The sequence below is a fragment of the Platichthys flesus genome, chromosome 5 (assembly GCF_949316205.1).
Source record: "Platichthys flesus chromosome 5, fPlaFle2.1, whole genome shotgun sequence".
In the NCBI taxonomy this organism is placed as follows: Eukaryota; Metazoa; Chordata; class Actinopteri; order Pleuronectiformes; family Pleuronectidae; genus Platichthys; species Platichthys flesus.
The window spans coordinates 11,492,681-11,781,038 of record NC_084949.1 but is presented as its reverse complement, the minus strand read 5'-3'; the positions used below and the strand labels follow the sequence as shown (position 1 = coordinate 11,781,038).

General features: G+C 39.7%; 2 protein-coding genes across 2 annotated transcripts; both read left to right on the top strand.

Moving 5' to 3' along the window:
- Window positions 1–69,895: 69,895 nt before the first annotated feature.
- Window positions 69,896–200,938, top strand: LOC133953184 (zeta-sarcoglycan). Its single transcript, XM_062386981.1, has 7 exons — window positions 69,896–70,105; window positions 113,572–113,673; window positions 139,096–139,183; window positions 162,601–162,723; window positions 164,418–164,490; window positions 182,971–183,094; window positions 197,427–200,938. The coding sequence occupies exons 1-7, from the start codon at window positions 69,896–69,898 to the stop codon at window positions 197,631–197,633; spliced, it is 927 nt and encodes a 308-aa protein (XP_062242965.1). The 3' UTR covers window positions 197,634–200,938.
- A 61,403-nt stretch (window positions 200,939–262,341) lies between these two features.
- LOC133954331 (galactosylceramide sulfotransferase-like) lies at window positions 262,342–264,658 on the top strand. The gene is made up of 2 exons (XM_062388699.1): window positions 262,342–262,579; window positions 263,512–264,658. The coding sequence occupies exons 1-2, from the start codon at window positions 262,452–262,454 to the stop codon at window positions 264,656–264,658; spliced, it is 1,275 nt and encodes a 424-aa protein (XP_062244683.1). The 5' UTR covers window positions 262,342–262,451.
- The last annotated feature ends 23,700 nt before the right edge of the window (window positions 264,659–288,358 follow it).

Genomic DNA, 288,358 nt, shown 5'->3' with positions numbered 1-288,358 from the left:
CGGACCCAGACAGAGCCGGCTCTGGGTGAGGGGTGACAACCACCGGACTGAGAGGTCGAGAACCGTCAAATCCAGCTAGCTCACAGCAGGTAGCTGCACTCTCATCAGGGCTTAAGAGAACAGTAGCGCATATTTTCAAGTGTAACCAGTGAGCGGATCCCGTTTAACTGCCACAAGAGTTGTTCACCTTGTAATAAAGATCTATATTTTCACTGCATTTTAACAGAGCCTATAAATAGTGCATTTTAATATAAAATATTAACGATTAATCAAAAATCGATCGTTAATTCTCCCGACAATTGATTAGGGGGGGGGTACGTAGCTGGAGATTGAATGTCTGAAGGGGTACGAGACTGTAAAAAGTTTGGGAACCACTGCTTTACCCTAATGCTTTTGCCATGAAACAAAAATGTCAACTCTATTATGTTTTGTAAATACACTCTGAATGGGACAAAAAGGTCAAGCATTTCTACATTTATTAACTGTATCTCCGTGAACCAGGAACCTCAAATATTTATACAGGCAACAGAAGTTGAACAAAACAAACTTGTACGAAGGATCGTTCCTGATGTTAATGCAACATTTGTGCAAAATTAACAGTCCAACAGATCATCCAAATGCTACAGAAACAACAGGTGGTCCACAGACACCCCACGATTTATATTACTATTTATTATAACTCAAAGTTAATCATCAACTCCAATGATGGATTGAGTTCTCCATGCATCATTCCCAAGCTGGGTTTTCCTGTACGCTCACAAATCATTTTGTTGACAACTGGGCGGCTTTAAATAACAGTAATCAACTTCTTGTCCATTTGTCATCACTTTTCATGAAATGTAAACACTCACGTAGCAAAACAGGAGTTATGTACCTTTTCATCAGAACCTGTCAGCAAGCACTTATATCTAAATGAGTACAAGTTTAAACATACAGTAAATAAGAAACACGTAAGCACTACTGCACTATGGTTTAAGTATTTTTCGGTACAGAATGTGAATATATCTAAAGAAGCACATAAAACCACAACATTAAAATGTTCTTTAACTCCTCTTATTCCAAGCCAATTCTTCTTACAATCAAGTCACTTGTTCAATAATTTTGCAAAACCTTTATTAATGTTAACCTGCATTATAAGAGAAGTAAATAATGTATAAATGAGGTATTAGAAATGCCACTTTAACAATATGTGGGCACTGAAATGGCAGCTGACTGCAAGAGAGGGGAGAAAGGATTTTTAATGTTTGGCATCAACGGCAAGATTGGCTAAATGAGGCAGAATCTGATTGGTCTATTGGAAACACCAACATTCAGATGATTAAGAAGCAGGGGGAGATGTAGAGAGGGAAAGCAAAATTATGAATAATTTACATTTACACTGAGCTTCATACAGCAAACTTTGGTTTGATGATATCAAAGTCAAGATATTAAGTGAGTGGTAATTTGGAATCCTACATTTAGCCAAATCATAAGTTCAAAAGGTTTTTAAAAAGATGGTAAACTGTGGTGCTATGAGAGCAATGATAGAATGCAGTAGTAACATTACATTTCCTGTTTGGGGAATGCAGTTGCACACATGACCACAGACACACACACCAATAGCTGTACAGTATACAGAGAGCCGGGCTGAACTGCAGTCTTATATATGAAACATCTAAGAAACCTCTGCACTGCTCTGACAGGGTGAGCGGCTGCGGAAGACAGGGGAAGAGGGCCAGAATTAGGAAGTCTAGAAAAACATCCTGGGTGAGACAGATGGAGGCAGAGAGGGACAGAAATAACAGAGGGATAATCTGGTGGAAGAAGAGGAATGGACAAGCAGAAAAGTAAAAAGTCAAGATGGGGAGTTGTGCTGTCATAAAAGGTCTGATACAGATTATGTGTTGCAAGGACTTGTCAGTTTGCTAGTATGATTCACCCCAACACCACAACATGTACAATCTCAGATGCTTGATGCTAATTGTGTCCTTAACTTGAAATGAAAAGCAGTGTCGAGACAAAAATAAACATCTGCCAGTCTTCGCCACAGAAAGAGAAACTAAACGTTCGACAAAGGTCACTGTTGTGCCTGCAGATGCAGTTGGCATCACTCTACAGCAACACTGACTGATTTTCCACTGCTCTGGAGTTGGCAGCAGTGGACATGGGGTAGGCTTTCTACCATCTTAAAGACAGGTGGGAATCCAGGAGTAATGAGAGGAGAGGAAGGGGGAGACAAAGATGATCAATGATCACACCTACACTTCAGGAACACTTGAAGAAAGAGGTGTAAGGCCAAAGATCCCTGAGCAGTAGAGCAAATGGAGCAAATGCAACACCATTACTCAATCAGGGGCAGAAAAGTTAGTATTTTGCTTCTCCTTTTCCTCACAGCACAAAAGCAAGAGCTGAGTAGGATCAGCAAACAGTCCAAACCGAAATAGCAGTCTAATGTTTAGCATTGGAAAGTGACTTATTTAAACGTGTACAAACTTTTGTCTTAGTTTTACATTTCTATAGAATCTTGTTTAAATGCAAAGTCTCATCGTTCCGTATCATGATTTCTATTTTCATCCACCCGCTCTGCACTTGCTTGCCTTATTATCATTATTCTCTCATGTTCTCACAAAGGCTAAAGGAGACAGGGACGTTTACTGCACTCATTGACTAAGATGGCTCCTTTTAATAAATCAACCTTCTTAAATTTGTCCATGATTGGAGAAAATAGCTTTTAAGATGATTATCATTTATTCCTGTATGATATTAGAAACTACAAGAGCTAATGGTGCTATGCTAACAAACTCCCCTAAAATGAATTTGTGAAATAACCAGGCGGATTTGGAATTGGATATTTGTTGTGAGGCCTTCAATGTGCTACAGAGGGGAGAAGGACTCAGAGGAGGAAGGTGTATGACAGCAGGTAGCATAATGTATACAAACGGAAGAGGGGTTAGGTGGGAGAAAAACAGCAAAAAAAAAATGATCTTGGAATAAGTAATACTAATTTCAAAGAATAATTTGTCTTTTGTCAGTCCACGGAAATAGCAAATGATTGATCACTTCAAATCACAACGAACACCCGGTCCTCTGCATTGATGAGAATGCAATAATTTTTTCAGGATGTCGGAATGAAAATATATATCCATTAATCTTCAGAATTTGGGGAACTTTAAGCTCTCTAAACAGAGGACAGGTGTTGTTTGTGCGTGTGTACAAAGTTGTGCTCAGTGGTTTCTCAGCCTTTGTCAGGGTCTTTTGTGAGATGTCGGCTCAATGTCAGCATAATGTGTGACTTTTGAGATTAACGAAGAAAAAATAACAGTAAGGTTTGCTGCATTTAAGGTGCTGTGTGCCTGATGGTGTGTCTGTGTGTAAGTGTGCATGTGTATTTTGAATTAGACTGTGTTCCTCTCTGCTTGGGTTGCTGTGTGTCTGCCCAATTAAGAGGCTGCTTTTTTCTACAGAGCGGTCAAGACACACTTAGTTGTCAAACTTCACACAATCTGTGGATTCTGACTGGGGGTACCAGTCCAAGGGCTGACTCCTAGGGAGCCATGCATAGCTCCACTGCCCGAGGCTGAGTGCACAGAGCTGGGGCACGAACTCAGGGATCCTGGACAGCTCTACTGACTGAGCCAAAGGGGCGCACAGCCCGGCCACAGTGCAACCAAGCCCGGGGCAGCAACCCAGGGAGCCATGCACGTCTTTTCAGACACTTGGACACTGTCTGTGTCTCTGTCATTTGTGCTGCACACTGCCAACCACATTGGGCCATCTCAGCGTGTCAGAGAGAAGTGAGCAGCAGAGTGTGTGAGCAGCGTTATCTTTACCTCAAGTTCCGGGACTTTCAATGAGAAGCTACGCAATTCTTTTGTTGTAATCAACTGCTTGAATTAGACCTGGGACAAACGTGATCACTATAAGTTGTTTCCACTCCACTAGAATTTGTCGGAAGGCAGAGGTGGCCGCTTCGCCCTGAATCCCTTTTAGATCACATTTTCTCTGACTGACGACAGCAGCCAACCAGAAATCTTTCTTATCTCCAGCTTTCCTTCGGATCCTCTTTACAACATCTCTCCCTATCAACTCGCGTACACCCCATACATATACACCTCTTTCCCTTCTCTGCTTTCTATATCTTTCCCTGTGTTGTATGTCTTTCACACAATAACAGCACCTGTTGCCCTCCATCTCTTTGCTGACGACTCTGCGATTGGTCAATAAATGTTTGGGAAGTTATGATTGTTGTCGACACAGGAGCGGGGACCGACTACACCATCCTCATTTCTTATAAAGCCGCCTCCCTGACCTTTTTCGCATTGGAAAACAACTTGCCGAGCCATAAACTACTTCACTTGAAATCTTTCCTTAAACCCTAATGTGAAATTGAGTCTTGAAAATGAGCTATGTTCAAAGTAATTTATAGCAGCATAGCTCCTTTGACCTCCTGTTTGCTTAGTATTACGACAGCTCCACTTGAAATAAATCGTTTCATCTACACAGTCGCTTCTCTCTTTGGCTCTATGTTAAGATGATGACAGCAATTTTCTACATCCTACTCATGTCATGTGTAGGATGCAGGGATTTGCTAAATTGCCTGCCCCGGTTTGGATATCGAAGCAAACTGTGAGAGCAAAGTAGAAATAGAGAGAAAAGCAAAATTTGAGATGTTTGTGGTTTTTAAAGATACATTTGTATATACAGAGTGAATAGTATTTTCAAATGGCCTGTTTTGTCTGATTAACAATCCAGAGCTATAAGTTATGCACTTCACGATGACATAATAAAAAGACAAACAGCGAATCCTTCAATCTGATTAGAAGTCCCACTGTGAAGTGCCATATGTGCATGGCTATGGAAATGCTAAACTTTTTCTCCCTCTGAATTTTGATGAGCCCATGTTGTTGCCTTTGACCAAATGCTTCTTCCAACAAGCACAGAACAAATAAGAGTGTGGCGGCCTGCTGCAGAGAGTTGTTTATATAACTAAACCTTTTGACACAGTCACCCGAGACCCCCTTTTTACCCTCTTCTTACTCATCCCTGCACAAGAGCATCAGTTCATATGTACATATATTAACCCAATTGCACAATTTTTGTGATTCCAGTTCATTGCCTCTCTCTGCTTATTAATGTTTGGCTTTACTTCCATCTCCTAGAATTAACTTCCACCTTCGCTGCTCTTGCCTTTCTCGAACATGACATTCATACCGTTCCTCTTCATATTTGCTCTCACTCGTCATCTGATTGTTGTGTGTAAATGTGACAGGGTAGTACTCTCACAGTTGGTGGTTACTCACCCTTACAATATGGAGGATAATGTGCCGGTTAAAAACCTTCAGCACAGATTAACTTCTCTTCCTCTTCACCATTTTTTCATTCACTTTTTCTTTAGTGATCATCACAGTGATCTCTTTTTCTCTACATAAGTAAACTACACAAGAAATGCTCAACTGTCACATGTACAGTTACTTAATCATAAATGTAACTTCTATCTGGGAATGTCATCAATATTTTACCTTTCCTAAATGCAAAATATGAATAATGAATATTTGAATGAATATTCAGAAATTGAGAATACTAAAAAACTCAATGCACATTCTAAAACAGCAATCTGCACATTTAATAGCTCATCATGTCACCCCACATTGCCAAAAGCGCCATATCACTCACACGTTAATGCAGTAATGACTACAACACAAATTAGATATGAACATATGGTTGTGTAGCTTGTAAAATATTAAATTATCCATCAGCAAAGGACTAAGAATATACATTAACCACAACATTACCAAAGCAATGAGCGAAAAATCACTCTCTTGTGTCACACAGTCCAACCCTTACATCCCATCCCAATAAACTGAATTTTTGAGTTTAACAGATATACAGACCCATAAAAACTCTGGAATAATTATGACCTACAGTTTGTGGGACACAGATAAAACCGAAAGAAGTTTGTGAGCTTGCAAATAAACAGGCAAAAGTCAGTTCATAACCGCGCTGCCCTATTGAGATGACTAAGCATAAGAAATAAGCTAAAGCACTGGATGCTCTGATGCTCGCCGCTGATTGGACAGGGGCCTCCAGAGAGATTGATTTGTTTAATTATATTGTGTTAATTAAATGACTGTCATTTATATAGCTTTGTTTTTTTCTTACATGAACAATTCCCGGTTATTTCTGATACAGGAATCATCAGTCGAATAACAGGCAATGAAAGAAAAACTGAAAGTTCATCCCAGAAAACTCTGAATGAGTCTTAGAGAAGCTGTCAAAGAGTTGAAGAACTGGGGTTGCAGTTTGCAGCTTCGTCAATATGTCACTCATCCTAATTTTTAAGAGTGATTTATTTATGAGGACAATGTACAGATAGCATTATAAATATGACAGCACGATCCCAATGCACAGCCCAACCCTTTTATTGCAGATGTTAATATTAGGGTCTGAATTCTCTATTCCTTTGTATTTACTCCTTCTCTTTCTGAGTATAAAATATTTTATTCATTACCTTGTCTCTCCTCTCCTTGCTCTCGCTGCTGTATCTGCTCACCCATGTCCAACAGGGAAAAAGGGCGAGTTTAGCAAGTTGCAGTAGAAGTTCTTTCTGTCTGTCCTATGTTGAACTCATAATGAATATGTCATTTTTCTCCACAAAACTTTTGTCCAATAATACAGTGGGAAATATTGTTCATGAGTGGTTGTCCTAAAGATTTAGACCAGTGGACAAGATACTTCAATTTGACCCTTCTTTTGAATATGACACATTTTTACTATTTTATTAAAAATACTTATATTGGCTTGATAAAAATAATTAAGTTTGAACTTCTTAATATGTGTCTGCTATGTCTGTCTTCACTGACTACTTGCACTCAAAACGCTAAGGATTTCACAAGTTTATGCAAAACCTGTGCAAACAAAGCATGATCTGACAATGTTTCAAAAAGCCTCTCGTAATTCCACAGAACCCTCTTAATGTGCCCTCATAATGTTAGATGGGGTTAAGGTCTGGTGACTGGAGGAAAGATCGTGACAGTCAGGACTCCTTGGTCGCCTTTGCTCCTAGTTTTTGCAGACTAGGGCGTGTGCTTGGTGTCATTATGCTGCAGCAGTGTGAATCCTCCTCCACACACATGCAAACCAGAATGTACAGCATGTCTCTGAAAGATGGAGTGGTGTGTAGTCAGTTCAGCGCTGGTGACCCAACTCCTGAATAGTCAAAACATCCCCAGAGTTGAAAAATCCAACCACCCCGTTTCGCTGTTGGTGAGATAAAGTGCAATTATTCTCCTTCCTGTTCTTTCTTTATATCATACACCATGACTGCTATAAATTACTCTATTTACAGTCATCAACCGTGCAAAGTTGGTATTTCTTTGCCAACCCCCCAGGGTTTGGTATTTTTTCCCTCCAGAGAGGTCGTTTACATCGTATGACTTGTCCACTGAGACAAATACAAGACGGCCTTCTTCTGACAGTTCATTTGCTGATTGGAGTCTTTTTAAGATGCTTCTCTAGCTCTTGGGGAACTGAGCTCGATGCGTTGATCTTCTGATGGTGTAGTTTTCGTCTAAAGCTTTGCTATGGATACAACTAGTTTCATAGTTCCATGCCCTGCCCTTAAAAACCTATAATCTAGTTATGGTTTGATACTAAAGAGGTCCCTCTTTGCTAGGATAATTATCAGATTTCTGACATTTCCACTTAGTTCTAATGCCCTTTTCCCCACTATAGTATAACACTATAATGCAACGATCTGCTTGAAACTTGAAGCACAGCCTCCGACTTTACATGATCAAATTGCTTTTCATTATTTATTTATTGACTAAGTTTTGGTCTATAAATGGGGGAAAAACCATAGTCACCTGTAGGTCATTATTACCTGGCCCCTTGTAGCCAATGGTACATTCACATATATATATCAGCTTCATTTTCTTAAAGAAATGTCACCTTCTTAAACATGCAGGGGTGGCAAGTGTTACATATCAATATTTATTGTGTTTCCGACTTCCTAAGAGGTTTTGTGCGTCAATATAGAAACTTCAATAGAATCTTTTATTACCTCTTGCTTTTTGTTTCTTTCTCACTCTCCTTGTAGGAGCATATTTGATTTGGACTGTCAGTGTATGGGATTGTTGTGTTGACTCTTTGCTGATATTTTTTTGTGTGACAGTAAATTGTGGGCCAATTGTCCTGTTTGTTTTTGGTATACTGAGAGCCCATTTGATTCCTCTAATTTTTCACTTTATTTTAAGCTTTCTATTTCTCTTTTTTTCCTGTCCATTGTTCAGCGGAAAGAAAGCCTTATCAAAAATATGCTTGCGGTTGTACTATCAGCACTTAAGGACTGGAAACGGCTTTTATGCGTGTTTTTTTTTTTTTTACACTGACTCTAAACAGAGGGACAGGATTACAACTCCAAAAAGAATGTGCTGAAAAATCTTGTGGATAAAAATATGGTTGTCATTTTTTGCTACAAAGGGATCAGCACATTTTTTGCCTACTCCCCTGTATAATAAGAAGCACAGCAACACAATATTAACACAACAAAAAAAGACTACTTTGGTAACCTAAAAAGCTTTTATGCTAAATTAAGAAATATTAATTTAGCTCAAACACAGTTGGTCTGCAGAGTTCAGTGTCATATGCTAATGAGAGTTTTACTTATTGTCATTCATTTTTCCCAAAGAATTGTGTTTTGCTAGTAAATAGATATACAATTTCTAAGTGAATGTTTTAATTTAGTTTATTATGTTTAAGGAAGCTGGGATGCAAATGTCATGGCTGTTTTACAAATAAACAGCAGTTGTGCAAATTGAAGCAAAATGCCAAATTATTTATGAAAATATAATGAGATTTACTGTCAGTATGTCACATAATAGTCACACTTAAACACAGTAGTGCACTACATTGCAAAATACTATATACTCCTCCTTGGTGGACTTCTTTGCCCTCTACCCTACACATTTGTTAAGTTTTCCATTTAGTTCATTAACATTTCAATTTAATTATAAATGAGGAAAAGCTTATGGTATTGTTTCAATATATTTAAACTGGGATATCAGTATCATCATTTTGCTGTTGACGACATTACTGCCCATTTGACCACGTATAGTACAGTTACATCAAGATGCAAACACACACAGCACAGCACAATAAAACACAGACATTCCCCTCCTTTATCTGATCGACACACATTGACAGAATCAAGCAGGTTAGAGAAGTCACACAGCATTACATATGTCAGAGTACCACACTCACAAAAAGTCTCACACTTTCTATTTTAATGAAACACTACACACGCATATGTGCTATTCCAATCAGCTCTGGCTGATTAAACACATCACATCAGACCTCTGTAAACAGAGGGCAGATGAAGAGAGGGAAGAAAAAGGTGAAACGTAATCAAAGAGAGAGAGACAGAAAAATCTGACAATCTGTCCTTCACTTCTAATAGTGATTAAAGCGATCAGAGAAGCAAAGGGTGGGAACAGACACACACACCAGCCCAGTTACTAAAAAACCTTTCATATATTACTTCATTTTGGATAAGTCATACATTTTCATAAAGAGATTTCTGGTCTAATAACATGACAGTATAAGGGTATTGTGTACTTAACTAAACAACAATGTATGAAAGCCCAAGGTTGAAACATAAATGTGTATACTTTACAATGTATACACACAAAAAGGTGTATACTTTCTCGGTCCATTTGTGGTGCAGATAAAGATGATTGCATTGTTTTATAATTTCACTTCACCTGCCAAAATGGAAATTAGTTAGTCACAGAATTTAGTTCAAAGCATCATTTCTCTTTGTTTGAGATGAATCTAGATGTTATGTTCCTCATACTCTTATACTCCAGAAAAAAAACAACAGGCCGGCCAAAGCAGGAACAGGGAGTGAAGGATATTAGCTTTGTGGTTCCCATTCTCTTTGGTGAAAGTGTATGGTTCATGTTGTGCCCTGGGTCTAGTCGTGGGGCACATTTGTCATCTGTTACCTCTAACCATGTCAAACAATGTCATATTTATTTCTCTCTGCTCCCCGAAAATGTCAAAAAGTCCCAAAAAGGGTTTGCGAAGTGAAATGTGGTTGCATGTGTCATTTCTGATCATTGCTGCTCTTGCCTGGCTCGAGGTCCATGCATCAACTGAAGGGAAGAAAAAACTCACTTTTAGACTTTTTCTGTATGTCAGTGGGAAATGTGTGTGTGTGTGTGTGTGTGTGTGTGTGTAGTTGGGAGGGTAAACCAACAAGTTTGAGGGCAGATAAAGAGGGGCATCAAAATGAAATGACATTTGTTCACAAGCCCAAGGGTGAGGGTGCTTGACTCACAGCGGCTGGACAGCTCATTATCGTTCATTTCACAGGTGAATGACAGACAAGCTGGTACGTCTGAGCAGAGGTGATCTCTGAGAACCACATTTCATGCACTGACAGAGCCTGGACCCATCACAGTCCAATTCTACACTTACACAAACATTTTAATCCCAAAGTCACATTCTCTAGAATAAGGATTTTGTTCTGTCCATTCCTCTTGGCTGCTTTTTTCCCTGGGCTTCTACTTATTTTCTGACCACTTCACGAATGTGTCTGAGACCACAAATTGAGCCTTGGGGGTATTTTGCACCATTCTGCTGCGCTGCGTCTTGTCCATATTTGACTAAGAGGATTCGGTAATGGCTTCTCCCCGTGTCCCAGAACCAAGTACAGTTTCCAACACTTGCTGGCACATGGCATGGCTGGGTGTGCAATCAAGACACTGTTGTGGCCTTAACACAATGCCATTATCGCTGTAACACAGTGCTAATGCTTTCTTTTGCTTGTTCTCTCTCACAACACACACAGACACACACTTACCAACACATTAAAGCTGGGTCTCTGTGGAAACTAATGGATTGTGTTCCTAGAAAGACACGGATACTTAAGAGCTGGTTAGGGGCTGAACACAGATGGTGCGTGTGTGTATGTCGTTGTATGTCAGTGAATGGAAGCGAGAAAGGGAGACGTGAGCTCTATTTGTGTATTTACACACAGCTACAAGCACCCAGTCATGCAGCCTTCTCTTGCTAATTGTCCTGCATAAAGTTGTCTATCACTGTGTCTGTTTGCATGTTGATGTTATTTACTCACATTAAGGGATGTGTGAGTGTCGGTATGAACGATGCTGTGCTCTTGTCGCTCTTTTGCACATGCACTTGTTAATTGTCAAATCTTTCTCGTTGAGTGTGTCCATGATTGTTCGTGTGTGTCCACGGCTGTTAAAATGGCCTTCCTGTATTCCACAACAGTGTGTCCTCTGCGTCTGCTTGGCATGTTAACAGATGTTTGTTTCCAAGTTTTGATCTTTGGCATGTCACACACAAACACATAGCCCCAAACACACAATTATGCCCAGTGGCAGTTATCTATGACACTTTCAGCACAGGGACCCTCATAAAGCTGATAAATTACTAGGTTAAGTAAGCAAAGACACAGTGACACAAACAGGCGGCACATTATATTGTCAGCATACATGCCTAATCCACAGGTTCCATTGGTATGAATGGAGTCCTGTGTGCAATAAATGTTTAAATAGAGAGCAGGGGTTGAGAGCAGCGGTACAGCCCTGAACCTCTCTGCTGTCTGCCCTCATGGCTCTACTCGGCCCCATTTCATCACTGGTGCTTAAAAGAGCATGGAGAGGACGACAGCAGTGAGCGATGGAGAAAGACTGGTGTTTTCTGCCATTATCTCATCTGTGCTTCTACATTGGGCTCGGCATTAGCCCAGCCCGCAGCAATGTACAGTATTATGTGTCCTTGTAGACCAGTAATTCGGTGATGTGAATCTAATTTGCATGTTGCAGCTGCCATCTGTTTTCAGTCTGTATGAACATTCTGATACCAATTCAACATCACATTTGGCTGCTTGGGTACATGAATGTTAACTGACTGTTTCATTGCTAATTCTGTTCTGCGCACTAATGGCAGCACATTTGGCTCCTGTGCCTTACTTCTCATTGTTGCTACCAGGCCTGTGCTTCTGTGAGATTCTATATTCTCTCCTTTTGCATGTGAGTTGTCTCTTGGTGACTCACATTCCTCATGCACATTCAAGTCAGGGGGAATGGAGGCAATGCGCCGTCCAGGTGTGTGAAGATGATTGTGAGCTTCACTGTCCACGATGTTTTATATTATTTGTGTTACATAAACATTAGTGTGTAAAATCACCTGGGAATTAAAAACAGGTATTTGTTTTTCAAATTAGTCCTATATGTCTTTGTCACGATTGGGTCCTGTTCCAGAGAGAACACCTTGTAGCAACACCATGTTTATAGTAGCCTTGAACAAACCAACGTGACAAGCTCTCTAGTGATGGCTTTACAAGTTGTTGACAGTTTTGTCAAGTCCTCTTAAATCTCCAAAAATATCCAACTGGATTGAGGGTTTAAATTTGTAGGATATAATAATAAAATAAAAAACTGCTGGAATGGTGCGGCGTAGTTGAAGACCTGTCTACATTTGCTGTTGAGTCTGAACCAAAAGCTGGTTTCAGGAGAGTTATTGTCAAGCTAAATGAATAAATAATTGCATCCCTCATATATGCATATATGTACAGGCCATACATACAGTATATAAGGGACATGAAGCTCCTTGTTAACACCAGACCTGCAAAGCCAAAATGTGATGAGAAATAATAATTAACCACCTCCCTGTCCTCCTTATTAAATTCCAACATAGCATAGACTGGTAATATCCCAGAGTTCACTGGGGGAGGGACAGAATGGCTGATGGGATATGAGCGAGGGAAGCACATCTGGTGTTAGAATACACCCACTGAGACACTGAGAGGTTTATGGGGCTACACTGATTAGGACAGACACGCACACATACACACACATACAATTTTAATCCAGGTGTCTTGAGGAAGAGGGTACATCATAAATAATGTGGTATGGACTTACTGGTGTACTGTACCTGCTTCACTGTGCGGCACAGTGGGTGTTTGATTGGATTTAAATGTTTAAATCCAATTAAATGAGTCTTTCTGACTGTGTACAGTATATGGATGTACTGTATGAGTGAATGTGCCTACATGCATGTGTGTCAGGGTAAGGAGGGTTACTACTGCAGTTGTGATTACAACAGCAGTGTGCCGATAATGAAATTTCCTCTTGTCTCAATCATGCACCAATTAAACTGTGAAAGATAACTGGAAAATGCTCTATGCGTGCGTGTGGACTTACACATGTTTCTCCTGGTCTCAGCCCTTGTTTTCACCTTCAGAGAACATTCAGTGCTTTTGTATGTGTGTGTGTGTGTGCGGATGTGTGTGCACGTGTGAGTTTTAATCTGTGTTGTGATAAAGAGAGCCTCATTTCTGACCTTGTTTTGTAACCTCAAAATTGAATCAGACCGCACCAGTGATAGTGGTGGTTCTTCCCTTTCAATTTAACGATGCAAATCACATTGTATTTCAAATCTCGCTCCAGCAGACATTTGTGTATTCCCAGTTTAAGCATGTCTGGGATCAGCGGGCTGAAGCCTCTGTGCTTTGTCAGTATTAATATTTAACACACATGTAGTACGACATTGAGGACAATAAATCGCCCCGTGAGCTCATGCTTGTCAGTTTTTTGTGCCTTATTATTGTTAGTTACGGGTATATTTCCTCAAGTTAACTATAGATACTAAGTTGTGCTCACTGTCCCAATTCCTTAACTTCTGACTGCAGCTGGGAAATGGTCCCAGGGTAGCAATTAGTGGCTAGAGAGGCTAAAATGGAAAGCTGGAGGGGGGCCCGAATACTCTCGATGAAGCACTTGCCTCTTTGCACTACATGAGTGTGAAATAATAGCTCCCTATAATTGCTCGGATACTTTATGGGGGTGCAGTACAAGGTCTGAGAGCTTTAATGATACAGCTGGAGTATTGAATCCATCGCTGTCTTGACTACGTTTGTCTTGGATCCTATTGTGTTTGTAGAATATTGTGCAAAACCGAGCTTCTTGAAAGAATAAGTGATGCTAGTTAAACAGTTTTCTAGAATTGCTCGCTGCTGCATCACATTCCAATTGGAATTGCATTAGGTGACCCACTACTGTCATATGTTCCTGTCTTTGTTTAGGGAAGAGATAGCATCATCCCCCTTTCCTCACATTATACACTCACACGTTGCCGATGGTCATGCCTTACTCACAGCTCAAATCCCCATCAACAACTTAGTGAACAGAAAATCTGTCTTGTCTTCCCAACTTGAAAAGTCGTGACATAGGAAGATGCATGCTGCTGTTACATAAGTCTCATTAATGCCTCATCCTACAGAACAACAGGCTGCCAAATAATAAGCAAGAGTCACAGTTTGCTTGGGATTGTGTGCCTAATGTGTGCTGGTGCCTTGTTCTCCTTTGTGATCTTAAACCCAAATGGCACCAGACAACGGAACAAATGAGCTCAGAAGGCAGAGCAAGAGGAACCGGACAATTAATGAGGTCTATTAATGATTCTTTAGAAATGTAGATGGGAACCAAAATGATTGTTCGGCAGAATTTCTAGAGGACATTGTTTTGTTTCTCAATGCACTTTTAGTGTTTATGCCTCAGTGCTGGCAAAAGCTGTGGCTGGAGGCATTTTGTTTTCTAGTTATCCCGGCCGACCATCTGTAAGTCCATCCTCTTCTCCTGAAGGGGATCTCTGTGGAACCACAGCAGGGGATTTCTTTACAAAACTGATTTTGACAATAGTTTCAGTCATTTAAGCACATAAACATCCCCCAACCAATAGAATAAAAGTAGATCCAATCTGCAGATTTATTATTTTCAGTTTCTATCACATGTTTTAATAGTGTGTGATAGTATAAAAACCTATTGTTTGAGCTCTATCACTAATTTGTGATTATTCTCTGAACCAGAGCAGGCTCTACCTCTGTCAGATAGACATTGTTGAAAAGTCTGACTTGGTCCAGAAAACCTTACTTGCAGATTATGCCACAGACCAAACAAAAGACTCAAACACCTCCAGCCTCCTACTTACCTATTCAAGGGTTATGTCAAACAGTATGGAGACAGCAAATGGGTTAATGCCACTGTAATTCAGTTGAATGCTCAAAACAATTTGGATGTTGCAATTTTTTTTTTTAAATGCACTTTTAGGACGAAAATGTGCTATGCTGTAATCTGTTACATCATATGGATATGAAATGATCTATATTGGGATAGCAGATTTTGGGCACATCTTACAGCCATATTTAGAGCTACAGTGTTTCTGCATAAATAAGGCAGTGTAGGGATATAAACTATAAATATAATATGAACCCCTAATACAAATGAGACTTTCACTGACAGACTTTGCATAACTTGCTACAGTATATCTTCATGTTGTATGAGCTATGTCACAACAGATATTTAAAATGAACATCCATCTGCCATCCAGAGACCAACAAGGTGATGAAATGTTGACATCTATTTTTCATGAAGACTGACAAGTATGGGCAGCGGGCTGACATGTTTTTATACATCCACTTCACCATTGAATTCCACAAAACAGCACATTTGTGATATGACAGTGTGATAAAATATTGAAGTGTTCATCTGGATGAGTTGTCTGTTTGAACAGGATATACGTAGTCATGCGGATAGACAGGTTGGCACAGCCACAGATCTTTGTTGAGAGATTTCTCAGGATACAGATTTCAAAGTGACAAACTGAATTACAAAAGCTGCTCTAATGTTGAAATCCAACGTTTTACTACGTTTTACTATATACTACAGCTAAATAGGTCCTGTTGCGAAAGCACTTTGTGACAGCTTGTTCCGTTTGTGCTGTCAGGACTCGGCAGTAAAAAAAGATCAAACTTAGACTTCTAGTTTTGTGTTTTTTAATTGATTGTGATGGCAGACACCCTCTGACATGTCTATTATCATGTCATGTGAGACTATCCAAATTAAACAGTGACAAAAAATGAGCAACAGTAGCCTACATCATACAGTACATTTAAACCAATTCATGTCTGAAAGCCACAGCAGTGGCTGCCAAATATATTGCATAAATTATTAACTTGTTGGCGGCACACAGTGAATATTGGATGACTATTGGAAATCAGAGGAGTTGGGAATATGCTGAGATATTGTAAAAATGTGAACGTCTGAGTTGACAAAAAGACAAAAGCCACTGCTTTGTTCAACACATGTAACTTAACCAGCATGACGTCAGTGTTCTTTTGAAAATCCACATCTTCCTTTTTTGTCTCAGAGAAATTATATGTTCTGTGGTTCATTGATGTTTGAGGCCTTTGCAACATGATAATAATCCTGTGGTGAAAACTAATCATTAGAAGACGGCTTCTTAAAATGTTCCAGAGAATAATTTGGATTAAATACTCTTCTAATCCTGTTTATGTATTATCACAGTTACCAAAAATGTAGATCATGGATAATGAGAGAGCACATCGCTCTGTGCATATTTTTTTAAATTCATACAAATGCCATTAATACATATAACACAATCAGGTGGTCAGTGTGTGTTAAGCTGTTAAGAGGAAAAATGTTATTTCGTAAACAAAGCAGACAACATAAGAAAAAGCGCTGTTAGCTTTGAACTGCAGCACAAGTGTAGGTGTGACACAGCCTAAATCAACATTTCAGAAAGTTGCAGTTGATGTGCGGTGGTGGATTACTACTGCAAACCGGGGGCTGGGAGCACATTGAATTGCTTGTTAAACTGCTTTCTCTAGGAGCAAAAACATCGCAGACATGCACAGAATCATCTGTCCCTTATAAGTAGGCATTGCTGCTCAGCGGGGATGCCATGTCAAAAACACAGAAGACTTTTTCCATCAGTGTTCACAGGATCAGTGAACATGGATCTCAGCCGGAGACAGACACATTAGTCGGTCTCAGCAGATGCAGCATGGCTCGTACTTAATGACTGGACTGTGTGTATTATTTACAGTGGTGGACAAAATAACAATCACTGTTTATACTGTGAGGCCATCCACCCGTCGCAATTGTAGGGTAACAGAGGTGTTGATTCAGCTTTCTATTCATTTTGACGCTTCAGATTCTAGTGTTGGATTGCGTTCTATTTTATGATGGGCTTGTGGTTTGGTGTACCCGCTGTAAGTCCACATAATCATCCTGTACTAGTCACATAAATACCCTAGAGTAACATGACAAAATCTTACTTTACACTTTTCAGTTCAGTCAGAAACCACTTTCCGGACCAACAGACCAAAATTCTGTCTGATCAAAAGAGGTACTCTCAGTCCCGGATCAAACAAAGTAAGGTTCGGTTGCATCGCAGTGTCAATACATCTTTTGGACAGTTGGGACTTTTTGCCAACTTGCAGAAAATTGTGACAGGAGCAGAAGAAGAAAACAAAAACGGCTTGCAAGCATGCTTTTAGTCTTTGCCTCTCAAGATATATTGATATATATTTATTTGCTTATTGTAGTTTTTACTTGCTGTTCTTTTATTAATTACATTTTATATTAGATTTTTGTTCCCTTTGAAAACGTTTTTTTATAATTGCACAAACACACATCAGCAAATTAAATGTTTAAACCTCCTCTGCAATATAACCCGATTCTTTTCCGATATAATTACTTTTTGCTGGTTGTAATGCAGTGGCAAAGAAATTTGCAAAATGAAGTGATAATTAATATGCTTTATTTAAACGGACATATTATAATATTTAAAAAGTTAGCAAATAAAATAGGCTAATTGACAACACACCAACTTCAGACTTACGCCTGTCTACAAACCAATCAATGTCAGTTATAGGTAGACCCAGCCCACATAGGTGATGACGACAGGGCGCACACACGTCTACAGGGGAAATGGAGGAGATGATAAAAGTGAAAGCGAAAGGGACGACTTCATCTTAAGGCCTCATGATGATCACCTCATGACAAAGTATGATGGCAATAAACACTGAAGATCGTTACTGACCATATCTAATAAGCACTAATATCCCCTTTACCGACATGGATACGTTTCATCCTCTCTTTGTTATAATGGAAGTGATGAATGGATTTTATACTGGTTAGGCATCATGCTTTGCCTGCAGCTAAAACAGGTGCATTGGAGGCAAACAAACACTCACACACACCTAAATCATTTAGTTCACACAATCAATATACGTATGGACAGTGCTGTATGGATAAATGTATCATGTGTCTGCCATCGCCCAGGGCAAGATACCCAGTACTGTACACGTATACACACACACACACACACACACACAGCCAATCACCAAAAAGCAGGAAACATGACTCCCCCGACTTAACTTTAAAAAGGGTGAGTGAGATAAAGGATGAAAAAAAACACACAATTGCTGTTTGTGTGTGTGTGCTTGTTTGTGTGTGTCTTCCCGTAAAAGACTGCACTTAAAGCTCACTGCCAAAGACGACTGAGCCCAGTGATGGATCAATGAACACAGGTTTTTACACACAGCCCTATCATACATTTAACACAGCAGTGAATGCAACCAGGGCCAAGCTCTCGTTCCTTAAGGTGTCTATTTTACAATTGTGAAGGAGTGGAAGGAGAGTGAAAAATTGATTAATAAATAGTGCTTTCGGGTTACAAATGTTAAGGTATTAAATCGGGTGGGATGGGATTAAGAGGGGGCGTTACACCTCAGGACTAACTGGTTTATTTTCATCCCAACACCTTAGTGTTAGTTTGATCTCATTGCACATTCAAGGGGTCTGATTGCTGTTATTTTGATTCCTCCGCTGCACCCTGACAATAACACCACAATAATTATGAATTCTAATTATCGTATCACCTCAGGCTGAGCAGAGTCACATTCATCATCATGGTGAGACATCTAAAGCTTTTATGTAAATGGTCGACCCTCTCAAGCAGACCCTCCATTTGTTGGATGCAGTGTAGATTCTGTAAAGCCCACAACTTTACCAACACCACCAGTTGTTAAATTCTACAGAACATTGTATAGTGGAATAGACAACCACAGTATGTTCTGTTGTGCGCAGTAATCCCCTTGTGAATATTGTCTGTGAGGGTGAATGGGTTAAAAGAATAATGAGCAAATAATGAGGACAATAAGGAAACATTATAGGATTATTATTATTTCAGGTGAAAACAGACACCTTTGAAGTAGCAGCAGCAAAGCTACTTAGAAAAATGATTCATACTCTCATACCCATCTAATTATTCTGATAATGTGTGTGTGTGTGTGAGAGAGATACAACAGCTTCAGAAGTCATGCAAATGGGATTTTTTAGCATTTGATGTAGAGTCCTGCTATGACCCTTTCTCTTGTTCATTCATTCTGACACACACACACAACACATACACATAAACATACACACAGCCACAGCATGTCTCCTACTTTGCAAAGAAAATGCAGTGTTGCATATAGGCCCAATCCCATTTCACCCCTTGGCCTTAACCCTCAGCCCTCCCCCTACATTATGTGAGTTTGCTTGTAGGGGTAGGGTGTCCCAATACCTGTTCTGACAAAGGGGTAGGGCTAAGGGAGAGCGATCCACAAATGTAGTATTCTCTCCGTTAACAAGTATTTAACAATTACGACATGGACGTACTAGCGTGCTTATGCTAGCAATCTTTTATTTGCAGAATAATCCTGTATATTCACATAATTTCATAATAATTCCGACACTACCCCTTATGACTCCATTTCAACCCTCGAAAACAAGGGGTAAGGCCAAGGGGTTAAATGGTATTGGGCCATAGTCATATTTTATATACTAGACTTTATTTATGGCACAAAACATGAATACAGTAATACGATGCTGCACACACACACACTAGGGCTGAACGATTTGGGGAAATAATCTAATTGCGTTTTTTTTCCCCAAAATTGCGATTGCGATTTAATATGCGATTTTTTTCTCCCAAAAAAAACATAATGAATGATTTAAATATGACCGACACAATATTAGATACATTTAGTGTACAATAGTCTTTCCCACATTTTTATTTAACTGCTCATTACAGCAACAAGAAAAACAAATCAGTGTGCATTTAAGTAATTTAATCAAAGTCATTGTAAGTATAAACACAAGGATTGCAAAAAAAATTTTTTTTGTAGGTGTCTTACTGCTCCCAAGTCAGTAACATTTCCAGTGTTGGCAAGGATACTTTGAAAACGTATTCCGTTACAGAATACATGCCCAACCAATTTGAGTAACGTATTCTGAATACTTGGATTACTTCCACATTGAATTAATTTTTATAAGTGTTGGAAAGCGGCGTTGTTATAGTCAGTGGAGCAGAAGCAGTTTAAGCTCTGTGTCCGCGCATGCGGCGGGCCATCTGGATGCGCTGGAAGGGCAGCGTGCGGATCAGCAGCTCCGTAGATTCCCGTTCATGTCCGGGTGGTCGTGCAGCGGTATGGAGGCGCCGGGCCTCAGCAGGAACACCTCCATGCTGAACACCTCCACCTCGCAGTTGTGCATGTAGGTGACCGGGGGGCTCTGGAGCCCCGCCGCCCCGGAGCAAGGCTTTCTTTTCCGCGGAGTGATTTTCAGGTCTGCCGCCCGGACCGCGGTCAGCAGCGGCATGAGCTCGCTCTGTGAGTCCGCCACGTCGGCCGAAGACTTTAGAACCCTGTAGGTGATGCAGGCTTGCTTCGCTATCTTCTGGATCAGAGGAGGCACTGGGGCTCTGGGCTGCTGTCCTCACCCGCGGCACTCTTGCTGCGGGTGAGGACAGCAGCTCAGAGCCCTACTCTCTTTTGCACGTTTTAATCGCCCACGCTCAGTTAGAAAATCGCGTTTTATCAAATCGCAATTTTATCGCAAATGCAATTAATCGTTCAGCCCTAACACACACACACACTAATTACAGGGTTATGATTACATTCCTGATATTTTTCCATTAGAGCAAGATATTGTAGGATACAGTGTGTTCTTAACATTTAATGAAAATCATTAATAAGTCTTCAAGACAGCATTTATTTTTGCTTTAGCAATGCATTCGAGAGGAATCGGATATTGTCAAGAGATAAAAGGGAATGACACAAAACTCTTCAGACAATAACATCTGGCTGCCTCCTGTTCAGATAGAATTACATCCATCGTGAAACTAGCTGGGCCAATCACAATCATGTGTTGGGTGGGTTTGATTTGAACCAATACGGCTGCTGGTGATGTGGAGAGGTCGACTATCAATTTTTGTTACTCCACTTGCGTTCTGAGGCATTGTTTACTGAAGCATATAAATCAACTCAAGGGAAGTTTATTTGTATAGCACATGTCAACAACAAGATAATCAAAAGTGCTCAACACAAAATGAAAAAAGCAACACAATACACTTTTTTAGAAAGACATTAACATTTAAAAAATAATACAATTACACAAGTTAGAGCGCAATGTAAAAAGTAAGTAGTGAATTGATTGAAGAAAGAGTCAAACATGTTTAAATAGTGCAACACAGCTACACTGTCTTTCAAACATGTGTCAGACTTGATGCCACCGCTCAAAGAGGAAGCTGTATAAATAGTCCCCAGACATTACATATTAGCCTTACTTCTAACGCTCAAACTGCGCAGCTGTTTAAACTCTAAAATATGCCAGTCTTCATTACCAGCTGTCTACACTGGCATCTTGCACTTCTCTGACTATTGCTCAAAATGTCACTCTGTGACTTATCAGTATACTGCACATATGTATTCAGTCTTTTCGGTCTACCCGTGTTTTTATTGCTTCATCTTAGTCGTAAATTTGTGGGGGCAAGTAGGTCATGCTACAGAACATACTTATCTTCATGTTGCTGCAGTAGATCTACACGATCAACTGTTATTTGCAGTGTTGTGGTGCCTACTTATATCATTTTGCTGGGATTGTGTGTTTAATTTTCAGAGGCAGTTTGCTATGACTACTGAGAGAATAGACGATGGTATGAGTAACAATCGTGTTTGGGAAGTTGAGTCGGCACCAGCTACTAAACCAGTCCAAAGCCAGCTGGCAAAAACAAACTGGAATCCTTGCTAATAGGATCTGCAGTTGCAATTCACTGAAATAAAAAGTGATGCTATCACATACATCTATTTAAAACTGATGCACAGTCTTCAGCTTTTAAAAAGTAGTAAACACCAGAATGCTTCCTCACACGTTCTTTACACAGAAGGGCAAGCAGTTGTATTATTGTTAAACTGGAACAAATCACCCCCTGCCCAGTCCCTCATCAGTATGGATCCACACAGTTGAACCTTCTCTCTCGACCCTTTGGCACTGTGCTTTGTCAGTCCAACGCTTTAGCAGGACAGTTGGCAATGGAGCCTGAAACCGGAATTGGGGACCGCTTGTTCTTCATCAGGTTTTTCATATATTCCACTGATCATAATTCCTGTGACTCCAGCTGTGAAGAATTAGCATAAATATATTCCAAAAACATTGCCTGAATCCGCGCCAATAAAGAGTGAGAGAAAGAGGGAGTTAATGTTTGAAGTATTTGGGGGATTTGGCTCGGGTACAGAATCTGAGAGGGGGATTTCTCAGAGGAATGGCTCTTTTAATGATTTTTGCATTTTCCCAGAATATTCAGTCAGACACAAGTCGTGCAGTGGCACAGCACTTGTGTTCGCACCTCTATGTAAAAAATATGAATACACACACACGCTCTGTGCTTTTCATTCTTTTAATTAAAAATAACTTAAACTGCGTAATGTTCATACTAAATCATCATAACGACTGTCCATTCACCATTATTTGCCAGATTACTGTATTCCATTATATACTTACAGCTTTATTACTGTTCCTTAGTCTCGTTATTTCATCACCATGAACACCAGTCATTAACATGTGATTCTAAAGTAAAAAAAGATGAATTTGGGAAATTAAGATGAAGTGTACCTGTTTTAAGAGGAATAAGTCAATAATGTAGATGACTTATTGTCAATTTAACTGGAGATACTGCAGAGGAGGCTCACAGACTCCTCACTATAGCCACCTCAGCACGGAGATATACTTGCTTAAAACTATAGCATATGTATCATAATTGACTCGCGTCAGTAAAAAAACTAAATAAACATTCTCATAAATAATTAAATAGATATTTATAGAAAATTAACTGTAGTTAAACTGCACTGTTATTGTCTCGTATGATTATCTATGTATTATGTTAACTATGTATATTCTTTTTTTTTTATTCAAATAATGTACCTTTCTACATTGTTTGCAGAGAGGGTTTGATGCCCTGCTGGTACTTACTATGTCTTCCGCTGATGAGAACACTCTCAGACTAGGTACAGACGTTTATAAAGGGCTGGTGTGATGTGACTTGCCGGCTAAAATGCGGACGAGCGGGAACTTTGTAACAGGGCTCGATTACTTTCAGCTTGTGTTTGAACCCTGGGTTCTCAACAACAGAGCGGTTGCATGGTTGCTGCTATAGAAATTTCTATGTTGTTCGTTATTGCTTTGAGGCGGTCTGAATGATTTGCAAGCAGCAGCTTTAATGCCACTGGGAGCTAGGTTTGCACGGAACTCGTTTCGTCCATGTCCCACTAATGTTAGTGCTATTTCCAATGTTGGTGGACATCACTCTGGTGATGCCATTTCAAATGAAACGGCATGTTGGATGTGCTACCAGCTACATGTCCGATAGCATTTAAGCAATGTTTTGTACGATCCGCTTTTCTCCGTCATCATTATGGTTACAAACTGTGAAAACTGTGTTTCCAACCAGCTGACTTATTTTGAGGATAAAATGAATGAATCTCTCACGAGGACTCGCTGCATTCGTTCGGTATACATGCTAGCTGAACCCCATACCGGAAAAATTTGTTAAGATAAACCAGGCATGAACATGCATAGCACATAACATGCAGTAAACAATGACATGTGGATACAAAGCAAGTATATCTGTGTCCTAATGAGACAGATACCAGCATTTAAATTGCCATTGTTAAAAAAAGAAAAGAAAACACTTTTGAGCTTTGGCCCACACAACTGGTTACAAAAATGTGTTGCACAAATACTAAACCTACAATCCTCCCACAAACGTAAACATATCTAAAACCAAAACCATCATGTGCTCAGGAGCCTTCACAACCATGGTAACAGGAATCCACATGCATATATGCGTTTACATGCAGCAGTTTAAGAAGGATTAATGTTTTAACATAATGTTCTTTTGTCAATGTGATTTATTCAATACATTACTCATTACTGCATAATGTCTTCCACCCATCAGCCTTATTTTTTGAAGATCACACTTTACATTTGAAAATGCACGTTCATGTACACACCCACACACATTGCTCAGAACATGCAATTGTTATCCATGCTGGATCACATGGGTAATTTTAGATAGATTGCAGTATCAAGGGGGATTAGGGGATGTCACTGCTCTTCAGCACTTCACCACCTCTCGTGCATTGATGAATAAAACATATACATTGCTACGCACACACACAAACACATTAATTAAACATTAATCACTCAACTTCTGTCTCATCATCCTTTGCTAGATCAGCATCAGCATCTACCTGTTCAGTAGATCGTTGAAGAGACTATGAAAGATACAATTGCAGCAGTATGTTGCTGAGGTGTGTGTGTGTATGTGCGTGTGCGTATGTGTGTTTTTCTGTGTGTGTGTGGAATTAAGAGACAGGTCTTAGAATTGAAAAATGTAGGAGCTTTACCTTCTAATTGCAGTCTTGGCTTTAGGCAACACTCTTCTCTCTCTACGTGTCTAAATTCCTCTCCTGTCCTTGCTGTCGTTCCTTGACTTCTTACTCTTCCTGCCTTCATGTCTTTCTCTGTATCCCTCAGATGCAAGGACTGCTCTTATATGCAAACATGTTTCATTTACAGTGTGATTACCTCTATTTTCCAAACAAATGGCCTTGCACTGTGTTGAATAGTCTAATTCTTTGCTTATTTCTGATGGAAATGCAGCTTTGCAAACCATTTGCTTCACAAACACTGGAAAACCGGTGGAGCAGAGACTGTTTGCTTTAAAGGACACGATTTAGGATGATGCTCCTCATATCATCTTGTTTGATGAGGGTGACACATCTTATTAAAAAACCCTATATTACAAGGCTCTTTATTTTAGCCCTGTGCCATTCTCAAGTCAAAGAGAGGTGAAGGCCCAGAGATAATAAAAATCGAAAGAGCACTCTTGTTGCTGCAACAAATCCCCACTCCGAGGCTGCAGTTACAGCAGCCGTGGGGTGGCTTAAACGATCTCAGCGCAATCTATCCGCGCTTACTTGCATTCCGAGTCTGAGCATGTTTTGATTGTCTTTGCACTTTACTGGGATGTGATGATTGAGCGAGGATCACTGTGCGACTGTGGCAGTAGATTGGACTGTTGGAATTTGTTATTCTCCTTGCAAACATCTCTTGAGTCAAATTAGCCCCAACAAATCAATAATGAGGTGCTGTTGTGAGTAATTATTACAGCAGGATTTGAAAGAACACTTGGAGAACATTTGGTTTTGAAGTGGGTGGAGTTAATTGGACTAAAACTCAAGCGACAACAAACAACTGCATAAAGTAATAAACAGTTGAGGATTTAAAAGAAAAATGAGTGAAGGAATGAGGCCAGCTTTTCGGCTCTGCACATCTTAGGTGCTGTTGCTACAGTCAAATGCTTTACCTCATCTTGATCCATCTTAAATAGTCTTGGTGTGATTGCTAAAGCCATTTCAAGAACACCTGGGGAGAATTTCTACAAATTCTTCAAATGTTCATTTTGACTCAGAGATTAGATCATGGTCGCTGTCACAAAAAGGTTTTTGGTCTTATGAATGCAGCATCTGCGAGACACCTTGAGGAAATCTCTTCAAATGCCGTACAAAGACTCAGAGAACAATTAGTTATATCTTGGTGATCAAAGGTTAAGGTGACCTGTTCTTGTGAACACAATATCTCATAAACGTCGTGGGAATTTATTCAAATATGTTATGAATGTTCCCCCGAGACTCACAGATTAATTCATTTGAATTCAGTGGTTAAAGTCAGAGCGACCTCATATGAATTCTAGAATAAAAAGAGATACGGTTGCTGGGTGGTATGTCTTGTCAACCAATCAAATTTTGATGCCCTCATCACAACACTGAATTGATTGTGGATCATTCACTGAAGAAATTTAAAATATGCTTTTATCTCATAACAATCGGACAACTGTACCTTTCTTCTTACCTGTTAACATGATGGAACAGGCGGTCACATATAACACCTTTTTTAACATCTTGACGCTCGCCTTAAGTTAATATAAGAGTTCATTTTAACATGTTGGTGCTCCACAGTGTCTGCACCCTCATACCAGGAGCTGAGCTCTTGGTTCCTCCAGGGATTTCTAAGTGGACCTTGGAAACATTTCAAGACTCAGCGAGATTGTGCCTTCCACTTGTTAGCTCCTAAGCTCTGGAGTAGTCCCCTGATAAGCCTGAGGTGTTTGGAGCTTCTGGACTCTCCTCTTCGGAAATGCATTTAAGGAACATGTAGTATTTTAAATTTTAACTTTTGGCTTATATCTGTTCCCCACGTGTATTTTATGTGGTGCTACTTAATTTAATTATTGCTGTCTGATACCTATTCTTTTTTTATCTATTCGGTAGTGAATCACTTTGGGACCAATGACTGTGAAATCTGCTTTATCAATAAACTCTGCATGGTTTTTACTCTACAATCAATGAATGGCCCAGGCAGATGTGAGAAAAACATTACCTTTAAATTGTATGGTGCCAAATCACAGTGTGCATTTAGTCTATGGACTTAACTTTGTAAAGCAAGCGCAAGGAGATGGTGAGAAAAATGTTTAACTTTAACAGCTGGGAGCTGGAAGCTTCGCCTTTATTACTTGTCTGTGTTCCTTGACAGGCTACATATATTGTGTCTCTTCTTCATAAGCAAACCTTCATGAATGAGTCTTTGTGAGAATCAATGGCTTTTACAATCAGTTCAATAATGACTTGAGATTTTGAAGGTAAATAATGTAGAGTCCCCGTTCCTGACCCTTCAGTGTCCGCATTCATGTGTGATATTCTTCATTTCCATTTCCATTTGTACATTTTTTTTCTAATTTACCTTCTTCAACCATTTCTCCTCGCTCCCTGACCAGGAGAGTGAATAAGCCGAGACCCTGTTCGTTCAATATCTTTGACTAAACCTTCACCTTCATTCAAACCATTAGTATTTTTTAATTAGGGATTCTGTATATTTGAGTATGAATTCAACTGTTTTCTTAGCTATCATGTATCTTATATATATATATATTTATAAAGCTAATTTTGAACTGTACATTATAATTCGTCACTTAAATTAGCACTGTAAACAAAGGGAAGGCCAGTCTACACACACACATAAAGACTAAACTAGTGCTTAATGGCTTCACATTTGAGCTTTGTCTCTTGGGTCAGTGCCACCAGGCCCAGGCACACACAGGCAATCGTACTGACACTGCCCATTAGCAGGTGATGAACTCCAGTGGCGAGAGAGAAAGTGAGGGCAGCCGCAGTATGGGGAAACTTAAGAGTCATGGGGGAGTGTAAGAAACAGAGAGGGCGAACGTTCCTGCATCTGCATGATTGATGCTGATCCCTAATGGGCCTTCTGTAGCTTGTAGCTGCCAGGTGGACACACAAACACATGCAACACACATGCCACCTACTCATCCTCCTTCACACTCTCATACACACAACCATATGCAGGCGTTCATTCCTTTCCTTCTCTGCCTTTTTGCGTTGTATATACACACTGAGACAGCTGTGGTTTCAGGGTGATTGGCAGTACTATTCAGGCTGTGACTAATGGCTAATTAGCATGCAGTTAATGATCTTCAGCTCTCAATACCTTTCTCTTCTTCACTCCTCTGGAGACGATCAAGGGAGAGGGTTTCCTCCAGAGGGCATGGGGTGGTCAGGAAGCTAACCAACACTTGCACTCACTCCGTGTTTTGTCCAGAAACAGATGGGGTAGATGAAGTTAGAAGAAAACTGCAGCTGCTCTGAATCCTCTTCACTTTGAAGGTGGAGGGATGAATGGATAGACTGGTACAGTTGAAAGATGTCCCACCTGGATTTTTTTTGGTTTTGGTTTGCTATGAAGACAGCAGAAGTCTTTCTTGAAGTTCCACATACTTTTAAGGCAGTACAGGCAACAGACTGTCATTGGTTTATATATCCAACCTCCATTTGACATTTTACAACCTGCATCCTTCAAGTAGTTACAGTTACACTAACAGCTCCTCTTAAATTAGTAGTTCTCTTTTGTTTGCTTCCATTTTGCTGAATAAACTGTGTAAGTGCTTTTAAAGAAGAACCAGGCTTGAGGACAAATGTACTGCACTTTTTCTCTCGCTGCTCTGATCCTGAATCCTCACTGTAGGTGACCCATTAATCTGCTGTCAGTCACTGCTGTCAGTCACTGTGTGTGGCTGGCTTGCCACACACAGTGACTTTCAGGGTTGTTGTACAAGGTGTTACCAGCGTTAGTCTCAGTTCAGACACACAGATTAGATAACTCAACCCCACTGACTGACTTCATATGGACATAAACCCCATTTGTTTCATTTTTATGTAACTGCAGTATAGCACCCACATTAATGAAATCTCTAGTTTGTAGAATACCAGTTATCAATACTTCGTATGATGCAAAAGTTATACACCGATGCTCTTACATACTGTGCTATCTATCAATACATTGCTAAATAAAATTTCATGGGAAATAATATCAGCAACCAGATGTACAGTGTTTGTTCAAAAATTTGTAATTTTTGTCCAGCAAAATATGCTCTGATTGGATCAGAGACACACACATACAAGTATTGACCACGTATGCTAATAATGCTTTCGTCCGACTGGCAAATCTCTCTCTCTCAACACTTTTTCCTGCCTCCATTCTTACCTGTTCCTGAGTGTCTCTCTTCTTCACTTTCTGCAACAATCTACCGATCTCGCTTAGCTTTTCAACTCCATACTGCTTTCTTTTTTCAAATGAATAAAAACTTGTCATCTTTAAGGTGAGAAAGGTGCACAAGGGGGATTCAAACAGAGACCTTGAAATCCAGCTGCCAGGGAATAGAGGGCCAAGAAGTGGGAGGTGAAGAAAAGAACAGACAAGGGAGGTTGAGGTGAGAGCAGTTATAGAATAACTGGGCAAGTTTCTGACTGTTGAAATGCTGAACGGATTCTTCCTCACTACAGTTGCTGGCACTGTGACATGCACATAATGACATTCTCACCACTGCGGGCAAAGGCTTAACTTTTGATTGTATCAAGTTGTGGCAGCTCCCAGAACTAAGCCCCTGTTCATGGTTGGCATTAACATATGTCTTGGGTGATCCAGTGACGAGTGGACAGCTCTAAGTATAGCTATGAATGCATTGAGGACTCACTGAGATTAGATTCCACAGTCAGAGGTTGTTTGGGCCACATCATTTCAGCAGGTTGATTGCGAATGTGTTCTGGGCCATATTAAAAGACCACCTACTCAACTGACCTCCGCTGTGTAAACAGAAATATGAACCTATTGGTGCAACAACAGTGTCACATAAATGTGCAACAACAGACACATTTGATTCACATGGAAGGAAAGCACTTGATACATGCTGTTTCATTTCCATTTAGGCCCACTAATGGAAACTGGTAGATTTCCTATCTTATCCACCCATTATCTATAATGCTGTGGGGGCTTGAGCCAATCCCAGCATTGCAGGCTGGAATAGAGAGACAACAACCTCTCACCTATGGTCACTTTAGGGTCTCCAGTTACCCTAACCCCTATCTGCATATCTTTGGACTGTGAGAATAAACCACAGTACCCTGAGAAAACTCTTGGCCAAAACCGTGATTCGGACCAGGAACTTGGTTTCTTTGTAATTTCCTAGGAGACTTCGGAAAGGAAATGTATTAGTGTTCCACCTGTCAGTAACAAAAAACAGACGGTTGGTTTTTGCAAAGAAACGATGTACGTGTTAAGAGCAGGAAATGGAGATCTTATCACGGCAGATGCATCAGGAGACCTATTCTTATTCTGGGTATGAACAGACCTACTTAGAGCTTTAGTTCTGATTGGATCACTCAAGACATATGTTAATGCCGGGTGTGAAGAGGGTCTAATTTAGCTTTTTGTATGAATTGCCAGGTGCGTGGCATATGGTTAAATCCCAGTGCACTTAATTTGGCTTTCAATCAGATCAGCTTTGTGTAATTTTTTTTAACTGTAGAAATGTCACTGGTGTGTTTGTGCGTCCGTGCTCGTGCACGCTCGTAACTTGTCAGGTTGATGCAGCGGTAATCAGCCTGGCTAATGGAGTCCTCAGGCAATTAATGAGTGTCTTAACTCCTCCTAAGATGGAGACATACAGAACACAAACACACACACAATAACCTCAACACTAATGCAGTAAACTTCTCAAACCACCCTAGTCAGCGTTTCTATTTAAAACCAATTACTGAAGGCATATTTCTTTTTCTAGTAGATCTCCATTCGCTACACAAAACAAGAAAACAAGTCACTGCACCCATCGGTTATCAATGACAATTAATCAATACAATAATGCAACCCGGTATGAAGAGTTTGCGAATACACCCATAGTAAACATGCAAGCGCACGCACACGCACACACACACACACACACACACACACACACACACACACACACACACACACACACACACACACACACACACACACACACACACACACACACACACACACACACACACACACACACACACACACACACACACACACACACACACACACGCGCGCGCACGATGGCACACAATGGATACATATGCACACATTTTGTTTATTTCAAATAATTAAATTTAGAGACAATGTATTTTGTATGTGAAGTGCATTGCTGTGTTTTTGAAATGCATCATAATGATCTTTAGTGTGATAATCTTTGTATTCAATACTTTATCCTTTCACTTTTTCTCCTCTCTCTCCTCTCATCACCAAATCGATGGCAGCTACTTTTTTAATTACTTACCCTGACAGCTTGACGATAAGACATGTTCATTATGTCAGTTGCTTCAGCTCCCTCTTACTTTCCCTCTGTTCAATTAAAGATTCACCTCAGTTCGTTTCCAAACTTTGCTTCTTCGCAGTCCCGACTTGGTTTAATTATTTATTTTGGTCGGGGTGCAACGTCACTCTTAATGTCAAGATTTATCAAAGCTGTCTTGCTCTATACAAGTGCACCTTTTTGTGGCTGTATGTGCATGTTGTTGTTTTTTAAAGTTAATATTCAGGAGTGAACTGCAGTTAGTTTGGTCTCAAGTGAAACAAAAGACCCAGATATTGTCCAATAAATGTAATGCATTGAAACAGAAAATGGTACCTTTACCATTGTCATGTGGGTTCAAAACACAGATTAGCGTTGAAGATGAAAGAACAGCTTTTAGTCCTCTGGGGAACATACATATCTGTACAGAGCTGCTGACTGAAGGACTCAAATTGGTATTGCATTTGTGATGTTTTGGAGTGTTTAGTGAAACTAACTTGTGCAAATGTCTGTGTGTAAATCAGTGACCTCACTCCATTAAAACTTTATTGTGCAAGTAAAAAATGCTGGCCTCACAACTTGGGATGAGAGTTATTCTAAGTTCCTCTTAAATAAATCTTTTGAGGTGAACGATTTCATCTGATGACAGAGAAAATGTGTCCTGAATACATTCCAATGAAACCCATTTATTCTGTCAATCACTTATTTTGCATTTCACTTTTTCTCACACCAACTACAGGTAGCAATTGTTTTACATGCTTTGTGTCTTCAGTGGTGTCATATTTGCAGTCTTCATATTTCTGTCAATGCACTGATGAAATTGAACTTCACACTAACTCGTCTGTTTTCTGAAGTGTGGAATTTACAATCGGTAATGTGGTTTAGTTTTCAGGATGATATGTTTTATTAAATAACTACTGTCACTACTGCTGGAAAGGCAAAGCTTGAATGCGGTTCTGCTGAACACAAAAGTTTTTATGTTTTCAAAGCATGAAGCACCTTTTCTCACCTATTACAGTCACAACGCCTGCAGGAAGGAGACAGCTAATGAAAGCTGCATATTTTCATATGAAAATTCTTTATGCATGAGTTTCAGTGTGTAAAAAAGGCATCACATTATACTGTGAAACTTCATTGGACAGAAGTCTTTTCCTGCCTCCTCTGGAGCAGAGAGATAAGATGATTGTGCTTTAAACATTATTTGAACTGCTCATTCTATGTTGTTGTTTATTCTAGTGGCACACCAATACAAACACTATCCTATTACCTTTGTTATCTACACACCACATTAGCTGTGACACCCTGTCTTTACACTGTCACTGCAGACATTCTTTCCCTCAATTTACTCATAGTGACACCTGCCTACAGTCATTATTTATGACACATCTGTTTTTTTTTAAATACATACACGTACTCTGTTGCTCTTGTATAATTTGAATATGTGTGATTATAGGTTAGTGTTAGCGCTAGGTAAAATCAACTGGTGCATCTTTAGTGAGAACTGGTGTTTTGCCAAACAAGCACGTGCGCAGTCAAACAAAGTTTGTCAGGTTTGGTAGAGCAGGTGGACCCAGAAGCAGAGTTTTGATAGGAAAATGGCAAATGGAAAAAATCAACAAACAGAGGATTATCAAAAAAGTCAGAACGGAAGATACAACGAGCACACAAGAGATCACCAGGAACTTACTTAGAGGATGCAGAGGACGCGAGCACAGGACACAAGGCAAAGCATGACGACACAAAAACAGGAAATTACGAGGGGCATTAAGACAACAACCCGACAAGGACAAAGGGAAGCACAGAGGCTTATATCCACACACAGGGAAGGCAGGGGTAATTGAACACAGGTGGAACACATGAGGACTGGTGAAGACAATCACAAAGACAGGAAGTGAAGAAAGAAAACAACAGGGAGCAGGTCGGGGGGAAAACAAGAGATACAGAAATAACAACACATACAAACATAAACACAAGGATATACATGAAACACAAGGAGGAACTGAAAACTGAAAACTGAAAACAAAAGGGCGGAAAATAACCACCTAGAAGACAAAACCATGACAAAGTTAAACACTTGTTGCTCATCTACTGTGCTTCCTCCACTGATTGTTGTTGAGTTGCTTTTTGTTTGTTTACTGTGCAATCTACAGGGTAGAAAAAAAAACTCAAAATTCTTCCACACACCTCTTCTCCGGTGCTTAGGTATAGTTACTCATGAGTTTAGACGGTCTGATGTAGTTCTTGGCTGCACAATTTAAATTCAACATGAGCTTTTTCCCCCTTGTACAGATATAAAAATTTCAAATATAAAGAGAGCTTGAGAGCATGGATGTCAATTTGTTTCTTCAGGCCACCTGGCAAAGTATTGTTGGGGGGAAAAGTAGTGTTATTCATGTCATAATGATTTTTGTAGTGATGACAGTAAATATGTAGTGGTATCCCGGTTTCATGGGAATTTTTATACCTTGGTATGAAAAACATTTATTCTCATCATGTCATTTGCTTATTAACTATTGTGAAAATAAAGCAATAGGCAGAGACTCTTGGGTGATCATCTCATCATCAACCAAGTAGTTTTTAAACTTTGGGAATTTTACACCAGCCGTGTGACTCGTTCACTGTTTGAGTAATTACTCATAATGCTCACCGTGAACTGAAGATGATAATGAGATTTGCAAACAAAAGGCAGCCATTTTGGCAGCAGCTGACTCACTTACTATTCTCCCTAGTGTCCTTTGGCAGGTGTGTGTGAGTAGATGTGTGCTAGTGTATGCTTGCAAAATGTGTGTTGAGCTCCCTTCAAAGCAACAAAGAATGGAGATAAAGAGCTAGTTATCAACAGGGAGTTGCCCTTAATCTTCTGTAGTTTATTTTTCTTTCCCTCCATCCTTCTTCCTCCCTTTGACCAGATTAACTCTCGCCATTGGGGTTTCAATAATCATCAAACAAATGGGTGTGGTAGGAGCCAGAGCAACAGGTGTGCTTTCATGTGTTATTTGTATGAAGGTATGCCGGGGATGCCATGGTGGGGAAAGGTTCTTTCTGTGTAGTAAACTTGTTACAACACGGCTCTTACAGATTACAGCCCAGTATCTGTGGAGAGTCAAAAACACAGAGGTTTGCACAGCTATCCTTGTGAAGTCTTGGCACTGACTTCCATTCATTGAGTACAGCGTAACAATGACCTTATCCCTAACATTAACTGTGACAGATTCATGCCTACCACAAGCCTTCACCTAACTACAATTCAAATATTATCTCTAAACTTAATCAGGGACTCAGAACCTAAGAAAGGATGCTTTGCCCGATTAGGACCAGGCTTTGGTAGACAAGGTCCTGCCATGGTTAGTGTTTTATGCTGGAATAGGTACCTTAAGAGGAAAGCTCATTGATGTTATCAGGTTCCCTTTGGCATTCATCCTAAATCCTAAATATCACCACCTTGTAACAATTTTATAATCTTCTACTCAATTCTGCAGGATTCCATTCCATCGCTCCAAACTAGCTCTACCCTGCTGTCTTCCTCCTTCCTCTCTCTAATTCCCCTCACCCCAATTTTCAGTGCTCCATTGTTGGAAAAAAATAGGAAGAAAATAAAAGTCCACAAAAAAGCAAAATAATTCAGCCTAAAAATAGGGTCTTCATTCACGGACGATGAGGTGTCCTGTGAAGTGCCTGACTGTAATCAGCACTTGGGAAAGGGTAGAATAATCATTTGGCATCAGCAGGGATGGCCATGGATAATAAGAGGGAGGTGGAGGGCTTCAGATTCATGGCACATTTTAGTGCCTTGAGATTTCACTGACAAGAGAAGAATAGAGGAAATCTGTGTTCCCTGTCTGTGTAGATGCATTCATTTTCTCCCTGGGCATTAGTGGATTAAATAGAGCTCAAGCCATGACTATTTAAATAGTTTCCAGACAAAACAGCAGGCATTCTTGAGCCTATGCATGTCTCCTAAAAACTGGAGCCATTCAGAGGTAACATTGCAAATAGTAGCTGTCCTTTCCTAGCATTTTGGTCAGGGTTTAAGATAAGTTATTTAGTTTTTGCTCATAGGTGACGGTTAAAGGTCACGTGAGATACATTTTTCAAGGTAATGTCGGTGAACTAATAACAGCAGATTTTAGTACGGTAACTAATCTTCTTTGATGATGAAATATGTTTGACCTTCCTCATGGTGATTTCTACCGTCCTCACTTAATGGTAAGACCAACATTTCTCTAAAATTGCCACTTTTACAGCATTAGAGGTTGTGACAGTGAATCGCCTGTCTTTATGCTGCTGTTCCATTTCATAGAGAAGAGAATATGGTATAATCTATATTTTCTTACAATTGAGTCAAACATCTGACATTAGAGTGAGTCAACTTTCACGGCAAGACACATTTTATTAAAAGTTAATAAAGTACTGAAGTGTCATTACTTTGGTGATACAATTGACTGTCTCATATAAAGAGCTTTGAAAAGACGAGTACAGAATAAAAGTTCAATTACATTCATGGGGTTGTAAATTGAAGGTCCCAATGAAAGTGTGTGTTTGTGTGTGTTCTCTAACGTTACATAAGAGAGATAGTGGTGTGGGGGGGGGGGGGGGTTAACTACATCAGCTGGCTGTTACCATGGTGATGAGTCAGGTTTCCTCTCACGTTTTGTACACATTTATATGCATAAGATGGTAAATATTCTAATATATTTTAATTTTGCAACCTGTTATAAGTCCCTTGATAACATTAGCATTAACAACCCCTCTGGGACATTCACTAATAATTGTTTTCCATCTCATGCTCACATGAAGGAATGAGGGAAGACTGGACACTTCAGGGACTGATCAAGGCAAACAAGTTTTGATGGGATGGACCTGGCTAGCTGATTAGCATGTTAACTTAGGTTAAAGAAAAGAAGTGATAGAAAATGGAAGCTTGAGATAAGCTAACTCTGGTGCTGCTTTTCTCCCACTGATCTGCCCCTTGCAGGGTTAGTTATTTTTTTATTTATCTCCCTTTAATCTTCTTGTCTTTACTTTCTGATCAATTCTGCTCAGTTGAGTTGATATTAAATGTCAGGTCTTAACCCTTTACACTATAAATTCAAGTTGTTTTTCACTTTAAATACAGCATTCTTTATTCATCATTGTAATGGTGAAATCATTCATTGCCTATTCCCCTCATTGTCACACTGTCTTCCTGAACACAATGGGTAACCTGATGTAATTGACATGTTAAAGTTTTCTATGTCGTCTTTCGATTGTTATCCAAATGACAGCTTTGGATGCAGCCAAGGGGTTTATAGCACTGATGCTGCTAAAATAAAACCCATACAGAGTACAATGAGAGGTGCATTATTTTTGGAAATATGACTCATGATACATACTCTCTAGAAGTGTGGGATTCACCTTTTTCATATGGTGTAGTGTTTAAACAAAAAAGCCAAATTATAAGTACGGTCTCAAATTGGTGTTCTCCTGTATCTGGGAGATATTAACACAAACAATCATTGTTTAAATCTGAGCCCTGTCATCACATAAAGTATGAACACAAGAACAAACAACTGCTTATAACATTTTCAAATTACTATTAACAACACCAGTATTGATCAACAATCAATATTACCCTTAATTACTAAACATCTACAACAAAAGTGGACTGTGTTTTGTGTGTGTCTATCAGTATGTATAGGGGTGTGAGTGTTTGTGTGTTTAGACAAAGTTTGAAGATGGCGTACGAGGTCAGGTGGGTGACAACGTAACATGTCGGCTCAAAGCTGGCAGATCTGAGTGTGAGATTGATGTTACTGTTTTATTGTCCTTAAAACGTGTTCTGAGATCCCCAAATTTGTGTGTAGTGGATATAGTTTAGTTATAAAGTGGATGGTTTCCACCGTTATTTCACAATATTATCTGCTCTCTCTACCTTTTGCCAGCAGCGACAGACCTTTTATCATTCTGCCTCTGCCATTTTGGATTTGGTTTCCAGATTTGACCCCCATCACCTCTTTTACTTCTGTTACTTTGAAGCTTTTCCGCGGTGATTGGGGAACAATTGCTTGTTGCCATACGGTATGTTTCTTTTTTCTCCATCATCCAGACGGACTGTCCCGTTAAATCAAGCCCACCATTTCCAAAATGATTATAACAATCCTCTCAGGCATTTGTCAAACAAATGCAAAATGTGTCTTTGTTGTGTTTATATCAATATAACATGTATAAATATATCCACACTGTTGCTGTGAAGACAGCAGAAAGGCTGAGGCAGGAAAGCTGAGTGAATTTTAGAGAATATACTTGCTTTGTGGTCGAGAGCCTTTTTTCTAAATTGCTTATGCAAGCATTAAAAACTCATTTGGAATCAAACTTGGAGTCTGTTGAAAGGCTTCAGGGACACCAACCACATCCTACTCACTGGATGCCTCTGCTCGTTCATTGGAAGTTCATACATTTTGCCAGTTGGTCTTTTGAAAATGTTCAAAGATAAAAAAATCTGATCCAAAGTCTTTACTTTTGTCAAAAGAAGCTTGTTGGAAAGTTGTGAAACTTTGAAAAGCAACTACAAACTTCATGATACTCCAAAACTTTTCTCGTTTGTCTTTACCTCATGCTGCTCCACAAACATTCACGTATATCTTCATAATCTGTTTATTCACTCATCCTTCTTTTCTTTGCCTCCCTGCTCAGGCTGATTAGTGAACGGTACCTTCTGGCCATTTCAGCCTTCTTCTGGTCTTTGAGCCATTTTTTTCTATGAGTTCTATCGTTAATACTGCATTTATGTAAGAGAATGTGCATGAATGTGTTCTGATGCATTTATGTTGAAGTAATTACTGACTTATATGCAAATGCCAGTTGAAAGTTGCAGTTTTGCAAATTAACCACCACATTTACACAGATTGTTTTAATCTTTGTCACCTGGCTCCATCTCCACAATGAACAACATATACGCACCATATTACATTTAAAAGAGAAAAGGTCATCATTGTCCAGGACAGCACCTGGATATTCATTCCGAAGTGTTTTTGCCAGGGCACAGCTGGTACAGCTATAGATCTTTAAAAGGGCTGTAATCTCACAGATTGCTGTACACATCCATGTTTTCTCTTTCATAACTTTGATATCCCCATTCATAAAATGGATGGTTGTGGAAAAAATATTTTAAACAGCAATAAGTGATGAATTGATCAATTATTGACTCGCCCCATAGGCAAAAAATAAATGCGGTATAAATGCACTCTGGAGATTGGGGGGGGGGGGGGGGGTGGACTATTTGTGCCCTCGTATCTTCCCCACACCTCAAAGCAAAATGGATATCAAAATATGTATTTATTATAAGTCTAGAGCCGAAAGGAAAGCAAGCAGTACATTAAAGATGACATTTTTAGTTTCCTACATAACTAACATTAAATAATGTGTTGAGTAAAGCACATTTGTGGACTGACTGTGGTTGTTTAAAAAATATATTTACAAAGTGAGACCCCTATGTTAACATGGCCAATCTAGATAATGTTTGTCTTCAAATACATAGCTGTGGTCTGGATTCTTTTGGTGTGTGTTTGAATATGTTTGAATTAGTAGAGTGGGGGGGGGAGTTGGAAGGAAGTAGCTTGAGTTTCTTGATACATTAATTAGGGCCCGAGCACCGAATGGTGAGAGACCCTATTGAATCTGTAATTCATATAAATGTTTTTAAAATGACACCCCTGGTCCACTATGTTTCCTGACTTTTCTGTAAATAACATGTTCTTAACAAACAACATTTGCATTTACTTTTGAACTTGATCTGTTTGTTGCTGGGGTCTTGGCAAAAGGAAAAAAAAAATGGGGGTAACTGTGTGAGACCAAATGCAATTTACATATTGCACTACGCATGTACTGATATTTTGAAAAAGTATTTATTTTCCTCTCTGCTCCTCTCTTGACCCTTTTTCTCATAACTCAACCTGGACACCTGTGTGGTACGGGGTGAATTACATCTCCTTTTACTATGACCTCATGGGATGCACCTCCGGTATCCTCCTCCTTATCTTGTAGGAAATCACTGCATTTGGGGGTTAAACTTAACCTCCTGCACATGTGGTTCAAATTAGTTTGAGAGTATGAGGCCTATTAAATCTCTATTCATTTCTAAGGCTCAGATCATTTATGAATTTCTACATGTTAATATATTTTCCCACTTTTAGCCTCATACTGGGAACTCTCATTAGTGTAGACCAAATCTAAGTGTGTATAAATAAAGGTTATTACTGTTGGATAGATGTCAATGTATAGGTCATACAAACCATGCATTCATTTATAGGTTGAATCATTTATGAACTTTGTGTTCTAAATTACAAAAAATCCATGTGAGAGCTTAAATAACTTTACACAACTCTACACTATATATTCATATAGTAAAATGAATATTGATATAAGAAATGGACAGTTACAAGACAGAATACAGATCATTGTTGGTTTCAAAAAGTCCCCAGGTAAACGATTCAGATTTATCGCCTCCTGTAAGATTTAATGCCAGGTTAAACAACTTGTTCTGCTGGATATTTTTATGCGGTGCCAACTCACCCTCATTCATTCTTAAATGATATAGTGAGGTACAATATTTAGGGGAGAATAATAAAGTGCTGTTGTGGGTCCAAGACAAATTGAGAGGCAGAGAATGGGACAGAAAGTCAGTAAGTAGAAAGAGATAGGGCAGAAAAATGTTCAGACCTGTATATTTTTTCTTTGCAGGAGTTTCACAGTTACTCAAATGTATCTGCATATCTGTTCTCCATACGAGGGAAGAGCAATAGACTAAGGTAGGAAATGAACAAAATTAATACAACAAAAGTTGAGAGGTAGATTTCTTTGCAGCAGCAGTGTAGTTTGTATTTAACAATCTGTGGTGGAACCATAGACTGCATATAATGGATGGACGAGGTGACTGCTCCCGTAAAGTGAAGCGGGGACATCTCGATTGCCACCTGGTGGCTGGCTGCACTAGAGGTAATAAATTATATCTCTTCCATGTTGGTGGATGGGACATGGACCAAACTAAACAGTCAAATAACTTTTTTTCAAAGATGGTTTCTGTCATATTGGGCAGTTTGTATCTCATTCATATGTCCAAGTGATTTCCAGTGAGTTTTTTTTTTTATGCCATAAAAAACGGGATGAAACGTCATTGGCTGAGACTGACACACGATTGTTCGACTCACTACCGCCCCCCTACCCCTATTGTGACTATAGTTTCAAATAGTCAAGATGACAGCTCTCATATTGAATTTATTTTCAGTTCTGGATGGTTGGAGGAAGTGGAGAGACGTTGGTCGTGTTTATATACAGTTTATGGACGAATCGTGCAAAGGGAAAGAATGACTGTCAGACACTTTTACTGTGGGAAATGGTTCATGCTCAGTTGTTCAGTAACATGGAGCCTTGAGTGACAGACCCACCCCTCTCCCTTTCTGTCATGCTTTCAAGTCTGGAAATAGGAAGTACTATCAAATATTATTTTAATAACTAGACACAGTACATAATAGGTAAGAAACTCAGTGTTGCTTTCAGTATCTTCATCCTAATTAATACTCAGCTCTTCCCTCCCACAAAACCATTATCAGTTCACTAAAGTTAGCAAGCTGAACTGTATGTTTGGTCAGTGAGTTCCACTCAAGCACTGAATGATTTAGCGAAAATATATTTTTAATAAACCAATTCTAATTATTCAGTAAAAACTCAAAACTAAATGGCTCCACAGTCCGACTGTGCTCCCTGAGAGTTCCAATCAAATCAATCTCTTTTTCTCCACACTTTTTACATGTCTTATTCTTATTCAACTTTGCAGTTTTTTTCCTCTATTAAATCTCACCACTCGAAGCGTGTCCTTCCCTCGACGTTTGCACTGATGTGGGACAGCTGCAAGGCTGTGTGCCTGTGTGTGTCTTTTCATGGCACAGGTGGTGCTGACAGCCGGCACTGGCACGGAAACAAGGTTTAACAGTTGGCAAAGCATGAGAAATCTGTACCAAACACTCACCATACTCTTAAAAACACACTCCTACAAACTGATTTACACGTCATTTTTAATGCATAATAGCTCGCCATGATTCTGAAACACACACTCTCATGCACGAATACACCTACATGTAAGTGCTGGCTCCTAAATGTTCAGTCAAGCCCACACACACTGTTCAGGTCGTGTAATAAATATCTGATTCTTATACAAGATGTTGTAGACTCTCTGCACTTTATATTGATACAATTGTATCCCTTTATTACCAATAATTTCTTGATTGTATTTATATGCCATTCATAATTTCTTCTGGACATTGTTTTACATTTTAATCTGCCCAAATGATTATTTGTAGTCCTGTTTGTTGAGGGGAGACAGGTTAAATCATTCTCCGAGCAGCATTGTGACTGCATTTATTTTGTCTTACCTGTGCATCTTCTATGATGAATGAGTTCAATCTCCTCTCACACACTCCCTCACAGCAACATGAGACTCCTATTCATTGTCGGTCTCTTCCGTTGCCTCTATATTCTAGTGAAACAAAGAGAAATGACTTGATTACAGTATCAGTCAGCTGTGATTCATAGTGAAAATAAGCGTCTAGCGGGCTGCAATGGTGTCTGGACAACATTTGTATTTGCTGTTTCACCCTTGGGTGATTATTATGGCGGCTTGTCGAAATGGCACCATGACTAAGAGGTTAAACTGCCGCCTGCCAGTTGAAATGTGAGGACGTCTCCAGTTGGTCACGTGATTTGCCTGAAGATGTAGTCAAATAAATGAATATTATGCAGGTCAGGGTGTTTGGAGTTTTGGGGCGAGGGCCCCATTGGTTGTGTTTAATAACTTACATGGTGCAAATCAGTTAGAGTTAGAGGATTGACATTTTAGTAATGAGTGCTTTGTTTTCACAGCCTGTACGTCCATTCAGTGCATTTCAAAATGCCATCTCGTAGAGCAGATTCCGTTCATGACTTGTTTTGGAAGCTGTTTATGATAAATATAGTTTGATATTTTCACTTTCATTTCAATGTAAACATTTTTGTTGATAACTTGACAAAGTGCTTGTTGAGTCAGTACATCTCTGTTGAGTAATCATGTGTTGCATTGTCAGCCTTTTGCTGGTCCGTGTATGTGATTGTGTGTATATGTCATTATCCTTACACCGCTGTGTGTATGTGTTTATGAATAAGCATACTTTATAGATACTGAAATTTAAACCACCACACGTGTGCTCTGTTTGAGGTGTATGTGTGCGTGTGTTATGATGTCTGCTATCTAAAGGTTGTTAGGCTCAGATTGCCACCTAATGACACACACACAGACCAACACACATGGCTACAAACGAAGCAAAGCACGTTTTCATGCACACACTCATGTGCACAATGCTGCATGCCCTTAGACACAGACACACTTGCCCACACACATATGCCTCATGAGGAAACCACCATTATGCCATATTACAGGTAATGAAGCAGTCCATATGTCTACACTCAGGTTCAGCGAGAGCGAGAGCGAGAGAGAGAGAGAGAGCGAGCTGCGGTACAATGCAGAATTAGAATGAGGTTTGTTCCCTCTACTTTTTACTTTGCAGCAAATTTCTGTGTTTAAACATGTTGTATGATATATGAACATGATTATCCTGTGTGCGGTGTGTCAAAGTAGTTGTCCTTTAAAAAATTGGCATCAGTTACATTCGGGCTCTGTGATTACATACATGTCTGCATTTCCCGTTCACAAGCAGTTGGAAAATTTATATTAAATAATAGGCCTATGATCATATAGGTGCAAAGCTGCTGTATCATGGTTTACTTACTGCATTATATACCTACTTACACTTACTACTTCGGGGGTAATTTTTTAAAGAGAGGTAGGGTTAGTTAAATGTTGAAATTGAGTTGAAACTGACCTTTCCTATACCTAATTAAACGATAAGACTGCAGAATTAGACTGTGCCATTAATTATAGATCATTACCTGACTAAAATATGAAGTGTGGAGCTGGGCATACACATACACATACATACACACACGCACACACACACACACACACACACACACACGATGTGTGAAGAACCCTTGGAGCCCTGAACACCACCAGCACTTGTTAGGTATAGGTAATTAATCATGTAAATTACTTGCTCCCCTTTCACCCCAGGCACTGATGGAGTGTTCTGTGTGTGCATTTAAGTAAATGTACAGCATCACATTGCTGGTGATTAGCAAGTTAGCTCAGCATATTAAAATGCAGTGTAACCTAGGTGAGTCAAGCTCAGGTTGGTTAAACTCTGCGTGGTATTTTTTAGCTCTGAGGGGAGGAATGTATCAATAGTACTAGAATCAATATAGAAGGGTGAATTGGACTTGAGAGGCAAATGATGCATTCAGAAAACTAAGGAGTGAGAGAAGAAAAACACTATCTTCTGATTAAAGACACAGAATTCCCACCCTGAAGGAAATGTTTTAGGATAAATAGTGATTGTTTTAAGGAAGGTTTGCCCTCCACATTTAGGTCCATCAACAAAGCTTGGATTCATTTTACTTTGTACCTGCTAAAACAAGTTTCCAGTGTAGTGCCAACACTATGATTTCTCTTCCTTTTTGGACTAAAGTAGGTTTCCATCAAATCTGTGACCATTTGGAAGTGATTTAACCAGGTCGCTGGTGTTTTCTGATTCCACATCTGTCATCCGTAAAAGTTTTTATCTTGAGTTTTAACCTTGGGGAGCCATTATAATAAATTCATTACTTATAAAACCAACATATGTCCTGATTAAATGGGAGATAAAGTTGGCTTCTTCAATCAAAGATTTTTCTCGTAGAACACAAAAGGTTCAAAGATGAAATAGTAGTTTTTGCAGTATAAGAACAAAAGCTGAAACCTTCAACACTGTGTTTAGGTTAACTCAGACCAATTTTCAAGGAGAAACATGTCTTTATTTCTTTGTTTATTTTCAGTTCAAGTCAAGGCTTCATTCATCCCAAACAATCTCATGGTAAATACAAATTAATGCCTTGCATATTTTTTAAATGTCAAAAAAGAAAGCTGACGTTTTAAAAGGTTTAATTCCACCTTGTTAATGATTATAGGTTGTTGATGCATCTATATATATCTATACAATAAAGTTTATTATGCAGGTTAAAAATACGTATACATCAGAGCTATTCAATACAGGATCAGCTTATCAATGCCCTTGCTAAAAATAACAATTTTCACCCCTTATACTTTGATGCTGATTTATCAAGTCTGATACTTACACACCGTTGCAGGTTTAGCTTCCTTCTGGGAGCCTCTTGTTTCAGCAATGACTTCCTAACAGTGTTTACAATGAATAATCCTGTGAAGTTAAAGTTACACACACACACATTTCCATTAGTCTCATAGCAACAGTGCATCGCTACTATGAGTGGTTTCCTTAAGCATGCGTTTTGTGTTGCTGTAAAATGGTACCTGGTGGATATGCAGGTTATCTCCCAAATTCACTGCAAAACATGAGGAAATATGGATAATTTGTTTTTAATATTAGCATTTAATCAGGGAAGAACGAGCACCGCAAGTAAGATTCGGAGAGAGAGGAACTAGGCGAAGAATTAAGGATGCATTCAGGAAGCAGAGAACTAAGGAAGGAAGGAAGGAAAGGAAGATACCATAAAGGGCATGTCTCAAGGCTTGCATCAGCATCCATGAGGGTGCTTTCCCCTCTCCCTCTTTACAGCGCCAGATGGCCTTGGTCTTTAATCACGGTGTGTGTGTTTGTATGCGTCAGAGAAGTGTCAGTGTGTCCGTGAAGCATCTTAGTCTCTGTATGTGTGTCCGTGAGGAGAGACAGAGAGGGTGTGTGTGTGTGTGAGTGTGAGTGTGTCTATCTGGCTGGAAAGTCTAATTAAGTGCAAGTATTTGTGTGTCAGGACTTGGTTTTATGTGGTTTTCACTTAAGACATAACAGAATCCCTTTTCTACCAGCATCAGCACCAATGGAGTTGTTAACACAGGAGGGTGATTAACAAACCCCCGAAGATGTGATCTTCTTTAGGCGACTTTTAGGGATTTCTGTGGTGGAATATGTCTACTTCTAATGGTAAACGTGTAAAAATCTCAATGTGGCAGGTAGTTGTGGTCATAAACTAGCAAAGTGATTCACAACGTCTATTAAAACTGTTTGAAGTATGTTTTATTGTGTCTGCTTGGTTACGATCGTCGCGGCTGGAATACCATCAATGCACAATTAAGTTAAGTTAAGTTAAAAAAAAGTTAATCAATGTTCTTTATCGGAGGAATGCTGAAAGGCATTCAACAAATGGAGCATTGATGGTAAATAAACAGACTGAAGCAGACATTTAATCACATGGCGTGACATACAATGAACTCAAAACTGGTTAGCGAGTACCTCTAACAGATATGGTGAACTGGCTTGGTCAATGTTCCTCAAGAGTTAGTATTGTGATCCAGTGACTCACACCGTCAACCTCACAGCAACAAAGGCCATGTTTTGGATTGCGGTTCTACTCAAATCAGAGTTCGGTTAATTTGGGACTCTAGGCTGATGGAAAGTGTGAATGGTTGTTTGTCTCTGTAAGTTGGACACCCTTTCGAGGGCGTACCATGCTTCTTGCACCAATTCCCCGACCTTTACAGGATAAGCAGTGTAGATGATTGATGGATGAATGGATGGAAAATGTCCAGGCGTAGAAAAAAAAATTGAAGCATGTTTTCAATGTCTCTGTTTCTGATTCGTTGGTTTTACTACTTTGCTCCACTTGTTCTCCCCTCACAAAATAGCCAACTCTTGCTGCAGTAATATTGGGATCTTTAAAGATTTACAAACATGCTTGTAAAGCATCGTGCTCACAAACAATATTTACAATTTGTAGAGGATGACTGAGGAATCATCTCGGTGCCAAATCAAACAACGCAACAAATTCCCACCAAGTCTGTGCTGGGCTGCTGCTTGTTTAAGGTACCCTGAGGTGGTTTCTGTTTACAATTGTTTGCATCCACTGTCTCCCAGCCAAGATGCATTGTGCAGCCCTTGGGCCAAACAAAATGCATCGAATGCATATTCTTTTTTCAGACAGAAAAACATATTTGCAGAGCTGATATTTGGTTATTAATCTGCATTATATACATCTTTGTTTGTTTGGTAGCAATATTTTCCATCTTTGCTACATAGCAGCATTTCTTGGCATGTTGTGTCTCCAAATCAAAATCATTACAAGAAACCATCAACAGGACTTTGTATCTCGTGCACTCTCCTATGTGCACATTCAAGTACGTTGGTGCCTGAATACATATGCATGAGATAGGGACAAACTGGGGACCCACTCAAGACATCTACTTGTCATAAGTCAATCAATCAGAATTGAATGTGAATTTTGGTCACTGATACGATTTAGCATGATAACAAACTGAATTTTTTTTTTATTCACTGGTAATATATCACAGACACACACGCTGCCTACTGCTGGTTAAACTGGCCTCTCTCGCATTGTTCCTTTTGATATGGTGTTGACTCAGTAGCCTACTGAGGCAACCCCCCTTCTCATGCACACACACACACACGCACACCTGCCAGACTAGATGCTCGATGCCAGCATGTTTTAACCCTAGGGCTGCACTGGCAACTAGACAGAACAGAAGGAGAAGGCGAGAGAGAAGTAGACAGTAAGGCAAGAGAAAGAGAGAAGGAAGCCAGTACGAGTGGAGTGGAAACAGGAGCGAGACGGCAAGGAACACATGGCACACCGAAAGGAATGGTTGTGCAAAAATAGAGAGCAGAGGAGGGGAGCATAAGAGAAGTGAGTCAGAGGCAAAGAGGCAGGGAGAAAAAAAGATGCGCTGGAGAGAATACAGCTGACCCTGAGCTGGGCTGCTTTCTACTCAGAGATGCAGAGGGAAGAGGAGCAGCAGCGGCGTGGAAAGACAGGGGAAAGAGGGAGGGAGAGAGAGGGAGGGGTTTGTGATGTATTGTGTATGTTTCTGACCTTGGGCTGGTTTGAGCTCGTCCAATCGGGCACATTTTGACCACAGAAAGACAGATGTCTGGGCAGACTGCCATCTACATGCAACTGAAAAAAGTATGCCTGCTATGTTCTTGATGATGGATGTCGGGGCCAGAGAGGGGGGAAATAAAAAGTCTTGTTGGTGAGCAAGATATTTACTTTAGCTGCTGGTGGTGACCAAAGAAGAGCTAAAAGTAATATATTCACCGGATGAAAAATGACACAAATTCTCCTTAGCTGATGATATGCAAGTAGAGAACTGCCTGCCTGCAGTATTTGCTATTAAGTGATAACATGATAGATGGTAGAGCGGCCCCCTAGTGGTTAAACACATACATTTTTTAAGTAAATTCCCATAAATTATTAGGAGGGGGACAGAAGTCTAGAGCCTCTAAAGTTCCAATATATTGTTTTATATGGCAAATTGGGAAGTGTTCCGAGTGGTTCAAACAAAATCTAAAAGAAAAGGAAAAAAACTGAACGTTTCAACATTCTTGCCTCATGCCTGCTCACTTTGTTCGTCCCTGCCCCTCGTCTGTGTCTAAGAATCCCTTTCCGATGATGAGTGGTCAGCGGAGAGGAAGAGGGGTGTACCCATCTGCTGGCCATCCCCTCTATCCACCTCCTTTCACCCTCCATGACTTGGTGGGTCTAATCAGTTTCACTTCTATCCAGCCAGTAGCTCTATTATGCCCAGCTGAAGTCTCATCATCATTATCTCTTTCTTTCCCTCCCTCCCTCCAGCCCTCTATTTCATTTCACCCTCCATCTGTCCATCTCCTATTTTCCTTTCTTTCTCAGTCTCCTCTTTTCTCTGCTCTTTTTTTTCTTGTGCCAGGTCCTCCTCATCCAGAGTACCAGCTGCGACCCCTGCAGCCCTACCTCCTCTCATGTGAGCCAAGTTTTGGCTCTTCTTTTTCTGATTAAAGATGAAAAAACACAGTTGCGATGGAAAAGGACACAGGGCAAATTAATCAAAGATCACATTACCACAACATGTGTGTGAGAATATCTGTGTTTCATCTTGGGATTGATAATTTAAATACCCTCAGAATCATGCATGCTGGAAGAAGGTGAAAAGGTACGCATTGAAACAACAAGATGTAACTGAAATGATATCTCAAGCTATGTTGAGTTCCACTTTGTAATTTCAATTTACAAAATATATTTTACATTGGTATAGGTTACAATGCATTTTTATTTTATATCTTTGTTTGATTTTGATTAGTTTGAGTGTTATGAGAACACTATTTCTGGTTTACACACCTTTAATGACCTGAGTTTTTGCGTTGGTTGACGAGTGTCCTTACAACTGTAGAAACACCAATGTGTGTGTGTGTGTTACATTCATGCCATATGCTCTTCATCTCCCTCCTCCTCCTTATCTTCATTTTATATTCTCATATCTTTCAAAGCGGGCCTTGTTGTTCAGTCCTGCTAGAAACATCCATCTCTTGCAGCGAAGCAAATCTCTGCCATGCTTGAATCTGACAAGAAAGCGAGAGCAGCTTTAATTGGCTACATTGTCCTCTATAGCTCTGTCACTTTGTTCAGAAAACAGCCATTTTGTCTGGAAACTAATAATTCATTAATGTCACAGAGAGGGCGTTTGAAGGCTTTTTCAAAAGAAACATGTGACACAAACAATGGCACCATCTTTAGCCTCAATAATTACAATGTTTATGGGGCGCGGGCACATGGGCAGTTGGGCCGGATTTTTCTTTAGTTATTCTCATCCAAGGAAGCTTTTAGGTGAGTAATTAAACAAGGGTATTTCTGTTTAGTCAGAGGTTTTCAAGCAAAGCTGGACTAATGCGATAGCAAAAAGAACACAGTCATCGTTTGTATTTTTTTTTTAAATCAAAGAATACAGTCATCGATTGTCATAACATTTTGAGTGTAATAATTAATAACTACTAATTAGGAAGTATTACCTCATATTTTCTATGGCTATGTAAAGAAAAATGCCCACACCCAATAATAATACAAATAATGATAATAATATATTATTATAATAATAATCATAACTGGAAACAAGTTAAAAAATATAAAAACAATTTTAGCAGCACTGAGCGGGCCCGGGCACATGCATTTTGAAGTGTTGCATCATTTTGCCTGAAAAAAAAAAAAAATGACTGAGGAAATATTTGACACATAGAGCTGTTCAGGCTTGGACTCACTATGACAACATCGTCTTCTTTGGCTAAGGATGAACCTTCGCCGTACCTCAATGTTTACATGGTTTGAGGAAATGTCCAATTCTGAGAGAGAGAAAGAGAGAGAAGAGACAGAGATGTCACCTTTGCAAGACATAAATATTCCTTTGATCTTTGGACACTGACACTGCAGGAGTGGAGTTGATGTTTACGGCTCAGCATCAAAGGATTCGTGGTTCAGAACATTGTGTTTTAATGGCGTGTAATCAAACTTTGACGCCACACCACGGTCACACCGTGCGACGAAAAATCGATCTTTTAATAACTTTTTATCTCCTACTTGTTGTGATGACACATTCAATTTAAAGTTGATCTGATAAAAGCCCTGGTACAAGTTTATCAAAGTAAAAATGCGGAATATGGCTAAAATGGACACTAAATGCAAAATAGCAGGCTTACTGTTGCGTTTTTCCTATTGCACCTACAGACTTTTTTGTTTGTCTGGTCATGATACTGTGTATTGATTTTTGTGATGATCGGTCAATGTGAACACATTTCGGTGGGCACCATTGAGACATTTTGCGACGTCTATTGAAAATTCCTCCAGAATACGTCAATTGTCTCCACATTCTCACTTTCTGCAAATTTTTGTAAGAAATTGAGCATGTTAAAGCCCTCAAAAAGCCAATTAATTTGCCTGAATAATAATAATAATAATAATAATCATTACAAATTCAATAGGGCTTCCCACTGTCGGTGCTCGGGTCCTAATAATGATCAGAGACAATCAATTGTTTTTCCACATCTATCTATAAAACTGTAACTTGTCAGTGTTATATCATCAGCAAGACAGTGATGCTGACTGACAGTATGACTTCTGACTATGAAACAAACTGTCAACAGCGGCAGACATTGTCTAGCTGGATGCATCTCCTGTCTCTATATGGTGAATGAGAAAACAAATATACAAGGAACTTTTCTCTTTATTTTATCAAGTCAAATAGTCTGGTGCAGTGCAGATCTGTTCCTCCCTGCAAGTGTCAACATGGGACAGTTTAAATGTAAGGAGGTGTTATTTTGAATAGGACTGTAAAGTTTGCACTCTCCGTCCCTTGTCTTATAAACTACACTTACTAGAGTGAGTTTGTTGCATCTCAGTGTCCCTGCTCGCTGAGCTGTCAGTCAAACATGTACCTGTATCCTCTCAGAGACATTGCAGCTGAAGGGACATTTTAAGACTAGAGTAAAAGTTCACTTTGGTTTTATAACTTCAAGTGGACATCGAAATCTTTCCTCTGTCGTGTAGCTTTAGTGTCCTAGCCTTTTTTCCATCTCTATTTATCTACATACTGCCAATTTAACTGTCTCTACTTAAAGATTTTAACATTGAAACCGTCTGTGTATGTATTTATTCTAACCCTAACCCAATGACGTAAGTATAAACACAAAATTTGCAGGAACCAGCGTCTCATCTGAGCCCCTCCACTCTTCTCCTCAGTGGTTAGATGAGAGAAATCTCTCAACAGTGGAGGATAAAATGGTCACCAAGTTCAACACTGCATACAACGCAGCTAAAGAAAAACTTCCCCTCACATAAAAGGGTAAGACTAAATCATACCGGTGCAACCAAGTGGGAAAGTGCTACCACTAGAACTCTGGAGCATGGGGTAGAGCTCAGAATTAGACTGCAAGAGTAAAATAATTTCTCGGGGTTGGAACTGCTCAGTTTAATAACTTCAAAAATCCGAATTTACTTTTTAATAGATTTTTTCCAATTTTATATCATCCCCTGCACATCCCCAGCAAAATGATCTATGGCACAGTTCAAGGAACCCAATACATATTATTATAATGTCCTGGATTTTTTGTTTGTGATTACAGTTTTAACATCTGGTTTTCCGTGGAACACGTCCTCTCTAAGTGGATGTCTCTGAAGGGTCTGTGTGTAACCAACCATTAATCACAAGACGCAAAACACATCAGGCATACTTGATGACCTCCTGGAACGCAGACTTTTTGACAGTAGAAATAAGACAAGAAGTCCCTCATTCGAATGGTGTTTCTAGAGAGAGTGTATCTATATTTATCATAAAATTTGTAGGTTTGCTGCATCCTTAATCTACCATAGACTAATACGCTTAAATTATGAATGTCTTTAACATTTTATAAAGCAAGTAAAAACCACTAGTAAGGCTGAGAAACATTTTTATGTGGCTGCTTCATCACGTTCACAAGTTCATTTCAGCGTTTTTACGCGACTTAACATTATTAAAAAGGACTCCGTTTTTCACTTAAAAGGTGATGAACTCTGAGTGCTGCAAAGTGTTTATTTGACGGCATTTATTCTGCACCACAATATCCGAGACACAGGGGAAATTTACTTCATGCATTCTTCACCAATAGCAATATCTTCCTTTTGTAAACATGGAGATAGTGTCAAGTCCTTCATTTCTTAACCATATGTAAGAACTGTGATTAAATATAAATATAACAGGCTCGTAAAATATCCATGATAACAGTTTTGTCGAGACAGTACACACTTAAATTATAAAATTATCATTTGTTGACTAGATAAGAAAATATGGGTCTTATGTATATATCCATCTACTTATCACTTTGCTCTAACAGTAAAATAGCAGTGGTTTATTCCTTTTGCACACTAAAGCTATGGTAATCCAGTCTTAAGAATGGGACTCAGAGAGCACATACCTCTGCCAAGGCCAAACAATCACCTTATGAAACCATATTGAAATCCAGATCCAGATTTTTATTTGGCCCGTCACAAACTCAGAATTATCAGTTTCCTAAATATGCCTAAATAGGTAGAAATATCAGACAGAATGGTTCATCATGATCATTTAACAAATGCACTAAAACATAACACAGCAGAGCCGTAGTCAGTGTAAATTAAGCAACAAGTGTATGGACTGTGTAATTTCAGTATATTTCCAATCACTATTTCAATCTTCCATTTTCTTCTTCTTATCCCTCACACTTTCAGCTATGAGTGTGTTATATCCCATTCATTACTACCTACAAAGGGTTAAATTATTATGTATTAGTAATTGACTGATATACTGGCATTTATTTCCAGAACACCACAGTTAGATTTTCAATCTTCTCAGTGTTTTCCAGTGGAATCAGGCCACAGTGGTTAATGTGGGGGTTCCATGCAGTTGTGCTCCCTGTAAGTGGCTGTTCCAACTGAGGGTTGACACCAAGCCCCCTGTTGTTACTTTCATTAGGTTACTGAGGCGAGTTCACTTACCTTTACACTATAGGTTCAGCTTCTCATTCTTCTGAGGTCAGTGTCTTCACACCTCTGCCCACTCTATATATTAAAAACAGCTCTCACAATGGTTTACTCTCAGACTGGTGCTGGTTTCAGTCGGTGTCCAATATGTACATGTTGGTGCGTATTGACACCCTGATCAGACTCTCTGGCCGCATGTTGTACCTGTTGCACCGACTGCCTTCCTTCCAAACACAGGTTACTGCTACTTCAATTCTGCGGTTTGAGAGGTTCTCCCTGTCCTCGTTGGACCTTTTTTATGTTGTGAAGGAATTTGTTGTCCCCATTTAGGTCAAAGCTATATAGGATTCCTCTATTTTCCGTTATAGGAGCTTATCAAACCGTTTTTTTCAAAACCTCTGCCTTAAATGGATTTCTTTCTTTTCTGCTCAAGACTCTGAACAGAAGAGAAGAGCACAGAAACAAACTGAAGCATGTTTACATGCAGTGGCTCTCACCAAAAGACTGTTTGTATCCCATCGAGTAGATTTCTCCCTTAGAGTTAACAGCCAAGAATAATACAACAGAAAGGAAATTCATAGAGATTTTAATAGATTAAGTATCATGCAAATCTAATCAGAGGAATTTGTCAGTGTGACTGAACACTCTCATACAAAACTCTAGCCCGATAAAATTAAGTTGATAGAGGCATTTGCTCTTTACATGTTGTTTACTTTCAGTGGCAGTAAAGTACAGTCACTTGTTTGTACACCTGGTTTGGTGGGATTGAGTAATGTGTGATTCCTTCAAGCTGTGACTGTGTCAGGGCACAGGGGGACACTGCTGCCAGAAATCATATGACTGAGAAACTTGTTACTGCGCTGGGGGATCCATGAGAGCAGTAAGCTTGTGTGTAAACCAGTAAACACCAATCATCAGCTCAGCATTTACAATTGCATTTCAAACATGGAAAACAAACTCATTGGAAGAAAAGTGACTTGTTTGAAACAGGACGCAGGAAGGTGAAATGGAGAACAGGGAGCTTATGAATGTACTGAGCTGGATCTAGTGAAAGGGGCTGAGGGACTTTGGAATAACAGATGTCAACAAAGAAAAAGACGAAGAGAGGAAAAACAAACAGGACATGATCAATCAAGAAAGGTTGGAGCATTCGAGGACACAAAGCTAGAAAGGAGCAAAGGAACAAATCTAGGATTCACTTAGTTTCTCGTGTGTTTGGGTACAAATGTATGTGATTGTATGTTAAAGTTTGTGTGTGTGTGTGTGTGTTTGTGTATTGTTGCAAGGGCACCAGATGCTCAGATGATGAATGACTTGCTATCACAGCTCAGGCAGTGTAGTGACACTGAAGACCTTAGATCCCATGGCTGTCACGCACACCTACACACACACACACACACACTTTCTACCCCGACAGAGCTGCAGTAGAGCCGAAGTAAGAACTCATCTTTCATCTCTTTGCCTGATTTTCAATCCTTTTTTCTCTTTTGCTCTGTTATATTCTCTTGTATCATCTTGTGTCCTCTGTCCGTCTTCCTTGTCCTCTCCTTAAGTGTTTTCTGTTCCACTTGACTTCTTTCCCTCTCGCCTCGTCTGTCTTCATGTCCATACACCTCTTTCATTGCCTACCTGCCACATGCCTAAACTTTTATATCCTCTTTCTTTTCAGTCACATTTGTGCACTCCTTCCTGTTCCAACTCTTCTTTTCTGATTGCCTTTTTTCTCTTTTTCTTTTCCTCCTTCTCCATTGTTTTCTCAGTTGAGGACCAGTTATATTAAAATGAATGACAATCAGCCCTGATAACATAATGCCCACCAGGTTCATGACTTGCAACCAAGTTCCCATTTTTTTTTTTTGCCAAATCCCAGCTCTTCTCTCTGGTCACAAGAGAGAAACAAGCCAGAACAGAAAAAGAAAGATTCAACAGCCATTCATTGGAATCAGTATCTCCATGATACCAAAAGGGCTTCACATGGGTCTCACATTGTGTGTGGCTGTGTTTGTGTATCTGTTGTGACTGTGGAGGGAATCTTTTGTTTCTCTGGTTATAAGAATGAGTGACGGAGATGGTGGAATATGGAGAGAATAGTGGGTATTACTGAGGTTTTGAGGAGGTCAGACAAAGGAAAAGGAAACAGACCACTAAGACAAATTCTTCTTTAACAAAAGCACAGAGCAATTACAAAATTATCATTCTAGTTAACAGTAGTACCTCATTTATTTCACAGTACACTTATTTGATTGTCTTCCATCCAGATTTGTCACATGACTCGGACCCTGATCGAGTGATGACGTCTGCAGTAAAAGTTTAGTTTTATTGAGATCCTGATGGATCGTAACCCCTGAGAAGGCAGATTCTTTCAAGTCAGCAGAAAACAGATTACAAAAGAACATGGTATGAACCAAACTGGGGCTCAAAATGCAACATGTGAACTGACCTGTGGAGTAGGAGACTCATTGTAACCCTAATAAGCTGACAAAATTGCAAACACTATTGTTTGTTAAACTCAATACGTCTTTTTAAACCTTGACAGCTGCTACTGTGCAGTTCACTGTCACTTTTCCTCAGTGTTCAGGGTCGACGCTGCTGGAGCTGAATGTTGAATCACTTTTACACGTGTGACTTTAAGTGTGTATGTGGGGATGAGTTTGTGTGAAGGGCGATAGGCATCAGTGATACTTCACTTCCACCTCTCACATTCACAAGCACCTCATTGGATTTGTCCTTCAAAAAGTCAATCAACAGCGGACTAATTAATAAATCAAATCAACACAGTAACATCAGACATAGGTCAACACTGCATGCTGGGAAAGAGGCATACGTTTGTTGTTTTTGGAAAACAGTATTTGTGGACTGTGTGTTTGTGTGTTTATTTGTTGAGATGAAGGTGTAAATGAAGGTTACCCACCCTGGCACTTTTTAATAACGAGTCTTATGTATTGAATAGTGGCTTCCGATGCTACTGTACATGCTAAAATCTTATCATCCACATATGACAAGTGATAGCAGGCTAACTGTTGCAGCCTTGACAATAAGCACTAAGTGATTCATAATTTTAAGTTTTAAAAAGTATCTACTTTGATCTACCTTTATGTTTATTCTCACTTTGATTTTGTTTGTGTCTGTTTTTTTTTACTATTTACATTTACAGCTCATATTGATGAAGCATTTTAACATCAAAGTCTGTGTTCTGGGAAGTATAAGGCGAAGATGCCTGGTTGGGTGTTTAGATATGAGACCTTTTTTTTTTATATTTTCGTAAGGTGTTGAAAGTCGAGTTTTAATAGAATTAAGTATCCCGATTTTTTCTGTTGCACTGGTCCTTTAGAGTGAAATACAGTAGTGTTTTTGATGAATATATTCTGTATGAAACCTCAATTAATCTTAAAGCTGAACTGGCATTAAAATCAGATAAGACCAGAGCCTTTGGAAAGGAAGATTGAAATGACACAGTCTAGGCTTTGGCATCAGGAAGCAACCGAATCTGAAAGCGCACTAACAAAATGCAGGGAACAAGAAACAGTGGTTACTGCAAATGTATTTCTTTATTACTCTTGTAACCTTTGGAATCAATTGTAAGATTTACGTTCACATATGATAATGTATCATCTAAAAAAAAGAGGCAGGAAGATGTTTCTATTTGTATTATATTTATTTAGCTTGTATGTGAATATGGAAGACAGAAAGGGAGGACAACTGCCACAATGATGAGATTGAGATGAGGCTAAAAAAGGAACATTCGTGACAGCATGTGGTTTTTCACTTTTCAGAAATAGAAGAGTTATGAAGAGCAGACAAAGCACATAATTGAAGGGAGTGGTGATTTTAAAGTGAAAGCATTTCAGATGGGAGCAGAGAGATGCTATTGGAATAAAAACTGGAGAGAAGAAAGAAATGACATGAATTCCTCCAGCCACTTGAAGTCAACCCGCTGTCTCCTCTTTGCTAATTTCCTTATCTCTCTCCACTTTACTCTTTCTCTCCTTTATTCCCCTCTTTGTCAACCGGTCCCTGCTCATTCCATTATGTTGTGGAGGGCTCGGGGGTGATGTACGAGCTCTCCATAGAGGGGCTCGGACATGAGTGACTGCTGGACGTACATCATGCACATCACTCACATACACACACTCTTTGGTCAAAGCCATGAAAGAGGGGAGCTTGGAGTAGGTCTGCTTGACGACACACGACTCAATTAGGATAGAAGTCAGAAAGGAATGCAGGTGGAGTGAGTGATGGTGACGGAGGTAGAGGGGCCGGGCGGAGGAGGTGGTAGGAGGTTGGGGTGTGAGTGTAAGTAATGCTAAAGACGGAGATAAAACTGAAGCACAAACCAGGATGGATGATGATTCTTTCTAACATTTGCCCCGCTTACACTGTGAGCGATGGGCTTTGTGCTAACAAGTCACTGTATTAGCTTGAGCTTTATGGTTTCCATGGTAACCCTTTAGCCCGCAAGGGATTCCTCTCTCGTCTTTACTTTGACAATTTACATGCAGAATTGGCTCATGTGGTCAGTGTGATCATGTTTATAATCCTGTAGTTTGTATTTCAGCATCAACATCACAGCATCATATTGAGCTTAGTCTACAAAATCATGGCTTCATGCTGGGTTTTATCGTTGTTGTATTGTTCATGTGGAGCAAAGCCAAGAAAACCTGTTTGTTTTCAGCAAGTGTTTCAGCATGAAGCAAGTGTAGTTTGTTTTTTAAGTCAGACATTTTGGCGGATGTGGATATTTCTGTTGTTTGCTTTTTGAAACATTCGCAAACTTGAATAACACACAACATAGAGCATACCTCCCCCAACTAATCTTATGAAAACTAATTTTAATTCACTAAAGACAGATTTTAATTATAATCTGCACCTAATGTACACCAACATAACTAACGGACTAACTAACACAAATGCAGAGAAACACCCTTGTCTCCCAATGTTAAGCCCCCCTCGTCCCCGGCCCATCCTTCCACTAAGTTTGTGGAAATCCGTTCAGTTTCTTTTGTGTAATCCTGCTTACAAACAAAAATACAAAGAAACAAACAACCAGAGAGGGTTGAGAAAGGTGTAATAGGGAAATGGGTGTAGATTGATTAGATGCTAGATTACCTCTCCTTGTTAAGATAGTGGTTTGGATAATTTGTATTAGCTATTTACATGTACAACCAGACGACACTGCAGAAAACTCAGAAAGGATTCAGTTATTATGTTGTGTTTTCTATATGAGAACACACATTAAATATAAGTTGTTATTGTATGATTTAGTATGAAACAAAGTCAGAAAGAGGGAGACAGCCTGGAGACAAGAAAGAAAAAGAGGAGCACATGATGTGTGTAAGGCTGTGCGTGTGTGTATTAATGTGTGCTGAGGGGGTTTGGTGATGATGGAGGAGGCTGGCTCACTGAGCAGGGTCATAAAGCCCAGTGTTCTGATTCTGTCACCAGGAAAGATTTAGTCGCGCACGCACACACCAGCATCTGATGTACTTACAGCAGGCGTCGATCACATCTCTCACAGCATGTCTGCCCTTGGAAATAGCCCCCCCCCTCCCTCTTCATGTGATCCCTCCCTGTGTTTCCCTGTCACTTTATCATACACACATAAACACAGCCGTCTATAGCGTCGCTCTGCCCCCTCGAAAAAATAACACAGTAGGAGAGAGAATCTGATATTTTCTTGTCCTTTTCTCAAAGTCACGGCTCTTATCGTCTCTACTGTAACACAACGCACACATGCACGGACTCACGCACACCCTTCAGTACAAATTCGACTCTCGCTCTCATTTCGGTCCTCTATTCCTCTCAGCGTGTGTTCCTGATCTGGAACTGAAGTATGACGTCCCTTGTTGAAACACTGGCGCCACATCACTGGTCTGTAGACACACAGATTTAGCCGAGTGAGAACTTCTCTGGTGCTCCAAACGTTTTGTAGTAGGCTTTCAATATGAGGGCTGACTGTGTGATCTGAGTGGAGATGTTTTTGTGGTTGAGTTGCGTAACTAAGATACAAAAAAAAGGCCTGCACTCTGAGGATTTCTAAGCAGGTTACATGTCTTGAATGAATAACAGCTCAGATGCTGACAGACATAAACATTCAAGAGATACCATTTATTTGAATTTATTTTAGTGGTTCAAAGACATTCCTTGTTTGGGACATGAATTATTCCCTGTGAAATTAATGAAAACACAAAGAATACTTGGATCTGTCCACACTCACGGTGAGATTTAACGTGTTCCTTTTCTGCCCATGCCTCAATCCTTCCATTTAATATTGTGCAGATCCACTCAGTTAGTTTTTGTGCATTCCTGCAGACAACAAACAAACCAACAAATGGACAGGGTTCAAAGTGTAACTGCCATGGCGGAGGCAATAATGAGGATCACTACATTGCACTCAACTGAAAATATACACTTCAGGTTGTTCACGGAAACCAGAACTAATGATAAGTTGCAGTTTTTAAATGAGCAATAACCACATCTAATGGCATTGAATAATCGTCACTTTTTTGTCGTGCGACTTCATGTTTAACTGTTCTACATGTTATGTTGGGAGACAGCAGAGTCACTCATCACCTTTTGTTGTGAGTTTCAAAGAGTTGTAGAAATCAGACTGCCTCGCCAGCACACCCCTATCCATAACACGCTCCGTCTATCTCTCCAGAAGAAGGAAAAACCTAAGCTTGAGGCCTGTTGTTGTTGTTGGCAGTGTTTAACAGTGGTGGCCCTCTGATTGACAGATACAGACTCAGTAGGGGGGCAGTGTGCCAAAGAGAAGAGAAAGGTTGGGAGGCTGAGAAAAATAACTTAACGCTATTGGAAGAACAAGGATGAGGATGAAGAATAATTCAAAGGGAGAGAGACAAACATAATGACAGGAGGAGAAAGAGAGAGGAGAGAGGGAGGAACCCAGAGAGGAGCGACATCCACCTGAATCAGCAGTGAACAGCAGTGTTACTAACCCGCAATGACTCACACACAATAACAAGCAAACTCACACTGCTCTTTTGTGTTGGTCACTGCAGTGCATGTCTACATGGACATAGGTGAATCTTTGGATACTGTTAAAATACAACACTGCCATTGTGTTAATATGTGCATGATTAACAAGGGGGTGGTAGAAACAAGAGTGTGTGGCCATGAGTAACAGTTTACAACACTACCGCCACTGCATACAGCACTTACTCTCCAACAAATATAAGAACAAGTCTTTCAGTGCAGATCTTTCACTTTGTAAAGAAGTTGAACAGGGTTAAAAACCAGATCCTCACAGCATTAGAACCAGAGATGCTGTTTCAGCACCAGGGAGAGCTCCTCACTGCCTGACACATTGTAGGGCTGTCCATGGTGCTGAAATATTCTTGTGACTCTGTTTTTGTTGCAGAATTCATTATTGTCACTCAATGCACTGATCTAACTAGTATCACAAAGTAATACTAATGAAGTCAAAACAATACAAAGTAAATCTCAAGTCCCATATCCAGATACTGTTAATACCTCAATCATTTCCATAGGACAGAAACAGCAAAGCACTGTCAAAACCACAACAATAAAATAGGGAAGAGGAATTCGTCGGACAGTTTCATAAATGATAGACCACCATCTGAAACAAAGGAGACAGCCAAATCCCCAAATGCACTATTTGTATTAACTATTTAGTTGATTATTTTCAAATTAGGACATATAACCAAGATAAACACATTTTCATCTTATTATACTAAAACTGAGCAGATTATCACCATGACACACCTCTCGTAATCTAATCTGAGGCCATTACATAAAACAAGAAGTGTATCATTTTCACTTTCTACCAGTGCAAAATAGTTTTAGCATTGATTGGGAAGGTTCTACGTATTTTCATTTCATTGTATTGACAGCCTCAAACGCACAAAGAAAAAAAATGCTTCCTGTATCTTCGCTTTCAGATACAGAGTAACAGAACACTGATTTGAATATATTGACTAGAAGGGATGTTTATTTTCTTGCCAATCTCTACCGCTATATTGAAACTGAAATTACTCAATTCTCTACTTATCTCTTAGTGTGTTAAATCATTACTTCCAATAGTAGGTACAAGCATGTATTTGCCAACATGGATATAGGCCTCCTGTTGGAAAGTATTTTCAACCATTAATATTAAACCCATTCATCCTTCACCAGCCTACTAAGGGAAATATGATTGTTTAGCATTACATGAGGTGACAGCTGGTCTCTAGTGGGGAAACTTCCCTTCTGATCAGGTTTGGGACCGTCGGGGAGAGCGAAACCACAAAAGTAAAATAATAACAGGATTTCTATTTTTCCTTTGCTTTACCTGATTTCCCCTCTCTCTGTATATTGAATCCTCCTCTCATCTGGGCCCTCAGTTTTTTCTTCTTCATTTCCATCAACCACTAATTAGTCCCATGGGTTCTGAAAAAAACGAAAGACATCATTGGACTGAGATAAATCTAGACAGAGACAAATGAGAACAACTTCTCAGTCCAGAGCTTCTATAAATAGAGCCTGTAGTAAGAAGCAGTCCCTTTAGAACCAAAGCAGGGTCTCAGCAATCACAAACATCAGTAGGAACGAGGAAACGCATTGACGAAGGAAGCTGTATTCTCCAGAAACACAACAGCGAGGCTTGTTAATTTAAGCCGCTCAAAACAAGCCCATGTTTTAATTTGGAGCCAGACAGTGAAAGAGACAGAGATAAGGAGATTGTGGTGAATGGATGGGCATATACGGCATTCAGCTTCAAAACTGGAAGAGACCACGATTTGAATCAGCTGTCAACTCCTTGAAACACTAAATCAATCCTTGGGCCTAGCTATTAGTAGATTCACCATTAACTTACTTCAGATGAATCACTTGGATAATGTACCATATCTTTTCATAGATTCATAGGCACCTATTGCAACTTAGAAAAAGTTAATAATGGCAGCAACATACTAAGTCTAAAAAAGTGGGTTTTGAGGCAGGATTTGAAGGTGAAGAGAACATCAATGTCACTTATGGCATGTGGGAGAATGCTCCAGAGACTGAGGGCTGCACCGCTGACAGCTCTATACCTCAAAGAGCATCAGGGGGCAGGATGAGTAGTGAGGAGGAAGGAGGAGGAAGATTAAGGGGAAGGTGTGTAGGTGAGATGGACAATTGGACATACGAGAAGTACAGAAGTGCCAAGTTGCGGAGCCTTGAAGGTAGAAAGGAGATGCTGTGCTCTGGACAAGTTGAAGTTTATGGAGAAGCTTGAGAGGAAGACCAGAGAGGAGAGCTTTGCAATAATCGATACGGGAGGAGACCAGGGTGTTTAAAGGGATGGCTGCGCTGACTGGTGTGAGATGGTTGATATAGTGTAAGTGGAAATATGCAAACTGCTGACAGCTTTTAAAAATAGCCTGCTGTGAAGGATGACACCATGATAGACTCTTGACTCAAGTCGAGGGAGGGACTAAGGAGTTGTCAGGTTAGGCCAGATTGTGTTTGGAGCCAATGAGGAGAACCTCGATTTAACATATACATATACTTGTAGATAGAATACTATCTGTCTACTATAGGATCTTTATGTTATAAGCTTCAGTGTTGCGTTGGGTTGCTCTGTGTTGTTGGTGAAGAAAAATACCCAGAATAATAAAGCAGGGGTCATGACCTGACATTTCCTTTATCTATCACTTTCTGTTTTTCTAGTACCACTTACTTTTTTTAGTTTCTCTCCACTCTTTGAAATACTGCAGTTCTTTCATCCTGTTGCAGGTTGTTTACATGGTAACAACTGTTGTACAAAAAGCTTAGTCTTATATGTGTTTGTGTGGCTGTGTGTCCTTTGCGAGGGGTTTTATACCATTTGCGGAAAGTGGGTTCATTTGTGCTGTGTGAAGGTTAAAACTCGGTTTTACTGCTATAAGATTTACGTGATGGCAGTAGCTGGATTTAGGTGTGATGGTTGAGATTAAGTTAATTGGCTCATGAAGTACAAACGTGTGTGTGTATGTGTGAGAGACAGAGCAAAAGTTGTCCTTTTAAGCCTTCTCTTTGTAAACCAGGCCTGCAGCAGAACCTCGTAAATCTGTTGGAATAGTGAACGCCTGACTGCACAGAAACCCTCTTTTTGTGTGTCTGTGTGTGTACGTGTGTGTGTGTGTGTATGTATACACGTTGTTTATATTTGCTGATGTTCCTGTGTGTTTGCTGGTGCATGTAGCTGCAATGTGATTTTGTATGTCCATGTGTGTGTTGAGGTTTGTGTTCCTTGTACTGTATTTTATGTGCGCGTGTGTGCGTGTGTGTGTGTGTGTGTGTGTGTGTGTGTGTGTGTGTGTGTGAGTGAGTGAGTGAGTGGGAGAGAGAGAGAGATTCATCCACCAACTGAACACCTGACTGCCCACAGTGACAGAGAGGGATGGCAGACTGTCCAAACCAACAACCTACAGCACACCCGGGCATGCTTTCAGTTCATTTGGCTTAGTGTTTTATCACATGGGCACCAACACATATGAAAAACTCAACCACATGCATGAAGACACCAGCAGTTTGTTGCATGTGTAGCCATCCGACCTGAAACCCATTGTTGAGTTGCTCGGTGCACACCCGATTCCCCTGCAGAGTTGCAGCTGTATTTATTTGTAAACAATACAAAGTCCTTTGCATACAAAAATGAAATAGGGGGGCTGTTGATGGCTGTTCTAATCCGCGACAGACACAAAAATGAAAGAAACAGAAAAGCAAATATCACCCAGTGACAAATCGGTGTCACACACATAGAAGAGACCGCAAAAAGATGTCAGGAGAGTTTATGGTTATAAGAGCCGAAACCGGTCTGCTGTTGTCAAGAACATCACATGACCTCCGCAGCGGCGTGAATACTTAGCTTCCTGCCTTGGTCCGCTGCACCCGGCGGCTCCACCTCTCGCCTGAATAATGCAAAGGGTCTGTTGCTGTTGTGATCGTGTCTTTGCAGGGAAGCTCCTGCTGTGTTGTGCATGTGGGAAAGACAAACTCTGAATTTTACCAGCAGGTCATGTCTGAAAACAGCTATAATGATACACACTAGAGCTAAAATGAGCCCCTTATGGTGCACATGCAAACACAACATTATGGACCGTGTAACATATCATGAAGGGTAGCAACATTACAGACCTTAAGTTTTGATGTTCTTATCCCATTGTGCTTGATAATTCCTTAAATAGTAACGCCAGTGTTTTTGCATATTGCTCAAGTTCTTTTATTTCCTTCTGAAGTAAGAATCAATTAACTAAGGTTTTAGAGGTTATTAGCCATAGCAACTAAGGCCACTATGGTCACTTTGACTTCCACACTTTGAAACCTCATTAACAGAAATTCACTTTATAACACAAACATTTTTATTGGAGGCATATCTCAATGAAAGGTGAATTAAATTCTCTAAAATTGTCCCAGCAGTGTCTCCCAATGCTCTGTAAACAATTAATGACATACTGAATGTGTTGTGTAATCATTTTTTTATTATTTCTGAGTTGTGAATTATGTTGTGCAACGAGCTGATGTAGGAATATCATTGCCTGGATATAGAGATACTAAATTACCAATTGAGGTAAGAGTTCAGGAAACATTATCTCCAATAATGTGCAGATAATTACGCCTGTGATTTATTGTGCCACTGTATTTTCACAATATTCCCAAACATAATAAATATAAAAGTGAATGGCTGAGAGAACACATAGCAGATATTACTCAAAAATAGAGGCAAGCTTTCAAGTTGCTGTCATCTATCACATTTATTACACCACTTACTCAGTAGTTAAAATTAGTTTCTTATTCCTTCTCCCTTTAAAAAACAAAGACAAACGGTGTCAGACAAAATTATAAAGGTCGTCAGAAGTGGAGTCAGGCTGTGGCTGTGTGATACTCTTATAATAGTAATAATAGCTGGGAATCATTTAGCACCTTTCAAGAACCCAAGGACACTTTACATGTATCCATGGGGACAAAAGAGGGAGAAAAAAACGAAAGTAATCAGCACAAAACAAGACAGAGATAAACAGCACTAATGGCTCAGTGGAGCGTTCACTGAGGACAAAGGCCTCAGTGAACAGGGGGTTTTTAACTGTCCAGACATGTAGCGGTGTGGATTTCGGCGGGGAAAGAGTTCCAGAGGGTGTGGGCGTCGACCCAGAAGGCTCTGGCTCCAAAGGTTCGCAGTTTGGTGTTGAGGATGGACAGCAAACCCGCCCCGTGATGCTGCTACAGATACAGTGGATGGCCCCCAGCCCTTCACATATAGCAGCAGCACCAATCGGCCAGAGCGTGGATGCTAATTATACTTTGATACGGATAATAGTTATGAAATGGAGTCTTAAGATGACCACATGTCGGTTCCTTCATCCCTGTGTTCATCCTCCTCACATTCATCTATATGAGCAGCCGTGTGTCAACTCACCTTCCGCTCACATTCATTATCAGGCAGCACACGTGTGCGACCGCTCCCACTCCTTGGCATCGTCCACTGACATGAATCTGACTTGACACACTTCAGATCCCACATACATTAACATTCATTTAGGTACATGATGAGAAAGGATCACGCTGTGCATCAGTGTCTGATACCTCTGAAAAGTCTCTTGCAGGGGATTCTGCGAACGGGGATTGTACATGAAGGGACGTCAAGTCTGCAACTGAAACCAAATCAGATCAGCTTTACGGTGACAGATTTATATGTGCAGTGAGCTACTGTACATGACGAACAGCCCGGAACATGAAGACATGAGCCGTTATCCACTACAAAGACATGATGACAAGATGTATTGATATGCGATTGCCTACTAGTCTTAATGGATTTTCAAAGTGTGTTTCATGTGAAATGCAATTGCTTGACAGATGAAAGACAAAGTCATCGAAAAAGTTATATCTCCTGTCCTCTCATCTCCTCTCTTCACTTAGTAATGCTGTTTTATTATTCTTTCTATTTTGTGGCGGGTTGCGGGGAGGTGGTTGAACCACGGGTACAGAACACAATCATACATTTCTTTTTCTGCTTCATTTGTCTTTTTCCTGCTCTCCCCTGCTCTTCTTCCTCTCCTCCAATCTTGTCCTTAATCTCATGTTCTTTTCAACTAATCCTCACAGTGAAGAACTGAGCCTCAGTCTGGTGTCACATAAGGGAACAACTGTCTGTCACTCTGTTAAAGGGCGTTTGTCATATGCATGTGTGAACACTACCTGATTTCGGATCACTTTAAACATCAACTATCAACCTTCATATCGACATCCAGTAATATTACTTGTGTGTTGTCCTGGTAACTGCAGGACTGTACTCTTTTAGCACATGGCACTAGTTCATTACTGTGACAAGCATATGACACATTCCAAACATGTTTTCAGACAAATATGGTCTTTATTGCAGGGTCATTAAAATGGAATAAAAACATCAATATACACACTGAGGAAACAGATTGTAGGGAGGGAACTGTGGGACTTGTATGGACTCTATGGTCGTTACTTGCACAAGGGGCTACATCTACCACATAGAATAGTAATATGTCATCGATTCACCTCACAAATGCACCTACACAAACACTCACATCACAGTCCACACAAACAAGCGACTCTGTTTCACTAACACACACACACACACATACACAAACGGAGTCGTGACCTCAGAGGACAATAACTTGTTTTTCCTAGAAGCTTACTCTAACATTCACTATAGGGACTACTTGCCTAACCCTAACCCTTAACCCCACGTTTACCTAGACTTAACATGACCTTACCAGAACATGTAATGATTTACGTTATGGGGGATCTTGTTTGCCCCCATAAGAAAGAACAGTCCTTATAAGTTGACAAATGTCGGCCCCTGTACACACACACACACACAAAATATATTCCCCGAGTGCAAATGCTTAATTTATAATTTTCTTATGTAACAGTCACTGCAAACATTTAGCGCAATGGTTTCTTGGTCCTTTTGGATTAAAGAAGATGGCATCCCCACTACCCCCCCCCCCCCCACCAATATAAACAAATTAGTACTTTACTTTAGTGTCAGTTTTTATTTTCTACTGTGGAGGTTACCACATGTGCCACCACATCGCCCCCAAATGAACAACCCTGCTTCTCATATACTTAGTGTGAAGTCTAATTTGACTTGGCTCTTTGAACAAACAAGTATCAACTCTGCTGAGATCATTGTTGGATAGCACTTGACAGTTATGCTGTAATGGTAACCATGGTGATGTGGCTTTGGTGACTGTTGTTTTCATGACTGTCAAGACATTATGATGTTAATAAAGTTAGGTCACGCTGTGCGAAGCCTCCGGGCTGTGGCGCACCATGCGATTGATTTATGACTGTGTCGTCAGTTCAATCTCAGATATGCACTGGAAGAGAGGGGGAGGGAGGGAGGGAAGAGTGCCGGACAGCAGAAAGGGAGGGAGGACAAGGGGGGAGAACAAATGCATTAACAACAAGAAGAGGGCAGGAGGAAAGCGATGAAGCGCGTTGAGATAACAGGAGGAGAACAAATGCAAGGATGGAAGAGGAGTGTGGAGTAGGTTGAGGAAGGTGCTTTAGATTTGAATTAAGAGAAAATAGAAAAAAAATCTTTTAAATAACTGAAACGTTTGAAAAATTTTGAAGAGAGGGAAGAGTCAGGAGAAGGTGAAATGCAAGAAAAGGTGGGAAAGGGGAAGGAGGAGGGGGTTTTCTGTGGTGAAACACTGTGTGAGAAAACATGACAAATGTTATTTTAAATTGGTGGATTATGGGGGAAGAGAAAATGATATTATATTGAGGTGCTGAGTTGGATTGATAATCAGACAGGGCTCTGAGAGAAAGAGAGAGTGAGTCATTCACAAAACTGCTTGCACACATTCCAGGAGTGAAGCTGAATCACGCAACTCAACATCACAACATAGAAAAACAAAGTTGGGATTACATTTGTTACGTTGTGTTAACGGCTGAATGCCCTTGAGAACCCTGACACACAAAGATATGCGTGTGCATCTATTGATTCCAAGTGTTGACACATGCAGGAAGAAAATGATAAGCATTTGCTGGCACCACAGAAAAACTCACAACACACACTGCTATTGATTCAGCGTGGATGCTGAACACTGAGATAAAATGATCAGCAGCCCATTCCATTGCCCTATTTCACAGCAATACCCTGCTATTGATTGAAATGCATTGTATCAGCACAGACGGGACAGATGCACCAAAGAAAAAGTGGAACACATGAAGCAGGGAAAAGGCAAGAAAACAAAAACCCTTTGACAAACATTAAGACCTCTTTTCACTTGGAAATAAAGTGAGCCTCATATTCACATTCTGCTGAGATATAAATGAGTTGTATGACACTAAGACAAACAAATTATATCTCCGTATTTCGCACATTAAACATAGTTTTGTCTTTCACAAACAGATTGCATTTCATATCAACTTTGGATCATCTCCTTTAAAGCTGATACGAAATCCAGCTCTTTCCCTTTTTTACATTTGTAACTCTTTCTGGGCTTAAACAATAAATAACAGCTCCACACAGAAATGCGTTGAATTCACACTTCACAGTTAATGCAGCCAATTGTATTCCTGTGCACCGCTGGAGATGTTTTTGCTTGGTTGCCTCCTCGCTGCTTCTCAGGTGCATTTCCACATGGATTTGTTGTGTTTTCGCTCCGTTTTAGCACAGCTCAGTCACCCAGTGTCCTGGTTAATTCAAATGGAAAACTGTGGGGTAAAGGAAAACACACAACTGTGCAATGCTTTGTAACACACCTTCACTCTGTAGGACTGGTTCGACTTGTGTTGTTGATGTGAGGTCTTAGCTTTGCACGGATTATTACCTCCGTCATATTACATTTTTGTTTGTTTTTTTGTCTCCTTTGTAAATTAGCAGGGTTACGCAAAAACTGCTGGACAGATTACCAAGAAGTTTATTGTGGGACGATGTGGTATTGTTCCAAAAAATAACCCAATATATTTTGCTGCTCCTCTGTGTGAGGGTGTGGATCAAGGATTTTAGTTTTACTTTCTTCAACGTTGTGAGATGGGGCACTTATATATTAATTAATTCAGGTTTGCTTAGGGGACTGATAATCATGACTCTGCATTTTTGGTGCAGATCCACGTAGAAATTTGGATCTAGTGAATTTGAACGTGGTTTCATAGGTGGAATGTTGGCAATTACATTTGCAGCGTGTGGCGGCTGCTTTGCTGATCTGCTGTGTGTGACATGTGTCTGATGTGCTGTCTGCTGCTTCCCTGCTGAGGAGCTGCTACTACCAGCAGGGCGTTCTTTTTTGCGGGGGGGGAAGGCGGGTTTTAACAGTTTTGTGAAGTTTGATGATGTTAACAGCATGCGACTGAAACATTTCAGTAAGATATGAGACTTTGGCATGTACTAATTTTAAATAAATATATAGTTTCTAGAAAATAAGGGGTAAATTCATGTTCAAACATATTTTCAAACCGTGCTATGTTTTAAAGGTTCATGTACATTCTCCTAACAACAGTTGGTCAGTGGAACTGTGCTGGAGACAATGACAAAAGTTGACATTTGCTACCGAGATTCTTCCAGTGAAAACCCAACAAATCTCACACAGGCCAAGTCTGCATTTCCTTTATTATTATTTTTCTGCGGGCGAGGCAGGAGTCAGCATTTTTGTTTGCCATCAAGCCTTGTTGGTATCATCGTGTGCGAGGATATGGAGAGAAAGTATTGCAGGGTGGAAAAAGAATATCAACAGTGGCCGAGGTGTTAAGGTCATGCAGCCTCAGCAAGTAAAGACATTATGTGTGTGAGAGAGACTGATAAAAAGAGAGGGAGCGATAGGAAGTGAATTAGGGAGAGAGTTTGAAGTGGAGAGAGGAAGGTAAAGAGAGTGAGAGAGAGTTAGAGGAGGAGATCATAGAGATAGTAGTGCCTTGCAGCCAGTGTCCATATCTCTTGCCACCAATGACTCCTCCTGCTGCACTACAACTAATGGACTCTGTCCTCCTCTGCTGTCTTATCTGCTCCCTCTCTCCATCCTGGCTTTCTATCTCTCACTACTTGATGCCTGTGGTATCTCTCCACTTCGCTGCTCCACCTCTATATTATTTTTTTCCAGTCTCATGCCTTTCAGTTGCACCCTCACCCCTGCTCCGTCACCTTCCCTCTCCTTCAATCTCTCATGCTCTGTCTCCTCCTCCATCATGTTGTGCTTAATCTTCAACTGTTTAGAACTGTTCCATTTTTCCCTTCACAACGACAAATACCCGCAAAAGTTCATCCTCTCCTCTCTCTGCTTTATTTTTGGCTGCTCTGCAGACAGTTGCCTTCCTCTTCCTTTCCTTCTATATTCTTTCCCTTAATGCTTGTCAAGCTTCTGTTCAGAGCCGAACAAACACAGATTTTCTGTCAAAACGAGAAACTTATAGTCGAAAAAAAATAAGAAGGAAGAAAAGGAAAATTTTATATTATTGGATATGAGTAACTAAACTATGGTTAGTTGAGTGACGCAAAACGTTCAGTTTCCCCTCAAATGACTTCACAGTGTTATGAAGATAAAATTCATCAGCATTAATTCTCAAATCTAAGATCTTTTATAAATGAGCCATCCTGACGTGTATTCGCCATATTTGTGTCTTTCAGATGACCCAGGAGCAGTACATCCTTGCGGCGCAGCCCAACCCGCTCCACCAGAGGGGGGCGTCCATGTGCGGTGCCCAGGTTTACCCTGCAGTGGGGATCTATGGCTGGAGGAAGAGATGCTTGTACTTCTTCATCCTCCTCCTCCTCGTCACCATGATCGTCAACCTTGCACTGACCATCTGGATCCTCAAAGTCATGAACTTCACTCCGGTAAGAGTCGTGTGTGTGTGTGTGTCTCTGTGTACTGTGTGTCATTAAAATGCCAAGATGTTAAATGGGTTGATGTGTGGAAGTTATAAGTGGTGAGTTAAAAGGTTTGCGGTAATGCAATGTAGCATCAGTGATGATAAAATCCAGGGAGTGTGTGTGTCGGGGGGTGCGTGCGTGCTTCAATTATGTGTATTATATTTTGAGTCATGTCCAAATGAATGAATTACACACCGAGAGTACCCCTGGAGCCTTTGTTCAATAAGAGGATGTTGACATCGTTCCTGCTGCTGAGCCTTTCTGTGTCTCCACTCCTGGTTCTCAGTGGCCTCGATTAAGGACTTTGTCTTTTGTTCAGCTGCTTAAAGTGGTTTCTTTTTATATTAAACTCAGGGACACCATTGGATGTGTGAACTAGAGTTTGGTTGTTTGGCCAAAAATATATCTCATGGAGTATCATGAAAATGTTTAAAGGACCAAACATCCACCATGTTGGCAGCAGATCTAGTCACAGATTCAGATGAGTGAAAAAAAGCAGGGTTGCATGATGAGGTAGATCGTGATACTATTGTTACATGTCACGGTTCTGATTCCAGAATAAAAAACTTAGTTTGTTTCAGTAGCAGAATGTGGGCTCTTCTTAATGGAAGTATATCTGTTGTTAGTTGGCTTTAGTTTCCAAGAATAGCAGTGCATGTTTGTTGTTTTGTAGACGATCAGATCCTTCCAAATAGCCCAGTCCCTGTTTCCTGACAGCTGGGCCCAAAGCTGTGTATTCTGTATTGTAAGTACCACCTATCCCATTGTGTCTCTATAACATATCACCAAATGCGACTTGTAATAGAGACACAATGTTTTTATGTTTTCCAGCTTCCAGTTATGATTTATATTCCATAATGACTCAGATTCCTATTCAATCTTAACTAAATTGTTATTTTGACTGAAAGTGCAGGTAGCTTAACCAAGTTGGTTCAACGCAATTTTAGTTTGAAATTGATCAAACCTTAACTTCAGCTGTAAAAACATCTGATATGATTCATCTTAAAAAAGGTACAGTGTGTACGATTTAAGTGAAAGGGATCTATTCGCAGACATTTTATATAAAATAACGATGCTTATATTACTATGTAATCATTTATAAATTGCACAAATTGTTGTGTTATTTTTGGTTTGGTTTGGTTTGAAATCCTCAGTTTAAACAAATTGCTGACGGGCGACTGCACCGACCTGTTTTACTCCTCTGGGAAACAAGGAAATCAGCGGAAACAGTTCAAGTATTCACAACTCATCTCAAAACCTGTTTTTATTCATTGACTTTTTGATGAAGCTGAAAGTTGTTTATGTTCTTATTTCATACATTCTTTTTTATTGCTGATATTTGATGGTTTTAATGTACTTTTTCATCCCATCCTGTTATTGCTGTTGATGTCCAGACTGTGCCGCTTTGCTTTGTAAGCACCTTTTAGAAACCACTATCAAGGCACAATGGTTTTGTGTGAAATAAAAACATTTCACTTGACTTGGGGAAAAAGCAGCAGCAGTGAAGCATAATATATACAGGTTTGTAAATCTGGAAAAAATTTTACATTTTAGGATCCTGAACACACAGGATGATAAGACCAGCTCTTTTAGGGCAAAAGAAAAAACGGATTGTTTTGATGTATCTCTAGTTGCCTCTGTATGTCTTTGTCTGTGCCTTCTTAAGTCGGCCTCTCTGAGCATGTCATCCACGGGTTACAGCACCCATATATCAAATATCCCATAATGCCCCAGGGCTCAAGAAACTACTCTGTGATAGTATATATGCAAATGAGGCAGGATTTGACCTCTGCAAACCTCTGGTAAAGCCTCCTCGCGTCACGCTGTATGTTTCAGTGAGCAACTTCAGAATATGGGGGAGGAATAAAAGAGAAGGGGAGGTGGGGGGAGCTGCTGAAGATTATGCCTGGGGGGAGTCAGCCAGCATTAAGCATAAAAGAGGAGAGGATATTTTATAGGCTATGTACCGGTGTGTGAAAAACAGATCTAGTGTAAGAGAGATCAAGAGGCAGGAGGAGTTATAAAGGCTCAGAGGAAGGAAATAAAGTGCCTGAACAGAAGTTAAGTAGAGAATCTGTGAAGATTATTATAGATGTGGGTGTGATACTTGGAGCAATATAAAGTGAAACAGATGCAATTTATACAAATTTACAAACCTTGCAAATATATCATTAATAACCTCAGGAAACAAATTGAAACTGTTGATTTATCTATTTATTTTATGTGTTTATCTTTTTAATGTTATCCTTTGTTAACTGAATATATTGTTGGGCCTGTGGATTGTGATAGTAAAGGTATCGGCCTGATTTGCTGTTTAGTGTTTTTGTCTGTTACTTAGTGAGTTATGTCTCTATAAAGTCATTTTAATGATAGACATAGATCTTACCAATCACCATAAAATATGGCAGATATCAAATAAACTTAACGTGAAGGTAGATTAGATCATGCATTCATTTATATCCTTGATACAACCATGAGAGGTTTCTATCTTCAAAACAGAATATGCAAATCCAGCTTGACTGCTTGGTCGCTTGTCTTCATTAATAACACGTGGGGCGGTGTATTGAAAGGGGAGGTGAACTCAGTGTTATTTTTGTATTGTAATCATTTTAAAATCTGAGTGTTCTGGTCATAATCAGTCGTATATAGATAATGACGAGCAGCATGAAAAAAGATCACAGCAGCCATAACAGAACCAACACATTCCTCTTTGCATCATGTTGATAAAGCCAGATTAAACATTAGTCATGGCCGTTGGGGTTCTCCTGCTAATTGAAAAGGAAATGAAAACATCCTGGAGAGTATACTTGACATTATTTTTTCTCCACTATGTAAATCATTTCCAACTCTGAGCCACTCGAGATCTTTCACCCACTAGTATGACGCAGCTGCACATGAAACATAAAGTAGCCAAGCGTCCAATTACTCTTGAACCTTTTTATTTTAGGCACCTTGTGTTATCTTCCACTGTTATATCTATATTGATGTGAACCCACTTAGATTAAAAGTGAGACAGATCAGGTGAAGTTAATATCGCAGTGTGTCGCACAGAATCAGATTCTCTCCGGGAAACGGATACATTTTGCGAGCTGCCACAGGCGACGTGATTAATGAAAAACACTGGATTCACCGTGTTTCTTCAAATTAAATATGCTGAAGCACAGCGTGTGAATAAGAGAAATGAAATGTTTGGATTAAATATCCCCAGAAAATGTTAATGTATGTAAAAAGAAAAAAACTGCAGCGCTATGTTGAATTGTGAAACTCAATATTTCTCAAAAGACCTCGATATCAATGCAGATACACAAAATATGAAACTGCTGAGACATTTCTCCAAAACAATGACTCAGTTAGACACATCAGGCTTTAGAATATGCCCCAAACTCTGTATTTATGCTGCAGCAAATTCATTCAAATTCCAGCAGAGGAGCCACAATTTGAAATCAAGTTATAGAAAGTCCAAAGCATTAGGTGCAGCATACAAAAAAATCTCTTTGGAGAAATTCAGTGTGGACTTTGGGAACCATTTATAAACATGAGTCGTGGGAGCAAGCATCATAACTACTCAAACCTTTTTGAACTCACTTAAATGAGAGAAGAATGACTGGATAGATAAATATAATCCAGTGCTTTAACCTACAGGAGGTCAGAGACTGATGTGGGAGAGCCTCGGCTCATGTTTTATAAATACATTGTTTCAGATTAGCATTGCATTTCCAACAATATGTTGATTGCTAATGATACAAAAGTTTCATTAAAACATATATATTAATTTTAGTTGCAATGAGCGAACATGGACTGACTGCAGTATTGTAGAAAACAGAATGATGCAGAACAACACATTAATAATACACTTGACCTCTCTCGGGCCTTGTTTTCTGTCTGCTGTCAGATTTAGACTGATCTTGAAAGAGAAAATGTGCAGACCGACTTCCTGTGTGTTATCCTGTTCTAGCGTCACTGCAGCTGTTAGTCCAGTGCCTAATAGTAGGTAGTTAGGATTGTATATCACACAAAATAGATCAGTATGTTCCGTTGAAGAAGGGAAAAGGAAACAAAAATGTGGATATAAAAAGACTAAAATAGATTTGATTAGATTTGGCCTCTGGCGGACCCAAAGTGCAGAACACGAATGTAGAGTAGATAGATGGTGTTGGAAAAAATTTGACCATACTCACACATTACTGTTTATGCCACTATATATAATGTTTATTATGTCATATTGTGTTATATCTGTAAAGGAGAATAGTGCCTGTCTAATTCAAAAGATACTCCCTTCTCTCTCTTAGCAGGAGCCAAGGTCAGGCTATAGATAAAGGGCCAACGAACAGTACATTTTAATGTCTACGCTCAGGGACTTTCATATCTTACTCACATGCCCCAGACAGAGAGGCACTACCTTCAACTCTTACCAACTTCAACTCTTTTGTGTATTTCATCAGTGGCAAGACTTAAGGACACAATGTGATTTAGGAATCCATACTTTTAACTATCCAATAGAACACCTACGTACATGTAGCATAGAGAGGGACAGCAATTGGAGGAAGGTATACTGGGAGGCTGTAGAAGGAGGATGGAGCTGGAGTGGGGTGTTGCAGTCCAGAAGGAAGGCAGACTGCTGGTGATCAGAGTGGAGCTGGTAGGCGGAGGCCCGGAGCAGATGAGGTTCCAAAAACAGTATGACACTGAGCAGCTGGTTCTGTAGCTAAAAAAGGAGCAAGGGATAAGTTGGCAGCAAAGCGAGGCTTAAAAAAATCATTAGAAGATGCACGTTCCCAAAGCCACTCTGGTGGGAGGACAATCTGGCAAAGACAGGAGAGATGAGCTGGAGTTTTATAGACTGAGGAGAGGTGGTAAGGAGATGAAGCTCGGCTCTGAGGCAGTCCAGAGGAGGCCCCACCCAGCTCCAGGCAGGCGCACACACAAACGGAGAGAGAAGGACAAGACACATCGGGAGAAGGCAAAACACAGGGAGAACACAATGAAAGGAAAGGGAGGCAGAAACCTGGACCTAACAGTAGGATGGGAGCAGAGACATGGGATTGAGGTTATTAGTGGAAGAAGACAGGTAGTGAATGTTAAAAAGAGCGGTTTAATTTCTGTCTATGTTGTCTAGAAATGTGTGTGAACATGCACACTTATTTTCTCCTCCTCCTCTGGGTCAAAATCGACTTGGGGTGGGAGTCTAAAATCAGTCTTTGTAGGAATGTCATAACAAACAATATCTTTTCATCACAAATTCCCACAATGAATGTAGAAGTGGATAATGCAATGGATAAAAACCCATTCTACCTGCACCATATGTGAGCAAAGGAGGCAAGTGGTCATTTAAACTTGAATTCATCACAACTAACAAGTGCTGATGTTCCACAGGAATATGTGACCCAGCATCGGCTGCTACGCTCGTTAAAGGACCATGCAGTCTCTACACACACACAAGCGTGCGCACCCACACACACACACACATGGTAATGTTTAGTAGAAGCTTCATCAAAAAATGTCACATGGTGGCTATATTTGCATTTCAAAGATTGCTACTGTTGTGTGTGTCTGCATTAAGCTGTAAATGTGACCTGGTAAAAAACAGTGGAGAATTGGGGGAAAAAAAAACAGAATAAGTTCTGCTGTTTCCCATCACTGTACATTGATAACGGCAAAAAGTGTCCATAATCAATCCGTCAACTCAGAATCAGACTCAGTAGAGGGGATGGATAACAGAATTATTACAGGTGTTACATTTTAAATTGTCGAGTGAAAAAGAAGTGAGAACAGTGGGAGCTCGACGGGCCTCACATGCAGTGGGTATATCACAGCTCCATCCTTTTGTGCCTGGATGTAAGAAGATGGTTTTGTAAGATCTTGGTTTCAGAATCATTACGGGCCAAGTTGCAATCAATGAGAGTGTCAGGGACATGTGATGCTTCCTTTGCTGCTCGTTGCGGCGTTGCACCTTCACACCTATGATACACATGTTTCCATTAGGAACATCCAGCTGCTTCCAGTCTCTTTGCAGTGGCGTCCCTGAAAAGGATGACGCCTATCACTATTATCATTGTGACTCAAACGCAGGGGATATTAAAATACATACAAACACATACGCGACGTGGATGTGTGCCTCCTTTCTTTCTCATTTCTCATTTCAAATCAGACTAAAGGGCGTTTTTTTCTTCTCCAGCTTCACAACTGTCATTTCAGTCACCACCATTCAAATCATGGCTGCGGCATAATGACGGCCGTTCTCAAACTTTTGTTTTGTCTGCAGTTGCCAGATGCCATTCTCATTGTGATGGCGTGGAGAGAAAAAAAGAGGTCTGCTTTTGAAGAGACAGCTTTGGCAACAAATTGGAGAGAAGGGATGTGTGGGGAAAAGAGTGTGTGCTGGTGTGTGTGTGTGTGTGTGTGAGAGAGAGTGAGAGAGGCAGAGAGAGAGTGACAGGGAGACTGAAAGAGGAAATACGTGTATGTGTTTTTGTGTGTGACAGCAATTATTCATCAATCGTGCATGCTGATGTGTGCCTGTGCTGGAGTGTGTGTTTGTGTGGTCATGCTTGTGTGTGTTTACCCATATTGCCGTGTGTGTGTGTGTGTGTCCTACCCAAGTCCTATGGGGCTTTCACTACAGAGAAATTCAATTTCAGTTGTCACTCACCAATCAGTCTGCCTAATTCCTGGTTTGGACTAGACTGTGTCTGTGTGTGTGTGTGTGTGTATGTGTTTGTCATGAATACCTGCTCCATCTACAATAGTAAACTCTTTATAACACAGTTTGTATTGTGCTGTTCTGCACACTGACTTTTTATGATCTGTGTTTTTCTTTGAATGCTCCTAACATTGAGAATATTTTACCTCACCACAATTTTGTTGTCGAGACTAAATGTCCAAGAAGAAATATTTGTGTTTAACTTTGTGCATTAACTTTGTGAACCTGTAATCCCAAACCACATTAAACCAATACCACATCAACGTGATAAATGGAAACACGATAAAACTGTTAGCGGTCTGTAATTTGCTTCTCTATTCTCACACACAGGTGACAATAGTAAAGTTCTACTGGCACTGTTTGAATATCCGCTTTTTGTTTCTAAGTCCTGATTGGATGCCAATCAGACGGACCATAAAATAAAAGTTTATTATTGAGGCACTTCCTAAATCAGAGTTACAAGGTGCTTTAAATACGATAAACCAGCAATGGGGAAATCAATAAAAATGGCCAACATTAATTACCAGTGGGGTTTATGGCTGCAGAGTGTAGGTTTGCAGTAGGGAAATACAACAAGAATAAAACAGTAGAAAAACAAATCTGGCCTTTGAGTAGCTTATTAAACTGAAGCAGTGCTCAGTGCTTCCAGAGCAGGGGTTAAAGTCGTTCCCCGGCCTCTTTAACCATAACTTGGTCAGCAACGTTTAAAATGAACAATAAGCAAACAATAAAACATGAAGACACATTTGGAACACAGACAATAGAAGACTAGACAGCGGCAAGTTTAAATAAGTTGGTTTTGGCTGCTTTTTAAAGCCGTTGATGCAGAAAGGAAGTTTGATCCAGTGTCAGGAGACCTAAGTGACCTGCTAGTGATAGAGAGAAATATTCAACCAGAGTCCAGCCTTTTACACAGAACGGGGAATCAACACCACGTCTGTGTTATAACACAAAAGGCAGGAGGGGGTTTCAGGAGATGGGGCTCTGTTAGGTGTGATGCGCCTGTAAGCAGGAATGGGGGGGGGGGGGACTGAATAGGGACACTGTATTCATGACAACAGGATGGGGGGAAGTCTCCCACACCGATGTGGATGTAGACACAATGTGGTTTCAGATTTTATTCACCAAGACAGGAAGGGGCTTACTACCCCAGATTTGTGTTTTCTTCCTCGAGAGGTAGAAACAGGTCAGATCATCAGAGATGCACACAGCTACCTGACCAGACAGTGCTCTATAATTTAGAAACACAACCACGGTTGGATGCTACTCAATCTATTCAACCAATTCACTTTAAAATTGAGAAAATACAAACTAGGCTGAGCTTTTTCTGACACCTACAATGATTTTATAATGGCCTCACACATGCCTTTATAGGCTCTGAAATAAAACATGAATATGGGCTTTTGCTTTCTCTGGCATTAAGTACGTGATTGTGAAATGTGGAGTAACATTTACATGATGTTTTGTTTCTCTGCCTTTTCACTACCAACCTCCCAACAAAAGCAGGATTAACCATTCAGCTCAGTCCCCATGATGCCTTGTGGAGATTTGGGAGGCGTGTACACCAACTAGTCTGCGCCGCTTTCCATTACCCATAACACTTCAACGCATACAGACTCCAAATGTGTCTTCAGAGAACCAAAGCTCCACAAAAACTAAGTTATTTTCTCTGCAAACTATTGACTAAACCTTGTTTTTGCAGCATTTAGGATACGTTTCAGTGTTTGCCCCCATCTGAGCCCCTCCTATGGTTTTGGCTTCGTTAAGAAAAAAACTAGATCAAAAAGAGAAGCTAATTGAGGTCAGTGCATTTGTAAGTGCCTCACATTACCTTACTGAAAAACAAAATGCATAGATTAAATGACGGAGGAGATTAAGGGAAGAGAATAAGGAGAGATTCAATTTTCCGCATGCAGAACAATCACTCGCTGCTGTTTAGCAGACAATCCGGGTGTGCCATTCCCTTCAGGCAAATAGTGCGATAGGTATGCAATCTCAATTAGCGGATGAGGTGCTCTTTGCTGTCACAGCTGCACTTTTGATTTATGTTGATGAGATGTGTATTTTTTCATAAACGCCTTGCCTGGGGTTGCTTTGTTTCTTTACAAATAAACAAATCTCGGTGACTGGTGTGGTGGAGAGAGGAAAACAAAAATAGAAGGATCGCGGCGAAGGAGGCAAGCAGAGAGGAATGGTGAATGATGCATGGGAGAAGACAGATAGGAACAAGGGGGAAGATGGAGTGAGAGAAGGAAGTGTCTGTGTGTGTGTGTGTGTGTGTGTGTGTATGTGTGTGTGTGTACGTATGCGCAGTTTAAATAGAGTGTCCCATCATCCACGCTCAGCTTCTCCCTCCTGTCCTCTGCCTCTGGGGTCCTTAGGGACTTGGAGAGGTGTCTGTTTCACTGCCTCATGGAGTGGAAGTGAGTGGATGATGGGCTGGCACAGACAGGCAGTGTGGAGTTTGATGTGTGGCCGTCTGAGTCACCTTCACTATCTTCCCGTCCAGGTCCAGGGCCAAGGCCGCTGGATACAAATGGAACATGAACATTTTTGTAGGTATATATTTAATCAGTTATGCTTTGAATTGAAAAGACACACACACTCACACACACACACACACACTTAAATTCGCATGCACTGTTAAATATTTGGTTTTATTTATTATTCCATGTAAACCCAGTGATAATACTTAGGGTTATTTATTGGACATAATAGGGAAATTATATTCTACATCACTTGATCTCTTAACGGGAGGTCACTGATTAATTTGAGGGTAATGATAAATAGTGCCGGATACAAATGTGGTCATTTAAATGCCAGTGAATGATAAGTACTGTAAAATACCCTAGCCAATATCATAAATTCAATCACAGCTCATAGTCTCTGTTAAAATCTATAATATATTTCCAAACAGATCATCAGCACTGCATGCACTGGGTTTAAGGGTCTCAGTGTTATAACACTCACGTCACATTTACTGTTTATTTATTTTTTTTTTTTTTATCAGAATGTGCTGTTGAAGGCAATATGAGCTCCGGAACCTGCTGCTCTCAGCTCTTCGTCTAGACTAGCCACCGTCATTATGGCTGTTCACACATGCACTCTCACACACACACGTCTGCCATCACGCGCACGCACAGACACACACAAACACACACACATTTTTCTTACTTTGTCAGTAACAGTGGTGACCTGCGGTGATGGGAGAGTACAGCGTGAAATATTCTGTCCCCCTGTGTCTCTCACACACACACACATTGGAGAGGGGTTAATGTGTCATATCCAGCAGACTCAGAGTGCTGACACACCTGATGTTAATCGCTTGAGTGGTCAATGCACACACACACACACACACACACACAAGCACACGCATGCACGCACGCACACACACTCAAACCTATATGGTACCTGGGAGACGTTAAGAAGTTCAGCTGGTAGTTGAACATGCAATAGATCAATGCACAATTAAACATATAGGGGGTAATGCTGGTTGAAACAGATGATCTGACTAATTTGTCAAACTACTGATGTAAGTAGATCAATGCCGTCAATTAGAACATGAGTCTTTTCCTCATGAGGTAATTAAATTTTATTCAGAACGTGGCGTTCAGGATTCTCATGGGAACATTGAATTTTCACAAAGTATCACTTTTCCTTCATTTTAAGCCACTGAGCTCAGTGACGTTACAATATGATTGACAGATTGAATAACCTTCTGGTTCTGAAGCTTGATCCTTTGATGTTGAGCCTGACGTGGCTGTGATAATCATCATTCCTGCAGTGGTGTTTGAGACAAGTCAGACGTGCGCCTCTTGCAACCACAACAATACAATATGCAAACACGTATGTGAGGTTTTAACTGGCATGTTGAGATTTATCATATCACTGGATCCACCATGAGGTTGCAGCTTCTGTTAGAGAACTAGAGTTACAAAAGATGGCTTGAAAATACTGAAGACTATGGTGAGTGGCACGGCTCACAATTTTTTATCTTTTGAGAAACATTACGTTTCTGTGGATGAACATTTTAATGAGCTAATCTCCATATAGTTTGGGTGTCCTACAGCACCTGCACAGGGACCCACACATACATAGACACACAGGTGTGACACAATATGTGTCTACTGATTTTTCTTTCTTAAACCTTTTGTTTCTAAATACAGTTTTGCACTTTAGCCTGAATTTGCCCATTGTTTTCAAGCTTGAAACACATGTGATGAGATCGTATGTGCACACACCCAATCAAACAAGACATCACAGCACCACCCACTTGGTTTGACTTACGAGTGAGGGAAGGATGCATCGGATCTTTATCGACAAAGTGAAAAGTTCAAAACAAAAGGCAGAAAATGAAGCAAACTGTCTCTGTGATTTCCACTTTAAATCATTGTCTGCAAATAACAAAGATGTCTTTTTTATAGCGTCAGCAACATTTTTGTTTAAACTCACTGAGACAGGCAAGAACTTTAACATTAAATCACTTTGATGTGCATTTTTATGCACAGACCTCAGGGTATTTTTCTGTGTGTGTGTTTGTGTGGGTAAGACAACAGTTGTGTCGGGGAGTATATGTGACAACTAAATCTGAATCAGTCAGCACTTTAGCCCTATTATTTCCAGTGGCAATATGTCAAATGATGATAAATAAGGAACACACACACAAACAGCTGACTGCCTGCCTGTTCGTACAGCTCCATAAGCTCCTGCTACAAAAAGCTGTGTTTTTGTAGCAGGGGGTATTCCATCTAGTGTGTAAGTGTGTCTCTACTGTATATGTGTGAAGGCAAAATGTCCATCAGTCAGCAGTTTTAGCTTTGTTATCTCCGCCGGCACTCTATCAAAGATATAAACAATGATAAATAATTAACACACAGTCAACCTAATAGTGTGTTTGTGTGTGTGTGTGTGTGTGCGCTTGTGCGTAAACGTGTGTGTTTGAAGGACAGACCAGTTACTTTGTGTTTAGACAATCAAATGGAGCATTGGTTCGAAAATGTCTTTTGGGATTTGGGGAATATATATGTTCATTTGTATGTGCCCGTGTGTGCATGTGTGTGTGTGTGTGTCTACAAAGATATATGTTTTGTGTCCATTAAACGAGAGGCCTTAAAGTTAAATCATTCTCAAAATAATCCCTGCTGAGCGGGCATCTTCTCTTCATGGTGGCTCCAATTACCATGCATTTTTCATTTGCATTTTTGCATAGCTCCCGTCATCATACATATCACTAGACCCCATTTGTTAGCTTTTGTTGGAGCAGACTAAAGCAAGCAGATGGTGGTGGAGGAAAAGAGAATGATGACATTCAGGGAGCGGATGAGATGAACATTTCTCATGCACGGTCTTTACATTCGCTCTGATATGGATAATGACTCCTGTGAAGGCCACAGAACACACAGATGCACTTAGTGCTGTAGTTCGGCTTCTAGACTGAGGCAATACACAGAGATGCTGCCTTATACTCCTTTTAAGATAGACCCTCGATGATGACCCTCAGTTCAAAGCATTCGGTTGCTGCTCTGACTCATGCTCGCTGAGTTAAAATGCCCAAGTGAGTACTTGAGTTAAGGAAACTCTCGGCTCAATTTTCTTCAAGCCGCGATTCTGCTGGAAACCTGTGAGATGAGGTGAGATGATGGTTATGTGTTGTGATCACAGCGTCTTCAACACTGCTACAATGGAAAAGAGAGGTAAAAGCTTTCACAGATAAAACGTATACAGTTGAAAAAAGGAAAGACTTTATAGAATATGATGCATTGCTTTCGATTAAGCCAACCCGTATATAAAATAATTATACTAGGGACGGCACAGAGCCCGCCTAGTAGAGCTTCCGCCCCATTGAGGTTAGCAGCACAGGTTCAATTCTGACCCGTCGCTCTGCACGGCAGAAGGACGCTCTATTCATTTGCCTCAATTAGTGAGTGTGTCTAGCAGCTATTGCAGCATCACTATGTTGTATTAGTTTTATTTCAGCTATACTATGTTTCGATGTTAAAATAAGACAACATGCTTCTCTTTATGTTGGTCTCTTATCTGTTTTTTACTTTTCTCCTTTTTTCTATGAAATAATTGATTCTTATAATTGAAACGTCCCTCTGGCCGATCAAACCCAGCATCTGCCACCAGTCAGTTGGTGTCTGAGTGATTCACGAATACCCCCCCCCCCCCCCCCCCTTTATTAACTGACGGAGGAAATATCATTCTGATTTAAAGCATGTTTTTGGTGATGGTCTTTTTACCATTAACCTGATTAAAAAAAAAAATTGTGACTGCTCCACAACCACAATAGCATATATCATAGTTACCATGGCAACACATTATGGTACACTGATGGTACCGTCCTATTGGTCGCATCCGAAGGTATGGACAATCTATTTTTGGACTTAGATATTTCAAAAATACATCTCAGGAAAGTGTTGCTGAAATGTACGTGGCTATCTTCAGAACCAGGGTTCACGTCACCCTGGTTGTCTCTTAACAGTAAATACCTCTAGGCCAGTCCAGCATTGCATTTCATTCTTTACCTAACACCCGTTTATAAACATTTCAAATATGTGATTAACCTCTTAACCTCCATCTTTAACATAATTTGAAACTAGTACAAACTAGAGTCCCTTAATTGTTTGAATAGCCTTTGGAGATCAGCCTTACTTCACAAAGAGTTAAAAATGTATTCTCTGCTCATTTGTGCATTAAATGATTTGTGGAGGAGATGAAACTTGAATGACCCCCGTGGGGGCATATGATTATTGTGGAAGCAAATAAGATACAGCAACACAAAAGATCAGGTTATAAATTAGAATACAGCGGTTGAGGTGATGTCAAACATAACAAAGCAGACAATTACCACACTCCAGCATATTCATTGCAGTCATGTATAATGCTGTGTATGAATTATGGTGTAATAATATACCACCACGTTACAAATAATGTGTGAACAACAGGCTGTTGAAATAAATGGAGAATTATTTTCTTTTGTAATAACAGCATTTATTGAGCTATTGAATGGGATCAGGTGTAAGGCTGCGGAGCCTCCAAAATCCAAGAATCACTGTGAGATGAAGGACTGAACGATTTCTGCAACAGTAATGGACCAAGCTCCAGTGTTACAAATCACTGCCTTTCCACCATAATAGCTTTCACCCAGTTCCATGAATTACTTGCATAGTAAAAAAAAAACATATCCACTAATAATACTGCAGGACTAGTTCATGGGCTCTGAGGTTACCCTTTTGGGTGTAATGGTTCACTAATGTACTTAGTCAACCGTGCATGCAATACTGTACGAAAAGCTATTACAGCCAAAACACTGGAGCTTGCTCTTTTCTTATGGTGGCATAATATTTTCTTTCAACTTAGGATGAGTGATGTACAAATATGGCAATATGGAATCTGCACTGTGCCATCTGCATGTCATTACAAAGCTCAGGCCCACACGAAAAATGCATTTAGAGCTATAGAACTTCCCACCTTACCCACTAAGACCACCTATCCATAATCTCTACTGCTTTTTTCATTGAGGGTGGAGCTGGAGCATGTCCCAGGCTGCCACTGTGCGATTGGCAGGGTTCAAGTGGGATCTGTTGCCAACGATACGCAGGGTCGACATATAGAGAAAACCAACTGCTCACTCTCACATTTAAACTGACGGTCAATTTAGAGTCTGCAAATAACCTGCATGGGTTTGGCCTGTGGAAATACCACCAGGAAGTATGAGGACAAACAAGAAGACAGACACTTTAAACTGATTCTTTAGTCTTTCACTTTCCAAGTTTTTTACTGAGGAGTGATTTGCAATATTATACGTTTTTTGGGGAACTAAAGCCTATAAAAACAATTTATAGGCTTTCGATTCCCAAAAAACATATAATATATATAATATGTTTTTTCTGACCATAGAGTATTGTCATTCTCCAGCACTGAAAGTCTGGGAAAGTCAAATGTATTGTGATTCTTATTAGTTAATGTCCATAATTTCTGCATTTGTACTCTCTGCAGTGTTGGTTCTGGTACAATCGTGGGATTTAGGGATTACCTTAAACAATGTATGCGCTAACTCACTGGGAGATCGCAAACTTTTTATATTTCTGCCATGTTTCACTCTGTATGATTTTCTTCTTTTGACCCTTAATGTCCTTTGATTTCTGCCTTTGTTCTTGCAGTGAGGAGCCTTACACAATGATCCTTGGACTTAAACTGCGTTTGTAATGATCATTACAATTTTTTTTACTTTCCATTGTTTTAATTTTGGTGCTGCTACAATTCTTTGATACATGAAGGGCATCTGAAGAAAATGTGTGCAACTAGGTTACTGAACACACCCAGTAGTAGTGCTGTTCGTCAGAGTAAGATGTCTCTGCTCTATTTAAAAGAACCCTTCTACTTAAAAGCATTCAGTTTAAAAAGCATTATTGTTTTCATTGTACTGAGTGAGTTTGTAAAAGTGCACAGCCGTATTGTGTCATATTATACTGTTGAGGTGAAGGCACAAAAACCTTCTATTAGCCACATTTCAGTAGTAGATTAAAAACATCATCACAAGCTTTTAACATGGTGCATACTGCTGTGATATGAAAGTGAAAGGATCCATAAGAAAGTGATAAAACTGCCTAATACTTTATTTAATTTACTCCCTCAGGATGTTCTTCAGTCATTAATGTGACGTGAGCCTGACATTCTCCTCTCCAATGACATTTAATGAGAAGCTCTCACATTCACATTACACATACCCTTCCCACTCATAATTTCCCACTATACATCGTGATAAGTAGTTTTCAATCGATTGTCACCAACCAAAGAAATATCTACCATCACGCATTGTACAGCCCGACCTGCCTTACAAATGTAAATACAAGCGGAGCATAACAGCACAAATCCAGTCAAACAAGTTTGAAATACTTAAAGTTTATATTGTGTGTAATAATCCTGCAGCAGTGAAGTCATCACCAGCGCAGAGACGATGTGTAAAGTTGAGACCGAAAGGATTTTTCTTTCTTTTCCCAATGAGCTCAATATATAGTCCTTATATAGAAGTCACTATAAAGTGAAGATGTGGTTAATGAATGAGTGGGTGATTTCAGACCCAACCTTTGTAATAAGAGGACACTTGCTTGATTGGTTGTCATATTTTTTAATATCGCACGTGTGTGTGTGTGTGTGTGTGTGTGTGTACGTGTACAGGACATTGTTGCACAAGTGTAAAGACAGAGTATTTCAATGCTGTCACCAGCTGTGACAGTGACACAGCAAAGCAGTCCACTGCTTTGTCATCACTCGTCCTGCCTGTGTGTGTGTGTGTGTGTGCATGTGCATGTGCATGTGTCGGTCTTCACTCACAGCAGAATCTCCACTCTTCATCTAGCTGTGATGTTGTCCTGAGTCCAGCAATCTTTGTGCCAGAAGTAATTGAAGAATTTCCTCCAAAATGCTGTGCAGCCAATTTTGAAAAATATTACCTGATGTTGATTTTCCAATATTTCATTGTGGTATGTGATTGCTTTCTCTGAAAAGTCTCTACTAAGCAAAGGTCTAAAGATGGGGAATTTCACTCCTCTGCAGCTCCTTGACAGTTTGTGATCTCTTAGAGTCATTGTTAAATTCAGTTTTCTTACCTTTCAAATGATACTGGGCTGCTTTAAAAATCACTGAAAAGCGAAAGGATCCAACTACTTTGATTAATCATGATATTATAGTCATTTGATAAGCCTGGGTGACAAATCAGTACATATTTGTTCATTTTTCTAGTCGTTTATGAAACTAAATAAAACCTTTTCAGGCAGTTATTTTTTGTGGGCCATCAGAGGAAATAATTTGTCAGCCTGAACTGTTGGACAGTTTGATGAGTAGCAATCAGCTAATTTAATGATAATCAAAACAATCTGGTTGCAGCTCACCTTCAAAGGATGAGCAGTATAGATAATGACTGGATGTTTGCAGCCTCATCACATATACAACTGGGATGTGTCAAAGCTGCTACACATGGAGGATTGTGGTCACAATCTGATGAAGTTGGCTTTAAAGTCATTTACTTGAATTTTGTATTTGATATTTGATCAAAGCCAGAGGGGCTATGTTTTATAATTGTCAAGATGTTTTTTTAAATAGTCAATAGTCAAGGTCAGTGTGCCCTCACAAAAAAACATGTCAGAGGACAACTATGATGTGAGTTTTGGGATATTCTCTCCAGTTTTAATTAATTTCTCATTTTGACTGAGAGACTTTCCCCAGTGCAACTCGACAGCTTGGCAGAAGCAAACAAGAGCAAGCTGCTAATTCTGTTTCACTCTTCACAACACTTTTCATATTACAGTAGCGCTGGCCGAAAAAATAGGTTTAGACGTACGGCTAAGTGGGCGACTTGGCTGTAAATATGCCTGGTGCTGATTTTAAACACAGCACAAACTATAGTTGATGTAGCTTTGGATAATCAAGCTTGTCTTGAGATCGTTCTGGCATACCGAGAGAAAAGGTGCTATAGCCATGCGTGGGATAACAAGAGCCATCTCATATATATTTACATAAACACATATAAAAAAAACACACGAGGCAAAGAGCCTGGACCTAAACAGAGTGAGAGAAAAGAATTCGCTGCAATTGTAATTTTTATATATGGGTTTGCTTTCTATGGCTTTCCTCTTGCTCTCAACCACTTTATTAGACCCCTACTTAATGTACGCACCACTTCACCTCTCCCATACACTCTCTTCTTCTCCTTTCCCTTTTTCCCAGGCCCCATGTGTTATTTTATGCCTCACTCTTGTGTTCTTGTCTATTGATGCTGCAGTTTCCATACAGCTCTTGTAGAAAATGTGGGTGCACTTGTGTGTCGAGGATAGATTGCCAGACTTCTTGTCAAAAGACATGGGTGATTTCCTGCTCCTCTCTCAGTTGTTCCTCCTCTATAGGACAAAGAAGAGGATGAAGGGAGTGTTTTATTTCCCTGTGAGATGCCCTCTTCTGGTGGATGAGAGGACTGATAAATGAGATGACAAAGATGATGAGGTTGATATGAGATGAAAATAAAGAACAAGAGAGTCGTGGGTGTGTGTGTGTGTGTGGCGGGGGGCAGGTTTACATAAGAAGAGGTAGCGGGAGGAGATGAGAGACAAAGAAAAAGAGGGAAAGAGAGCTAAACATAGCAGAGGATACAGGAAAAATAGAGAATGGTGGAAGTGAAGGGAACAAATGGTAAATGGGGGGTGAGGAGATGAGGGTAATGAGGGGAGATGAAGTGATGAGAGGAAAAGGAAGAAAGTTATAAAAGTGATGATCTGATTGTATCTCTTGTATCGATGGAACAAGCCCGGTGAGGAGATTACTAAGTATTTGATTTGCTCTGTAGACAATTTCCTCTGTGCTTACTTTGTCACACACACACACACACACACACACATACACACACACACACACACACACACACACACACACACACACACATATACACAGCTCGAAAAGTACATTATTGCACATCAGCAGCTTGTTATTGCCATTATTATGAGGCTCACATTTTTAAAAGGGAAGTTGTACTGTATTAGACACTGTGTAAATCCAATACGGAATTGATCACGGCATTGGGCCCCTTTTTAAAATGGCAATTATGTTCCAAGTGGAGAGAAGCCAAAGCAACTAAAGAGGTAAAACAATGGCCTCCTCCCTCAGATTTGGGGTTATTCTTACTAAATACTTCTGTTGTGTATTTCTTTGATTGTAAACTTGCAGTCAGAATTTGATCCCAAACCAAAGAACCAGGGGAACAAGCCAAGGTCACGTGAACATCATGATTATGATTCTCACCCATGCCCCATGCAAACACTAGCCTGGATACCAGACGAACTTAGCCTCGCCCACAACATTTTAGGTCGCGAAGTTCGGTCTGGAGTCGCTCCGTTGAGGAGAAATTATGCCCGACCGGGCCAATCAGACTGTCAGGGCGGGCTTTATACGATGATGGACAGATGATCAACGGTAACGTAATCAACCACGTCATCAAAGTGCCCTTGGGTTGAATTCGTTTTCAGCAAACATGCCTGCCGCTGGAGAGCTGAGATGTGTAGATGCTGCCATTGAGTCTGTTTTAGAAGACATCGACAGCGCATTTATTTTGAAAGAGGAACAGAGAACGTGGAGGCGACGCCAAAGCACCGCACTAATCCCTATCGCGCCGGCGCTTGGCTGTTCACACCGGACACTGAAGTGACGCTGCACCGCCGGGCAGCGCTAATAATATCACCCGTTGATCCAGTAGATTAAAAGCATATACCTACTTGTTGCTCCAACATTAAGCAACAGCGTCCCAACATTTGTCCTCCTTGGTGTTGTCTTTATACAACATGTTCCGAGGATCATACAACTCACTGTACTTCTTCACTTCAATTATTAAGTTAATGTCATCCATGCTGAAGAACTTCGCCGTTTGCTCCGTTAAATGTCGGGTGTCGAGGGTAAATTACGTATTCTCCACTCAAGCCTATGTGGAGAATACGTAGTCACCCCTCTCTCTCTTTTTATCTGTATCACTGATTGTGTGGCTGTAGTGGATGGGCAGAGGGGGACATTTAATAATGTCATTGGTCAAATTGAAACTCCAGGACAACAGAAGGGGACTTCAAAGTATGGGATCATTTATATCATTTAAAGTATGTCATCAATATAGTTTAAGATTGTTTTTCAGTGCGATTCCTGGTGCGATACACTCGCGTCAAGCGCAAACAATAGACTCAACGCCGAAACGATCGCTGCACGGCGCGAGGCAGCCTTGGCGCAGGGCGTTTCAGCCTCCGGTGTGACCGGCACAAAGTTTTAACATGGGAGTGGATGGGAGCCAGCTGTTATTTAAGGCTTGGCGCTGCGCTGAAGCGTCTGGTGTGAACCCGGCGTTAGTAAATAACTCACAATGCGTTGCTTAGCATACGTCACATACCACGTTGCTCTGATTGGTTGTAGGTCTATCCAATTGAGTGAAGAGGAATTTTATTTCCTGGTCAGCTGAAACACGCCCCATAATCAGAGCCCAATGGAGCGGTCTCAGACTCACATTCTGACTAGAATTGTGAGTCTGACAACGTCAGGCTATCAGAACACTGACTTCCACTTCAAATTTTTACAGTTTAATATTCAAGTCATTATTTTAGTTTTATTTTCCTGCTGTTTACCCTTTTCTAGTTTTGATGATTGGCCACAGACAGATGCATGAAAGCTGAGATGGGAGTGAGAATGAACAGAGAGAGGTTTGGCTAGAGATAATAAAGGAGGGGTGGAAAAACCTGGTGCAGAGACTGGCCCTGCAAAGTCCACTTTCAATATTTGCTCAAGGTTTTTCATTCCTACCGTCACTCCATTAGGTGGAGAAAGGTTCGCTCCCCACTGTGAAATCCGGCACTAACCGTGAAATATGGAAGGATGGATATTTAGAGCATAACTTATTTTTTTTAAATACCTTTTCTTTTTGCCTGGATCCAGTGCTCCAACAATTGTCAAGCACGCTGATTGATTCTTAGCTGAATTTCTTCCACTGGTTCACATATAAGCTACAGGCTGTTCTTGCTCAAAATGCATTTAACTACAACTAATATGCAGAAAGCCCTTTGAAAAAAAGGTCAACCTGAAAATCATGAAGCTATTTTGTAGAAGCTGATGCTGCGTAGTTATAAATATTTAAATTTGCACTTGTGTTGCACTACAAAATATATATAATATCCAGGGTTTGCTTATCAGGGAGCAAAATGTATATTGCCTTTAATTTCCATGGCTCGGGCTGTGTTGAAACAGTAGAGCTATAGAAGCACAACATACTGAAGCAGTTGATTATGTCTTGGTCAGAGCTTGTTATTTAAATCTTACCCTAACCCTAACTCTAACCTTTTACTGTATATTGTCATCATGCAACAGTGTGAAACCTGAGTTAAAATGCAGAATACAACGTTTTATAACTCGGTCAAGCTGCACCAATTTTGATTTAGTATTTCCAAAACATGACAGTGTTTTCATTAAGTCCCTTAAATTTCCCTCAGAGAAATTAGTGAAAATATCGAAAAACACACAATCTCCCAAAGTAAAAGCAAATGAAAACAAATATATATAATATTGTATCATACCCATAATACCCTTATCACATCCTTCTAGCAAGTTTCATGATAATCTGACTGGTAGTTTGTGTTAATTTGCTTAGTAACAAACAAACATACAGAGCAACCATAAAGAAATGGACAATGTAGAAAACATGATACAATAATATAACACAATGACTACACAAGGATACTACAGTATATAAGCATGATTCTGCCTTCGTTCAGGGTCAGTTGATCTCGTCCCCATGGATTTTTTTTGTACAAACCATATTCTATGATTTAATCTAGCTGTAAATCATGTTTTATTTTAGAGGCAGGGGTCAGATTTATTTACTTGACATTTACAGGTAAGGAAAAAAGGGACAAAAAGTCTAAGATTTTAGAGGACATGGGATTTCTGGGTACTGATGATAAATGGTGCCAGCTGGTTAGAAGAAATAGGGGACTGCGTTATCATGGGGCATTCCCTCTCTCCTTTTGTCTCTGCACTGAGGGGTAGGTTTACATTGATTGTCTCTTGCGGTCTAATGGGGATTTTCTTCAGTTTTTGCAAAGCTGCACTCAATCACAGCTGCTGTGACACAAAGAGAAGGGAGGTTATGCCCCATGGAGGAGATTCATCTTCCAGTCTTCTTATGATTTATTCCTTTCTGGATAATACCCAGTCTCCAGCCCTACATATTTCAGTTTAGAAATGTGTCAGGGACATGCTCCTCACAGATTCTCACACACAACAAGAGCATCACTCTCACCTAATGAGTCAGAATGACATTACCTTTGCACTCATTGGGTTCTGAATCATATTGTTGAGACATATTGCGACAATACAAGTGAGAACACCAGTTTGATGGGGGCACAACACACACACAACAGCTGTAGTGTGAAGAATCATGAAAAGAAACGTGATTGATTGATGGATGAGATAGCAGAAAATAAACTCAGCAAACTATGAATTATTAGCTATTGGAACATCCAATCATCCGTTACCAATCAAGTGGCTTGGGCAGAGCTAGCTGTTGTATTACGCAAGTTAAATCTGTGTTTATGTTTCTTTAACTGCTAAACACATTGTGAGGTGATACTAAAGATGCGGAAGGTTAAGTTGAAGAATGGATGTTTACAGAGGAGCTACCCGTGTCATCAACAGGGGAATCCCTCCTTCTCTCTCTCTTTGTCTGTGAGAGTATAATGGTCGCATCTCACTGCCTGTCGGGGATAAACTTCATTTCTTTGCGGCCTACATTCAATCTCTTCATCACTTCACAGTGGACAGCAGGGGCATAATCCATTGAGCACACTAGAACACATTCATCTCCCGTAATTTTCTTTTGTAATTTATCTTAGTTTCGCTCTGTGTCTTAAGCTGCATGGTAAATTTCAAAGGGAATATTGCTCTAACCTTTACAATGCTAACTCAACACAACAGATTTGCAAAGAAATGTTGGAACAATAAAGGGAAATGAGGATAATGAGGCCAAATGGCCTTCTTTGAAATGGAAATGTGGAATATAAACCAGTCTAATGAGTGGTCTTCATTTTTGATCTTTTATTGGGGACTGATCTGCTCTATTATCGTTCTGCATTTGGGGAAACAATAGCCCTTCTTTGTAAGATAATAGAAAAAGGGTAAGCTTTGTTCATCTTCTGTGGAAACCAGGCCAGAAGTAGCGCTGTTTAGTCCTGAAGTAGAGCACGTTTGAACCCAAACCTCAAATTACATCTGCCCCTAACTTTGTGCTCAAAAGCTGTACCACAATCCAGATGAGTTTCCGGCCTGAGTAGTGGTCAATGTCCCATTATTCAGCCTCACTGAAACAGGACTCTTCTGATCTGGCATACAGGCATGATCGCACAGTTTGATGTTATCTTAAAATGAAATTCTACAACAACATATATAATGTCTAGTTAATGGAGAGCCCAGTGAATCTGACACTGCATAATATTTTAAATTAATAATTCAATTAATATTTTACTGAATAAGTAAATATAGACTGATAGATTGAGATTCTTTCACTGTTATAAGTTCCGTCAAATAAGTTATCTTTGCTCAATTTCTTTTTTATATTGTAAGCAGGATTAAGCAAAAACCATTGAACAGATTTCCTTGAAACTTAGTTGAAGAGTCATGGTCGAAGAAAGAAAGAACCCATTACGTTTTGTCGTGGTTTGGACAAAGTGGTAAATCTAGGAATAGTTTGGACAAATATGTCCACCGATTTCTAATGGAATAATTTCTGAATCTTTATAAAGATATCTGCTATGTGCAGGTGACTGATATTTCTGAGTGTGTGTAATTCTGTGCGGCTTGATTCCATGTAAGAGGACTGTTTGGCCAAGGATGAGGCATTCAGTCAACTCATTGTCCTTCTAGTTGTATTAAGAGACACCTGCTTGGAGGTTTGAATGTGGAAGGCAAAACTACGGTTTCCTCTGTCAACACAAGGCAAACTATTAATTGTTTTTACAGGATTTTTGCCTTTAGAAATTAAATTTGTGAAACTCACAAAGAATGTGAGTTATTTTTCTTAACAAATAATGGAACTGCCCATGTCCCTGACTGCAGCTGCATGTTTTCACTTTAGTCCCAAGAGAGAATAAAACAGTTTTTAACATTACAACACTGTCTACACAAACGGATACAAAATCATCACAAGTAAAGTTTGACATTTACATTGCATTACATTTTATTCTCTATACAAACAAGCACACACTCTACACGCTCTGATGTACAGCCAATCGGAAAGTGTGACCTCTGACAACCATACACTTTCCAACTGATCATAATGTCACCTGTAAACGCAGGAGCCCAAGCAAATGTTGAACATACAGCAGGTTGACTTGGCTACAAAGCAGTGCAGCGTGGGGCAAACAACATATATGCCATTTGCAAAGGCCTTGGGAGGCATGGCATTTGTCATTAGACAGATACAGATAATTAAAAAAGATTCCCCTCTAACACCCAACAGGGAATTCCTCACCATTTCAGATGGAGAACGAGGATCCCTCTCGACACCTGTTTGATTTGTATTTATTTTCTTTTATGTCTGATAGATAGGGATACTGACAGAATGAAAGGAAGATAAAAGTTGTGGATTTTTTTAAAAGAACAGGGATTGACGCCATCTCTGCAAGGTCGGACAGGAAAAAAAAGACTCTGCAGGGGGCTTGTTAACATGTTCCACTGGTCGTAGAGTTTCAAGGCAACGGAGCCAACTTTTAATGAAGGGCACTTTTCTGTTCATCTACTGAATTATACATTTAACAATCACAAGTTATGATAAAAAAAACTACTGACATTGTTTTTTAGGTTCTTAAGGAGCTTGTGGGTAGCCTCTTGAATGAGTAAAAGTTAAGAAATAAACTTTTACATATTTACTTTCAAATCGAATGGATCCGATCATGTGGGTGGGGTAGACAAGGTCGTCCACTAACCAGAGGGTCATTGATTCGATCCATGCTGAAGTTCCCTTTGGCAAAATACTGGACCCGACACCGAGCCCTGATGACTGTGAAAGAAAGTGTATGAATGTGTGTGTATGGGTATTTGAGTCGATAATACTGGAAAAGTTCTATATAAATACATTACATTAACCAGTGTGTGTGATAAAGTAGATAAATTAAAATCCACATTATACTATTAAATAACAGGAATGTAGTTATATTGATACTAACACTAAAAGATTTGCGAAGAGACAGTAATTTTTTGCATTTGGTACTTTTTTTTCTTTGCAGGTGTGCCAGTGCTGCACGCTGCCACATTGTGTTTTGGCTGGTGCTCTGAACACCTGCATCCCTGACACACTGGGTTTGGTGTTTGTCAGACACCTGTTGTTTGTCTATGCAGACAGAGTCACAGTCGAATCACCATCGGTTCCTGAGAGAAAATCCCAGTGAAAACAATTTGGCGTCCAAAAGATTCTCATGTAAATACAAAGAGCACGATCCCCCATAGAAACAGAGAGGCCAAACAAAAGGAGGGACAAGATATCCCCATTGGTCACATAGATTGTTTGAGCATGAATCTCCTTGGCCTCATTTTATTTTCACAGCCGCTCTTGAGTTGCCAGTAAAAAGTGACAGCAGCAGTTGAAAAAGAGGGATGTTATGCAGCAGCAGTCCAGATCCACTTTATAAACTTTGGTGTCATCAGTCTGTATTTCGTGCCTTTTAGGGGAAGTCACATCAGCACAATCAAAAAACAAGTCATCCTGCTCAGTGTGGCAGCTCTGGAAACCTGCAAGACTGTACAATTTGACTCACCTCTTATTTTCAACCAGTATGGAATCAATTCAGTACTGTAGTAATAAAATTGTTTATTGTTTATATTAGCAGTTGGTAGTAGTATTGGTAAACTTACTCGCAATCATCAGACCTGACTGGAGTTTTATGAATTAAAGATATTTGTAGTTAATGAAGATATGGTTTTGGGTAGAGACAAAAACAATTTGGTCAATTAGGATTTCTTTCAGTGGATAAATGAGGATTGTCAGTTAATTACAGGAGTGACAAACCTCAGGTCTGTTTAAATCACTAAGCAAAAGTGAAACCTCATTTCCCACTTATTTTCATTTGTCTTCATGTTGGCATGGTTACATGCACTAAAGGGCAGCGCGGGGTTGAGAGTTTCTGAAAAAGATGACAATGGACCTCTTAAGAAAGTTCTTATTAGTGTGCCTGAGAAAATTAACATCATGGAGATTCCTGTAGTTTCTTTCCATCTCACTAAGTCATCGTTCAAATGTCTTCCTTGCGTCCTATGGTTGTCTCACTGGATAGATGGACTACACCACCCGTGGTACTGCTCTAATTTACCTGTTTTGTTCATATCCATGTGCTTTCAGAGGCATGCACAAGTATGGACCAATGAAGGTGTATGAACAGAAAGTTCCATCCTTTTCGTACATGTATCTAACAATGAGCATAAAATACCCTTTACAGTTCTTGTTAGTCTAGTTCTACCATCCTACGTCCTATCTACCACAGAAAATCCAAGTCACAGCACTAACTGTGAAGCCTGTTTTTTTGTATAAATACCGCTGGTCTCATTAATAAGATGTTGTGATTGTGGTTCTTTAGAGGTGAAATTCCTTTTCGTGAGACCTAAACTTTTATTTGCGAGCACCATTGTTTGCTGGCCTATTGTTTTTCTTACCGAATGACAGGACACCAAAGTTACTGATGGTTGTATTGTTTTTGTCTATGGTCCCCCCCCCCCCCCCCTTTACAATAAAAGTCAAGGAGTCTGGAGGGATTACCATAGGTTAATTGAGCATGTTTAGGTCAGACGGAGCACATTCTTCTCCTCATCTGCATACGTATGTAAGCTATGTGTGTGTCTGTGTGTGTGTGTTTCTGTGTGTGTGTGTTTGTGTGTGTGTGTGTGTGTGTGTTGAGGAGAGCAAAAGCAGACGTCTCTTGCTTCCACGATGAACAACCTTCTCATTATTGCTGTAAAGGTCTTTCTCGCTGTTTTGTTGCTTCATTGTCAGTGGAAGCGACTCCAGGCTGGATTACACCACCCACCGCCTCCGAGAGCAAAATTACATGCCGCCACTGTTTTGTTTTACACTCACACTGAGGGACAAAATAGATACAGCTAGAAATTTAATAACGGCCTCCAATTGTTTTTCATTTGTCAGAGGAATCTCTTTTAAATGTCCGCAAGACTGTGTGCTCCAATAGTTCTGCTTGTGCCACAGTATTTGTTTTATTGTTATCTTTGCCTGACGGGGGGGAGGAAAAGATGGGTTTTGTTTTCTCTGTCACCAGTAATGTAATTGATTTTTGTTGTCAGCAAATGGATAATTTGTGAATAGGCGATGAGGGCTGTGGCGATACAGAGACTTTGAAAAGGTTTAGTTTGAAATAACCCTGTTATCTCAGGCTGTTACTTATGATACATGCGTCATCTATCAGGTCCAGGCTGTGGACCTATAAAATAACCGCTGAGTCTGTAAAATGTTATATCTCGGATTGTATTTTATTTGTACATCATCATATCAGTTGGAAACACAACAATGTAGAATATCTACTGCAGCGGAAAACTGCAGGTAAGCATCACTGTCACATGCAACATAAGCATTTGTTACATCAATATCTATCAGGTACTAGACAGTCCAAAATTTCTCTGTCCAGAAATTTTTATAATGATGATTACCAAATTGTTTTTGCTTTTTTTTCTCCACCAAGATTTTGGTTATATTTCATCCTCATTTCTTGTTTGTTTGTTAGCACGATTACGCATAAACTCTGGGATTTCCACGAAACAGTGTATTATGGGTCATGAAAGAATGGATCTGGTGGATTTCAGGCGCTGTGTCTTAACAAATGGAGCTAGAAACATGTTACTGCCACCAATGCCAGGGCTTGTTTTAAGTTTTAGGGCAATTCATGTCTGAGTCTGTTACCCAGCTGCAGCCCACGAGCTGGTAGCTCTGCTGGTACTTGAACCAGTACATTGGTATTTGTATTATTATTAGAGCTTTGATGTCACAAAACCATTCGTAGTTCAACCAGTTTAAAATTACTACTACTCTTCTAGAGAGAACCTGAATAATAAAATTATTTCTGGACTTCAACCTGGAGACAATAAACCTTGGCGTCATTTTGACTCAGAAATATACTCATATGTGGTAATTCTCTCTCCCCCTCTTCACTTCTATATTCAGCAGGCTAGACTATTGTAATACTCTCCTATCTGGTCTAAACCCCCCCAACAACTTCTAAATTACTACATACAGAAGTCGAGTGCTGACTAGGACCAGATGGAGAACACATTACAGTTCACATTGGTTTACTATCAGTTTGAGCTTTTATAATTCTTGCTTTAAGCAGTTAATTGTGTTGCAGCATCCTACTTGTCTGACAAGCTGACGATGAATGAACCGGAATGGCCCCTTGGTCCTCTGGTGTGAGGCTTCTTATTGTTGTAAAGTGCAGAACAAAAGGTTTTGGTGATGCAGCTTTAGTTTTACACTCAGCGCTTTGTGGCTGAGGAACGGAGAAGATTAAGCAAACTTTTAACCCTTTGCTTTAGTTTGTTCATTATTCATTATCATTCATTATTAATTTCCTTTTCCTTTTCGTTAATTTGAGTTGTCTTTTTTTATTTAATAACTTATTTATTGTTTCATTACTTGTTCACCATTTTCTTTTCTGGTGATCTTTAGTCTTAAAACAAGGTTTGCTATAGGTTCCATTTTATCAGCTTGTCAGTAGCTGCAGCATATTTTGAACATCACTAATCTGCAGAAAAAAATGAAGCATTGATTAAAAGCTTGATTGATTTAGCTACTTTGCTGCACTATTCTAAAATGTTTACTAAGAATTTGATCCAATCAATTAATGTTAATATCAATATGTGCATTCTGCTCTTTGTAGCTACTGGTTATCTGAGCATTTCAAAGTTTGACACTGAAGCCCAATCCTTTATGAGTAAAGAAATTGACTTAAGTTTATTGAGCCAAGGTGACTGAATGTATGCACGTGTGTGTGTGTGTGTGTTCAATACTCATTCTACATAATGTACAGTGCATGCACCCTTGAGAACCCCCCCCCCCGCAACTCCATAGCTCTCATTCAGTATGTGCTCTTGCTTCCTGTGCCATTGTTGCCCTCTCCTTCTCTCTGTCTCTCTTCCCCTGCAGCTCTCTTTATCCGTCTTCAACTTCCTTTGTTTCACTCTTTTTTTCCGCCTGTCTCCCGTGAGTACATCTTCCTGTTTTCTTTCATCTCGCCTTCCTTCCTACAAATTATTCCTCCATCTCCCTCAATTCTTCTCTCTTGCATTGTTTAGCCAATGGCTGTCGGCAGTGACTGACGGCATACAAACAAGACTCATGAGTTGTCAGCTAGAGGCCGTATACACACAACCACACACACACACAACACTCTCACTTAGTCTCATGCTCAAATATGATTATACGAGTCATAAAGGAAATATGCACACATGCAGGGATGGGTTTTGCAAGTGCTTTGCACTGAGAAAATGATCCTACACTTTCACCACACAGACACACACACATACGATAGACCCATCTGCCCACTTTCTGCCATGTACAGACTGCACTGATGGATTGAGTGGAGGCACATACACTCAAAAGAAAACACACACCCATCAAAGACAAGTACACACATACCCACACATCTGCTCATAGCACTTTGACATACACTTCGGCTGATGGATAGACATGGATCTGATACCCTCATCACCTGATGTCAGTCAACGCTTTCATCAGCCAAGGCTTCTCTCACACACACACACTCACACACTTCTACATTTGTGGGGACAGACGTTGGCACAATGCATTCCTTTGTGCCTAAGCTTAAGATTAACCATGAAAACTGAGTGCCAAAGCCCAAGCCCCTCGTAACATAACAATAACCCAAACGTAATTCTAGCCACTGAAATATGTTTGAAGGTCTGTTAGAAAGTGAGGTCTGACCAAAATGTTTCACGTTTCAAAAATATCTGCATCCCGCAAGGTCTAAAAGTAGCACACACACACACACACATGCACTTGTTGGGAGGACATAATGCATTCCCGAGACCCTAACCCTAATGTTATCCAACTAACTGATAAACCTAACCCTAACCTAAACTCATTTCTAGCCCTGAAACCCTGGATCTTTACCCTCAAACAGCCCTTTGAATTAGTGAGCACCAGCCAAAATGTCCTAACAATAAACCAAAATTGGCCCTCATAACTATAGATAGACATGCCCACACACACGCACTGCAGAACTGCATTTGTTCCATTTCCTGTGCTTGTCATTATTAACTCTTTCTATTGTACATCTGACAATTCAGCTTATCTTCTCTCAGGCTTTCTGGCTTAAGAGGTCATTGCAGTTAATTTGTTTTATCAGCACCTGATGTCTGGGTATTGGCCAGTCAGAACTGACATCCTGACCACACTGACACAACGACGAGTTTGCACCCAGAAGATCTCATCTGATGCTTTAATGATAAGTTTCATTCAATTTGCTGAAATCAATTCAATGCCTCACAAACCGACAGTGAGTGAACTACACCAGGTCAAGCTTTGACCCTGTGGCTCAAGTGTTAGATAGGGTTGTCTACTAACTAGAGGGTCGGTGGTTTGATCCCTGGGTGCTTCAGTCTTCATTTAAGTTAGTTCAAAATGGTGTTTTATTCATGCAATGCTTGCATTTTGATGATACATACCTTTCTGTTTTGATTCAATACTGCTCAATAAACCCTTTAACTTACTTTCTATGCATGTGTCAAAAGTATTGCACTTTGTGGCCATTTTAAGATGTCTGGGGTCAAAATTTAAGCTTGAAAACAATGTAAGGGGGTTGTTAATACAAAAGGGGCTAAAATCAACAAAAAAAGCACTTAAATGTTAGCTAAATGTTTTTTTTTTTTCTCGTTTCCTTTTCAAAGCTGAACACTCATAATGCAGTCTTTTCATTTCTGTGTCAGTGAAGACAGTAAACACAGGGTCTGTTCTAATTTGTATGCAGATGTTACCGGCTTATACTTACACAATCTTGCCAAGAAACTAAAAGTATAATCTGGCTCTTCATTTTAAAATGTATTTCAAACCTTTACTACAACTGAGAGAACATTTGTTATTCTGTTGAAAAAGTATTAGTCTGTCTATTGATTGATGTTCTTAATGTCAAGTACAAGAAGTCTTCTGGTAGTCGCGACAAGTGCATCCGTTCCGCTGATGCTGGTTATCCTCCGCAAAATCTCTCTGTTTGTGGCACCAATGTAGAATCATTTATTTTATCGTCTTTTATAATATAGATCTTTGGAAAAATATAGAGGTGTGTAACTCAGTGAAATCCATGATAGGTACGGCCATACTTCTTATAACATATTTATTATACCTACTATTCCTACCCTTTTGACCAAATCAGCAACCCTGACCTGGGTCACACGTTCACAGACAGGTGTCAGTTTAGGTGGATTCTCATCAGTCCGTAACACAGGATGAAGGACACATGCTCGGGGAAATTATGCCTCTGGATATTGACATGGACAGGCACATGCAAACATCTACCCTAACTTTGCCATCAGCTGTTTGGCCGGTCATGATATTTTCCACTCTGTTTGGTATTCAGGTCATATCAGTTCCAGGCTGACAAGTGACCAAGTACTTGGCATGGGGATTTAAACCACACAGGCATTCACTTGTCAATCAAGAAAGCCCTTGTCACAGATTATTTGTTGTTATGCACTCCGCTCTGGGTAATACCAATAACTAACATTCAGAAAGCATGGAACATACGCTACACGGCAATAATCGTAATATGTAATAACACGTATATTTGTTGTATGACACTTTCTTTTGATTTGTCATCCTCTTCTCTTTCTTACTTATGAACTTACATGAACTTGTCTGGCTGATGAAAATCCACACTTCTGGCAGTTCCATAGAGTGGGCAGAAATGAGTGACATATATTTATGTTTCTATATTTAAGTATAGTCATCTGTTACTCAGTGTGTCACTCAAAAATGTGAAGCTTCCCAGATACCAAAATAGTTAACTTTGTACCTTTATTTTCTACGTCTTTGCCAGAATTGGATCAATATAGAACCTACAGATGAAAGGAGCTGTATTTCTGTTATGCTTGTCAGTCAGAGACAATCCCAAATGTGGAAGAAGACCTCCCGTGTGTGTGGGTGCTCGTCAGGGGGAAGTGGTTGGCAGACAGAGGAGATGGTGGCCACAGGATCCAGTGGTGATGATCTGTCACCGTCAACTCATTAAACCGGTCATGTCCCTGGGAGTAAAGACGGGATGGAGGCAGCGACACCTGCTTTACTTTTCTCCTCTGTGCAAGGGCGATAGAGAGAGACACTGTGGCCCTGGACACAGCACACCTCAAATACAGGGATATGTCAGCTGAGGAGGCATTCAGGTGGAGTGGCACTAAGACAACACTTGTTATTGCAACACTTAACACCAAAATGATGGAATGTGTGAGGTTTCGATATGAAATCTTTCTTAAATTACATCGTGACTCATTATTATGTTCACCCTGGTGTTAGCTTCTAACCACAACATCACAAAGGCAAATTCCAAAATGGCTGTATTCAAGTCTTCTGCCTCAACAATAGTGGTTGGGTGAGAGGCGTGCCTGGATTTGACTCATTGGTGGTTATGAGTGTATCTCTAGATACAAACATTGAGTCAGGAATTAGACAGAGGCGTTAAGTAAATGCTTCATACTTCATGGTCTATTTGCATAAACACAAAAGTAGATTATCTAAGATTTAGTTGCATAAGATCTTTTAGATTTTGTGTGAGAATGAGACTTGTAGTTGTTATAACATTCATCTGCAGTTGTGTGTTTTCAAATTGAAATCTGAAATTTAGTGTTATAGCCAGTCCAGGAAAGAATGGCGATGTATTAGGCAGACATACAGCATAGGTGCATAAAAAACATGTATATTTTGAATTTGCAACAAGTGCCATGTATATCTGGTATTGAGTGTAATGTTAAATATATATCATACAGGAGCAGAGAGTGATTGATAGTACCTTATTTCTACTGAAGACTAATCTGGAAATGGTCACCATCACTAGACTGTTTGAAATTGAAACTTTCATCAAGTTGTGCTCACCTGCTTTACACTGAGCTGTTCAGCTGATCTACTGGTCATGTTTTTCATTTGAGGGGTTTGAGTAGAAACCCCTATGTTGGCCCCTTCGGGCATCTTCTCTGGGGTTAACTCCAAAGAAAATTATAATTGAGTTAAAGAAGAAAGGGAAACATCAAGACGGTCAAATAATTGCCCACTTCACCCAGTTACAAAATGCTGTATCACTGCCAGAAACATGTTACTGAAGCAGATCCAGAGGCTCGGACTGCTCAGCGAAAGCCAAAGATGTCAGGCTGCAAGGATTAGGAAGGAGAGCTTTATTTCATGAAAATGGATCCCCATTCCATTGTTTAGTGGCCGATGCATTGTTGTGATGAAGGAAAGGAATATATACGACTCTGTTGCAGGAACACTTCATTCAGAATCTGCAACACATCATCGTGCCTTCGAGTGGAATTATTATGGTGCAAATATGTGACCTGAACTCTGATTTGATATCATTACACCATGAGCATGTTTTATGTGAGTTGATTGCTATTATGCTTGCACTGCAGAAAGCCTTGTGCCGTTTTCAGAAACACAGATGCATTATGGATTAAATGTGATCCCTGTGTTCGGAAGGCAAATAAATGACTGCAGCTGCACTGAATATCAGCAAGTCAATATTAAAACTCTCACTTGTCACCTTTTAAATAGTCCCTGTTCAGACAGTTTAGCGAATGCAGAACATGAACGTGTGGGCTGAAATGTCGGCATTTGTATGTTGGTTTAATAGTGTACACCCTTGAAACTGTAGCAGGTCTATTTTTGGAATCAGACAGCCAGGTTTTTATTTTGTTCTCAATTGTATGTGGCTTTTGATAACAATAATAATAATAATTAAAGTATATCTACTGACTGCTTACTCCTCCTTTAGTGGATGAATGGGAACATGACAATCTGTGTCACTGTCCACAGTCTAAAAGCCTGAGTGCAGGTTTGAGGAACAAGCTACTGCTTAACCCCCTGTGTCCTATGAATGAAAGCAAGCAATAATTGGTTCATTCAGGAGTTAGTACAATTAACAATATAACCGTTAATAAAAATAAACTCAGAGTGATCCGACTGTGTCTTTCAAACCTTAATCTAACTCTTACACACAATATTGTTACTAGAAACAGAAGGAAGGCACGGTCAAGAACTTGATCAATAACTTAAAGCACTATGAACTCTAGAAATTAACACGCTGGAATACTTGGAAACCTCAAATTAACTAAACAAAGGAAAACACAGTACTAAATACACAAAGTTTATAAAAAACATCTGAAACTAATCAAGGCGGGGGAGGTTATCTATAAAAGGCGGAAATTTGGACAAAGAAAGGAAGTGAGGTATGCGTAAGTGAGTAAATGACTAAGTAAAAAAGGATGTGCCTAAATTGTAAAAATATGCAAAACAAAAAAATATATACATAACGAATAACAAATATACACAATGAATTCTAAAACCCAACACAACTTACTGCCCTTATCTTCAGCAACTTGTACTTTAGAATAATAGACCTGATACGGATTAAGCATCAATTTACTTTCTACTATCTCCTGATAGTTGAAAGTAGGTCATTACAAGAGTCCACAAGTACTGAGGGCAGATAAAAGTTAAATCCACCAGACGTTAAAAACGTTTTGTCTCTCCCCCTGACATCAGTGTTTCAGTCTGTCTGTGATTGTTCGAGAACACGGTTAGCGGCTCAGAGAGGCTGAAGAGGAAGCACTGAGGCGAGCAGAGGGAGAGATACAGACTGGAAACCTGTCACTGTTTTCTCAGACTGTCCAAACTCTTTCACTATCTCTGCCAAGTCAACCACACGCTGTCACCAAAAAATGGTTTTACTGTGAGGGAAACAATAAATCAAAGAGTTAGAGTGATAAACTGAAAGTGTGTTCATGTAGTGTTGGAATAATTTGAAAAAAAAAGTACGGAGAGGGAAATGAGGAAGTTGTAACAACTGGAGAACTCTTCAGAGTGGTGGCGCCATCACTTATAAACCAATTAAAAATAAGCTAAAAATAATAGCTTTAAAAGTGAACCTGTAAAACCCCTTCACCTTTTGAACCTGCAAACTGCACGTCCATCTCCCACAAGCACCAAACACCAGACTTTTTAGCCCCTACAGATGTTTTTAGGATTAAAGTGTTTTCGTTTTAAATTGTTTATATGCCTGTCACATTGATCTGTTTTCTGTGCTCTCATTTTTATTATGCAATTATATGACAGATGCAACACATTTTTCTTTCACCTTCCAACTTCAAAGCACATGAATACATCAAGTGTGGAACGATGCCTTCACAACTCAGGAAATGGGACTTTCAGATGAGCAAGTAATGCCACACTGAGTCATTGATGAAACAAGATATATGTGGCCCTCCCAGAAAGACCTTTAACCTCTTGAACATTTCATCCAAACATCTTGCAAGTTGTTGAAAAGTTTTTAAATTTCTTCTATACAAGAGATGTTGTGAATCCTTCATCAAATCACTGAGCCTAGAATGATCACTTCCATTCTCTCCCCGCTGTCCTAATATTTTTGATTTATTTTGATTTTTTTACAATGGGAAAGAGCTGGGGTGACAGCAGCGGAGCCAGCAGACAAACACAAGTCTGACGACGCATTAGACCTCTGCTGTCATTTGTCACTCACACTGTCTCGCAGGCTGCAGAGGTGAAGTGGGACACAGCTGTTGTTGAAATCAAGGTAATGATAACTGCACTTGTCAACTCGTTCCTTTGCGATCCGGTGTGCGGTTGGAGTGGGTGAGTGGTGTGGGGGGGGGCCAAGGTGGAGCAGTAGGAAACTCTCTGCTGTCATTTATCAGTCGGAGGCGATATGGGACGCAGGTGCCGGCTCATACATTCAAGACAAGTGAGAGCTCCTCTCATGGACACTAAGAGCTGCCTGTACATGTGCAGCTGGGGTCAAACCCAAAGCCCAGCCTGGTACTTTAGAAAGGTTAATATCCGTCCTCCTGGGCCGGCTGAGACATCCTGTACTCTCTCCTCTGTAGATACATCACTTACGGATGGAGTCATCGCTGAGGAAATCTTTGAGCTACACAGAGAAGTCAGGTTTACACATTACGAGTAAGAAAAAGCTTGAAGATGCTAAATGAGACGATTAAATTCATCAAAGATGGTGAATATAAAAAAGAACATTGTAATTTAGGCACATATGTTTCATCAAAAGTTCTCATCACTGGATTGTGCATAATGAAAACAGTAATTCTGTTTGCTCTTTATAACTGCCCTCAATTATATCGGCTCTCTGTGTTACTGTGGGGATCTTGGGACTTCAGTTATAACTCAGAGCTTGTTCTGGTTGCGTAGGTGGAGGATCAATACAGCTTGTGTAAGGTCAGTGGTCAGTTTTCAGTCCAGCTCTCGACCTTTGCTACCGGCCATGCACAGCTTGAGGCGTCTGTCGTTCTCCGTCTCACTCTTCTCTTTCTCACAATGCAGTGCAGAAATTAACGTGGTGATTGCAGTAATTGCAGACTGTAACATTAGGCCCATAGATCTCCCATAAAAATAAATGGTCTCATCCTGCCCAGGGAATCTATTTATTTGATCGATTGAAAGCAATCTCATCCAGATAATTTATTTCCTATTCATAATTGGTGTAAATTAAAAACACACACACTCAAGTGCTCAAATATATAACCAGTCAGATGAGAATCAACAATAAACAATGACATATATATAAAAAACACCAAAACTGAAACACTGACTACTCACACTGAAGATCTATAAACCGACTACCCCTTCAATTCATGTTTCAAGGCGGGGGGGATGCTCAGCCAAGAGTTCACAGGTCGATCTATGGAGGCTGCACAGGGTTCAAAGGTGAAGTTGTATCTTCCTTTAATGATTAGTTGTTTTGTGACCCGCAGGATGACAACAGCAACATGCACAGTATTTCGAAGAGATAGATCATTTAGTTTTAGTTGTGGTACATTCTCTTTGCACTTACGGAAAATCATCAGAAAATATGAGTGTTTGTATGTTAAGTATCTTAATCATAAGATCACCTGTCAAAGAAGCATTAACCTAAGCTTATGATTGTCAACTAAAGCTACCCTTTCATGAAAAGCTGCAGTGGTTGATACACCACTTGTACTGCATGTTTGTGCTTATGTCATACACATTAAGCAAATCTTTCTTACCATCATTACATTGCTTTACAGCAGTTTTTGAAGAGAAGATTACAGCATTTACCAACTAACTATTAAGAATGTGCAGATGTCACGAATGTTTGGATTGCCCACGTAGGTGATCTGATGGTAAATTAAAAGAGTTTTGCTCATTTTTCTTTCTACTTCCAGTGACTACTACTGTTCTCTTTCTTCACCACTTCCTTGTTGTATTTGAGCTCCACTGGTCTAATCAATCAAACAAACAAACATCAAATAGTTTCTACTTTGAAATGTAAAAATAAGGGTAAAGGTATGCATGAGCACTCATGGTAAAATATACACCAAACTGTGGAGGGACAGAATAAGCATATACATTCTAAAATCCATCAGATGCTGGTTTTGTGTTTTTTCTCCGCTTGCTTCCCTTCACCGTTGTATTAATCTGAAACTTTTCATGTCCCAATGTAAAGCTGCTCTTTTTTATTATGACCGTGTTTCACAAAAAGATGAATTCTACCCCTTGAACTGCTCAAAGTGTTTAATATGAACCAGATGGAGGCAGCGCTGAGTTTACATCAACAACAAATTAATACAGCATATGGGAGCAAAACGCCAATGTCTGTTTTTATAACAGGGAATTAAGACATTAAGGCAGGTCTTTCAAAATAAAGGCCTCGTTCCATAGCTGGGCAACATTTGACATTTTACAGTATGGCAGTCTTACGCCTTCATTTAAGCTCAGAAATGACTTTGGCTGTCGTTACTGTACTCTGAACTCTTCTGAGCTTCTAAAATCCTGTCCATAATCCATATAGTTCTAATGACTCATTGTCCAACAAACATCACAATACTCATTTCACTCTTTAACCTCTATGTATCCAGCTTGACTTTGTGTGGTTTGTTTCGACTATAAATCTGGTATTGTTTTCATTGTCTGGTACAGCAAACTTGCCAACTTATTCTCTATCATAGTGCTGAATGTCATCCTCTAATAATTCAGAGTGAAAATAGTTTCAAGGACCGAGTTAAATACCCTGACGTAATATAAAGTTATGAAAGAGCTACACAAAGTCGTGTTCCCAGTCAGGAACATCCTATCCGTCCCCAAATGTTTAAAAAGGGAAAGGACGACCAAAGAGCTTCCTAATGGGGGAAACACTTTAGCCATTTTCTCAGCAGTTTTCCAGAGGCAAAGGTCTCTCTCTCTCTCTCTCTCTCTCTCTCTCTCTCTCTCTCTCTCTCTCTCTCTCTCTCTCTCTCTCTCTCTCTCTCTCTCTCTCTCTCTCTCTCTCTCTCTCTCTCTCTCTCTCTCTCTCTCTCTCTCTCTCTCTCTCTCTCTCTCTCTCTCTCTCTCTCTCTCTCTCTCTCTCTCTCTCTCTCTCTCTCTCTCTCTCTCTCTCTCTCTCTCTCTCTCTCTCTCTCTCTCTCTCTCCTGACATAAAAGGTTGTGTGAAAAATTACAGCAGTCCTGAATATTAGAAGTGCCTGCAAAATACTTCCCTAGCCTATCCATCAACACAGGGACACATGGGTCTTCCTTGTGTGTGTGTGTATGGACACCTAAAAGTCATAGTGATAAACATGTCTGTACTTTGTATATGATTGGTGACAGTCTTGTATGTGTATAACCTTGCATATGATGTGCTTTCACATAATGGGAGAGTTTGCCTGTTAACCTCACCGGGCGGTGGGAATCCATCATTGCATCTTCACCTCTTACGTCAGAGAGGACACATTCATAAACTTTCTTGACCTTGGACGAAGAAAATTTCTCACACACAGGCCATTGTTTTAACAGCTGACATTAAGCTACGTCTTGTCATGCTACTGTCTGTGTATGTGATGCAGCTAAGCTACATGGGGTCCTGTTATTCAGCATTTAGCAGTTTACAGCACAGATCAATTCTTGTTTATAGTGTTTATTCTTGTAAAAATGTGTTATAGCAAATCAATTGTTACTTTGCCAACAAGTATTTCAAATGGTTACTTAATATATTTACAATGTATTGCACAAATGGTATTCCTCTCACTCATCCCTTTCCAAGCAAAGGTACAAATGTAAACGCTTTTTAGATTTTTACTGATGAATCCTGTCTCAGTTTGGGGAGAAAACACAGATAAAATCATAGGTTTAGTTTGTTCCCTGATTAGTTGTTGCATGTGTTGACAATCTAAAATCTCCTGCTATTATGTTGATTATTTGTATTTGTTGATTGTGCTTTATTACCAAAAGGCTGCGTTTTGTGCTTATGCAGCCAAACTCATCAACTATCTTCTCATCTAAATTTGCACAAAAAAACAATGTAGCTCCTTTCTTTATTTATTTAAAAGCTGCAAGCTGGAATCCATAAAGAGATTTTTGGGTAATGTAAATGTAAGTTCAAGACTGATGGTTTTGTTGGGGGTGTAGAATCTCAGACAGTGACCCAAAGGCAATGACCTGCATGTTAAAATACTGAAGTTCTAGGAACTTCTAACGGCACTATGTTTGATGATCTTTGATGTTGCCTTTGTTCAGGGGGATATTATATATGTGTGTAATGTAGAATTTGAATATAGTTCCATTACAATGTGTGCACAATCAAAGATAGCATGGTATACTGTTACAAAAAATTACCAGTCAGAGAAAATTAAAACATGCCTGACTTTATCAAAAAGTGTGATGTAGCTATATAACAGCTTAAAACCCACACACCACATGAATAACTGTGTCTTTGTCAGATTGCACAGTGTCTTGGTTAAAAAGTTGATTAGCCTTTAACCCTGACTTTGTACAAATGTCTGAAAACAGAGGTTCAGGGGGTCACTTTGAGGTGAGTTCGTTATTTTTCATTATGAATAATCAAAAGGTTTAATACAAATTCTTACACAATTATAGATGCCTTGAACCACTCTTGTCCCATGATTACCAGAGTGTGCTTTTATATTTAAAACTAACCCAACCCCGCTTTAAGACACATCACAACCTATGATCTCCTTTGCAGAATTTATTTTACAGTGAGAACGAGAGACAGATGGAGCGAGGGATAAACAGAAGAAGGACAAAGAAAAGCCATGACAGACACATTCAGGGAGAGAGCAAGAGAAACAGCGGAACAAAGAGAGATAAATGAAGAGATTTAGTCACTTTCTTCTGTTTGTTAAAGAACCCACATTGTATTTTAGGCTTTGGCAATGTCTTTGGCAACTACGCATACTGGATTGCAAATAAAAACGAAAAGATGAGAGAGAGAGAGAGAGAGAGAGCGCGCTCATGTTCAATCAGTGATGCTTAAGTGTTGGACAGTGGAGCAGTGTGGTGGAATAAAACCACCTGATTAATTTTAACATTATCGTCTTCATGTTTTTGGAATTGAGCGACAGCTAGTGTGAGAATGGGGGGGGGGGGGATTAAAAGAGCAGGGTATGTTCTGGGTGTGAATATGTTCAGGGTCAGTTTAATATATATAACAGTCTCCCTCTCTTTCTCTGTGTGCATGTTCTATTTGCTTCTATATGTGGAGCTGTATTGGTTATGTGTGTAACTTCATATTCCCATCAATAATTCAGGGAGTATTTGCGATTCTCCAGGTGCCTGGGTTCTGATATATTTTATTGAATAAGCTGCATTGTTTGCTGTATATTCACTGTCATTATTGTAGATCTAACAACGCTGAACAACTCTGGGTGGTCTCACGTATCGATCCCTCAAACTCTCATCACTTTGCAAAGCTGCTAAAAATAAGTTTCTCTGGATGATAAACAGACTATTGCTTGAGGTTTATCTTGTTTTTTATTCTTATTTTTGATCAAATGAATAATTGTCCATTACTATGGTGATGCAAGGTAACTCCTTGAGAGTTGTCCCAACATATATTAATTAAGTCTAAATAGCCATGATCACTGGAAGTACAGAAACCAGACAGACTGCTTATGCTGGAGTAACCCTCTCAACTAATGTATTTTAGCAGAACTATTCTATTTGGCATGTATATTGGTGGTGTTAAATTTGATTGGACATAGGGGCTCATATATGAATGTAAATTTCTAAAACTTCTCTGCTGCAGATCGTCTTACTGGACATTGTTTTTACTGCTCTGTCTTTCATATTGTTTGTGCATTCTATTCAAAATACTGATTTCCTTTTGTTGGCTGGTCCACCCCCACAGAAACCTCTGTTCCCTCGGCTCATTTCCACCAACACCACCACCACCCACTACAACAGGCATGTCACTTGATGAGCTTGACTTAAAATGTCTGAGTCCCCATCTGTATTTCTCTTTGCCTCATTTCTCTCCCTCAGTGATTCCTCTCTTTCTCGTGCCTTGAGCACATTTGCAATTGGAAAGGCTCTGTTGGGTTGTTGCACCTAAACATTAATGATAATTCACTGAACTAACAAAACAGAATTTGTATCTTCGTGGATAGTTTCATCAACATTTGTGAACTTGAATAGAAAGCTGGGAACTAGGGAGGCACGATAAATTTCTTGTCCAACAACATACTGTGGAATAGTTATTCCAGTTGAAGGCTGAATTAGTTGAATCCACCATGATTGTTTCTGGTTTTTACCACCGAAGAGAACTTTATTTCACAGTTGATGCATTTTTTGAGCTTGTAATTTATTTAGCAAACCAGGAACACACCTGCTGTTTCTAATTGCTGTCTGTGAAATGAGAAGTAAAAAAAACAACATTGGCAATATAATGAAATGTTGATGTTGATCCAAACTGTCCACATCCATCCTATCAGTGATTGCAGTTGCTCTCCTATTATTACAGTTGATTATTTAAACAAGGTGCCGACATCACTGTCTTTTTTCTAAAGTTTATCTCTTAAAATACCCAGAAACCTCCCCAAGCTCAGACCAAGCCCACAGTCAGAGCAGCCATTGCTCTGATGTGCTCTCTGCTCTGTTACTCTCCTAAGCATCGATTTGACATGGTGCAGTATCTGCCACTTTGCTCCCTAAGAAGCCTTACTATCCTAGTACCCTGCATGGCTGTTTGAAATGAATTTAATCTGGTCATGTAAGTCGGATCCAGAAATTTTTCAAAGTTCCCCTAGAGTGGAATCTATAAAATGCTGCACACATTATCATAAACCTGGAGAGCTGGCCAGCACATCAGCAATAGCCGGGGATAGCACACAACCTAAATAATATGCTTTACATAACTTTACAGATTTACCCGTCCAGTGTCCTGTGTATCCCAAGGTCAGCTTGGAATTGTCACAGTGCCCCCTGCAACCCTCAAACACAATGTCTAGTATTACATCAACCTCAATTTTTTGGGGGGTGATTTTCACTTTATATTACAACACTGTCAGGAAATTTGTGACAGAACACATCTTATGATACCCTTAATATTGTACATAACTTAGAGTTGAGAGCTCTCCTTATGACAGAATAGCTGTCATAAGAAGAGCTGTGAGGCAAGTCTCCATTCTCAAGAAGATAATAACAATCCTGACATGATTTGTTATCTGCTCCCTCCCATTTGATATAAAACTAAGATGTTTCCATCGCTGTTCAAGCTTTTCTGAGTCACTCCTTTCATGCACGTTGGACCAAGAATCCTCTGTCGACGGAACTTTTATTATAAACTCAGATATTCAATAACTGTAAAACTTAGGCTCATTTAGTTAATTATTTTATTGGCCACTGTCAAAGCCAATTAGAAATTCAGTATCACCAATAAGCACTTTCTTCATGGTAACTTGTAATGTAAGGGATTAGGATCAGGGTTACATAAAAAAGTATACTAAAGGTCTAAAACAAATGGTTGTGGTCTTAAATGTATATGTTTAAATTGTGTAAGTTGCAAAGTTATTAGATCGGCCGTTGTTTGAAAAGGCTCCCCACAGAGAGCCATTTCCACTTCCTATTTTACTAGCTGACCTCCATTTCACTCGCCTCGATGGGTTTTCTCAGCAGGGGTTTCTTTCATCTGTCTTTCTGACAAGCTAAAATGTGTTCGTACTGTTTTATGTCTTCATTGTGAACCAAATGGTTATCTAAACCTCCAGCACCTTGTCATGTTTGGATAAAGATAAAACCCTTACTTTGTCAGCATCTCAAAACTAAAGCTCTCATGAGGCTTTCACAATGTGCATTTACTTCCCCTGTTTTGGGAAGGCAATTGTTATGTATGACGTCCTCCGAGGTTGAATAAATTAATCAATAATCACACGCATACGTGAATTATACACTCGTACGGACTGTTAGAGAACGTTCTCTGTAAAACAGGATCAAACTGGAGGTGAAGTAGACCTATGTGAATACATGATATTCCCATTTCAAATCAATATTACACTGCTCATCAATGGCTAATGCTAATAAGTACTGCTCCATCCTCAAAAGCACATTTTAATTGGTGTAAACCCAGGATCTCGAAAAGGGAAAATTTCATAAATGCATGATGATATTTAGTCAATGCAAAAACTACAAGATAAACCATAAATTCTACATTTGCTTTAATGTGAATGTACATGTGAACACACACTTCGAACCTTGTATTTTGTATATTCAAGCACTTTCATATGGCCGACAGTATTCCAAAGCTACATTTGTTTCATTGTCTATGAGTTTTGTTACAGGAAAAGAAAAGCAACATGAAACCTAAAGACAAGACACACAATAAATCATGACCATGTTCTCGCATGAGCAATTCAACAATTGTGCCCCACCACTATTTTCTGCAGTATTCGTGTATTATATCATGGTACTTATTTAGTAATAGGCTGTTTTATCATTTATAATCAATGATTAGTTGAAAACTCATCAGAAAGAAGATGAGCAGAGTAGATCACTGGATTCTCTCAGTCTCTATGACAATATATCTGCTCATAAAATGTTATTGGATTCACCTGAATTTCTAAGGATTCTCTGAATAACCACTAAATCTCTCTGTTTATCTCTTTGTCTTGTCAGGATGGCATGGGAAATCTACGGGTGACAAAGGAAGGTGTCCGATTGGAGGGAGTGTCCGAATTCCTGCTGCCTTTATATGTCAAAGAGATCCAGTCTCGTAGGGTAAGACTACCTATGTTTGTGAGTTTGTGTGTGCAAGTACGTGTGTTTGTGTATATGTGTGCCTATGTACCTCAAGAATGATTAATCAAGCACTATTGAAGCAAAACATATTCATGGTTTGAGTATATTTATGTATTTGTGTTCTTCGATGTAAATGTAGTCAATCAGTTAAATATTTTTCTCACCTTGTTTTTAATCAGGACAATTACCAATCTATTATGTTTCTGTGTAGAAAGCCATGTTCCAACCCCTATAATCAGCAGAAATCACATGTGGCTGTCATGGTGACATAGTATAACAGTCTTTCAGATTCGCTTGTGCCATTATGGACCTGTGTCACTCTATATAGGGCACTGTGTGTGTGTGTGTGTGTGCGTGTGCGTGTGCGTGTGTGTGTGTGTGTGTGTGTGTGTGTGTGCCCAAGCTTGTATATGTTCATATGTGATGCTTGCAAGAAAAGTCATGAACTATGAAAGATATGCACTCAGAGTTCAATCTGAAGCCACATGGACCCGACAATAACTCTGAATTGACGCCACATCATCAGCCAAGATTAAGCTGTAAAGAGAGAGACAAAAAAAAACACGCAGCAAACTAAAAAGGTTCCCTCGGGCCTGAATAACTTTGCCGATAAGAGTACTTCAGCATAGAGAGTGATGGAGAAGTGGAATAAAGAGATACTGACGGACAATGTGAAGAGGAAGAGAAAAGTGTGTCAGAAGGGATAGAGGAGTCAATGGGAAGGGAAGCATACTATGTGTTGATTCATGGACACAAAGCCTTTAATTCATTACAAATTAAACTGATGTTCAATTTGATTTTCAAACATATAGTCCTACATTTTTCAATAGATAGATTTTTACAAATGATGCAGTAGTAAACAAATGAATCACATTAAGTTTACCTATTTGTAGTGGTTACCAAACTGTTTCTGCCTGCCCACCCTTGTGGGGGTGAAGTGAGGGATACACCCCGCTGGTGAGTACAGTAGATTTAACATGTTTTAGACTTTTGTGTCGATGCTGAGCCACATAATAGTGCATTGCCTTTTGTATTGGTTATTTTTTCACACTTTATTCACCTCTTCATGCATTGGTGTCATGGTGGTAAGTTAACGTAGATCTCCAACAGTATTTTATTAATGCCACAATGAAAAATAAATAAAAGCATAGTTTAACTTGTTTTGACTAACATGGTCAATTTGGTTGAACCAGTTGTGTAATTTATTTTGCAGTATACTTATTGAGAAATATAGTTTAGTATTTATATAGTCAATCAGCATCATTTTTTTTAAGTTACTGTACTTAAATGTTATTTTTTTAACTACCATTAGAAATGATGTCAGTTCCATACCAATTAGTATGATGCTTTAATTGTCACTCAAGAAAAAGGTATTAACTGCGTGGTAGGTTTACTTATTCTCAGTATCTTTTAACAGCCTACTGTCAACTGTCAATTTTTGGGGATATTAGTTATTGTTTACCCATTTACAAGAATGTAAGTGGACTTTATTAATCCCCAAAATAAACTAAAAAGGTTCATGCTCTCTTAATGGAAAGTTTGAGAAAAGCAATTTGATGATATCCCACACAGATGCCGTATGCCTTATTCACACACTCACATACACACACATTTACCATATTTTGCATAATCAGGGCCTTCCCCCAGCAGCGCATTGTGGGAGAGGTAAATGGAACATTGTGACTCCCAGAGAGAGCTAAATACAGAACACTGAATATAAACTATGCGCTAACAGCAGCAACCACAACACACTGAGAAATGATAGTGGCTGTGAAATTGAAAAAACAGGGTGCAGGAGAGGGAGAAAGATAATTGAGGAAAGAAAGGTGGGGGGAAACAAGAGTGAGCAGAGGTTGAAGGGAAATAAAGGGGTCAGAGAGAATCAATCAAACCTAAAGAGGTGGAAAGAACTGTATGAATACAAGAAAATGAAAGGCAAAAGTGAAGGCCAAGAGACAGACATAGAAAATAAAAATAATTGAAAAAACTAAGAAAACAACTAAAGCAGATTTAATGTTTTTCGAGTTATGATTGTGTTTCACATTATGTTCTTCATTTCCATAGATTCTGGAAGTCTTTTTTTAACCTTCCTTCCAGGTAATCTTTCGAGGCGAAATAAATCAACACTGTTGGGATATTTTGACATTGGAAAACATGTTTTGATTAGTTTTTAGTTTTTTTTCATGTGTCTGGTAATATTTTCCATGTGAGGCCAGCAAGGTGGCACAGTGGTGCAGTGGTAAGAACTATTGACCTCACAACAAGGAGGGTCTTGGTCAAAATGACAGTGACTAATGATTGTTTGTCTCTGTACGTTGGCTCTGTGATGAGACTGGCAACCTGTCCAGGGTGGACCCTGCCTCTAGCACATTCTTAGCTGGGATTGGCTTCAGCCCTGCTGTGGTCTTTAAAGGAAGCGGTATGGATAATGGATGATTATCGATGTGCATGTGTTTACAGGCTATCACAGCTAATAGTAAAATAAAATTGGTTATAGATTGTTTGTTTTATAACCACAGCATAGCTTGCACTTTAGTCTCAAAATCCCACTGTTTGATCAAGGCTCTGAACGGAGTAGGAAAGACCTGTTTCATGTGTCCATCAAGCAAAGACTACAGGTAGTGGACAGGAGTTGCTTGAGCACCTGGCTTTATAGCAACATCTGGCAAGGATGCAGTGCAAGGCCCCAGCCAAGAACTGCAAGGCACTAGTAAAGTATTCAGCAGACATTTGGAAGCTCCAGAGAAGCTTTGAGAGACACATGACCTGGAGTGTTTGAAGCTACTGAATAAAGTTTTAAAAACAGCCGTAATCTGTGCCAGAGCAACAGCATCAGCCAGAACTTAGAATTTATCAAATACAGAACTCTACAGTAGTTGTGTTCCTACAACACATGTTTACACATGGCTTGGGACTGATGTAAAATCCAATATACAAATTGTGGACAAATTAATATGTTGTTACAAATGTGTTGTCACTGACACACCAAGCTGGGCTAGAAGCGGTGAACTGATTGATCTTGCACACTGGATGATCAAGAGACTGCCCTGATTCAGGTGAGCAAACAGATTTGGCACACAGGATGATCTAGGGGCAGTCAGACCAGGTTTCAACTGGGCATGGATGGAACACTTTGACACAACAAGTCCTTCAAATCACATATTCAGGCATCATCCATGTTGACAGGGTAACATCATATTTCTGAGCCTTCCGAGGGAGTTTGATGGAAAGAAAATGTTTAGATTGAAAAAGGGCAAAGTCAAGTAAGGTTGGCACATCATCATTATCGTTGTTACAAAATAATCGAATGGTTAAGGTCCGGAATGATTGTGGTCCCGCTCCTGAAAAAATTTAAACAACCCTGACCTACCCATCTTACCCAACTATGCCCCTTGACCTCCTTACATCCGTAACAACTTTGCATTACTTCCTCCTTTGCTATTGTTATAGCATAGCAGCCAGTGGCAACAGAGATTATCCGGCAAATATTATATACTGCTGACTATTTCAGAGAACAGGTACGGTTTTGACTTAGTTGGGATCTACAAAAATCTCTCAATGATCCCTGTGCTTGGACTTTTGTATTTGGAGTATGTTTATACCGACCTGAAGGCAACATCAGCAGTTTGAGGCGTTGTATTTTAAAGTTGCCCATCCCAAAATCCCTCTGTCCTTTGTGTCTTCAACGTGTGACATCTTTGCAACGCCTTGAAAGAATCCTTTTATTTAACATGGCAAAAGTGTGGATTTGGACTTAAAAATAAAGTAATACAATTTTGGTGGTTAAACCTGAAAGATCAAGATCTCAATGGACACTTTAATAGCCATAACTGATCAAATGAAATACTTATTATGATGAAATAGACTTGACAACTGTTGTTAATTCCATCAGAGTATTAATCACTTATTTGATGGCTCTGGATGGACTTGGATATAAACTGGAAGAAAGCGCCTCTAAGGTAATATTTCTACTTTACTAATACAGTCTGTGGGGGATTTACATAGTATATGTACTCTATGTAAACGTATGCATTTACTTGGAAGATGATTCCATTGTAACCTAGAGGCAGTTGGATTATCATCAGAGCAGCAGGTTTTGTAGGGTATTTCACGGTGTGTTGGTGCATTTTAAAGGCACACTGCGAATGCGGTGTTCACTCATATCTCGCTCTCTTTTCACTATTCCCACAAAGGCCCGTTTTTAGCGACACACATGGATGAGCACACAAATTCACACACACACACACACACACACACACACACACACACACACACACACACACACACACACACACACACACAGACTTGCCACTAGGTCCTATAATTGCCTCCATAGGGATTCAATGACGACCTGTCTAGAGGCACAACGGAAACTTATTTATTCTTCTCTTTCGCTGTCCATATATATCTTTTTAATTCTGCATTTTTTTCTTTTTCTTTTGATCTATGACATGTCTTTCTATGCATCCCCCTATTTCTATGTTGTTGTCTTTCTCTTTCACCCCAGGAGTAATACTGTCTCCCAGGAGAGAGGCCAGGTTATGTGGTAGAATCCCAGGATAAGGGCCTCACTTATTGAAGAAAGAAAGAAAATCCCTGCCCCACACAGTTGGTGTTGGTATGCATGGTATAAAAGGCGGCCTTTTTTAGGGGGTGGAACCAAATCCAATGATAATTAATACTCCCAGAGAGATGATTGAAAAACAATAATGGCTGTATGAAATATAATGGAAAAATCAAAAGCAACAATTAAAAGCACTCTCATCTATACCCTGTACTGCAGCTTCAATGAAGACCAAGGAGGGAAATGTTGGGGGTGGGTAAAAGTGGGAGGATGCCATAACTTTATTTTTGCTGTTTGTCAGTTTGAGATTTATTACTCCTTCTCTCTGCCTCATACTTTCTCTGTGCTTCTTCTCTGGGGACCTGAGCTAGCTGAAACTTCTCCAACTCTGGAGCTGTAATTGAATAGCAGAGAGTCCTAATGGAACATTAGGCTGTTCCCGTCTTGGCAGGCCCTATTGATTTTGACTTTGCAGCATTGTAAACAATCCGGGCTAAATGTAACTGAACGGATGCAGACCTTGGTATAGGCTATAATTTGAGGGCTCAGTGCAACTGTTGCGCTGTGGCAGGTCTAACTGTTACAGTGTGGCTTTGTTTGACTTTAATAGCACGTTACCTGAAATGGCTCTCACTTTCTCAGAAGAATAATAGCCGGCAACTTGGGTTTGTTTGATTTCCTCTTCAAGGCTTGTGTTTGTGTGTGAGAAAAGGATGCCATAATATCCAACTGTCAAGCTCACTTGATTTTAATTGCATGTCACCTGTGGTGTACGATGCTGCGCTTTTCTTAGCAGAACAATAGCTTTTTTGATGTGATTTTGTTGCGTTCGCATCAAGGAAAGCGACTGGCATGCTTTTTAGGCCCACTGTGCTTTCTATCATCATCACTGTATAGGCCCACCCTGTGAAGGTGATGTCTCCCGTCTGAAGACAAAAACAAACCCTAAGCTATCATTCAGACACACTGTCAACAGGAAGTTCAACCTATAGGAACATTTTATTCAAATTGCGTGTCACCCCACTATGTGTGATTTATCACATAAACAGTCTGTAGTGTATAGTGGCTCAGATGCAATTCCAGTTATCCCTACCTGGAACTATGTGTGTGTGTTGTATTACTCATGTTGTGAGGACTTATCTTCCCTATGGATTAAAAAGAGCAATTCATAATGTTGAACTACACATTTGAAGTTGAAGACAGGTTTTAGGGGTTAGGTTATGGTTTATGTTAAGGTTAAGGTGAGGGATAGACAAGTATTAACTATGCTTCAGGTTAGAATAAGTCTCCACTAAATCACTAAATCTAAGTCAATGAAAGGTAATTTTGAAGTTGTGGGTTTGTGTCTGTGCTATTTTTTTTAGCTCTTTTCTAGCACAAACACTAACCTGATCAGTACCAGTAGATCTCATAGGGACTAAAGCCCAGTCTCAGGTTCGGGATAGGGTTTGGGATAAGGATATAATGAAGTCTCTTTAAAAGCCTGCTTTCCTGTGATTGTCTGAACATCTCTGAGCCTACTGATATACACAGTATATTGATCAAGCTTCTCTTGACACTTATTTCACGATCGCACCCAGCTTCTATTCATCTGCTGCTGCTGCTTCCTTTCATTGTATCCCATTATGTCTTTGTCCTATTGCTCAAATATGTAACCCACTAATCTGCCATAGAAGGAGACTCAACATGCAGTGTCCCCACGTCCAACAGATGTGAAGTGTATTTGATTTAAACACCTTGTCACCTTTGGGGGGTGGCTCTCAGTATATGTGAGTATCTCCAGGTTTCAGTTTGCAGAGAGGGGTAGCTTGGGTAGCTTAGACATGCTGCCGGTGATAATAGGCATTGACATCAAAAAATGAGCGCTCCATCAAGCAGACACACACTGCTGAGGGCTTGTAAGATGTCCGAGCTTTTTCTATGTCCCCCGGAACATTGAGAGCGATATCAAATAAGATGTCTGAGCCACCAGTAGGGATGAATTGAACATAATGGAAAAAGGAAGAAAGAACAGTTTGACTGAGGGAGGTTTGTAGGGGTTCGTGGGCTGAGGGGAATATGTTATCCTTTTTTCTGCGATTACAAATAAGACCTCATCTTTTAATTCAAGACCGAGCTCGGAAGGGTGTGTAGTTGAGCATGTGGGTGTGTGTGTGTGCGTGCGTGACTGACTGCATATTCGTCCGTCTGCGTTATCTTATTCCTGTGTGTCCGCTGTGCGAGTGTCCGGCGTGGACGTGTGTGCCAGACGTGGTCGCGACCCATTTAAAAATAGTCACCATTAACATTTAACAGCGATTTCCCGAATGTCAGGACAAAGAAAGTCACATTGGCCCTTGAGGGGAGTGAGGGAACGAGACAAAATGAATAAGAATATTAATCCCTTGCTCCAAAAGATCATTCCATCCCTCCCTGCAGCTGCTGTCTCAGAGGTCATGTCATCCAAGAGCTACAACAAATCCGCTCATCACAGAACTTGACTGGAGAAAAAGGGCACATCATGGCGTGCCATGTTAAATGTAAAAACTTGATAGTGCTGTCATTAAAGTGGATATTGCGTCAACCAAAATCCATCTAAATGTGCTTGACACTTCCCTGTCAAGCCGAATTGTAAGTCTGCCTTTGAGAGTTTAGGGCAAAAGAAAAACTGACCGACATGTCTTAAATACAATTTACCGTAGAAGTTTTTCTTACCCAGCACGCAGCACACAGAATAATATTTTATATTTGGGCTTTTTTGACAACCACAGACGCTGTCAGGATAAATTGCAAATACCAAAAAGCGAAACAAAATTAATTGAATATGACTGTGTCGTTCTTTGCTTCATGTTAGTCACAGTCTATTATTCAAACCCTTGCAGGGGGAAAAAAGGTGCCATCGTCATATTTCAAAACTTTTTTTCTCCCCATGAGGTATTATGATGTGCCTGCTTTTATAACCTCATTCTAAAAAATAACAACCCATAGTTTTGAAAAATGTCCCTTCCTCATAACTAACCCAGGCTCTACACAGTCCACATCTATAAAATGTCACATTACTGGCATCAGGACAGTAGTTACCATTGAGCACAAGGCCATCAGGTGTGTGCCAGTTTGATTTAATAAACTACACACATATGGTCATTGATAGTTGGCTGCATTTCTTCCTGAGTACAGTGTCATTTTTGACTACGTACCCAAACCCATAGTTACACTCTTTGTTTAGATGTCTCTACACCTCTGTGCTTGTCCCATTCTTCTGGCTTCAACTATAAAAAATACTGTCACGATTTAAAGCAAAAAATAATAATGCAATAGTTTGCTTCAAAGAGTGCAGCGTTGGGTTTTCTCCCAATTTAATCATGTTTAAATATCCCCCAATCCTGGTGTCTGTGAAGTAATTGGCGTGATGATCAGGCGAGCGGATAGCTTTGTACAGTAAAATGTATCTCTCAGCCCAGAGCTAGTTTCAATGATAGCATCAGTGGGGAAATGAGGGCATATATTAGGTGCACGAAAAGTTGAACAGAGCTGTTTCCTTTCTCAGCCGCAGCCATGTATTTCTTGAAGTGTGTTAATGCATTTGCTCAGTGTAATCAGCATGTCAAATTAAGTAGGTAGACTGTATGCTCGAACATGAGAGGGATTCATGATAACTACACTGACTCAAGCCTATAACATGAAACGCATGGTGATTAGTAAATGAAGACACATGTTATTCAGTCTTATTAACCAAGGCTGTTTCAACACTATCCTCCTTACTCCCCCCTCTGTATCCTCCTGAACTAAGAGATATATTATGTCATTTAATTGAGACTAATCTGTCTGTAGTGTTCTGATCTACTTTAAATAAGTTCTTAACACTGAGACTGTATATCACCAACTCCATTAACTGGACGATTGGTTTTAGCGCTAAGAATCTACAGGTGCTACATCAACGCACCATCAAAAACTACACAACAAAGACCATTTCTCATTTCTGAATGATTCTGTCCTCCACTGCTACATTCACTATTCACAGGAGAGCATTTAGGCAAATGTTAGAGCCAAATGGAGAATATTTTGACAATTCCTAACAGATGAAGGGCACTAATAGAATTGCTTTATCAGCTCAGACTTAAATACAGACACATTTATACACAAAGTCTGCCAACACAGACAATTGACACATTCACACCAGACATCCTTTTGACAATATGCATTCAAAGAAAACCAGAAATCCTCCACTGAATGCACAAAGTCTGTTCTGTCTTTTTCTTACACGTGAATTTTCACTGTAATTGCACAAAATATTGAAATATAATTTTCTTGACATGCATATAAACAGTGTATATTCTTACGTACTACAACAAATACATCATTTCAACATGGTCAGTGCATCTCTAGACACTCTCTCCCTGAAGGAATTATGTATGCAGGTGGTTTCCAGGGGCCACAATCCACCGTGTGAAATTAATTAAGGCTGGACATTTGAATTAATTAACTGGATGGGAGAGTGGCATTACACTGCTGTGGCCTTATGACATTAAACACACACTCGCACTCACACATAGACACACGTTCCCACACTAAGCTGACACACACACAGATTAGATTTAATTACCAGTCTGCAGATCATTGGTACAATGGGGTTCAGCCTTAATTACATATTGTACTGTCCCTCCGTGTGTGTGTGTGTGTATGTGTGTGTGTGTGAGTCTTTGGCGGAGTGTGTTAGTGAGAGAAAGGAATTGCATGGCAAAAAAAAGAATCAACAGTACTCCAGTAACATGTATCTGAGTGCAAAGTAGGCAGATTCCATTCTATGCTGCTCCAATGTATCGTCCCCATATGGCAAGTCTTATGTCCTATGCTAACTCAGCTAAAAAGGCAAACCTTCCCAGTTGCAATCTTGTCTCTACTGAAAATTACAAATTCCCTAAAGGAATATTCCTCAAACATCTGTGTTGTGAGCATAAAAGAGTCAATGTAAGCTTGAGAGGTGGCACTAAAAATGAGCAATGTCTTGCTTTGCAAAGGACAACAGCTGGAGACAGTTATAATGACGCAGTTGAAATTCATGGTAACAAACTAGCTTCACACCAAAGCATGCATTCAAATAAACAAATACCACAGCTAATGCTGCCTAATAATCAAAGCTGAATCACATACCACCATTTGATTCATGTACTTTCACTCATCCGGATGTTGTGCTTGCAGCTCTTGACTTCTGTGACACTGAATGCAGTGGTCTGTGCTTTTCTCTGTTTCTCATTTGTGACTCTCAAAAAAAAAAACGAGCTGAGAGCACAGTGGATATTTCTGTAATTCAAGTACAAACACTTGTGTCCTTATTCAGTTTCCCTCTCACTATTGCTGTGGCAATTTTTTTCTGTCACAGTTTGTCATGGCTGAAGTTAAGTGGTCTGCACTCTTGAGCAGCTTGTATACAGTCAGAGAGCTGAACATGGTCACGGCAAAGTGCCAAAGAGCCTCGGGATGAGTATCCTCATGCATTTATAATCTGCATCATAATTGCAGAGCTGAACGCCTGAAGTAAATTGAAGGGACAACACCTAATGGTTAAGTGCTCCATGTCTGGTGAATAATTTGGGGAAAGCACAGTGCAGATTTGTTGATTCAGCAAGGTAAGGTTATTTTTCCATTTGGACACACATGCTTTACAGAGGCATGGAAATACAAATAAATGATATAAGATGGTGAAAATATACACTTGCTTTACAAGGGCACGGAATAATTCAACACATTTAAAATGTTAAGTAATTAGGAAGACAGCAAATTGAATTTCAAAGACAACAACATCAATTAAGAAAGTTAGTAGTTAGAGATTAAAGATGTACATTTTAAATTGGTTGGTCACAACGTGTGTTGATGCGTTTAGGTGCTAAGCAATTTTCATATATTATATATATTTTTATAAAGAGCTGTCACCAGAGTAAACATGTCCCAGATTACCTGAATGGTCTGGATGTCTTGTAACATAGGAATTCAGGCCTAAGACTTTTACTTCTCTTTAGAAAAATCATTGGAGTTTTTAAATGTATCCTTTAATTCCCAGGACGACAGTGCAGAGATTTAAAGACTGTTAATGTGACTCTACTTCCTTGGTGTAAGTGAGGACTCTGACAGCAACATTCTGGATGAGCAGCCGCCGTGTTGTTGATTTGTTTTACTAACTCATGATAAAAGTCATGATTAAATATCTCACTCTACCACTCAGGGGCGGGTTTACATATGGATTATATGTACTGAACGTGCAAACACAGTGCAAATGTTGTACACCACAGTTGTGTTGGGCATTTTGACCCATATAATTTTTTCAGCATATACATTTGACAGATGAGGGTGTGTGTATAGAGCTGACCTTGACTCTGGGATGTATAGTTATATAGGGTATAGATTGAGGTTTAATAAGGACAATCCCTGGAGCGGCTGCATTCCTTCTCCTCCACCCGGCCAACCCCAGAGCTCGAGATCAGGATTAGTTTGGATGATTTTCTTAAAGCTCCATATCTTCATTAGAATCGGGGCAGGAGTAGGTAAAAAAGGTGTCGCTAATAATGAGTTCTATAATCAAAATTTCTAGTACCAGAACTCTACCTCTCGTATTTTAATAAATACATTTATAAATTGAAAGAATGGTATTTTTAAAAAGGACTTTTCATCATATTAAATTAAATTCTTGGTTATATATTTAATTGAAGAGAAAAGAGCTCGTGTTTTGGCAGATTGTAGTGGGTACAGCCCCACTTTTCTTTGAAGCACTTTATAAAGCTACAAAAGGAGGGAGTACTAGGACATGCTTTCACCATTATGTTCTTCCTGGTAAAATCGTGGTGGATTTAGTTTGCCCTCTCATAGAGCTCCCCGTTCTCTTGGGACCAGAACAATGTGTAACAGATCCTCCGAAAGATGGTCTTTTTTGACTGATGTTCTGTTTATTCAAACCGTCCTTGTAACACTGTACATATTAATAAAACTTTGAACAACTTAGAAACACCGTAAGAAATTGTCCTTTTGGGGTCGCTAAACATAAAACCTCTTTCTAGAAGTTTCCGTCAACACAGCAAGTCCGCGACTCCACCGGAACCTTTTCAAAATAAAATCATATAACATTTTCACAATAAAACAACAGAAAGACACTTCAATACATACACAAACTATAACACATGTAGGGTTAGTTACACAATGATATAGTAATAGATCTGCTACTGAGAGATCCCTGTACTCAAATGTCAGTGTGGAACAGCTAAGGTGCTAACTGAAGATCTTCTTCTCTCTTAAGTCATTGGAACATGATACAATTGTGGAAAAGAAAAGCCAATTATCATGCCAAAACAACAGGGAGCTTCAATCCAGAAATCCTGTCTTCTAGCCCAGAGACCCGTGCCAAAGTTGAAAGCAGCCGCATTGCTCATTGAGGCTCACAAATGCTACAACTAACTTAAAAACCTGTATTCGCATAACTAAATATACCCCCGTAAAATGTTTGATCGCGACACTTAATGAGCAAATGTATCCCATCCAACAGATAGCTAATTTAAATTGTAGATGGATATTCAATACAACTTCCCCCTATGTTAGTTTGGTTATAACTGGTAGGCTCCAGTACAAATAATAATAATATGTATATGTATATTGTCCTGCCAGCTTTATAGAAGCTAGAGCACAAATCCAGCTCTACACCACATCATTCTGGGAAGGGGATGAACATACACAAGAGGCAAAGTGATTATCATTCAAAGAGGGAGAAGGAAGAGAAGAGGGCTGCTAAGAGCAAGTGCTGCAGTTTGTCATTGACAACATACAATGCAAAGACATGAAGAAAGACAAATTAAACAGTGCTCGAGTCTGCAGGAGGATGAAGACATAGTTTAAAACACTTTGTACATCATGAACCTAAACCAATTGGCAGTTCTGAGAAAAAGAAAGGAGGAGGTGAAAGGTTGGGACGGGAAAGAGAAGACTGTGAATATGTAGACAGCACACAGTTCAGCTAATCTCAGTGGGAAAGGAAATTGTTGGTAATAAATAGTTGGAATGTTGGTAGCTGAATGGTTCAATTTCAAAAATTACTTAAGGGATTAAACCTGTAATTATGACACCTTTAATACATATACCAGATAATTTCTTTGATACTCTTGATTTCCATGGTATCATACTGTACAAAATGGCTGGATGGCAAAAGGACCCTGAATAAATAACACCAGCCCTGCGTGGATCTCTAGGAGGGAGCAGGGATGTGTGGAGGTAATGGAGTAGAAAGTGAGGAACACAGCAGAGGGAATCAAGATTAAGGTCTAAGCGCTGGATGGAGATCAAAGTGAGATATAACAAGAATTGTAAGTAAGCAGGGGGTCTTTGGTTGCCTGGACAACTGAGAGTTGGAAATTAATTGAAGATAAGTCAGTTGAAAGAGAGTTCAAGGAAAAAAATAAAAGAAGAATGACAGGAAGATCAAATATTATTCTGTTCTTTATTCTTGTGTCCTGTCCTACCCTGGTCTCAACCATGGTAACTGTTTAATTTGTGTAGAAATACTCTATTATATCTAAGAAAACTCCTTATTATTTCTCAACATCCATGTCCTATGGTCCCTTACCTGTACTTTCCTGTTGACTCCTGTTCAGTCATTAGTATAATGTGTGTTTGCCTTCAGCACCTACCGATGAGGAAGTGTTAAATAGTAATCCTACTTTCACTTCTCAGGAGGTCTTTCAACACTGGCCACATGGGGCAGCTCAACAGAAAGGACCAGCTATGCACACTCCTGACAGAAGCATACCGGATATTTGTTTGAGATAGTCATTGTATTCAGCTATCTTGTGTTTTGTTTTGTAAATATGTTTTTCTTCAGCCTTCATAAGCTCTACGCAATGTTCATAAAATCTTCATTTGCAGAAAATCATGAAGTTGAAAAGCTTTATTTAGCTCCATGGGTTTAAACTATTCTCTGCCTTTTTTATCTTCATCATGTTGCATCTCTCTGACCAATTCCCAATTCTCTCATCTTAATTAACCATTTCCATGTCCCATTTCATGCAATTTTTCACCATCAAGACAATCCACTTCATCTCTGTCATGTCCAGCCTTTGTAAACCATTCCCAGTAATTATGGAGGCAGCTACTCAACTGGGAATTTCATCACATGGCTGAGAGCTCTGCAGAGAGGCCAAATTCTGAAAATCCCTATCACAGCAATAACAAAGCACAAGATATACTGAACTGCGAGAAAATGAGCCAAAAAACCCCAGAGGAGCTTTGATTAAAGCCTCAAATGCAGACACTAAGGTTGTCCCACTAAAGAATGTTCGAGACATGGTTAAGGAACAAAAGATGACTGTGTGGGTGTGTGTATGTTCATGCAAAAATGGACAAGATTTGATTGATCTTGTATGTCTAAAGAAGTTGCAAGTTGTTTCACTGCACAAATCCTCAAGAATTCAGTAAATAATTATCAGACTTTCCAGTCCCTCACACAGAAAACATGCACATATGTTATCCTATACAATTCAAGAGGATGAGCCTTTATGGAAGATATGATTTCCCATCGGTTTTAAGTCCCCGGTGAATGTGGGATATATTTTAACACATCGCACATTTCATGCCTTCGAACCCTTTGCACTTTGGGCCAACAGGAGAGAGAGAGAGAGAGAGATGTTCATTTTAAATTGACTGGTCACAACATGCATTTATGTGTTTAGGTCATCAGCATGTTGTACACAAATTCTCCATTAGCTATATTTCCCCATATTTTTTTCTTTATTTTTTATTCTTGCTTATACTGCAGTTTTTCGGTCATGTTCTCATGAACTCAAAATCTCAGAAAGCCCTTGATGGAGTTTCTTAAAATAGGGTTACATTCACTTGGACTCAGGATAAAGTGATTAGAATTTGATGGTTGAAGATCAACAATAAATAGCATGTTAATGAATAAGGCAAATTTACACGATTTACACAAATCTAATGGGATGAAATGATGAAGTAATGATATGTTATATTCCAGAGGTTAAAGGCCAATTTCACTTTGACATCATTATGTCTTGAAGGATGTCATCTGCATCTCTTCAAAGTCTCCATTACATAACATAATTTGCAACTTGGCTGGTTGGCTGTAAGACAATACATTTGTTATGTTGTGTTTCCACAAGTAATGATAACTTTAAAATAGATTACCAGCCAGATTAAGATCAGCAGCATTTACGCTCTAGCTATAGAGCAGTAATTAAATGTTTTTTGTTTATGCTAGCCACGTTAGCTACTTGGTCTGCCTTGCTTTGAGGGATTGGGTTGCTCTGACTTTGTAGAGGTGACAAAGTTAGAGAGAAGAGTCTGTGTAGACATTTAAGAATAAGAGAGTCAAACACGTACATACACAAGCACTCATATACCCATTGGTTCAGTACAAATGAAAAGGGATCTGTTATGATGCCTTAGGGAATTGGATTGAAACAGAAACATCAAAGAAACTACAGGAAGAAAGAAGGGTACCATAGCAAAAAAAAAATCATATACAGAATCACATATTGAATAAATTGGAATCCATGAATCTCCAGTATCAGTCTCAAAACAAGGGCGATATAGCACCAGTCATGTTTGAGTTATGAGTGAACGAGAAACAAAGAAAAACACTTAACGAAAGAAGTTGCCTTAAGTTGTGTTCAATGAGAAGTATTCAAGAGATGGAAAGTTAGTGCGATGTATGTGTGTGTCTGTCTGTCTGTCTGTCTGTGTGTGTGCATGTGCGCTTTACCCACTTAAGTTCTTGGAAACTGACTGATCAATAATCTATTAGCCGCAAGACATGTCTGTATGGGTAAGCATAAATACACACACACGAACAGCTATATACTTATTCACCTTTTTTTAGACAGAAAAGGTGAATAAGGTTAAATCTTGTCACATTTGTAATCCACACACTGTGCATACACATATTGTCTTAGACTATCGGAACACACACACACACTATCTCTCCTATAGATGCACAAACTTCTCCAGAGTTAACTTATTCCTCTTTCACTTCAAGTATTTGCACCACTGGGGAATATTTCATGGCAAATGCGGCACTGCAACTTTATCTGCTCTGCTCTCCTCTCCGCCTCCGTCCTTCCCACTTATCTCATCTCTTCTCCTCTATTTAACCATGCCACAGGACACAGAACTTGAGGCAAATATGCTTCATTAGAGACAAGTAGGACCATGATGTAACCACTGACATATGTCCAAGCTGATTTCATTTCGCTGTGTGTATGTTTGTCCTCGAATGTGAGTTTTGTTTCTGACTGTCCAAGCTTATTAATATATGTATTTTTTTATATTGCTGTATAATGACCTTGGTTGTGAGTGAGTACCTGTCTTCTGCAGACCGGTGTGTGTGTAGTATCGTGTGTATGCCTGCATGTATCATGATGGATTAGTTATGATGGTTTTCAAATATTCAGCATCTTATTGTTTCAGTGCCATAACAACGCGATCGATTTCACTTGGCCTCTGTATGAGTCTAAAACAGATATAGCAGACGCATCTACATGATATTCATGGAGGGACTTTACAACTGTGCACACTGAGTCACATTTGATGCCACTTTTCATTGCTGGATTTGTTCTTGTGTGCATAGAGGTCTACACACACAAAAATATACTGTATCCATTAGTGAAATATGCATATAGAAGCAGGTGCTTATAAGCATTGAAGTTTGATAAGCACGTTTTTTTCTGTTAGTATATATGGAGCCTTATATAGTATGTGTTCCAGGTTTGAACGTACTTGTCAGCATGATGCTTAGTGTGTGACGTTTGCAGGTTAGCCCTCCTGAATGCGTGGGTTTCTTCAGATTGCAGATTTGCCCATTAAAAAATCTGTCAGCTGAATGTGAGTGGGCTTGTATGAATATGCATTAATATCTGCTCGGCTCTGCTTATATAATTTTTTTTTAGATTGTCACAAAATAGATACAAGATATTTACCTTTTTGTCTTTCATTATTCCAGTTTTCCCATGTGGTTGTGTATAACGAAATGTTATAGGAAAAAGTTAAGGACTGGTTTATTGGCTTGATATTAACCACAAGCATCAAAACACATCCTGTAGCTTTTTTTTGTTGTGTATTCTCACAGCACAACACCAAACAATACACAAGAATCACTGCTTCATTGCCATAACAACACGATTGATTTATCTTGGCCTCCAACAGATACTGCAACCATATCTACATGATATTCATGGAATTACTTTATACAGTGGGATGGGTTTCTTCTTTGTGTGCATAGATGGCAATGCACAAAAAAAAAAAATATCCTTCAGTGAAATATATGCATATAGAAGCAGCCGTGAAGAGAGCCATTTAACAAGCATTGGATTGACAAAGGGAAAGCTTCTGACTGTGTATTTATGATTGTGTAGAAGATGGTTGAGCTGCTGTGTATCATCGCCTAAAAAATGCTGATGTTTGAATGTGCTCGTCAACACATTTTTGTGTGAAGTTTGCATGTTTGCCCTCATGTCTCTGTGGTTTTGTCTCTGGATGGATGTTTATAAAGAACTGCACAATATAATTGGTTCGAGCATTTTTAAGATAGTATTATTTTCATTATTGTGTTTCATTATTTTCATTGACCCATGTGGTTGTGTTTGATAAAAAGTGGTTTTCACAAGAATAAGTGATTTTAGGACCAACATTTTGGTTGGATATCAACCACAAACAAATACTAGAGCTGTCCCTTGGTCTGTATGCTGATAACAATTCACACATACATTAATCAGTTTGTCAGAGACTGCAGTATAGGAGCAATGAGGATTCAAAGAAGGTTGTCTGCACATAGTTTTGCTTTTTCACGTTCATTTGTTTATTTTATCATGTTCTACTTTTTCATTTTCTTTTATCATACCCTGACAGGTTTTGTTCAGCCACAGCAACAACTCTCACAAAAAATATTGAAATAACAACAGGACGTATACTATCTGCAGAGTTTGGGTTAGTTCCATTCTTTGAGAATGTATTGTACCGCTGTAATCTGAACTGTTATGTAAAACTCCTTCAGATGTATTCTATCGCTAAGGCCTCGGGTTGGAATGTAAAAATTATAGTAGGAATATACTTTCTGGAGTTTTGTGTCTTTTTGTTGACTGGTCCCTTAAGCACCAGACATTATGGCCGAGAGGCAACATAAAAGGCCAACGTAGCAGCTCCTGAGCCTAGTTCTATTTGTTGGGGCCATCTCTGAAACAAAATGCTCCAGTTTACCCTCCTCTGTTTTGCATCTCTACCTTGCTGTCCCTCTTTACTCCCCCTGTTTCAAGATTAATCGCTCTGCTTGCCTGAAGCTGGGAGGTCCCAGGTTCCCCCAGTACTTCTCCCTCTTTTCCTGTAAACCTCGTTTTACTACAGGTCCCAACACACAACACACTTTTTCTCTCTCGACCTTTCCCCTGTGAGAGTAATCAATTTCATAATACAGAGAGAGTAATAAGACTTGGTGGTACAATGGAGCGTTACAGTCCCTCCAGTAAACTTTTCAGGAATAAAAACGAAAGCAACAATTTTTTCTTATTATTGATTCCAATCAATCTTGACATGGGACAGTTCTCTAAATTAGTTTTTGTTTTAAATACTTTTATATTAATAAAATTACACTTTGGGGATAGTGGCTTCCAGCAAGATTTTACGGCGCAAAAGTACTCTTCGGATGAATCGTAAAGATATCGCCTGGAAGGTGTTATAAGATAGCACATACTTTTTCATCTGGCTGAAGAGCTGGATTAATGGTTTCAATTGTTGTAGTCTGGAGACTTGCAAATAGCTCACACCTACTTTCTGTCTGACACTAACTCCCAATGTCTCTGGACCAACAGTTCCACTATTGTTGACATTTCTTCTTTGTGTTCTATGGTTTTCTTTCTGGAACTATTGGCCACACCATAAGATTTTTGAAGACATCCACAAATATGGACAATATTAAGGCAGAGTATGGAGGCTCCATCTATTGAGATATACACATCTATAATTGTGAATGAATGAGCCTTTAGTCGAAAATGAATGAGCATTTGTTAAAAGATAGTCATGTGTCCTTTCTCCCATGCATTGATGTTCTCTTACACTTTTCTCTGGCCTCAGTAGTTCTTTGAGCTCTTCTTAATTAATAAACCTGACCTTGCTTTTCTCCACTGGAAAGTTGCCACAGAGGTGTTTCATTACACTTCCAACTTGACACTATTTCTGTGGCGCTACACTCTCATTTTGTTTAGTTCTGCCTAAGATTTTACATCTATCAATTCACTACGCCACTTATACTTAAAGGTTTTTTGGGGACAGGGCTGCTGGAGCCAATCCCAGCTCACATTGGGCCATTTGCCAGCATGTTGCATGAACAACCATTCACACTTATAGGCATTCTAGGTATTCTATTCTATTCTATGTCTTTGGATGTGTAAGTGGAGAAAACCCAAACAGACACAGGGAGAACATGCAAACTCCACGCAGAGAGGCCCTTGCAGTCAGATTCAAATCAGAACCTTCTTCCATTCGACACTGCACTGTGCCACCATACCTAAAATGATTTCATATATTACCAGGCATCACAATAATTTTGCCAGATACAAGGTAACATTTGAGTTTAGTTTATCAAGGAACCAAAGACAAATGGAAAATTACATTTCAGAGACACATAAATAGGCCAAAGGATGAGAAGCTCTCAAGTGGAAAAAAGTATTTTAATGTGCCTGAAATTTGGCTCAGCAGTCTCCTGTGCTAACACTGTAGTCCTGTAGGACCCCTGAGGCACAAGTGCAACCTCAGCTCATACTTTTTTAACCTGCAATATGAATTCCAAGGCTTCAACAACTCTGAGCTCTGTAGCCAGCAAGGACGAGCCACCTCTTTATCAGTCAGGTTATAAGACTGTAACACGGCCTTCAGCAGCAGCCAGTTTGAGCAAATGTTGTTGCTAAGATATATAAACTAATTACTATAACAATTTCAGAGGAAGTCTTACACTTGTAACAGTTAAATATTAGACATTTTTATTATTTAATATGAATTGTTTTTTTTAATCTGTGACATTGTGGTTATCGTTCAAATATTTAAATGTTCAGATCCACAGTACTCAATTCCAGATGATTTAGAAATGAAAACTATGAATAGAATTGATATTCAAGAACCCAACAAGCCACACACAGTGATCTGACATGACTCGTCTGGCTCAGTCTCATCTAAGCTGCCACTTTCAGATTTAAATGGATTACACTGATCTCAAAACTGTTGACACAAGTCTTGCACAGGACATTGATGAGATCCTAAATAGATGATAAGGCCCCCGAATGCACATGAGGACACTTGAACATATTAAATCCAAGCATCCTGAGAGGAAAGCTCAGGACCCACACTGATTTATTTCCTCTTGTTATATGGCTGTGGGGACCAAAAACAACAAATAAGCATTGCACAACAACAAACACACTAATTTAATTGTCCATACTAAGTAGCTGATTTAAAGTCGAAAGAGGAGCGGAGGGATACAGCAGACTTTTTCTCACTCTTTGGTTGGTATTCTGTTTTAGCTTTGACTATTTATACTACTATCCGCGTGTCCTTCCCATTTAAATTATACAACTTCTGAGTCAAGACAGTTTAATTTATATTGTGCCAAATCATACCAGTTATATGGAGGCAATTTTAGAGCAGGTCTAGACCGTAATACTTATAAGTACCTGCATGTCTCAGCTCCCCCACACTTTAACTCTCTCCTCACTCTGTCTTGATGTCTCACCGTTATTAACAGCAACTTCTTTATCCCAGTTAATATCCCAATCTTAATTTGAGATTCATCCAAATAATCTTGTGATCATCTTTGAGGAGTGCCTCGTTTAAATGTCAGTCTCTCTGCCAAATCACGGTACTGAAAGTGTATACAACTCTGTGATTCCTTTATCTAAGTATACCATTATGAGGTATAAATTTAAGATTAGTTGTTCCTCTTCGTTTTTGCAGGGGAGGAAAACAGTTAAAGAGTGGGTGGAGGCCAAATACAGAGCAAACTCTGTGGGAACTGGGAGCTAACAAAGGCCAGAAAAATGCAAACTTAGTTTTATAACTGCTGCAGATGTGAACACAAGCAGGTTTACCATTTTAACTAAACACCAACTGAAGTAAAAATCATTTATCAATCACAAATCACTTGAATTATGCTGACAACAGCAACACAAAGGAACACGTGTTCGGGTGCCTTAGAGAAAGTGTTAGGACTTTTGGCTTATTATATCGTATTAAAAAATCTACTTTTTGCTGCTTGCAGCCATACACCCATAATTGTGACATATTGTGCTGAAATCAGTCTGCACTGCAAAAATCAAAGATGACCCTAGAGTCAGACTGATGGGCAGTCGGACAAGTGGACTGGCAAAGAGATGGTGTCTTTTTGGAAAGTCAGAAAGATTGGAAGAGAACATGTCCGATGAGGGAAAGGATAGCTGAAAGCTTTTTATTAGATTGACAACTAAAAGTATTTCTTGCTAAGCTCACGTCCGTAACCTTTTAGATGGAGAGATGGACAGTTGGCCAGTAAAATGGGCCATTACAGTGAAACAGTCAGGAGAGTTAAAAGCTGTTATTACGCTGATGGCAAAGAATGAATCAACCAAACATATCTTGCATGAGGGTTGAGTACACGGCTGTTAAGACATTTACTTTATGGAGTGATTGAGTCAGGCCCTAAGAGAGGGAGCGGAGACCTGAAAGCTTTTATTAGAGTGATGACTAAACACAAATAAACAATCACGTCGGTTATGTACCTTGAGCCCCGACCTGTTTCCACAGACAGTCAGACAGACGGCCAGTTAGTGTGAGACAGACAGTGAGACGGCGGAGCTGTCATTATCTGTGCCGGTGGCTGGAGGCTCTGGTGATGATCCACAAGTCCACAGATGATAATTATTACCTGAGTAATTACAATGACAACCTCGGGCTGGAGGTTTTGTGCCTGTATTTCTAATCAAAGCTAAATTAAAACTATTAACTGAATGAATGGCGCTGTGGTGTATGTTGTGTCAGCTCAGAGGAGAGAGCATGATGTCTCTGCCTCTGGAGTATTCCTTCGTGTCTCTGTGCACATTTCACATGATGAGGAGAGATTTATGAGCGTGACGATAAACACAAAAGCCAGAGGGTCAATGCAGAGAGCGGGCGAGGGAGATTAACTGGGAAGTGAATTGAATGTAAAGGAAATATCACAAATGATGAATGGCGCATGTTAGGAAACAGGTCAAGGTTTTTTATTACGGACACCAACACAACCTGTCCTGACCAGAACCTCTAGCCCCATTTTCTAACCCTGTAACATCTGAGTAAATTGGCCATATTGTTAGTGGTAGCCTTTTTTTTCTGACATCAAAGAATTATGGATGTGCTCCATTATTTACACACTAAAACACATGCACTGACCAAAGTTACTACAAAAAGCAAACAGGCTAAGAAACAGAACAAAGTGAAATGTGGTGTATCTACCTCTGCCAAACAAACAGCCCCCCCCCCGAAACCAAAATATGCAAACAAGTGATTTAGGTGTAACTTGGGAAGGAAAAGACTAATCAGACGGATCAAATATACTGTGGTCCAAAATGTATCTTCAGAGTTTGATTGTGACGCTGGAGATGCCAGATCTAATCAAACAGGTGCTGGTCCAAATAGAAGGTGCCAGATCCTTTTCTGGCAGGATCTGGTACAAATTAAGGTCGGATGAATATCCTCCAGGAAAGATTTTTCCAAACCCTGCTCTGTTTCATCACATTTCACCACCTGCTCAATGCAAGCCTGGTTTTTGCACATCGTACAAACTATTAGGTTGTGAGCAATGAGCATACCTTTGCTTTTCATCTAATCTTATCTGATCTAGTTTAATCCCAGAATGCAATGTTTAATTATATTGTTAAATTTGTATTGAACGCAGGTGATTCTTGTTATTCCATCAAGCATACATTTTCTGTATATTCTGCCTGTGGCTGCCCAGCAATATTATTTCTGTAGATTTTAATTATGGACTTATTTGCATTAAACAGGCTAACTGACGTAGAAATATGTGACAAGTTGCATATGCTAAGGGGGTGTAGCGTCCTTTAACATTATTTAATAAGGACGTTCATGCAGAATCATTGTGATATGTGATGTTGGTCTGACATGGACTCATCTGTAATTATTGTGAGGCTCATGTAAATTGGCCACAGCAAGGATCGCTGGCAGTGGTTATGAGAGTGCAGCTGTAGTCTCATTGTCTGGATCAGTAGTATATGTGCTTTTTTACGAAATAGCAATAAACAAGCCACCTGGTTATTACTCTACTTACTTCAAGCAGAGTTTTGAGTTTTAACATTAAACATTTTTTACAGATGAATGATGTATGCATCACCTAATGAATTAAGATCCAAGCAATGCAACGATTATCATTCTGCAGAGAGAAAAACCTGTTTCTCCATAACTCCGAGAGCACATCAAGACCCACATCAAACTAACGTTGAAATGAGAGAACATCAAACCAACCTTCAAACATCGTGCAGATATCCCTGAAGATCAGAGCTTAGAGAATTAAAGACTTTCATGGAGAGAAACGAACCTTCAATGTCAGAGAAAACTGACTGAATCAGGTCCTTACACAGTATATGGAGGGAACCTATTGTTAGATGGATTTCACTGCCTGGCTCATCATGTTTGTGCAGCATTTATAGTCAAACAAACATGGAATTTGACTGAATTCAGTGGGAAAAAATACTCCATTTGCTTGACTATGAAATATCTAATTAGTACAAATGTATATTTCTTCATTGTATATATTGGTTGTTAATATGAAGTCAATGGCCTCTCCCTCAGAACGCCCAGCACAGTTCTGAACTCTGCCTGTCGACCGACGCCAAGCAAAGCGTCACCAAAGCTCTCCACCTCACTTTGTTTTCCTATATCCGAGTGGAGCCCGCTCACTTTTGAGACTTTGGTGTGTGTGCAGATCCGTGTGCCAACACACATTACCAAACACAGGTTCTGTTCATTCTGCTGTGATGACGTCCCGTTAATTTTGAAAACATGATATTATCTTAGTGAAAACAGGGTAATCAATGGGATGAAGTGTGATTAATGATAGCCACGGGTAGGATCAACAATGTTCTCATTAAGTAATTATCGTTACCTGCACATATGTTTCACACAAGCACCACTAGTCAGATTGTTTATCTTCAATCAACTGCTTTACAAATAGACATTAGCAGCTGTTTAATATGCAGCAACTATTTACTGCCTTTTTTCCATGTATTTGCATATGAGGGCTTAATCAAATAAGACTTCCCATCTACGGCCGCTCCTCTAAATTTCAGAGTCTTGCACTAAGTGAATGGGATCAGGCCTGTTCATGCACACCGTCCACTGAGGTGGAATGATTCAAAGCACATTACAGCTGTCATGCTTTACAAAGCGCCCATCGCTTTAAACAGAGTGGAAAGATAATACAGTGAAGCCTATCACACGCCCCGTTGAAAATAATTAATCCAGCATACAAGCGTTAGGAAACAGATGAGGGAGGTAACACACAATAAACTGTGTGTGGCGTTTACGTGTTGTTAGGCAAATTTGTTACCTGACTCTGTTTGAGTGGGCAGTGTGTGTCTGGGCACATGGGCATGGGTGTGTATGAACTTGCACCTGAGCATGTTGAAAACAATATTGTGTTCACATTTAGAAGATAATTTGTGTGTGCCTTTTTGTTTGTGTGTTTTCTATGTGCATTTGACACTTACGCTTGTGCATCTGTCTTTGTTTGTGATCAGACTGTCCAGGGAGACCCTAGACTCTCCGAAATAGAGCACAGACAGGTGTGACATATTAGAAATTTGGTCTTGACTCGCGTAAGCAGGCCACAGAACAATGAATAACCACCCATAACAAATGGCAAAAGACAGGGAGAGAGAGAGGGAGGAAAAGAATATGTATTTTTCCTATTTCAACAGAACAGCGACTTTCCAATTTTAACACAGTTCTCATTTTGAGATTCAGCCTGGAATGCAGCAAGATATTAATTTGGGAAAATCACCAGAGAAATTGGGTCACATGTATGCTATTCATTTCACGCCGCCAAAACAAATAAGCAATTGAGAGAAAGAGAGGGAAGTGAAGGGAAAGAAATGAATGAGTAAATTATGTAAGTGCAGCAATGGAATGAAAGAGGGAAGATGACCAAGAGGAAAAGTGTAAGAATGTGAAGAGGGAGGTTTTACCAGCTGATGCACACCGAGCAGAAGATGAAGGTGAGAGGGAGAGGAAGAAAGACAATGACACGATAGATTGAGTTTGGAACTTAATGAAAATGGAGGACAGGGGGGTTGTGTTCATTGCAACGCACATCCACTGAATGTAAACTAATTTGGCCGGCGTTCATCTCAATCAGACGTTAAACATTAGAGCAGAGTTCAGGGTCACTGTTGCATTTGGCTAATTTAGGCTGAAAATAATTGCCTCTTTTGCAGACGTACAGACACACACAGAAAAAAATGGAAAACAAGGAAACACTCACAGACAGGATGCTGCTTTGAATAGATCATGCAAATTAGATGCAGAGTATATCAGACTAGCGGAAGAGAGGGAGTCAAGTGTGAAGGTTGAGGCAGGCTAAGGCAGTATTGGTTATACAGGTTAATGCAACACTGATTGGTACTCTGGTGGGTGATGGCAGGAGTTCCAGGGGAGAGATAGAAGTCAAACAACACATGTGTGAATATGGAAACCGGTGGTGTAGAAGTATACGCAGATATGTTAATGAGTGTATGAGAATACTCTACTCAATTGGCTGATGTATTAATATTCTTTACTCCTCCCTCCTCTCTCTTTAGGACAGTCCGTTGGTCCTTCAGTCGGACAGAAATGTGACCGTCAACGCAAGAAACGATCAGGGACAACTGACTGGTCAGCTTATCGTGGGTAAGACACACTCAAAAAACCCACACAGACACACACACACACACACACTGCATTGCCCACATGTACCACATTGGTGGTAAAAATCTTCTGCTGAAGCAACCCCCAAACCAGATCATTTGTATAAGACAGTCAGCTTTATATTGCTTTGCGTGAATGCATGGATTCATTTTACCTCCGTCTGTTTCCCAAACTATATGCTATCTGTTTCCATTAGTGTATCTCACTGAGGCTGACAGCTGTGCCGTTGGCTAAACTAACCCATTTCTCCAAGCTGTTATTGGATTAGTGATGGCTCAGTGACAATACTGAGAGGGACACATGACTTAGAGGATATGACTTGTTCTGTTCAAAACCCACAGAAAGGTTAAGTAGTAAGTCTTATTCATAAGTAATGCTTGGTGTGCGGTATATTTGTTTAAGAATGAATCAGATCTGTTGAACTCTTTTCCTCTTAATGTCGGTCCACTTTGTCCAAACAATGTGATTGTGATTAATAACTATTTCAGTCATTGAGAAGGAAACGGTTGGCCTGTGGTTCGGTGCGGAGGTGAAAATCAATCGTGATTGTTGAGCTGATTATCAAAGGATTTTGATACTGACGAACTGACGAGTCCCTGAAGAATGTACTTCAATCAAAGTCTCATTATAATGGCATCACAGTTTTGTCAGTGTTAAAGAAGAAAGTTTCAGCTTTTATTTTCTTCTGTCAGATCAGCAAGCTTAATGTTTTCCAAGGCTATAGGGCTGCTAGCAGGAGGGACAGTGTAATGACTGTCAGCTTTGTCAAGAGTCCGACACAGTGGAAAACAGATGGGTAAATGGAACATAAACACATAACAATAAGTGAAATGCACACGTTAAGCAGCTGTCAATGCAATACTCGTGTGGTATTCTCAGTGCACAGTTTTACTCATGTTAAAACCACCCAGTAGATACTTAATCTTTAATCCTTGGACCTTTGCATGTCAGAGTGAATAGGGGAAGTATACCTGTTGTGTTAAGAACTTTGTGTGATCATTAGGACTGGAAAAGTCAAGTTTACCATTTAACAATGAAACCAAGTGGTAACATTCAGTAAACACAGTTTGTTTGAAAAAAACTGTAAAAATGTGCATTTAAATGCGCTAATGAGGAAGAGAACAAGACCTAAGTTGGTCCCATGAGGTACAACAGACCCCATGGAGAATTCTGCATCTGTGTTATTTGTTTTCGAATTAATTTTAATTTCATACAATTGCACATAGGGTTCTTGAATGACTGCAGCAATGACAGCACTGAGCCTTGGACAACAGCGTGGTAAAGGAGACCTGTGATCATCTGCAGCCCCATTGAGACAGAGATGTACGAGTAGAGGTCAAAGGTCTTAGTCAATAGCAACCAAACTTTAATTTGTCAGTCAAGTTTGCTCTGGTTTTTGAAAATGTAGCCTTTATGAATTTCAAAAAAGTATATCAGTATAATATGGAAGAATGGAAATTATCATCAGCTCTAACTCAGTGGGTAAAGTGAAAGTGGAGGCATTATTATGTTCGCTGGTGTAATTTTTCTCTGACAGTAAAAATAAGGGACCTGACAGAATTACATCCACAATGTGTGCAATGTTTCACAAAGCTGTAAAACACAAACACCATGCTCAGTTATAGGGCAATTAAGGATTTGGACTTAAATTACATTATTGGAAAATAAGAGGCTTACTGTTGTCATAACAGACAAACTGAGGATGTACTTTTTGTGCTTGAAGTGGATTAGTGGAGTAGGTGCCTTTCACTGACCCAATTTGAAGAGAGAAGGTAGTTTTAATAGAGGTGACAAAGCAGGTTGGATAAAAATGGTTGTGAACTTTAATGTTTAGTATATTTTTTATTCTTGCCATTGCATAATTTAGGTCGCCAAAGGTCTCGACTATAAAAAGCCTGTGATCATTTGTGAGGAAATGGAACACAAAGTGAAAACCCAAAGCTCTCTTAGGTCACATTGAGGTCATAGTGTTAGACATTCTGAAATTGAATCGAGTAAACTAATTCTCCCCAAATGAAAGGTCACTGTGGTCTTTACAAATGCCTTTCTTCATAAGTCAACATTGTTTTCCTGATGAAGACAAAATACACTTAACAGAGTTGATAAAAAACCTTTAATGTCTTCACTTCATCTGTTATACATGTCTGGACAGACATGGATGTAAACTACTGACCAGCTAGCGTTGGCATACTACCATGATGGGGCAAATCTAGTTATTACTGTATTTGTCTTATCGTTTAACTTTCATCCCTATATGGAAAACATGCTTGAATTGATCTTCATGGGCTTACATCATAAAAAGAGTTTTCATAGTTAGAAATGACAGTTTTATACTGGGGACTTGACTTCATACAGTCACACGGTGATGTCAGAATTCAGGAAGTTGCACATTTAGCAGAGATTGCTGAGTAGCGTTATCAGATGACAGGTGAGGAGAATGGTGTTTTCAGGCAGGAGGCTCATCTCCGCTGCTGGTTTGACGTGAATGCAGCATATAGACGTTCATCTCCCGGAGGCTGGCCAGGCAATTCCAGTGTCTTTCTATGCACAGCCTACATTTTCCTCTCCAACCCTTTGATAGTTTGAAATCCCTGACAGCTCACCTCCTGCTGTTAAAACTCCCTAAAGCTGCTTTTCTTATGAAGAAAAAGCGACTTAATGCATATGTGTGTCTGAGTGAGTGTCTGTCTGCCCTGCCTATCTTGGAGTCAGCGGATTCAGTCTGTTTAATAACTAGATGGCCAGAGAGCCTACTGCAGAAAGCTTAGTCAGGGGCTACTGCAGGATGGCAATATGGGAAAGAAAGTGTGTTATAACCCATACAGTTAGAGACACAGAGGCGTGTAGGAGTCACTGTACTTCCAGATAAAAAATGCTTGATTCTCTTGCTGATGCTATCCTTGTCACACACACCTACACTGCAGCCACAACTTTTTGCTAAGATTCCCCAGACATGGGAAAACTTGACTAGCCAGTTGGAGTTCCATCAATAACTACTTTGTGACACACACGCACACACATACAGAGAAACACATTCACACACTTAAGACCTCAACGGCTGGCTGATGGGATGGAATGGGACAGAATGAATCCCCCGGGGAGCTTCTTATATTGGGTTTCAGAAATCCCTTGGTCTCCTCCTGCAGGTGCCTCCTGTTACCTCTGTGCTGACTCAGCTACACATTCAACACACACACACACAGACACACGCACTCCTCACTCTTTAGTTCCTTGCGATATTCAAAATTCCAGAAAGTTAGACAGTTATTACTTCTCAACAGATGCTTGCCACATCGGAGGCAGGAAGGTTCCACCTCAGTAAGCCGCTTATTAGTATTCAACACTGAAACAGGCCAGAGGAACAGCTCGCTGCAGCTTGTACAAGAGGTACAGGAGCGTCACGGTCAGTGGTATGGAAAGGTGAAATGGCCACAGACGTTTAGAGTAGTACATTACTAGCATACCAGGATAGTGGAGTGACACCTCTGTCTATCTATCACGTGCTAATTTGGTGGGCAGAGAAACGATGGAGGAAGGTGAGACAGACCTCAGTATTCAGTTCAAATCACTGCTTCTTCAACAAAAAGAACTAAAGGCATTGCATTTTTTTTTTGGTGATGTCAGGATAATTGATCAATTTAAATTATCAGAAATAGTCCGCCATAATATCAGCTCACAGGGTATCTTGGCCCTTTTTGTTAGCGCCATGATTTCCTTATCTTCACGTCAGCATAGAGGTAACGCATGATTAATGAATCTGTAATGCTATGATACTTTCAACATTATAACCTGGCCGGGCTGTGGATCATACAAAAGGACACCTTGCCACACAACCAGGCTATATCCATGGTACTAATACACAAAATGTTATTTCACTAAGAAAACTACCTCTGTCCAAACAGGTGTTACAGCTCCAGAGAATTTCCCTTCTATATTAACTAACAAACCTGAAAATGCAAATTACGTGACACTTTATTTTCACTGGGCATTTGCGTGCTGGTTGCTCCCAATTGACAGACAACAATATTGAGGAGGGAGTTCTTCTCTTGGACTGACAATGAGGTGGAGCTTTGACTGATTGTAAGTAGTGACAACGGTTTGCCTTCACCATTGCTAGTCGAGTAGTGAGTGATGAGAACCAATCAATAGGCGAATGTGGGCGACTGTGTTGCTGTTTACAAACATCTCCCTTTCAATGCAGCCACAGAGTAAGTGTAAGCGTTTACGTTTTAGGTGCCCGGAAAAAGTACCGTACTGCAGATCAGTGATTTGTTTTTAACCTTAAACATAGTTATACAGATGTAGCCTTAGAAACAAACACACACACACATCGATACGCTTCTGTCTCGTGGGGCTGGGAGGGCCCGTCCTTTAAGAGTGAGGGTCTGAGTACATGCGTTGGCCTTGGACTTCTCATCTCAGTTTTTTATTTCTCTCTCCCCCTCTGCTTCTTCCATCCCTCCATCACATCTCCTCCTCACCATTGCTGTCGGCTCGTAAATGCGAGGGAGAACCTGTCATCTTTGTCTTCTGAATGGCCGACCATAAAGATGATGTGTGAACTTGGAGTTTTGAAGCCCTACCCTTTCACCTGCCTTGGTGAGGATTTCCTAGCTTTGGAGGCAGTACAGTTTTGCTTAAACTGAAAACACTGAAAGACAGCACTGCATACAGTGGACATATCATCATGAAAGGTCGTGTTTCCTAGGTTTTTGGGGATTGGAAATAAAAAAGATCAAAACTGTGAAACACTATAAGAATAATAGAAATAACTTTGGAGTAAGTAAGATTGTCTTCTTTCATCCCTCTATCCTTTTTCTATCCCTGACATCTGCTGTAACAATGTGTACCAAACATTTTTTGGTCTTACAAATAATTTTGGAATTCGCCAGGTAACAATTACCTCAGAATTATGAACAACAATTAAGGTGACAGTATTTAAAATGTCTAATGGTCTTAACATGAGTTAAACTGTGTACTCAGAATACCACAAGAGTATTGCATTGACAGCTAATTAAAGCGTCCACCTCAATCATTGTTAACTGTTCTATGTTCCATTCAACCATCTGCTTACCACTGTGTCTGTCTCTCTGCAAAGCTGACAGTCATTACAGTGTTTGAGTGTGTGTTTATGTTCTGGTTCTCTCATCGACTTTTCATTTTTCTAAGTGCACGGTGCTGATAGTGAAAGCTCTTTCTCCCCAAGCAGGTGAGGTATTTATAGCACTCATCACCTGTGTGCGTGTGTGTGGGTGTGTGTGTTACTTTATGGGAGCAGAAAAAAAGTGTTGCTTCCCCCGCCGAATACATTTGGTGAGTAAGTGTGCATTTGTTTGTTTGTGTGCGTGTGAGTGTGTGTGAGACACTGTGTTTCGATAGTTAGAGGGACATTCACACCTGCCATTAAAATGGAAAGTGACTTTCAATGCTCAAACTCTCCTCATCACTCAACACACATATCACTTTGTCTTTCTCTTGCCCTCTTCCTCCTCTTACCTACTTGCCCCCTTTTCCTCATCCCTTCTGTCTCTATTCTGTTGTCATTTTTACCTTTCCCTCCCCCTTTTTTTAATCAAGCGTGGACCTCATCTCTTATTAAACCAATGAATTCCTCGATAACCTTATTACCTTTCCCTAAAGTTGGCCTTACATTTATCACTTCATTATCTTTATCTTCTCACACTAATTATGTTCCCTTTTATCCAAGCGGAATCCCTCAGTTCGTTTCTCTGGCGTTCAGCTGATGAAGCTCAAAAAGTGAATTATCAGAGCAGCAAAGTTAAGGGACAGAAAGGCAATAATGAGTATAGATGGTTCAAGATTGGTCAGGTAAATTTTCAAAAAGTCAAAACCTGTCTGTGGTTGTTGTATTCAAGAGTTTTTACTTGTGGAAATGAGTTGTTGTTGCCATAGAAAAATTAGAATTTTGACATATCCTCGCCTATTCTCGAATACATGGCATCGTTGTAGCAGTTGAACAGTTGGATGTTGGCTAAAGCAGTTTTCTGGTGATTAGCGTGCATTGTGCGTACTTGCAAAGCCTTGCATAAAATTCAATTGTTCCATTACACACAGTCCAATTATGAATCTTCATCTGTGCAAATCCCCCTCTGAGAAACAAATGATGTACATAACAATCACATTTTGCACTGATCACATTTTCATCCATTGAGAGATCTTTCTGGCTCGATTTGGCTGAAAAACACAGAGATACTTAGTAGTCAGATTCTCTGCGTCTCCACCTCATCCAATCAGCAAAGTTCACACAGCAAGTCCTCCTTATTTTATGCTGCTGCTCTATGATCAAATCAGTGGCTTTAATGAGGCAATTAAAAATACATAGAGCTGAGCATTAACAAACTGGAATACACTTAGGGGGCCATGGAGGACTCAATAAAGGCCCAGATTTATTGCCATTGTACTCATTTATCTTTATGATTGTACTTTAATTGGACAAAGGCTAATTGTCTGCATACTGTTTTGGCTGCAAGAAGGCAAATATTGTTTTCAGCATTTGTTCACATGTGTAAGTATGTGTTGCCCGAAGCAATGGATTTAATGGTCCATATGAAGTAATTCTTCTGCAACAGTGAGCAATTCATACTGCATGCTGGTGGCTGGATAAAATAATTAAATGACAGATATATATACTAGTCAACTTCAAGCGTGGGACCACTATTCTTGCCTCTACTTTTGCAGGGGATAATCAATAAAAAATTGGTTGGAATAGGTTAAGATTCTATTTATTATAAAAAGGTGTAGACATTCCATTATTAATTTTAATAAAGCAGCTTAGTAATCAAATCCATCGTCCACCTTGACCACGATATCTATTTTCACACAGACATATCTCACAATGTAGTGCAAGTAGAATATAGTAGATTCACTAAATAGAAACTTCCAAAAGCTTTTAATGTTTAATCTAATTACTTACTTTCTGTGGTGTAATAATTGACTTTTTGATTTTCTTTTGATATTCTTACCATATCCAATATAATGTAACATCTGTCTTTATTGAAAAGCCATTTAAAATATCTAAAAAAAATTGGAGGGTGACATTATTCCAAAAACAACGCAGTTGCCATCTGTATTTTTGCAAGGGGAGCAAAAAGCCATTCCTATAGGAGGTGAGAAAAGTTGTTGACACTATTTCTGCATCTAATCCTTAAATTCACATCATTCAACCAAAGAGTTCTTGTATCAACGGCCCTCAGGGTCCAATCAAAAAGGTTTATGCTTTTATAGTAAATGTAGATGCATGTAATCCTCCCAACAACAAAAAAGTTTTCTGTGGGACTTTTTTTCCAAACTGTCTGAGTTAAAAACATGAATAATGGAAAGTGCCCCATGGTAAAAAAAAAAAAACTGCCACAAGGTCAGAGCAGGGACTGTATTTCTTTAGGCATTTTTTAAAGCAAAGATTTATAATGTGCATTTTCAATAAAAGGATAGAATACCCAAGCTCCCGCCTAGGCTCACATTCAGTTTTGAACAGTACTTACTACCTTCCCTCAGGCACTTTTGCCATGTTGATTTACATTTTATGCACCAGGCTGATGCTGTTATCCAGGGAGACTATCAATAGCTGCAAATAGTGGAATATGTTAACATTTATAAATGTTTGTAAACGTAAGTAGCAGAGTGAAAGAAAGAGGGCAAGGGACATTCATGGAGAAGGCAAAGTCAGGCATTGTGCAGTCCCTAAAAATATTGGATGAATAACTCCTCCCGTTTAGGGTTAGGGTTAGGGACAACTATTTAAGCCTGTATTACCTGGTATTAACATTTGTATCTGTTAAACAACTTTCTACTCTGCATTTTTTGTTTCAACCTTCATATTTTAATTGCAAAAGTCTAGTCTTGGTTTTATCTTTGTTTTTTTTCGTCTGTGCAGACTGAATGTATTGTTGGTGATAAACCCACAAAAACTCAAGAGAGCTATCTATGGGGGGGAAGCGAGCAATTCCGTGGCAGAGAAAAGAAGCTAAACTGAGTCATTCTGCAAACATTGGGTATAGCTAATACAACCATTTGGGATGTACTGAAAACAAACAACAACAGCAGTTGATGACAGAAACGTAATGAGAAATGTGAAGAAAACCCCAAGAACCACAGTCGGTAACATCAGTACCAACCTCCACTGTGCAGAAGTGATGGCATCGCTCCACCATTATAGAGACAACTTTGAGAACAGAACTATAGAGACCACAACACAGGACGCAATCTGCTCATCCGCAGTAAGAATCTGAGGACAGAGCGGGATTTGCAAAGAAGGAGACAAAACTTCTGGATCAAAGTTTTATTGATTGAATATACAAACTCACTTTGGCTGAAGTGATGTAGGGGCCAAAGTGGGATCATGATTCAGAACATACAAGCGTATATGTCAAGCACAGTGGAGGTGGAGGCAAGTCTGCTTCCGGAAAAATGGGGTACATGCAAAAGATGCTATGTCAGGAAATAAAAGCTGAAATTCCTAACTACTTTCCTGTAGTATTTATATTTTGATGTTAAACCTAAAAGGTCTCCTTGCACAACAAAAACAAAAGAATTGGCCTTGCTGCTTCAACCGTTTGAAGGAAACTGTATAAACTATGCAAAAAATATTTAATGTGAGCATTATGCTGCCGAAAAGTCAGCACTGCAGGCACTCAATTGCAAACATAAAAGGTTTATTCATTGCAAATATAAAAGGTCAATTACTTAAATGTTGCAGTTAAGGCCCACTGACTCATATTTATATACACCATTATCATCTCCCAACTTCAGGAAGTTAGTTTAATTTCATCTGAGGCACGTAAGAGAATAAAAAGCCTTGAAGATCAGACATACCTTAGGCCACAAGTTCCTAAACGTTTCCAAACAAATTCAGATTGTCTAATGTACATGTGGATAGGGGACTTTACTTTACTTGATTTCTGATGTCTTGTTACTTACTCACGTCATGAAACTAAGATGATCTGGGACTGGGGTTTGCAGAGAGCTGTGTGAGGCACAAAGGAAAGTGAGCATGGACTATACTTTCCTCTACTGAGTTGTCACTCTGATCCCATGGAGAGCCGTTCTGCTCCGTAATTGACATGTCATAATGCGCACCACTCTGCCTGCAAACCTAAAAACCTGTCAGCCTCGAGACTGTTTCCATTTATTTAACTATTTATTTCTTTGCTGTTGTTGTCAATAATGAAAAACAATGGCGACAAGCGGCAGCTGTGGTTCAGAAGACACAGCGGGTCGTCCTCTTAAAGGGAGAGTGGTTTTGTCCAAACATCCCCCATTTCCGCATGTTAAAGTGTCCTTGGCCAAAAAACTGAACCCCAACTTGACGGTTGTACCAGCAATTGTGTGTGTCAGTGGATGAATGGCAAACTGTACCATGAAGAACTTTGAGTGAACATCAAGACTAGAAAAGCACTAAATATAAATATAGACCATTTACCATTTTCACCAACAGTTTTATGCATTTTTTTTTCAATATTAACTGTATTTATATTGTGAATCACCACCTTATCACATAAGCAGTGGACACACCAGTTATGTTTGTTGATTCAGGATTGTATTTGAATTTCGCTACCATGAAATAATCCCTTGTTGGGTTTGTTTTAGGCTCAGCTTCCGCTTTAGTGAGACTGGTTGACATTGCGATGTTACAGTCTGATGCAACGCGTTCTTCTGGGTGCCACTCACTGCACAACTACAGCTCATATGAAAGGAATCCATCTGATACAGGCTGCAGTCATTTCAAATACAGAGCTCAGAGCTTCACCAGGCTTTAATGCAGTAATTACACAGTATTAACAGTAGCCAACACATGAGCTTTTAAATGCAGTGCAAAAATAAATGTTCTTGCTCGGGGCGATTCATAGATTTAAAACCCAGAATGCCAGTTCTAAGGTCAGCAATGCCTAAAACCAAAGCCCCATGTAACAGTGGATTCAGCAGCAAGGTCAATATCAGTACTTGTTTTCACTAAAGTCTACTTCTGTGTGTACTAAGGTGATCTCCACTGTGCTGCCAGTTGGTTCTGGTTAACACTTTAATGTCCTTACTGATGTAGCATGTGAATATCTCATGGTGGTTTCAGTATAATCAGTTAGCTTTAAATTGTCTTAACTTATTTTGATTCATTTGAATAAAATGTAATCATCATTGTATTGTAGTATGTTTTAAAATCAGGATAACGTTTCTCCTGCTGTCTGTCACAATGATATGGTCTGGTTTATATAATAAAGGGTCAATAAGCACATTTACATGGACAATTTTCCAATAACCTGACTAAGACAATAATCTGAATAAGACCCTGCAATGTAAACAGCATTTTCAGCTTTTTTCTGGGTACACTTGCCTGAATAAGGTCATACTCAGAGAGTATTCACCTATCCTAATCGCAGGATATTGCTGGAGTTATTGCAGCATTTTGCGACATCACCATTCGGCAGTTACCAGCTTTCTAGTGCTTGATCCTGAGTTGAAGGACCAATAGATAAAGGTTTGAGTTTTTTTGCAATGAGAAATAAAACAATCAAAAAGGGAAACAGTATCCCTGTGCATTGAGCTAATTTCATGTTGCGGAAGTTGTTGATGTGAGTCAATCTTAAGAATGGAATATTCTATTAGCATCCCATGTAAATATCGTAATCATGTCTTATTCAGAGTAGGGTCTATTTGCAGATTAGTGGTGTCTATGTAAACATAGTCCGTATAACAGTTGTTTGGTTGTGTTCTTGGTTTGACAGTCAATACCATTTGAATATGTATAGAGCTACGTGACACAGCCGTTTCATCTTCCCTCCATCGCACAGCCCTAACTCCGGAGATCAGGTTGATTAATGTAGGTGACAGATTGCACTCATCAATCTCTGGTTCTGTCTCCTTCTCTCCATCTATACTATATTAATGACTGTAATCAACTCGAAATAAGTAATTTGTGTCCCTCAGTGCATACATCTCATCCTCCCACTTGTGGCAAATTCAAAAGTTGAATTAAAAAAAGTATTTTGCAATGCAGTTCCTTCCTTTTGTCCCCAGTGTTCCCCTCTTATCTCTGTCCTAATTTGTCATTGTTTCTCTCAAGGTGTCTGATAAACACAATGAAGAGATTGAGTGTTCTCTAGCAAAGCTGAGAGGTCTCTTTGATTGGTAGACACACTTCAAATGATGCGGCGGTGGCCCTTTCATTTCCTGCTGTTGCATCATGGTCATGTCGCATGCTGTTTACTTTCAAAGGGTACAAATTATACAGTTGCCTTCTCTACTGCCTCGCCCTCTCTCTCCTCGTTCATTCTGTTGCTCCTCGAACGATGCCGTTACAGATGCTCACTTTTAACTCCAGTCAACTCTAGAGGACTCACAACTCAAACTTTATCTGTGTGTTTGCAGCGTTTACAGTGGATGAGGGACAGGCTTTGCTGAGTGTCTGAGGTTAAAACAAATTGATGTGTGTGTGTGTTTGTGATTTTCACAAAATATATTAACACACACAGATAACCTTATTAAAGTGTGTGGTCTCTAGTTAGTGAAGATTTTTGCAGTAGACTATATTATATTTCTGTCCTTCCCCGTTTACTAGCTATATGTAACTCACAATGTTCAATTCAATACATCACTACTCCAACACCTATAGATCAACACCTTCCATTAGTAAACAACACTTCCTAAAATATGAATTTCTACAAATGTGTAAATAAATACAGTTTCAAATAAAAGAGAGGCCAAATTGCTGTTCAAAAGAAAAAATAAGGAGACAATGTACGCACTTATTCAATGTCATTAAAATAGACAGCGCTAATGCCAGAATCAGCTGAATAGCCATATCATTCAATCAGATAGGACTCGAGTGACAAAACAATGCCAGCCCAGACACTTGGAGGAAGCTGCAGTATGGCTCATCAAGTTATCTCCATTAAATGAGTCCCTGGGAGAAGCATGACAAATACCAGCATTTAGAAAAGATCATCTTACAGCAAGTAGTGTAATAGGGCTATTGCTGATGTACAGTTGAGACTCTATTTTTTTGCTTCATGTTCATCATGGAGTAACTTTACATTTTTCTACTTTCTACCTGTGTGTGTATTTAGTGGGTTCAGGTCTGCCCTGCTCAATTATTCCATAAAAAGTCTTAGTGACATGTTCTGAGAGCTAAGGTGCTTTTAATGTAACCAGTTTTCAGAGTTCAACTCCGACCTCAGATCTTTCTTACCTGTCAATTCAGAAGTGTATGAGGCATAACAGAAGAGTCAAATTGCGGTAAAAACTAATAAAGAGTTCATTCTCCATATTTGACATTCGCTCTAACTACTGATGATCTCTTGGTCATGTCTGCTTACTCGGCACCACAGCGGCTCACATGCTAGTCATAGCTAGTCATTTGCCTCGTGGGAATGAAGCAATATTATTTCCTAAAATAAGACAGAAACGTTTGATTAAATATTTCTGAACATGTGCTGTACGTTGCGTAAGGTGGTTGGCACAAATCTCCCCTTAGGAACATTTCTCCTTGCAGAACACACAAAAGCGCCCACTGGGCTTTTGAATATTCATTCAATTTGACATTCTAGACAGGAGGGGAACTGACAAGCATATCAGCCAGACTCACTCAACAGAATGCTCATCTTAATCCACTGATAAGCCGTGCCATGTTTGAATAACGAATCAGGACGTTAAGAGAGGGAAATCCAGTCAAAGCCGAAATTAATTACCTGACAGAGAAAGTTGTTTTGCGTTATACCTTAACTGTAAATATGCATTTAAATGACACAATTGTGCTAGTGTGCATGTTGTTGAACGGTCTAATCACTTAAGGAGCTGAACACACCAGCTCTTTGCTTGCTCGGGAATTGGCTTCATTGCCCCTGTTTCTATTATTAACACACAAACATGTGCATTTAAGTTCAATGGTTTTCATACATGAATTAGAAATGTTGTTTATGGTTAGTTTGAAAGTGTGATTATATTTATATGAAGTGGTTTCTGGTCGATTAAGCCTCCAATGGGAAGCTTGAAGCCAAGATAATATGAGAGTTTGCAGCTTGTGCCAAGTTGAATCACATTTTCAAAAAAAATTGTTTGCAAAGTTTCTTTTCAAGAAAACAAACATAGATTTATTACTGCCTGAAGCCAGTGCCTGGGTTGCCACATTTGGTGTCAGGAGACATTCAGGTTTTTAAGACCGTGTCAGAGAGAGAAGTTCCAAGAGCTAATATATTTCCCGCTGTGGTTTTTATTTGTGTTTGTGTGCCTGTATAAATGTTTGGGCACAGAAACACCGAGGCTCTTGCACCTGCTGTTATATCTCTTGGTGCTGTATCTCTGTAGCATAGTTAAACTGGCCGAGGGTACATTTCAAGCCCGACACACAACACATATTCCAAACCCATTCAAAAAAACACATACGTGGACTTGTACACGTAACATAAAAAACACAGATTCCCCCATTTTTATTCCCCGTTTGCAAACCAAGGTGTGGATAACTGACCCAACACAGTCCATTCCAAATCTTTAAATGATATTTAGTTTCATTTCAAGTTTGGTCATGTTGGCTGGGCTAGCTTTAAAAATGTTTACACTGCACATGCCTGTAACTCGGGAAAACATCAGGCCATCTTAGTTCGGACACAGAAACAGAAGAAACAGAATGTCTGTCAGCTTCGGGTCAGACTTGTCAAATTTTCTCTCAAGCTCGTTTGGTTTCACGCAGAAATTTGAGGCCCCAGTTTACACAAAAAACATATCTTCATGAACATATCTGAAAACAAAGTCTAAATTTCAACTTGAAAATCAAGATTAATACTTAATAGAATTTTCTGAAGCTGAACTTGTCCTGTAGTTGTATAGAATGTTATCTAAACCAGTAAACATCAGATTAATACACAGTATACATCTACTGTAATAACCATATGCATCACTGGCCTGTGAATGCTCCCCTTCACACAGTATGGGACAAAGTGTGTCCCAAGCACATTTAAATATCTGGATGCCTTGGCACCTTCTGTTATTGGACTTACCCTGTCAGCAGATTTAATGACTCTAGTTGTAGAAAGCAGATTTTGCTGAAGCTCCTGCTGAAGAGGCCTGAGGTCCCTCTGACATTATTGATCGTGTATAGCTGTTGAATGGGCCCCTCCTGAAGATCCCAGACTGTACTCCAATTCATAAAAGATGAAAAGTGATTTAGCCAATGGCCAGACCCAGCCAAGCATTAAAAGCAGCCAGAGAAATGTTAAAAACAGCTATAAAACCCACATTTAACCAGCGCAAGGACACTAAAGTCTGAGTTATATAACCTTCTATTTTAGCTTAAGAGCCTTAATGTTGCATTCAACATATTGCCAGAGTTTTGCCCTTCGGAAAACTATAAGGATTTAAATGAGACAAAATATGGTTGACTTTTATCTACGTAGCCAAGAGTCAAAAACTGACTAAACTGTGAGCTTTTTGTGGCTTGAGAATATGTCAACATTTACCTATCCAAATATAAAGTGTTTGCTGATCTTCATGTAGACAACACATATTTGTATGAATGTCACATAATGTTTCAGCCACTTCCTGTGATCTCTTATCTCTAGGAGTGTGAGGGAGGGATCATGAGGCAGAGAAAGGTGGTTGTTGTGGGGAGACAAATCTCAAAGCACATTGAAGCTGGTTGTAATTAAAAATTCATCTTGACCTGTTTGGGAAAATTAACCATGCATGCAGTGTTTACTCGGCCTAGCCACAGTCTACTTTGTACCTTTCCCCCACTACTTTCAAAGTCTCTTCTTGCGTCATATCCTTTCATTGCTAGAAGCCCTAATTTAAAGCCTGGAATTAAAAATCCAGGATAGCAAACCCATATAACTTTATTATGGCCTCAATGCTTTAATGTGCCGTAGTAATAAAAGTAACATGGCCGCTGTTTTAATGTCCTCTCTTCTCTAATTACAGAATACAAACGGGAGGATTCAGAATTCCATTGAAGTACATGAAAAGTTTAATAAAATAGTTCTTTTGTCTTCACACTTTTCAGAACTTTAACTTTTAGAACAAGAACCTAAACAGGAAAAGTTAATTGAAAGTTGTGATTAAAGAAATGCAGAAATACACGTGTGCAGAGTCTCCGGTTTGGTCTGGGTTTGACCTGTGCATGAAAACCATTTTCCTCCGTCTTAGCATCAAAACTTTGATGTCCTTTTATAATGTCATAGAAATGTGTGTTGTTTCAGTGGATCATTGAAGATCTAAACTAAAGCTTATAACAGTTACATATTCACAAACACAATAGATAGTGCATGTTCTTCTTAGTTTAGTTCTGGTGTGTGTTCACAGTGTTTTCCTACAAATGAAGCAAGAGCGAGAGTAAATATTTAGGTCATATAAAGTGAAAAGTAGCACAATATGATTGACTTGTTTTCATGATGTCAATCTATCATCAGAGCATCATTAGGAGCCACGTGAGGGAAACAAACTCTGATGACTGAAAGCAGGTCATGCTGTTTATATACTGTATGAATATATTTGTTCTCTGCTGGCTCATAGAGTCTACGACAAAACAACCTATTACATGAATTATCAGGATCATTAGCAGTGATGATGACAAACAGGCAGATATTGGATGATGACTTTTTAACGGACTGCTGGAGTACACAGAGGATAAGACCACAACTTACTGCAGATTTAACTGGTTTTGACTGGCTGACTGATCGGGCAAAACCCCCACACTCCTACACTGATGCATGTCCCATGGTTACCTAATAATTCACATGTGTATATACATTGCATTGACATATTGATTATAGTATAGCCTCCTGATCAGAACATTGATTCATTGGTAGTTAGGCTTTTGAATTCATAGTAAAATAACATATGTACAACAAAAAGCACAGTGATTGGTCCGTTTGCTTGCAGACCACATTCCGCTCAGAGACCCTGTTCTCAGTCGGTCTCGGTCCGGTTGTTTGGTCTGCACAAGGGTTCAATTTAACCAAACCAAACAACTAAGGTGTGAAATCACTCTTAGTCTCCTCCATCTCCTGAGGGAAATAACTGGCTCTTACGCTGTTAAATGCTCTACTGTGTTCACCAGCTAGTTCCCTACTCTGTCTCTCTGCCAGCCATGTGATAGCATGAGCCCAATTTTCAGCAACACTTGACTAAGAACTTTTCAAGGTGTAGATTACTAGCTGTTTGCCATAGCAGAGGAAATATAGAAAACTTGAGAGAGTAGGGGAGAAGAATACCTCCCAAAGTAATGACAGGCTTATATCCCTTTACACGCGGTATCTATTGTACTTCTGTCCGTCCTGGGAGAGAGGGATCCCTCACATGTGGCTCTCTGAGGTTTCTATGTTGTTGTTTTTTTGTAGCTATTCCTGACTCTTGTTGAGGGTTAAGGGCAGATGATGTTGCACGTTGTTAAGCCCTATGAGACGAATTGTGATTCGTGAATATGGGCTGCACAAATAAAATGTGATTTATTAATTGATTGTGTACCCACAGCAGTCTTTCCCACATAATTAATTTGATCAATTACGGTAATGGGAGTGGATATGCACACACTAAGTGGCACATTTTGTCTCAAGCATGTAGTGGCGTGAGGGAGCATGCGGCATATAGCGCCGCACACACCAAGTAGGAGATCTCTTATTATGAGAAGTCTTAAAAATGTATTTGTAACTCATACAACCAGACATGAACCAGTGACATCAGGCTGCAATGACTGGCTGATGCCTGCGTAATCTGCAGAGCATGTCACATGTTCTGTGCCACTACATTTATTTTCCCCTTACTGCCTGTCTCCTGCCCATGTCTCCGTTAGTGATGTATTGTGAAAGCTTTAGTATAACTGAAGGATCCTGCTGAGGAAGGTTCCTCTGACAGCAGAGGAGATCCTGCAGGAAGTGATTATTTAAATCAGTGCATCAATTTACATGTCTGCCTAACGAGGACTCCTGTTGCTATCGTTGACAGCAGGATTGCAGTGGGAGAGACATTTGTGTGAGCAAACTAATTGACCAAAAGCATTTAATTTAGATGCCATTAACATTAGCAACCTGCAGATTGCTAACGAGAGCAAGAGAAAATGATCGGATTGTTTTTACTGGACAAATCTTCCCTCTCGTTTTTGGCAACTAAATGTGTTAAACTTGAACATGGACGGGAGACATTTAACACAAATTGTATTAGCTCTGCTCCAGAGCCTTTGTATTTTATTATTTGTATTCTTTCTTCTTGTCATTGTTTTCAATGTTGTCAGACATCCAGAACAAACATTTCAAGGAGCTTTAATAAGCCTTTCTTCCATTTTGTAGTCTAGAGGATTACTGACACATCAATTAGACTGAACCTCAAAAAACGTTTACAGCAGAAAAAGAAAGAAATTACATGAAGAGGTCACACCTAGTATGATTTACCATTGCTACTACTTCACTGTTTAATTCTTTATAGTGAAGCTACTCAGCTGGCAGTACTTTTGTGTAAGCAATCGTTTATAAACTACTAACTTGTAGAAATTTGTCTCATGTTGTTGCTATTGATGTGAGCACAGTATACAGTGTGTGTGTGTGTACCACATGTATATACAGTTTATACACACTGTATATAGAGGAGCAATAAATTGTTTTAAGTTCAAGCCATGTTTTTTCTTTTAAATATTTTAACCAAACATTACAGCCCAACTTCAAATGGAATACTGAAACATACTATTGGAATCAAATCATTTTAAGATGATCTTTTTTTATACCTTTGTTCAGGGTCTAAAATGATCACCCTACAAGTGGCATATGTGGGTGGATTTTAGATTAGAGTAATTCTCAGACAACTCTCTGCCAAAAATAGTATATAATAAAACCCTATTCAGAGATAGCGGGCTGCATTCAGATTTTCCACTGCTCCGCTTCTGTGCTCTATCAGACATATAAACAGACACAGAGAAACACACCCATATACTTGAAAACCCACCCTTACTCTGCCTCTAATGGGCTCTCAAGTCTGCCATTTTCTGTCTAAGCCTATCTAAGCAACCATCACAGCATAATTCAGTAAGGATGCTAAAAATCCTTTTCATCACATTTGGAGTTAGGGGTCTACTCTGGGACCTCCCTGCACATGTGGGAAGCTCAAAGTAGGAGAGCACAAGCTCACTACTAGAGATGAGCCGGATACTCGGCTGAAACGAGTATCCGGTACGGATAAAGCACTTTTGCCGAGAACGAGTATTATACGAGTAATACGAGTCATTATCTGTGCTCGGACTGAATGAAAATCCTCACACAGCGTCACAGCGCTCCTCCCCTTCACACACCGCAGAGTTCTGTTAAACGTGGGTTCGTTCAGACGTGGTGCTGGTAGAAAGCGACTCGCGTTGCGTCTCTGCCTGTCGGAGATTTTTTTTTTTTTTTAAACAGTTTTTTTTTTTTTACTTCACGCATTAAGTGTCTGACTACTCTCTAGATTCTGGCTTATCTCCCTCACTCTCTCTCTCTCTCTCTCCCTCTCTCTGCCAGTCGTTGGAGTTTTTTTTGTTTTTTTTTAAACCGTCAGTTGGCTCTAACCAGTTTTATTTTACTTCACGCACTGAGTGTCTGACACATTCTAGGTAGTAGTGGTATAAAAAATATTACAATTTAAGCTACACACACACACACACACACACTCCCCCTCTCGCTCTGTCTCTCTCTTACTCACTCAAACACACACTCACACACACACACACACACACTCCCGGGTTCAATCACACCCACTTCCGGGTTAGGCCCCGCCCACTCCGAGTACGGATACGGATACAGATAATTCATATGGTTAACAGATACAGATACAGATACAGATAATGCTGTACTCGCTCATCCCTATTCACTACCCTTTCCTGATCCTTCAGGGAGAGCAACACTCTGGCGCAGAGCAGAGCAGGCAGCACTGACAACACATGGGTCATATTCAGTATGAGAAGGAGGTGCTGGGGTGGAAGGGATTTGTTTAGTGGCTTGCAGTGGAAACAGGAAGAGTCGGCAGCTATAGTAGCTTAAGCACAGAGCACAATATGAGCTTTTCTGAAGGAATGCATTTTCCAGGGATCAGATGATGTGTGCTGGCATAGAAAATCTGCTGATGTCAGCTGTCATGTGGCTCAACTTGACTTTGTGACATGCTTGAACTTTTTTATGCTCAGTGACCAGACAATACAAACTAGCCAATCAGAGGCACATTAGGGCCAATGTACACGGGTGACTGGTAGTGTGTCTGCTGCTTGCTGCCAAGCGAACTGCACTGATGTCCCTACATGCGACTCTGATGCTTTTAGAATAACAATAAATGTACATTTCGCACAATCCGTCCCGCTTATAGTATATTTTTTATATGCCTATAATATTTTCTATTTTATTTTGCTATTCAATTTTTCCCCCCTATTTTTTATCATTTCTATATTTAAAAATGCACAAACGTACCACATAAAATGCCATGTAGTGTAAACCTACTTGGCAATAAACCTGATTCTGATTCCGACACTAAAATTGATGCGATGAGGACTGGAGATATCAGAGTTCTACGATGATGGATAGATTAAAGTCAAGTTGAAAAAATTAAAACAGTTCAAACTGAAGTACCTTTATATTCTGACTTGTAAGTGTATTATTATTGACATTATATTTTTGTAAAAAAACTGCATTTGATTGATTAATTAAGCACAATTAAACACGTTCAAATGATTTAGCTTAAACTTTTGCACCCCAGCTTTTCATCAAAATACCCAAACAAATATACATGAACCCAAAAGGAAATGTATAATTTTGGCCTGTAAAAAATATTCTGTGCAGGTGGATTTGTCTGCTTCAGTCACATTTGCCTTTTTAGTATGTTGAGGGAAGTCTGATAAGTGTTATTTGCTGTCTCATATCTGTGTAAAGGCTTTAAATCATCTATAGTCATACCTGTATATTATCTTCCATTCCCTCACCTGCTGCTGCAGTTATACACTGTCTGAAATGTGTCGGGTATATACACATCTTTCGTTAATTTCCCTAGAGACTACATTTTGCCATGTTTTAACTTACATCCTCGCCTATATCCTCCTGTTTCAGAAGCTTTTACGGACCCCTGCTGAAAGGACAAGCACGGGAATAAAACCAAAGTCTTTGGAAATATGCAGACTATGGAAATCTGCTCTATGAGCTGCATTATGGGACGAGAGCTGAACAACCAAAGAGAACTAGCTAGATGTCTGAGACAGCAACTAGCGCAGCACAGCTCCAGCTGTCACTGCCACAATACACATAAAAAACAAACAGGGCCGGCCTTAAGCTTCGCTTGATCACCACGGGTGTCATTTAGACGTGTTGATGTTGTTTTGATTTTCTACTTAGACTGGTAATAACTTAGAAACTCCGGTGGACAGTGAGGGGAGACACTCGCGCACTAGGTGGGCGGGGCTACATTCGCCTGTATAGGTGTTTCTTTTACCTGCACGTCGTCTTGCAGGCGGATCGCGATAGTATATTGTTTACTTTACAGTGTGTAGTTTCGCTCCGACACACACAGACTCTGTAATTAAGTCATGTATTGTTATTGTGCCTTATAAAGACCAGTTATAAGCTTATGTTCAATAGGTCTATATTGTAAATGTTTATATTTCTTTATGAGTGATAATGTATATTAAGATGTTTGGAGGAAATAGACACCATAATAATTGAATGTATGTTTTATGCACTTAAAATGCAGTTTCACTCAGATAAATACTTGTACTTGAAATTGTGTGTAATTTGAATAAGATGCAGTCTGGATGAGGAACTGAAGGCTCCGTGTTGTTATTGCTGCTGCATTCATGCTGTATTCTAATGAGGCATTAATCGAGGTACGTACCTCCTTGGTGTTGTCAGAACATGCTAGCAGTGTCCGAGTAACTTCAACGAAGTTACTCGAAGTTACTTTGGGGGGGGGGGGCCAGGAGTGAAGCTTGCCTAGAGCACCAAATTTGCTAGGGCCGGCCCTGAACACACAGCACCACCACACAACACAAATCTCAGTTGCTTTCCCACACAGAAGGTGGAGGAGGGAGAGGCTTGATGTGGGAGAGACAGACAGGATAAAGGCGAGGATAGATGGAAGAGAAAAGGAGCTTATTCTGAGGCTGATGGCTGCTAACAAAGTTGGATTGTGACTGACAAGGCGCTCTGGGTTCCTAATCGACACTTGTAACTCTAATTGACAGTGAAGGAAGGAGATTGGGCGTAGAGACAATACTTGTGTTTTGTCTTGGCAGGGTTGAAAAAGTGGCATATCACTATCCAAATCAGAAAATAAAGGGAACATTGATTAAGAAAGAGCAAGCAGCCACCGTGGCCAAGGTGGTTCATTTGGCGACAGTGGCAGTCAATTTATCGGTTTTCAGACTTTCCTGCCAATATTTTCTTGAAAAGCCACCAACAACAAATCGATTGAGTTCTGGAACAAGGTCAGTGTCAGTGCTTTGTCTACACAAAAAGTGACACAAATAATAGCAGCTGGGGATGTGTGATAATTTGCTTCGAGAAAGCTGATTACCCTGAAAGCATTTTCTGTACATACTGTGTTTTGTAAATATACCATATATATCAGAATCAGTAGAAGCAGCGAGCCATAGAGTGATGGAGGAGGTGTGGATGGACTCTATGATGGAGAATGAGAAGATGACCATCATAGTCTTTGGCAGGTTGGACTTCTTCAGCTGCTACAGGAAGTATATTCTCCTTTTGTGAGGGAGGTTCAGTTCCCACTTCAGGTCCTAGGTGATGATGGTGCCCAGCAAATGGAATGACTCCACAGTTTCTATGATAATAATTTATTGGGGTGAACACAATAATCCAGCTGCTTTCTAGAGCACTGCTTTTTATTTTAGACGAGGAACCGTCAAATAATTTAGCTTAATTCTTCTTAGCACTAGTAAATAGTTCATACTGAGCTGTGCTTGTGTGACAAGAGAAATATGATTTCTTTCCAACTTGGTTTAATAAGAAATAAATGAGTTTGCTCATTTGAGAAAAAGATTAAAGGATCCTAATTTATTTATTTCTTTTGATAATGATTTTCTTGACACTCTCTTTTGTGATTTTATTTATCAGCAGAACAAATGCTACTGATCTGATTTCAACGTAGTGTGATGATGTTGCATGGATTTATCCATGCAACATCATCATGTTGCATGGATGAGTAGTTTTGACTCATTTACTTTTTTGTCTTTCAAGGCTGTTTTCTGTTGTTGACCTTGGCAGAGGTGTGTGCTCTCTTAGAGACTGGAACAGTGCACTCTTGTTTTTGTGTATATGATTGTTGATAATGTCTTGGATTTGTTTAATATGTGTAAACAGAACAACAATGTATTTGTTACTATTGAAAGTATAGCAATTTAAGCTCCTTAACGTTTTGAGTAAGTATTGTCATGGAAACTAGTGAAATATATTGTCTTATAATATTTCTAGATATTATTAGAGATGTAACAAGCTGTAAACACATTTTACCTTCATGGTAAACACCAGCCACCCACACACACTTTGGCTTTTTTTGTCTTATAAGGAAATAATAAACAATACTTAAACACTCTTTATATCTATTATTTTTATCATTTGCAATTGGAAATTTTATGAAAGATATTTTTTTGGAGAATCATTTAATAAATTAAAAAACTGTCTCCCATCTCACATTTATGCTGCCACCTCAGCACAAATAAAAGTATATAAACTGAAGTTTTTACAGCAACATGTCTTTCCAGAAATTCACTAAACTGTCTCACTAATCCACAGAGCATACTGTCAACAGTTTTACCATCGACTGTTGCTTCAGTAGATAGAAGTTCCAACAACAGTCATTGGAGCACAGCTTGTTCTTTGGATTATCCAGTCTCAGTTGGACATTGCGCTGCAGCTGGAATTTTTTTTTTTTTACATCCACCGAGGACGTTCTGCTTTATGTGTTTCTGTCTCTCAGCAGAGTTACTCAAAGGCTACTGAACTAGTCTTTATCCAGTGTTGTTGAGAGCCTTTTGTTGCAGATCGGATTAAATGGGCAGAACCATAGTATTGGCCTTGGCAGAGGTATGTGCTCTCTGAGTGGCCTTCTAGGTTTCATGTGTCTGCTGATCACATATCTCAGCAGCCTGGATCATAGCTTCAAGACTGTGCTCAAGGAAACGACTCCCAATGTCTCCTCTGATTTCCACAATACAGACCATATGAACAGTAGAGACAAATCTTACAGTTACTGGGGTTGAGAGTTCAAATCCCTCTGTGGTCGTTCAGGCTAAATCTTCATGCACTAATGGTTCTGTTAGGACCTTTTAGATGAAAACATCCACCAGATGGTACATTTTATGTGCTATGAGTTTCCTTCAGCTATCAATTTTCACCTAACCCCGTCTCACTTTCTCTCTCTACCTCCGCCCTTCTCCAACCCCTCAGGTTCAGAGATGGTCGAAGCTCAGTGTCAGAGGTTTGAGGTGAGGAGCCTTGATGGAGAGAGAGTTCTGTTCTCAGCAGATGAAGAGGAGATAACTATCGGCACTGAGAAACTTCGAGTCACAGGTAGGCCACGCACAAACAGTACAACACATCCTCTAGACAACATGTCCATCATTTCTTTGTTTTCTCATGATTAGCTATTTTACCCCTAAATAAAAGAAAGATAGAAAGACAAGCACGATGAGTGTGGAAAACAATAACAAAGCACTTCAAGTGAAAAAGAAAAAACTTCAACGATCTCATTTGCTCATTCTGTCATGAAATGAAAGAGATAAAGTGTATGTGTGCATGTGCGCGGATGCATGTGTATGTATGTTTCCATGTTTAAAGGTGTCAGTTGTTAAGTAAATACATTTTTCAGGAACACACCAAATGTGCATTTACACAAACACAAAGATTCACCTTCCAAGGTGAACTACACAAACAGATAGTAAACACCTGCACAGACACCAACTGGGATACATTTATGAATGCTTCTATCAGAGACTGTGGAGAAATAAAGGGAGCAGAGTATGTAGGGAGATTTTTTTTGGGGGGGCAGGGGGGACTAAAGGTGACTGGTGCTGTCATTTACTGTTGATGGAGGTGTGAGAGGAGAGACTGAACAGTGGAAAGAATGTGAATATGAACTCATCCATTCAGCTCATGCACTGAGGGCCAGCAGAGGAAATGTTACATTTATTGATTTATTTTGTAGAAAGTTTTTTCTTCTTTTAATTCAAGATGATAACTTTCCTCACACTGCTGCCCTCTGCAGTAATGAGAGCAGCACAGCAGATACCTCGTAATGTGGAAGATTGCATGCAAGTGCTGTTTGCATGAGCCAGTGTGGTAGCAGCTGTTTAGGTGTGACACTAGTGAGCTTGTTCTTGATTCTCTCCATGGGCGTTGTGTAGCTGGACAGGTGCCATCTTACTTGTCAGAAAATTAAAAAAAAAGATTGATAAGGTACCATATCTTCACACTACTTCTTATATTGGTATTACTACATGTTACGGGTAAATGTATTTATTGCCCCTGGAAACAGTAAACATTTTTCATAGACCAATGTTCTGATATTAAACCATTAAAGACAAAATTCTGACTTAGACACTGTCATGTAAACAGCAATTTCTGATACCTTAACCGGATAAGGTCATACTGAGGATAGGCAATCATTAAATTAAGACACGTGGAGTATTCTGACCTTATTTACATTATGTGGACACGTTTAAAGTATTAAAACGACCTATTGGATTTTCACAGCATATTGCAACATCAACATCCTGTAGTTACCGACTGCTTGATAACTCATGGCCTGGGTTCAAGTTTGACTAATATGGAAAAATAACAAGAAGTTGAACATTTAGCAACAAAGAAAGATAACACTTAAAAGAGAATACTATAACATTGTTTTTTATATATATTTTAAATTCTGGTGGAAACGTGAGATGTATGAAGTAGTGGACTTTAATTTGACTCAAGTCATGATCACACTATGCTCTGTAACATGTCAAGGGGAATATGTCTGGGAAGTTATATTTCCAACTTAATCAAAGTTATGTCTTATTCAGAATAAATTCAATCGTCCATTTTAAGTCAATGTAAACATAGTCATTATTGTATTTGGAGATAATCTGTATGACACATTGAGCAATGTCCTGCATTTTAAGTGCCTGCATCAACTCCAAGAATAAAGGTATGAGACAATAGGTTGGAGGCTTTCACACAAAAGACACTTGTGATTTAGTATTCTTACTTTCTTCCACTCTATCCAGGGAACGAAGGTGTGGTTTTCAGCCATTCTGTAGAGACATCGCATGTTAGGGCAGAACCCTTCCAGGACCTGAAGTAAGTAGTCTCCTTCATTTGCTATGAATACTCATGTGAATATGCTCTTAATAGTTGTGGTAGAATATGTATTAGGTGTGTTTTCTTGCATAATTACTAAGATAGTGACTCCACAAATAACAATTTAGGAAAAACTAGCAGTGTTATGTAGAACTCTGTGGGTTAGCATGGTAGCCAGCTGTGTGGCACACTGACTTCTAATCAGCTCTCTGCAGAAAGAGGTGTGCTGGTGATTGGCAGCCTGACAGGGGGAACAGAATCCCTTCAGGCTACTGTGTGCAAGGGTCAGGCTGTTACCAAGACAAGTCTTCCCCTGATACATGCACCTGAACACGTGTAGTGCAGAGCCGATGAGCTGTGCTAAACCTTTTTTTCCCCCTGTATTTATGAAGCTCTATTAGGACCATAGCAGTTATAAAAAAAAGAATGTGCTCCATCTTCCAAGTATTATGCCGCCTGATGAAATTCTACCTCACAATTGGACTCAGCTATAATGTGATCCCAGGATCTCTTAATTATCAGATATTACAGGGATTTTGGCCAACATGCTGATATGATATAGCCTTTGTCTATCAAATTGTGTCCTGCTGTATCACAAACTCCATTTGAGTTGCTAATAAATGTCACCAAAGATCGTACCTTTACATTGCATTGCAGTTCTCATTGTACAAAATATTGTATATATGTCATTAATCTAAGATGATTTTATAGTCCCAAAGGATATTCAAGTATCAATAATTAGTTTCTTGTTAATGTACCACTTTGATTTCCATTTTTTTCTGAGTTTACGCAGAATATCTTTTACCTTTAGCTAAAATGGCCCAAATGGTTTATAGTATTTAAAAGCTCTAACCTGAATTGTCATTTTGGAGAGGGCTAAGTCTAAACTTATGTGGAGAGGGTCCTTTCAAGATGATGGGAACTGACACAGGCCTGTTGTTTTTAGTTTTACAGATATGAAACAAAGCGCTTGAGACCGCAGACAGCATCTTAATAATTCCTATGCAACACAGGCAACACACTGATGAAATGTTGCTTCCAATATCGGCTTCACAAACTGCTGATCTTCCAGTCAGTGCATCTGCGGGTCTGTGTTTATCCTCTCCTGGAGTGTGTTTTGGGTGTCTTTAAAGGGCATATGAAGTTCCTTAATTACTAATGTCTCAGTCTCATTTGGGTATTGTCAAACAAGATTAACTAGAAGTGGCCTTAAGCCAGAGAGGAAAACATGAACAGAGAAGCAGGAAAGAGAAGAGATGGGGGGGTGAGAGAGCGACAAAGGGGAAGACAAGGAAGTGATGAGGAAACAAGCATACATTGCATGTTCTGCACAGACTTAATTGACTGAATAGTTTGAGAGAGAAAAAAGTAGGTCAGATACAAGAGGAGTCGTGAAGATGGAGGGCAGAGGACAGTGACGGGATGGAGGGAAGTATAAAGAAGAATAGATTGAATAGAACTTGCTCCTGCCAGAAGTTTGAGTTGCAGTAGCAGCAGATAATGGGATACAGCAAAAATCTGTTTGCATTCATGGTGTGCTGACTGGTATTACACAAGTGGAAAAGACAGAAGAGTTTAAAAAACTGAACCAATATGGGTGTGGTGGTTGACAAAAAGAGTGGCAAGATCATTTTATTGTATACCGTATGGTTGTTTGACTTCTTGGGCTCTGCCGAATGAAAAGCTTTGTCCGTTCATGGGTATCATGACAGGACAATAGAGTCAACTGTGGATGAGTCAGTGCAGTTGATGAAGGTCTATGGTGAAGAAAGGAGAGTAAGCTCTCAAAGGAGAATTGTGTTGTAAATTCAATGCAGCATTTCCAAGTTATGGGCTGTTTTTATCAGTTTCAAAAGTTGTAATGTCATTAACACCTCTGTGGAGTGACATAAAACAAATTATTTGATGGTAAAAATAGCACTTACTGCAGCAGTTTTGCATAAATTGAAAGTCAACATCGTCATAAACAAGACTAATCAATTAAGGGTATAAACAAATGTGGACATGGTAATCTAAAAGTACACACACTCAACATGCACACATCTATAAACATGCACATTATGGCACAAATAAAAACACTATTAAAAGCAAAAATTTAAAGTTACTGTCCCAAGTGCACAAACTGAAAGAACTAATAAATTGAAAAACACATTAAAAGCTCAAACATGCATGAAGGGAAGGAAATGGACAGAGCAGTGTAAATACAAAGTGAAAATCTACACACACATACACACATACACACACACACACACACACACACACACACACAGTGCACTGACCTTTCTGTTGCATCACCTACTGCAGGGTTGATAAAAAGCCCAGAAAAATAACAGATAAAAATGTGATTACATGGTTCAAATACTCCCCCTATCTTCCATCACTCATTAGCTGTTAAATGGCAGAGAAAGAAACAGATTGAAAGAAGGGTATTCATTAACATGATGGTTATTTTATCTAGTTGTGCATTGAGTTGTATTTGATTAGATATTTAACACTGATAGTAAAGTGGATGTCAACAAATAGAAAGAATTGGTTCTCATTTCTGATTGGAACTTTCCATCTCTCTTTCTATCTGTGTTTTTCTCATCTTACCGCTTTTTCCACTCTTGACATTTCCATATGTGCTTTCCTTCAACCCCCCCTCCCCCCTCTTTTCTGTCTCATTATGAAAAGTAGAGCGTTTTGCAGTGAAGGTAAATGGGACATGTAATGAGCGGATTGAAGTCCATTTAAAACTAATGATGTATCTTACAGCTTAACAACGAAAAGAGGGAGAAGAAAAGAGGAAAACAAGAAAGATAGATGATACTCACTTTAGACGATAAAGCACAGGTCAGGAACTTCCTATCAAGGAAGGCTTCATAAATTCTGCAGATTACTACATCTATGTTCATAATTCACCATTGCCCCTAGGGAATCGAATGTAATGCTTCTTCAGTGTATGGAGGAAACATAATTACCAATGCAACAGACTGGAAAAATGGATGAAAGATGTTATGCTTAACATACATATAGGCATATGTAGTCTTTATGTTATAGGCTATTAACAGTTGGATGCACTGAAGATTTCTACTAGTGTTGAAATGCTTAAATGATATCTCCATTGACTGGCGCCAAAGACATTACTAAAACAGGGTTATGCTAGTAGCACAGAAACAAAGTGCTCTGCAGCTTCCAGGTGCTTCCCAGAGAACACTCCAGGATGCTGGGCCATGCACTTTCAAAGCCTCCGGTGAGATCCTTGTAAGTCATGTTCACACTATTCTAACTCCACAGTATATAGGGACTGGCTGAGAGGCAGACAGAGAGCGGTCGCTTTGGAAAAGGTGCTGGGGCTGGCATCTTCTTCAAGCTGCACAGTTCCACATCTTAGAGAAGCATTTATAACAGTGACTGAGTTAATAAAATGAAAGGAGCAGCCAACAACAACAAACACGCTGAAAACGGATGAAGGAACTGGAGAGAAGTTGGTAGTGGAAGTCAATGCCGATGGAGTTTCTACATGTTTAAGATGTGTAACTTGTACAGTTTTACTGATAGAAGCAGTGAGGCACAGTTATAATAAAACACATTTTCATCATCAGCACAACATGAGGCTGAGGTTGCTTTTTAACTGCAAAAGCCACAACAGTGTGAATGGAGCCCAAGGCAGATGAACATTTTTGCAAGGATGACAATTTTTAATGGACATTTAAAATGCTAAAATGTTTGCCTAAATGCAAACTTTTGATGAGGAATGCCATCTTACAAATAAGACCGATAGCCTCACTGTCAAGAAACGTCCTTAGATTCAACATTGACATAAAAGCTACTGGCCTTTTTTTTGGCATGCTACTGTATGTAAATGTTTCATTTACAGGTCATTTGAAGTCAGATTTTCCAGCCAGTTAGGGTGAAAGGATTACATAAAAACCAGAAGGCTTCCCAGACACTACTTTACATCATAGTAGTTTCTGGTGATTTGAAACACAACAGCACCAGCTCAGTGGTCTATTTGAAATGAATTAGGAGTCAGCGTCTTTACAGCTGGTGGTGACTTTGTTGGTCTTGGTTTGGCCTTAAACTTAAACTTAAACCCCCAATCGTAAGTGACATCAATCTGCACAAAAATGATCTTTCAATAGTGGTGCATTTTGACCAAATCAAAGACAAATCAGGGGCCTTGTTCCCTGCAATCTTTAAGGGGCTTCTGATTGGTGACTGTTTCCGTGACATGTTTTTGTATAAGCTGTGGTTTGTGGCTCCAAAGGCAATTGTCAATATTTATAGCTTCCTTGACTCAGAGAATAAATGTTGACTCCTAGTTTCTGTGTTTCTTCTTTTTGGGAACTTTATTTTTATGCTCATGGCCCCAAAAACACAGAGAAAGGTCCAATAGCAAACTGTTCAGTCCTATAGAGGGATGAGTAACTCACTCAAATAGCTAGGATGATGCTAAATAATCGATAATCAATAAGTGACGATAAGACACTTATTTAAACTGAGTCAAGGAAGTCAGGAAAAATATTTTTTGTTTGCCAACATCCACAGAAGAAAACATTGAATGGGAAGTAGAAAAACATCAAATGAAAGGTAGGATGTCACAAAGTACTAAAAGGAGTCTTTGATTTTGTTAGGTACTTTGACAATAACAAACCAGACCACAAGTAAAATCCAGTGGACGTCTTTAGTCAGTGTCAAAGGGGAACCACTTTTTCAACAGAGAGACTAGAATCAATCAACAAGTAACTGACCAAAAAAGTTGAAGCAGTCTCACACAGCAAAATCGCCACGCTGACGCTAGCAGACATTGGGTTACATCAGGTCTTTAACATCATCTGATGCTTGGCTCCACAGCAGAGAGAAACAATATGCTGCACACTCAATATCTCCACTCTTTCATCCTCTTATCCCTCCCTCTGTGCCGCCTTCTCCTCTGTCCAAGTCCTGGGGTCATGAGAAGACTCCCTGGAGAGAGTTAGCCCTGACACAGGCAAGGGCATCGGAGAAGGATTTGTTCTGTGCCCCTTCCCCTATCCATGGCTCTATTTCCATGTATCTGTCTCAGGACAGATAGGAGTGCAGAGCCCTATCAGATTCAGGAGCATGGGAAAGGATTTATTTCAGAAAGATTGGAATACTGTAGGGTAATGGTTTAAAAAGTGGGCTTGGGACAGTCAGTTCTTCAGATATGGAGTCAAATAGAAGAAAGAAAAGAGGACACCCAAGTGTTTTCTCACAGAAGCTGGTATTTATTGAGAGACATGCATAGACAGCTTTTCTACATGATTTACCTTGTTGTACACGTCACCATCCATTCTATCTGACCAGAGTCTTTCTACATGACTGAATCTCTGATGCTCAACATTTTAGGGGAGAGGGATGATGTTGTGTATCTTTTGTGTCCTAAGCTTGTTTTTTAGCGGAGCATATTTTTTTTATTAAGAACGCAGAACATTTCTGGGATCCGACCCTGACAATTTACAGATGTGTGATGGATTCCCGTAAGTTCACAAATTTCAGGAAGATTGTCTTTAGTTATTGACTTCTTTACCTGACAAATATACTTTGGTGGGTGGGTGGTGACGATGAACACGTTTAATCCTTAACATAAGGATTTTCAGCATAATGAAATGTCATTTTTAAATTATCCTGTACATTAAAATTGCAAAAAGCTCCTTAACCATGTCAGCTGCCCAAAAGTGAAGCCATAACAGGTCATCCCCTGGAGGTTGACTGCAGTGTAGGTCATTCACCCCTCTTCCTTGATAGCAAGGTGGGCCAAACTAAATCGTCAAAGTATAAGGCAATAATCTATTTTTCCCCCCTCAGTTGGTTTCACTCAGTTGGGGTGCTTCTTATCACACTCATGTGTTCAAGTTCTAGTGCTGGGTTTTTCTTGCTGGGTGGGTTAATCCTCTGAACTGCATTCACCTTTTAGTTGTAAAATTACACCTCATATATTACCAATAATGACGGCCATCATTGCTTAGAACAGAGAGCGAGATTTATTGCTCCAATCTGTTATTTTACTTTTCCTGTATTTCATCCATTTATTTACGTAATACATGTGAGCTGTGGTTTTCTGTTTTGAGATTAGGTCAAAAAGTAGTTTCTCTGTATTAGGTCCCTAAATGACAAGAGTGATAATATGGCTGAATGGCCTTGGGTCCTAGGGGTACTTCCAATTGAACCCAATTACAGACTGTAAAGTTTTACGAGCCCTTGAAGTAGAGAATGGGGAAATGATCCGCCCTGTGGCCTTAATTATTTTTCCCCTCAGCACCCACACATCCAACAGTTGCCTCGACTCTGAATAAGTTTCAAAACAACTAAATATAATGTTAAGATTGGAATATATTGTACTTTGTTTTTCGTGTTTTTATGAGCAATATTTTAATGGCATTCCAGTTGGGATAGACTCAACACCAGTTGATACCGATTAAGTGATAGTGAGGATATTGATTCTTAGCATGAGGCCCACTCTGTATCTTCAATTAAATGGCCAAAAGCCACAGAGTCTTGAACCTTGACATCATAGAAGTACACCTCACATTAACATTTTAATTGAGGTTGCAATCTTCAAAGGCAGAGTAGGAACAACAATGTCAAAGGAATTAGGTCCACTTGCCATGCTTGTTTTGAGGGGAGTCTTGAAGCAGAGTTGATTTAACCAGGTTTTCGTGGGTGGGAATCCAGAGGGAGGAGTATGGTGTAGGATCATATAGTACACCACCTAATTAGCTCCAAAAAATGCAGAAGTAAGCCCGCCCCTAGCTGTTTTTTGATTAAAAACTTGGGGTTTGTGTCAAAGTAAATGGAAATAATTAAATTTAGAAAGAGCCCCAATCTCTTTGAACTGTCCCTTTGGGAAAATCGTCTCTTTAAACTACAGTTGCCATTAAAGAACAGAACTTCAGTTGCATGAATGTTTTGAGCAGCATATTTCTGTGGTTAGGTCACTGATACAACTGATACAGGGATCGATTGCAAGTTTGTCAGAAAAAAAACAACTTCTTTGATATTTTGTTGTCTCTCTCATTCTCTTCGTTCCTTTCATGCCATCAGCAGTGTTCACCCACATGCAGTGTTTTCATTAGAGGAATTCAGATATAAATGACTAGAGTTGTGATGCCGATTGAAGATGCACTACTGCATATAAACCCTATTTTAAGAGCGTTAACCTGCTGTGCAGCATGTTGTTTAAAGCTGTTTAAAATTGCTGTCGATATTCAAAATGTATTCACTTTACTGAAAACTTTTTCGTCCAACGCTGGAGTTGTCAGTAATCACATGAACACAGAACAACATTTGCACAGTTTGCTGTCCTGAGATTGGATTTTTGGATGTATCTAACACCTCCCTTTTCACTGGTATAACAAGGACAATCAGCCCTGCCTCGCTTCGTTCCGTCTGTTATTGATTAGACATGCAGGGAAATCATTGAGAACAAAGAGAGGGAGAGTAAAGGCAAGCAAGTACGGTTATGGGAACAATCCATAATGTATCTGAATTTCTGTGTGTTTTTGTGTATTGGTTATTGATGCAGTGCTTTATTCCCAGATGTGGACATTCGGTAAAGAGTAGGCTAAATTTCAGAGAGACAGTCTGATGTGATAATGGCGTCGCTGGTGGAGATGTCCTGATCAAATGATTATCTCTGCTGTCCTGATAAAAGCCAGCTACTACTGAGCAACCCAATGTGACATTTATGGTTTCCTATATAATACAGCTGTGCAGTATGTCATGTGGGTACTAGCTAAACAATTCCAATCCTATGGAGGAAATATATACCCACACAGATATGAGATGTGTGAAGACAGTTTCCAATGAAATATATGAGACAGGACAGTTGACAGTGGTTGTAACACGCCGGAATATGTGCAAGGCTATCTTGACTTAGAAAATTTCTACTTTGGATGTGAATGTGGTGGAGATTTCTCCTTTCAATTATGACAAATGGCCATAATCTAACATGCAACTTGTTCAGGGTGTCACGTGCACCATCCAAGTACTAGCGCACTTCACGGTTTCATTTTCAATAATGAGTGAAGTCTTTTCTCAGTCTTTCAATATCTCTGCTAAGTTATCATATATGCAAAGGGAATACTCTGTAATACATACTGTATGTTCCACAAAATCGTTTTGTATCACACCAAATAATGAACTGTGTCAAAGTGCACAGTGGTTGCTATAAATATGTCGGTGAAGAAGTCAACTTGTGCCTTTCCTATATACAAAAAGCAGCTCAGAAAAGTTATAGATCCCTCACTGTGATTTCCCTTTGTTGAAATGGGCCTCAGAGTGTTGGAGCTCTGCCTCAGGAAACTGTATACATTGTTGTTCTGTAATTTTTTTGTCTATGTTGATTGTTGTGTATCTTTATTAGTTATTATTTATCAGCTGCTGTTGAATGATGATTTTGTACACATCTCGAGGAGAATATCTGAAAACATCAACACCTAGTAAATATTCAACAGTCTTGCCATATGCCACGCATCTGTGCTGCACCTCGTGTGAATTTAAGTGTGTGTATGTGTTTGTTATAAGCTACCATCGGGGGACAAATATCTGACTGAAGACCATTTTTTGCGTTTGTCTGGGAGAAAAAATGTTTTTCTTTGGTCAGTGGTTTGGGCTAAAGTTTGTTCAAGGACGTCAACTTGGTACTTAGAAGAAGCGGTTTCGGGAAAAGTAAGGGTGAGGCGCTAGAAAATGAAATCATGCCTCATTTATGTCCCCAAAGGCGATATGAGACAGTATTTGTGTATGAGAGAGCTCGGCTCAGCTGTTGTGTATTTCTGAGAGCAGGTTGCAGACAGTCGGCTGTTCATATCCGATTTTTCAACGCAGCCAAATGTTTCACTGTGGATAAAGACTATTACAAATGACTAGAGGCTGTTGTGGCAAGACGCTGAAATCCCAGCAGATAAATAACATTAGAAAATGCCAAACACACACTTAAAGACAAAGCCATTCAAACACCTCATGAGCATGGACACACATTCATCCTCATGATCTCAACACAGCAGCACGCAGCTGCTATTTGTTGTAGGTTACTAAGACACACAAAATATTCATGTAAACATATTTAAGAGAGCCAAGCCTCAACATGGATAGTTTATCCATGGTTGAGAAAAGATGTTTTTATGGGTGTTGATAGGAGTTAAGAAGAATTATTATCTGGTTTGATTCAAGCTACAGTTCCTGCTTGGGTTTTTTGAAGATTTCTCAGTCATTTGATGGCACAATTCAGATTGTTACATTTCTATGGTCAACAAACTCTTTGTTTTTTAATGCCAGATTTTAATGGTGGAGATAGAAATTATTGTTATGTGTTGTTATATTTTTTTGGCAAAACCAGTTTTAGTTTTCACAGGTTAAAATATAAAACTCAAATAGCAGATTGTATTACTTTTTCTTTAAGTCAATGTTCAGCAAACCTTGACACAGGTTAAATTGTTGTACTGCTGAGATGACAGAGGGAGGGAGGAGTGAGGGCACTAAAGAAAGAGAGAAATAACGAGGAGTGGACTAAACAATTTCTCTTGTAAAATATGGTTATAAAGGAGGGGAGATACTTGGAGGGGGGGGGGTGAAACAGGAAACAACAACAAATTAAACGGGAAAGATTAGGTGGTCGGAAGGTGTTACATTTTTACCAGCAGGACTTCTCTCTTTGTTCATTTTTTCCGCTGAGAGAGAAACAGCGAGCACAGCCAGAAGCCACCTAGGAGGCAATGGACGGGCAGGTCGAATAAGAGAAACAAAGATAGGATGACTGTAGGAGGGCAGGCAATGAGGCAGAGAAATAGAGAAAAGAAAGAAGTTCATATTATTATTGTGTTTGTCTCTGCTGAGGCTTTCTTTTCTTCCTTTCAAGGCCCTCTCTCTCTCTCTCTCTCTCTCTCTCTCTCTACATAGATATATCTGCTTCCTCTGCTAATCTCTTCCCCTTATACCTTCTTGTCATTCCTTTTTCTCTCTCTTCATGTTCTTTCCTTTTCCTCTCTTCTCTTCTTGTGCACTAGAGGAAGGGTATCATATATGTTCAAATATCCACATGTTGTCTGTCTTTTCTTCCTTCTCTCAGCCACTTACCCATATTTCTAGTATGTATTCTTAGATATTAATTTACTATCTTTAATACGATTTTTACTAAAGGAAAATATTTGAATTTCTGTTGATTTTCACAGAAGATAAACCTGTGCCTTATACTACTTAAAATAGTTGGCATGTCTGTTTTTTCTATTCCGATTATTAACTGAGTAATTGGCATTCAGATGAGGTGAGGTTTCATGCACCCTTGGCTGCAGATATTGGAAAATGGTCTTAGATTACAACACATATAAATTCCTCATAAAATACCTTGAACTGTGCTTACTGCAACATTCTGTGCACCACATTTCCCTTTTATTATGTCACATGATTAACGTCATCTGTGTTGTATGTTATATTAAAGATTACATCAATACCATATGAATAACACATTCTATGAGATGGAAAAAAGTGCACGTCGTGTGCCACAATCACTTCTTTTATTCATATTATCAGCATAAAATGTAGGCGAAGCAGTGGAGTATGTACATGAAAGTGAAACTGTGGGTTTTGGTGCCTTTCCCTGGGGCGCTTTAGCAGTCTTTATGGGAGCAGAGTGACATTCACAATATCATTTCCTAACATATGCTCTTCAATCTGTATAACCAGTAACATGAACAGCTAAACTTGCAAAATTGCTAGTATGTCTCTACCCCGTAAATCTCTTGATGAAGACACAGTGTTCCTATTTTTTTAATCTTGTTGTGTTAATCATGGTATTTTCTGCTGTGGTAATTACTTATCAAATGATCTTAAGCACTGTCTATTTGTTTTTTTCTTATTATCTATATCCTTCTCTATGCCACTGCAAGGACCCGGCTTCCCCACAGGGATCATTCAAGTTTCATCCAGTCTTCAGAAAAAGACAGGGTAGCTCCATTTGCAATGCATATTAAATAGTAAGGACGGCAAGACAATCGCTAAAGATGTAATTAATGCGGCAAGAGCCTGTAGCAGCTCCTATGGTGACATCCTATTCCATTGTCGCACTGAGCCTTAACTCTGCCCACTTCACTGAATTATATGCAAGCAACTGATCTAGTTTAAATATGAAGTTGTGATTTTTGGAATATTAATAGCTTCATTTCTGACGTCTTACACCTCATAATGGTTTCTTTTCTTTCTGCACTGACTGCCTCACATCACAACAAAAAAAGTGATGCTGCTTTAAAGAAGGCATGACCTGCACATGTGTAAAGACAACAAACATACTACAGTGACTTACTGTACAGACTAAATCCACCTACATATTTTTCTGTGGTTTCGATCCCAACAAATCTCTGGTAAGTGATTACCCTATGAATTTAAAGAAAATCTTCCAAAGAAATTTCAAGTGTAAAAAAGGGTCAAATATCTTTCAAGTGCTTTTGATCATCTGAATTGAAGGACACAGCTTTACAAATCCGCAGAGAAATACCAGTACATATAGTTGTAAGCCAGATCATGACTGCAGGTAGAGTTCCCTTACATTGCCCTTTTCACCAGAAGTCAATCAGGGTTCCTACTTGATTCATTAACAATGTTAATGTGTAGTAACAGAAAAACATATTTTTCCTTGATTTTGCTCAACCTCTATTTTCTGTTCTCAGAAGTATTTTCTGTCGGGCTCCTCTGTATGTCATAGTAAGTCAGTACTAATGAAGTAAAGTCCAGACGGTCCTGCAGATTTCCTGACCTCATGTCTACAACTGAGAGCAAAGCATAGGCATACATATATTTATCTGTTTTTCTGCATTAGTTGATGTATACAAGTTTTTTTGTTTGTTAGTCTGTTTGTTTTGATTGGAGGCAATAAGCAATACTCGTGTCAAGTTTTCCTTGAGCTGATAAGAGTTTCTCTTCAGAGTCAGAGATGGACTTTGTCGTACAATCGTGGATGTTTTTTTAGTTTTCATTTTTTCAATTCTAAATATTTTAAAGGGATAGTTCACCAAAAACTGAAAATGTACTCATTATCTACTCATCATTATACCGATGGATGGGTGGGTGAAGCGTTTGAGTCCACAAGACGCAGGAGGAGACTCAGGGTAAACTTTGTTGCAGCCAAATACAATTGAAGTAATTGGCTGCAACACTCAACACTACTTGGATATCATAATTAATAAGTCGATTTATAACTGAAACTATCAAACCATGTCATGCTTTCAAATGATGGACCCTTGAAAAGATATTTACATTAGATAATTTATATATTACAAAAGAATGAATGTTTTGACGGTGTGAAAACCTCATGTAATATTTTGGAGTCATTATTTCATGACTCAAGACAGAATCCCGAGTTGGTCTTGTTGACTTTTACGTCTGCCTCTCGCTCATTTACTTTCTCTTTCACTGACCTCTTTCAATTTCCTATGTAAATTTCCAGTACTCTTCTAACAAAACTTAGATGACGAACAATGGATTGAATGACTGAGGTTGTAGAGGAATGGGGCTAGTCTTTCACTACTGATTAAATTATCAGCTTGGTGCCCCATCAGAGGCACGAAGGCATGAAATTGCTTGACATTTTTTCTCCCAGTGCATTCTGCCATCGCCCATTTCCCAGGCTTCATTTCACAGCAAGGAGGAAAGCAAGAGCCCCCGAAAGTTGTTTTGTTCCCTCAAGGATTTGTCAGGCAGTGTGTTGTGTAAAGTCGGACAGACGGGATATACATGAAAGATTGCAAACAGTTGTGTGCAGTAAAGTGCGGAAATGTAAGATCTGAATAAATATTTTTTACTTTCCATACTAAACATAGTACAATGCTTTTATGATTGAAATTCAAAATTAAAGGTCGCTGGAAGAAACAACAAAATCAACTTGTTGTTGATCTTAAGCTTCTCTTTCACACCAAACACCTGCACACACACAAACATACACATTGTTCCCGCAAATACAAATCTCGAATATACCTTGACTCTCCCTTGACCCTTCTCAGAAAACTCAGAACTAGGAACTTGAGCATCTTTTAAAAAACAGCCCAGGGCTTTCGCCATTCAGTTTTTTCCCCTACACCTGCAGGATTCATGGGGTGTTTTAAACACGCTGCATCAACCTGACTCACCCAAACACAGATTCACTGCTAAAGTCTGGATTTTCTGCATTATCTCTCAATCCAATTCACTGAAAGTCAAAACCTTTATATTTTCCCATCTTCAGTCTTGTCTGAATGCTTCACTCAGCACCAAGTTTTAACAGTGCTTCTTGGACTGGGGCATGGAGCAGATGATGGAGCATTAAGCGTGAAAAGGTTAAAGGTTTGTGTCCCAAATGGCAATGTGGCGATAAGGTGGAATGGCCTTCAGTGGTTCTGAAAAGGAAAAGGGCAAGATGAATGTCAGCCAAGTCTGCTAGGAAATATAAATCATACTAAAAAGCCCAGATTTGAAAATTTCCTGCAATATTTTCTCCATAATTTCTAACAATGCTTTAGAGAAATACGCCAAATTAAGTCATTTCTTTTGAAAGATGGCAACTTCATCTCACAGCCTCTGTATCTATGCCCTCAAGGGAAATTCCATCAATTCAGCCTTCATTCAAAACGCAACCGCATGTTTTATAATAGAAAAAATGAGCTTTCGAGTTAAAGTCAAATATCTCAAATATATCACTGAAATACAGATCTCCTCACATTTTAGATGATACTATCAAGTGGAAAGCAGTGGCTGTACTGTACAGATGGACAGTTTGGGACCTTGGAGATTGTGCAGGTTACCATGTTTCAATTGGAAAGCAATAACAGTACAGAAACCCATAAACTCATACGCATCTATAACATATTTGAGGTGTGGGCTCTCAGTATGTGATAAAATAATTTAAATGGGCCATGATCTAATCAGGTGTAAATAAACAAATGTACATGATGAATAAACATTTAATTTAGCTTTATCAGTTTCAGGGTCCTTTTACTGTGCAAGCAAGCTAATTTTTTACAGTGAATTAATGTTGGGATTCAAATTTTTTATATAATCTCTGAAATGAAGTAGAAAGAGTTTTTCATAAACACAGAAAAGAGATTTATTTATGAACACAACTGATCATAAATCATGTCATTATTTATGAAACCTGAAAGACAGATAAAGACATATTTTCCGCTTTTATCGCTTAAGCCGAGGCAGCAGTGACTGACAACATTGAGATAGGTTTACCAGAGATTAGGTTCAATTCCAGAGTCTTGATAAAACAGTTCAAACTCTTAAGAAGTTTTGTATTGTGGTCTGTCAGTTGAAAACAGCAATCATCTAAGCTCTAGGAACTGCCAGCAGTTATTTAGTGATACAAACACAGCCCTGCCTCATTGATGGAGTTAGGTTTTGAACCTAATCGAAACAAAAAATACATGGTGACTTTCCACTGCCCCCCCCCCCCCCAAAAAAAATGAATTAAGATATAAAACCTTGAAATGTATTTCTGTGCCCCTTATCTTGTCAGACTGGACAAATATGGACGCTGTATGAAGTGGCCTTGTCGCGACTGAAGGTCAAAACAGATCAATGAGGGAGGAAGGTGGGCTCGGGATTGTTGGTATGAGAGAAAGGGAGGAATAATATAAGAAATGGAAGCGAGAGGTAGGGAAGACAGTGTTCTCTAATATTAATCAATTGCGAAGATAACGTCTCAGCAGCAGACTCCTGCTATCTGCACCATGAAAGAGCACAAGTATGAAGGGCAGACATTTGATGTGGCCAGTGTTCATATTGTATGTTTGTTTATGTATTTGACAGAGCGACTTAGAGATGGAGGCATCCAGAGTTGATGTGATTAATCCTGTATTTTACTTTGTTGATCATCAGAAGATGTGATACATGTTTTAATGTAAACAAAGGCAGCTGAAGGTCTCTCAGAATTTGAAAAACAAGACCTTAGCGTCTAATGATAACAAGACTAAACAGTTTGGACTCAGTTCTAAGTGGCATGTCAGGAGGAAATCTGTCACCACTCATCACCTGCCCAATACCATCCCAGCAGTGAATTATGTTGGTGGCAGCATCAAGGCGCGGAGAAGTTTCTCAACGACAGTGAGACTGGTCAGGGTCGCAGGAAAGATGAACAAATCAAAATACAGAAGTATCCTCACTGAAACACAGTCCAGAGCGCTCAGGACCCCAGTCTGTGCTGAAGGTTTACCCTGTGACATGACTGTGACCCTAAGGACACAACCAGGACAAAACAAGAGTAGCTACGAGAAAACTTTGTGTGTCCTTGAGAGGCAAAAAAATGGCTGTCCACCGATGGTCTGCATCAAACCTGACAGCGCTTGAGAGGATCTGCAGAGACGCATGGCAGAAAATCCACAAATCCAAAAAGACTCAAGGCAGTAATTGCTGCCAAAGGTGCTGAGTGAAGACTCTGAATACTTAAGGTCAATCTGATATTTCAGTTTTTCCTTTTTTATAAATTTGGGAAAGATTATATAATGTTGTCTTTGCTTATTCATTATGGGGTATTAAGTGTAGATAGATGACATGAACCAAAATTAATTCAAATGATTATAGCATAAGGCTGCTGCATAATAAGATGTCCAAAAAGTGAAGGGGTCTGAAGAGTTTCTGAATGCACAGCATGTGTGTGCCTGCCCATCAGAGCTGGTTTCAGCCTGCAGCAGTGTCACTGTAATTGCCGTAGCTGTCAAACCACCCGAAGATCCTCACTCCTGTTGACTAGACCAGCAACTTCCCCCACCCCATAACACATGCTTAACTATAGGATAATGACTAATAGGACAAGGTTTTCATTCCCTCTCTTTTATCTCTTGTCTACCTGTCTTTCAGTCTGTCTCTTGGTTTCTCCTCTTCTTAACCTCTGCAGCAGCATAGGCTCTGTTTTTGCAGATCACTAAGTCAGGCGCGATATGAAGTATCTAGCTCCAACACTTATTTTATTGCCTGGATGCTGAGAACTTCACAGCAGCAAACCTCCCCTCACCTTTAATCCACCTCAAGACTGCTCTACATTTGTTATACTTTTACGTTCAACCCAGAATAAATACCACAGTTTGTTCTGACAAACAGTGAATGCAGACATGTCGTCTGGAGACATGGTTGAATTTGTAGAGGTCTAGTAAAAAGAGAAGAAGAGATTTTGCATTGGACGCTCTGGAGACTTCTTACATGCTAGTAGGCTACATAGCACATGGTAAGTCATTTAGTCTGATACTGACCAATAAACTCCCATTTCTACGTAAAAAAAAATTAGGAAATTTGTCTGGTGACACAAAATTCTGCGAAAAATCAACCTGCGTCATTCATCAGGTGACCTTAACTGGACACCTATCCTCTCTTCAGCCTTTTTCACGAAATAGATAAAAGTCTAAAATCCAAATGTATGTGGATTTAAAATTAATGGAATGAAGCCAGTCAATCAGTTGATGTGGATATTTTCTAATGAAGGTGAGCTAGAAGAATAGAATAAAATGGCCAATGCTGGTGTAAACACCCTATAAATAAACTCTGTAGCATAGAAGGAGCAATGTTGTAAAAGAAATATCCTTTAAAGTGCGTCTTCATTACTTGGGTGCAACCAAACATGGAAAACCACTGCCAAGGGAGCTCTTCTCTGTCTGCTAATGTTCCGTACCTCACATTGAAACCAGGAAATGTAGATTTATTTCCCACTAAAGTACCTGTGAGGAGGGTACACATTCTCCTCATCCTGGGGGAGTCTAGTAAAGTGATGGACTTCTGTTGGGGGGGAAAGGAGCTAGGTATGAACATTTCAGCCAACCTGCTTCAGGCTAAGGCATTAATGTTCGTTGATGTGTATTTTTTGGCTGCAGACTGGACGTAGAGCATGAGCTCTGTTAATATACCCTTTGGCTTGTATGCATGATTCCCTAACCCTCACAGTGGTGATTGGGAGATTAACCTTCCAAAGTGCCCTTGAGCAAAGCATGTGTGAAAGAGTTTTTTGTGTAATATCTTGTTAACACTTCATAAATTGAAATTTAGTCTGCTCTGCCGAAAGGGCTCTTTATTGAATTTGACTTGCCAGTTTCTCCAAAGGAAAAGTACAATGCTAATCTAACACCGGCAACTGTTTAATCATCTCATTGTTTTCAACTCTGAATCACAGATTTAGCTACTGGCCCATCCAAGGACAGTGACTGACCCCAACCATGGCCAAAGCACTGTTGAGCAGTGCAGTGTAGCAGGTCTTCATTCTCTATACTCATTGTTGTAGGTTTTCTCAAAGACACAGGAAGCTGTTACTACACATTAACATTGTTAATGAATCAAATAGGAACCCTGATTGACTTCTGGTGAAAAGGGCAATGTAAGGGAACTCTACCTGTAGTCATGATCTGGCTACACAGTAGTTATACAAAGTTTACAACTGTATGTACTGGTATTTCTCTGCGGATTTGTAAAGCTGTGTCCTTCAATTCAGATGATCAAAAGCACTTGAAAGATATTTGACCCTTTTTTACACTTGAAATTTCTTTGGAAGATTTTCTTTAAATTCATAGGGTAATCACTTCCCAGAGATTTGTTGGGATCGAAACCACAGAAATCCCACCCTGAAAGAGTTCTCTGCCAGCATTGTCCTCTACCGCTGTCTCTTCAGTTCATGACCTGTTTTATAGCAACAAGTATGTAACATAGACCATTGCAATGCCTGCCCCTGGATTGCTCTTTATACACGACACATAAAAGAATAAAATACAAGCAATGGCCCTCTAAAAATACCAAAGGTGTTAAAAAGGTGTACAGTATTGTAAACATGTATTGATCCCCATTACAAAAATGAAGTACATATATCCTAAAGAGGTTTTTCCAAGAGAAATACTTGAATCACTGACCCTGCACAATCTTAAAGGTTCTCACCATGTCATGGAGCACCTTTATGAATGTTATTTAGACAAGAATGGATACTTGGAATATTGTCAAATTTCATTGAATGATAAAAAAATAAATAACTTGGCAGTGGTTGTATAAAAGTTGTGTTGCACTGTTATACATCGTGTTAATAGTGTTGATTATTGTAGAAGGTGCTTGTAAGGACCTCTACTCATCATCCAACATTATTCAGGAAGTTTATAAAGGTATTGTAACATGTTGAATAACAACGAGTCTTCAGTTTAAGTTATGAATTCAAAAGGCAGCATACTATTTAATGTTTTACATCATGCAATTCCAGGGTGCTTTACTCCGCGGAGCTCTTTAAACCTTTAATCAGCGAGTGCACATTTTTCCTTTGTCATATTAGCTTTAGCTGCACAACCATAGTTTGGTGCTGCTTCTGATAGAGCAGCTGGGGGATTGAAAACCTTGTTCACAGTCGATTCATTATTGATCCTGTGGTAATAGTCTAATGGTGGCTAAAGCATGAAGCTAAAACAACTCATACTACTGTCTGTGCAAGTGCGCGCTTGCACTGAAACCACCTCTTCCAGCATTACTCAAGTTTGTTGATGTGCTTCTCAGGTTGGAGTCGCCGACTCGGACTCTTACCCTTGAGGCCCCCAGAGGTGTCGAGATCAACGCAGGAGTGGGAGACTTCACAGCATCCTGTAGGAAAGACCTTCTCCTCCAGTCGTCAGAAGGAGAGGTGGGTGTTTGTTTTTAGCCATAGTCAGTATGCTTTAGTTTAGTGTGTGTCTGTGTATGTTCTTTTAGTGTGGATGAGAAAAAGCTGCAATACGTAGCTATGTTTATTTGGAAATGGTGAAGACATATACTAGTAAAGCAAATGTAGTGTGTGTGTGTGTGTGTCTAGACTCTGTGGCAGTCTATAGTGTTGGGCCTACTTCATTAAAGTACCTTATTAGGATAATGAGTGTCATCAATCGAGGCGACCTTGTCCTCCTTTTCTCCCCTCCTCCTCTCATCCCTCCTTCCTCTTCCCCTCTTCTATTTGCGAGATGTGACTTCATTAAAGCAGGTTTGATGAGGTTCCCTGTCAGATGCTGTTGCATTTGTGTGTGTGTGAGTGTTGAGAGTGTGTGCGTGTTTGTACACATCAGGGTTTTTGTCTGTATTATTGTTAGACCGCTATCGCACTGTCAAGATCTGTGCTTTGCAGCCTGCCATGTTCTGTGAGCACCATAGCAGACTTAAGAATTATCCGTGTGTGTGTGTGTGTGTGTGTGTGTGTGTGTGTGTGTGTGTGTGTGTGTGTGTGTTTGTGTTTGTGTGTGCAAATGCTCATCAGCCTGGCATGTTGCATGTCTGCTGGAGCAGTGTGTCATTAACTCAGTAATTAACAGAAAAATGGGCACTTCTTGTATGTCGCACTCACTTTCATTGCCAGTCACACACACGCTGTCTTTTATCGCAAATTCACACACTCATACACATGTTTTTTTCCAACTACAAGTCATTGACAAAATATATTCTCTTGCCCCTTATCCTACCCTTGCACATCACAACTACAAGCCTTATCCCTATACCCTATCCAACACCACATAACCCATTTTTAACCTGGACCCTAAAACCATGACTGGACCACAAAGTGTCCCTTTGGTTAGGTGTGTATTCAAATACACAAACACACACACACACACACACACACACCACTCACTGATAGCGGAGGTCTATGAAATCAACAGTACAAGTTTGATGCTCCTTGTCGAAGCTCATTTCTTATTTCCTATCCTGTTTTTTTTTGTCCTATGCTCTTCTTGTATTTCTCTCTCCTCTCCTTATCTTTCACTTTCTTATCTTTTTTTTCCACTCTGCCTTTCCTTTGAAAGTACACAGTGTCATCCTTAGATCGAGGAACTGGATTTCTGCTTTAAATGAAGAACATGCAGTTTAGTTTTAGCATATCGGAAACACAATAATGAGGTGGGGTTGTCCGATAAACAGTAGATGGTGGACTCCTCAAATATTGATTGAATGTGTCCTGCCAGGCAGAATGAATACTGTGTATTGAAGCTGTGGAGTGCTGTGTAGAGAGTATACAAAAGTGTAGTTAGATAATTATAGTGCTGAATAATTTTTTTTTAATGAAGCTCTACATGTTGGTGGGGAAGTAAAAGCAGCATTTTATTAACAGAAAAAAATGATATTTAAGAAAAAATTGTTTTTTTCTGCCTGTAATATCTTTATGCATATTATTTAATAACCAGCTGGGTGTCAAAAGTTGCAAAGTACAGTAGCAAAAACACCATAAAGTTGTGACACTAATAACACTTCAGACCCTCTAATATATTTATGAGATACTAAGGTTAAGCTACAATAAATAAGCCTAAATGTTTGACATTTAGAGCTTGTAAACCTATTATGCAGATATTATTCTCTATTTCATTAATATACGATGTAAAACATCTTTAGTGCTTGCAAGAAAGCAAAATGACTGACTGCTGTAAAAGTTTCAAGCACCATTGTTGTTTAATCCATCCAAGGCCATTCCAGAACCTTGCAGCTTAGTTTTTATGAACCAGATAATATCCAGAGTCTCAAGCTTTTTATGGCAAAAAATGTTCTAATGCCATAAAATACTTTTGGGGGATGTCAAAGACTCCCAAGGGGTCTAAGGATACCCATGTATCTCAGTTGAAGATCAAAATATAACTGACATAAAGCGCTCCATAAGGCTGTCAGAGGGGCAATGACAGATAGAATAAAACATTTTGAGGGGACAAATAATTAAACTCAGGGAAGAAAATAAGCCTTTGAGCACACAGCTACAGGCCAGTTTGGCCCCTACTCATCCATACTACTCCTTTTCAGTTTTAAAAATACCCTTTTGAAACCGAAATGATCTCCATCCACGCAAGTTTTTTTCAGCTTCGTATCAGTAAAAATCTTTGTCCACGCTAACACACACTGAGCATGTGTGCGTCGCTATGGCCAGGAAGCGGATTGTCTACTCTGCAGCTAGTAGCCTACTTACAGTAAACACTATGAACAAGACACAATAATGGTGAAAGGTAGGATTTCAGACCGATGATGATATGGAAGTGTTACTAACAATAAACTAGTATTTAGGTCATGACTGAACAAGGGCAGGTGACTGTGTCTTTATTACCAAATGTCCCGGTTATTTGTCCGACGATACTACATCAGTTCAACAGCAGCTTTTCCAAAGGTCTCCATTTCAAGCACATAAAAACTCATGTAAACATGGCGACAGTGATGTTTTTTACAACTACATATACTTAAAAAAAGTTGTGTTGATGTGACCTGAGTCCGCAGATTGGAATTTGTTGTTTTTCCATGCTTTTGGTCTAAAGGGATGGAGGTCGGACGTCCAGTCACCTGCCCAGCAGTGCACATGATATATTAATGTGTGTCCTTGAGCCAAGCACAAGGTTTGACAATGCCAAACTGAAAGACTGACAATGTTGATATAATAATAATTCATGTTCTAAAGGCAAAACATAATTGCAGTATGGGACATTGCCTCGTAATTAAACTTCTGCCCAAAACCCTAACAATGTCTCTCCTCCCGTTCCGTTTTCCCCCGTCTCCTATATCCCTCCCTTGTTCCCGTACCTTATTCTTTCTTCCCTGACTTGTCTCACGATCGCTACCATCTTCTTTTCTTTTCCTCCCTTTGTTTTTGTTTTACTTTCTTGTCTTACACCTGCCTCTCATCCTCCTCCTCCCTCCTCAGCCTTTCAGCCTCCCAGTCCTTCATCTCTAAGTAACCCAGCCTATCTAATTAACTTTCCACTGCCAGGGTTATACATCACTGCGGCTGTCACTTCATAGGGAAAAGGGAGGGAAGGGGGGTATTATAATTTTTACCTCCTTTGTGTCATTTTTCTTTCTCTCTGTTTCGTGGGTTCATTTGGGTCTCCCTGCTCTGTCTTCCTGCTGTGTAACCCCCCCCGTATTGTAAATAGATGTCTTCCTATTGATGGTGAACAATAGAGTTTAGCCGTGTGTAGCAATGATTGTGCTGAGGGCCTTTGGCAAGACCTGATACTGTGAAAGGCTTGACAAAATAATGGACTTTTGGTGCTCTGCTGCTCAGCCTCGTAACCTTATAGTTCAGCCCAGAAAAAATATCTTTAAACTACGTTACAGCTTTATAAGAAGCCTTATCAGCAAAACATTTGCTTAGGAAGGCCCATGTAATTACAGTGGGCAAATGTGAGGGATTGAGATATACATTGATGTGATGAACTTCCCCTAATACTGCCATTCGGAATAAAACCATTGTTATTGAAAGGGTTGAGGTCGGAAAATTTGTATTCTAGTGCTTTCATAAGAGGGGTCATTTTTGTAGTGCTCACCAAACAAAATTTATGTTTGATCTGCAATTCAAAAAGACCATCCCGTTTTTGCCATCCCACATAGCACCTATTCATAAATACTTGTTAGTTAATTTGAAATTATGCTGGAAGATAAGATGATCCCACCACTGCTTTAATGTATGCCAGTTAGTGTTAATGTGTATTCCACCTTTTTTTTTAAACAGCCACAGGTTATATTAAAAATCGGTTATAATATAAATATTCAAAATGTATATTTTCACATTTCTATGAAGAATGTAACAGCAGAGCATATTATTTGATGTTTATTCCTTATAATGAATCACTATCAGTCGTAAGGTCACCCTTACCTGTGACTGGCAGAGAGCAAAAGAAAGGTGTGGTTCCCCACAGGGTCAACATAAGTGATTTTCTGGGTTTTGTTTCTGAAACTCTGAATGCTCTTTCCTCCCTCATCTCTATCTGCACAAAGCTCCCAAACACTTACTTTTTACTTTTTTATACTTGACAGAGTTATTTTTTCAATCAATATCTGTCAACATAGCTTATGTCCCTTGATGCTTCACTTGTAGCCAATTCTTATTCATATGCTTATTCATGAGTATACCTCATGCTCAATTCTAAAGCACTAAAAAGATGCTGTCACCAGGGAACAGCTTCAACTCACCCTATTCACACATTATGCTAACGCATGCATCTCGGCCCTGAGAGTATAGACCATTGTCCTGACAATCATTGCCTTGTATCTTTAAACATATAAGAGTTTCGCCTTTTGAGAAGCTAATGTTGTCTTCAACATCTATAAAGACACAGAGACAGGTAGGCAGAGACAGAAACAGACATGAAGCGACAGGAGAAGACACCTGAAAGGCAGAGTTTAATGATCAAAACTGGCATACAGACAGAGGAGCACTCACTACAGCTACATTATCACTGCCTTTTTCCTCTTCCCATCTTACCTCGTGCCCCCGCCCTGTGCTGGCTTTTTTCTCGAGATATCACACTATACCCCTGAGTCGCTTTTTATGACTGTGGTACCCAATAGCGCAATCTCCTCATCAGACAATCTCTTCAATAAGGGTCCATTTATATGAGGACATGTGTTATCCTTGAGGTTGGAGACTCACATTAGATTTCTGTCGATGTGACACATACAACTCCAAAGCAGCTTCTCTGAAAGATATGAACATTCTAATAACCAGTGACATTTTCATTACTTATTTCTTTATTATTGTATCTAATTGAAGCAACAAAAAAGAGGATCTCCTTATAACCTTTCATCATACATACTCTTATTGTGTTTCATCGTGCAAAAACACGAAAATGCCATGTCATTGCATCGTAGTGTGGCGCGCCACGAACAACATATCTCACTTGGGCTGTGAAGGAAGTGTCTCTTCTGTCTGTGCCAACTTAGTCTGTTTTATGTTCAAAGGCAGCAAAAAACATATATACACATCCCTTAAAAAGGGGTTTATCCAAATAGCTTGCCATTTCATCCATTCTCATAAAAGCTTCGGCGACCGCTGACACCTTCAAATGAACAAAGGGGAGCAGATGAAGGGAGGATGAGGGGAGGATCGGATGAGTGGGAGGCGCAGAAGGATGGCAGAAAATAGATGTTTTTGTCGATTTTGCAGTAGAAAATAAAGGCGGGCAGGACAGCAAGGCTTAAAGCCAAATCAATGTTGTCAGCAGCTGGCACTTAAGAAGGGGCCATTAAAGTTTAAAAAGTTTGGAAAGCAGTGGTGGAATTAGGGCCAAATGGGTGAGAGGTAGGGGAGTGCTGGCTTCCATTAAAATCAAAGCCAACAAGAGTAGACAGATCCTCTCAGGATTCCTGTAGTCCTCCTACCTTTTTATCAACTCCCTCTCTCTCGCCCTCTGCCTTCATCTCTCTATCTATCCCTTATTCAATCTCTGTGTCTTTCTGCTTGTCCATCCATTTTCTCGTCCCTTCGATTTTGTATGCTCTTGAACCGCCTCTCTACTTGTCTCTTTCGTACCACGTCTGCAGGTCTTTCTGGCAACATCTATGCAGCACTCCTCCTTCTTTACAGGAGAGAAGTTGTCTTGCCTCTCACGCTATTTATTTTAACAGACAACGTCTAGTCTGATTTGATTTCCTTGCAAACTGAAATGTGGAACCTGAATTTGCTGATTGTCTGTCATGTTTCAATGTGGGCCACTTGTCAGCCGTAGAACCTCAGAAAAAATTGGTTTTAAAGATTTTACAAGTCGGCGACCTAAGTTTTGCTTCAACAAATGGCTCAAAGTGTCTTTTGGATTATAGCTTTAATATTAAACCAAATCCTCGTCATAGGGTTAGAAATTGAATATTCTCCTCCTTAATACATTTATAGTGTCAGAGGGCTACATTTGCCTTGAAGTGGAAAAGGTCCAGTGCGTTGGGATAGGCTAGAGTTCCAATTAGGCTGCAAATTATTACATTTTGATGTTATTTGCTGTTTGTTTAGAGGCAGACAGCACAGTATAATACTCCCAAGGGAGTGATACTGCAACCCGCTCTGCAAATACTGTCTAAATGCCCTGCAGTAGTTCATGTAAGTTGCAACTGTAGTGGTTTGTGGTTATATTGAGAAGCTCCTTCATGTGAATGTAAATCACAAGAGACCATTAAATGAAGTTTTGGTAGTGATCCACTGCTGACAGCGCAACGCCCAGTCCAAACCATTTCCTTGGAGAATGTTATATATTTTTATAGTATGTCGTCTTCTCTGTAAATGCAACACTTGCAGGTTTTCTGGTGACTTGCCCCAGTGGGTGTTTGGTAGAAGCCACTTCACTTCAATTGAGACTTTATTAAGGACAGAGCGCATGGGGGTCCAGTTAACAACAGGGACTATTGCTACACAAAAGCAATTTGCGAGCACTGCTTACATGCAGATTACAAGTATCGTCAGCATCATTCCGCACATTGTTGTTGCTCACAGAAAAGTTAGCAGGTTCTACAAGGCCTCGGCCAGACCACTTACGAGCTGCAAGTGTGGAGTTTATTTTGTGAAGAAATGAGGACGACATCTCAAGCATCTCTGTTTTGCTTGCACATTGCACAGGAAGTGAAAATGGCTCTAGCCATATTCTCTGTGGGACACAATACACATCGTGCATTCTCTTATTCCCTGCCCAATTGGCTACTATTCATTTGTATGTGTCGTTGTAGGGGCCCAGCTATTCTCTTATATCAGAAACAAGAGGCAAACACATGTCATCACCATGAAGGGGCTGGTACAGTGGTCTGACAGTGCTTATGAAAAGGAATTGAATTTAAATATCATGCGATATTTCCGTAACGTTGATGCTAGAAAACAGGTGAGGATACTCTGTGCGGTTATAGAAGCTGTTATTTAGCTAGATAAGAAACAATAGAACATAGAAACTTTAAATAGTAAATCAAATGTCCAAACGTGCTAGATTACTCTATAAAACAACAAAGCGTTGCTAACAAATTGTGTCATCGTTAGCTTAAAGTCCTTTCAGAGATGCAAGAAAACTCTGGATACCCAACATGAAGAATGTTGCCTCGAGGAGTTCATAATATGCACCAAAGCTGACTGCAGTGAGGTGAAATTGGGTTAACAGAAACTTTTGAAAAGTTGGGTTACCATGGAGTTTTATTGCTTGTTGACACAATGCTGGGGTTTATTAAAACGCTGTAGCCTGGAGGTGTTACTGATGTGGTACACTGGGACTAGTTTGTTTTCCACCAGGGTGAGTGAATTAGAATACTGGCAGGGGGTAACTCCCTGTCGTAACACTATCATGCTGTGGTGGCCTTATGACCATACACATAAGCAATAACGTACACATAAAATAAGCACTCAAATACAGTTTGCAGCCACTTAAACAGACAAAATCAAAAAAGAACATTGACTTCAACTTTTCTCATATAAGATACACACCCACACATAAACACAGACACACAATTCAAACAACTAAAAATGCACATACACATAGGAGCGCATATTTGTGAGCACACACAGAGGAAACTCACTCTGTCACAGCTCTCTGGAGCCGCTCTGTTTACTTTTCAGGATGCTTTTCAAAAGATAACACCTCAATGGATGTAGATACCCAAACCCTGGGAGAACAGGATCTTTTTCAGAAGGTGTGATTAACATCAGAAAAATCATTAACTTAGACTTCGCGCTGCCTGAGGCGATCATCATTAAAGTTGTTTTAGTGTGGATGTGTGTGTGTGTGTGTCAGACAGACTGTGTGAGATCTGACTGCTTGTCTCTCTATTTTTTCCCAGTTTCTGTCAGTGTTCATGTTCACGATATGCTGAGGCTGCTTCAATCCCTGTGTGTTTTCATGTGTGTTTAAGGGCATTACTGTGTCTTTTCCCAGCTCCCTGTGTGAACACAATTGTCGGTGTATGTATGTGTGTGTTTGTGTGCGGGTAGTACAGTTATATTTATTTTACTTATATTGCTCCAGTTTCAGCTACATCTGGGCTACTATGCTCTCTGTCTATCTCCAGCCTCTGTCATTAAGTCCATTGTCAGCTCCCATTCCGGCATGTGTCCATTCAACAAGCCTAATGGTCTGTGTAATACACTGATAGCTTCACAACCTCCCACCTATTTGTGTTGTTGGAGTGTGTGTGAGTGCAGGGGTGGGGGGCAAGAAAAATAAAACTGGATGGGAGGCAGTGTGAGCTGAGGCTATTTGAACATAGAGGTTGAATTGTGTGTCTTTCTGTGCAGAACTCTGTGTAGTTGAGTGTTTGTGTTGGTGAGATTGGACTTCTATTGTCCTTTCAACCTCTGTCACACTTTCTGAACTCATCACTTCCCCCATCCTCTCAGTCAAAGACTTTAAAGTTGACTCTGTCTAATCCACTTTGGTTCCAGGTCAGGTTAAACTTCTGCAAGCCTTGAGTCTGTGCAATATTTGATTGGCCTTGACAGCCCCAAAAAAAGAGTCTGATAAAAGGAGGCACAAAGGCTGCATTCAGGCATAACAAACTCCACTGTTGAGGTCTTCAAGGATCCAGCCACATTTTATAATGGGCAAACAGATCCAGGTCTAATCTTGCTAATCAGTATGTGTAAAACTCAAGTTGATCCGAGAAGACCCAGCTGTGATCAGACAGCACTGATATTGACTTTAAGTGCTGTGTGTGCGTGTGCCTGTGTCCTGTGCAAGTTCCCCAACTGCAGTGTAAGAGATAAGAGGTCAGAATCGATAAAGAGAGCACGAAATTATAACAAATGATAACATTAGCAGCAATGGCAATGGCCGATCATTATTGTAGTTCAAACGGGCAATGTTATCTTTATAATGCAAGATGCAACAAATCAGTCGCCCCACTTCATTCAACAGAAAGAAGTAACAGAAAACCTGGGTTTATTTTACCAGCTTTCTTAGCAAGAAGGATGGAGTATTTGAAGGAGCCTTATTGCCTCCATGGAGCTGCTGCAACCCGACAAAATAAATTGTTCTAAAGAGAAGATTAACAATATGGCACAAATTACAATGTATATCATATTTTAAAGACATAAAATAACAGACATACAAACAAACACTGCACATCTACACAAATTTGAACCTTGGATTTTCGAAGTCTAATTACAGGAGGGAATTACTGTGGACCATGCACAGCTGAGGATTTGTTTAAACTTGTTGTTTTTAGTCCGACCAGCACCACCATCTGACATCAGGCATCTCACCAAAGAGAAGCTAAGTTATGTTCAATAAGTCAGTATGGCCCTTGAAGGATGTCATACAAAATGTATGGCTCTTCATAGGAAAACCTCTGGTCTATTCTACATGAGCGTCCCAGCACAATCCAATGTAGTGTAAATGTTGCCATGTTTCAATGTTGTCTTTGTCCTGTGTCAAAGGTCTGTGTTAGTGTTAATCATAGGTAAATCTCATATCAGTTCTATGTTAGTCAAAGGTTGGATCCAGGTTTGCTCAATGAGATCTACTGACTTGCTCGTCTGAACAGGGTCTGGTCTCATTCTTGTCAATGAAAATAGCAATTTTAGTCAAGTTTCTACCTTATGAGCAATATTTTAGTCTTTTGTGTTTTTTACATGTTAATGAAGTCAGTTATTGTTTAATGAAGTTAATACCAACTCATATTTTTGTCATAGAAAAATTGTCGTGTTTTGTGGGCATAGTTTCCAATAATGAAATTCATACCTACTCCCACAATTCTCCTCTGTCTTCTACCGATCCCCCTCCAAAGACACTTTAACCCTCTATTCTTCTCTGCCGTCTTTCTCCCTCCACCTCCCTCTGCCTTTCATTCCACGAAAAGCTCATCCTTTCATTGCCACCTTCCCGTCCTCTCCCACAGCTCACTCGCCTCCCACCCTCTTTTCCCCATTCCTCAGCTGTGCAAAAGGAAATCATCCATGAAAATGTTTTGACCCTCTGTAATTGCTGCTTCCCCCATGTTTCCCATCTCCTTGACGCCAGAGCCACGATCCTGCTCAACTGATGGTGGAGAGATGGGCTTAGACACACAAACACATTTGTGCTGCATGCACACACCCATTTATGCAAATGCATGAGGGGCACGAATATATAAGACACTAACAGGAACACACATTTTCTCATAATATATAATTTAGTATGTATGCAGGGAGTGAGCAAATTCATATCAACTCCTTTAATGCCACAGCCTTGCAGTGAAGTGTCCAGGGATTGTGTCACACAAGTTTAGATTCATTACATTTCCAACCATAATTTGTGTTTTTAGACTCTTTTTAAATGTTTGTGAACCCAATTTATTTTAATCTATGTATCCATCCATCTAGCTATCTATATTTATTACGTGTGAAAATCATATTTCTGTTATAAGTGAGTTTATTATTGATTTATTTATTTATTGATTAAACAATTCAGTTTATGTTGTAATTGCTTATATAAGTTATTAATGCAAGGATTTGAGGTCAGTATAATCCTTGACATCAAACAACTTTTAAACACAAGCGTACACTGGGAAAAAAATGCTGATAATATAAGACTAAAGTCCTAATTTTTACGAGAATAAAGTCATTGTTTTTGCCTAAATGGCATTGCTAGTGTTCAACTGTAAGGCTATTGTTGGTAACATCTGTATGATGTAGGGTTTCATAGTTTTTTCAGGAGCCAATGAGATTTAGGATCCTGAAAGGAGCAGAAGTCCGGCAGGTGCCCGTTCTCCTTGCTGTTTATTCAGAAAATACAGTTTTTTATTCTTTATATTTGCAATATTGTGTTACTTTTTTCATTAGATTACCATTTATGGGTCTAATACTCCGTTGTACCAGCCTATTTCATGATTCAGTGGACTGTTGCTCTAGGCTGGTAGCACCTATACAACCATAGCACCTTGTAGATGTAGGAAGGTGTATCAGTGTAGGCTAACACACATGCAGGTACAATGCATCCAAGTCACTGAATATGTGTAGAAACAAAGCACAGATTTATAAAAGCTCTATGCATGAATATGTATGAATATATGTGTCTGTGTGTACACAACTTCATATGCTGCTTACAATAGGCCGACCTAATACAGACACATTCATTTTAGTTGAATCTCAGCGCTAAACCAACACGAAGCAACAACAAATGACTTCCCCTCTCCTTCCACTACTTTCCTTCCCTCTTTTCATCCATCTGTCCATCCACCACCTCTCCTCTACTGTCTTTAATGCACACTACCCAGCAGCCATCCATTTCTATCTCACTCTTTCCATCGGCTGTCCTCTCACCTCTATTTCTATTGATCTCTCCCTCACTCCATCCCCCCTTGTAAATTACAATTTCTACTGACTAATCTGTCTGTTCTGTCCAATCTCATAATTGGCATCCTCTTGTTCCCTTCTGGTTGGTCTCTCCATCCGTCTCTCCTCCTCCTCCATCTTCAAATTGTTTTCATCCCTCCTTCCCTTGTTCCCCTGCTTGTGTTTTGAAGCCATGATGTTTCCAGTGTTATGGAAGAGAAACCAGTAATTTCATTGGCATTTCCACATTCATGTACACATCTCCTCATTCTCACATCTCATTGCCATGCCCAAGTTCATTTTAGGATTTTGTTGCCATGGCAAGCAGGGTGCTGGAATTAGATTTGGGTTATGTTGCCAACCGTGACTGAGTCCTTTCCTCTGTAAGTCCATAACTGAGCCCTGGCAGCTTTTATTGGGAAGCCAAAGGGAAGATGACAGGTTTGTACCAGGGACCTGTTAAAGGGATACCTTGACATTTAGAAATTGTAGTATGATATTTTCCTTTTCCCAGTACACAGGGAGCGAAGCGCACGTATTATTTTTTCTCCATAGGCCCTGAAATGTCCCAATTCATTGTTATTATAGCATCATTAAAAGCGAATGAGTTAGCTGAACACAGTAACTTCAAAAAGGCTCTCTGTGTTGCCTTTTTGTGGGCTCCTTTGCTCCCTTCACTTGTTACCAGTGGCTGCCCGCATTCGCTTCAAGACACTAGTACTTGCTAACCAAGCTTCAAACAGATCGGGCCCAGTGTACTTCCACTCCGCTCTGCATCTACTGATCGGCTTGTTGCTCTCTCACTGCGAGCTAACCACTTAACATAATCATGAAATAATAAAGTTATTTCCCATCTATCAGGCAACGTATGCATCGACTGAATGTCACACCATCAAAGTATTTCAAGCACCACAGACTTTCCTAAGTTATAGTACAGGAGACCTGGTAAAAAGGTACATTATGTTACTAAGTGAAGGCTTCAGAGTTATTAAGGATGGCACCAGCTTTAGGGCAATACCTGCTCTGATTACCTTCCTATCTATCTCAAGGTTAATGTCTTATAGATGTACAGCTTTTATCTACACAGATATTTAAAGGCAACCTGAGTCTCACTTTTGCTCTGTGTGTGTATGTGTGTGTGTGTTTGTGTCAGTGTGTGTTGTTTATATAGGTTGAGAAGTGCCCCGTCAGCCAATGTGAAATCATTAGTTACACTAATTGGTTCCTCACTGTTGGGGTATCTCAATCCCTCATAGCTCTCTTCTCCTTTTTTTTCTTCCATTCATCTCATCTCCCTCTCTTCATGTCCTCCTATATTCTTCCAACCACTTGTGATTTACATTTTCTCTCTGTCATCCTTCTTTCATCTATCTTCCACTCTCTCTCTTTCTCTCTATCTATCTATCGCTCTCTCATTTCTCTTCCCATTTCCCTCTGTTTTGTTGCACTCAGCTATTTTCGACACACATTTTCACCTCTTTACTCTTCATTTCTAAAAAACAGTATGTGAAGAGTGGGTAGCCGACCCTCTGCTGATATTACCGTCCTGCCCTGGGGTGTCTGAGTATATGCGAGCGAGAGAAAAGCAAGAGAGCAGAGTTCCGTTAAACTTTGAAGAGTAAATAAACATTTTGTATTGATTCCCATTTGAAATGTAACATGTATCAATCTGAGGACGAGAGAAGTAGGCTGAAGGAATGCAAGAAGAAGTGAGGATTAGGGGGGATGGAGTCCTTCCTTCTTCTCTTTCATTTAGTTCTCCATCCTCCTATAGAAAAGTTTCTCATTCTCGTTGACAGTTGTTTCAATTTCAAAAAAATACTTTGCTGTAATTTAAGTGAGCTCTTTTTGCTCTGTGGAGAGGATGTACTGCATCAGTCAGATGCGTCAGATTTGTCCTAATGGAAGCCATGGGACCACACTGACCATAATCAGTGTAATATCCCACACATCAAGGTAACATCCTAAAATGTCTTGTATTGTCGGTCCAACAGTCCAAAGATTCAGAGAGTTATTTGTGCTTTATTTTGGGAATGAAGTGTTGTCTCTGTATGCTGCATCCATACAAAAACCCAGCCTGCAACTGACTGAAAAGTACCTTGCAGGTCCACTTACATTGGAAATCATTAAAAAAAAAATCTGTTTGCAAGCTTTATCGAATGTTTTGTGTAAACTACAACCGTGCATTAAAGTCAAACAGTGCAAACATGACCATTGATATCACTTAACTTTTTATGCGCAGATAAAAGAAAGAAGTGGATTAAATCAGTTTTTTTTTCATGATACCTTATGTTTTATCTTAATTTAAGCTGCATGTTTTTTTTCTTGAAGATTATGTCTTGTCTTGTAAATTCTAAGATAAAGCCCCTGTTTATTGAAAATTTATCAAATAGAATTTTATACTTTATTGATATTTACTTGATTAATGGAAAAACACAAATAAGATACGTTTCTAAATAAGCTGCTGTAAATGTTGGCTTTTTTTGCAGTGGGTTTCTTTTTCTTTGCGTCTTCCTTTCCCTCTTTGTCTTCCCCACACTCCTACTGATTTTCTGGCTTTTTCTCGTCACCTGTCTTGCGCTCTGCCTGATTCACTCCAACTCTGCCTCTTCATCAAAAGATTCCCATTCTAAATAGACATTACCACTCTCTCTATGTATATCTTTCTTGATGATAATCCCAGTCGACCACAGAATATAGTCACATCCCCTGCAGCAGTTGCTCTCTCTTTCTCAGTACTGCACAACCCCAGTTTCTTTTCTTCTTTTTGAAAACATAACTTTCTTTCCGTCTTTATTTCTATTTATTATCTTTGGCAAGACACATATCCATGTGAGCTCAGTTCCCTACAGCCATACTATCAACTCCTATGGATCTATTTCATGTTTTATTTATAATTGTTTTGTTGTGTTATATTTCTTCTTCGTTATGCTTTCATTTTTTCTAAATCATCTTTGTTTCATGTTTGCAGATTTTTCTAGATGCCAACACTATCAGACTGGGCAACATCCCCCTTGGCAGTGCTGTGGACCCCCTGGAGGGGGCGCCTGCAGGTACCACCTACACTAAACAGACTGTCTACGAGCTGTGCGCCTGCGCCAATGGAAAGCTCTACCTGTCCCCAGCTGAGAAAGGCTCTACCTGCCAAACCACTAGTAACTTTTGTCTCTGGAGCTGAAAGTACGAAGCCGAAAGACGCCGAGGACATATGGACTATTAAAAGTTTGAAGCTAATGCTAGCCAACAGACTGAATCATCATGAATTATGGCCTGGTGGGATGCTAATGCCAGCTAACAGGCCGAATCAACGTTGATTGTAGCATGGTGAGAGTTCATGTCCGTCAACCAACCAAATAATGTGGCTTACGGCTTGGGCGGGAAGCTACTGCCTGCTATCAGACCGAATCAACATGGACTGTAGCTCGCTGTGATGCTAATGCCAGCCAAAGGACTGAATCAACATGGACAAGAGCGGTGAGAAGCCACCTCACCGACAAAATTAATATGGATTGGTCAGTAGCTATTGCTAGTCAAGATGATGGATATCTCGGCAGGAGGAAAGCCAAAAAGATTAGCTGATTGGTTTGATACAAGGACCACTCATGGTCATGGATGGACCGTCCCTCCAGGAACCTCAGTGGCTGTTTCTGCCATTGTTGATTATCTGAAGGTCACAAGGATTACATTTGGGGGTCACTTGAGAACAGCAAACTCTTACAATTGTAGTAAGTCCTGTGTTCACTGTTTGACCGAAATGTGCGGGATAACACACTCCTGCTTTTGTTAGGATATGGTGATGGACTACAAACTTGCCAGCACGGACTGAACACGGACTCTGGGTTAGAAGTTCTGGTTACCAGTTGGCTAACAAACATCAATGAGGACTTTGGTTTAGCTCTACAGGTAACTTACTATTAAAGCAGACGATGGTTCAGTCTTGTGGGAAGCTATGGCTAGCTAACGGACCAATCTATACCAGAAAGGCCTTCCCCCCTCTTCCCTTCTAGTCTTAAACCCAAATTTTGAAATTTAACCTTTCCACATTAATCTGCACCTAGTAGTGACTATGTTCTCCAACACTAATTTTTCATTGGACAATTAATGCAAATAATTGTGCTTCAGCCTTGCATTTACCAGCTTTCTCCCCATAAATGTCCTGATTTTCACAGTTTTTTATTTATGTTAGATCTAATATTTTACTTGCTAATTATCTTCTTTCCTCCATTCAGTGTCTCTGTAATCTTTGATCCTTAAATATTTTGCTGCTGGTCCCTGTTTATTTTCTCTGTGCTCTGTCTAATTTTCTTTTATTGTTTTTATGCACCTACTGGGCTGAGAGAAAATGTTGTTCTGCCTATATTATCTTTCCTCCACCAGCCTTGTTAGGACAAATTAAATACATACTGTCTGGTTTCTTCCACTGGTATAGTTAAAACGTTTATTCAAAAATAATAACAGCTGTATCAGGTGCCGTTTTTTCCCTTCCACATTGTCTGGTCCCAAAAATGTTGGGTTCCCGAGGATAGAAGTAACAAGAATAATAAAGAGAAGAGGAAAGTTATTTCAGTCTTTAAATTAAGCCTAAGGTGGGTGCTAAGGCTGACAGACCATGATGTGGTGTGGAACCCCACGTGTAGATAGGCAGAGTCAGTTAGCTGATGGCCAAAACTATTTTGGTATTATGGAGTATTTTACATCTCCATCCTAAGTTACTTATCCGTCACACTTTTCCACCCCTTTGCATGACATTTCTGCTCTTTGTCCTCTTTCCTCTTTGTCATGTATTTTTTGTCATTGAAATATGTTTCGGCTCTTTGCTTTCACCCCATGTCACTTTCTGTTTTGTTAAATGTTTACTCTCTTATAGATACCATGACATGTCATTATGTTGTTTCCATCTCCATTAGCCATCACAAACTCAAATATCAGGCAGATTGCCCCTTCAGTCTCACCTAATGCCCCCTTTCAAAGGTTCAGCAAGGTAAGAAAAGAAAAGTCAAGGAGGTTTTTGTGTCTATATCCAATCATCTCTATTCTACTACTTATCTTGGGTTGAGTCACATGACGTGCAAGTTAATAAAGTTAGTCCAGACATTTCTTATACTAGCAATGTTTCCTCAGCCTATTCTGGGTCTGAGTTTCTTAGCCTTTGGTTCAACCCAAGCTATATTAAGGGGGAATCTAATTTGGTCCCTCATATTATTGATCTGATTTGGGCACAAACAAATACCGTCATCATGGTGGTTGTCCATGAACTCCACAAACAGGATCAGTGACAAGGGGCAACCCTGGCAGAAACTAGTACTATTAGGAAAGCTCTAATTGTAATTATTTTAGGATCAGATAACTCCTAATAACTCAGTGTGATATAGTGCACCCCCCACCCTCTCTAGGGACACAGTTGTTAAGTCTTAAACACTTGCTGGGCAACCTCACATGACCCCTCCAGTAATCTTACAAGGGTGAAGAGTTGGTCCACTGTCCCATTGTTGGATTTTGCAATACTCCTCAATATGAGGTTCACCCAGTCCAGAACAATGTGATACCACAGTAATCTAATCTGTGCGATAATGAAAAGACTCTTCAGACAAGACACTCCAGCCATGAACATAATTTAACATCAAACTCAAAAGAGGCCTAAATCCAGTTCTCCACCAAGTACAAGACTTACAAAAATTGAATAATTCTAGGTTGATCAACAGTCATACCCCTATGGTGTCCTGGTATCAGATCAGAACACTCAAATGTACTGTTTGATATGGCCAATGCATCCTTAGCACCTAAGTCCATCAATTAATTACCACTCAGGTTCAGATAAGACAGACAGTTCCTCTCAATCATCTCTTCATAGTTCCCCACATAAGCCATGAAGTCTGAATATGTCAAACTGCTGTTTGGTGCATAGGCACAAACAACAGTCAGAGCATTGCTCTGATCGACAGGTAACCCCCTCCTACCCCACACCACCAGCATCACACACAGCTTCCTGGATCATCGGGACACACAAACCTCTCCACTATATTAAGGTGGTGTTGAACGGTCGGAATATTCTCAAGCTGGCTAACCTAGCACCCAACCTCTGCAATGACTGAAAAAAGCAAATTTGTGTGTCAGAAATCCCCCTGGTCAAAGTTAGGGATGGATGTGGTTGTATGTGTATGGACTCAGCTGAATTAAGGCCCTGAGGCTTACTTTCATTTCTAAAAAGAAGCGATGCACAGGTGCCTTTGCTGCTGTTGGTAAAAGCACATCACAGTTTGAACGTTCACACCCCCAAGTGTGTGGACAAACTCTCTATTTATCAATCTACCTATCTATTTAGTTTTCTGTCTTTTCCCTCCCCTGTTCTCCTGGTTTTGTAGAGTTCTCAGTATATCCAGCTGAAAAAAATAACAATTCAATCCTGGTTTAAAGTTTAATTTTCTGATGTGTTCCCTATGGTTTTATTCTTGATAATAAAAAAAGCACAAATTATGCCATGTATATAACAATACCAATAAAATACAAAATAAAATAATATTGTTTTTCAAGAGAATCTCTGGAGTTTTCTGTTTCTGTGGTAAAAAAAGCTTGAAATGCCCCTGACAGCTCCACTGTATTTCACATTGTATCTTTTGTGTCCATTTTAACAGTTTGCTTTACAGGTGAACAGGTAATAATTCACGGAACATCGCTCTGATCTGTCTTCTCATGAACATTCTTATGATCTCTGAGCTTTTAAGACGCTACTGATCCTCCTTCTCAAAGTCATCAAACCTGAAACTACAATGGCATCTGACCAAATAGATGAGCTGGTCTGAGTGACTTTAGTTAAGATACATCTCTTAGTATTATAATTGTATGTGTAAGTTCCTCCCTGCTTAAGAGGCTGGATAATCCACATGTTTTAATCACTTTATTTGTTTATGTCTCTGATGTCCTCACTCTACAAAAAACAGCAAACTAAGGCCTGCGCTTTATTTTACTGTCACTTCAAACGTGTCCATCGAACCAAGGCCCTGTTGAAAGAAATGGAGTAACTCTATAAAAGTGAGGTGTATTTCCCTGTGGTCAACACCTGTAGTGCTCCATCTTATTTTTCATTGGCCCTTTTCTGTTCTCTTTATCAATTCCCAGCAGCCCTTGAAAAGTTTACCGCACTGCATCTGTGCTTCTACCCTTACGGAAGAATTGTTTGGAATCATGTCATTGCATACCTGATATCTAAGGTCACATTGTGGATGATAAAGATATCATTGTTCATGAAAAAGTGAAAACTCAGGGTCCTAAACCTCTTTGAGTTTCTCTGACCGCTCTTTAACGTACCTCTTCCTTACTATAGTCTCCTTGTCGTCCTGTAGTTATATTAATGTTGGTTCATGTTATTTATTTCCTGCTTTCCAGAACAATGCTATGATAAACAGTTGTCTTGGATGATCCAGAATAACCAAAGCTTCTTTAATTTCCATTTATTTGCTCTGGAAGCAGGAAATAGAACTATAGGAAAATAATGATCAATAAGTATGATAATCATCATTATAATGATTTGACTCACTCACAATGGCTGTTAGAGGTTTTAACCCTATAATATATGAAAATGAAATTGAAACATTTCTAGAGAAAATTAATTTATTTTTAACTGAAACTGAAAAAAGGTGGTGATAAAAGGAAAGACGACAACAATTAGTGGAAAACTCCACAAATCAACATTCTCTTTTGACTGATATATCGTGGATGGCTGACCAGCATCATCTGCACATTGACACGTTGTCAGAGGAATCCAGCAAAATGATCAAAATGCTGTGTGCTCTGAGCACCTCCCTGAGAATAATACCAGAGACTGAGACAGCTCGTCAAGTGGTTGAGAAGGACATGTCAGAAGAGGAAGATTGTGGAAATCAATTCTGAGCATGAAAGTAAATTGGAAGAAGACGGCAGGGACTCAGGGCTAGACCAATGAAGAGCATCACAACCAGAGCAATGGGGTAAACATATTATGAAAAATATGAAAAGGACTAGTCAAACTGAATGCCCTTCATCAAAGATAAACAAGAGTGTAAACACAATATTTTGTAACTAAATGAGCAAACGATTCTGCAGCACGCCACATGACATTTGTAAAGCATGCAATAATGGTTTTAACAGGGTAAATGAAATATGTCTGTTTGATAGATAGATGGATGAATGCTTTATTAATCCCGTGGGAAATTCAGAAAACCATAACCATATTCCAAATTTGGAGAAAACCATAAGACAATTGTGCATATGTAGTAGAGCAAATGTTCAACTTACATAGGGCACAGACATGTCTTTTTGTGGATCTTTATTCTGAAAAGTAAAATTGCAGATCAGTTGAAATACAAAGTCAATATTAAAGTCTGCGGTCTGCAGAGTGAAAATAAACTCTCTCCTCGTTGTTGTGACCTTCACAGAGATCTCTAGTTTTCCATACAGTGAATCATCTCTTTTACAACATGCAGTAGAAAAGCTGTAAATCTCATAATGAATACTCAAACCAAAGAATGCATATATTGTAAGGTAATAAGAAAGCAAAAGTAGAGGTGAAACCAGAAAGTGCAGAAATAAGTGTTGTGGCTCTTCCTGATAAAAAGCAGAGAGAGAACATATTTGCAATTTGAATTCTCACATTCACGGGTCTTTTAGAAAATGTTAGATTTCTTAAAGACCATGCTCTTGAAAATCTCCTGCATTCATTCATTGATGGGTGTGAGCACTCATGTAAGTATGATGACCGGATCCGGTTGTTGGCTGCTTCATGCTGTTAGTGAAAATAAGTCGCACCCATAAGAGTGTAGCAATAATGAGAGCTGTGGCATTGATTCTCTTCCAGCTTCTCTTTCTTAAAACATAATCAAGGATGATGTGACCCATCACATTTCAGGAGACTTCAGATTTGAAGAGAAAAAACAACAAGCAAGTACAATCAGAACTTTAACTTTAGAGAGCATGGAGATGGAGAATAAAGATAAAAAGAGAAATGTGTTTTGCGTTGGTGTTCACAAAGAAGTTTGTAGAAAGGAACATTTCTGAGGATACTTTACCTGTGAGACGCTCCTGACATTGGTTCAAGGTGGATCTGGAGTGATATGAGTGGAGGACATCTTTAGCCTGAATTGGAGAAACTGACCTAATAACATAATTCTGAGGTGTGATTGTATATTGCTTCAAAATTATAAGATATGGTACATTAGTGAAAAAACAATTGTGAAGGACAGCTGACAAATTCATCATGACTCTTACGACAGGTCCGGACCACTCGTGCACACCCGTAAGGTGTAAACTGAAAATACGAGAATCTGTACTTTGGGTTCTTGCATGAAGCCCCACATATTTACACATACTTTACAGTTACAGTTACACAATGACAGTTCAGGAAAAGGCACGGGTAGAGAAACACACACACTGATTGGCTCTTGAACACAAATAGTCCCCTCATTGGTGCCTTGTCTTCTTTGACTTCCCCCGGTCACTCAGCTTCATCAGATATGAACTCCATTAATAATAACTAGACAAATTATCCCTTTACCTGAATGACAGTGTGACATTAGTTGACTCATGAAGTCGCAGTGTCAAGTGGCCGCATTCACTGAGTCTCCCAGACAAAACTATGGCACTATGTACACACACACAAACACACACACACAAAGCAGAGGCAGAGTGTGCATGTGAATGACGAGCACAAGATAATATTCTCTAATTTCCTCCGTGCTATTTGAGACACATTAGAGGAGAGGAGAAGAGGCTGAAGGATGGTGCAGAGGTGGAGGCCAGATAAGGTCTTCTATTTCCGCGAATGGCCGACACACGTGTGTGGCCATTTTTATAACCATGCAGAGGCACAATAGCGAGCTGTGTTAATTTGGGTGGACTGAATTATCAGTTTGTGTGGAGAAAGTACCAAGATGTTATTGGAAATGCGAAGAAGAAAGGTGTGACATTAAGGCTCCTCACATATTCAGTGTGTGTTCCCTAGAAAAACGTCTGTAGTTTTCAAAATGGTGTGACGACATGCCTCAATACCGCTCCTACAGATACACTTCATTTTTTGGTTCCAGTAAGTTTGAGCTCTGATGATGAGGCACATGTGTAAAAGTGCTGCAATTATAGAAAAAATATATTCTCCGTTGATGAATTCACAAACTGACAACCCTGCAGAATAATGCTGTTTATCCAACTGGATCACTGAGTTTATACGTTGTTTAATTATCCAAAGAAAATCGTGGAAATGTGACATTTTTGTTTTGAGAAATAACATGTGTGCCTCCAGAGTGAAGTAAGGTGATCCTGAGGGAGTTCGGTGATGGGGATAAGTAATGAAAGTTAAAAATGATCTCTGTGATCTAGTGATGCATCCTCAGGACTTTACTGTGTGTGTGTGTGTGTGTATGTGTGTGTGTGTGTGTATGTGTGTGTGTGTGTGTGTATGTGTGTGTGGGTGTGTGTGTGTGTGTATGTGTGTGTGTGTGTGTGTGGATGTGCAGTCTGGACACAAATTGTGTGGGATGTCTGTTTGCAGCCACTTCCTGAGAAAATAAAGAAAACAGTGGAGCGTGCTGTGCCCGGAGGAAGTCAGTGGGCAGAGTATGAGTCAGCGAAGTCATTCTCCCTGTTTCTTCCTTCTGAGTGTCAGTTTGTCATCACATTAGCACGGTAACCAAAAATAAAACCCATGTGCAGTATGTAGTGTGTTAATAATGTGGTTACGCCCTCTATGAGGTTCTCCAAGTATGTCAGGTCAAATCTATTGAACAAAAAAGATGTGTTGAGCAGTTGAGCAGAACGGATGTGGATGTGAGTCAAGTATGTTTCTGGTCACGTTAAAGTTATTTACCTGGAACTGAACAGACAAAACAATCTCATACCTCCCTTACCAGGGGGACAACAGGAGAATCTCTATACAATGTTCAGAATCTCTGACTTGGACATTTGCGTTCTCACATGCAGCCCCTCTGGATAATGTGAGGATAATATCTAGAGTTCAGTGGATGTTTGAAAGCTGCTATTGATGCACAAAACACTGAACACACAACAACACTGGTGATAGAACTGATTCTTCAGAGGAATATTTACAACAACAAGAGCCTTAACAGCCTTTTTTATGTTAAGTTACTTGCTCTTAATTTTCATTATGATAGAAACTTTCAATTTCTTCTTTGATTTGCTCAAAACACGTTGAGTCATGTGCACATTTGAAGTTTTCTATGAACTCAACAGTTTTTAACCCTAACCCTTGTGATATCTTACTGTCTTGTGTGAAATGCTTTCATTTGTTTGAGATGTGTTTCAATTTTAATTTGTAGATTTTCCTAATACATAATGTATAATGTTTGTTGCTCGTCTATTATTTTAATTTTTGCCTCCTCTATCTTTATGAGTTCTGATCTTGTAGGGGCGGGAGAAGGAGGATATTTTCCTCACTGAACCTGCAGTGGACAGAGGAAATCCACTGCCCTGATGTTATATCAGATAAACCTGAGCTACTGTCAAAACCTTATTTTTCATACCGGAGGACATTATGAAGAAGGGGACAGATCAGAATCTTTGATATTTCTCCCACAGACAGTGGCAGTGTAGAAGCAGTGGCCGTGAGGGCAGCATAAACCTTTCACATTGCACACGGTATTAATAACAACTGAAAAAAACTAAAGTAAGTGTTTAACATTTCATTATAAAAAGAGTGAATACATTTCTGATCAAAACATAAAACCATTCTCAGGGAGTGACATGGATGATTGTAGTTAATCGTCACGTTTCAGTGTGGGGAGTGTAAAATTAACTATAAAACATATGTAGACGCACCAACCTCAGACAGTTCAAACAAAGTGAACACTCATCAACACAGTTTTTCTATTTCTATGCTGTGAGCATCGAACATGTAGCTTGCTGTTGCCAGCAGTACATGCCACTCTAGTTTGGGCTCAGAGACAGACTCAGTCTAACCCAGTCTGAAGTCGCACATGTTTAAATTGGACTCAGTAGGTCTACATGTCAGTTGGGCTCATTAGACAGACAGAAGACCAGGAGCATCTCTCTGGCTCCTGCTGAGACATCAGGTCAAGTTGTGCAGTAGCAGCCTTCAGGCTCACTGTCGGTCACAATCACACAAAAAACTCCTGTTCATGCTCCATACATCATCTACCTGTGAAAACATTTCATCAAAATAGTGGGCACTAACAAAGTGTTGATTTTCTTTTGGTGGGCCTACACCTCAGCCTACTCTTAATATGAAACTGTAGATCCTTTTTCCACCACAGGACTTTTTCAGATGGCCCAATGACCACTCTCAGCAGTGCCGCTGGCATAAATTGTCCTATTTTTATACATAAAAACCAAGAAGTATTCATAAAGACGTGTGACCAGTAGGTGGAGCGGGCTGATAATCGACTGAGTGTGCAGTAAGTTACTCAGACACTAATCTCCAAAAAGGCTACTGTCTGAAGACGCACTAGCCTCTGTGGTGCTTCCTCTGACACAGCAGATACCTTGGTCCGTACAGTTCTCCACACAACACACAAACAGAACTGTTCAATAAAACTGGATTTCTTCTGTAAATACGTCCGATCATCTCTTATCCCTCTTTACTTGTTGCAGGTGTGGGACATGAACACCAAATAGAAGATGAGGGACAAAGCATTGGAAGTCAGACGGCTGCTGTTTGTCACATCTAACCAACATTAATCACCCTATGTATAATGAAAATGATATTTGAAAATCTTATTAATGTTGATAATAATAATAATAATAATAATACTGATAATAAGTGCACTTATATTTACTTCAATAGCATTTTTCTTTTTTCTGTGGATTCAGTAATTTTCCTTTTAATTGGTATCGAAAATATTACTATATCTTAAGGGATTATGAAGTTCCTTTCGAATAATTAACCGCAGAGCATCAATATTTGGTGAAAAAATGTAATTCCAATAAATTCTTTTTTTTGTGATTTAACAAAATCCAGTGATCTTCCTATCCCTCTCTGGGTAACCTGGATGTAACCCAGCACACACACACACACACACACACACACACACAGACAAAAGTCACCTTGGCAGCAGGGAATGCCCTCCAGTAGCTGTTCTTGTCAGGCTCAGAGAGTGAGAGCAGCTTGATGTGGTTGTTGTTGTTGTTTGAGTCAGGGTTGTTGTAAACATCGGCCACCAGGGGAGGAGCACAGTAGCCTGGGGTATCTGCTCCGACGTCAATGACAGTCAGTGATGCTCTGCTGCTGAGCGAAAAGGATTAGCCAACTCTGTCTCTCTCACTCTCTCTCTCTCTCTCACACACACACACACACACACTCTTGAATTTGGCTGAAGATCTTGATACTTGGCTCTTAAATTCTACACTGTATGCTCCTCTGTGGGAAAGTTATGGCCTCCTTATAAATGTGCTGCTCTCCCTCAGGCTGCTTTTCAACTTTAGTTCTGTGTTTTTGTTTTGACATTTTTCTGCTTGATTACTTTCGAAGAGCCTGCTGAGGATTCAGAATGTGTGATGGAGGGAAAGGCCAACGAAACTTGTGTCAGATGCCCCATAACGTGATCAATGAGTTCTCTACACAAGTCCGACTTCACTTCATCACACAGATGTCACTGTTTGTGAAGTGATCAAATAAGCACACGACAAATGTCCATTTTAACAAACTCTGAGAGTTTTTCTGCATTGCCAGTGCTGTGCCTGCAGTATATCTGCTGCCAAGTCTCAATAAAAACACTGCACTTTGTTGTTCCAGTGTGTAATTGCATTATGATAGTGAAATATTAAAATAAGTGCACCTCCTACTCCTGCCTTCCTCACTACGTATGAATATCAATGGTTTGCTTTAAAAGTAAGAAAACACTTGTTTTATAGCCTTAATCCTCTCATACCATCAGCTGAAACATAACAAGAAAACTTGATTTGAATAGAGAATAAAAAAGAAAACTGCATGTAAAACTTGACATTTAACAATATCAGAAATACAATTAGAAACGCTTTGATTTTAAGATGCTTTCTGAGACTAGGTACTGACTTGGCTGACCTGACACTTTGTGTGAAGCTGCTCCAGCGTCGTAACAGTGTCTCCACTCTGAAGACACTTTGTCTGCATAGAGGTCGACAAGTTCATGTTCCCTGAGGTCCGACTAGCTATTGAAACAACTTTTCAATCCCACATCAAAAGCACCATTAAAGGCAACATGTCATTTTCTGTATGGACAAAAATTTCCATTTTGAGCGAAGGCATCAAAGTGGTCGAGAGCTGAACCAGGAAACAAACAGCACTGACATTTCAAGATAGCAAATATCTATTGAGTAAACATTTTTTTTCATATTTGTTGTATTTCCGGCATTTTAAACAAAGAAAGTTGAAGCAGATTCAAAAGTCATTAGACCTCTGTAGTGTTTTCACCTCTGTCGCCTGATGACACCTTCCATCAGAACAATGTAAGAATATACTGTCGGACTTTTAAATACCGACAACTGCTTCATGATTTTTAACAATTTGCACATTTTCGATTCCACAGAGATTCCCAGCAAAGCTCCATCCAGCAGCACCATTACATTTGTATAATATGAGCTCTGTCTCCCTTTCACTTCTATTAAAATGACTGAGCAGATATTATACAAATTTATTACAGTGTAACTGTGTGTGTGTGTGTGTGTGTGTGTGTGTGTGTGTGTGTTGTTTGACAGTCAGAGGTCTGCACCAAATGTGTGATGAATTCCTGGATGCACAGAGCAACCCAAGATCTCACACTTGTGCTTGGATATTGTGTCTGTGTGTGTGTGTATGTGTGTGTGTTTGTTTGAATGCTAGTTTTATGCAGACCTATTTCTACTGATTAGTCAACTTTAACACCACAATCATCACCACCAAATTGCACCAGATATTTACACTCTACACATGCTTGTTTTTAATGGCCCTCTCCACAATTTTTTGGAGTAATACACAAAAATTACATAATTTTGCTAACAGACAAACAAACGGAAATAAACTCCTCGTCGGAGCTAATGAGAGATTTTTACTGTAAATTTTCCACAGAGCCACAGTCGCACATGTAGTGAGAAACACCTTGGATTTAATGGTGGACAGTAAAGGTTTTTAACATTCATCACAAATGAAGGGTCAATATAGTCATACTGTACTTTACATGGAACAGAGCTTTAGCCAGTTAAAACAGTTCCAGTCTCTGTTCCTTAAATCACATTGACCAGATTAGGAACAAACCCAGAGTTCTAAAGGGCCTGAAGATAATTAGTTTCTTCCCCCTTCCCTCGCCTCTGAAGTCAAACCTAACAATTACAATGTGGCCGCTCTGAGTTGCACTTTTGATATTAGCCAATTACAGCTACTTTCAGAGTCACATCATCCAATTACCTTTTCTTGACACCTCAGATCCTGCAGACCCATTAGCCAATTATACTACAATAGCTTTCTCTGGCACACGCGAGCACATCCTGCAATTTGTGAATCGACTTCATGAAAACACATCACTCCCTAATTCTCTTTCTTACATTCAGACCCTATTATTAGCAGCTATCAAAGCCCAAATGAGGCTCCCACCAACCCCGGCTGAGGCCAAAGCTGCCTGCGTGCACCTTCTCACTCATGATAATATGGCACTTTACACTCACCTTCAGTGGAGCAAGATAATGGTAACACAGGGACGGCTGCTTGGGGTGCTGCATACACTTTATAAGGTGTCAAGAGCAGTAATGGAGAGAGTTTCAGAGTTTAGAGTTCCTCATGTCTGACTCATTGAACTGGAATAAAGTGTCTGATTTCATGAGCTGAGTGAAATAAACTCTAGTCTTTAATTCAAATAACATACTGGTGGCATCAAAGCGGAGAGTTACATGAATGACACAGGACATGACAGGATAAAATTAACAGTGGTGCAGTGGTTAGCCCTGTGGCCTCAGGGTTCTGGGTACAAACCTGTGTTCGGGTCTTTCTGTGGAGAATGTATGATCTCATTGTGTCTGCCGGGGCTTTCTCCAGGAACACGTGCAGCGAAGGTGAAACAATGACACTAAATTTCCTATAGGTGTGAATGTGAGAATAAATTCCCCCCACCCCTGTGACCCTAAAATTATAAGAGCTTTAGAAAATGGATGGACAGATGGTTGGAATGGGAGATTTGAAGATTGCTTCTCTTATTTGTTTTATTCTTTTAAGGTTTTTATGCGGAATTCCTCATCTGTTTGATTTTGAGTTAATTGGGCGGGGGGCAGAAACCGTCTCTACGGGCTTTGGGGTGTGTGACTGGTCTAAATGGAGCTCATAGAAATGTGTGGGACTGCAACTCAGCTTCGTAATCCCAACACCAGGTAGACACTTAGTTCTTCTTGTGCATTCACACAAAACATTACCCAACTTTTTTCACGCAATGAGTTTACATACAAAGTCAATGTAAACACCCAAACAGACGAAACTTCCCAGCTCTCGTGTCGGGCAAAACTTCTTTCACTTGAGTTAAAATATATGAACTTAAAATGTTGACGTGATGTTAGCCAATCACAGTGGACCATTGGTCACATACAGAGTGATTTTTAACCCTTCTAACCAATCAGAGAAGGCCAAAGTCAGATGTTGGAGCTAACACCTCATGAATACACATTCCACTCCTGAGGCGCTGAGGCATCAAGCTGCTATTAGCTGCTAAACATCTGTATGTCTGACTCACAGGCTGACGAGCCATCCGACAGCAGAACAGATGTCATTACACACGTCTGTGTGTATTTATGGAGCACACGCGTATAATTTATCACACGTATCTATAAAGCTTTGCTGCTGTGACATCTCAGACATCATAATTAGATGTCACAAAGAATATCTTCAATTAATTTATACATCTTGAATCAGACTTCACAAAGGTTCACAGATGAGGGCATAAATAAAAAAAAGCACTGTAAGGAGAGTATTGGCATGAATGTAGTACATGAGTGTTGATTTGCATTTGTTTTATTTTTTGAAGCAACATGCCAATTGTCTGAACTGAAAGTGTTGTGACATAACAACCATTGATGGAAGGGGCTCGCTCCGTCTGCTCCACCCACTGGTATTGCAGAACCTGCAGGAGCGGTGCACCAACCAAAGATGAATAAGAGGTGATGTACATGCATTTTATTTTATCTCTGTCAGAAGAAATCCTTTCTTACCTGTAAGTGGTTTGATCTTCCAGTTCATATGTGTGTGTTGTTGTAGCCCCATTCGGGTTTATTCAAATTATTTATTGTTTTATATTTCTATTTGTAAGCATACCCTCCTTCCTCCTCAGGTGATGCAGGAGGGCATTTGGCGAGCATGATGGTGAATATGATGCATGACGGTAAAGGTGAAGTCACAGAAAAGAGCCAGCATTGACCTCTTCCTGAGCCTTGTTGTCACCTTCCTCCTCGATCCCCATGACAATAGACTATTGAGGTTTGTTTTGCTTTCTATGTTTAATTGCACTAAAATACAAACAATGACCCTGACAACTTTTTACAATACGATTTCCAGATGCCAGGCGAGTCTCACAGCCTGTGGTGAAACAACAGGTTATTAGGTGACAAGGGTGACAAGAAAAAAAACATTGTCAAAATGTTTTGCCGCTTCGCTGTTATTGTCATGCTTCTGCCTTTGTGAACATTTGAGAAACTTTTTGTGTTTGCACTTTGGATTTATTTTAAGGGATCAAAATCCCCTTGGGTTTGGACTTTGTTTGTATTTTTGTCTTTGTCTTTGTCTCCATACTGAATTCTCTTTTTCCTCCTTTATTTTGAAACATCGTTTTTTGTGTGTCTCTCTTGATTCATTTTTTGTCTTTGTGTGTTTTACCTCTTCGGTTTATTACTGGCCCCACTTGTATTAGTTGCACCTATGTCTTGTTTACCTTGTCTATAAAGACTCTAAGTTTCCCTCTGTCAGTTTGTCTCTTCTTGTCCGTGTCTTGTCAGTCAACCAGTGTTCTAGCATTTTCCTGTTTTTTTCCCTTGTGTTCGTTTTGCTGACATCCTTTGACCTTTCTTTTTGTCTTAAGTGTTGGACACTGCTTTTCAGACGCCTGATCTTTTGTCACTATACTCATAAATCATAATAAATACTGTTTGTTTGAATCCATCCTTGTCTGTGATCTACATTTGGGTCCTTACCCATTCCTGAACATGACAGAAGGACAACAACTCACAGAGAAACTGCTACTCATGATAAGAAAAATATTAAAGAAAGAAAACTTTAAAGCTTGAAAACGTAAATAAATAATAATAACATATTTTTTACGTATTGGAGACAGAATCAATTGCTGGAACGTGATTGAAATGATCCTCTTTTTTTTAAAACACATAACTCTAATTTTGCATGAATGCTTGAAACATTGACGCATCTGGATTTATGTTACAAACCGTCTTTTCTCATAAAGTGTAAAAAAGAAAGGCCTTTGCTGATTTACTCTGTTACACATGATACCCAGTGTACATCTGTCCATTCCGGGAGAGAAAATCCTCACTTATTCCTCCTTGGACAGATTGCAAAGCCCTTTCAAGGTAAATTGTGATTTATGAATATGCGCCATATTTGATTTAATGATTACTTGCTTTGCCCCATGCAAAACCAACAAGCTTTACATGTTTTCTTTTTTTCCAATATGAGCATACTTTGCATGCAGCTGATGTTTCTCAGTTGGAGGAAAAGAGAAAACAAAGGAAGAAGAAATGGTGCAATATCAGAGGATGCACAGCATGATATCTTTATTTATTTTACTTTGATTCTTTGTAATTCCAATTTAGCCCGATACAACAGCTGACCCCATATGATGAAATGTCACAGCAGTGGTGGAAAATTAAATATAACATCTCTGTCACTAGACTGGCGCATGGTGCTTTGCCCACATGGCTCACCCCAGGAGTCGATGAGTAACTGGTGATACTGACGCTCACATCTCCTCCTTTCATCCTATAAAAGACAAAATGCCGATTAAGATTTGTTCTAGGGGCCTGAATTTCTGTGGGAACTGAGACGCTGTGTGTGCAGTGTCAGAGCAGAGGAATAAGGGTGACATTAAAAGGGTAAGTTGTTATTTAATTACTCACCTTCCTGAGGATTTGTATGTGGCCGTGTTCATCAGTTTTAATGCAGTTATAATTGGCTCTGTAGCACTAACTCAGTTACTAGCTCCTAGATAGAAATTCAATTATCTGCACATGTGAATGGAAGGGTAATGACTTTAAGGTGTATCCTGTGGAGCGTGACTCAATTGTTAGAGGGTTTGCGATGCATTTCAAGTCCATACTCTGGTGATTGAATAGCCATTTGTGTTTTCATCTTTGGTTCATTAGCAGTCCTCTAGGTTATACTCAATACTATCCACCGGAGGCACACACCGAACATCCTCTGCGATGAAGACAAAAACATTTCCAGGTGCATCTATTGTCCTGTGAAGCATGCTGGAAGTCCTTGGCTCAAAACGTTTTACACATACTACTCCCACCAGAATCTACTATAGTTTTGCTTCTGCTGATCTCTGCGTCTTTGAAATGGCTAATTAATGGTTTTGTCTCAGAGGGGGACACTGTGTGACCTGTGAAACAATTCAAACTTGTGTATGTAAACTTAAGACTTTTTAACCTCTTGCAGTTCGACGTCAAATTTAAGACCTATGACAAGTATGTCAGATATGAAGGAATATCAGAGTCCCAGATTATATTATGCCACAAACTGCAGGCAGGGACAGGAGAGACCCATTGTTTTACAGACAGCCAAGCAGAGAGTACTGAAATAAATTCTGACCAGGGTGGTTGTTCACTCAGGTATCAGCTCCCTGTTGTTCTTGATTTGTCTTTTAATAACAGCTAATATCTTTATTACAAAATAGGCAGGCTGCCTTAACATTTCACCTTAAAACTAATTTAAAGCATGGACTTAGTATACATAACTATACACAATTAAAACCTAGTGTTTAATATCTTATTGTCTTATAAACTTTTCAAGGCCTATTGGTCACTTTAAGACATTTTAGTCTTTCTGTGACCCAGCGACACAAAAAGACACGTCATAACACTGATGTTTCTTCGCTGACGAGCAGCATGGTGTTTGTTAAGTTAAGAAAACGGAATGTGGAAGCTGAAATGTTCTTTCCAAGAGAAATGGATAAACGAATATTCTTTGAAGAGAAGTCAGGAGAGGGAGGCCATTGAAACAATCATTGAAATGAAGGATTGTAAAGTTAAACTTAACTTTTATTTGTTTGTGGGAAGAAAGTGCGATAAAATGAATAAATAATATTGGAAATGTGAGGGGATGAGAGCGGCTGTCTGAGGCGAGAGATGGCAGGAAGAAGAAAACAGGAATTCAAGCTGCGATAAAATGCTCTTACAGCAGCAAGAGGGGAGAGAGATGATAATGGAAAGTGTTGCTTCACCAAGAACGCTCATTAACGTGTCGCCTCCTCCAACCCTGAGTGTTCTGCATTTTACCAAGAAAGAAAACGATGGACAGAAAAGGGGAAGAAAAGGAGAAAGCCCTTCATTTAGTCCCCCATCCTGATCTCATGAGGAGGACAAACTGGAAACAGAAACATGGCTCTGGGGATCTTTAGGAAATTAAATACGGAATTCAATGTGCAGACCAACTCAATCACACTACGCTTTTGTAAAATGACCCGGGAATTGAATCCCTTGCCGCTTAGTCAGGGATGTTATTGCTCTTGTAGCTATTTCTCTTTAACTAGGCCTATGCATAGGCTGGGTCACAAACACACACAAACATACACACACACAAACGCCTTTATAGATAAACATGCTTTTGAAATGCTCATATACACACAAATAAGCACAAGTATGTACTTAAATCTAAAGAAAGTATTAGCACTATTTAAAATACAACTCCATCCATGCTCCCCAGTGATCCTCTGAACCTGATGAAACAGTTAGCACATTAACTGGAAGTGGTGGAGTGAATGCACCTGTAAGTTAATGACTTCATACCTGCTAATCTTTGGGTTGTGAAATTTTGAGAGGATCATTTCTTTAACATTGAATACGAGAGCAGACCGGAACCGAGTGTGACCTTGGTGCAGCAACAGTTTCTTGCTTTGGTGCAAACAAACGTTTTAAATATATGTTAAGATCTGGCTCTTATGCTCAGGCCACAGTGGTTCCAGTAGCGCTGTGGTTGTGCTGCGTGTCTGCTTTTATAACTACTGTATTTCTTTGGGTTATGTACTCAACTAAATGCCAAGGCACTATATTCAACAGTTACCTTGAAACTGTGTGCAAAGATCCTTTTCACTGTCTAACGTGCTGTGAACTATGCATGGCCCATGGAAAAAATAGATCCGCAAGCAGTGTGGTCGCTCTGACCTGTTTACATGGGAGCTGAAATTAAAAGTAAAGTCCTGTGGGTCTGTGGATTAATTCTCTTTCTGTATACTGGGACGTTAAAATTGTTTCAACTGGCTGACGTTGCTTTGCGTCATAACACTGCAACAATGTGCTGAGTTGTGTCCCAAAGCGTGTTCTTTCTTTTTCATATTGAGCTACTAGTTCTCTGTAGATAAAAGGCCCTATATGGTGATGTAGGGAATGGTGAGTGAGACAGCGTTTGTCTTTTTGAAGAAACTTGTACCTCAGCTACCTGCCTCTGTCTGGCAATATTCAGCCACAAACCTTCATCTGTAATCCTGCATTAAAACCCAGACCTGACTTCACGCTTGCCTGACTTGCTCTATAATCGGGAAACCAGTCAAACCCAGAACCTCTGTCGGCACATTTTCATATAACCAGGCCTCAGTATCTCATCCAGCTGGCAAGCCTGCTCAACTTTAACATTAGAACCACTCCTGCCTCAGGAGTCCAGGAATCCCTGAAAACCAAAACAGAGCAGGGATATTTGAAAGAAAGGACAGGGATTTAGGAAAAATTTAGCAAAATCTGAACGTGAAATGAACAAATAGAGGTCTTAAGATGTTTGAACTAGAATCACGCTCAGTAGAGTGCACACCCCCTGCCAAGGCTCCACTGTCCCTTTTAATTCAACCAAGCTTCACCAATGTCACACACTGATGAATATAATTCCCCCACATGTGCCTAATCCAGATCCACATCAAAATTGAATGGATTATCGTCTGACTCATACCACATACTTCCACCAAGTTTTATGCTAATCCAGCAACATGTTTTGGCGTAATCCTGCAAATAAGATGAAGACATAACCTCCATGGATGTGCAAATGAGGAAATAATAATAACTTAAAAACAAAATAAAAATAAAAACAGCAGAGAAACTCTTAATGAAACAAAATAAAAGCAGAGTCATCAGAGTTTTGATGACACTTCAACAATTACCCGTAAGACAAACAGCCTGTAATTAATGTGCCGTACTTTCCTTTTCCTTGATTTTCTGTTGCTCAGGTCTGTGAGGAAGTCCCTGTTTTATTTTTCTGTTGAGGCTGAGTATTCGTCTTCTCCTGTTTATTCCAAACTACATACATAATACATAAAACACATCCCTTCCTGTGCAGCAGACACCTGCTGACACTGGGTGTTTGAATCTGTCTCACGCTGGGTTGAGGTTGAAGCACATTTGCTCAAAAATAAAAAAGCAAGTAGAACTTTCAATCCTTATTTTGAAATGAAAAATGACCCGGCTGAATCACACATAATAATACATATAATAATAAAATCAATGAATAACAGTGAATACACATTGTACGTCAATGTAGTCTGTGTAATCAAAGAAAATGGATTCAAAAGATACAAAAAACTGAGCACCAACCTACATTTAATTCATCTCACGTTTAGAGCGTGAGTTAAGTCTCATTAGTGCTGGCGACCACTAGTAACGTCTTTAGGAATGTTGAGTGTAAAAGATGACGGAGAATTCAACATTTAGCTGTGACTGTGTTGCTTGGCGCCCAGTATGGTATCAGACTGAACAAGAGTGATTACATATTGTGTGTGTGTGTGTGTGTGTGTGTGTGTGTGTGTGTCTCCTACACTGAATATGAGAAATGGCTACGTCGGTGGAAAATCCCTTGATGTGTTCCTCATGAAACGGTGCGAGCGAGCTTCCAGTTTTGTGTGCTCGTATTGTCAAGTTTGTATAATGTGTGTGCTCCATGGAACAAAACAAGCTGCGGTGTGTGTGTTCGTGTGTGAGTATGTGTGATTAATATGAAGTGTCTTTGACTTGGAAATGAAATATGTTCAGAATTTCCTGGGATCTATTTTCTAGTTACATATTGTGTTGGTCATCAGTGAAGCTCTTTTGGCAATTAGACCTTTTCTTTTCCAGGACCACAACAACAGCCAATCATGAGCAGCTGCAGTCCATCATTAGTGGAAGAATGAAATCACTACACACTGCATAGAATGGTAATGTGGGTCAAATGTGTGAGCTTTATGCTAAAGATGTTTTTCAGGTTGCAGTTATGTTGAATTTTCCTTAGTGATACTCTCGATACTTTCTTTTCTTCTCATAATTGAAAGATGAGAAATAATTATTTCTCTGTGAAAAGTGGAGTAATTTACGATAATGTTTTTTTTAAACTAAAAACAGTATATATTTAATCTATATGCATCTACGCTGCAACAATTTATTCCACAGGAAATGTAATTGCAACCACATTTATCGTGATATTATCATAATGAGGTGATGTTGTTATGCCTGTTTGCTCCGCCCACAATCCACCTCCAGACAATTTTGCTGTTGATAATAGATAAAAAAAAGTGTGTGCAGTGGTCAAATGTGTGACTGTGATACAATACACAAACAGTTTTCAGAGAGGAAATGGAACATCAAGTCAAGTTTATTCCTTTTTCTTGTTAATGACTGTTGGCAACAGGAACAACACATCTGCAGACAGACCCAAACCCAGAGGTGGCAGCATGGGGAATTTGTGTCACAGATTGAGTTTCTTGTTGGGCTGTGGGGTTCTGTGTCACCTGCGTCTGTTTATATACTGTGTGTGTGTGTGTGTGTGTGTGTGTGTGCTCTCACCTGGACGTGTGTGTCCTCTCACCAGAGTAAGGCACCCTGCCTGTCATGGGAATTTTATCAACATGGACACCATATGGTGAAGCTAATGATTAATGTTTATCCAGCCAAGGCCGGAACACAAACACACAGACACACACAGATGTAACCTGAACAGATGCTGAAGCTCGAACCTTGCAACACACTGATGTTCATGGGCACAAATATGGGTATATATATATATATATACAGATATACAAAGATAACATTGAGCCCGTCTCTGTTGGTGTACTGCTGGATCACACTGTAGAAGAAAGTTATTTCCCATGTAACAAATACCTTTGATTATAACTGCAGCCACTGCGGACACTTTGTACAGTTTTTGCTCACCTCGCTTTCCTCCATCGGATTAAAGAAAAGGGACTCATTATCAGTCGGAGCTGCCTTCCGATGAAGATGATTCAGGAAAGTCTCTTTACCCATTGCAGTCTGAAAAGGAATGAATTGATATTTATAATTAATACATAAATGGGATACAGGTGCTCAATAACAATTGAGTGTGTGATACTCAACCAAGGTCTCTAAACTCCATTTAAAAAAGATGAAAATGTCAAAAATGTAAATATTTCAGATTCGGTAGGGAAAGCGCATCTCCTTACCCTCCCAGGAGCCTTTGAGGAAAGTGAGGTAGGGTGAACAGCATTTAAAAGACCCTGTGAAAGATTAAGGTGCAGTGGTGGAGGTCGGAAAGTGTGTTGCAGTGGAAAAAAGGAAGAGCAGGCAACTAAAGTAGCTCCAACGGAGAGCACAATATGAGCTTTGCCCTTTGAACGCATAGGAGCAATGGTAGTAATTCTGGCCATCAGGACATTCAGGTGAGCTGCTGCCGATGCTCTCTTTGTGCCTGTCATTCAGGGCACTGGCAAATCCCAGAGGATAAGGCCAGGGCTGAATTTCTTTCGTGGTCTGACTGTGCTGTCTTCACCGTTGGAAAGCTTCAGCAATTTTAGATCTTTGCCCTGGCCGGATCAAAATCAATGCCGTAGCCGTTTGACATTCATTTTATTCTGTGTGGTTGCGACAGAAGGGTGGACTGCTCCTACTCCTTCTCCTTCTCCTTCTCCTTCTCCTGGACTGCTCCTTCTCCTTAAGCTGTCACTGTCCGGCTATGCCAGATTTACCAGATCTACCTAATTTACCCTTTTCCTCCAGCTCTCTTCTACCCTTTTTGCCACATGTCAGTAGTTTTGCCTTGTATTTTACACATCATACTCTCCACAGACGGCACTCAGGCTTGTAAAGAGTTAGCTTTTCGTTGTGTTCACCTTGGTGTTTGAACGCCCCCTGTTGCTGATTGGCTGGAATAGTGTGGTCTCATTTTGCTCTTTCTGTTTACAATTCAGCATCTCTCTCTTTGTGGAGGTTGAGATGTGGTAACATCATTGACCTCCGGACACACAAATAGCAATCCGGTGCGGTGAGACGGATATATTGTTCTCCACCCCTTTTCTTTTCCAGGCTTTCAAACTGACATGGCAGACCTTCTCACCCTCATCAACACCCCTTCATTTCTATCTGGCTGAATACCTGCAGCATGAGAAAACACACACGCATCCATTTCCTCACACACATCCTCATATGGAGAGTTTCCTACCATTCACATGTGTTGTATGCTAAGCTGAAAATTGCATTTGTTGATGTTCCGGGATTAGTTTATTTCGGATTTACTGGAAAGCACTGGGTTTTCTAAACAGGCCAGAGAGGATTTGGGCAGTGGAGGGACTGTGTGTGTGTGTGTGTGTGTGTGTGTGTGTGTGTGTGTGTGTGTGTGTGTGTGTGTGTGTGTGTGTGTGTGTGTGTGTGTGTGTGTGTGTGTGTGTGTGTGTGTGTGTGTGTGTGTGTGTGTGTGTGTGTGTGTGTGTGGGAATGGAAATGTGTGAGAGAGGGAATGTGTGGGTGCATGTGCAGTGATGTGGATATGTTTACCTTGCTAAGTTTGCTCTCTTTGAGTTTATCCCTGTGTACGTGTGTGTATCTGTTAAACTGAAAATGCATTTGTGTACATATTTGTGTGTGTGTGTGTGTGTGTGTGTGTGTATGATTAAGAGTATTTTGTATTGTTTGTCTAAGCACATCTTTTTATATGTGTTTGTGAATTGCACAAACAAATGAAAGCAGTAGAGAAATTGAACTCGTCATGGACCAATTTCTATAATTTCAAACACACTTGATTCTCATAATCCTCTGTTAACATTCACTTAAACCGTCAGCTGGGTATGAGAAGGCCCTTAAAGGGATAGTTCCACCGAAAAATTCAAATTCACTCATTATCTACTCACCACTGTCCATCGGGACAGTGGACAGAAATAATAAATCAACAGAAAAAACACAACTTGCCTTCATCCTGCTTGTGTGGGGCCACCCAAGTGTCCAGAAGCCCCGACATTCATATTTGACTGTTAACAAGGTAATTTACACCGTGTTTTAAGACTAAAAGTCCACTGGTAGTGGCTAAGCTAGCTGATATGTGGCACCACGATGGCGTCTCTGAGGCTCAGTGAATGCACCTGGTGAGAGGATATGATTGTTTTTTTGTTACGTCTGAGGTATATGTCGCCATTGACTTCAGTTGTTTCGCATTCAGCTGTTTATACACCTACAACATCTGTGAAATGATACACTCAGGTATCAGAGAAAACTGATAATACCCACTTCTTCCTCTTGGCTTCTTTCTCTCCATACATGGATTACAATATTAGGATTTCTATATCTAAGAATTTCTGGAGTAAGTACCAACGTCTGGTTTAAATTGTGTTATAAGAGAAATGTCTAAATTGAATTATTATCTTGTCACTGTTTCTAAACTTTAAAGGTGACTGTGTGGTGGGTTTTTTTTGGCTGCTGTTGTGGGAAGTATGAAGGGTCCTTGGATGTTGAGGTTATGTTGTGTGTATGTCAGAGGGCACAGAGTCATTTGTTCTCTTTCTCTCTGAATGCTGCATGTTTTGGTCATGCAGTGATTTGCAGACATTGGGTTCTGCCCTTCCTCAGTTCCTCAAATACAAACATAGACTCCTTAAAAATAAATATTTTTAATTTACTGTGAAATAAACTTCCTCATATTAATAATAAAATACCCCGATATTTTGGTTATTTGAGCTCAGAAGTGACTGATATTTAAAATTGAAAAGTCATTTTGATTTTCACACCAGTAACAAAGTAAGAGTTTTTCGTATTCAAGACACTTAATCTACTCCTTCACTCTGCATCTGATGTGTTCTCATCAGCAGGTTTTCAATTTGAGACCAAATGCTGCCCTGTCACCTGAGAAACTGCATTGATACATGGTCACAGGCAGCCTGTACATTCAGAGGCCAACACCAGTACAAATGAACATATAGACGTGCATTTCGAGCTGCTATCAGTGTATAATGGTCCCTCTGAGTCAGAGCCGACGTTTCTCTCATCATTCTTCACATATGCGAGCGTTGCTTTTCATCATCTTGACTTGTGCATTGTGTGGACTCCTATATACAAGTCAATGCTAATGTTATAGAGGTCTCTGTTGGAATTTAAATGAACCCTTACTCGCCTGGTTTCTTTGTCCCTTTAAGGAAAAAATGGCGATAATTAATCTCAGCACAGCCCAAGTTGGTGTCAACCCTTCCACATTTCCTGCTGCCACTGCAAAACTTTCTCATTAAGGTTTGAAATTTGCAAATGGTTTCTTTGTGGGGTTTTTCTCTTTTTTTTTCCTTTTGGTTATAGTCATGGTTTTTATGTGGGTATTAACTCACTGAAGGAGAGAGCTTCTGGCATACATGCAGAAAGAGTAAAGATGAATTGGTCTTTTTTGGAGATGTACACTAGAAAACACAATAGTTTCAACGAAGGTTTAAATCAGAAGTGCAATTTTACTTTATGAGTTACGTTTTTCTTCGTATGAGAGACACATTTTACTCTGGAGTAAATCAAATGGATGAGAGCAGTTTTAAAGATGGATTTGATCTTCAATGTTTACTAACATCTTACGGGGGTATTTAGACAGATGGAAATATGCAAGAATCATTGTATACCATATTTCCCATTCATACATGTAATGGAGAGGGATAGCTGCAGAGATGCAATCACTTAGACAACTGCTACTACTACAATTATACTTCTAATAATATTATCAACATTATGAATAATAATAATAGTAATATATCACTTTGAGTTTTTCCTCATATCTTGATGTGCTGGTGTCTGAGTGAAAAGGTTGAATTTTTATTTAAATCCTTGATTTTTCTTTGTTATGGCAAATGTGTGTGAATCATAAAAATCTGAACTGGCCCCACAACTTAATTTGAAAATCAGGAGGTTTCCACAAAACAGATAGGGCGCCACTCCAGCAGGTCAGAGGAGAGGAACTCAGTGCCTCCTTCTATTGACTGGTGCAGTGGTCGCTATAAACCAGCCTGTTTGGAATGGGCTGTTTGGCCTGTGGTGATGCTGGTGGCAGTTTTCTCTCTGAAACTTTAAAATGTATGTGCAGGAATTTTAGCTGCTGCAAGTAAAGAACGACTGCAGGACCTGAAGCTGCTTTGGGCAGCCGTTTGGTGAAGCATGACTCACGAATCAGTTCTCATTGCTGCTGATGTGAATGCGCTGTTGGCGTCACTGATGATGTCACTTTCAACGATGGGTCCCAGCGGCCGCCATGACGGAGCACTGGTCACCTGTTTATTCAAAGTTTTTAAATATGTAACCTACCCTGTGTCCAAATTCCACACTGCACCTGCTTACTCAAGCAAGTGGGAAGCTAATACCCTTCTTGCTTTCCTGTGTTTTCTGTCTGCCTCAGTCCCACAGATCCACAGCAGTGAAAAGATAGTGTCATGTAGGCTATGAGCAGAGAAACAGTTAGTCACATTGAAGAAACCAAACTGACAAGGAAAATATTTTAGATCCAGTGAGAGACTGAAGGAAAGTGAGTTTGTGCAGCTACTGATCTCCACACTGGGAACATTGGTCTCCACTCAGGGGAAAGCACTCTGTCCTGGCTAAAGTCACTATATCAATCAAATTTTATTTATATAGCCCATATTCACAAATCACAATTCGTCTCATAGGACTTTAACATGGTGTGACATCCTCTATCCTTAACCCTCAGCAAGAGTAAGGAAAAACTACTAAAAACCCTTTAAACAGGGTAAAAATACGTAGAAACCTCAGAGAGAGCCACATGTGAGGGATCCCTCTCCCAGGACGGACCTAGGTGCAATAGATGTGTGGTGTCCTGTCCTTAACTGTCCAACCCTTTAAAAATCTTGAGTCCTGTATTTAGTACAGTGCAACAACATGTTATAGTGTGAATCTTTTATTTCTCAATTTTGAGGAAATATCCAACAAATTCTATGTTGAATTCTTCTCGTAAATTTTCGATTCAATGTGGCAACATCTTTAAAGAAGAATAGTGTCCTGTTTGTCATTCATTTATTCTTGTGTTGGTATCAGAACATTATTTTTGTTGTTGCCTTGAATCATATCTCCTTAGGTCTCTAGTGGATTTATCTGTTGTGTTCATTTTGTTGCCTGTTTAGATTATTGCTGGTTATTATTTATAATTCATGGCTCCTTCAACATTTAATTCACCTCTACATCGCTGATGCAACTGTGAAAGTCACCTCTCCCCATAAACATAACATCTTATCCACTGAGACAAGTGCTGGACACTTTTCAGTAATAAATTAGGTTTGTATGTAAAACAAAATGCACAACAATGCCTTCATGAAAATCCACTGCATCAATTTCAATTACAGTTTTCATTTGTGCGGGCGCCAGGGATGTATTGTGTGCAATTTATCACAAAATGGATAAACATATCTGTCAAATTAAAAAGGATTGGAGGAGGTGTAAGCAGCGCCTTTGTAGAGATGAATCCCCCTGAAAACCTGCCCAGTGTAATGTAATGTTTTGCGGTTTAATTGCAACCTTTACACACACACACACACACACAAAAACAAGAAGTGTGTATTTAATGTGTATAATAAATGCTAGGAGAAATTTTTCTGCAGAATTTTCCTCCATGGGTTATGACCAGCTCGGAGGATAAAAGCCTTTTCTGGAAAAATACTCATGTTTTTATTCTGAAAGCCAAATAGTTTTGTCAAAGAAGAAGTATTATACGAATCTTATCTTTGCTCTCGGTTTATTTGAAGGAGCAGAGATGAATAATGTCTTTGGTCGATGACTAATGACCCCAATCACAATGCTTGATAATGAAACCATCACTGTTGAATGTCCTTTGGTTATCCTTTTGTGATCAAAGAAGAAACCTTACTACAGTCGTCTCTTACACCACTTCCATGAAGTGTTGTTCTATCCACTGTGAAATATGTGTGAGTTTATGCTTCAAATTGTCAGCATCCCTCCCACTTGCTGCTTCGAGACATGTGCCGAACTCTGGACAGATTCCCTAAAACATTCCAGAGAGGCTGTACGTGAGAATGCAAATGTTTGCTGCTCTTTACCCAGGTAAGAATACAGCTGGGGAAATTTCATAGTGAAAATTATGCAAAACTGAAAAAAAAGAAAGAAAAAGAAAACAAATATTCCCAAATCGCAAACTTGAACAGTGCAATAAAAAAATATGTGTTTTTCTTTGAGTAAGTCCAGGGAACATGATAGAGCCAAGAACACAGCAAAGTGTTTTCTTCCAATGAAAGGTTTTAACAAACCTGTGTTCTCCACGTCAGCTGTCATTGTAATGCTTATTGAGAATCACTCTTTGACTTCTCATTAAAGGCCTCCTCCATTCCTTCAACTTTGCTCTGTCTCTTTCTTTACAATCTTCACATTATTTCGTGTGACTGTGCAAGGCTAAGTTCTCTCTTTGTGAGAGTCCTTTGCAAGCCTGCATGTGCTCTGACCTCTCCAGTGTACTACATCTTTGTACTGTGACAAGATTCAAACTTTTGAGGACCTGGCATTGACATACACTACACTTTGAGTGTTATGCAGTGACAGGAGGAGAACTCATATTTCTGCAGACCATAGTTCAGATTCTTACTGTATAAATAAGGTGTATTGTGCCGAATTTTCTTCTGGGATGTTTCCTTCCTAAAACAATATACAGATGGACACATTTCTATCCATATGCTCCACCATATGTATATCCCTTACACACAAGAACCAGTGTATTTGCTACAGATTGCACATCTGTTAATCCCTGTTGACCTTTAAATCCGTCACCAGAGACAATGAATCTTTATCGATATATTCGCCTATTGTTAGTTCTTGTTGCATTAACTTCAGTACTTCCATTCGTTGACTTCGTCTTCGTTGCCTTAGGGGGCCATTCACATTGCTTCTAATCACAGTACTTCATTTAGCCAGCTTCACAGGGAGCTGAGAGAACCAGATAGTGAGTTAAGATACAGATTTGTGCAGAAGAATTATGAGTGCAGTGTCTTCTTGTAGCTGCAGCCACACATCCACCATTTAACACTTTCTTTCTGGCTGCTGTCAAACATGCATTTATGTCCAGACATTTTCCTGACATTTTCTGAGGGGAGCAAGGGACGATGATTCTAATGCAGTTCGGAATCAAACTTGAAAAAAAACAATTGAATGAAACAAGACAAATCTCAGGATGAAGAAGTGGTGGCATACATGTAGAAGAATTCGCCCCCATCTTGTTAATAACAATGAGACTCGAGAGCTTTTGGCGATAAGAGCCGATGCTGGTGTTGATGTGCTTTAAACAAAAACACATGATTTCCACAGCTGAAGTTTGTCATCATGTCCTTCATCCTGCACGCCCTGCAGACGCCTCCCCTCACCCGGAGTCTCCGAACTTTTACCTGCTGGTGTAATGACTGTATTGATCAGATCTAGACAATTTTCTTTGATATGCGAAAGTGTCTGGACATTTTCTGGAGTTCGTGTGATTCATTAACAATACGTAAAATACATAAATTTGCCCCGACTTATTCATACTGAAATGAAAAAAAAGCATCATCATTATAAACAGGAAGCTCAGGTTAACACATTTAGCTGATTTTGAAAGACGAATGATGCTGCGTTTAACTCGTCCTCCCTCAGAGAATGAGAAAGTTTACCCTTGAGGTGTTTCCACTCCTCCCCATTGTAGATAACAAGATTCAGCAGATCAAGTAAACCCCTCCCCGAAAGTTTTCTTTTTGACTTTCACTTCCATCTTTTTGTTGTTTTTTTCATAAAGACACAGCAACAGAAGCCTTGTGATGTGGTTATTCGCTCCTCTTCTTTGTTTGAGGAAACCTCCTGCAAAAATACCTGCAGGCGGGACTGAAGAGAGAGAGAGAGAGAGAGAGAGAGAGAGAGAGAGAGGCTGAAAAGAAAGAACAACAGCAGAGTCTTATGTAACGGGATCCGGCAGTATCCAAACAAATCAAAAAGGCAGGAGGGGGCTTTTATTGTGAAGCTGACAGTTGTGACCATAAAAGTGGGAGCTGATGGTACAACCTGATGGCGCACAAACACACATGTGAGTCCGCAGGTGTGCATGTACGTGTAGATGCAGACAGAGAGATTATTCTACCTTTCTCTTTCCCTCGCAGAAAAACTTGAAAACGCATAGCTGGAGAAAGAGATGAAACGATGAGACTCTGCCATCCTCAATGTGTGTATCCATGTATACGTGTGTGTATGTTGTATGTGTTCTTGTGTGTGTGTGTGTGTTTGTCGGGGAATGGGATTTCTGTATCAGCGACCATGTACAATGTGTCGCGACAAATCCTGATGCAGATCCATCACTGAGAACTCCTTCCTGTAATCCGTCACAGTGTCTGATGGCTCTGCCTCCTCCAGGGTTACACGGCACAGTGTCATTTGAAAGGCTGAGAGGGTCGGTCCCTGCTGGCTGCCCTCTATCAAAGACTGACGCATGAAAAAGTAGGGAAAGTAGAGGAGGATGGCTGCCAGGCAGCAACATCACAGCATGAAATCACATCTACACCCTGTTGAATTTTTAGATTTGGTTTGCACATTTTCAAGCCACCATATGTCAGGGAGAGGAAGACTCCCTGACAATGGATAAATGTTAAACATCACCAGCCTTTTCTCATGTCAGAGTCAGTCAAGAACAAAGTAAGAAATGGGTCACTATAATAAATTCTGTTCTATCACAGTCATCACCATCATTACCTCTGAGGTCACTATTAAAAAATCTAGATCGAGTGAACCTATATGTGGTTTCATATGAGGACTGCTGGGCTTTGGCAGAGGTGAACACACTTCAGTGTGTCATTCTGGTTGTAAATGTTAGAAGTGTTTAATCAGGAGTCAGATTTATCATTCAAACTAAAATAAAACGAATAGCATGTAATATCAGAATTGAAGGAAACCAGAAACACGTGAAGCTGCTAAACTGAAGATGAAAATAAAAGGAGTGAGGCAGGACACATGCAACTAAGTTTCACAAAAACAATGTAAAGCGGACAATCAGCGAAAAGCCATTAAAGTACCTTCAGCATTCCCTGTTGTTGTTGATGGATTTCTGGCTTTACCTCACAAAAACTCAAAATGTTTCCTGCCATCCTACAGTTGTTGATTCTGTGTCTCTATTTGAAAGACATGAATCTCATCTTCCCGAACATACCAAACCAACATAGTCTATTAGAATAAAGTACGGCAGTATGCTTCAGGAGAAGCCACTGGTAGAAATACTCCTCTCTGGGAAACACCAGACCAAACATGAAGTTGCTCATTTTCAAAAGACAGAGCGCTGTACTCAAAGTGCTCTCTTCTCAAATCCACTTCCCCTGGTTGGTGATATGTGGGAACGTTACGGCTCAGACAAACACACACAGAGGGAGGAGAGGGATCAAGTCGTGTGACTCTGATGCAGAATAAGGAATAAGATATGAGTGACATTATGTTTTTTGACTATGAATAGGATATTTTTGGGTCATTTTTGCCTTTATTTGACAATTGTGGTGTGAAAGAGAAACAGAGGGGGCGCTGCAGAGCATCAATACATGGGGCGTCCGTTCTACCACGTGACCCATCATCAACATGTTTGATGAAAAGATCCAGAGCCGTCCCCGCAGTCATGGACAAGCAATATTAATGATCTCACCATTTAAAATACATCACTCTCATTCAATGAGCTAAGTCTTTATGATTAATGTTTAATAAATTAGTAATAGTGCAATTCCATATGGAATTAATGTCAGGAATAAAACAGTGACATCCACCGTCACCAGTGACCTGTGCCTATTGGACGGTACAATCTGTCAATCCCACAGTAACCATGCATCAACCAATACGGTGCTTGATCATCCTATTTTATTTTAAATGCCAACATAATTTACAAAGTGAACATCCTGCTGTATTAAAAAAATAATTAACATGTTTACTGTTGTTATAAATCAAGTGAGTATTAGAGTCATTTTCTAATTAACTTCTCTAGAAACTGACCTAATTTTGCAACCAGTGGAGTCGTCCTCTGCTGGTCGTTTGAGAGAATACAGGTTTCAGGCTTCGCTTTCCAGACCCGGAGTCATCGTCCATTTTTATTTACCCTATAAAATGAATGACTCTACTGTTTACCCTGCAGATACTGAATGTCCCAGTAGAACAACATAGCGTCGCTTTATGGATATATACATACACAGTATATTTCCCAACCCCTTCTGCACTAGAAAGCATTCAGAGCAGGGCATATCTGATCTGCACTGACCCCTAAGGTCATGCTTAAGATAACTCATAATGAGAAATAGTTTCCACTATTTTACTCTATATCTACCTCCACCATTGAAAAACACTCGGCCACCTTCACCTCAAAATGCATTCATTTAAAATTAAGCTGATAAAAATGTAATCATCCTCATCCAGAGCATTTGACACATGGGTCAAGTGTGTGTCGTATCTTCAAGATGCTTGTTAGATCCCATTTTAAATCATGTGGAAAACTCTGCAATCCCTGATGGGATTCAGTGTAAAATCACACTGAAATCTTCAAATAAAGGATTCTTCTCACTTTCTGAGATTATTTTGAAGGTGCAAAGCCAAATTAGGGCAGCCGTGTTTTACGTCAGCAAGGTTAAAAACAAGTCTGATCTAATTTTCATCCTTTTCTAACAAACAGACAGGGAACATCAGACTGAAAGGGAAGAGTGTGGATATTTTCGTGGAGTGTGTGTGTGTTAGAGCAGCGTTGGGAATTATTGTCTACTCTCCCACAGCTGTCTCTCAGAAACCACAAAGAGACTGTAAGTCACCAAAGTCCTTAATTCAGCAGTTTGAAACTAGGCCATTAGACTGTGTGTGAGTCTGAAAGGGAGAGGAAACAAAAGTGTGTGTGTGTGTGTGTGTGTGTGTTTAGCCTGCAGCAGACCTAAAGTTGGCTGTGTGGCTGAGCTGGGTTGTAGCCTCCCCTGGTAGTTACATCACCTCCTGTCTTACATGGACCAACGGCTGTGTTAGAAATGTAAACAATGTAAAATGTATGTAGATGTGTGCGTTTTCATGTTTGTGTGCGTGTAGGAGATCTAAAATATTATATGTGGGTGGGTTGTAGAAATCCTCTTTGTCTGTGTTTGTGTGTCTTTCTCATTCCTCCTCTCTTCCTGTGTGAGGCATTAAATCCTCTGTATTGCTGTTTCAGTTTGTGTAACGACAAAGCAGTGCTGGTCAAAATGCAAAACTCACTTCCAGATGTCAGCCCACAATGAGTGCTGTGGCTAATTTGGTAAACACAATGGCGGCAACTTGTACCTAAACCTGGCTTTTGTCCCAGGTAAATATGTATTTTAAATAACAAACTCTTAGGTGTCTTTAAAAATGTTGTAAGCAACTTGCTTGCACAAACTGAAAGTAAACATAAATATACATTTTACAGGGAAGTGCAAGATCTAGTTTTAAGTTTTCTTTTAATGACATTCACTCAACCAGCTTCTCTGATGTCTAGCGGCGGTCTGCTCCACAACTTTGGAGAGTAATTTTAAAATGTAGCATCTGCAATTTTTATTTTGGCTTTCATTGGGAATCTCTAAAACCATTTTCAGACATTACCTGCAGGTAAAATTCTGAGAATTGTCTCCAGAATTCACCTGCAGGCCCTTTTCAAACATGCACAACACAGCGAGCGGTTCTCTGCACAGACTCGTTCACGACAGCAACAAATCCTCTGCATAATTCAGGCGAGAGCTGGATTAGCCGGGTGCAGCAGAGACAGGAAGTGACGTATTATTTAGCTTGACATGATTTTCTTTGCAACACAGACAAAGTCTCCAAGCATCTTCGTCTGTGACTTCTAGGAGTGTGTCTACTCTTTTTCACCGGGAGATATTGCTTTTCTTTTTGTTTTTTTTTGTCTCTCCCGCATTAGCAGCGTCATCAACACCCCCACACGCTCGCAGTGAATCCAGCGGGGGATCCCTGCTGGATTCACACATCGACTTCTTCTAGATTTCTAACCACATTATACCATGAGGTCAGGCAGAGTAAGTCCAATTAAATGTAGAGTGTCTCACTCGGACATTTGCGTTTACACAAGCACCTCCTCCACCTCCTCAGGAGAAAATACAGAGGAACTATGAGGTTCAGTTTATGTCTGAAAGCAGCGTATTAGACAAAGAGATGATCTCAGAGGTCTAGATGGGACACAGTTAACCAGAGAGTCAGCTATCTAACTCGGTCCTAGCACATTCAATCTCACTCTCAAAGATGGGAAATTCAACTGACAGTAAGTAAGTCTGCATTGAAGGTAGATGATTGTGTTTTATTTACAAAACAAAATAAGGTTAACCCAAAGCAATTTCATTCACCTACATTTTATACAATTAAAGCATCTGTTAGCAGCCAGCTCACGAGAAAGCTGTGCTGCTAAGAAATAGAGCCAGAGCAGGTTTTGACGGGTGCCTTGTTTCTGTGCGTCTTATTTTATTTTGTCACAGGTACATTGTTTTTCTCTCCGTTATTAGAAAGAACTAATAATCGTACTTTTAAATCGTATGATGCTGGCCAGTGGCTAATTTAGTTGGTCCCACTTCGGGATTAGGCTAAGGCTTTAGTCAAAGATAACTTTGTAGTTAACAAACAAACTCTTGGATATCTCAAAACATTTAGTAAGAAACTTGCTTGCACAAAGTTGCAAAAAATCAAAACGAACAGAAAGTGTAAATATTTTACAATGTATTTTCTTCTTTTTGTTTCGATTTTCTTTCTCAGATCAGTTAAGTCTCTGCAAAGCCCTGGACTGTCTCTATGATCAGTGAGTCGCTCGGCTCTGTGTGTAGGTGTTTGTTCTGTGTGTTGGTCTAGGCAGAAAAGGGGTGTTATCCACTAAACAAATTTCATGTGAGACTAAAACAGACTAGATCGAATGAAATCAGTAAAACAGTCAAAATGCCGAGAGAATATTGGGATGAGTTCTCTGAGTTTCCATTCATTTGTGTGCAGGAGCAGCGAAGAATGGAATAGAAGGCTTTGATAATATACAACAGACCCTAACTCTCATTCAATACTGGTTCAATTGGCTGCTTTTATGTAGCACTGGGGCTTCACAATCTCCCTCTGGTTCACAGTCACACACCAATGACAGGAAGCTGAAATACTGTAGAAACCACTGGGAGCAATTTGTGGCTCAATGGTACAGAAGGAGCTGGGGATCAGACCATTGTCCCTCTTCTACCTGCTGAGCCACAGTCGCCTCACAAAACAGTCACATAGTGTAATTTGGAATTTATTTTACCAAAATCTTTGTGCTTCCAAACAACTTAGAGACATTAAATTTACTTTGCATTGAAATGGGATGGTTGCATAAGAGTTAACCTCAATAAGCCACTGACAGAAGAAGGGGAGCCAGTGGGGCTTATTTTCTGACTGGAACTCTTCCCCTGCTCTGTCATGCTGAAAATAACAACATCATCATCCAAACACAGCATCAGATTACAGCACTTTATACCCTTAGAAGCAATGCTTACTTGTATGGCAGAACGTGGCCTGTTTTTTATGAAGGATTTATCCTTGTCATCCAGAATTTCATGAAAGAGAAAGACAAATGTGCACCAAAAACACTGCAGTGCTGCACAGCTCCATATAACTTTGAACTGCTTGATACCAAACAGCTAAACCAAAGAGAAAAGTTATCTTACTAAGTTCTTCCTTTGCAATTTTTTTTGACAAAAATGACTGTGACTACTATTTTTTGACCTGACAGGTTTAAGCACTAACATCATTTGAATAATGTCAGTCAAAGATAAAGGTTTGATTTCAAGTCGAATTGAATCAAGTTCAAACTGTATGACGGTTGACTGGTACAGTACGTCTGGCCTGGACTTTAGAAGTGGTTTATAAAACCATCGACCCATCCTGTGCTCTGATATGAGTTGATGCCAATTTAGCTAAATATTTTGGCTGAAAGAAATTGTTGTTGGAGACCTATTGACCAACCTCCTATTTAATTCTCAGCAGTTGGCTACTGCTGATACATTTTGACTCAAATCTGGCGTTTTACTGGAAATTTCTAAAATGTATCGCAAAGTGGAAAATAGGGCTAAAATTTTCAACTTTTGGTGTCTGAACCTGATTACAAGTATGTGCAGCATGACAAAACAAGTAACATGAACAGACATAACCCAGACCCTGGTTTTAATTTTTGAACGGGAAGGGTTTGAACAAGTGGACCATGTGAGAGAGTGTTGTCTCTCAGAGGAGAAAATGTGGAAACAAACGGTAGTGTTTCATATAAAATGCTTTGTTGACCAAAATCTACAAGAACCTTACTTTTCTGTCGCACAGTGAATATTAAGAATGAAAGCCTTGGAAAGAGCGATGAGTGGCTGCATGTCCGTGTGACCCACCCACAGACAAACCTGCAGGATCAGACAAAGTTCAGAAAGTCAGTAAAATACACTGAGAAGCTGATGGAGGAAATGAGGGAGGCTGTCACAGAGATGAAGATCCAGAGAATTTAATGAGGACCTTTGGCCTTTGACATTTTTTATCCTTCCTTCATCTAACGCTGCCATTTACTTATATCGCTCCTCTTAAACAGAGTTGGAAGTAGCAAGTTGCATTTACTGTCATTGATGTAACAAAATAGATGTTTGATGACTGTTTGAGCAGGTTTTGGTCACCTGCAATTAAGTTGTGTGGAGAAAAAAAGAGGCAGAAATCAGCTGCCAGGTTTTTCATTTATCTACATTCATATGCTGATAGCTGTTAACAGAGATGAGCCAAAATGTCGTCTGGACCTGAATCACCAAGAAAAAGTATAGCTAGTTATGAAAGATTTTGGTTGAAGATGTTGTGTCTAAACTCCATGTGAGTCTTGCGTTGATAGTGGGACTGTAAATGGTGTACGGCAAATGGAAGAGGGAGTCTTCTTTTTAGATAAACCATCAGGACAAGTTCCTCCGTATTTCCCAAGAGGAGGTGCATCTGTGAACACAAAAGTCCTGACCCCCTGTTGTAAAGTCCGTAGATATCCAGGAGAATCTTTTCTGTTAATGCTGTAAACAAAATCACCTGATCTGCGCAGCAGAGTTGATTTGTCACTTCCTGCCTCTGTCTCTTGCATACGGCTGCTCCACCTGTCGCCTGAGTAATGCGAAGGATTTGATGCTGTTGTGAACGCGTCTGTGCAGAGAACCTCCTGCTGCGTTGTGCATGTGTGAAAGGCTAACTCTTGGTAAAGTCCGTTGCCAATTCCAGGCTTTTCTGCTTCCACTTTGTCGTTTAGCTTGTGTTCGTTTACACAGTTAATTCTTCAGAAATGGTGGGCCGTTTGATTTATGTGCCGTAATAAAGCGTACAGACACCGGTTGTATGTACAGGTTGCAAAGTGCCTGACTGGGATTTATTGGTTGCTTTCAGAGCAGTTCTCACCTGGGAATATATTGTGTGAATTAAAATATCAATGCATAAAAAAATATCATCATTAACACCAAAGCTTCGTTTTACTCCTCCTCCCCCTTTAAAATGTAATGCAGTAGTATTACCAACAACTACTGTGTACTCTTATCTTAGATCACTTTTACACCAGTCATTTTACCTTAGCTTGAGAACAAAATATGTTCACAGTATATTTTACGTCACAGTAATTCACACAGAAGCATGACATCATACCCATACTCAAATAAACAATAAAGTTTCAGTTTCAGTTCAATGACCATTATCGATGAAACTTGTGGACATTGTCCAGCTGTGTAACTCTGGAATACATCTGTTTTACCGATCACATTGGAGCTCTACAAGAAATGTGTAACCAAAATGTAACCTTAACATATGTCTCAAAAAACATTTTTGGGGACTTGCTTTTTGTCCACAAAGTAAGACAATTCCCATTTCAATCAGGAGAGACTTGGTTTTCAATTTAACAAGTTTATTTTTTACAGTGCCCAGAGAATGCGAATATTTAAAGTCTTTGGCATTTTAGACCCCTGTGTGATGTCATCAAGATTAGAAGGGGGTGGAGCAGAGCGTTGTACAGGAATACCCATATTCCATGAGCAGCCTCAGTGTTTTCTGAAGTAAAGGAAAAGCCCCCTGCTGAGAAACAGTTACAGAACAATCTTTTTCCTCCACACACAGGTACACAAAAAACATACAAATACTACATGTGAATAGTGTAACCACAGCAACATAAAATACACACCGCAGGAAAATAACATGTAAGAAAAAAAGTGTTGAGCTCCTGCTGAGCTTTGTAATGAATTGAACATGACTGTGAACACTGCGGAAGCCCCGGGAGCCAAGTGGATACCAGGAGCACTTTCTAATTATTTTCTCATCTGTGAAACAAGTGAAAATTATTTTCAAGTTTTTCTTAGAAATAGGTTCTTCATGCCACCTCACTAGACTTCCTAAAGCTTTTCTGGGAGAAGGGTTTTGCAGAATAAACTACAGCGCCAGCGAAAAGAGGAACGTGATATCACAATAAATGTAATACGAGTTGAGAAATTAGAAATCACATGGAAGAAAACATGCAAGCTCTCAGTCCTGCTAGGCAAGGGTTGGACTTCAGCCTCTTGTGGCTGGTCTGTGTATTACAACAACAAACGCATCGCAGATATTTTTCATCAATCATCAATATTATTAATAGTATCAATATTATTTATAGTGATACAGAGAATAAACATTTCTAAAAATGTAACTATATACAAGTTAGGTAGCTAGCTAACAATAACCTATTACCTGAATGTACTATAAGTCTCAACAAGAGAAAGTCTCTGTCATAAAACAGAACAGTCTTGTACAGAACATATTATGCATTTGTTCGGTGTTGGAATAATTGAAAAACGTTTCTGACTGAGATAAGTCACATGAACAAATTGGAAGAGGGAAACATTTAGATAGTTTTTGATGTCACATACACAGAAACAGAAACATGTTGGACAAAAGTAAAGGTAGTAAACTGTAATGGAAAATATCACTGACCAGTGTCTAAGGTATTGGAAATCCCCTTACTAGGTGTCTCACTGCTGTGATACTGTCTACCTGACAGGATGGAACCCTTATTTGGTGATGTTTTTCTTTAATTGGTACCAGGGATGGTAGGGTGAGGTTTTTCATCTAACTTGTACAGGGGACGGAAGGACACAGCAGATAAGATAGAGGATGATCTCATGTCTTTCATGTCTTTTTTTTTTTTTTTTATATCATGTCTTACGAAATGCCTCTTTGTATAAGTTCTGGCTTCTGTGAACTTGCAGCCAGTTGTTCCATTTTGAGCACCCGTGCTTGTTGTGTATACTCTGCAGAGCTTACTATTATAAAGACTCAATGCCAACTCCAGTCTGAGAATTTCCTTATTTCAAATCTCAAGATGAATTTCCATCACAAAACTTTTCATGTATGATAAGAATTCAGGTTTTGTGTTACATTATTAGCCATCATTTAATTTCTAGTATGAGAAGAGCAGAAACACAGAGATTTCTGAAACCAGAATTTGGGCAAAGCATAACCAGGATACTCCAGAAATCTACTCATAGTTTGAACATTGTGTGAATGTAACAACAGTGTGTGGAATCAAAATGCAGGTTTCTCAAGCAGTCTGCATAAAACCCTTATTTAAAAAAGTTAAATACCTGTATACAGCACAGTGTTCCACTTGTATTCAATTTGAATCTTAATCTGTTTTCTCTTGATTTATGATTAAATTATGCCATAATTCTGAGTCTAATTGATTCTACAGGTGTAGTGAAAACATGAGATACATAAAAGCTTATTCAGGTGGAACTTAGTTTTTATTCAGCCTCTACATGAGTTTGAATAATCCATATTTTTCCATATTATTTCTTGTTTGCAGAACACATGTCGCACTAATCCTCTAAAAGCCACTAAATATTAATGTTGCAGGGGGTAAAAGAGAAGCATGTAAAATACCAGTTCTTATGAAATTAGTAACACCGGCAGCTTGATTGAATCATTATTTTCACTGCGGATGGCTGTCCGTGGTGTTCGACAGATGCCTAATAGACCAAGTGGAAAGCTGACACTGCAGCTCACAGAAAGTTTCAGTGCCATTACCTCCCCTGCTGCTCAACTGAGCTCCCAAAATGTCTCTGCAGCCATGAGAGGATTGCCCCGGCAAATTTGATGTCGGCTGTCACAAGAAACTGAAACTGAACACGTAGCACAATGATCTACGAGAGTCAGAGTGATCATTTCACTGTCTTTCATCACTATGTGAATATGTATCTGGGTTTTCGTTTTGATTTTGTTGTACAAGATACAGGTTTTCTTACAGGTTCATCAATAATGTGCAATTGAGTTTAATTTCTTTATATCAGATACATTCTAATGTCCTTTTAATTCTTTCATTGGTTTGAGCTCTGTTTTCATTGATTACAGTAATGTGCATATTCTATTGATGTGATTCTAAACCTTTAAACATATAACTATTGTTATTCCTTCCCAGGAAACACATCCGGTTGGATTTTCTTTTTAAATAGATGTTCATCAAACAGGAACACAGAGAAGAGGGGGGGGGGGGGGGGGGGGGGGGTGGACAAATGGTGCTGATAAGATGCTGAGGATTGATATCTGGTTCTGTGTTGCCACCTCATGGCTTCCAGGGGTAAAACAATGTCTGGACTTCAGCAGAAATCCCTGGTTCATGTTACATGTTAAAACCAGCACAAAAATCAACAGTTCCACATCTATACATTAACCAGCAGAAAAAACACATGCAAACGAGTAACGTTGGTAAAACCTGTAGTTGATCAAATGTGATGACCAAAAAATTCAAGCCTTCGAACCCAATATTTACAGTAACACAACCAAGTCCAAGTCTATGGCAGAAATAAAACGTGAAATATTCCTTGTGAAATATAATAAAAAGATGGAAAACTAAATGTTCAGATGACTGTAATGATGTCACACCTATCAATGCAGCTGAAGAGTTGAAAACTTTCTTTTCCTTTCTTGTGATGTGCAAAACCTCGGGTTAATTGAGAATTAAGACTCACAATGGGTTTGACAGAATCCTTAAATTGCTTTATTTTTATAAACATACCCTTGAGACATTGACGCTATGTTTTTATTTGAGTCTGTTTGCTAATCAGCAGGATATGAGAATAACTTCTCAACCAATTTCCAATTTTGCAGAGGGCCGGAGCTTGACCCAATGAAAAACAAATTAAATATTGGATCCAATGAAATTCGTTACAGATCAAATGTGAATCTAGTGAATTTAAATGTGGTTTCCTAAGAGGACGTTTAGGCCTTGGAGGAGGTTTGCACTTATGAGTGCTAATCAATGCATATGAAGTTTGCATGTACTGGTTTCAAGTTTACACGTTACAGCACATAACATGAGTTGTGTAAATAACTGCATGATTGGCCAACAATCATTGCAATGTCACCAAACAATGGTTGTATATAATAATTACAAATAATAATAATAATAATAATTGTTATTAACATACATATAATACATTTGACTAAAAGACACACAGAAGATAAAGAAACATACTCTTGTCTCACATGGCATACAAATTTGAGATAAGGCAACAATCTGCCAATCACTTTACAGAGTGAAGCTCTAAAATAAAATCTCATTTTTGAAGCACATGCACACAAAACAATCCACCCATAATGATCTTTACATATAACAACACTACAATAGTGACTAATTCTGGACCTTTCAATGATTGACTGTGTGAAGTCAGTTCCACCATTACCTAAATTGATGTCGCATTGGAGCAATATTTAACTTCAGTACGCATTATCCTCCATTTCTTTACTTTCAACTTCCACATTTTCTTGCTGCATGTTTCATATTTTCTCTTTGTGCAAAAAACAGATCCATCAGATGTCTGCAAACCAGGGGAGCATCAGTTTCACCTCCATTCTTCTGTTGGATGGGGGACACATTATGAGGAGACATCACTCAGACAAACGATCTATAGGGAAACACTTGATCAAGACTCCTGAAATATGCATTATGTCAACTTAATCTCCACTTTTGAAACTCCTCTCCCACTGAAACACTCGAAATGTTCACATCTACCTGCTTTCAATCGTACAGCAAATGCTTCCGTCTGTCTCCAACTTTATACATCAAAGGACATACATCCACTGATTCTCCATATCCTTGCAGCTTTTTGTTACACACCCAAAACCAAAAAAGATCCCATGAGCAGTGAGCTCATTTCTGCATCTGGATCAGCTCCTTCCTCCTAGTAATGTTTGCTGGGCTAAAACTCCACCTTGGTTTTTTAAGGATAAGGCTTGCATACAGACTCGTAATAAATGGACAGTCACAGCCCTTTAGCTCAAAGATGGGAGCTAATGCTCTTCCATCAAATAGCACGCTGGAAAGCTACAGGATAAACTGGATGGATAGACTGTCGAATTGGGGTCAGAGACTCAGGTGCTCCAGTTCCTTTGAGTCCTCAAAAATTGCAAACACCTGCAATTTGTTACCTTGAAGGAGCAGCAGGCTCACCAAATCACTTCCTGCGACTTTGACTCTGAATACTGATGTATTTGTCCTTCTGTCTCCTGCGGATTCAGTCTCCGCTGTGGCAGCTCGGTAAGCAAAGTGTAGACACAGAGATAATAAAAACCCTTTTGGAATTTTATTTGGTTCAAGACGGCTCAAGAGATAGAGCGGGTAGCCAGTGGCGTAGCTCAAAATCCCGGGCTCCCCCCGCAAGGGGCCCTTTCGCAACGTAAGGGGGCCCCCAAGATGCCCATTTAACCCCCTCCCCCCCGCAGTGCGTCGCTTGCGGGCCCCTTCCCTACGCCACTGTGGGTAGCCACCATCCAGAATGTTGGTGGTTTGATCTCCAGCTCCTCCATTCTGCATGCTGACGTGTCCTTGGGCAAGACACTGAACCCCCCATGGCTGTTCCAACAGTGTGTGAGTGACATTTGATAGAAAGAGTGCATGAATGTGTGTGTGGATGGCAGCTGAACTGTTCTATAAAGCACTTTGAGTGGTCAAGATAATAAAAGCACTCTTTTAAAAGTATTATTAGAAATATCAGAGAGCACACATTGGACCATTTGGGTAGAACATAAGACCACACACAGTGCCAATTCCAGAGACTCACAGAAACTCACACAATCATGGCAGCACCAGGACGTTTTCTCTTGGTTCTTATGGCATATATGGTCCATAGAACATTTGATATAGATATAGTTTTTAATACAGCCAAAGAATATTCAACAGACAATTAGTGACAAAAGGATCTGTCAGCACCGGACAGCGCACATGCAACACAAACACATCCGAAAAAGCACAATGAGAAGAAGTGCATTTGTGCCAGATGCATCAAAAGACAGCTGTGCAATTGTAATAATAATACTTGAAAAAAAGCCATCACAAAATCTGAAATTAAATCGAGAATATCCAAAGTGCAACCCCAACATAACAGTGAACTGGTAATCAAGTAAAGTATATTTCTTCATCCAACAAGAATAACTTTCATCGCTGACGATATATATGGGCGAACTGCGATGCCCTGGTCTCAATGTTGCAGAATGTATCACAACTTCAAATGTAAATGAAAAATACCCACAGTACAGCCTCAAGGAGAAGTGCACTACACACACACACGCCATATGAAACAATCGTGGCATGAGCATTCAGTCTGCGATTGGGTATGTTATAAAATTTTAACTAGTCTTTATTATTTATATATTTATTATCAAAAATAAAATTATAACCTACTAAAATGGATGATGGGGCTTGACTTGAGCTGACATTATTGGGGCAGATGATCAGGTCTGACAGGCCAAGGGTCGAATTGGGTCAAAAATCGTCCCACCATTAGTATTCTGACTGAATGAACTTTTCAGGATCTATCTCATCTTGTCTGATGCCTGGGACGAAAAGAGAACAGCTTGGCTATAAATTGGGAACATGATGGATGGCATACATAAGCAGTGAGATCAAGGACACTACCTGCTTTCATTGCAATCAAGGTTAAACTTTATTTTGCCATGGGGAGGAGAGTTTATATGCGGTGATTGATGTTCACTTATAATCAAAAGGCCTGTCTGAAATGAGTGACAGGGAAGCCTGCTGGCCACACACACAGGCAGACGATCGACAAGGTCTTTATTTGACTGTTATCTCTGCCTGATGAAAATTTGCCGAGCCGCTCATAGTTTACGCCTTTGTGATCCTAAACTGACTTTTGTTTTTGCCGTGTCTGAAACTGGAATATAAACAAACTCTCCAGAACAGAAATCCAAATTGTCCTCGTTCGAAGTCTTCTTGCACTTCAGCTGTTTGTTTTGAATTCTTCATTAGTAACCATTGATGACCCACATTTCCCCTCAGTGTCTCACATCTGGTGCCAAGTGGTGGTCCGCCGTGGTTTAGGTGCACATCATCAGTGTTGTCTCTCAAGTTGTGTGGGTGTGTGTTTGTTTGTGTGTTCCAAATGTGAATCTGCTGCATGTTGTAAATAATAAGTTTCTCTTTAAAAAATATATATATTGTATGTGTATGTGTCTCTGATTGCATCTGTGGGTAGAAAAGTTTACTTTTATTTTCTTTATATAGAAACACAGCTGACTGGTGGATATTTTGGAAAAATGCGCTGATGATATGTTTCTGCACAAAGTACTGATAAAGGTGTGTGTGCTTTTTTCTATGGGTGTGTGTGTGTGTGTGTGTGTGTGTGTGTAGCTGAACATAGGAGAGATTAATTTGTTGTGGCTGCAACATGGGTATTATATTTCACACACACATATGCACATCCACGGACACACTCATCGTTATCAAATTCCCCCTATCCCAGGACAGCATCAAACCGCTCCTCTCTAAGTTCAACTCAAGCACCTCTTGTGTCTCTCTAGTAATTTAGAAAGCTAATTACCAACCTAATCAATAATTGATTGTCATTTCACTTAACAAAGAATATGCAAGGGATATTCTGCGCTCTCTCCTTTCCTGTCTCAGAGCAGGAGAGTGTCTTTGGAGGGATCTCTTTATTGAGATAAATGATCCTGCACTAACTATTTAGACACACTATCAAATCCAGGACACAGGACCGATTTTAACATTGGCCCCCGGCCATGTTCATCTCAACTCCACCAGTGTCACCTTGATGAAGCCATTGTGGTGAATATCATACACAATCAGGGTTTTGACATAGCACAACTTTTAGGGGGCAATGGAGATTTGCAAAGTTAAAATAGTGACAGCTAAATGGACTAAATAAAGGGTCAACTGTCTAGCACTATCCAGAAATTAAACCAACATATCCTGGATACAAACACTGCCACTTTAGCTGCGGTGGTAAGGTCCCACTGATACATAAGCTCGACCAATCACGAGACATTGTCAGCTGTCAATCATTTAATTATAGCATCAAATAATTGATTAAAACTTAACTTAGCAGAAAAATGGACATTTAAAAAAACCATCAGTGTGATATGGACAACCTAACTGGACCAAAAATAAATGTACGTGTATTTTGACTTTGGTCCAAGTCCCATATACTAACGATGGAGGAGTCCAGGTTTATGACCTAAAAAAGTGGCATCACTTTTGGGGAGCTGTTATTTCATCCATCATAATATACAGTCTATGTATCTGGATTGCAATTTGCATAAACACAACGTATTCAAGAGCTCATTGGCTGTGATCAAACTACAACTAACATTAGCATTCAACCACATCCTTGCTAACGCTACAGATTTACAGTGTGACATGATATGTTGGCGTTTTACTCTGAAGTATCCAAATACGTCTAACCCAAAATGAATGACAAATGTGTACACCCTGTTCCGTACTCTGTGAGCTCTGTGGGATACCTGAGTGAAAAAAGCAAGTGAGAAAAGGAGAAGATGACTTGGAAAGAGACTGAATAGGAGAACATGTAGATGAAGAAGAGAATGGAGTAGGAACAACATTGACCCGAGGGACAGGGAAAAGGGGTGAAAGAAAAGAAGTCTGGAGAGAACTAAAGTGAGACAGAGGAGACTAAGATGACGTCGAGGACAAATGCTGTAGTAACAGATGAGAGATGGAAGAGAGAGGATTAAAAGGAAAAGATGGATGATGGGGACAAGAGGAAAGTGTATGTGTGTATGTTGGGGGTTCATTAAATCTAGACTGTAGATGCCTGCACTCTGTGGCAATTATCTGGATATAGTGTAAGGGAGGGGGTGAAGTGTTTTCTGAGCCTTGCAGGGGGTTGACATATAGCTGATGCTGTTCCTGCTGCAACTCACCAACACCCACCGAATGTGTGTGTGTGTGTGTGTGTGTGTGTGTGTGTGTGTGTGTGTGTTTGTTTGTGTGTGTGTGTGTGTGTCTGTTTGTGTGTTTGTGCACGCTAAAAGAGTTTATTGGACTGCTCTTTACAATGCTGCAGTTAGTACTAATTGTCTAAAGTAGATGTAGCGTTGGAGACTGAGATAGAGAGTGATTGAAAGAAGAGACAGAACGGAGGAGAGGGAGGAAAAAAACAATTGAGAGACTTGGATAGATTAGGTGCGTGTGTGTGTTTGTGTGTTTGTGTGTGTGTTCCTGTGGTATCTTCATAAATCCCAAATAGCCTCATGAGTTTAGAGAAATAGGGAGATATGTCAAAAGTATCAAATCCTACAAGATGCTTGTTAGTGTCAGGGTGCTGAGAAACAGGAGAGTTTTTTTAGTTTTCACTGAAAAATGAAATCCTGTACAGCAGTTCTCCAGTCTCTAAATGTCTTAAAGCAACACAGCCGACTATGGTGCCCTGGAAATGTTTTCCCCGGAAAAGTTCTGTTTGTGCTACTAAATTGCAGATTGTTTTCTTGATGACAACAGAATATACGGAAATAATAGGCAGTTTGTCAGGTTGTTATGGAGTATATGTCACTTTTCCCGGAAAAAATCTGTTGACCAATGTCCCGTCAGCTGGAGAATTCAATTACTGCACCGTTTTTGGTCGGAGAATAGGGGATTTTCAGAGTCGGATAATGGCTTTTAAAGGTCGACACAAACATACACGATTCACACATTTCAAATATGCTGTTGAGTATGGGACTACTCATGATCGGCAACATCTTACAAACAGAAGTTTCAGTTCAGATGGGAGACATACATCACATATCGGTCTGTGCTCTATACAATTTTTACATGTCTCTACTTCTTTCAACTATACACAATTACAGCCAAGATAGCCAGGATATGAACGCTGCCAGTGGATAGAGCCCCGGTAGAAAGAACACCTCGCTACACACTCTCTACTAATCGTGAGTCAGTCTCAGCTGTCAATCATGACCTTTCACCTTGTTTATATAGCATTTAAATACATTAAAAACCAAACCTACTGACAAAACACTTGAACATCAGATAATGAAAAACAATCTTTGAGAAACATTTATTTGATGTGTACTTTGTTCCGTGTCCCATCCATTCTCATGGGGGAGACAGGAATTATGACCTACACTTTGGTCAGCCAACGGCTTTATTTTTTTCATGTCGTCCTTGTTACATCCACTCTACGTTTTTTTGCCACAATCTTATAAATGTGTCATCAAAACAAATAACTTCTAAGTTAAACAATCTAACTGTTTAGATTTACATGCATTACTGCAAACATTGTATGTATTAGTTAGTTTCCACTACTGTGTCCCAATCCATCCTGGAAAGATGCAGCCAGCGCACTGAAGATGAGGCTGCTGCTCTGCTAGACATGTCTTCCCTATCCTTATTCAAGTGCATGCACAATCATTTTTTCATTATTTCTTCATTTCAAATTCAGTGCAATTCTTAAACCCAAACAGCCCAAGCCCATGCGCAAATTTGCTCTGCTGCTCAGAACTGTCTGTCTGCTCTCAGATATACTGTTGCTGCACAAATGTCCTGTTCTTCAGTTTGAGTCTCACACTGCCTGGTGCAAAACTTCGGCTTATACTTCTGTTCGTAAATTACTCCTTCAAAATTCCCCAACCAACTGAAGGTCAGGTATGATGTCGACCAATTTAATTGTCACAGCCTCATTAATTGCGTGTTGAATTTTCTTCTAACTGCGTACCTTCGAGGCGGTTACTATTAAACCATGCAAAGCAGAGGAGAGAAGGTAAAGAGGCCCCCTGGACCCACCCCTGGGGCAGCCCCTGGGCAAACGTATTGCTCACATGTTCCCCAAGCAAACACAACTGCCTTTTAGTAGCCTCTGCTCCTTCTTGAATCATCTCTGGGTTCCTTCTTTCGAAACACCCCCATTGACGACAGTGGCATGCCAACACAGTAGATCTGTCAGATTCTTCTCATACTAATGAGCTGCCCCCCTCAGTTCAGCTAAACAGGAGAGCTCAGGCAAAAAAACACCTACAGACGAGAAAGACCAAAGCAAGACATCCCATTCTAAACTTTTAAAACCTGGCTTAGACTCTACACTACAAAAATAGAGGCTGAGGTGGTAGAGGCCAATATTTTTTTCTAGCAGTAGTTGTGGGAGGCAGAGGAAACAGTGAGTTAAATGGACCTCTGTGATTGGTGTGACTACAATCTGCTGATTGGGGTAGGACTTCTGTGTCCTGGTAAAACTAACGCAAATCTTTATTTATTCATAGCACGGATGTTGGATACATTCCTTTGAGCTACTGTTCCATGTTGACATGATTGCATCACATTTTTTTTGCACGGATTTGTCAGCTTCATTCATTGTTGCTGCCACTCTCCTCTTCTGAAACATCTCAAGGGTGTTGTGTTGGATTCCCCTCTGGCATTGGGAAGGACAATGAAGTTCACTGAGCTCATTGTCATGTTCATGAAAACAGTTTGGTATGACTTTTGTTCTGTGACAAGGAGCTTTTAGCCACTGGAGGTAACCATTAGAAGATGGCTTATTGTAGCTATAAACCGATGCATATGGTCAACAACAACAGTTAAACAGGCTGTGGCATTCAAACCATGATTAAAAAGATGTAAGGAGTGTCAAGAAAACATTACACCACCACCAATTTTTAATCTTATGAAGGTGTTTCTTCCCTTGGAATGTCAACTTCTTTTTCTCACAACTCTTTTCTATTCCATTTTTTTTAGTTCCCCAGCAAACCAACAAAGCAGCAAGTATCTGAAAAGGAAGAAAGGATATTAATTAAACCCCAGATTTTGCCGACTGTGCTCTACAGAGAAGAGCAAAGTGACAACACAATATGAACGAGAGGAATGACAATGTGAAGATGGAGAGCTGCAGAAGTCTTAATGATAACAATGCTGTTTTTTTTATTTGTTACTGAGATCCATCCACTTGAGGATTCTATTGCATTATTGAACTCTGCATACTAAAGAGAGTATTCTCATGTGTGACTAAGAAAAGGATGCTTCTAAAATGGGTATTGTTTATCTGCATTATGCTTTCCACCACCGTGGCCACTGGTAAATGTTTACTGTGGGCTGCGTTTTTTAAATGATAAAGAGTAACTATACTTCTGCACATGATTCCCGACCATGCACTCAATTTAACAATATATCAAAAGAAAGACAGTAATTTAAATTTCAGCCTCAGATTTATGAGATTTTTGTTTGGTTGAGGAGAAGAACACAGATACAGATAAATGTGTCTTAGGGTTAGGGTAAGCTGCTGCAGGGACACAGATCTTTTATTGATATTCGGTTATCGGAGAAGTCTGAATAAGGAAGCTGAGGTATTTTAGTTCTGTGCATGTGATCTCCTTTTACTGCTGGTTCAGACTATCTGCACCAGCTCATTTCTGCTGCATGGTATCTCCAGGGTAAACTTATCACAACCTGACAGAGCCTTTTTATCCTCAGGTCCCTTCACTGCTGAAATCGAGGTGTAACTGAATGGTGTGTGAATCGTTTGGCAGATGGTATTGTAGTCAGATATTTGCACGTTGAGGACATGCAAATTGTTTTGCAGACAAATGAGGAAAGAATGTGGAAAATTTTTGAAAAAGATATCTGTGATCAACAGAACTGAGTATAGTTTAAATTTGTATGACAAGGTTTAGGGTTATATATGGCTGTGAAATGATTATAATTTTTAATCAAATTAATCACAGGTTTCTATGGATTAATCATGATTAATCACATTATCGATTTCTCTGTATATTTTTGTGAAAACAAACAATTTATGACAAAAGACGGATATATATTTAACATGTTTTCTTTTCATAATCATAAATAAACAAAACAATAGTGCTGCAACTCAGCAGTTCTTTAGCAGTTCTCTTTGCTATTCCATATGGAACATTAATATAATCTTCATCCTAAACAGAATTCGGGATTCTTAGCCATTGTATGGTTGATTCAAACTTTTTTCTTTTCTTTTTAAATCAAACTGAAATTATTTGAGCTTCTTAGCCATTCTTTTTAAAGGATGGTTGAAATTTTTTTATATTTTTTGTCAAACAACCATTTACCACACCATGACACAATCTAATGCCTCTCAAGGTCCTCTTAGCTAGTCGTTCTTTAGCCAGTTGGTGAGGCAAACTAACTTGTTCATATTCTATGACAGTAAAGCTGACCGCTTCTTTTGCCCAACGTGTCCTGCGAGTGAAGCTGGTTTGACGCATTCCACTTGAACGCCCCTCACCGACCAATGCATGCTTCACGTTGCGGTGGTACTTTAGGCTGGTATTACTACGGTGAAACTATAACGTCTTCTCACTGAGTGTACATATCACCTTGGTTTTATTGAATGTTCGATCTTTGTTTTTTTGGAGCATGACCTTCCCGTCCAGAAGGTTCTCAGGTTCATAAGAGTTATCCATGTTGTTTATTTGATTGAATGGCAGCTGCCGTCTGACTGCATTAGAGACTAGTGCAGAGTGGGCGGAATTGTGGGTATATTGGAAGGTCTTCGTGCGCATGCGTTAAATGCGTTAAAAAAAATAACGAATTAATCCTGTAGTTTAATCATAACGCGTTAACACGTTATTTTTCACAGCTCTAGTTATAAGTAGGTTTAGGTTAGGGTTAGAGTTAGGGTTAGCTATGATGGTTAAGGTTATGGTAGGGGGGTGGGGGATACAATGAGTGTCCTCACTTAAATAGAGGTACAAACGCGTGTGTGTGTGTGTGCATGCATATGTGTGTGAGGAGGATGGGATTTCTGATGCTGAGTGATAATGGCCCATTATGAAGCCAATTGTTCACTGCAATGTGTCCCAGTCCAGAAGGGAACCTTATTCACAAATCTGCATTGTCAGCTGTCCAATGAAGGCCCAGAAATAGAGCTTTTCTCAAGCAGAGTCACTGATGGAAGAACAAGCTGTTCATTAATAAGTAAAAGCTACCCTCTGTCTGGATAATGATCAACGGATAACAGGCAGTAGCATTTTGTGGGCATGTTAGCTGCCCTTTGACTGCACTATTCATTCACCCCACAATTTACAAAATACTGCAGTGGGAATAGAGGATATATGCTGGGTGGACAAGCCCTGCATAATTCTGCAGGAAAGAAGAGAAGAAGACAGGGGTGGTGAGATAAGGTGAGGTAGAAATATTCATAACAGTTGTCTCTAAAGGTCCCTATGACAGCTCAAACCAGAGGCAAGCTCCTTCTCCCTCTCCCTCTCCCTCTCCCTCTCCGTCTCTTGCTCTCTCACTCTTACCATCTCAAAATTGACTTTATGTCCAGGTCCTGTAAACCAGGATATATATATATATATATACTATATATATATATATATACTATATATATTTGTGTGTGTGAGTGTGTGTGTGTTTGTTTGTATTTATTATAAGACAGGCCCTGGATGTATGCACTGAGTTGCACCCGATAGGGTTTTTTGGTTTACCCTATGAGCTTAAAGTAGGAGTTATTGAATGAGTGGATGAATTTCGGGCACAACCAGTTTCTCCCCATCGTCCCTTGAGTCTCCTCCTCCCCTGTCTGTCTAAGTGTGTGTGTGTGTGTGTGTGTGTGTGTGTGTGTGTGTGTCTGTGTGTGTGTGTGTGTGTGTCTGTGTGTGTGTGTTGTGAGCGTGGCTTCACTCACCTGATAAGCTGACTACCTTCCACATCAGATTCCAATTCTCTCATCACCTGCAACTTATAAGATCTCCAGCTTCTCAAAACCCGGACTGACAAGAATACCGCAGTGGTAGTTCAGCCTCTCTATTGAATCAACTTCTTCTCTGATATTTCTCTTATTTCAAGAGTTAATAGTTTCCTTGCTTCCAGACCTCCGTACCCACCACAACCAACATCACCTGCTGTTTCATTCCTGCAGCTACTCCAAACCGGCCTGTTCAAAAGAAACATTTAACCCTTCAAAACTATAAACTACATATTGTAAATCTCCTTAATGTATATGCATGATGTAATACAAACATGTCTGCTCTCTAGCTTTTGTTTTGTTTGTCTAATGGCTTCACAGTGTTCCAACGAAGAGGGCTGACAGAAGAAAAACATGGTTTTTAACAATACAGGATTAAAACTTTTTTCTTTGAAAGTACATTTGTTACAGATGGCAAGATGAGTAACACAACCACAATGTTTGTTTCCCCAAAAACTCCAGAGGGCACCTTGAATATTTAACATGTCAACTGTAGACTCGAGAAAACAACCTCAGGACACTGTGAAGCAGAAGAGAAAGCTACGTTTTTGACGATGATAAATGAGCAGGACAGAGAGATCAAAAGAAGAAATGGAGAGAATTTATAGAACAATAGGAAAAGTAAAATGTTACAGTGAGAGAAGATGGATTGAGATGAGGGAGTGTCTGGGGGGGGGGGGGGAGTAACTCCCAAATGAGTTCGGCAATTAAGAGCACTTCGTTGTGGAAGCTCTCTGTGACTAATGGATGAGACACACGAGCATACATGCACACGGCAGGGGATGAGTAATGGGCAAAAATGAGCAGACGTTTACCAGCTTCTGCTGACGGAGCTTTGCATTTCTCGCCCTCTCGTCTCCTCAGCTGCTTTACTCAGACCTTCTGATAACGTTCCATTAGATATTTCTGGGTCAGGGCTGAACACCAAAGGGGGCAGGGCCTTGGCTGTCAGGGCCCAAGCTCTCTGCAACAAGTTACCTGTGAAATTCAGTCTTAAAACTTCACTATGTTTTTTTTTATTCATCCCTCGAATGGTTTCCTTTCTTTTCCACTTTAGCCAATACTTTTAAATTATTTTATATAACTTTATCTGCTGTCTCTGATTTGAAATGACACTGCATTCATTTCCCTCTTTGTAACGGCTCTATAAATAAAGTTATATGACATCTGAAAAACATGGCTTTCCATTTTACACTGGTATTTGTCTTTGTCTCTAAGGTTTGCATCCCTAGGATTTGAGGATCATCACCCATATCGGTGTATGAAATGTCTTCTTCAAAATGTGCAATAGGCTTTTGCTCGGGAAAGTCTAATTTGTATCACTTTTTGTGTGCAGAAAAACCCAATTCTCTGTTAATGGCCATACTTTTTATTATGTTAGGGTTTCCTTGTGGTAAATAGGCTCTGCAGTGTCTCATTAAGCAGCAATCGGTTGCTTCACTTCTTTGTGCACCTCCTGAGCGTATTTTTACATAACAGTCTACTTTAGCATGACTGAGCTGCTATGGTTACTCACTGAGTCTCCATTTCTGCTCCCTGCTTGTCTCTGCACTCAGCTGGAATGAGGGTTACAAATGCGTCTGGCTCGATTCCCTGCTCACACGATTCCCTCTACGCTCAGGATCCAAACCAAAGTAAGGTTCCGGAATGGCTTGCTGCATGCTGCTGTTCGGCTCTGTCTGCTTTGTGTTGTGGGTCCGCCAGGAGTTGGCTCACGTTGTTACGATCAATTCACCTGCACACACGCCGCGCCGTGGCTCGTAGTGTCTATACTTATTCAGGTGTCCTGTGGCTCACAGTGAGGCCCAGACTGTGTTTATCTACAGGTGGGAAAAGCTGCATGGCTTATGTTTAGAAAGTAAGGTTTTAAAGGAAAACACATGATCTCCGCAGTGGACTTAATATGTCACTTCCTGCTTCTGCCTGCTGCATCCAGCTGCTCCACCTTTTAGGATTTGCCTATGCCGCGAACCTCCTGCTGTGTTATACCGGTACGAAAGACTCTGTATCCAATTCTCTAAATTTACCTACAGGTCATGTCTGAAAAAGGCTTTAATGATCTTGAGAAAACTGGAAGCTGCTTCACAAACCCTTATTTACAAAGGTCATTCTACCAAATATTTCTGTTTGTACTGAGTAAACTTTTTCTTAAGTAGTCCATAATGAGCTATTATTGTCAGATATGTGCCTGTCAATTTTACTAGTGACTAACCAAAGAAAATAATTAGAAATTACTGAGCAGGGATTGGCATGAAAATTATGTCTATGGGTATGAAACACTCAGACATACGCACTCCGTCGCTAAGAACAGGCAACATTGTCTTTGATATCATCTTAGTTTCGATGTTGACGTTTTGATTGAATCACTTTCTCATCTGTTGCTGCAATAGCATTTTTAATGGGAAACTAAATTGAGTTGAAATTGTCCCTGACATTATGAAAACAAAAAAAAAAGCAAGCACCTGCCAGTTTGATGGAAGAATAAAGTCACGTTCTCCTCCTCACATTTCTCCCTCTGCCTTTTTTCACGTTGGCTGCACCAGTCTGTGGAGATTCATTTTATCTTGATGCTGCTGTTTATTTCCCCGCGATCCTTTGTCAACCATGACAGCTTTTGAAGTGGCGGGCTGAAGTGATCGCACGCGCCTGACTGATTAATCGCTTCATTTCATTGTTTGTCCTGACAGTAAAGTTTCAGCTGCTTTGTAAACATCTTAAGTTCTCGTCACCGCTAATGGCTCATTTGCGGTTGTTTTCTGTCTTTATTTGAAACTTGCATATATGGCGCACTCAGGCTTCACTAACATCACCACCGACCGTGATGGATGGTGATGATGTATTGTGCGGAGATAAATGATGATATCCTGCCTGAACACACCAAAACAGGGTGATGTAGGGAGGCAAAAACTCAAAAATGACATGTGATAAAGGAGCAAAAGATGGGCGGAAATTGGGGGAGATTATGAAAGAAAGCAAAGTATGAGCAGGTCATTAGAAGAACAAAGTGAGAAAATAGTAAGATAAATCAAGGCTTTAATAAGATTCTTACAGTACTTTTATGAGGCTCCTTTTGTCTCTGTGCAGAACTATTTTTGTGCCTCATGCCTGCTCTAAAAATAAGAGAAAGTGTGTGCAATATCTGCAAATAAACCCTGTTGAACTTCAGGACTTTTAGTTATTAATTCCATTCAGTGCTTTGTTTGTAGTCTGCAGGTTTGTATACTTCCTGAATTTTCATCAGCTAACTCAGTGATAGATTACCGTAATTAGTTTTGTTCTAATATTCTTGAAATCATCTCTCTGAGACAATCAGAGACGCTACAAGAAAGGAGCGAGCAGGAGGATTAATGAGTGAGAGAGTGTCTTAGAGAGAGAGAGTTACAGAGGAAAGAGAGAGAGCACAAGTGTGTAATACCCTTGTGAGACCTCTGTATTTACTGCACTGTTAAGCAGCGTTAATTTATCTTGTGAAAAACCTGTTACACACACAGACACACGCACACACACACACACACACACATACAGTTTAAACAGATGGCCCAGTGAGGGCCTTTTCCCAAGACAGATTCTCTAATTAGCTCCATTTAAATGAATGGGTTAAGCAGTTCTTTTTACACTGTGTGCTGGAGCCACTACTGCATTGTATTTAATTATTTACTGCCACACACACACAAACACACACACACACATACACACACACAAAACATCTAAACGTCTAAAACGTGCACTCAGGTTGCCTCATCTGTTTTTCCAAGAAGTAGGAAAAGCTTCCATGATAACAGAGGTGAGGCTTTTCTGTTTTTCTACTTTTAATAATGAATTAATTTGTTTATTAGGTACAAAGGCCCAAAGGTAACGGCCCAAGAAAAGCCTGTCGACATACAAGCAACAAGACTGACAATGGTATAAATGCCATTAGCAGGGGACAATTGGAGACGTAGAGGAACGAGAGGGAGGGTTGTGGAGGAAGAATATGAGAGTGAAGAACAAGGAGGAAAAGTACCAGAAAGTAAATGAATGAGAGAGGCAGGTGGATAAAGCAGGAGAGGGAGAGGGAGTATTACAGGAGGACAAAGCCATGAGGAACAGATAAAACTGGGAAGAAGGGATGGGTGGACAGGAAGGTAAAGAAAGAGGTGTTTAGGAGGGGAGAGAGGTGATCCATAGGGTGTGTGTGTGTGTGTTTGTTTGTTCAAAGGAGGAAGAGAGGGAGAAGGATAGAGAGAGAATATGTAAGCAGGAGTTAGAGATAGAGAACAGAGAAGACTAAGAAGAAAAATGACAAAAGTCAGATAGAAATATGTGTAAGGAGAAATAAAACTATCAGAGTGTTTCAAGGAAAGCAGGGATAAACTATGGGCAGAGAAGGTCTCTGGTTTGTCTGGTTCGACTCCACGGAGAGACAACAAAAGACGAACCTGGATTGATCTGTCCAAAAATCCAAGAGTCTCCCTACCCTGTCTAGTGCCCCTGAGCAAGGGACCTTCCTCCCCCAACATCTGCTCCCCGAGCGCCGTACATGGTCGCTCACTGCTCTGTGTGTCCTGCACCAGATGGGTTAAAAGCAGAGATTACATTTCCCTACCTGCATGAGTGTGGCTTTGCATGTCTTTGCATGTGTTTGGGATGAATAAATGGATCTTAAAATCTTAAAAAAGGGAAAAGATAACACGTTAAGAAAAGATATTGTGCAACTGGATGCAGAGTCTGACCATGACACCAGAGCCTTAAACTCTAGTAAATCACATACATCACTTGTTTAATACTGATCATTTCTTCCTCCGTCATTACATCTTCTTGTTCCGTGTATTTCACTCGTAATAATCTTTAAATTAATAAAAAAATATGGCTGACCAGGTCACAGGCATTCTGTCAGAAAACATCCGGAGCTGCAGTTGGATGACAGTCCAGCTGGGTAGCCTGTATTTCACTAGAGTGTTTAACACCTTCAATTTTCTCAAGGAGACACTCCCACACCACCTTTTTCTGCCGACTCCAACTCCCCTTCCTCTGGCACAGTAATAACTACTCACCTCCTGCCTCCTCTATCCAGTGCTGCGTCCATAATGTTTTATAGCCAGCTTCAAAGTCGTACGGCTTCCCTGACCCTCACTACGCAGCAGCAAGAATACTGCTGACAAGACACAAACTTATCTCTGGACTGTCAGGCCTGGAGCTGAAGCCACAGTGTGTGTTGGGTGTGTAACGTGACAGGATCCCACAAATGCATGAAATAACACAATATGTGGCAAATTGCACCTGAACATTTCTCACTTCACACAAACAATCTGACAGAAAGAAATTAGCAGGTATCGCTAATTTGCTGACAAAGGCAGAACATTGTATTTTCAAATAGTTCCAAAGCAGAGGCCCTCCCATGATGCACATGTGTGAGTCTCTCTCAAGGTTAATTTAGGATCTAAATTACAGTATAGACAAATAGTCAATAGCCACAAAAGTGTCAAGATTCCCTATATGTCAACCGCACTTTTAATTAGATTGTCGCATTCTGTTTGTTCTCCCCTTAGCATGTACCGCCTGTCTTTGTCTGGTATATCCTGATGCAGTGATTCCTAGCCCTATACGTCACAATTTAGAGAACTATGTGAGTGTAGTCTATAACAGGGGCAACACAACCTTCAAGTCTTTTGGCTGCAGGGAATCAACTTTAACAAAATCCTGAATGAAGATTAAACTTTGGCCATTGACACACTCTGAGGCAGTTCTGCAGTTCCTAAAAAGTTTTGTGAACAAATACAAAGTTGCGTGAGGAATCCTCGTAATCAAACAATGAATCGGTTGTATAAATAGATAAGAAAGATGGCAATAGATAGTGGGCGGTATAAGGGATTAAGTATGTGAGAGAGAGAGACCTGAAATACTGAGAGAAGTTTGTTTATAAAGGAACTTTAAGACCTGAGTGACCTCATAAAAAAAAACGATTGAACTGAGTCTTAATGAGCACACTGGGACAAACACACACATATAACACAATTTACAATCCTTCACTTCATAATGAGCCCAGATTCTTATATTTCATTCCATCATTCGTCAGTCGTCTTTCTCTGTGGCATTAATAAGTCATGGATGTGCTTTTCACCATAACACCTCCCAGCACGGCAGCAGGTGAGGGGGCCCGGTGAGAGAATATGTGTTCATCCTGAAATATTTAACAGCCCCATGTTCAGCAGCTGTTAACATACATGCACTGTGTGTGTGTGTGTGTGTGTGTGTGTGTGTGTGTGACCTAAAGAGTGACCTACCATTACTGGGACTTGTCTGCCTTTTTGGTAAAGTGAACAATAAGATGAACATATGTTTGAATGTTTTAAAGGTCAGGTTAAGCATTCTGGGTTCTTCTATCAGAAATGGGACATAATATTCATAATTTAGTATTCTTTAATGTATAATTATGGGGTCAAATTAAGGTAACTAATATGTTGTGCCTGTGAAATAATGATGTAGTTGTCCAACCCCGTGTTCTGTATGTGAACACGTTTTAAAGCTGTAGAAATACTTTATATTTATGTAAAAATGTTGTTGCTGTAGAAATTTTTTATTTAGATGTAAACAAGTTCTGTGTATTATGTGTAAAAAAAGTATTGGCCTAGTTGAAACTTAGAAAGGATATTTACAACAAAAGCATAAACCATCACCTGACAAAAGGAGCCGTTTATATCTACATCAGCAGTGGGTCACTTTCCACAGAGGCCACCATGTTTCTACAGTAGCCCAGAAAGGACAAACCAAACACTGGCTCAAGAGAGGACTTTTCTCATTACCTTCAAACTAGGAAGGTGAGGGGTTGATTGTAATATGCAGTATGTCCACCAGATGTCCCAGAATCCTACACACCAAGCTTTCGAGTTATTGTGTAAGGTTATAGTTGGAGCAATTTTTAGAAAATGGATGTAAATCAATTTCATGATCTTAACATTGTGAGAGAGAGAGAGAGAGAGAGAGAGAGAGAGAGAGAGAGAGAGAGGAGAGAGAGAGAGAGAGAGAGAGAGAGAGAGAGAGAGAGAGAGAGAGAGAGAGAGAGAGAGAGAGAGAGAGAGAGAGAGAGAGAGAGAGAGAGAGAGATTTGCAATACTATGAATATTTTCGATCCTCTTAATATAGGATTTGGAAGTCTCATTGATGGAGATGAATAATGACGATGATATTCCTGTGATATAATCCTCTCATTATAAATTCCATTCCCTCCCACTTTTTCAAACAGGTTGACCAAATAAGACCGATGACTTAATAACTTGAAAAAAGTAATGATTAAGTAAAAAAAAACACAAGCTGATCTGTATGTTTCCAGACACCTCAAATGTAACCCGTATCTCCCAATTCATCAATATGAAAAATGAGTCGGTGAAAACCGTTGAATAATGAAGTGAGAGTCGAACAGAAATTCAGTGTTGATTTATATTGAAATGCAGCTGGAGAGCTACAGTTTGTGATGTATTACTTGTAAGTTGTCAAGTTTGTGATGTACTGCTTTAGCCTAAACAGCTATTTTTCCAAAAAAGGAATGATCAGTTTTTATTTATAAATATAATTTCAGTCAAGAAAAGTGCATAAACACCAACTCATTTTCTTATCACCTACACACTGCAGTATTTTCTTTTCTCATGTGAAAGAACTGAAGATGCTTTTTTTAATGTCTTCCTGCACAACCTTAAAAAATGTCAATGTTGAATCAATCAGTTTTTAATAAAGAAAAAGTTTTAAAAAGTTAGGAAACTGATCACCTTGGGGTCCAGAAAACTCTTTGTAAGCACGTAGAATTAAAACACTTGCATTAATGAATTTCAACACACTATTTCATTTAAATGTGAACATGGTTTGCATTTAGAGTGTATTTTATCAGTTTTCCAGCATTAGATTTATTCTAATGAGGTCTCATTTTAAGGAAGAATAGAAGTGCTAAGGCATTAACTGAAAACACAATGTTCCTAAAACCTTTTCCTGCATAAACCACTGATGAGACTGAGGCTGAAAAAATGTTGTGCTGCAGCTTTAAAGATCGTTAGTCGCCTTGACAACCACCTCGAACATCAATTCAGTTGCCAATTATAGTTTGCATTCACACATCCAGACAACGTTTACCAACACAAACAGTGAAATACACCAAATCAAGCAAACCACCATTTTTTTCCCACATTGACTACTTTGCATATTATTTGGTTGAGGGAATTCGCCTCCTCAACATTGAGTGATAATTTTCCTGAGGAAATCACTTGTTTAGTCTGTGAGAATGTTGAAAAACACATTAGTTAAATAAAGTGAAAAAATGGAAAAAATGAATCTACCCTGATAAACACCACAATGTAATGGCTTCTTTTATGACCCATCCTTTCACCAAGTTTCATAGATGAGTTCAGTTGTGTTTGCGTAATCCTGCTCACAAACATACAAACTAACAAACAACGCTTCTGACCTCAAGGGAAACAGTCCCTGAAAGCATCACAGTAATTGTTTAGGAGATAAAACAACAGGGAGTTTTGAGAGGACAATTGAGTGAATTTTCAATTAAAAACGTATCGACACATGAAAGATGGAGGATTTTTGTTGACAAAGCCAACAGTCACACTGAACATATAATGGTGTGTACAGTCAGATCATCCACGAGACACTGATCTTTGATTATGGTAACATTCACTGACCAGTCAAGGTGGTGGAGATGAACTTCTTTCCAGCTTCAAATGAAAACCACAGCTTGTTCCTTCATTCTGACTCATTTGAACGCTGACGTCCCGAAGCTGAAACTCTGCGAAATTTTGCTGCAAAGTAATATATGGCTTTGAAAGCAGGACAGGCAGCAAGAGAACTGAGGAAAACTAACAGAGTTGGGAAGAATAAAAGAGGCCAACTAATTAAGGAGACAGAAGGGGAGACGGGGAAATGAGGAAGAGTCGAGTGTGTGGGCTTTATTTGTCTTCATGGATGCGTGTGTGTTTGGACATGCTTGTCTAACTTCTAAATCCACTGCAAAGTCAGAGGAGCCTTTCATTCCCAAGATGAGTAAACATTGGCCCACGTTCTGTCGTCACGTCTGCTGCCTCTCAACCAAAAACAGCCTTTGTTTCCTTCACTCCCCAATTCCAGAAGCCTGGATTTTGTTAGAGAACAGATAGCTTTGAGTAGAGGATTGAGTGTTGCCAAAAAAGAAAAAAATGTGATCATTGTTCCTCACCCATCGGCTTAATGAGAAAATATTGGAGCAGGCGAGGAGATATAGGCCATAACTTCCCCGCTCCCTCACGCACAGAGGATGCACAGCTCATGAATAATTCACGTTCCGGATGTGGTTATTATTAAAGCCACGGTTATGACTTCTCGTATGCTTTCCATTCATATGCAAAGTTGGTGTTTGGTTCGCAAGTGGAAGATTGTTTTTCATTTTCTGATGCTTTGTGGTGTTTTGCAGCACCAGTCTAAATATGAGTTTATCACCTCTCCTCCCTCTTTCTTATCTTTCTTTCACTCCCCAGGGCGCCCTGCGGAATCTTCTGCAACGCTGCTGTCAGATCAGGAAACACATCCAGCTTGTATGTAGCCATTAGCTGCAATATTGTTTTTTTTTTTTTCTGGTCATAACGTTGATATGGTTACAGGAAACTGAAAAAGACATCTCTCCGTGTTTATATGTCTTATAACAACTCTGTGTTATTCCTCTGGGCTCCCTCTGAGCTCCCCTCGGTGCTCTGGTCAGTATCTGCTGTCTTTGGTTTGCAGGTCCCCACTGTGCAATAATATAGAGGTAAATATTGGTTTGTTGGAGCCTCAGGTTAGTTGTTTGTTTATATGGACACTGAATGATTTCTGTGGATCTGGAAAGAGAAAGATGAAACGTATTGAAGATTAAAATTTTCAAAGTCCATTTGTGTAAAAGTTATTACAAATGTATTATTACTGGCATTTAGATCCTCATTATTACCTGAATGATTAACACATTTTACAAATGTAAAAATGTCATTGTTTTTTGACTTCACTGGATCAATGTAATGTGGTGTTGTTATTATAATGTAACTAAGTATGTTATTACTAATATTTATTTCTATTAAGTCAAAATAGTGTTGGTATGGGTTGGTCTAGTAGTTACCCAGCTATAGTTCAAAACACAGATGGTGGTGTTTTTAACCCAGCATTTTTGTGTGTATTTTCTGTCTGACCTCAGATAAACACGTCTTTGTGGTTGTGAATCTTCCCGACTTGGCCGTGGGTCTGATCCTGCTGGTTCTCTATGTGGTCGTGCGCCACTTCTGCCTGTTCCTCGTTTTCACGCTGCTCAATTCCATGTTCAGGTGGCTGCAGCCATCAAGACTGAAAAGCGAGTGGTTTGTATGGCTGATGTGGTGAGACCCCCGGTGTCATCCTCTACTGCCACAACCTGAAAGTCTTCTTAGTGTTGCACGTGATGACACTGACCTCATTGTTGAAGATGTTGATGCCAGCACACCAACAACAGCCAGCGACTGGAAGACAAGTGTGGAGGTGTCTCAGTAAGCAACTCTCCCTGGATTCAAAAAGCGGCCACGATGCTGCCAGAGGAGGGACACTCAGAGACAGACACAGAGACACAAGGACCTGAAGAGACCGGAGAGAGCCAAGCTGCAGAGCTTAGGTAACAGCAGAAGGTGCCGGATTTATGTTGTATTTAAGTTTATGTTTGCACCTTGTCTCTAAATAAAAGGCTTAAAGAATGGTTTGTCTCTGGCTGCTGTGGTGAGAGCCCCGTGTTATGATAAACTGCCACAGCCTGTGGCATAAAAAATGCAACAAATAAACGTGAACTAGTTCATTTTCATCTGAATGAAGTGTGAACTGCTTGTCGTTTTAAAATTCGAGTCTCTCAGAAGTCCAGGCTTATTAACAACCACGGCCCTGTAATTACACATGTATGTCAGTAGAGGTCACTGTGACCCACCTGCCATATATTTGCTGAACACATTAAACACAGACCTACAATAGATGGAAAAAGGTCAAATTAACATGAACTCTTGTCGTTTTTAAATAAACATAATTTTTTTGCTGTATTCTAAGTACTTTTAACTATTTTTCAAATGAACTTACTAATTTTACATTTACTGATACCAACATCAAAAATCGTTTTCTTCTTCACCAAATATGTTCATAAGATACAAATTAATACAAAATTACCAAGAGATACACAGTGAGGAGCAAATCATTCATATACATACAACTTTAAGGTCAACTTGTGAAATAGAATTACAACTCTTGAACGAGATGTTACCAAATATACACAGTTTCCTAGATGACATTTATTTATTTTAATTTTAATAAAATAGTAAATTTTTCTCCTTATTGCTAGACAAAGACCAAAAAGGTACGTAATTAAATAGACTGCAGACTTTCTCCTCTTTTTGTTTTCTGAGGTATTTATTTATTTCATCTGGCAAAATGTGAAAGTGAAAATGTCTTTATCTCTGAAATGTTGTAGTTGGACAATCAAATATTTTAAAGGTGCATCCTTTGTATAAGAAGTTTGCCAGTTAATACAGCAGAAGTGAGATTGCAGTTCAACCTGGGAGTTTTTTGCACCGAGCTCGACCTTGTATGACACATTTTCAAACATTTTTGTAGCTGTGTCTTTACTGTGCAGTTTCTGGGAGTGAATACCGACATCCTGTTCTACATTGTGAATGCACTGATAAATGTCGGTGGTTTGGTAAAATAATATTTGTCTTAGGTATTCATTCAGTTTCAGGGAGAAAAATGAGAAAGCCTCTATGATAACGGAAAAGTCGAAAACCATCAGAGTTCAAGTCCCTCTAAACCAGTGGTGGGCATTTACTTTTCGCCGGGATGAGAAACAGGGACAGTAGGCTGTAGGCTAAACTCAATTCTGCTCAACATTTATTTTATTGTCAACTTTGATAAGCTACTACTGGTAAGAGCAAATGTTTTGAGTCGACAATGAAAAGTGAAGCAGAAATAGTAAAAACATTATATCATCAGCATATCACTATTTAACAACTATCGTGAACAAAATATGCATGTTTTTTTCAGTATTTCAAAGATCAGTGTTAAATTGACTTTAAAAAAAATGCTATTCCTACTTTGCTTGTAGTCTAATTACCTCAATTGCTGTTTTTCTGATCTCTTTTCTTGTTCGTAGAGAGACATCTGGTCTGTGTTGGGCTTGAACAAGTGCACTGATGTCCAGCTGAATGTCTGAGGTGGACATGCGACTATGTGATCATCATTGAGAGAGGATCTGTATCGGGATTTGTTCAACTTCATCACAGACCATGTGAGGAAAGTTCTCCTTTTTGAGAAAAGAATAAAACTCCAGCTGTGACAATAACATTCTCGGTAGATTCAGGAGCTGCAGAATGAGTCTTTAGATAAACTGTATTTGACAAAAAGCTGAAATAGATATATTGAAATAATACGTTTATCAGGACTACTAATTTCAAAATACACTGTCTGTTTCTGTGTGTATTCACAGCTCACATAATTTCTATGAAACACTGATGAGGGAAGTCCAGACACACACACACACAAAACCACACACACGTATATATGTATATTAGCTTCCCTCTGTCCTCCTCCACACGTTAGACATAAAAGCTGATATGCAAACTGATTTGGTCACTAAGGAAGTTTATGCTCAGAGCATCATCCAGACAACAGCAAGGAAAATCATAAAAAAGTCCATATAAAGATAAGGGATACTGGCTGATGCTGGATGTTCAATGTGTCTGCCCAGCGACGGACGTGTCCCACACATGGTAGGTTTACGCTTTTTTTGCATGCAAATCAACTTTTTGTATCTGTTCTTGTGCAGATTCGTAAAAACAGAAATGAATAAATGTTGAAATTTGAAATAATGATTTAGTAGTGATGGCCCTTACTTAGAGCACTTTGTAGTTTGGCATTTTTTGAAGACATTTTTAGAAACCCGGAACTTCTTGTTCTGGGTTTGTACTTTCATGGATAAATGCACTTATTGTAGGTCGCATCCGATAAAAGCATCAGCTAAATTGAATGAAATGTAATGTAATGATTGAAAAACTTAACAACACTATTCATGTGTTAAAAGAGATGTATTCAACTCAGTCCGCTCAAACTAATGTAGCTAGAGCAGTAGACTGCAGCTTTCTGTAATAACACAATATTTACTTTACGTTTTTATTTTATAAAAGACTTGAAAAATATATCATACTCCGTTATTCAATGGTCACACAATTTAAGATACAAAAATTGATAAAGAAGATCTCATATTATGTGCTTTATTCTAGTGCAGGCTTTGCCCTCTTGTTTTAAATTCAAAGATAATTTCTAGATGGTTTAACTTTGATATGCTGATGACTTTAAAACATTCAAGACTAACAGTACAGAGAAAAACAAAACAGGTAATCACACAAGACAAAATGGAGACATTTCTCTCCATGCCAACCAGAAGACAATTATTATTTTGAGCTTTTTATTTTTTTTATCCCAGCACCTATGGAGCTTGATTAACCTGGTATTAAAAGTCTATTCATTTTTAAGTATTAAAAAAAGTGTGTGTTATTTGGGAAGAGAAATGTTATAAAGATTTTGCTTTTAATCCTTCCTCTTCTCATGAGGTGATCTTCGTTACCATGCTCCAGAACCAACAGAGGCCTTGGTGGCAGCTGGTGCTGAGCCGCCTCACTGTGGCTGGTTTGTTCATCAGTGGGACTCTGCTCTACTGTTTGTCTACACTGCACTACACCTTCAGTCCAACTGAGTAAGAATGTTTCCATTTAACAGTAGTGTAGCAACTAATGGCAAGGTCATAAAATATATTGACACTTAAAAGGAAAAAAAAGGTGCCAGTAAATAAAGCCTTTCCCATAAGGGCTGTCCAGACTGCAGGTGTAGTCCATTTCAACCATTCTAACTCCTTTTCCAAGCAGGTTATGATTTTTGTCTGCATTAGTTCCGTGTTTTTTTGTAGGATTATGCAAAAACTAAACAATACATTTCCCTGAAATTCCATGGAGGGGTAAGGTGGATCAAGACTTGGGTACAGTTTGATGGACTAAAGTGTTATGAAGAAAATTCTTCTTGTGGTGTTCTGCGGTGGTCTTAGTCGGGGTTGGGTTGAAGAACAGAATTATCTCATTATCGGTGCAGGTCTCCTTCCAGGTGAGGCTGATGACCAGAGATGGTTCTTTTAGTGCTCCAGAAGTCCTTCATGTTGTTTTTCTGGAGTTTGCTCTCCAGATTCTTCCTGTAACATGTGGTCTTTTCCCTCAGTTCAATCTGAACCTTCTTCAGCTGCTCCTTGTTCCTGCTCCTGAGGGTAGCCTTCTCCTTGTTGCGTGATGCCTTGATATCCTTAGCCATCTAGGGTCCATTGTTGGGTAAACAGTGTGCAGTCTTTGTGGCTCTTTCTTGGTATTACAGTGTAGGAAGCCCCAAAAAGCCCAATGCATGTGATAGATTAGTGTTGATAACAATCGTTTAATGGCCTGATAACAGTTAAATCAGCCTTCGGAAATAGTTATATATAATATATAGTTACAGATTTGCTTTACTATGTTTTTGTAACCTTATTTAGAGGTTGTTTAGCAAATGTATTGGCTCACTATATTTGCCGAACAACAATACATGTGGTTTAATTGTGATACATATTGATGACAGTAATTAATCTCCTCAAGCTGACTGTTCCTCCAGGCTTCCAGTGCCTGAGTCCTGTGCTGTCCTACTGGGCCCAAACAGCAACCAGTCAACCAAATATGGCTCACAGCAAGACAATAACATCTGCGCTCCTAAAGTGGACATCATGTTTATGAAGACCCACAAAACAGCGAGCAGCACCTTCCTCAATGTCCTGTTCCGCTTTGGAGAGAAGCAGAAACTGAAATTTGCCCTCCCCTACAGCCGTAACGACTTCCTCTATCCCTCTGATTTTCAGCACACATCCGTCCAAGGCTTCAGATCTGGCATGTGTTTTAACATCATGTGTAACCACATGCGCTTCAATGCACTGGAGGTTGCCAAAGTGCTGCCCAGAGACACAACATACATCACAATCCTGAGAGATCCTGCCCAGCTCTTTGAGTCGTCTTTCCATTACTTTGGTCATATTGTTCCTTTGACCTGGAGGATACCAGGTGAGGATAAGATGGCCGAGTTCCTGCGGGATCCCACCATCTACTTCAGCCCCGATGGATTTAACTCCTTCTACCTGAAGAATCTGCTCTTCTTTGACTTCGGACAGGACAACACCCTGGATGCAGATGATCCTCGTGTGGAGCACGGCATCAGGCTCATTGACAAGAGTTTTCACTTGGTCATGCTCATGGAGCACTTTGAGGAATCGCTTATTCTGCTTAAGGACATCCTTTGCTGGGAGATGAGTGATCTCCTCTTCTTTAAGCTCAACTCCCGTAAGGAAACCACTGTGTCTAAACTGACCCCAGAGCTAAGGACAAAGGCCCTGCAGTGGAACAGCATCGACTGGGAACTTTACAAACATTTCAACCTGACGTTCTGGAAGAAGGTGGAGGCATATGGAAGAGAACGTATGGAAAAGGATGTCGCAGAGCTCAGGAGGAGGAATGCAGAGATGGTGAGGATCTGCATTGAGGGAGGTCACTCTGTTGTGGCTGGACACATTCATGATGAGGCCATGCAGCCATGGCAGCCCATCGGAGAAAAGTCTATCATGGGATACAACCTGAAAAAAAATATAGACAAAGCATATCAGGTGTTGTGCCAAAAGATGTTGACCCCAGAAATTCAATATCTGACAGACTTGGGGGTTAACATGTGGCTCACGAAGCTGTGGGGACATGTGAGGAATATCATTAACTGGTGATGAGCTGTGGGGGGGGGGACTAAAACGTGAATATGTAAAGTTGTACGTTTTTATTTATGTACTTGTAATGTGATGTAATCTACCCTAACCTTAATCTGCTGGTAATGTATATATTATAACATGTTTTTAAACTGGTGTATGTGTGTGTGTTACCATTACAATATAATATATATGTATCAAAAATTGTCATATTGTGTGATTTGCATTTCTTTCTTCTCAAATACGTTGGTTTCTTTGTTGGCTACTTTAAATAGAACTAAATAGTGTGATAGAAATTCATCTTGTAATTTGAAATAATGAAATTCTCAGATGAGAGTTGTCTTTGAGGCTTTTTAATAGTTAGCTCTGCAGAGGTTACACAACAAGCACAGATGCTCAAAGTGGAACTGGCTGCAAGTTCTCAAAAGGCTGAAGTTATACAAAGTAGCGTTTCATAAAACATAACATGAAATCATCATCCGTGTCTTTCTGCCGTGTACGTCCGCTGTAGCAGTTGGAGAAAACATCATTGAATAAGGGCAAACACCCTGTTTGTCAAGGTCACAGCAGTGAGACACCACCAAATAAGGGTTCCTTTCTTTCAGGTGGACAGTATCACAGCAGTGAGACACCTGGTCAGTGGAGTTTTCCACCACAATAGAAAAGCATTTGTGTGTGTTTTGGTTGGATTTCTATTCAAGGATTTGTATAGGATATGACATATTCATTACATGGCTGCTTCTTAAGGGGCCAGCAGCTGAGGTATTTATATAAAGAAAGTCTATAAACTATTTTTAATTTCCTTCATTTATTTTCCGTAGGCTACTGTAACATATGCATGGTAGGAACCAAGTGCTTCTGTGTTACTCTTCCCTCCTGCTGTTCTCTCATACTCATCATTAAAATTGCCTTTAGTTGTAATGTTGTTGTCTCTATCTTTCCTCTTGTTCTACCAACGGCTGGATCACCACCGACATGCTATCAAATGATATCCCTGCAAATTATGTTCAAATCATGCAAATTAGCAGGAGGACATGCGGCTGCTTTTCAAGTCAGTAATGTCAGTCCTGTTTCTCATGAGGTTCTCACACTAGATTCAGACTTTCACAGAAATAGGACATTTTGTGTAATTTATAACTGCAAAAATGTAAGAATAAATTCAAAACAACCTGAAAATGGAAAATAGAAGAAAGATAAGATAAGAAAAGATAACTGCCTTTAAACTGCTGTTTTTGAAAACAGAGACCAGTTGTAATGGATCCATTTTAACAATTATAATGAACAAAATCAGCTGAATGCTGCATTGTTTGAAAATCACCTTTCCAACACAAAGAGTCCCTCCTATCGTCTTTACTTTTCCCTTGATCTTTGAAGTTGTGTTCAGAGGACTGAAGTCTCAATACAATACATCAATATCTCAACAAAATTCACAAATAATAATAATATTTATCATTGTTAAACAGTTGCTAATAATATTGCTAATGCTAGCTTTATTCGCAGTTTGACATGTTTTTTATTGGTGCTGTACAGGCTACACTGCTCAGTCATTCCACGGAAATATAATTTAATAATGATGTTTATTACCTCTCTTTATAGCTCTCTGCTATACGTCTTTCTAATTCTCAGGAACATAGTGCCTATCACAGTTGGGTTCACCTCAGGTCATGAACTCTCTCTCACAAGCTGTTCTCTGTTTCTGAGCAGGCAGAGTTTCCTCCTAAATGTAAGATTATTTAAATGTAATGTTATTTACCTGTGCTGTTTAAGCCATCAGCAAGTTTATTTTTATCTTTCCCAACGAGATGTTATATTTAGTTAAAGAAACTCCTTTTTACATCTTTCAGCCATGTGTGGACCCTTGAGTTAGAATTATAACACAATGTTATCACTGCACACTAAGCCGGTCCTGGCAATGTTGTAATTCATACTTTGCCTCCAGAAAGTTAGTACATGTGCACAGACAAGTGACAGGAATCCGAAGCTGTTTTTTAAGACATAGCACAACTACAATTTGATAAGTGCATGTTTTATTAAAACTATTTCAGATAATTGAATGTCTACTGATGCATGTTTAAATGATTTAATTCTTTGCTTTGGGTATTTAAGCTATATTAAGATTGAGGTGTAAACAGAGAGATGAGAGCTGATTCCAGATTTATTCAACAGACTGGCACTCAGTAGAGCTCAACAGAGCCGTATAGGTTCATCTCTGATCCATGCAGCTTCCTTCTATCAAGTTGTGTGGTTATTGGTCCAGTAGTTTACCTCCTGAGCCAGCAGGGGGCAGCCTCAGGACATCACATGGAAACAAGCAAAAGTTATTCTCGATACAAAGGTTTTTGAGAATGTTAAATCATCCAGTATCTAAAATCACCTGTACTAGGAGCCGCCCCTGACTGCACGAGCGATGAAAGTACTGGAAATTAATTTTCCGTGCTGAGGAGGAGTAGAGCAGCATTGACCCGCAGATTCGAAAAAGTTTGTTTGTGTCTCTTGCTGGTTGAAGATTTGTGTGGAGTCAGTGAAAAGTCAGTGTACCATGCCGCTCCATTTACAGTGGTCACTATTGGGGCAGCAATTTCTTTGTTTGTTTTTGTTGAATATGAATATGTGATAAAAGTTGGGAATTCCAGCTTTAAATTGCAGGTATTTACAAATTTCATTAAAAGAAGAGGAAAAAAGGAGGACACAATATTAAAATAATTGTAACACACTGCCCCATGTTTAGGTGAACAAAAGTAAAGGAGCAGAGCGTCTTTAGGTAGCTTATACATCTACTTTCATATCATTTTACAATGTTCTATCAATTTTATTTGTATTATATAACTCTTTTGACTTCCATTTAAAAAACATTATACAAATTTATCCTTCATTACTATTTATTTGCCTCTTTCAGTCTCTTTACCGCTTTTATTCTACTCTTTTTAATCTCTTTTATGTTTGAAAAAGTATTTAAACCAACCTTAAGTTGATTTGTTTGAATGTCCCTGGCCAGCACCTTGAATCTACCTCTGTGTATGAAATGTGTTTCATAAATGCAACTGCTGGCCTTAAAGTAATTAATATCTCAACTGTTTGCTTTCAACAACTGTGATGCACTGATGTCACTTTGCACATTCTTCTTTTGTGATTCTTTCCAGCTTGAGGGAAAGTGAAAACTGCGACTCTCAGGCTGTGGGTTTTGCCTGCACGGGTGAAACGTCCTAACAACAACAAGCTAAACCAACAAACAAACAAATACACAAGCAAAACTAGCTGGTGCATTTCCGGTTCCGGTAAAACCTCTGAACCAGCCTTTACCGGAACTCTTGTCACTCTGAAAGTAGGCATAATCAAATAAACTATAGGTGAATCTGCATCAAACCAATTTGTCTTCATTATTTACAAGACATTTTGTTGCTACATGTACATGAACTTGTATTTTTTAGATGTTAGCCCTCCAAACTATATACATATATTGTTATTCTGCATAAAAGCAGAAGTCCCTGATCCAAACAACTACCAGCACCATCTGTTTAACTTGGCAAAGGGCACTGTTAATAGATTATTAGCAGTCTCTTGTAAAACATTGACTGATGATGTATTTTATTTTATCACGCATTGAATATTGTGACAGCCTTTTACTTCCCTAAGCCAAAAGTCGATTGATCGACTGTACAGAACACAGCTGCCAGGATTAAGAGAAACATGACCACATTCCTCATGTTCTAGTAACCTTACACTGGCTCTCTGTATGTTTTAGAATTGAAATCAAGATTTTATTGATTGCTTTTAAAGCTCATGGCTACATATCAGACCTTTTAGTATTTTACGAGCCGTCACGACAGAGCATTTGCTGTGACACAATATTGTCCATTGTTGTGCAATAGTGCTTGAAAAGAGTTACCATAGAATGGTGTGCCTTTAGGCACTCAATACATTTGGTTATTAAAATAAAATATAAAACATTAATATTTAAAATATTAATATTAAATCATAACTTTAATTGGTTAAAGTTCTCGCGGGGCACCACCCTTCATAGAAGGGGAAAGATAGCCAATTTATTGATTAAGATCAGTCTCATTTAGATCTAGTTCAATTAGAAATCTCAATATTTTACCATTAAAGATTATATAATGAACAATGAAGGTTATGGAGTTCTTAGCAGTGTAACGGTTGGCAAGATTCACTTATGCAATATTAATGACAGAACATTTGTTAAAGAAGAACATTTATTATGAACATAATAAAGTATAAAAACACAAGTTACTAAACAATCAAACTAACTAACAGGGAGGTGTGTGAGTGTGTGTGTGAATGTAAATTAGCATGCTTTAAGAGCTTCCCCCCCTTCTTCTGAGGTTGCCTCACGGCACAGGGGGAAGGTTTAACTAGGTGAGATGCTATGCGTGTCTGTGTGGATGTTAATCAGATAATGATAGTCAGGGACAAAGCCTGGGGCGAGCCTAACTATTAACCTTCCATTAACTTATGCCTACAACGTCACAGCATATATCAAACTTATAAACACACACCGATCAAATAAACAGTCTTGCTTAGCGTAGTATAATTATTAAGCCCAGATTATGTTACCAGTCCGAGGGAAAGGAAAAGAAGTTGCTGTTCAGTTTGCAGTTCTGTGACGTCTCCTGGCTTTGTGGTCGTAGAGTTCTGCATTCGCGATTCTGTCGAGCCGTGTGCTCAGGTGCTGGTTGAAGTTTTCCTGCAGGACATCGCGTCGCTACGAGGAGTTCGGTAGAGCTTGAAGGGCGAGGAGATTTCCTTGAAGAGTCTGGGCAGGGGAGCTGCACCTCTGACCTCCGGTTGTGGGTTGGATAGAGAAGGAAGCTGGATCAGCCAGGTCCCCCCCCTTGGCGATGTAGGAGAAGAGAGGCTGGACCTCACAGGTCTTGGACCAGAGTGACCAATAGGAGTTGACCCTGGTGTGATATTGCCCTGACCCCAGGACATGCAGCATCCTGTTACATCCTCTGGGAGACTGAGTTCCTTGACTTTCAAAGATCAATGGAACCTGTTGCATCTTGGGAGATTGAGTCCACTCCAGCACATGCGGCATGTTTGTAACAAGTTTGACTGAAAGGAGGCCTGTGGTTTGCACAAAAACCATGTCCCAACACCATACTGCATTTATTGGTACTGTGTCTGCATTATACCCCAGAAAACTTTTAACGGCTGTTTTTACAGAGTTTTTACACAGAAAATAATATAATACTGGTAAGTTCACGCTTCAGAAGTACAATTTTAATTAAGCAAAGTCAGTTTTTTTTTTATCAGCCTCATGAAATGGAGGGGAAGAATTAAGAGCGTTGTTTATTTTTGCTTAACAGATATTACAGCTATAACTGAATGAACCTTGGTAAGTGCGTCTCAAGCATAAATACAAAAGCAGAATTGTAAAAGAGCTCTTGTTATGATTCTGCCCCAGTGTCAAGTTTTTTTTGCAGCCTCTTTCAGGGATTTTTTTTATCTTTGTGAATCTCTCTGTTGTGTGGCCTTTTTATGTAATGGCCGTTTTTAATTATGTTTTACTTTCTGACTTTATCTGATTTTACAGCCATTTATGATTTTCTGCAGCTGCACTAACTTGTCACCCCAGAGTTTATTTATCACTGCCTCCTTTGTGTGTATAGTCTATTTTCTCCATACTCGCCCCTGGCTGTTTGCCTGACTGAGTTTCAGTTATGTTTTCGCGACTAAAATCCTTGTGCTTCTGGTTTGATTTGTTTCCTGGAATTCTTGGTGCCTCTTTGTTGCTGGTTCCTACCTGAGTTTGAGATTTTTGGACTATTTTAGCCTTTTTCTGTTTTTGTTATTAAGATAGTTTACGCATTGTACCTGCCTGTGTGTCATCAGTTTAATAATCTATTGTTAAAATATATCACCATGATGCGACAACAAATATATTTAAAGTGGATCTAATAGTACAGCTACAAGATCTGTGATGCATATAAGGGTAGAATGAGGGACAAATGAACAAGGCTGTACGTCTCTGAAGATATTTCGCCTCTCTTCGAAGAGGTTGAGGCTGTGAACATGACTTGGATGACTGAGAATCAACAGACAGAAATTACGTATTAATAGAGTTTGGACTTTAGTGCGCCTGTCAACTGGTGGACGTCGAGACAGTTTGGCCTCCATTGTTGGGGACCAGTCATGTTCCCCATCTTTAAATGTTCATTCTATGGTTGCTTGAATATACACTATGTTTTGACAAAGTAAAGAATACATGTTATAAAAATGATTTCTATTTATAAAGTTCTACTTTAAAAGGTGAAATGTTGCAGTAACGTTGGTTAATTCAGACTTTTCTCAGCACCACCCTGCATCACTTCACCCTCTAGTAGGTTTTCCCTGCAGAGCCCCAGTTCTCTTTTGTTGTCAGCTCTGCATTTCCCACGAAACATCAGATGGCAGGCATGAAAGGACAAAGCATAACACATCCACTTCCTGTGTGATGTTTCCCAGATTCCAGTCCAGTGGACTTGCAATAACATTCACTCAGGTATTTTAGAAGTGCTTTTCCTCAAACAGGACAGAAGATGGCGCTGGAGTCCAGATTTATAACTGTCTCTGTCCAATGATAAGAGCATGAGTCACACGCAGACCTTCATAGTGACTTTGATTAATCAGGGTTTTGTAATGCACTCTTGAACACATGAAAATTAAATTAAATGCTGTCTGACATATATGAGCACACATGAAAACCCATGCACAGCTTCAAACACACTGTGACCATCAAGTCCTATAGTCTTTATTATTCTTATTGCTTTTATTATTATTATTATTATTATTATTACAATATTTTATTATTTCTGTTATTGTTATTAGTTGCTGTATATTTATATTTATCTGGTATCTGTGCCTCACACACGTACACACAGCTGACAGTAACACATGTTTCTTACAAGATGTATCTGTGGTAACTCGACACTCAACATGCTTGATGTCCGGGTCTAACAATCAGAACAAAGCTAGAACTTATTCAGGATTCCTCAAATTTTTACGATAATAAGTCACAGAATGAGACGTCAGCCACTTTCCTGGAACAAAAAGCTGCTCCACAAAGTAACTGCTCACATGTCTACTGGTTTTATCAGTGGTTAAGGGACTGCTGCTCTCTGTTTTACTTCCATACCCACATCCTCTTGTATTTTAGTCTGTAATGTGAATAGATTTGAGTTTTAGGTCGGATGATCCCTCTTATTGTGATTGAACTATACCGAGACTAATCAGTGGTGGAAAACTCTTGTCGATTTCTCCGTTCCTCCGGCCAAACCCATCAGATAACAGATTTATTTCTATCCTCAAACTCTTGGGCCAGAAAATCAACAGCTTAATCTGATTCTCACCAAAAAAAGGCCAAGCATGTGTGTGTGTGTTTGTGTTGGTCAGTATATCTGCAACGTAACTGTTATTTTACCATAAAAAAGCTATTGATTTCCTTGAATGTTTTCTCTCCAAGTTATACAATACTGAATAATGATAATAATAATAATAATAAACAAGACCAAAAAAACTATCATTCTCTTGATACTGATTAAATTATTTTTATATTTTATATCAGGCCAGTCTCTTTCTCATTATCACTCACTATTTTTTTTATCTTAATAATCGAATGGTGGAAAATCTTAAATTTTTTCCTACCTATTATAGTAAAAACAGCTATTATTATAATTATAGCCTTTATGGCTGATCTCTTTCTCCTGCTTTTGAGAAAGTTGCTATGTGCAAAATAATCTTCCATCAGCAACTGGTGAAGCTGGATGTTTGGCACAGCGTTGGAGCAGGATGCCATGCAGTGGTGCTCAGCAGTCTCCATCCACTTCCCTTTTCTTCTCCAAACTTCCCCTGCCACCCTCCTCCTTCCCCTCCTCTCTCACGTGGATGCGGGGAAAGCAGCATGAGGAAATAATATTTTTTTAGAAAACGCTCATCTGTTCTTAACAGGGGCAGCTGTGCTTCTTCTTTGCTGTCCCCCCTCCTCACCTACTCTACACACCTCTGCTCTCTTCTCGTCTTTTTTTGGACCCTAGTTTCTGTCCCTTCGCATGTGCTCAGCATCCCTGCCTCGTTTCCCCTGCTGATTTCCATCATCGTAATCATCTCATCCTCCTTTCATCTTCCTATCTCCTCTGAGTCGCTATCTCATCGCTAGAGCTTTGCTTTCATCTCCAAGATAAAAAAAATTGCAATTTCATCCACTGTCCTATAGATCCAGTCGTACCGGACGCTTCTGGTCAATTATACCCTTTTCCTTCTGCACGGATAGACACCATCTCCATGATGATTACCAGCAGAGCTCTTCAAGGTCCCATATTGTAGAAAGTGAGATTTCCATATCTTTTATAGTACAAAGCAGACAGCTGCTCCATGAATACTGGTATCAAAACACTTAATCCAGTGAGAAACACGCCTGTAAGGTTGTAACACACTCACCGTCCTCAGCCATGCTCCGGCCTGGCCCAATGGGGCCCATCGTTCAACTATAGTAACACAACACCTTTCATCACATCGCAGTGCTCTCCAGCTGCAAGACTGAAAAATGTTGAGGAAATGCTGCCCAATCTTTGGAGGTCACAAAGCCAAGGAGAGGATTATCATTTAAAACTAGGGGCTAAGGTTTAACTTGACTAAAATACCAGAGCATTTGAGTTTGAGGATGACCTTCTGTTTGGCTCATTTCTGCACTGACTGACAGTCACCATTTGTCTCTATGTGTGAGTTTTACCAGTGTACTGTAGCAGCCTGCAGTGTGTCACAGGAGCTTAGCCTGACTGTGCCAAAACAGCCCCAGAAAAAGGGGGATGTGATCAGAAACAAAACGTTCTGTTCTTGCTCCAGCTCCCCAGACACATCTGAGAGAGGAGATGTTTGTGATAATTACAACGACAAACCAAATCTCTCATAGATTTCATAACTTCAAATACTTTAAACCATGAGACATTTAGGCCAGGTGCCAGAATAAGACCTCTGAACTACTGACTTAAAATGTTCTTCCAGAGCGGGTCAAATGTTCACAAGCATAGCACAGCTTTGTTGTGTAATCTCATTCCTCCTCCTGTAAAGAGAGAGGCTTTTAACTTTGTCATTTTCATGCTGAGAGTTGAATGGGAATTTATCTATTTTTTACTTTCCCTCTCACAATCTGTTGAATTGTCATTGCTTTCTTCGAACAATCAACAGCAGCAATAATCCTGGCTCCTCTTCGGTCGAGAGGATTGTTATGTTGTTCAATTCAATCCCTTTCCATAAAGCGTCTGTCTCTCACTCAGTATTAAGTCCTCCGCAGCCCAAAATAGAAACTGGTTCTCCTTTGGGAACTACAGCAGAGCTTTGCCGTAATAATCTCCTTGTGTGTGTGTGTGTGTGTGTGTGTGTGTGTGTGTGTGTGTGTGTGTGTGTGTGTGTGTGTGTGTGTGTGTGTGTGTGTGTGTGTGTGTGTGTGTGTGTGTGTGTGTGTGTGTGTGTGTGTGTGTGTGTGTGTGTGTGTGTGTGTGTGTGTGTGTGTGTGTGTGTGTGTGTGTGTGTCTGTGTGCTGTGTGAGTGTGTGCATTTGCATGGATACCTTGCATGGGACATAAAATGCTGCTTAATCAGCACAGTGGAGCGGAGGCCCGGACATGAGAAAACAACCACGGCAGCAGAAAGAGCGAAAGAAAAATATGGGGAGACTCTTCCATATGGTGGGTCGACAGAGACAAAGAACACACACACACACACGTACACACAGTAATCGAATAAACACTCTGTGTTAAAATGGCTGAACGATGATAGGGAGAGATGCCAGGAAGAAGAGAAAGAAGGCAAACAGTTCAGACAGAAAGATTCATGGATACAGTACAGGGGGGATTGATGCCTTCACAACAGTAACACTCTCTCTTGTCTCATGGTTTGTGAATACAAATTTTGTTGGTTGACATGTCCAGATTGGCAACACAGATCTCGGTGTACAGCTCATCTTCTTTTCTACCTACTGCCCTGTCTGCACACAGACATGATGTTACGTGCACAGGATTAGCTCATTCCTGCAGTGTGTCCCTGCAGGGAGCTGCTGAGCAGAGGTAAACTCTGTTGACAGAGATAGCGTGGTCTACTATACAAGGTATAGTTACTTGTTTTAGTGTATTTTAGATTTAGGGTGACCTGACCTATTTGGTTCAATAGGTTGAATGTACAGCATTTTGCACTGTTTGGTTTGGAACCAGAAAATCCGGGTTTTGGAATTGATATATTTAAAAGTGATCACCTTTTTTTAAACAACTTTCTCGTTTCTGTCTTACTGACCTGATGGCAACATAATGACTGTAACTAATTCTCCCTCTACACCAACAACTGCACCTCCAGCCATCCCTCTGTCAAACTCCTGAAGTTTGCCGACGACACCACCCTTATTGGATTAATTTCCAATGGGGACGAGGCCGCCTACAGAGAGGAAGTTAACAGCCTGGCTTCCTGGTGCAGCCAGAACCACCTGGAGCTGAACGCTTCAAAAACTGTAGAGATGGTGGCAGACTTCAGGAGGAGCCCAGCCCAAACCGCCCCCCTCACCATGTGCGACTCCCCAGTTAAAACAGTGGAGTCATTCAGATTCCTGGGGACGATCATAGCACAGGACCTGAGGTGGACGGAGAACATCACCTCCATCACCAAGAAGGCCCAGCAGAGGATGTTCTTCCTGCGGCAACTGAGGAAATTCAGCATGCCGCGGAAAGTGATGGTTGAGTTCTACACAGCCATCATTGAGTCCATCCTCACCTCATCCATCACCGTTTGGTTCGCTGCCTCCACTGCCAAGGACAAGGGCAGACTGCAGCGGATCATTCGGTCAGCTGAGAAGGTCATCGGCTGTGACCTGCCGGCTCTCCTAGACCTGTTCCACTCCAGGACCAGAAAGAGAGCAGGCAAGATCATCGCTGATCCTTCCCATCCCGGTCACCACCTGTTCCAGAGACTTCCATCTGGGAAAAGGTTCCGGGCCGTCAGGACTAAAACCTCGCGTCATCTGAACAGCTTTTTCCCCATGGCAGTGGGGCTCACAAACAAGCCCCCCCCATCACACTGACTCTGCTGACCCCCCCCCCCCCCACCCTCGCACATAATTTATAACACTACATTATTGGCACTACCACCAATCTTTGCACCTTAAAACCGCACACAACACATTTACTGTATATATTATTTTTTCGATATTGTTGTTTTTTATATTGATGTTTATATTGCTCTATATTGTTGTTTTTATATTGTTGTTTGTAAAGTGCACCAACCACACCAAGGCAATTTCCTGTATGTGAAAATATACAAGGCAATAAAAAGAATTCTGATTCTGATTCTGATTCTGATTCACTAGCACCACTGGATGGTTAATGCTTCACCTACAGTTAGACTAAGAGAGTGTGGCCACTCATTTATTCTCCAAACGTCCCAAAGAATCAAGAAACGTCCCAGACTTCCCCAATGTGTAAAGGACCCACATCTGTGATGGCCCAGGGATTCCACAAGCAGAGGGAGACCTGAATAATCACAGTGAGAGAGGACAGACAGACAGTGAGGCAAAATAGAGAGAGAGTAGACAAAGGTCAGTGTGGCCGCCAGCTGTTTGAGATGAATGGACCACTATATAGGACAGAGGGTGACAGATGGCCAGTCAGCACAGTGATGCAACACACACACACACACACACTCACCCACACACACACACAGAGTAAATGTTCGAAAGGCTCATGAGGACACTCAGTGAAAACACAATCTGATGCTTGGCATGCGATCATTTGTCAGTACTCAGATGAGATAAGAACATTTAAATACAAAGACAATCACTTTATGTGTTTACATTGTATATGTTTGCCTCCTCAATGTCTGACATGTGTTCACCCTGTGAGTCATGCACCTTTGTTTGGAATTATAGGAAATAATTTGGTCATTAACATTAGCAGTAATTTTTTTCAAAAAATCACACACACACACACACGTCATCTGACTGACATGATACTTCTAAAAAATGTAGTGCACAAACTTTTCAGCAGGTATGATGTTCCATGAATATCTATCAGTAAATCAGACATCACACCCACAGACACATACACTCACACGCTTAACCTCTCAACACACAAATTAACATCACAAACAACAGTTCTGTCAATCTCACTCTGCTGTGAGCTGCTGACCTTAAGTACCCACAGATACAAACATTAACAGATGCTCGGTTTTAAAACACACAACAGATGATGACATTTAGTGGAATATTACGTTTTAACATCATAAACCATGTTTCAATCCAATACATTCATCACAGGAGCAAGTTAAGGTCTGAACACATGCTTTACTTATATTTTTTAAGCTGTATGCAGGACATGTTTTTTGGTTTGCTGTCATGTTGTGTTTGGCTCTGACTTCACATTCAGCTTACTGATCGACCACAGCTTCATATTAACCCGTCTATTTCTTCCTGGTTGCACAGTCAAGTTAAAATTAAACTCTGAATTGGACTTTGGTTGTACATGTCAAGGGCTGTTAAACGCTAGAACTCAAAGACCAGACAACACACTCAGACACTGATGAGGTTTAAAGGTCTCTTATTGCTAATTTGCAGCCAATTTTGTTGGCAGGGTCGACAGAGGTGCTGAGCTGGGGACAGGGTTCAGCGATGGGGATTTAGGTGGATGTGGCAGGTAATAGGTAGTTGGGTAATGAACCTGAAGCACAGGCAAACAGACCGAGAGGAAAACGACAGAGTAATGTTTGCCTGTGACGTTTGTACCACACAGGCAACTGAACAATCAGAGACTGCAGGAGGGAAGATCGGGAGATGAATTTCTACCGCCGATGAACTGGTTGAATGTTGAGTCTCAGGTGAATCAGTGGTAGCAGGTTGATATAGACAACACCCAGCTGAACAAATACACACCCCCGGGCTGACCTCGGTGAAGAGGCCTCATGAGGATGTTTAGGTGCATCTTCAGTTCTGCAAGCCAATGATCATAACTTGACTTTCCCAATCCATTATTCTTCTCGTCCACTTTTGTTTATTCACAAAGTACTTTGGAAATTGACCCAGCAAACCTCTCTAAGGAGGTACCTTAAACAAATCCTTACGCGAAGTAGGATAAATGATAACGGATGTTTTTTTTTATTTAACCGCACTGACTCCTGTGTCAAGGCTGGATAATCAGTGATTAACGTCATGAAAAGGATAAGAGAAACGTTTTACCCTACTTTGGGAAATGTCTGCGCAATCTGCAAATCCAAAGATCATGAGATTTTGTAAAAAATATCATGAACGATTTTAAAGGCTGGATCTGGCACCTGCTTTTATGGCTAATAGGGTCGTATCACTTATTATTTGTTCATTCACGGATTTCGCATGTATTCAGCTTAAAGTCACATATCCTAATGGTCAAATCATTTTTTACTGTTTACCTGCATCTCATTTCCTAAAAGTGTCTATAAAAGAGTTATTCAACTTTTTTATCTTCCGTTTTATTAACGTAATTGTCAGTTGCATTGAATTCAAAATCCTCCACTTGTATTGGGATTCAAATTAGACTTAGCTGTCTGTGGTGACTCAGTCTCCTGGTCAGGGATTAGAGAACTTTCACACAGCAGAAACTTATCAAGGGCTGCCGTCCATTCAGTTTCAGGGCTCGGCTATAATGCATGATGACTCACTTGAGACACAAATGCAACGGAGCTATACTTATTATAACTAGCTGAAAGAAAAAACTACTCCAATTCAATGTTGTTTTTCCTTAAGTATGTTTTAAAGGCTCATCCTGCTAATGTAGAAATGTCCATGGTGACTGTGCCTCTGCTCAGTTCCTATGTGTTAAAGGCCAGTACTCACTGAACATGTGACCACAGCACATGACTTCCTCTGTGATTCTTTGACTCATTTTGTTGAGTAGGTGTTTGCTGATGAACTCACCGCCCCTCGACACCTTGGAGTCTCTTTAAACAAACACAGAATAAATACACGCACATATAACTAAATGCTTGGGCACGCACTCATGAGTCATTCCTGCTGCAAGATGCAGCAAAAAGATGTATGTGTGTGTGTGTGTGTGTGTGTGTGTGTGTGTGTGTGTGTGTGTGTGTGTGTGTGTGTGTGTGTGAGAGTGTGTGTGTGTGTGTGTGTGTGTGTGTGTATGTGTATTTGTGTGTGTGTGTGTGTACATGTGTGTGTTTGATTATGAGATTATAGAACAATAAAATGATTTTCGTGTGATGGAAAAGAAACATGACGTTGCCTCCAGACCAATAACCTTTTGCCGTCTTTTGAGAGAAGCATTACATCACTGGAAAATAATCACTTGCAAGTGACTTCCAGGGTTAGATGCAAACAAATACGGCATCTAAGCGATGTGTTTGGTGCTTAAAGTGTTTTGTTTGGACGGCCCTTATTGGAACCTTTGTTCAGTTTCACAGTTCACAGATGCTGCGACACCAATAATATCAGTTTTACTTTATCTCTTCCAGCCGAGCACTGTCAGCTGTGCTCCTATTGGTCAACATAGGAGAAAGGTGAGAAAAATCTGACAAGAATCCTTCTTCTGTCAGGACGTTGTGAGACATCCCAGATTAATATCTTTAATAATCCTAACTTTATATGTATAGTAACTTTCAAAAAACTTTACAATGAAATGAAGAAAACAAAAATCAAATACAGCTAATCATAGTTCACAAATTCTTAAAACAAAGAGGGCAGATGAATAATATATAATTAAAAAATATTGACAGATGCAAAGGATACAAGAACAAAATATATATAATATAACATAATTTAAAAAATCATATAAAATCATATAAATCAACACAAAACAATCAAATCAAAGCCATTTAATAAAAGTACAATTTTCTAATTTATCCGTTGTCCTACACTATGACTAACTACACGAGATGAAATAATCTATTGTCTCACCCGATGCCTATTGATCATTTCCAAATCCACCGAGCTATAATTGGGTGATATTTTGTAGTATTCTGACCCTGTCATTAAAGTGTGCTCACGGGTCCTGTTCAATGCTCAACAGTCAATATGTGAGCTGTTTATATGGAGCACTGGCACAATGATGGAAACTCTGTGTCCTTTGTGCCATCGCCATGTTATTTAACCTTAAAATAACCAGAGGAGGACATGTTACATTAAAACTCTCATGAACAGAACTGATGCACTTATTCCATTCCATTTAATTGACTGTACAAATCAGTAGGTCTAAAAAAATCTGGGGCTTATTCCTGAAGAAAACATACGGAGGCTATTAATGTGATCTGATTCAGATTTTATCTTGAAAATCACCCTTGAAATGAAGAATGCATGGAGGAGTTAGTGATGAATGTAATAGATCAGACTTAGCTGAAGGCAAGTTTGTTTCAGCCATGTTAATGGGAGACTAACGCCAGTTTACTGATGCAATGGAGATATGGGCCTCCATAGACACATATACATATTTTTGTTGTCATAGGTTTATATTTAAATCATTGCAGCTAGCTCGAACCAACAGTGCAGCCCCTGTGGTAGAGAATATTTGTTTTGTGGTTAAAATAGGTCCATTAAAAGAATAATCCACTGCTTTATAGCATTGCACTCAAGACGCCGAACAAAATGAGAAACAGCTCTTTTCTTATTCTATGCCTTCTTCTTTTTTATCGACCATTGGAGCCTACATGAACAATTCATCTCAATCACAATCGGTCAGATTGTACGTACATGTGCTGTTGGAATGATTGGAAAAACAAGTTTGTGACTGGTAAATTTCAAATAAACGCAATCTCAAGTCGGACCAAAGACTTTTCAGGGAAAACTTTGGTTGAAAGTTGGCCTGTTGCTTACAAATGTCTTCATCTGTGAACGGTCATACAGTACAAACGTTCAAATTTTACATGTGAAAAGTTCCAATTACACGTTTCTAGTGTTTCTGATATTTATTTTTATTTGTATGTTTCCTTGTTTGTGTAAATCTACTTGGTAAAAAATCCCAAATCCTGATTCTGATCACTTATAAACCAATTAACATAACTTTACACTTAGCACAAATATCCTCTTTCAATGTGAAGTGAATAAATGTAGCTTTTTTATAACCTCTAACTAAAAATCCATCTCTAACAAACGTGTGTTTTTCTGTACGTGCCTTTCACCCCCGATCCTTTTTTATTTGCTCTTGATTGTTGTATAAATATTGGAAAAAATGTCAAAGGTGTTGTTGAAACCCACTAAACACATAAATACAATACAGTTTGTTTACAGCGTCCATGTTTTTTCCACATGAGAACACCAAAGTACGGACATCGACTTCTGAGGAACTGAAATATTCAGGTGAGATGTTGTCGAGGCTAATGTTGTCGAGGTCGCTTATCAGATTTCATGCAGCTAATCTTTTCACATGGGCTCCCTGTGAGATCTGCAAACAGACCGATGTGTATGATCAGTGGAGTTCTTCTTCTGTTACGCTCTATTTTAAACCAACCTCATTTATGTAATGGAGGAAGACAAATGATTGGACACACAGTTCAGTATAATCAATACAACACCACTACTCGGACAAAAACTAATGTCTCCGGCAGAGGAGGATCGGGAAGGAAATTTGACGCCCAGGCTCCACCTTCAACTACAGACTGGAAAGTGCAGTTGGTTCAATGACAAAAGTGTAAACAGTAATTAAACAATATCAATTTACACAAGGAGGTGTGTGTGTTCCTGTACTTATGTCTTTGTGATAACCACTTTAAGCATAGACCCAACAGAGTGAGGACATTTTAACTAGTTCTCACTTTTTCAATGGGCTGTTTAAGGCTTAAGATTTGGTTTTTGGGGTTAGGGTTAGAGTTAGGTGTGGGTTTCATTAAGTTTGGATGGTTAAGTCGAGGGTAAAGGGCTAGGGAATGTATTTTGTCGATGATTGTCCTCACTAAGATGGAAGTCCAACTGGTGTGTGTCTGTGTGTCTGTCACAAACATTATCAACAAAGGTCCCATTTAGAAATGAAAAATGGAACAGCACATAGCGCCCACATCAAAGCAGTGTAAATACTCAGGGTCATGACTTGTGAAAATGAATTGTTTACAGGCAATTCCCAGAAAAATATATACATCTGAAATCCAGCGCTGCGACAATGGCCTGATTCATAGTGTTTGTGTAAGTAGGACACTGCGAGAGGAGCCTCAGAGATTCATGACAGTTGCTTGGGAAATCATTATTCAATAAGTCACAAGGGTTGTTTACAGTAGAACACTAATCACATGTGTGTGTATGTATGTATAAGATACTGTATCATTGGGATGACTCTCACTAATCGAGGGATTGAGGAAATTAATAACGCATGTCCGAGCCCATTGAGATCATATATATATATACAGACAAATACAGATGTGCATGAGTGTGCCTTTGCATGTTTGTGCATGTGTTTGGGACAAACAAATGCATCTTAATCTTAAAAAAACATGATATCAACAAGTCTGTCACTATCTGACTTGATCTAATGAAGATTCAACCAACATGTAATCTACAATAAAACATAAATATAATGCAAATCTCCATATAAATGTGAATACATGAATTCATACAATTAATTATGATGTCACTGTGTATTAACAAAAGCTTTAGTGGGTGTCTCGGTGTTTTCACTACAGGAGATTCTCTTCACTTCAGAACGATCTGCTTCATCCATTCACCTCTGAGTGACAATAACATTCAGTCGTTACTGTCCTCAGACATCAGTCGTGTTTTGACCAGTCAGCTTCGTGATCCCTGTATTTCTGCTAAGTAACCATATTCCAGGAGACGTGGGCTCTTCATTGTTCTCCTCATCCAGTCTCAGCCAGGCAGTGACATCATTCCCCTTTCACCCACTTCTCCGAAGGCTGCAAGGTAACCAGCGGTCAAAACACGGTGCGTTCACTGACTCCTCCACAGCTCCGACATCCCAGTGTCAGGGTAACTCAGATTTACCAGGATCAGAATAAATAATGCAAACCGGACCAGAATGAAAACAACGGACTCAATGATGTCATGCACAAACATACTCGCACAAGGGGAAGTCTTGCGTGATTGCATTTCATTTCAGGTGACTTCGTGTGCAACCACAAAACTGATTAACAAACAGAGGATGTCTTGAGAAAGATAAAGAAAATAATTTTAAATAGAGTACTTGCAAAGATGCTAATGAAGAGAAGTTTGACTATTGTTAAATTATCCAAATAAATATTTGAATAATAGAAATTAAATTAAAAATAAACATTTATCAAAACAATGTATATATTTGCCTGACCACGGTGTAATGAAGGAGATGCATTCAATAATTGAAATTTAATTTCAGCCTAATATTTTTAGAATATATATATATATATATATAAAACACATAAAGAATTAAAATATCATAATTTGAAACAGTGACTTAGTTAAGGTACCATTTAGTTCAACTAGAACGTGGTGTAACTGATGATGACCTGTTTCATTGCTCCGCTGAGTATCTTCGAACGTTTCCCCTAAAAAATAAAAAAATAATACAACTAGAAGGTGGTGTAACTGATGATGACCTGTTTCATTGCTCCGCTGAGTATCTTCGAACGTTTCCCCTAAAAAATAAAAAAATAATACAAAGTGGTTTATGTTCTAGGCTAGTTGCAGTATTTCCCATAACATCTGAATGCGTCATAGGTGCCAACGACGCAAGCAGAAAAAGAAACTAGAAACGTGTTTATCTAATACACAACGGCTCAAGTGTGTGTGGGTTTGTGAGTGTGTTCCCGTTATTCAGTCCGATCCTTCATTACTGCAGGTTTGACACGAAGTCCCGCTCAGTCCGGGTCGAACCTCGTCCTTTGTGTTTATGTCCCATTGACGTGGATTCAAAATACTGATGCATTATAAGTACGGCCTGTTTTTATTATTATTGTTCACCGCACTAAACAGATGTGACACATTTTGCAGTCCACAGACAAATATAGTCGATCTGCACACCACCCCCACCTATCCTCCTATCCTGCTTCCCACCATCCTGCTCCGTGGCGGGGTTACTATCGGACAAATCTCCCCTCCTCCATCACTCTCCGTGCTGGGGTTACTGTCGGACAGATTTCTCCTCCTCCTTCTCCTCCTCCTCCTCTTTTTCTTCTTTCTCGTCTTCTTCTTCATCATCTCATCCTACTTGCCAGTAAACGCATAACATATGTGGCTGTTACACCCTGGCATCTTGTGCCCCTATAGGACCATGTGTTGCTCCAGCAGGCAGTTTTATTTGACGGACAGACATAAATCAGAAGTGAAGAACTGCACAAAACTGACCGTTATTGTCCTGCTGCAGTTTGTGTGCAGGGTTACAGTCGGTCAGAATGAGAATGAGGAAGAATTCAGTTTGTGCTTCATGATTAATCCAGACGCACTGGAAGATGTTTGCAAAAGGAGGAAGACAAGTGAAGCAACAAGCTTTTACATTTCAGTGCAAAACCTAAGCAAACTCAAATTCCAATAAGCAAAGAATGACATTCTTAAAGTCTTGATGCACATAACAGGAGTGCAGGCTCCATCGGCTTCTCATTTGAGTGTCCCTGTGCTCTATTTTCAAATTTTCCTTCATTGTGCACAGACAAATGTATTCCCAGATTCCCCAGAGACCTATCTTTGGGCAAAATTGGGATTAGGCTACTGTTAACTTTATTAAACCCAACACAAATCACATAAGTGGTCTTGTGGGTTCAAAGGGAAGGTGAGTGGCTCATGAATAAATCATGGAGTTTTCACTCTTTTAAGTTCAAGTTCATTTTGGGGTTTTGATAAATGTTTAATTTTACGCTCTTCTAACATCAGGCAGAAGAAGTCAGGACGTCGAGAAGTCAGTCAGATTAAAGTTTAAATTGTCTGGTTTGTAGCTTTTTACCAAGTTGCATAGGGTTTTGAACATGTTCAATATAAATCAATGTATATATAAATACATCTTTAAACATATAACATTTTTGATATATATATATATACAAAGATTTTAAAGCTTAGAAGCTGATATCATATTCCCCGTAATACTTTATATATTTAATTTCTGTGATCACTAATCTGTAATTAGGGGCCCGAGCACTGACAGTGGGAGGCCCTATTGAAATTGTAATGATTATTATTATTATAATTATTGTAATTATTCAGGCAAATTAATTGGCAAAATGTCTCAATGGTTTCCCCCGAGACCCCCAGAACATGCTCACATTGACCGATCTTCACAAAAATCGATACACAGGTGTTTCATGACCAGACAAACAAAAAAGTATCTAGGGGGAATTAGAAAACGCAACAGGAAGCCTGCTATTTTGCATTTAGTGGCCATTTTGGCCATATTTATTCTTATTACCTAAAGACAAGTTATTTTTATTTGAGGGGGGTAACATAAGCTTGGCTACTTTCAGATAAAGGCTCACAAGAAGTGTATCTATCACAGAATGAAACATGCAGGTTGTGTACGCATGGTAAAAGAAAATTAATCTGACATTTCCAGCCTAACTGACTATAGGATGAACCCAACAACCTTATACTGTATTTGCTCAAATAGCCTACAGGCGCACAGTGACATGAGGAACACAGAAAAGATTTTGATTGACACATTAATCTGAGAGTGTTTATGCAAATAATATTCTTTTTGGGGCATTTAACAGCTAATGTGAACAAGCCTGTATCACATTCCATGACAATTCTATTTTTGAATGATCTTACACACCTGAGTGATCAGACATTCCCAATACATATTTTTTTATTTAAATGTAATTACATTTAGTTATTTTTTTAGTCTTATCTGATTGTATTTTTATACTAATACTCCTATGAACTGTTTTACTGTAGAATGGCTTGTACTGATGATTCATGGCTTTCCACCACTACTATATGCCCCTTACCCAAAATACCAAAATCCACATTCCTTATATTTTCAAACCAGCCAAATCACACTTAATCTTATAAGGATAGTTGTAGGCATTTGTCTTAGTTTCTTTAAATTTTAAAATTCCTTTGCTTCTCCAATACGTGACATGTAGCCTGTTTCATTGAACCCACTGTAACTACTGGTACAAGAAGCCCAAGATTTGAACTGCACCCCTCTCACTGTCAACTCCTAACAGCCACAACTTGAAGGAAATCCTACAGTGTTTCAACATCTCAGGGGTGATCCCATTAGCTGCGAGTGTGTAAGCTAGCTCACGCTGCGCCAGCCATAACAGACCATTGTTCTCCCCCCAGTGTCAATAAGTGCACCTGACAGTTGATCACAGTGAATGAGGAGTGAACTGCTGAACCGTCTACCAGGACGGAGACAGATATTTGTTGATTTCAACAGTACTGACTTTAGAGTACTGCGTTTTCTTTGTTCTTCCAGTGTAATTAGAAGAAAACTGTCTTTTGTTGCCTTCATGCTCTGCTTCCAACTTTTGTGGCAGAGGTGAACAAGTTGAACTTGTACTTGTTGTTTTGAATCTGTCATGCGATTTTTGGTACTTTTCTTTCACTGTTTACTGTCCTCAAATGTCCTGGTACGAGACAATGATTGCCTGTCAGCTCGAGGAAGCTGCTCTGTGGCTGATGGTCACCTCTGACCCTCTGAAAGGACACGAGGTGACCAGAGGGAGAAGGAAAAGGCTGAAACTACATATCAGAAAGTCGTTTCCTTTTAACTCTTTATTTCATGTTACATGCAGTATTTATCATCGGATATTTGCATTATACAATGGAGACTTTAAATTGGTCATTTTATTATATAGTTCGTTACTTTGAATTTGTTGTATTGGTCAGATGATTGAATCACTCCCTTTATACATGGCTTTGTTAGTAAATCAATCCACTGGTTGATTAGATTTAATCACTGATGATCTAGGACGATCTATGATCATTCAAAGAATCCACAAGTTTTATAACAGTCTGGCCTTTCATATAAATACCAATAAATTATTTTAGGATCACTAATATCATAACAAACTTTGTGGCTCTTTATATTCATATGAATTCATCTTACGTTCTCTATATTTGGTCACGATTTGTACACCTTTTTTTTTTTCAAGCTCACTATTTTCTGTAGCCCATGACAACATTTCAACAACCTGAAACTGACAACTGGTAACATATTTATTTTCTCTGTGATCTAGATTCTCTAGATGAGAAAGGTATTTTACCCTGAATTTCATTCATCTTGGATGATTATCATGTGCCTTTGTCTGTGTAGACAGTCCTGGAGCTTCTACTGTGGATTAAGTAGTTAATCACTCTGATTGAGGATCTTGTTTTAATGAGACTCCATAATGGGGGATCCACATCCACAGTGAAGCAGGAGACATGATGCGCCTTGGCCACATTTTTCTTCTTTCCTTGTTTCAGCTGCCAGGGGCCATGCAGGACTTACAGTAGTGTAAAGGCTCAGTTGTATGCAGGTTAACATGCTTCTAAATCAGTTGGATCCATCAATGGAAAATGACAATTTGTTTGATGAAGAAAAAAATTCAACTTTGATTAAGAAATATATCTACAGACAATACCCAGCATGTCAGTTGCACAATGTTAAAACAAGTCATTCAAGCATTGGAATGCCTTCATTTAATAGTGCCCTTTTTATTGTATCTGATTTTGGGATCTGGAGATTTATTTGGAAAGGGACGGAAAGAAGAACAGTTTAGCCATCCAGCATCTTTAAGCTAATGGCCCCCTAAAGCAAAGAGAGCGGAATAAAAGACAGTGCAGGCAGACTAAGCTAGATAATCACTGCCAGATGGTTTGGGATGTTCTTTGTACATTAGTGAGACAGGACTGTTTCACCAGGCTCCTGTAGCCTCACTCAAACATAACATGCCATGAACTGAGTAGAAAAAGAGTTCAGACGAAACCTTCAGTTAAAAAGTCAATGATAGTGTGAGTGTGAAAATGATTTTAATGATCTACAAGATATGAGTCATAATGGACAATATGTTACCATGATAAATATGAGTATACAATTCAGCAAATATTATAATATATTCTCATGAAAGTTTTTTTCTCCATAGGTTCCATACAAAGCACCACATATGATAACTGGAACGGTACTCAGTGATTTCTATAAACAGATTCTGCATTTGAGTATGCAGGGTACGGACATGATTTTGGGGCCAGAAGTCTTCAGGTTTATGTGTCCAGTTTGATCAATCAGGTTTTGGCAGCCTTGTGTTGCTTGCAGCTAAACAGTCCCCATGGGTATCAAAAGAGATGAGATACATTGACTGAGCTATCGGATTTTTTATTTATCTGCATTCAAACGCTGATAGCTGTTAAAAGAGCCAAAATGTTGTCTGGAACTAAAACACCCACGAGACGTACGGCTGTGTTTCATGTGGATAAACACATGACTCATGTCATAAAAGAAACTTGTTTTACAGTAAACACTGTATAGTCCTTCTGTCTACAAAGGAAGCCCCAAATGATGGCTGGTGGCTCATTAATCATCTGATGACAGGGCACTTAATAGAACACATAACTCCTAGGTCAAGAATTTTCAATCACAACAATCACCTTAAATTGTAGTCGTTTTTTTGGTATACTGGAAGGTTTGTAGCCCCTCAGGCTTCCTCTCCACTTCTGTTTAACCTGGTGTGGTTGGCACGAGGCCACTCAGCCAGACAAACAAGAAACAGCCAGACGCTGCAGTCTGATGGAATGTTAAGTGTTAACTGTTGCTCCTGAACACAGTGATGTTGGTTCGTAAAGTTGTCCTGTTATCTAGAGGCCATGTCAGGTCG

Excerpts from the sequence above, each read along its gene's own strand:
- LOC133953184 (XM_062386981.1), top strand. The coding sequence starts at position 69,896 with ATGACCCAGGAGCAGTACATCCTTGCGGCGCAGCCCAACCCGCTCCAC. Across the intron at positions 162,724-164,417 it reads TGAGAAACTTCGAGTCACAG|GGAACGAAGGTGTGGTTTTC; the intron begins GTAGGCCACGCA and ends CACTCTATCCAG. Across the intron at positions 183,095-197,426 it reads TCCAGTCGTCAGAAGGAGAG|ATTTTTCTAGATGCCAACAC; the intron begins GTGGGTGTTTGT and ends TCATGTTTGCAG.
- LOC133954331 (XM_062388699.1), top strand. The coding sequence starts at position 262,452 with ATGCTCCAGAACCAACAGAGGCCTTGGTGGCAGCTGGTGCTGAGCCGC. Across the intron at positions 262,580-263,511 it reads TACACCTTCAGTCCAACTGA|GCTTCCAGTGCCTGAGTCCT; the intron begins GTAAGAATGTTT and ends CTGTTCCTCCAG.